Here is a 288,358-nt window from a genome sequence, read left to right on the forward strand (position 1 = left end):
CAACTAGGGACAGATTTCCTAATGCTGGGAATCGGAGGCAGGTACTCCCTCCCGAGTTTCCTAGCCCCTGTCATCGTGCCCGCTCAGATGCTGTCAGACCAACTGAGTATTTCCAGCAATTTGTGTTCTGAGCTGACAAACATGATCTGGATTTAACAATGCACCAGCATCCCTGGTTCCCAATAGAAAAGCTGGGGGGTGGTGGGGGGGCAAGCTCTCCTCAAAGCCAAGGAGCCAGAATTAAAGGTAAGTGTGTGTGTGTGTGTATATCGGGACGGGGAGGGGGGGGCGGGGGGTGGGGGGCGGGGGTGGGGATCACGAGGGTCAGGATAGAAAGTCCCAGCAAGGGGTGGCGAGGAAGTTGGGGATAGACAGGCCAGGGAAGAGGGGGACCCATGGCTTGGGAAACCTTGGAACTGTTGTCCGATGACTCCAGGGGGCCTGTTAAGAAGGAGCCTTACCCTGCTTGCTCAACACCAGCCTATGCAGTGAAAGCTGCTGGGATGAATACTTGGTGTGGGCATCTTCTGCTGCCAGTTAAATTCCAGCGGAGGTGGGATGAGGGTCTTAAGTGGCCATTAATTGGGGCCTCATTTGGCCCACAGGTGGGTGGGCCTCCCAATGTCTCCCCCCGCACTGGTAAAATTTCCATGGGTGCAGGGGTGCGGGGTAGTTGGCAGGCCTGGCCCCCATGGTATTTTACAGGCCCAGCCCCCCTCCCCACCCTGCCAACCTCAGCCTGCTCCTGGGGTGGCTGTAAAATTCAGCCCGTAGAATGGCTACAGAACAGAAGGATGCAGTCCATTGTGTCCGTGCCAGCTCTCTCTGCCAGAGCAACTCATTGCCCTTTCTCCATAGCCCTGCAAACTATTTCTCTCCAGGTACTCATCCAATTACTTTGAAGGTTACAATTAAATCTGCCTCCACCACACTTGCAGGCGCTGCGTAAAACAAATTTTTCCTCATAGCGCCATTGATTCTTTTGTTAGTCACTTTGTATCAGTGTTCGCTTGTTCTTGGCCCCTCTGTCAATTAGTTTTGGTCTGGAGATATTTCTTCTTGCTGACAGAACCTGTGCATGGCCATGTTTTGAGAGCACTCACATGCCTCTGACTGAACTCCATCTACCCCTTCCACCCCAAGGCTCTTCCTCTGCCCTTCGATTGAAGTATTCCTCTGCCTAATGGGTTGTTCATGCACCAGCAATTATTCAGGGAAGCTGGCAGGAACTGAGGTGGATGCCATATTCCCCTCATTTTCATTTCATCAGTGTGCCCTTGCCCGTGGCCGGGTGGCTACATTTTAGACCACCAAACCAGCCCTGCAGTAAGGGGATGGGACAGAGATGTGGTGGAGTTCATTTTATAGCGCATAGCCCAGACCCAGCCACCCTCGATCAATAAGAAAACTGGCCAAATAACCTAGACCAAGATCTTCACCATGCTTACAATGGTCCAATAGTGACCACAGGAAATCTTTCACTTTTACTAAACAGATTGAAAAAAATGCACTCCATTAAAACAAAATTCTACGGGATAACATACTTTAGTCCTCAAAAAACAGAACATAATTTACCAATCTATGTCAGAATTTGCAGAAAAATCTGGCAACTGACAATGCTATTCAGATTTTTAAGTATAAATAGGATCTGGCAAAGGCCAGAATGACCACACACAGACACACATACACACACACACACATGCACACACACAAAAACATTTTGTCTGTGACTTTCCATGTCATGTATCGTACTTTGTAAAGTTATAACTTGTTTGCTGTAATCCAGAGTTTGTCATCTTAACCCATGAGGCAAAGTCCTTTGGTAAACATGTGCTAATATTAGTTCTGGCTGCTGCCTAAGACTGTTTTGTGAAGAATAGTAGCTCAATTCATAACTGTGCCCAGTAGGAACCTGGAAAGGTAAAGTACAGATCTCCTTATACCAGGCTTTATGAACTCTAATGGCAGCAATTTGTATCAGCCATATATTATCGTAAATGAATGTGTGTGTGTTTTGGCAGTTTAGTGTGACCTGGGGAGGGTGGAGGGGGTGGGCCGGGGATAGAGAAGGAGAAAGATGTTGTATGGAAAATGGCTGAGATCATTTTTCATAGCCCACTTCCTGCATTTCTGATTTCTGTGCAGCTGGAGCATTTACCGAGTTGAATGGCACTGTTAGCTCCAAGGCCTGTCGGTTTGGACATTTGAGTTTCTAACCTCACTTTGTAGACAATAATCTTTATGCGGGTTTGCCAGTCCACGCAATAATTTCACAATCTGACCCATGTTTGCTGATGGAAAGAACAGATCTATGAACCATTGAGGTTTTTGCTTGTATTTTCTTATCAATTTTCTACAACAGTCTTTTCCCCTCCCCCCTCCACCCATCACCCTTAATTCTGAAGGCAATGAATGCTCACTAGGACATGAACAAATATACCCGGAAAAACTCAGCAGGTCTGACAGCATCTGCGGAGAGGAACACAGTTAACGTTTCGAGTTTTGACGGACTCGAAACGTCAACTGTATCCCTCTCCGCAGATGCTGTCAGACCTGCTGAATTTTTCCAGGTATTTTTGTATTTTTGTTTTTGCTCTAGATTTCCAGCATCTGCAGTATTTTGCCTTTATCTCACTAAGACATGGTTCCATGAATGATCGCATTCTCTGATATCTTGCCCAGGTGTCTCTTGTGTGCTTTGCAGGGCTATTTGACTCGAATGGGTACAGTGCAGGTGAACTCCATCCTGCCCTCAACCTACCTTTTTAGAAAAAATTTCATGGGATATGCGTTTTTTATTGCCCATCCCAATTACCCTTGAGAAGGTGGTGAGCCGCCTTCTTGAACCGCTGCAGGCCCTGTGTTGTAGGAACACCCACAGTGCAATCATTTATGCAACAGGACATAAAAGAAAGCAAAACGCTTGCATTTATCTAGCACCTTTTATGACATCAGGGTATCACAAAGCACCTTGGAGGCAATGAAGTACTTTCCAAAGTGTAGTCTCTGTTGTATGAAAGGAAATGGGGCTGCCAATTTGAGCACAGCAAACTCCCACAAACAACAATGTCATAGTGACCACAGTGACCAGTTAATCTGTTTTAGTGATGTTAGTTGGGGGATAAATATTGGCCAGAACACTGGGGAGAACTTTCCCTGCTCTTCTTCAAAGCAGTACCACAGGATCTTTTATGTCCACCTGGATTATTGTCCAGGCCTCTGTATTACCAGGTCAGTAGGATAACTTCCACATAGAGGGTGGAATTTTACGGCTCCACCCATTGCTGGGATTGTCCGATCCCACCGAAAGTCAATGGACTCCTGGCTGGGCCGCCGAATCACTCGCAGCGGATCCCACCCACGATGGGGCTGGAAAATCCTGGCCGTAGCATTTTACTGGAACTGGTTTAGGGATGATTGTTGGCTAAGACATCAGGAAAATTCCCCTGCTCTTCTTTGAAGAGTACCGTATGTTATTATCATCCACGTGAGAGGGCAGATTAGACTTTATTTTCACATTTCATCTGAGAAATGACAATTCCGGCAATTTCCAGCAATCCCTTAATGCTGCATTGAAGTGACAGATTATTTGATTATACTTTTGCAAACTTTTAGCTCAACTCACATTGCCGCTTATTCATATATTTGGCTACAGGAGCCCTCCATTTTACCAAACCATTTAAAAAAAAAAATCATGGGATGTGGGCTGCGCTGGCTGGGCCTGCATTTATTTCCCATCCCTAGCTGCCCTTGAGAATGTGGTGGTGAGCTGTCTTCTTGAACTGCTGCAGTCCATGTGGTGTAAGTACACCCACAGTGCTGTTAGGAAGGGAATTCCAGGGTTTTGACCCAGCGACTGTGAAGGAACGGCGATAATTTCCAAGTCAGGATGGTGTGTGACTTGGTGGGGAATTTGAAGGTGGTGGTGTCCCCATTTGTCTGCTGCCCTTGTCCTTTTAGATGGTTGTGGGTTTGGAAGGTGCTGTCTGAGGAGGCTTGATGAGTTTCTGCAGTGCATCTTGTAGATGGTACACACTGCTGCTACTGTGTGTTGGTGGTGGTCGGAGTGAAGGTTTGTGGAGGGGGTGCCAATCAAGCGCGCGGCTTTGTCCTGAATGGTGTCAAGTTTCTTGAGTGTTGTGGGAGTTGCACTTATCCAGGCAAGTGGGAAGTATTCCATCACACTCCTGACTTGTGCCTTGTAGATGGTGAACAGGCTTTGGGGAGTCAGGATGTGAGTTACTCGTCGCACGATTCCTAGCTTCTGACCTGCTCTTGTAGCCATAGTATTTATATGGCTAGTCCAGTTCAGTTTCTGGTCAATGGTTATCCCAAGGAGGTTGATAGTGGGGAATTCAGCAATGGTAATGCCATTGAATATCAAGAGGTGATGGTTAAATTCTCTTGTGTTGGAGATGGCCATTGCCTGGCATTTTTGTGGTGTGAATGTTACTTGCCACTTATCAACCCAAGTCTAGATATTTCCCAGATCTTACTGCATTTGGACATGGACTGCTTTAGTATTTGAGGAGTTGCGAATGGTGCAAACATCAACAAACATCCCCACTTCTGACCTTATGATGGAAGGAAGGTCATTGATGAAACAGTTGAAGATGTTTGGGCCTAGGACACTACACTGAGGAACTCCTGAAATAATGTCCTGGAGCTGAGATGATTGACCTCCAACAACCACAACCATCTTCCTTTGTGCTAGGTATGACTCCAACCAGCGGAGAGTTTTTCCCCTGATTCCCATTGACTCCAGTTTTGCTAGGGCTCCTTGATGCCACACTTGATCAAATGTGGCCTTGATGTCAAGGGCAGTCACTCTCACTTCATCTCTGGAATTCAGCTCTTTTGTCCATGTTTGAACCAACCATCCTTGATAGGCAAATTGAGCTATCAGCTGTGTCTTTGGGTTGAAGTAAGAGTTTATGGCTGTGACTCCAACATTTATCTCCTGGGTCATCTCCTTACCCAACCCCTAGAGTCATGGGCTGAATTTCACATCCCACGGGCGGGCACGCGCCTGAGCTGATCGGGCCTAAAATTGCACAAGAAGATGTCGGGTGAGTGTCCCCACGTCATCGTGCACTTGTGCGATATTTCGCTTGGCGGGCTTGCGCACAGGTCGGGAGCGCGCCCGCCAACAATTAAGAGGGCAATTAAGCCCATCAACGGCGTCAATTTTATCAGCTTTATTTTCAGGTGATTGATTGTGATGCATGGACTTTGTTTTTGTAGCTTTTGAAACCTTTGTTTTAGCTTTATTAGGTCTTCAGCTTCAGGGAGCTTACTCGCAGCGCTCACCTGCGCCCGTGGAAACGTCACCGCCTGCCCTCTTCCCGCCCCCACCCCAGCAGCGCTGAGCTTTTCAGTGGGTATTTCTTGGTGGCTGGGCTGTTAGTTGGCCAGCCAGCGTGAAATCGCGTTCGGAGGCCGATCGCAGTCTGGGGCCTGTTTCCCAACCGCTCCCGGGCCCGCCAATCGATCGCACGTGCCTGTCAAAGGTTAAACTCAGGCCATAGAATCATAGTGATTACAACATAAAACAAGGCCATTTTGCCTGTTGTGTCCGGGCCAGCTCTCTGCAAAAAAAAAAATCAGCTAGTCCCATTCCCCAGCCCTTTCCCCGTAGCTCCGCAATTTTTTTCTCTCCAGTTTCTTATCCAATTCGCTTTTAAAAGCCATGATCGAATCTCCCCCTACCTCAGGCAGTGCATTCCAGATCCCATATGCTTACTGCAAAAAAGTTTCTCCTTATGTTGCCTTTGGTTCGTTTGCCATTCACCTTATATTGGTATCTTTTGGTTCTTGACCCTTGCGCCAATGGGAACAGTTTCTTCCTATCTACTCTGTGAAGACTCTGAATGATTTTGGACATCTCTAACAAATCTCTATCAACCTTCTCTTTTCTAAGGGGAGCAGTCCTTCACTAATCTATCCATGTAACTGAAGTTTCTTATCCCTGGAATCATTCTCGTGAATCTGTTTTGCATCCTTTCTAAAACCTTTTGCACACTTTCCTGAAGTACTGTGCCCAGAATTGGACACAATATTCCAGTTGAGGCTGAGCCAGTGTTTCAGAGAAGCTCACCATAACTTGCTCGCTTCGGTACTCCATACCTCTAGTTATAAAGCCCAGTATCCCATACGCCATTTTAACCTCGTTTTCAACCTGCCCTACCTTCGTCAACGATTTGATATATCTCCAGGCCCCTCTGCTCCTGCACCCCTTTTAAAATTAGATCTTTTACCTTATCTTGAGCATACCTCATTCTTTTACCAAAATGTATCACTTCATACTTCCCTGCAGAAAATTTCATCTGTCACATGTCTGCCCATTCCAAAAGCCTGTCTATGTCCCCTTGAAATCTATCACTATCTCCTCAAGTTCACGATATCTGATATTGTGTCCTGTACCCTCAAGGCTAGGTTATTAATATACATATATATAAGAAGAGCAGTGGTCCTAGTACCCATCTCCAGGGAACTCCACTGTTCACTGTCCTCCTGAAAAACAGCTGTTCATCACTACTATAATAAAAGCAAAATACTGTGGATGCTGGAAATCTGAAATAAAATCACTAGGCTTGTAATCTCATGGCCCAGAAAATGCTCTTGGGACATGAGTTCATATCCCACCATAGCAGTTGATGTGATTTTAAATTTTAGTAATAAATCTGTAGTATAAAGCTGGTCACAGTAATGGTGACCATGACAACTATCACTGATTGTTGTAAAAACCCATCTGGTTCATTAATGTCCTTTAGGGAAGGAAATCTGCTATCCTTACCTGGTCTGGCCTACATGTGACTCCAGGCCAACAGCAATGTGATTCATTCACTGTCCTCAAGGTCCAGATCAGTCAGGGATGGGCAGCAAATGCTGGCCTTGCCAGTGATGCCTGCATATCATGCAAGAATAAAGGGGAAAAAAAAACTGATTTGCTTTTTACAAATGCATGTTTTCTTTCCTTAATTAGTCCAAACTTGTCCAAGTAATTGTTAATTTTGTCCCGGACTATCTTTCCTAAAATCTTTCCTAACACCAAAGTTAAACTTTTTTTTATTCTTTCATGGGACGTGGGCATCTCTGGCAAGGCCAGCATTTGTTGCCCATCCCTAATTGCCCTCAAACTAAATGGCTTGCTAGGCCATTTCAGAGGGCAGTTAAGAGTCAATATGGAGTCATATATAGGCCAGACTAGATAAGGATGGCAGAGTTTCACTCCGTAAACAGCATTGGTGAACCAGATGGGTTTTTACAATTGGTGATAGCTGTCATGGTCACCATTACTGAAACTAGTTTAATACTCCAGATTTAATTAATTGAACTTAAATTCCACCAGCTGTCATGTGAATCAATTTCCCACAGCATTACCTTGGTCCTCTGGATTACTAGTCCAGTGGCATAACCACTATACTGTCACTACCTCCCCTTAAATTAAATTAACTGACCTGTAGCTGTTGAGATTATTTTGAGACCCTTTTTGAATCCAGGGTATAACATTTGAAATTCTCCTGTCCTCTGGCACCATGCTTAATGTAAGGAGGATTTGAAAGATTATGGCCAGTACCTCCATAATTTCCACTCTTACATCCCATCCTGCCCTGAGACTTATCAACTTTAAGTCCAGCCAGCCTTTCTAATACCTCCACTTTATCAATTTTAGACTATCCAGTATCTCAACTATGCCCTCTTTCACGCTGACTTTGGCAGCATCTTCATTGGAGACTTCAATTACTTTGTGTTCATAACGTCATGTTAGAAGATAGATGTATTTGGCGGATAACATTGTAAATTTCTTGCACTTATGAATGAAGCAGATAGCAGGAGTTGAATGAATGAAAAGCCATAACTCAGCTATGTGAGATTAATTATGCATTGTACAATTTTAAATTTTTTAATGGTTTCGTAAAGGCGTTCTTTAGGAGCTGCAAAGATGTTTGGCCAAATACTTTGTTGTCAGTTTGTACCCTTGAAATGATATTCTGAAGATTGATTGTAATTCTGTGGTGAGCATGGGATTCAGGCTGGCTAAGGTGACATGGCCCACATCTCGCTAAAGTTTCCATTAAGTGTTAATCTGCTTTTTGAGTAATGGAGGGTATCCAGATGTTGGCTTCTCCTAGTTACACACTTCACTTTGGTCTAAGCTTCCACTTTTGCCTCTAACCGCACAATGGGATAGATTTTCAACTGGATTCTTGGTGTAAAACGGGCATTGTCAATCAACTGCTTATTGCAGACATCGGCCCCAATTTGCAATCCCATTGTTGGCTGAACAGCAACACCACTTTTATACCCAGGCGGCAGGTTGATAATGTGTGGGTTAATGCCATTTGTTGTTACTTTTCCTGGTCAAGTGCCTTTTTTGTGTGAAATCAGCATTTTTGCCACGACTGGATTGCTGGAGATAACACTTAAAATAAAAGGATTGAAAAGCTCTTCAAGTGGAAATATGTGGTTTTCCTAATGAACAATGTAAATTATTTCAGACATAGGATGAAATTTTATGGTCCCTCGCTGGGTTTTTGAAGGTAGGGAGACGCATCAAATGCAGCGCAGGCAAATTAATGGCTACTTAGACACACCCACCCCTGCTGCTTTTTTACTCGTGGCAAGATGAGGACCACACCAAGCAGGTAGCTTCAGCTGCCCTTTGTTCCTTCTTTGGTGTTCACCTGGGCCCATCGGAGGCACGCATCCCCAACATCGCCCCCGGCCTCTCAAACCCAGCTCCCCCCACCACAGTCCCCTCAATCCCCTTGCTGAAGCTTGCCAGCCTGTTCCTGCTAATACCCCGGACTTACCTTCAGTCCAGTCTCCGCTATCTCCTCTTCTTTGGGGTCTGGCTGTAGCCCCTGCAGTGGCCATCACTCAAACCTGGTGCTGCTGGGACCATAGAGCTGCTGGCCATCTGATTGGCTAGCAGCTCCCTAAGGTGGAACATCCTCCACAGATGGGGTTGAGGAGGGATGAATTACTGAATGAGGCCATATGGGTTGAGCTCAGAAATAAAAAAAAAGGACAGTGACACTGGGTTGTACTATAGACCCTCAAATAGTGAGAGGGAGGTAGAAAAACAAATATGAGTTCAAAAACAACAGGGTAGTGTTATAGGCTTGATTTTCCAGACAGGTTTCTCATTAGAAACATCGAACTTTATTTACAGGCTGCAGCAGCAATTACATGCTTCCATCAAGCTCCACAAATAGAAAAATAACTTCCACACTAAAGTCCCCCTTGCTTAGAGCTGATTCATTCACACTGTCACATGATACCACACAACACAATAATTCTTAAAGCTACAGTCACTCTATTCCTTAAAGCTACAGTTACCACAGGTAGTAATAATTGGGGACTTCAACTATCCCAATATCAACTGGGATACAAACAATGTGAAGGGCACAGAGGGCATAAAATTATTGAACTGCATTCTTTAGCCAGCATGTAACAAGCCCAAAGAGTGGGAGCACAATTCTAAATTTAGTCTTAGTAAATGAAGCTGGGCAAGTGGATGAAGTAGAAGTGGGTAACCACTTTGGAGATAGTGACCTTAATACGGTTAGATTTAGCATAATTATGGAAAAGGATAAAGATAGAACAGGAGTAAAAGTTCCAAATTGGAGAAAGACAAATTTTACGAAGCTGGGAGGTGATCTGGTGAAAGTGGACTGGTTACAGCTACTTGAAGGGGAATCAGTGACAGACCAGTGGGAGGTATTCAAAAGTGAGATTCTACAGGCACAGTATAGTCATATGCCCAGAAAGTAAAAGGGTGGTACTGCCAAATCTAGAAGCATATGGGGTAAGATAAAGCAGAAAAAGAGAGCCAGTCACAAAAAAAAACACTTTATTAGAAAGCCTAGAGGAGTATAGAAAATACAGGAGTGAAGTAAAAAATAAAATCAGGAAAGCAAAGAGACGATATGAAAGAATGTTGGCAAGGAAAACTCAAAGATATTTTTTCAGTACATTAAGAGCAAGAGGATAACTAAGGTAAGGGTAGAGCTTATCAGGGATGTACAAGAAACTTATGTGTTGAAGCAGAGGATGTGGGCAGGGTTCTTAATGAGTACTTTGTCTTCACAAAGGAAAAGGATGATGCAGACATTCTAGTTAATGAGAAGGAGTGTGAAATATTAGATACAATAAGTGTAACGAGAGAGGAAATACTGAAAGGACTGACACCCTTGAAGGTGGATAAATACCCAGGGCCAGATGGATTGTATCCCAGGCTGTTAAAGGAAACCAGGGAGGAAATAGCGGATGCTCTGAGGATCCTTTTCAATCCTCACTAGATACAGGCCATGTACCAGAGGATTGGAGGTCTGCGAACGTTATAACAATACTTAAAAAGGGTGCGAGGCATAGGCCAAATAATAATAGACCAGTCAGTCTGACTTTGGTGGTGGGCAAATTATTAGAATCAATCCTAAGAGCCAGGTTAAACTGTCACTTAGAAAGGCAGGGATTGATTAGGGATAGTTAGCATGGTTTTGTTAGGGGAAAGTCGTGCCTTAATGAATTAATTGGAATTTGTTGAGGAAGTAACAAGGAGCATTGATGACGGTAGCACAGTGGATGTTGGTCTACATGGATTTCAGTAAGGCATTTGACAAGGTCCCACATGGCAGACTGATCAGGAAAGTGAGATCTTATGGGATACTGGGGAAGGTGGTGAGTTGAAACCAAAATTGGCTCAGTGACAAGAAACAAAGGATAATTAATGATTGATGGAAGTTTTAGCAAATGGAAAGTGGTTTCCAGTGGCTTCCACATGGCTTGGTTTTGGGGCCCTCGCTGTTTGTTGTATATACTAATGATTTGGACTTAAATGTGGGAGACATGATTGGGAAATTTGCAGATGACACAAAAATCGACGGTGTAGCTGATAGTGAAGAGGATAGCTGTCGACTCCAGAATGAAATCAATGGTTTGGTTGAGTGGGCGGAAAAGTGGCAAATGGAATTCAATCCGGAAAAGTGTAAGGTAATGCATTTTGGGAGGGCAAACAAAGCAAGGGAATACTCAATAAACGGGAGGATATTGAAAGGGGTTGAGGAAGTGAGAGACCTTGGAGTGCATCTCCACAGGTCCCTGAATGTGGCAGGACAGGTGGATAAGGCGGTAAGGAAGTCACATGGAATACTTTCCTTTATTGCATGAGGTATGGAATACAAAAGCAGGGATGTAATGCTGGAATTGTATAAAACACTGGTTAGGCCACAGCTGGAGTTTTGCCTACAGTTCTGGACACCACATTACAGAAAGGACATAATTGCTCTGGAGACAATAGAGAGGAGATTTACAAGAATGTTGCCAGGGCTGGAAAATGACAGCTATGAGGAAAGATTAGATAGCCTTGGGCTGTTTTCCTTAGAACAGGCTGAGGGGTGACTTAACTGAGTCCAAAATTATGAGGGGCCTAGATAGGGTAGACAGGGAAGACTTGTCTCCCCTAGCTGAGGGGTCAATTACCAGGGGGCACAGATTTAAAGTGATTGGTAGAAGAATTAGAGGGGATATTAGGAAAATCTTTCTCACCCAGATGGTAGTGGGTGTCTGGAATTCACTGCCCGGATTGATGGTTGAGGTATCACCCCTCAACTCATTTAAAAGGCACCTGAATCTACTTCTGAAGTGCCATAACCTGCAAAACTATGGATCGGGTGCTGGAAGGTGGGGTAGAATGGGCAGCTAGTTTTTTTTTCAGCCAGCGCAGACATGATGGGCTGAATAGCCTCTTTCTCTGCCTTAACCTTTCTATGGTTCGCCCTTAGTCAACTAATTCCACACAATGTTAAATGGCTGTGGGGCAATCAGTATCAGTGGGGATGTATTCCAAGTCGATTCTTCAGGCGCCACGGTAGGGAGTTCCACTGTTCGAAACATCATGCCCATAGAGTCTTTCACAGCTTCTCTTCTTAAAAGCAGAACATACAGCTGTATCCTACTCCTGTATGCCTAGCACCAGCTTGTTTGCCAATCTCTTGACCAAGCTACTGATTTCAGGGAAACAGTTGCAATATTTACTTAGGCAGGTATAGGTAGGCGCCTAACTGAGGGAATTTTTTTGTTCATAGCACAAATACCCATTCAAGGCTCCACAAGATAAATTTTAATTACAGCCCATTGAATGTTTGGAAAAGGAATAGCAAAAATATATTTGCTTGGCCAGGAATTGGGTTGAGAAGTCCAATTGAATGTCCCTTTAACTCAATGCCAGGTCGTAAAAAAGATTGATGCTGAAGACTTTTCTTTGAAAACTCAGTCTACTACTGACCAGCACATGTTCTTCTAAATGTAACACAACACTGTTTCATTCTTGAGGTTAAACAAAAATCTATGAAGTACCTGCACCCACTTGTCCCCAATTAGCTTTACACAAATTAACCAAATCTATTGACAGGAATTAATGTGCTTTTATATATACCTGATGTTCAGTACTATTCCATATTGAAATCCAATAAAGTAGAACATTTATCACAATATATTCTAGAAATTATTGTATTAAAAGGAAGCCTTTTGGTTCATTCTGTCTGCTGCATTTCGCTTGGAACAGTCTACACTAGTACCGTATCCTTGCCCTTTTCCCGTCTCCTTTTGTATCCTTTCTGTTCAAATATATATCTAATTTATCTTTGGCTTTATTATTCAGCAATAACCTGCTCACTGATGCTAGTTAGGGTTCTACCAGGGCCACTCAGCTCCTGACCTCATTATAGCCTTGGTCCAAACATGGTCAGAAGAACTAAACTCAAGGGGTGAGGTGAGAGTGACTGTCCTTGATATCAAGGCAACATTTGATCAAGTGTGGCATCAAGGAGCTCAAGCAAAACTGGGAATTTTTGGAATTGGAATCAGAGGGAAAACTCTCCATTGGTTGGAGTCATTACTAAGACAAAGATGATTGTGGTCGTTGGAGGTCAATCATCTCAGTCCCCAGACATCACTGCAGGAGTTCCTCAGGGTAGTGTCCTAGAACCAACCATCTTCAGCTGCTTCATCAATAACCTTAATTCTATCATAAGGTCAGAAGTGAGGATGTTTGCTGGTGATTGCACAATGTTCAGCACCATTCGCGACTTCTTAGATACTGAAGCAGTCCATGTCCAAATGCAGCAAGACCTGGATAACATTCAGGTTTGGGCTGATAAGTGGCAGGTAACATTTGCACCACACAAGTGCCAGGCAATGACCATCTCCAACAAGAGAGAATCCAACCACTGCTGCCTGATTTCCAGTGCCATTATATCACTGAATCCCCCACTATCAACCTCCTGGGGGTTGCCATTGACCAGAAACTGAACTTGACCAGCCATATAAATACTGTGGCTACAAGAGCAGGTCAGAGGCTAGGAATTCTGTGTTGAGTAACTCACCTCCTGACTCCCCAAAACCTGTCCACCATTTACAAGGCTCAAATTACAAGGTGTGGCTGCAGCAGTTCAAGAAGGTGGCTCACTGCCACCTCCTCAAAGGCTATTCTCTAATGAGCAATAAATAAAATATTCTGCCTGAATAGTTACTTCAACCTGGAATGTGCCAATGGTTTATGTTGCCATCAAGCCAACACTAGACTTTTAGGGCTAACTTTTCCTTTCCTAGCCTGCCTGAAAGCTGGCAGAATAATTGCAGAAAATCGCAGCTGTCTCATTGCCTTGACATGAGTTTCCCTGTGCTTACTCCCCCCAAACCCCACCTCAAGCCACAATCTTGGCTAGAGTTACTGCTAGCTGCTCCTTCTTTGTCTGCTGAATGCAGGGGGAGTGGGGTACAGTTAAAGTACTCAGTCCATTTTTCTCCAATCAGCCCTCGTTCCTGCTCTGCCTGAGGATGAAGCTCAAAAGTAGTTCCTGGGGTGGTAGAGAATGCCCTGCAGTATTATAGTTGAGAGAAGAGAACCTTGCATTGGCTTGCTTTTCTTCCAACTCACACCCAGTGCTTGCTTACCTGCTGATGGCCTCAGTCTTGGCTGAGGCTTGTGTGAGATTTTCAGTGCTCATCCTAGGCTTTAGTGTGGCGTCTGCGTCTTCTGCTATTGCAGCACCCAAGTGCCAGGCAATGACCAACAAGAGAGAACCTAACCATCTCCCCCGTCTCCCATTCAATGGCATTACCATCACTGAATCCCCACTATCAACATCCTAGGGGTTACCATTGACCAGTAACTGAACTGGACCAGCCATATAAATTCTACAATAGTAGGTCAGAGGCTGGGAATCCTGCAGTGAGTAACTTACCTCCTGACTCCCCAAAGCCTATCCACAAGTCAAGGCACAAGTCAGGAGTGTGATGGAATACTCTCCACTGCCTGGATGAGTGCAGCTCCAACAACACTGAAGAACTTGAGTGTTGCTGAAAGAAGAGACATGCTATTTCAAACTTTCAACTTGCACTCATCAGAATAGCTCGCAAGAAATTACCAAGCTGTAATGGGGGACAACGATTTACTGCATGAGAAGAGAGTGCTGATTGGTTGGAAATTGGAAATACTTGCTCATTGGTGGGACCATGTCTCACTTTAGCTTTGTCAATGCGCTTGAGATGAACCTGTCACAATGTTGGGTCTGATACATTCTTGGAGAAATTCAGTAGACAGCTTAATTGTTCTTAACTTCCCTGTGAACCAAACTATGTTCTTGATATATTCAACACCAACCAGGACACAGCAGCCTGCTTGATTGGCACCCCATCCACTACCTTAAACATTCAGTCCCCCCACCACTGACGCACAGTAGTAGCAGGTATACCATCTACAAGATGCACTGCAGCAATTCACCAAGGCTCATTCAACAGCACCTTCCAAACCCGTGATTTCTAACACCTAAAAGGACAATGGCAGCAGATGCATGGGAACACTGCCACCTTCAAGTTCCCCTCCAAAGTAGACACCACCCTGACTTGGAATTTTATCAATGTTCTTTCACTGCCACTAGGTTAAAATCCTGGAACTCCCTTTCTAACAGCACTATGAGTGTTCCTACAACACAGGGACTGCAGCAGTTCAAAGAGACGGCTCACCACCACCTTCTCAAGGGCAATTAGGGTTGGGCAATAAATGCTGGCCTAGCCAGCAACACCCACATCCTGTGAGTGAATAAATAAAAAATAAATACTGGCTGAATTCAGCTGAAAGGTACTGGTGGGTTTCCCATTGCGAGCTGGTCTTGAATGCTAGCGTACCTTTGTCCCAAGAAACTGGGCTGGGGTGATGACTAAGCATTGACCCTTAGGACTTGGAAGGGGGAAATCCAGCTTTGAATCCATCACAACCTAGGTAGTATTATGGTTCCACCACACAATTGTGATGTATATCTTATAATTTAAAATATTTATAAGTAAAATGAGCAAAACCCATAAGGGCTGGAGATGCATGTTAGGATGCATTCCTCATAACACTAAGCACCTGGCCTTGTTGCCTTTAATCCTTCAGGGCTTGTGTGTATGCACGGTTTTGTATCCACATATGTGTCTTCACATTTATATATGTATGTATTTGTGCACATATGCACCTGTACATGTGTGCTTGCTTTGCAGCTATATAAACTGAGTTTCTATCCATGATGGGTGAATTTTAATGCTCTCATACCTGGAAGTTTCAAGAACTCTGGCTATTTTAATAAGACAAATCCTATTACTATATATTACATATTACTATGCTGGATGGTATTAGGGTTAGAAATCTGACCACACTAATCTTCATGCTTGTCTATTGCTACTGTAAGAAGATTAGGGAAAGTGATGAATTTTACAACAAAAATAGCAGTGCCACTCTCTACAGCACAGCCCTAGTCCATTCAAGGTCCTGAGTGTGGTTTTCATGAGTATCTACAATTATGCCTTCACTTAATTAATTTCATTACCATATAAATGAACTGAGCACAAGGAATCACTGTCCAACAGCTTAATTTACATTTCAGGAGAGCACTGAGTGAGTGGCTGCTTAGGAAAAGAAATCAAACAATTCTTAGCTTGAGTATATGGAATATGAGAATGCTGTCAAATCCACCACACATCATGCACAATATACTCGATCATGGAATGTACAATTATTATACTCCTGATAGACAGTTGGTGAAGGAAGAAACCAGAACCAGTCTTTAGTTGGAATAGATCTATTCACAGAGTGAAATATTACAGGGTCTTATCACCTGACTCCACTCTACTCCTGTGTCAGTAAGTGTCTCTTTATATGTGCTCAAGTAAACATCTAATCAATGCTAAACAAAAACATAATTACCTGGAAAAACTCAGCAGGTCTGGCAGCATCGGCGGAGAAGAAAAGAGTTGACGTTTCGAGTCCTCATGACCAGGCCCTGAAGGGTCATGAGGACTCGAAACGTCAACTCTTTTCTTCTCCGCCGATGCTGCCAGACCTGCTGAGTTTTTCCAGGTAATTCTGTTTTTGTTTTGGATTTCCAGCATCCGCAGTTTTTTGTTTTTATCTAATCAATGCTCTCCACCTTAATGTACTTAACCTCAATTGATACAATTAACACAACAGCAATGGAAAGCTCTAAGTAAAGCTCCTTGTTAGTCAAGCTACCAGGAGAACTCCTTGCTCTTCTTCACAAAGCCCCATGAGGATATCTAATGCTCACCTGAACCACTGGAAAAAGTGATTTAATGTTTTGCCTAAAGAACAGCACCTCTGACAATGTAGCAATCCTTCAGTTTGCATTGGACTGTGCTCAAGCCCTGGAGTGCAACTTCAAACCACAGGCTCCTGACTCAGTGCTAATATTGTTACTAAGCCTACGTTTAATAGAGCATGAACTGATCCTCTGAAAGCCAGGACTGCTCAAGCTGCATGCATGCATCCATCCATGCAGAAAGACCTGCATTTATATAGCACCTTTCATGACTTCAGGACATCCCAAAGTGCTTTACAGCTAATGAATTATTTTTTTAGTATAGTCACAGTTGTAACATGTGACATGTGGTTAACAATTTGCACACAGCAAACTCTCAGAAATTGCAAAGTGACAGGAAACAGATAATCTGATTTTTTTTTTGTGATGTTGATTGAGGGATAAACATCGGACAGGACACGGGGGATAGTGCCCCTGCTGTTCTCTGAAATAGTGCTTGAGGGTCTTTTATGTCCACCTGAGAAGGCAGACCAGGCTTCAGTTTATTGTTTCATCTGAAAGATAGCACCTCTGACAGTATAGCATTCCCTCAGTACCGCAATGGAGAATCTGCCTAGACTTTTGTGCTCAAGTACTGGAGTGAGACTTAGAACCAAGAGTCTTCCTGAGTCAGAGGAGAGAGTTCTACCAACTGAGCCTCAGCTGATACAGAAATCAAGGTTGATGTGAAAGGTCAGTTTGATGAATGTTGTGATTGTAATTTTCTGATTTGGTTGTACATTGCTGGGGCTGTAGGAGGGAAACTAATTTGTATTTCAGGGTGGGACCGGCAAGGAGAGCTGTAAATAATGGAGAGTAGGCGTGAGGTAGGAGTGCTTGAGTAATCTATTTATCATACCTATCCTTCTTTGAGCTTTCTTCTATGCTTCACTGATCTGAAAAATGATTTGACAGAATATAATGCAAACTCACCACTGAAGATGGCAGCTAGCCATAACAGTCACATTTAAATTAATGATGATGTTTTCTTTTTAAATTTAATGAATACAAGGCTGTTGCGCACAGTGATAAAGGTACAGCTTATTAAAGGAGGCAGCTTGTAGATGGCAGTTAGAATGACTTCCAAATCCAGCTCCCTTTGGCTGCCAAATAAGGAATGTTGCCCCATTAAACAGAATATTTTAAATAAATGTTAAGCCTGAACTGTGCCAAACTAAAATCAAATAGGGGGAAAGTATGTGTTTAATGTAGAGTTGACACTTCATTTATATTAACTCTGAATTCACAAAGCCTCTAATATGCGTGTAGTGTAAAAAACACATGCACAACATATAGCAATCCTGTTATATGGGGTAAGTGAATGTGAACAAAGAAAAGCAGTATTGAACCAGACTGGCTTGTAACATAACAAATTATCCTATTAGTGACTGTGTGTGGACTAAACCAGGGGGACTTGGAAATAGTTTTAATAGGTTGGTGATATTAGCAGAATTGTTCTCACTGTATCCAAGCTGGAAACAAAGTACTTTGATCTGTTAAGGTATCTTTTTTCATGTCATTCTAAGTAGTTTCAGGTAGCTATTCTTTAGCAAGAACAAGGTTCACATGTAATGCAATATTTATTTTACACAGAGCGACTTTGAATGCAAATATTTTCATAAGTAATTCTCTGTACTGCTGGCATACACCCAGTCTAATTTCAGATCCATCTTAAATATGTTGGAATGGACTTTTCTGCCTACACAGGCTTTGTCATCAATCAATTTTATTGATGTGAAAAAAATAGCTCTCTCCCCACCCAAATGATAATAAATAATGAAGAATCTTGGTTCCCCTGCAGAGTACACTGAATGTGCTGGCTCATGATTTGCTCCTGGGCTTGGTGCTAATGCTCTCGCTACAGTTTCACAGGAACGCCCGTCGTTTATCTCACTTTCCGAGTTTCGCTATCTCCTCCATGGGGAGTTGTTGCCTTCTATTCAGCACTTCCTTCAATGGCGTGGCCAAAATCAGGAACTCAATGTACCAGAAATCCCTCCCAGAAACTGGAAGGCTGCTGCTCTATGGCAAGGTGTTTTGCAGTGCCCATTGCAGATAGAGGGTGCGGTGGTGTCAAAAGGATTCTTTTGCTATAATACTGATCACGGAGCCTTGTGTTTGATACCAACAGCAGAACATGTACAGTCTGAATCAATCAAACTATAAGTACTAATGTAGTTTCATTCATCCTCCCATACCCTTTGATATAGGGTGAGATGGAGTAGGGTATGGGCAGGTTTGTGTAGAGCATTAACACCAATATATGGACCAGTAAACCTGTTTCTGTCTGTAAATTCAATATAATCCTATTCTATTGTGGGCAAATCAAGTATCTCAAGCCAAGGTTAACTGAATGGCAGGAAAGTCTTGAAGGACTGAATGGCCTATTCCTGTTCTAATATTTCTAACTTCAGAGTATATGCTGCAGTTTATGTTGTGTTACCAAGATGCAAAGGGTTTATTGCATAGTCTGAAATAGTTGGCATGTTTAATACATTATGAGCAATGATTTTGTAATTAACTCTTATGGCAAATGATTGGCACCTCTTGTCTACAGTAGACAGATAAGCTTGGAATCTATAAGTGGGCGGAACTTGCATTTTTCACTATATGATTATCATTCCATATTATAGAGTCATTGGGCAGGATTTTTGCCCTGTTGAGGGGGAAATTGAAGTCTGGACGCATGGAGGCTCACCTCTGATCGGCGCCCCCAACTGGGGTTGCGCCGCCATTTTATGTTAGCGGGCCAATTAAGGCCCGCTAGCGTGACGTGCACACAGAAGCGCCATGTGCTTCCTGTGCGGGCGGGGTGGGGGGAATCCCCGAGAGTGTGCTCTTTCACACATGTGCATGAGAAAGCGCACTCATCTCCCTGAGACTAAGCGCTGCCTCAGGGAGATCGCCTCGACTGTACAAATGATTAAAAATAGAAAAAAAATTCCCTGACATCCCCTCATGTGACCCTGTCACATGAGTTGGGACATGTCCATAACTTTTTAAAAAGCTTTAATTAAATTTTTAAAAAACCTACATGAAACCTCACCCCGCTTGTGGATGCGGTTTCATGCTTTTTCTAATGCCCGCCAGGGCTCCTGGCCTGCCTGCCAACCTTAAGGTTGGACAGCTGGTCCATTAACTACTTAAATTACTCTGTCAATGGCCTCAATTGGCCATTGACAGGTTGGCGGGCGTACAGTTGACTTTGCTGAGCCCCTGCCTTTCTGAAAATTTAAATGGGGCACGGTGACATCGGGAGTTCTGCCTGACGTCACCCGCGAGTTGTTTTACGCGTCGGTGAGCGGGCCCCACCCCCCGCTCGCCGATGGGAAAATCCTGCCCATAGAATGGTTACAGCACAGCAAGGGGCCTTTTGGCCCATTGTGTCTGTGTTGGCCCCCTGAAGGAGTAACATTACCTTCTGTATTTGCGTTGACATATGAGTTGTTTGGACTTACACAGAAACAGAATTAAAAGAATTAACCAATGCCCTCAATAATCATCATCCCCCCATTAAACTTATAGCTACACCACACAAGGAAAGCATTTATATCGGTAGTATTTATCCATAGTATTTAAGTTAGCACAAGAAAACAACAGGCATAAGCTAGCAACAAAGTTTTTTCAAAATAACTGACATGCACTTCAACATATAAAAAGCCATCACCCTAACCAGACCTTCTGCAGACTGGTGAGGTTACAGTTTATGTGTTTTTACCACATATGCAAAAAGCTGGATGATTTTAATCAGATTTCAGTCTCAGATTTAAATCTAACAATTGATCTAGCATTGATATTGATCTAACATCAATTGCTGAAATAAAAACAGAAAACGCTAGAAAAACTCAGCAGGTCTGACAGCATCTGTGGAGAGAGAAACAGTGTTAACGTTTCTAGTCTGTATGACTCTTCACCAGTCGTACGGACTCAAAACGTTAGCATTGTTTCTCTCTCCACTGATGTTGTCAGACCTGCTGAGTTTTTCCAGCGTTTTCTGTTTTTCTTTCAGATTTCCAGCATCCGCAGTATTTTGCTTTTATCTTAGCATCAGTTGCTGTTTGCAGAAGAGAGTTCCAAACTTCCACCATCCTTTCTCTGTAGGAGTGTTTCCTGATATATCACTCCTGAGAGATCAAGCTCTAATTTTTCGATTATGCTCCCGAGCCCTAGACTCCCCTAAGTTAATTAATTATTTACCTTATTACATTTCTTTCATTACAACGGTGGCTACACTTCCAAAGTAGTTAATTGACTGTAAAGCATTTCAGAATGTCCTAAGGTCATAAAAAAGCAGTTTATAAATGCAATTCATTCATTACTAGTTGGGATCTTAATATCTGCAAAATGGTTGCATGTTTGTTTCTGACACAGTCATTACACCTCCAGTAATTCAGATTATGTGAAATACTTTGTGATCTGACAACACATAAATGCAAATACTTTTTATGAAATGAAACTCTTCAATATTAAATTATCCAATTACCACAGTGTTTATTACAACAGCTTTCACTATGTTTTGTCCCCTTACAATAGCTCCTGAATTTATGCAGCCTTCAAGCTAGAGATGCCATGCATTCATTTGCAAGGAATTCATGATCTCGGTGATTTCAAGTTTTCTTGGCTCCCAGTTAGCTGAGTATACCTTTCTTGACAGGTTTAAAACTGCTTTCACAAACTCACAGCCCCTCTCCTCTCTTGCAGCCTCTCTTTCCCCCTTGAAGCCCCTCTCCCCCTTGAAGCCCTTTCCCTCCTCAAAGCCCCTCTCCTCCCGCAAAGCCCCACCCCCATTAAAGCCACTCACCCTTGCAGTCCCTCCACTCCCGTGCAGTCCCTCTCATCCCTTGAAGACCCCCTCTTCCTTTGCAGCCCCTCTTCCTGCCTCACAGCTTGTTGACCTCTCTCACATCCCCTTTCCCTCTTTACAGGCCCAATAACCCTCTTGCAGGGCATCACCCCCCTCAGAAGCTCTCCCCCCAACTTTTAGGCCCTCTCCCTCCTTGCAGCTCACTGTGCTTCATCCATCCTCGCAGCCCATCTCTCCCCCACTGTTTGCAGCCCCTCAATCGCCGCCTCACAACATCTCTGCTCCCCTCGCTGTCTTCTTTCTCCTTGTAGCCCATCTCTCTCCTCCTCACTTCCACTCTTCCCCCTTCACGGCCGTTCTTCCTTCTCAAAGCCTCTCTACTCCCTCATGGTCCCTTTCACCCCTTTCCCTCTTCCCACTGTAGCCCCTCATCTGCACCTCATCCACCCATGCAGCCCATCTCCTCCCTCGCAGTCCCTTAACCACCCTCTTGCAGTTTGCAGCCCCTCGACCTGCTTCAGAATGTCTTTTCACCCTCGCAGCTCCTTCCTCTCCTCGTAGCCCCTCTCCCCCTCGCAACCTAGCAAAACTGGAGTCAATGGGGATCAGAGGGAAAAGTCTCCACTGATTGGAGTAATACCTAGCACAAAGGAAGATGGTTGTGATTGTTGGAGGTCAATCAACTCAGCTCCAGGACATCACTGCAGGAATTCCTAGGCCCAACAATCTTCAGCTGCTTCATCAATGATCTTCCTTCCATCATAAGATCAGAAATGGGGATGTTCGCTGATGATTGCACAATGGTCAGCACCATTCATGACTCCTCAGATACTGAAGCAGTTCATGTGCAAATGCAGCAAGACCCGGACAATATCCAGGCTTGGGTTGACAAGTGCCAAGTGACTTTTGAGCCACATAAGTGTTAGGCAATGACCATGTCCAACAAGAGAGAATCTAACCATTGCCCTTTGACATTCAATGGCATTACCATTGCTGAAGCCCCCAGTATCAACATCCTGGGGGTTACCATAGACCAGAAACTGAATTGGACTAGCCATATAAATACTGAAACAAAAACAGAATTACCTGGAAAAACTCAGCAGATCTGGCAGCATCGGCGGAGAAGAAAAGAGTTGACGTTTTGAGTCCTCATGACCCTTCTACAGAACTTCATATAAATACTGTGTCTACAAGAGCAGGTCAGAGGCTAGGAATCCTGCAGTGAGTAACTCACCTCCCAACTCCCCAAAGCCGGTCCACAATCTACAAGGCACAAGTCAGGAGTGTGATGGAATTCCTTCCACTTGCCTATTGTAAAAGCAATAAGGTTGTTGTGGCGGGTGGTTGTGGCGGGTGATTTTAACTTTCCCTATATTGACTGGGAATCACTTAGTGCTAGGGGTTTGGATGGTGCAGAATTTGTAAGGTGCATCCAGGAGGGCTTCCTGAGACAATATGTAGATAGTCCAACTAGGGAAGGGGCAATACTGGACCTGGTATTAGGGAATGAATACAGCCAGGTGGTCGAAGTTTCAGTAGGGGAGCATTTCGGGAAAAGTGACCATAATTCAGTAAGTTTCAAGGTACTGGTGGATAAGGATAACAGGAGTCCTCGGGTTAAGGTGCTTAATTGGGGGAAGGCTAATTATAACAATATTAGGCAGGAACTGAGGAATCTAGACTGGAGGCGGATGTTTGAGGGCAAGTCAACAACTGACATGAGGGGGGCTTTCAAACGTCAGTTGATAAGAATTCAGGACCGGCATGTTCCTGCTAGGATGAAGGATGAAGTTTCAGGAACCTTGGATAACGAAGGATATTGTGAGATTAGTTAAAAAGAAAAGAGAAGCATTCATAAGGGCTAGAAGGCTGGGAACAGATGAAGCCCATGGAGAATATAAAGAAAGTAGGAATAAACTTAAGCAAGGAGTCAGGAGGGCTAAAAGGGGTCATGAAAAGTCACTGGCAACCAGGATTAAGAAAAATCCCAAGGCCTTTTATACATATGTAAAAAGCAAGAGGGTAGCCAGGGAAAGGGTAGGCACACTCAGGGACAGAGGTGGGAATCTGTGTGTGGAGCCAGAAGAAATGGGAGAGATACTGAATGAATACCTCTCATCAGTATTCACCAAAGAGAAGGACTTAGTGGTCGATTTGTCAAGGGAAGAGTGTGTAGATAGCCTGGATCATATTGCGATCAAAAAAGAGGAGGTGTTAGGCATCTTGAAGAATATTAAGGTAGATAAGTCCCCAGGGTCAGATGGGATCTGCACCAGAGTACTGAGGGAGGCAAGGGAGGAGATTGCTGGGGCCTTGACAGAATGCTGCAACTGTGTAGAACCTTGGTTAGGCCACACTTGGAATATTGCGTGCAATTCTGATCACCACATTACCAGAAGCATATGGAGGTGCTGGGGAGGGTACAGAAGAGGTTTACCAGGATTCTGCCTGGTCTGGAGGTTATTAGCTTTAAGGAGAGGTTGGAGAAACTCGGATTGTTCTCACTAGAGCGACGGAGATTGAGGGGCGACTTGATAGAAGTTTACAAAATTATGAGTAGCATGGACAGAGTAGATAGTCAGAAGCTTTTTCCCAGGGTGGAAGAGTCAATTACTAGGGGACGTAGATTTAAGATGAGAGGCGAAAACTATAGAGGAGATGTGCGGGGCAAGTTTTTTAAGGAGAGGGTAATGAGTGTCTGGAATTTGCTGCCAGAGGAGGTGGTGGAAGCAGGTACGATAGTGGTGTTTAAGATGCAGCTTGACAAATACATGAATAGAGGGATACCGCCCCCGGAAGTGCAAAATTTTTTAGTTGACGGGCAATATGATCGGTGCAGGCTTGGAGGGCTGAAGGGCTTGTTCCTGTGCTGTACTTTTCTTTGTTCTTTGTTCTGTTCTTTGCCTGGATGAGTGCAGCTCCCACAACACCCAAGCAGCTCGACATCATCCAGGACAAAGCAGCCCGCTTGATTGGCACCCCATCCACAAACATTCATTCCCTCCACCACCTATGCCTAGTGACAGCAGTGTGTACCATCTGCAAGATACACAGCAGGAACTCACCAAGGCTCCTTAGGCAGCACTTTCCAAACCAATGACCATGACCATTCTAGAAGGACAAGAGCAGCAGATAGATGGGAACAACACCATCCTGAAGTTCCCTTCCAAGCCAGTCACCATTCTGACTTGGAAATATATCGCCGTTCCTTCACTGATGCTGGGTTAAAATCCTGGAACTCCCTTCCTAACAGCACAGTAGGTGTACCTACACCAGATGGCTGCAGCGGTTCAAGAAGGATGCTCACACCACTTTCTCTAGGGCAATTAGGAATGGGCAATAAATGCTGGCCTAGCCAATGATGCCACACCCCATGAATGAATAAAACAAAAAGCCCCTCTTCTTTCCTTGTGGCCCCTCTTCCCTCCTCACAGCCCCTCATCCCCCATCATAGCCTCTCTCCTTCCTTGTCGCCCCTCTTCCTCCTTTCGGCCCCTCTTCCTCTTTTCGGCCCCTCTCCCCCATTGGAGCCTGTTGGATCCTGTACCCTGGTTTGTTAGGATTTAAGGATCTAGGTTGCACGTTTGTTTTGAGATGACCAAGTTCATACGATAGACAGAGAAGATCAGTAGATCGATCTTAGAAGAAACATGTTCTGTTTATTTACAAAATGACTTCAGCAGCTACACTTGTGTGCTTACAACTCAAAACTCTGTCTTTACACTTCAGACTCTAACTCAAGACTACTGACTGCAGAGATAGCCTGTGCTACTCTGCTATTAGATATCAAGATTATGTGATCTTCCATTACAACATTCATCTTAAAGTTACATTACACCTCAGGTTACTCTCCTGTTCATGGGATTTCCTCAATTCCACGTAACTTTAAACTCTGTGCAACCCATAGCAGCTAGTGTTAATATTGACCATTTTAGACCAATTCAAGTCTGTGAAGACAGGTGGCATGATAGTAATCATGGTATTTAACTCTTAAGTTGAAGCTGCTCTTCTAAATCTAGAGCCTTGCAGACTCCCAAAACAACTTTTCAGAGGTTTAAGGTCCCTTAATCAATCTACTGGTCTGCCACAGTATTGTCAAAAGATATGTGATATTGCTCTGAATTTTCTCAAGACAGAGAGGCTCCCTGTTTTAGTGAAAATCGGGAAGTCCCTCCCCTGCGAGCCCAGCCACCGTCATTTTCACTGGGGGAGTAGGAGTGGCTTCTGAATTGCACATCATGCTTCACAGAGGCAGCCACTCGTGTTAAAGTGCAGCTGCCTCAGTCAGATCTGATTTTGGCTAGTGGGATGTCCAAAACATGACTTGTGCACTTTAGATCTCGTAGGAGAAAGACTGCTTGCATTATTTGGTTAGGTACTGTGCCCTTTTGGAGAGGTAGGGCACTCTTTTGGATGTGGTCCCAGAACACCTTTTGGAGAGGTCAGGTACCTTTTGGGCAAGGTAATATGCCTTTTGGGATTGTTAAAATTAGACATGAATGTGTATAAAAATGCATAAACTCATTGGAACTGTCAAATTCATTGGAACTGTCAAGAGAGCTGTCAAGAGAAGTGTCAAGCTGTCAAGGAATTTAACTCTCCTGCCCTTTAAATGTTTGAAAAACTGCAGTGTTTTAAAAATAATCAGTGCTTGCTATTTCTTCTGTTGACATAAGCTTGAGAGTTGCCAGAATAGGATGAGTGCAGCATGATTGATTTTGCAACATATCATTATCACAGTAGGGTGCCTGCCAGTTTACTGTATGACTGACAGTTCCAAGTGGTTATAAACTCTTTGAAATGGGACTATAAATACAAATGCTTATTTCTTATAAGGGACTAAAGGAAGCTAAATGTACTGAATGGGTCTTTTAACAACAAGGGTGTTTTTATTTTGAAATAGTGAATTCAAGAATAGGCAGGTAAGAGCTTTATTCAATCTCAACATGGGTCCTGAGGTCTGACCATGGTGGTTACTGAGTGGGTTGACATGGTAGATGTAAAGGCAAAGGGAGGGTACTAAGTTGGCATGGGGCTATCAAGGGCCATTGAACATAAGAGCATAAGAAATAGGAACAGGTGTACACAAAGATAGGTAGGAAAGTATGTTGTGAAGAGGACATGCGGAGGTTGCAGATGGATGTAGATAGGTTGAGTGAGTAAGCAAAGATCTGGTAAATGGAGTTTAATGTGGGAAAATGTGAAGTTGTTCACTTTGGCAGGAAGAACAAAAAAATGCAGAGTATTATTTAAATGTAGAACGGCTGCATAATTCTGAGGTGCAGAGGGATCCAGGTGTTCTAGTACATAAATCACAAAAAGATAGGGTGCAGGTACAGCAAGTAATTAAGAAGGCTAATGGAATGTTATCTTTTATTACGAAAGGAATTGAATATAAATGCAAGGATGGTTAATTTGGCCCCATGGCTGATCTTCTTGTGTTTCGATTTCCACATTCCTATTTCACCCCATTAACCTTTGAATCCTTTGCCTAACAAGAATCTACCTATCTCCACCTTAAAAATATTCCATGACCCTGCCTCCACCACATCCTGAGGCAGAGAATTCCAAAGTCACACAACCCTTTGAGAGAGAAAAATTCTCCTCATCTCTGTCCTAAAAGGACAACCCCTAATTTTAAAACAGTGCCCCTAGTTCTGGACTCACCCAGAAGTGCAAACATCCTTTCGCCATCCACCTTGTCAAGGCTGTTCAGGATCTTGTATCCTTCAGTCAAATCACCCCTCACTCTTCTAAACTCCAGTCGAAACCCAGTCTGTCCAACCTTTCCTCATAAGACAACCCACTCATTCCAGGTATCGATCTAGTAAACCTCCTTTGAACCACCTCCAAAGCATCTACATCCTTACTTAAATAAGGAGACCAAAACTGCACATGGTATTCAGGGTGCGGTCTCACCAATGCCCTGTATAACCGAAGCATGATATCCTTACTTTTATGTTCAATTCCTCACATAATAAAGGATAGCATTCCATTAGGCTTATTAATTATTTGCCAGAATTATAAGCCAGAATCTTCGGGTCGGCGAGTGGGGGGAGCAGGCCCCGCTTGCCGACATGTAAAATGATGCGGTGACATCGGGCGTGCATCCGGACGTCACCGCGCATCATTCAGATCCTCAGTTCGGTGGGCACACACCGGATTCGGCTGCGTGCCGGCTGAAATGTCAAAGGCCTACTAAGGCCATTTAAATATCAATTAAAATAATTAACAGAGCTGCCCGTCCACCCTTAAGGTCGGCGGGCAGGCTGGGAGCCCAGGCGGGCTTCTGAAAAAATATGAAATGTCATCCACCGGCCTTAATTGGCCCGCCCACTCAAAATGGTGGTGGGGCCTGTTTTGGCGGTGGCGATCGTCTGCTCCCCCCCCCCCGCTGCCGAGCCGGTGGGGCCCGCCTGCCCATCAAGGGAAAAATTCTGCCCGCTGAGTGGTTACAGCATTGAAGGAGGTCATTCGGCCCATCAACAAGAGCAACTCAGCAAGTCACTCCGCCATCCTTTACCCATATGTGGGTGTATCAGTCTACCTTAAAGATCATCCTTGGTAATGGAGTAGATGGAAAGGGGAACAACCTGAGTGGCAATTTGGACATTGAACTCACGTTGATTGCCCAGATTGGTTGGAGGCATTTGAACAGGAGAATAATAATTCTGATGACCTGGACATGGGAGTACAGGACACAATTTCAAAATTTGCAGTTGACATAAAACTTGGAAGTATTATGAACTTTGAGGAGGATAGTGATAGACTTCAGAGGACATAGACTGGCTGGTGGAATGGGTGGATATATGGCAAATGAAATTTTATCTGGAGAAGTGTGAAGTGATAAATTTTGGTAGGAAGAATGAAGAGAGGCAATATGAAAAAAAGATACAATTCTACAACAGGAACAGAGAGACCCGGGGAAATATGTGCACAAATCATTGAAGGTGGCAGAGCAGGTTGAGGAAACAGTTAAAAAAACATACGAGATCTTAGGCTTTATAAATAGAGGCATAGAGTACAAAAGCAAGGGCATTATGGTGAACCTTTATCAAATCTGGTCCATCCAGCCTCAGTTGGAATATTGTGTTCAATTCTGGGCACCACACTTTAGGAAGAAAGTGAAAGCTTTGGATAAAAAAGATTTATGAGAATGAGTCCAGGGACGAGGGACTTCAGTTATCTGGGTAGAGCGGAGGAGCTGGGGCTGTTGTCCTTAGAGAAGAGATTTGATAAAGGTGTACAAAAATCATGAGGGCTCTAGACAGAGTTGATAGGGAGAAACTGTTCCCATTGGCAGAAGGCACATATTTAACAGAATTGGCAAAAGAACCAATAGCAACATGAGGAAAATCTTTTTTAATGCAGCAGGCAATCAGGATGTGGAATACGATGGCCTGAGAATAGTGGAGGCAGTTTCAATCATGGCTTTTAAAAGGGACTTGGATTAGCACCTGAGGAGAAAAAAAATGCAGATTTCCAGAGAAAGGCTGAGGAGTGGAACTAGGTGAGTTGCTCTTTCAGAGAGCTGGCATGGACACGATGACCCAAATGGCCTCCTTCTGTACAGTAACCATTCTATGATTCTAATTTGATTCATAGCACACAGGCACAGTAAATTTGCTGAGTATGAGACGATATGTGTACTTCTGTTGAAGAGTTTTTCAGGGGATAGTTAAGAGCCAACCATGTTGGTGTGGAACTGAGGTCACTTAAAGGCCAGACAGGGTAAGGCCAGCAGCTTTCCTTCACTTAAGGACATTAATGAACCCTGGTCACTTTTCATTAAATATGGAAGGAATCTCCACTTTGTGACCTTGAAGTATGAAGGCCTAAAAATCTCATATGAAATTCTTCTGTCTGCAGTTCTACTATAGCCATGTGCCGTTTAGTTTTAAGTGGCTTTAAGACTCTGTTAAAACAGGAGAGAATAGAATTTCACACAAGTGAGTTAAGCTTTTGGGGTTTGGCAAAGCTTTGCATGTTTGTTTACAAACACATAACATTGTAAGATTAAGCTGGCCAAAGCATGCTATCGCTCCATTTATGTGTGGCACCTGCACGCTGAAAACTAAACTCACTCTGCTGCACCTTGTCCAAGGAAAGAAATGCTTGCTTAAAATCAATTTTCATTTAAGATTGAGCAGATTGATCCTTCCGCAAGATGAAGCAGAAAGGAATGGGAGCTATGGGCTTTAAGGTACTATAGTGTTCAAGGGCTAGGTTTCTGATTCCAATCTTCACTGACATGAAGCCTGACAGCATCAAAAGGTGGATTCACTTTCCAGTTTTAGCATCACTGCCAAGTGATTTTGCTACAAAACTGAGATCCAAGGAAAAGCATTTCACTTGGCATTTTATTTGAACATTGAAGATCATCATCAATTGCTCTAAAAATAAAAACTTGTAGCACACATCAACATTTTTTAACTTAACGACATAAAGGCATTTCGGGAAATGTGCTGTCAATTGAAATCCATGGCATGGGATTCTCTGAACAATTGCTTTGGGAGCCATTGAGAAGTGATTTAGACGAAAAAAGACACCCAAATGCCAGTTGTAGTTTGCAGTTCCCCGTTTGCTCTCTGGCAGCAGAAATCATCATGGAATGTCAACAAATGTGAAGGAACCAGGGTGGAGGATTCCTTTTGCCCTGTCATGCATCCTCCCAACCCTCCAATCCCATTCTGACAATGCTCGAACAGGCTGGAGAATCAAGGCACTTGTTCAAATACACTCTGACATCCAAGAAAAGGCTGAATGCCATCAATCAATTACAACCTCATCATTGCAAGAACACTACTAGGTTTGGAGTGGGGGGGGCGGTGGTGGGAGTGTGGAGCAACATCAAAGGTAAACTCATACATCGCACCATATGAACGGGTCCAGGCTTCATGAGGTTTGTTTACAGTTTGAAATCTGTGCTGCTTAAAACCACACTAAACTTAATAAATGGACTTTTGCTGATTAATAACCAATCAAGTTTACTCTTGAATGATCTTATGCCTGGAACTGTGTTTAGGAAACAAATCTTCTGATAGTAAGGTTGCATAAATTCTAATGGTAACAATTCCTCAGTTCTCAAACACTATCAAGAATTTTGATGAACATTAAATGATTTCTTTCCTCCAGATTGAAGTGGTTTGACAGAGCTTTTAGAAATCTTTCTTTCTTCCATTCCCTCCTGAATCATTTTGCTATGCTGGCATGTGGTTTCCCAGGCATATGGTCTGATACCTCATTCACGTGTCCATCCTTTCTTGTGTGGAAAGACAGTGAGTGTGCACAAGCACTGAGAGTGAAGCCATCACAACCAGCCCCAGCACATATGGATCCTCCGGAGGCATAGGGACCAGGGAGAAGAACCTCAGCTGATTCATCCCTCCCACCCCCCAGCCAAGGAACATTTGGGCTAATTATTGTATAATTGCCACAGTACCACTGCTACTGACTGCATTTGTTGAGATCAGCAATTGAACACATCCCAGGGTGTAACAATGAACCTTGATGATTAGTGCTATAAGCACAACACTGACTGATCCATAGTATGTTGGGGTTTAATGACTGCTTTCCTTCAGACTGTGAAGCAAAGTTAAACCAGAGGCATCAATATTTTAATTGGAAAAACTGCACCTTGTGAGCTTGGGTTTGCAGCATGATCTGTCACTGAGATTCTTATAATGGGGTACTGCAGTGTCAATTCAACATGGAAAGTGACATTGTTGTCAGCTGAGGGACACAACAGCGATGATCAGAACTGTGAATGGCCAGGTGGAACCACATACTGAGAAAACACCCCTCAGAATGACTGGCACATTCATTCAAGCTGTCTTTCACAAGCTGCACCAAATCACGATGGCTGGCCAATCCTGCCAGATGTAGCAGGCCTTTGTCCTACAGTGCAACTGTATGGATCGCTGAAGTCACAAAACCATGATGTTGAGGTTAGAAGGAAAAAGAGAGGGGGTAGTTTTGACTTTGGACCATTGCCTAAAATGGGCAGAATTGATTCAAATGCTCGTTATATGCCACTCCTGATTTGTTGAATCCAGAGCAGCCGCCTGCTGGAAATGCAAACCCATCTCTGCTCAATCTTCACAGATGCCAATGGACTTGGTGTGTTTCCAACATTTCAGTCAATCACACAGCTTGGCATTTGCTGTCTGACTGTGAGCAACTTATTAAAGGATGCTGTCTCATTTAAATTAGCTTGGCAAGTGTATGGAAAGACATCATTCTGTCCTCTTCCCTGAGAATAACCCTTTTCTGTGGAATTTGTTTTGCTCTCTGAGCTTTGTTTGTACAGGACTGAACGGGAGTTAAATTCAGGAGCAGCCATTTTTGAGTACACCCCTGCCCCTCGCTTGCCCTACACACAAATGTTGAGGTGCAAAGATCCACGCATATCAGGCTTTGTACCTCATTACCACTTCAGGAAGAAGCAGGGAACCTGAAGCAGGCATTGGGCCTCTTATTTGCATATGCAAAGGAACTGACCCCTCCTTCTGTGAGCCCCTTGTTTATCCTTGCCCAATACGGTGGATGGCATATTTATTCACGTCAGGAGACGCTCATGCATTCCTGCCCACCACTTTGGGGACTGCACATGGTGCCTAAAAGACAAGTGTTATGAGCCCAATTTGACCCTGGTTTCACAATCAATTATTTTCAGGTAAATTATCTTGATTTAGATGCAGGGGATGCCACCAGACAAAATCAGGACCTGTTGTAAACCGACCGGCAATCCATACAGTCAGCACCACAGTGTTGACGCAGGGTGCCTGCTACAACTGCTGCAGGAATGCCCACGTTGTAATGATGTGCATTGTTCAGCTCAAATACCTGGGAGTGAGCCACTTGACCTTTATAAACAAGTCCAGCTGTGGTGTTTGCAGGCGGTAATAATTAGAAAATTGAATCACACACAACAATCTTGGAAAACAAGCTTAACAGAGACTGACTTGGAATTTCTGATTGAAGAAACAGGCAACCTTTGGTTCTTTGGCTCCTAAACCAGTGTCTGCTCTGTGCAGATTATGTTGGTGGGGAGAGGGGCGCGGGGGGTGGGAAAGAGGTGAGTGAAAAGGGGGAAATGACCATATTTAATTTACAACAATCAAATGTAATTAGGATGACTTAATATGAAAGGCTTAATTAAGTCAAAATTTCAGACCAAGAGTAACTGTCAAGCGAGTGAGAAAAGGTGTAAGTGGGAGGACTAAAAAGTCCAGGAACCTTGCACCCCAGTAAAAGTAAAATGGTTCAGCTGGCATTTCATGTGGTTTGAGAGACATTAGGACATCAGTAGTTTCTAATGTAGCACTGACACTACAAATCAGCTTGAAGATTTTGGGATGCCATTGCAGTTATGATCATATTTCACATTAAAAAAAATCAATATTACAGAGTAATCCATGCATTGCCAAATACATTATAAGGCAAAAGTAGATTGCATTAGAATTATAGAATCAGAGAAAGTTACAGCACAGAAGGAGACTATTTGGCCCATCATGCCTGTGCTGGCTCTTTGAAAGAGCAACCCAGTTAGCTCCAACGTCCTGCTCTTCCCCGGTTTCAAATTTGCTCCTTCGAGTGCTTATCCTATTTTGAACGTTACGATTGAATCTGCTTCTTCTGTCTTTTAGTCAGCACGTTCCAGATCATAATGACTCGCTGCACAAAAAAAATTCTTTTCATCTCACCTCTGGCTCCTTTGCCAATTTCCTTAAATATGTAATTTTAATCATGGGTTATCCCTCATGGTAATAGTATACAATCAGTCCTACAATTCTCTGGTGGTGTAACATCAAATTTATTTTAAATGTTAATTCAAGTTTCTTTTGATATGATTCAGTGAAGTGCTTTGGGATGTTTTACTACATTAAAGATGCTATATAAACACAAGTTATTGCTGTTGTTAATCAAATGTTTCAATATTTGTAATAACTTCAGCTTTCCCAAACCACATTTCTTTATTCCATATGCGTTGCCAAGCTTAAGAGTGTCTGTATTGTAGATGACAGACAACAGCACACATACCACCAGCGCCAGTAAGCATGGGATGCAGATTTTGCTGTCATTTGAGCAGACTTCAAAGGATCAACTTCTTCTCAGCTGTCACTTCCCAACTTACAATAACACAAGGAACCATCCCCGTGATTCTCTAAACAAGGACTCTTGAACCAAAAGACAATATTAACTAGCATTACTGCCTCCGCTGAAGTTTTCCTGCAGCTGCAGGTTACATGGATATCTCGGAATTACACCTGGCTGTGTTGGTAGGTACACCAGACTAGCATTGCACTATAGTCGCAAATACATAGCACATGTATTTTCAGCCAAGTGGTGCAGTTTTGTGTCTAGAATGGCGTCCAAGCCATTTGGGCACATTCCTAGTGCTGGCCATGGGAGATACCAGCGTAATAACTTGAGAACCTAAGAAATAGGAGCAGGAGTACAGCATCTTGAGTCTGTTCCACTATTCAGTAGGATCATGGCTGACCTTCTGCCTCAACTCCACTTTCCCACCCAATCCCCTGAAAGACTAAAAATCATCTATCCAAGCCTTAAAGATACTCATCAATGAAGTATCATAGAGAATTCTGAGGATTGACGACCCTTTGAGTAAAGAAATTTCTCCTCAGCTCAGCCTTAAATGATTGACACCTTATCCTGAGCCTGTACCCCTGTTTTCTAGATTCACCAGTCAGGGGAAACAACCTCTCTGTGTCGAACATGTGAAACCCCTTCAGAACCTTGTATGTTTCACTGAGATCACTTCTCATTCTTCTAAATTGCAGAAAGTACAGGCTAAATTTACTCAGCCTCTCCTCATAGGACAGCCTTTTCATTCCAGCAACCAACTAACAAATCCTCACTGTGGCACCTCAGAGGCAAGTGTACCCTTCTTTAGATATGGAGAACAGAACTGCATACAGTGCTCCAGGCACAGTTTCACCAAAGCCCTATACAATAGCAGCAAGACTTCCTTATCCTTGTACTTCATTTTCCCTGCATTAAAGTCCAAGGTGTTATTTGCCTTCCTAATTGCTTGCTCTACCCACATGCTAAATTTCTGAGTTCCCAAGTCCCCCTGAACATCAGCATTTAAGATTTCATGCCTTTAAAAAAAAATCTGCTTTTCTATTCTTACTACCAGAATGAATACCCTCACACTTCCCCAATGTTATAGTCCATTTACCACATTGTTGCGCACTCACTTAAAATGCTTGCATTTCTTTGCAGCCTCTTTGTGTTGTCACAGGATACATTCTCATTGCATACAGTCTTCAAGCAGTCCAAGAAGGATGACGAGGGATAGTTTACCTTGGTCACAGTCACATAAGGTGCCAATTGTGCATTTGGTAAGGGCTTTCAATACTGTGGCAGGGACAGGGGCCTGATTGGAGGGGTCCAAACATTGCGTTGCAGGAAAAACAGGCACAGGTTTTGGAGGTAGGAGTCTAGACTTTGCAATTGTGATTAATTCAACGCTTGCACTAATTGGGGTTTTTCAGACATGTGCATCTTTGGCTAGGCCAGCATTTATTGCGCATCCCTGATTGCCTTTGTTCAGAGGGCAACTGAGAGTCAACCACATTGCAGTGGGGTTTGGAGTCACATGTAGGCCAAACTAGGTAAGGATTCTCTAAAAAGGCATTAGTGAACCAGATGGTTTTTACGGCAATGATTCCATGGTCATCATCAGACTTTTAGTTCCAGATTTTAAGAAAATTGACTACAAACTTCACCATCTACCATGGTGGGATTTGAACCCAGGTCACCTGAGCATTACCCTGGGTTTCTGAAATACTCATCCTGTGAAAATACCACCATGACATCGCCTTCACAAGAGGGAGTCATGAGCACCCATCTCTAGTTGCTTGAGGTGCTGGGCCTACTTTTGCGCCACTGGTTATAATGGTTTGGAACAACCTTGCTAGATCACTTCAGAGAGCAGGAAAGAGCCACATTGGTGTGGAACTGAAATCATATATAGGCCAGACTGGATAAGGACAGTGGATTCCCTTCCATGAAGAACATAAGTGAACTGGGTTTTTATAACAATCTGACTTCAAGGTCACTTTTACCAGCTTTTCATCTCCTGATTTTTATTTGAACAGTATTCAAATTCTGAAACTAACAGGGTCATCATTTGCAATCTGTCTGCAGCCTTTGACACTGTTAGGCACAATGTCCTTCTCTAACTCCTCTCCATTGTCATCCAGCTGGGTGGGGCTGCACTCCTCTGGTTCATTCTTATTTATCCAGTCATAATGGCTTTTCTTCCCATGCCCACATTTACCTCTGGATCTACCCTTGGCTCCTCCTATTTCTCAATTGCATGCTGCCCTTCAGTGACATCACCTGTAAACACAGCGTTAGTTTTCATACTCTAATGATACCCCGCTTTATCTCACCACCAGCTCTCTTAACTCCTCCGCTGTCACTAAATTATCAGATTGCTTGTCTGCTATCCAGAGCTGGGGTTGAGCAGAAGTTTCCTTCAACTAGATATTAGGAAGACAGAGTCCATTGCCTTTGGTCCTTACCACAAATTGCCTAGCCACCAATTCCATCCCTCTTAGTGGGAACAATTGTAGGCTGAACCAAACTGCTGCCAACCTTAGTGTTATATTTGACCCCGAGATGAGTTTCCACCCACATATCCACAGCATGACTAAGTCCATCTATTTCCACCTTCGTAATATCAGCAGACTCTACTCCTACTTCAATTCATTTGCCATTGAAGCCCTCATCCATGCCTTTGTTACCTCCAGACTCAAAATTCCAATACACTTCTGGCCAACCTGTCATGTTCTGCCCATGGTAGACTTGAGGCTATTCAAAACATTGTTGCTCATGTCCTAACTCCCATGATGTCCTATTGATCCAGCATCCCTGTGCTCGCTGGCCTACCTAGGCTTCTGGTTAAGCAACATCTTGATTTTAAAATTCTCATCCTTGTTTTCAAATCCCTCCATGGCTTCACCCCCGCTAACTCTGTAACCTCCTCCAGCCACTCCTCACAACACTCTGAGATATCTGCACTCCTCTATTTTTGGCTTCCTAAGCATCCTCAATTTTAATCACTGCGCCATTGGTGGCTGTGCCTTCAGTTGTATGGGCCCTAAGGCCTGGAATACTCTCCCCACACCTCTCTGACTCTTGCTTTCCCCCTTTAAGGCATTCATTATAGCTAGCTCTTTGACCAAGCTTTTAGTCATTGGTGCCAATATTTCCTTATGTGGGTTGGAGTCAAACTTTGTCTGATAAGATTCCTGTGAAGTGATTGTAGCAAATTAGGAGCTTTAAAGAGTGAAAGGAAATGAGCAGAGGCCATATTTTAATTCAGCCCACTGTCAACTTTAAGACACATGTTTAATGGGAGAGCTTTGTTTAATATGCTAGCACATTGTGGTTTTTTAATCATGGGATGTGGGCATCACTGGCTGGGCATTTATTGCCCATCCCTAATTGCCTTTGAGAATTGTAATGGTTTGCTAGGCCATTTCAGAGTCAACCACATTGCTGTGGGTCTAGAGTCACATGTAGGCTAGACAATTTCCTTCCTTAAAGGGAGTTTTTATGATAATCAACAATGGTTTCATTGTCACCATCAGACTTTTAATTCCAGATTTTTATTGAATTTCACCATTTGGCGTGGCAGGATTTGAACCCAGGCTCCACAGAGCATTACCCTGGATCTCTGGTCCAGCATCAATACAGCTACACCACCACTTCCTCCATAACTGCTGTTGTTGTACTTCTCCAGAATACTAGTTTAGTTACATATACCATTCTATTACCTTCATGTAAAAAATAATGACAACTGTAAAATCTAAGTCCTGCTCTAGCGTCATGCTGAGATTGATGAAGCTGCTCCACATAAATTATTCACTAGGGTTCAAATACCTGGGAAACAGGAAATTGTGAGGGAGGATGGACTTTTTCACCCCATCAGGTAATAGAATTATCAGGGACTGAAATGAAGAATATAAGTTGTTTGAGAGGCAATTAGATGGGTTTTTGACCAAAGAAGAGGTTGAGGACATGACGATAATGCAGATGGTGGGGCTGGTCAATCAAAGAGTTAGTTGGGATTAGCTCTATCTTCCTGCTGAAAGTTCTAACATTGCCACTTAGAACAGCATTGATGTGTCTTCGACATTGATGCGTCCTCAGCACCTTGTATGACTATGAAACACGGGGCAGGATTTTACTTATGGTGGGCGGGCTTTTCGGGAGCGGCCATGGGCAGGCGCGGAGCTGATCGCCCCCTGTGTTTGGGTCCGTGCCGCCATTTTACGCAGGTGGGCCAATTAAGACCCGCCCAGCGTGAATCGCGGCTCCCGAGAACAGCGGGTCCAATGGCGACCTGGCGGCCTACTTAGAAATGGTGCAGGCAGCCTTCCATAGGCTGCCACTGATGTCGCACAGGAGGATGTCCGACAGCGCTCCAGGAAAGTAGGCCAGGCAGGAGAGCAGGTCGCCGAGGCAGTGTGCCCCGAGGTTTTTGGATGAGTGCCTCATTGCCCTCTTCGAGGAGGTAGCAGCACGCCCCGGCTTCATAGTGCCAAGGGACGGGAGGAGGAAGCCCCACCTCACATGACAAAACGTGCCCGGGTGGAGGTGGCAGAAAGTGTCAGCTCCCATGATGTGGTGAGCCACACCTGGGTGCAGTGCCACAAGCGGTTTAATGACTTTTTGTGAATGGGAAGGGTGAGTATCATGTTGGCATGGGTCACTTAGCACAACAGTTTGGGTGGCCCATCCTGGCTCCCCCCCACAGACCCTGAATTTTGTTTCTGCATTCCTTCGTTGACGGGATGTGGCCTTCGTGGGTGGGCCAGTATTTATTGCCTATCCCTAGTTGCCCACGAGAGGGTGGTGCTGAGCTGCCTTCTGTGCCCGCTGCATGCGGTGCAGATACCCACAGTGCTGTTTTGGGATGAGGACCAGGATCTGGACCTAGGCGCAGTGGTGTAGCGCCAAAACATTTTAAAGTCAGGATGCTGAGTGATTTGGAAGGGAACTTCCAGGTGGCTGTGCAGCCATCCATCTGCTGCCCTTGTCCTTCTAGGTGGTAGTGCTCATGGGTTTGGAAGGTCTTAGAGTGTGAGTGGCAAATGTGATGGAGGCAGCATCTGGGCAAGAGGGTGAGCCCTGGCTGCTTGGAGTGAGTGTATGGTGGCTCTAGGGTCACGAATCGGATGAGCCCTGCAATGTTTCACTCAGGTGGGGGTGGCAGGGCTGCAATGGCAATGCAGGTACAGGGTGGACTAATCAATGCTCCTCTCTCCTTTCAGGAGAAGACAGCACACAATAATGCTGTCTGGCAATGGATTGGCGGAGGGCAGGCACAGCTTCCCATACCGGTCAGATACGGGCAGGAGGTTCTTGAGCTGGAGAGGCGCCATGCGGTGAGGTGTGGTGAGGCATGGCGAGGTTGGGGTGCCACTGGGAGGTAAGAGTGCCGCGCCCTGAGGTCACAATGTCTGTCAGTGCAAACATTCCACTGTTGACTGTATATTGATTTCAGCATCAACTTGGGATGCCCATTGATAATGGAAGGAGGAGTGCATCCTGATCCGGGTGCCAGGCATGCACATTAACAGTTTAACTACTTCTACTAATGAAATATCCTTGTTCTTCCTTTCAGCCTCTCCGGAGCACACCCACACTCAGGAGGCAGAGGGACCTCCACTGACCCCTGAGGGCCCAGAAGATATAAAAGCACCAGAGTCACACCCTCTCAACCAGGCGGATACCAGCACGTCAGTTAGTGTCTTGGGGCACATTGGTGAGGGCACTTCATACGGGCTTGAGGTGCAGGCGGACACAGAGAGTGCCCAGGGTGCCGGCAGTCGGAAGACAGCTCAGTCAGTGGCAGATGATGTGCCTCTGGAGTCGTCCCTGAGGCAGCAGATGCTGGAGGTCCAGCAGGGTGTGCAGGAGGATCCGGCAGAGACACATGAGGGGATGTGTGCCATGATCTCCATGATGGAGGAGTTCATGTGGAGCATGAGCAATGCAATGACCCTCATGGCTGAGCGCACTGCCTCCACCATGGAGAGGGTGGCGCCTCTCATGGAGGGGCTCCTCCAGGAGAACAATCAGGGCTTCCTGGGGTTGTGTTCGGAACTGCAAGCCCTCACAGCGGCCTTGACCTCAGGTGGTCAGTGTCAGTGTGTGAGATGGATTGCTAGGTGCCCATCCATCAATGGTAAACATGGAGGTCTGAAGCGACCTCACGTTGGCGCACAAGCTGCCTGTCGTCCCTGTGGGCTCCTCTCAGGGCACTCTGGATGAGGACAGCAGCTCTTCAGCCCCTCTGCCAGTGACCGTGGCACCTCCAGTAGAGAGCACAATCTCCAGCCCCAGGGTTAGGGAAGGCTGCCTGATACCTGCAAGGTTCCAAGCGTTACGATTCCTCCAGAGTCCTGAACTGAAGGCTGTTTTTTCTGTCAAAGCAGCTCTGAAGAGAATTGAAGTTGTCCTGTTCCCACAAGCAAAAAGTAAATTACTAACAACTCACATTCGCCAGCCCACTCACCACTCTGATCCCTCCCGTGGATAAGGTTTTTAAAAATGTGGCCTACCTGCCTGCCCGTTGTGTCCGTGTGACGCACTGGAAATCACACGGGCGGCTAGAAATCGCTGTCAATGACTGCCTCAAGGGCCTTAACTGGCCCGTTAATTAATGGCGGGCGCATGCCCGAAGTCATAGCATGCCTGGCCTCCGAAAAATTGCGATGGCACGCGGTGAGGTCATTTTATACGTTGGCATGTCGGGCCAGCTCCCACATGCTCATCTAAATATTTCTTAAATATTGTGAGGGTTCCTGCCTCTACCACCCCCTCAGTTCCAGATTCCAACCACCCTCTGGATGAAAATCGTTTTCCCCAAATCCCCTCTAAACCTCCGGCTCCTTACCTGAAATTGATGCCCCCTGGTTATTGACACCTCCACTAAGGGGAAAAGTTTCCTCCTATCTACCCTATCTATGCCCCTCATAAATTTTTATGGGTGAAGGGTGGCATTCAACATATTGCAGGCAGTTTACAAGCCTTTTCAGAGTCTTAGTGGATACCACTGTCCATCTTTCAATAGTGCATTTTCATTAGTTTATTAGCCATATGACTGGTTCTGTGCTTTAAAGGACTGTGATGATTAACTTGAGCAGGTTATTGTGGTTTGGATTGCCTATAAAACAACTCTCAAGTCTTTCTTTGGCCTAAGACACATAAGATGCAAAGTGTACTTCCACAACTACATATACCAGAACTTGATGGAATATTATATTCTTTTCCACATGCCCAAGTATGCAAGTTTTCAACATTTTCTCATGTTTTAGCTATGAGATCAGAGGTGATTAATTTGGCAGATTAAAGTTCGCACATACTGCCCCTCCGAACAGTTAGCTCAGATCAAGGTGACCCACACTGAATGCTGTCTCCAAGTCTTTGCACTCAGGGCTGTCATGACTCATTTCCTGCAGCAAGCAGAATCAAGTTACCAGCCTGGCAGATGCATTTAACCTTCTCTTCCCACAGAAATCAGCTGGTGATTTACCTTTGCCATTTCTTCCATCGTAATGTGAGTATTTTTGTCTGCAGCCCAGGCCAACTCTGAGGTTAGGGTTGGCAGTGCAAACTCCAACCAAGCAATGTTTACATTTGGCCAGTGGTTGTCAATTACAAATCAACAACAAACTTGACAAGTAGCTTATAAACGAGCAGCACTTTATCTCACCAAAGTACAGTGTATCTAACTGATGATGATAGGTTCTTTGCAGACAAAGATCATGAGAAGGCTTGTCATTATGGTAGTTGACATTTTTAAAAAAGTTCATGGCATCACTGGCCAGTATGTATTGTCCATCCCTAATTGCCCTTGTTAAAAGGGCATTTAAGAGTCAACCACATTGTTGTGGGTCTGGAATCACATGTCAGACAGGCCAGGTAAGGACAGCAAATTTCCTAGATGAGTTTTTATGACATTCATTTCATGGTTATCATTAGATTTTTAATTTCATATCTTTATTGAATTCAAAGTCCCCCATCTGCCTTGGTAGGATTCAAACCCAGGTCCCCAGAGCATTATCCTGGGTCTCTGGATTAGCAGCACAGCCACAACGCCACTACACCATCACTTCCCCATACATGATCTTTGGTGGCTGAAGAGGCCAATTTTTGACTTGCAGGTTCTAGAGCAGTTGGGCTCTGGTATAAGCAGTTTCCTTCAATTGTCTGCACCTTCCTTTGGCTGCCCTGTGTCGGTTTGCTCCATACTTGTAGTTTGCTCTCCTGGCTGTTGTGTCCCAGCTGTCTCTGTCAGTAGTCTCCTGCTCCCACACTAGTTGGTCATTGTTATACAGAGAAAACTGTCTTTTCAGCTGGACTTTGAAGCATTTGCAAGGTACATCATGGTCTAACTTACTGGAACATAGTAAACATAATAAGAAACTCAACAAGGCTCCTTCACCAGCACCTTCCAAACTTGTGACCTCTACCATCTAGATGGATAGGGGCAGCAGATACATGGGAACACCACTGCTTGCAAGTTTCCCCCAAGCCACACACCATCCTGACTTGGAAATATATCACTGTTCCTTCACTGTCGCTGGGTCTAAATTTCGGATTCACTTCCTAACAGCACTATGATGTAGCTACACCACATGGACTGCAGCAGTTCAAGAACGTGGCTCACCACCGCCTTCTCAAGGGCAATTGCAGGCAATAAAAGCTGATTGGCATTTTTGAGGGCTTTATTGTTTGTGATGTAATCTTGCTAGTTGATATTCATGATGGATTGAAGACAGCTTGTTGGAAGCACTCCAGCAGTTGCAATTGTTTTTTGAACAGAAGTCATGATGCTGACTGATACAAGAGGACATTGAAAGCAGAAACACTAAACTCTTTTAAAAGTACCTGGATCTGCACCTTAAGTGCTGTAAGCTGCAGGGCTATGGGCCGGGTGCAGGAAGGTGGGATTAGAAAGGGCACCTGGGTGTCCCTGGGCTGGCATGGACAAGATGGGCTGAATGGCCTCCTTCTGTGCTGTAACTTTTCTATGGGTTTTACTATGGTTCTATGACCGCTTGAAAAATATAATTGAGCTTTGCTGTAGTTGTGTAATGAATCGTTTTGTCAGATATGCTTCAAGAGGAGCTATTGGCCTTGGGCATTTGATATGTCCTTGTTCACAGTGACATCATCTGAGATAATGCTACCTAGAAAGGTAAACCATTCTATTGCAATCAGGTTGAGCAAAGGCATTTTCCGCCTAACTAAAACAAAAAGAAGTGTTTGAAATGAAATGCTTAGAAATAACTGGGGAAAATCCACACAGAAAGCAAGGACAGATCTGCATTTATATCACGCCTTCAACAAACTCAGGATGACTCAAAGTGCTTTATAGCTAATAGTTTTGAAATGTTGCTACTGTTGCATTGTCGGTAAACAGCGAAGTGATAATGACCAGATAATTGGTTTTAGTGATGTTGGTTGAAGGATAAATATTGAAGGATAAGTATTCGCCAGGCACCATGGAGAACATCCCTGGTCTTCAAAATAGATTGGATCATTTGTATCCACCTTGAGAGGGCAGGTGGGGCCATAGTTTAACATCTCAACTGAATGGCAGCATCTCAGACAGTTGGACTGAATTTTTGCATTAGGGCTAGAAACAGGGGCTTATATGTTTCAGGTCCCAAACTCACCCCTTTTGGGGTCGGGGAGGGGGTGGGTTGGGGGGAGGAGGAAGGATGAAGCAGTCATTATGATTTTGACCAGCGTACCCCCTTAACTGGCATGGAGACATGCACCCCATCCAGTGAAGGGTAGCAGGCAGACTCTCAAAGCTGGGGTGCCAATCAAGACCTCCCAGTTTCAGAGGATATCTGATTGTAGTAAACTGAGAGATTTCTTCTACATGAAAGTGTTCTCTCAGCCATTCAATAAAAACATTGAAAAGTAGCCAGGCCACTGCTATGGGGAGTACTGGGGATGGGGGAGTGGGGGTGGTTGTGGGGCTTGGAAATCCCTCCACTGTTCGATTTAGGAAAGTTGTGCTTATATGAAGTAGGGCAGGAGGAGGGTTGTGTGGAGCATTTACACTGGGATAGCCTAGTAAGGCTCAATGGCCTGTTTTAATGCAGTAAATTCTATGTAACTCTATGTAATATAATTTCCAAAAGATGAAAATGGAGATTATTCAATGACACCATAGACACTTGTATTTTGGGGGCTTTAACCAATGCTTTTCAGCAGTCATACAAAAAGCTGCCTGAATTCAATCAGCGATTTATCTTCTCCACTGACACTGAAATATAGCAGAGCAGGCAGCAGAGAATCCTGCCTCTTTTTCTTTTGACCCTTTTTCTCCTTTGCCAAAGGACAACTCGACCTTTTGCTACAACAAAGTGACCTGGACTAGGAGATCCGGGGAGGGAGGGGATTGAGATTATTCCTCAGACGGAGCCGGCAGGTCTCTTTAAAGTAGCAAGTGGTTGTGAGGGTTATAATTTATGTTTCTATTTGAAGGATTCTTAAGCAAGGAGAGGACGTGAGGAGACGGTACGTCTATCATACACTGACCATCAGCACTTTGATTGTTGGCTCAATTTAAAGTGACACAGCCCTGTGAAAACTGAACTGTGTCAGGCAAGATGCAAAGAGTTGAATGTACCCCAGTAATTTGTCTTGCTGCTTTTACTGACTTTGGAGGCTAGTTGTGATGTCACGGCGTTTATAATTAATTCTATCTCTCCACACACATTGAACTTTGCGCTGAGACTGCATGAATACACATCACTCACCATATTCTTTTGATGCACTTTCACATTATGGTGGATGGATTTGGACCATGGTACGGATGAAGAGAGATGGCAAACATGTGAAAGCAATAAGTGAAATGCTGTGGAAAATGTCAGCTATTTGCTTGATAATGGCCATTCAGAAGCCCTGACCAAGACTTTCTGCTTTTGTATTTCTCTCTTAAATGTGTCTTCACTTCTGTGGAAAAAAATTCATACAGGGATAAACCATTCAGCCCTCGAATCTGCTGTGCCTTTCAGTTAGGTGATGACTTTTACACCGCCCCGCCTGCATTAGCTCCATAATCTCTTGATTAACAAAAATCTATTGGTTTCAATCTTGAAAGCTTCCACTGCCCCAGTGTCACGTAGCCTTCAGGGAGTGAGAATTCCAGAGTGCAAAGAATTACTTCCTGACTTTCCTTCTATATTATGTCACCTTATTCTTGATGCAGCATTGAAATAAGAATGAGGCAGATGAAAGAGTACAGTATCCTAGTGGTTATGTTACTGGACTAGTACCCTAGTGGTCAGAAATTCAAATTTCAGCCTAGCAAGTTGTGGCATTAAATTCAATTTTAAACATCTTGTAATTTTGCCTTTGCAAACTATTCTATTGCTGTCTAGCTATCCCTGATATGATACCTGTTGATTAATGCTATCCTTGTTGTTGTAGAAACACATTCATTCATTAATGCCCTACAGGAATGACAGTCTGCTCTCGCTTCTCGTTAGGTCTACATTGTGTGGTTGACTCTTTAAATGTTCCAGGGGCAACAAGGATTGGTCAATAAATGCTGATGAGCTTTGCTTCAAATGTGTCTGTCACACATACCTCAAGAACAAATCAAACGTTTCATTAAAGTGTATAATCCTGAGTGAAGCACTCTCTTTTCACACATGCCCAAACAGAGGCAGGTACAGTGAAGCCATGAGGGATAACTGAAGAAAACATTTGACACAGGTCAAAATTTACAAGGTCAGAAGGTAGACACAGATGAACACATTGGTATAACCCATACCTGAATCAGGTGTGCAGTACCTGCAGTACTCCAGGTTGATTGACCAGCCAATCTGACTCACTCATGGAGGGACAGATCTGTGATTGTTTGCCTCATTGTGGGAGCACCTTCATCACATGGTTCAAGAAAGAGGCTCACCACCACTTTCTCAGGGCAACTCAGGTGAACTGTTAAACTAAGGAAAATGTGGCTGGGATTTCCTCTCTATGTGTGGCTGGCAGATGACATTCTCCACCAGTAGTGTGCATCAGTGAAAATGAGCCTATTAAGTTGCTGGTGGGTCACGTGAATGTTTAAGATCCTAAGGCACTATTCACTGTTCTGAACAGCATTTCACCATTATGCAAAACTATATAAAACAGATTAATTGACCATTCAATTTGTAGTTCTTTATGGGACATTACTGGCGCACAATTGCTTACACAAGTGACTGCATTTTAAAAATAATTCTTACTTCAATATAAAAGGTGCTTATTATTAATCTTCTTGGGCAACTCATGATTGCTACATATATTTTGAAATCAATTACGCATAAATTGTGGAATGGGTGATGCAGCAGGTTAGGAATTTTTTCTTTCACCCCCGGGACCTGGATTTGAATCCAGCACTGTCTGAGAGGATATAAATTGTTCTTTATGCAAGGATCCTCGGTGAAATAAGCAGCCTAGTTCTTTATGGGAATAAATCTAGAGCATAAAAGCTGCTCACAAATCAACTCCAACTGGCGCTAATTTGACAATATCACTCACAGAGGTGACAAGACTGGTGTCGAAACAGAAATGAACATATTTAACTTGTGTTCAAGCATTGCCCTTTTTGCTGACATCAAGACACACTAGAAACCAAACTCCCATCACAGTAACACAACCTTACTGCATGGACTGCAATGGTTCAAGAAGGCAGCTCACCACCAATTTCTCAAGGCCAATTAGGGATGGGCAATAAATGCTGGCCTAGCCAGCGACACCCACATCTCGCGTGAGAATAATGTTACAACTGGTCCCCGGGTGAGGTCCCCCAATTCGTTAACTTCCCGAATGGGACACTAATTTTGTTATGCTCCCGGGTGAGGAGGAATGAGTTGGCTCCCCTTCTTTATTCAATCCCCCACGGTTGGTTACCACAAGGTTCACTTAACAGGGACCCCTTCCCCTGTGGATATCTTTCTCCAGTACAAATGTATTTTTTTTAGAAGGAACCAGACTTTCTTGAGTCAAAGAAAGAGTAAGTTTATTAGTTACAAAAACCCGAGAAAAATAATAAAAATGCAACACACATACACACAGATCAGAAAAGAGAAGAATCCAAATAAAAGTTAAAAAAGATATACATATCAGTCTTTGGCTTGTCTGTGAGGCATAGATGGCAAAACGTTGCGGCCATTAACTTGGATGATTCCAGTAGGGCTGACTTTGGCAGTTTCACAATTAGTTTGAAGACACTTGGTTCTGCAGGATAGCTGAAGAAGCTGTCCTATTTCCCTTTCTGACTGTGGTTTCTGCTGCCTTGCCTCCAATAAGAGAGAGAGAGAGAGACTTTGCCTGCAACGACAGGGGTGACCAGCTGGTCTTCTTGCTGTCCCACACAGCACACCAGCACACACTGCACTGTTCTGCAGCTAGCTTTTTAACCCATTTTTCCCTGTGTATTCCTGTAAGGGAAAAACATGTCTTGCGCCCAGAGTCTGGTTTCTTTAATCTCTGACCATTTTATAATTCTGAGATATAAATCAACAAGAGATGGATTTTAGATGTCTGCCGAGATGTGGTAATCAGTCTTTGTCTCTGCAACCACTAGAGATTAAAGTTCAGTCTTTTGCATCTTTCCTGTCTCCCTATCAAGTGTCTCTGCTTGACAAAGCCATGATACCTTTTCAGGTGCGACATTCCATGTTCTTTCAGGATAGGCCTGTCAGTATAATCCACATAGGGATTTTCCAGAAAGTGATCACTTTACATTATTAGCCATCTTTTGCTCAGTGTCATTGCTTGAATTTCTTTAAAATCACACACACGTCTTCCTTAATATGCCGGTAAGTAATTCATGGCAGTAATCGGCTTTTCATGGCAATAAATAAAACAACCTGATCTCATCTGATTTTGGAAGGTCATGTCATTCAAATAATCTTGAGTGTTTAAAAAGAAGGGGTGACTTAAAGGTAAGTAGACAGGTAGGGGAAAAGCCTTCCTGCCTTTAAAATTGCTGAAAATGCTTTGTTCAGTATTTGACAGCCTTTTCATGAGTTTTATTTTGAAAGAAAATAATGTGGTTGGCCAAACTTTGTCAAGGCATGAAAAACAGTCAATTGGCAAGTGGCAGCATGGCACAGGCCCTAGCCCTGTCTAGTTAAGGGTATTAAGGGATATGGAATCAAAGCAGGTAAATAATGGAGTGAAGTTGCTGATTAACTATGAGCTAATCATATAGTAGAACAGGCTTAAGGGACTGAATGCCTTATGGATGATTGTTGACCAAGTGGAAGTGCTACTACATGAAGTGTATGCTGGATGAGTGGTTACTCTGCTTGGTTCTCCAGGGCATCTTTCCCCAAGCTGGTCATGCACCATTTCTGGCAGGAAGTGATGGCTAGGCTTAATGTTGTATCTACATGCAAGACCCAAGAGTGGTTGTGAGCAAAGTCAACGTAGTTAAGGAACCTGACATATTATGCATACGTAATAATATGGTGTAATACGTAGGTGGCTTTAGATCACATGGTAAAAACTATTGCCTGTCAACATTAACTGTTCATCATGAGAAGCCCTCATGCTCTTTACAGCTTTTGCATTGTGCTTCCCATTGTATTTCATGCATACCCACAATCCAGCAGGGCACACCAACTTACCAACTGCTTACATTTGAAACAAAAATAAAAATACCTGGAAAAACTCAGCAGGTCTGGCAGCATCACATTTGAAAGCCTTGTCATAAGAACATAAAAACTTAAGAAATAAGAGCAGGGGTAGACCATTCGACTCTTTGAGATTGCTGTACCATTTAATATGATCATGGCTGACCTTCTGCCTTAACTTCATTTTCCTGCCTGCTCCTCACATCCCTTGATTCCCTAAGAGACCAAAAATCTGTCTATCTCAAACTTAAAGATATTTGATGATGGAGCATCCATAACCTTCACTATTGCTAGGACACAATCCTGGAACTCCCTCCCTAACAGCACTATGGATATATCTACACCACCTGGACTGCAGCGGTTCAAGAAGGCAGCTCACCACCACCTTTTCAAGGGTAACAAAGGATGGGCAATAAATGCTAGCCCAGCCAGCAAAGCCCACCTCCCACGAATGATTTTAAAAAACCCTCCAGGGTAGAGAATTCCAAAGATTCACAACCCTTTGGGTGAAAAAGTTTCTCCTAACCTCAGTCCAATAATAACATCTTCCTAACACTCACACAAACATGACCATAGACTGATGGGTTTGAGATTGGGCACGTGGCAGCCATCAATGACCCTTTGTACTTGAGAAATACATAAATGTGGTCTCATTCAGCAGCAGTGTTATGCCATTCAATGCAAAAGGAGTTGGAAGTGGTAAGGATAGTGATCGGTTACCGTTTTTATACATGTGCGAGCAGCGCATACATAGAAATACATAGAGTTACATTATGGAAATAGGACATGCAACTCCAACCAATCCAAGTTGGTGTTCACCACCCAGGCAAGCAAATAATTTTCATCATATTTACCCATATCTTTGTCACATATCCCATCAATCCCTTTCCCTTTTACCTACAATGCCCAATTTAATCTAGAATGAATGTTGAGATAACAGCCTGCTCCAACTATTAACCCTGTAAGTCAATTCCACAACCTCACAACTCTGGGGTATAAATTTGTCTTGACGTTAGACCATAAGACCATAAGACATAGGAGCAGAAATTAGGCCATTCGGCCCATCGAGTCTGCTCCGCCATTCAATCATGGCTGATAAGTTTCTCAACCCCATTCTCCCACCTTCTCCCCGTAACCTTTGATCTCCTTACCAATCAAGAACCTATCTATCTCGGTCTTAAATACACTCAATGTCCTGGCCTCCACAGTCTTCTGTGGCAATGAATTCCATAGATTCACCACTCTTTGGCTAAAGAAGTTTCTCCTCATCTCTGTTCTAAAAGGTCTTCCCTTTACTCTGAGGCTGTGCCCTCGGGCCCTAGTCTCTCCAACTAATGGAAACATCTTCCCCACGTCCACTCTATCCGGGCCTTTCAGTATTCTGTAAGTTTCATTCAGATCCCCCCTCATCCTTCTAAACTCCATCGAGTATAGACCCAGAGTCCTCAAACGTTCCTCATATGTTAAGCCTTTCATTCCTGGGATCGTTCTCGTGAACCTCCTCTGGACCCTCTCCAGGTCCAGCACATCTTTCCTGAGATATGGGGCCCAAAATTGCTCACAATATTCTAAATGTGGTCTGACTGGAACCTTATAAAGCCTCAGCAGCACATCCCTGTTTTTATATTCTAGTCCTCTTGAAATAAATGCCAACATTGCATTTGCCTTCCTAACTACTGCACCAACCTGCAAGTTAACAAGAGAATCCTGGACTAGGACTCCCAAGTCCCTTTGCACTCCAGATTTCCGAATTCTCTCCCCATTTAGAAAATAGTCTATGCTTCTATTCTTCCTACCAAATTGCATGACCTCACACTTCCCCACGTTGTATTCTATCTGCCACTTCTTTGCCCATTCTCCTAACCTGTCCAAATCCTTCTGCAGCCTCCCCGCCTCCTCAACACTACCTGTCCCTCCACCTATCTTTGTATCATCTGCAAATTTAGCCAGAATGCTCTCAGTTAGCAAATATGCAGACTAAACTGCACTCCACCCGGTTTTATTTTGAAGTCACTTAAAGAAAAAAATCAGGCAGAGCACAAAATAGCATTGCTGACTTGCTACTGCCCATTTTGAGTTGCTGCCCAAGATGAATTTATAGCCCTTGACCTTTGGAAACAATCTGCACCCATCTATCCTGTCTTGGCTTCTCAAATATTTCCATCATATCGCCCTGTAATCTGTGTTTTTCCAATGTAAGAATGCCTATTTTGCAGTTCTTTCTTTGCATTTGATTTTCCTTATGTCTTAGTTGATATGGCAGTACTGGATAAGAATGAATTTCAGGCACAGGTATTTAGATTCCTGATGACTTCACCAACCACGTGTGGCATCATCTGTAGGTATTCTCACTTCAGATGGCAAAGTTCTGCAATGAGCTCCTTGCTGACCTGCCTGAGCTGAGGCACTTATTATGGTGGGTAGGAGTGCCATAGCCTCCAAATATAGTTTGATATCTGTAACACAACTTCTTTACCTTTGTATTTTCCAAGACTGTTATAATGGGAAAAAACTGGTGTTTTTTTCACTTTATTCTCAAGACGTGAGTGACATTCGGCTGGATGTGACGTTTCTTGGCGGGGTGGAGGAGGCAGAACGGAAAGCGAGTGTTCTACTTGCTCCCGCCTGACCATTTAAAATCGTCCAATCAGATGTTGGATGGCCAATTAGCGGCTGTTTGGCTGGAAGTCAGCCAATTAGTGGTGCGAAGGGGGGCTCTGCACCCAATCAGGAGTCTAGGCTGGGATGTCATGTGGCAGAGGGATTGTGCTGTGAACAGGAAGTCAGTCACGCTACAAATTTAATGGCGCCCTGCCCTTTGAAACCATCTTTATTTCTTATTGCAGGCTCAAAAGAGTTTTTAAAAAATTTATCCACGGGATATGAGCATCACTGGCTCCGCCAGCATTTATTGTCCATCTTTAATTGCCCTTGTTCAGAGGGTATTTAAGTGTCAACCACATTGCTGTGTGGCTGGAATCACATGTAGGCCAGACCAGGTAAGGATGGCAGGTTTCCTTCCCTAGAGGACATTAGTGAACCAGATGGGTTTTTACAATAATCAGCAATGGTTTCATGGCTATCATTAGACTTTTAATTCCAGATTTTTATGGAATTCAAATCCCATCATTTGCCGTGGTGGGATTCAAGCCCAGGTCCACAGAGCATTACCCTGGGTCTCTGGATTACAGCCCAGTGACAATACCATTATGCCACCACCTCCCCCTAAATGAGTTAATAAATAAGTTTAAAAAGTTGCAGACGCTGCCACCATCAGCAGCAGAATCGGCTGCTCCATGCAGCTGCAGTCCTGTTCTTCTACCTTTGTGCTGCCTCGTCATACCTGACGTAAAGCACTTCCAAACTTTCTTAAATCCAATGCCGAGTAATGCAGTGTGCAATGAAAAATTCCAAACAATTGGCTCTTTAACAATTATCAAGCCATACTCTACATTCATGTGGTGCTTGTAGGGGCTGGCAGTGGGGTGTGTGGCCTGCCCAAATTGTGGCCATAAAATCCAGTCCATTGTCTAGGCTTAATTTACTGCCTTTCTCTAGGTGTCCTGATATGTTATTAGGAATCAACCATTTAACCCCTGATTCTAACTTGGGATGGGAGTCAGGAGGATAGCAAAGCTCCATGGCTATTGCAGCGTTAGGCCTGAAGATTTTATTTCCCAGGCCTAATCAGCAGGATTAGGCTGATCAGTTTTCCACCCGACACTGATGGCAAGAGGCAACAGTCTGATGGGTGTAAGCATAATTATGGGTGACAGGAGACTATTGTATGGTGTTGGATACCATTCAGTAGGCCTAAATGAAGTCTTTGTGGTCTTAAGTATGTTAACTGCATGTATTTATTAACTACAAGAACTATGTATTTATATACAGTAAAAGGTTCAAGCCAGGAGCTGTCTCCATGCTTGCTTGCACACACCGCTCTGTCCAACACTAGACTGACCCCCGAGGTGTGAATCATGTGTTCTCTTACATCACTATATGGGCGGTACTGTGCTCAGTCTCATATTAACCCTCTATACAAACATATGGGCTAGGAGCAGGAGTAAGTCAGTCGAGCCTGCTCCGCCATTTAATAAGATCATGACTGGTCTGATTATAATCTCAACTCCACATTCCCAGCTACTGCCAATAACCTTTCACCCCCTTGCTTATCAAGCATCTAGCTACCTCTGTCTCAAAAATATTTAAAGACTCTGCTTCCACTGCCTTTTGAGGAAGGGAGATCAGTCACGTCCCTCGGAGAGAAGGAATTCCTCTTCATCTCTGTCCCACAAGGAGAAACATCCTTTCCATATCCACTCTGTCAAGACCCCAAAGTCTTTATCCAATGTATTTCAAGTTATTCTAGTTTACTCCATGTACTTACATGTTATTACTACCCCATCTCCCCCCTCCAAATCTCTGAGTTCATAGGTTCAGGCAGCCTTGAGGCCTTATAACCCTTCTATATCCTGTTCGCACAACTGTTGGAGGAGTGGCCAGCATTGTCGCTGCAGGTAAGGAGAGGTGTTGGCATAGCCATATTGTCGCTGGACTTATAATCCAGAGGCCCAGGGTAATGTTCTGGGGATCTGGGTTTGAATTCCACCATGGCAGATGGTGGAATTTGAATTCAATAAAAATCTGGAATTAAAAGTCTGATGATGACCATGAAACCATTGCTGAATATTGTAAACACCCGTCTAGTTCACTAATGCCCTTTAGGGAAGGAAATCTGCCATCCTTACCAGGTTTGGCCTACATGTGACTCCAGACCCACAGCAATGAGGTTGACTCTTAAAATGCCATTGGAACAAGGGCAATTAGGGATGGGCAATAAATGCTGGCCTAGCCAGTGATGCCCACATCCCATGAACGAATAATAAAAAAAGGAAAACTCTGTTTATTTGGAGGTTGTTCTGGCATCTGGGTATCTTTTCATCCCCTTTTTCCATTCCTTGGTATTGAACCGTGCTTTGTCAACTCGGTAGTTGTGGCGAGAGATGGTTGTTTCTCCATCCATTTGTTGCAGGGCGGATGTATGTTATTTGTCCATGTCATTTTTTCCTCTTCTTCCTTCTTGTGTAGGTCATTGTGATATCCTGTGATGGAAGATGGTCTTTCCTATTATGAGGATATGGTTTATTTTAGTAAGCTCACCTTTGCATTTGGCTGTGTGATGGACAGCTGCTACTTGGTTCCAGCATTATCTGTGGCACTACCATGCAGGCTGGGAGTTGAGCATTCATTCTGTGGTCACAGTGTTGACTTCATCCACAATCGTCGGAGTCAGAAGTTGAGGCTCTTCCAGTTGTTGGTTGCTCTTGTCCAGCCTCCACTAGCGGCGTTGTGATAACCATCTGAGTAGTTGGCTGGCCTGACCAATGAGGGCTTTCCGGCACCTGTGACAAAAATGACTAACTTTGTGAGCTGGTTGTTAACTGAATGTCCACATTTCATTTCAAAAATCCTGGATCTTTTACCTCACTCAAAAAGCAAGGCTGTGTGTCCTTTTGATGTGCAGTCTCGATCTCTTGAATCATCTCTGAGTTTTTTGGGCGTTTAGGTGTTTGGCCTTTCACAGTTTGCTGAAATGTCAATTCTGTTACATTGAAAGGATTGTGCTGAAATTGCAGGACATTGATCACATCGGTGGGTTGCTTTGCTTCACAGCGTGGGCATGGTCGCTTTACTGGTTAGTTAGGGTATTGTTTCCCTTGGTCTGGAGTGTCCCTGTTTCTGTGCTGGGCTGTGGTGTTTCCTTTGCACCATGCTTTACTTTCTCCTCCTAAAATGGACCTGTGCTGCACATGGAGTTCAGAATGTTTAACAATCTGAATAGCTTTCTTGAGGGTTAGAACTTCCTTTGCTTGAAGCATTTCTGAGAGTGCATTGTCCACTTCTCCTACGGCTACTCTATCCCTGACAAGTTCATATCTAGTTCTGTCGAAGGGTCATGAGGACTCGAAACGTCAACTCTTTTCTTCTCCGCCGATGCTGCCAGATCTGCTGAGTTTTTCCAGGTAATTCTGTTTTTGTTTCATATTTTAGGTCTCTGTATTCACAGCCTTCAGCCATCCTGTGCAGATCATTTATAAATGAGTCAACAAGTTCTCCTGGCTGCTGGGCACAATTATTAAATTTAGCCCTTTCGAGGATTTTGTTACTTCTTAGGTTAAAATAAACATCAAATGATTTTAATACTTCTTCAAATTTAGCAGATCATTCATTGATTCCTTGTCTAGCAATAATGTCATCCACTAATGGGCCTACCCACTAAAGCAGAGTGTTAACTTGTTCAGCTTCTCTGTCTTTTTATCCAGATCTGAAGTAATCATGTATCGAAGGGATCTTTTCCTCCAAAGTCCTCAATTATGGGATTGATCTGGGCCTTGGATGAATCCAAATTGATCTGGAAGAGTGGATTTTTGATCCATGGTGAAAAAATTTTGAGCTGCTTAGGTTCAGTTTTAAGATGTTGCTGAAATTCAAGATGGCACCACAGCTCATTGGAAGACAAAGGGTTTACCTGCACTTGCCAGCCCTGGTGGACTCCAGATGCAATGGCACTCACACTCAGCCTTGAAATAATTTTAAACCATGGCTTCTTGGATTGACTGGCTGCAGACTTCTCTGTGTCAGCGCTATGCTTTAGGGTCACAAAATTGTTGTATCCTGACCTTTGCTGATCTTTAAAGCTGATTCTTTAGTCATAATTCTTCTGAATCGATACATTAATTTTTTTTCCTTTTCGGAGCAAACTCAGATGTCACAGGTCCATCCACCGATTTGGGAATCTTGTTTCTCTAACAGAGTTTATAAACAGTGTTACGGAAGGGTAATAATTTTCATAAGATTATTCTGGTTTATTGTAAAGTAGGTTTATGGGTGGGAGTGCAGATGGTTCTCTCTGTGTGATTTAATTAAATTAGAGTCAGGTAGACTGCAAGCTTGAAATTATCAAAAGAAGTTAGGTGTAGAAATGTACTTGAAATGCTAATGAGTAAACATGGATGGGGTCATTCGGCAGGATTTTCCGCACTTGCCTGCTGCTGCGATCTTCTGGTCCCCAGTCCCGCTGCAAGTCAATGGACGTTTGGCTGGGGCACTGTCTCGGCCGCGGTGGGTCCCGCACACTACGGGGCCAGGAAATCTTGGCCTTAGCATGTAAGGTGTGAAGGGGATTTGCATTTGCATTTTTAGGTAAGTGAAGGGGTTATTTGGATTACAAAAGGATGTTAGGATATTCACAACTAGCCAGATAAGAAAGGCAAGCAGTGTGTTTATTTTTCCCAAAGACTACTGACAATATTGGCAACATGAAAGATTTTTATGTTATGGGAAAGGTAAAGTTCCAAAGACATATGGAACAATGGACGTTACGTATTCAACAGAGAGAAACATATATAAAGGAGAATGAAAGGCTATGTTTGGGGGCCATGTAAGATCTAACGGGAGTGTGTGAAATAGCCTTTGGGAAGCCTCCAGCCATGTTCGCAAAAGTCTGCTGTGTCCAGTAACCAAAGTTGAATGAAAGCTTATGGAATTCCACTGTCAAGTGGTTACTGTGGTAACTTGCTGGCTTGTTTTCTTAAATTTAAGATCTATTTTGGACTGTTGCCTTAAAGGGTTGTGTAATTTAGAATCAGGTTAATTAGGAATTTTAGGTTTTATTATTATATTAAGTAATCATAGTTTTATGTATGTGTTTGAAATCGTTTGTTTTGTTAATAAGTATTTTAATTTAATTTTTAAAATCTCTAAAGGTCTTAGCGGACTAATTGCTTCTGAATTCAGTATAGACATCTTCTCATATTAAATACAATTTGCAAAACCTTAATGATAGTGTGACCAAGTTTCCCTTGTGGGTTTGGACCGCTTGGCACACATCATCTGCCATGTCATGACAACGGTAATTTCTGACCACTGATCTATTTAAAAGGTTCTCAGGACTTGCTTTACCCTGGAATTTAAACATTTTAGCTCACCATTACAAGGTCTAAAAGGGCTATTCTAATATGTCCCACTCCCTTGTTCTTTCCCCATAACCCTGTAAAATTTTCCTTTTCCCCTTTTCTTAAATGTTCTTTGGAGTTTGCTTGGAAAGTGGGGGAGGCATTAAAACAGCCTCTCATTGGGTTTATATAAATGAGGTAGATTGTGGATGGTCTGTGGAAAGATGAATGCAATTTTTTTCCAGTTCCACACAGCAAGTGTGTGAAAGGGGTTTTGGCATCTCAAGCTGCCCCTGAGATGGCTCAGCCAATTAGTTAGTTGCTTGCAAAACAAGCTTAGTTCCCATGTTGGGATCATTTCAATCAGAATGTGAAATTCTGTTAGTTTGTTCCCCTCAAACTGAACTGGGCTCTGTTGGAAATCCTATGGCAAAATCACAAATATGTTGTGTTATTATATTGATATAATCTTTGGGCTCATTTACTGTACAAGACACAAGGCACCAAACACTTAGTGAATAAACCTACAAAGTGTTTACCCTGCTAAGACTAGGCACGTGAAAACAGTTATACATTGGTATAAAGCTTGAAGACATCAGAGCTGTGCGTGTGCTCTGCTCAGAGCAAAAGTGAAACAAAGGCTGGATCGCATGATGTATTTCCCTTCTAGTGATGTCATGCTGTTATCCCTTAAAGGCACATTATAACAGAACGGATTGAATGTCCTCAGAAGGACTTTCTGCATCATGAAAGTTGCTGCTGCACAAAGCAAGCATTGCAGTGATTTTGTAGAATTCTAAAACTTTTACCTAATCACCAATGTGCAAAAAGAGGAATAAAGGCAATAACAATTCAGATTTGGTTGGCAACCCACCAGGGCATCTAATTTAGAAGCAACTTTGTGTCCAATTCAATCCAATACATGGTTAAAAAAGCTGTATGTAAATATCTGTCAGTTCTGGAGGCAACCCTGCCTCCTCTAAAAACTGGCTGCGATTCAAGAAATGGAGACAGACTTGGATGTGGGCTAAGAGATTTTCATCTTCACACAATGCAGACTCCAATATAAATTTGCAGATTCCTTGAAGCCAAATCCATAGCTGACCTGGGAATTATGCAGTACACATAATTTATAGTGTCTTTTGCTAGCAGATAATGTAGAAAAATTGTCATGACCCCACTAACAATTGGCTGAATGAGCCTTTTTAAAAATTCTTTCACAGGATGTGGGCTTCACTGGCTGGGCCAGAATTTATTGCCCATCCCTAGTTGCCCTTGAGAAGGTGGTGGTGAGCTGCCTTCTTGAACCGCTGCAGTCCATGTGGTTGTAGTTACACCCACAGTGCTGTTAAAGAAGGGAGTTCCAGGATTTTGACCCAGTGACAGTGAAGGAACGGTGATATATTTCCAAGTCAGGATGGTGAGTGATTGGAGGGGAACTTCCAGGTGGTGGTGTTCCCATCTATGTGCTGCCCTTGTCCTTCTGGATGGTAGTTGTTGTGGGTTTGGAAGGTGCTGTCTAAGGAGCCTTGGTGAATTCTCTCACAGTGGTTTGAGGGAAATGAAAACAGATTTATTTATCTGACTAAAACAGAGGATTTTAGTAATTTTAAACAAACCTTGGCATTCTCCTCTCAGCCTTCTCCAACAATCACGAGATAACAATTTCACTGCTTGGCCTGAGGTAAATGTTCATTTTTATTTCTTACTGCGAGGATTTCAGCTGCACAGTGTGACAGCACATACCATCTTGGATCAATTTGGGCTAATGCCTTCAAGGTCAGGAGGGAGCCCAGCTGATTCATAAGACTGAAGATAAGTGTGAGGAAGATCTATTGGCCTGTTTTAACTAAACCTCACAGTAATGCATCTACTCGGCCACCATCCCCCATCACAGCATCATTACTTATTTTATTTTATCCACTCATTTTGTCCTATGTAGGTTTATGAGGAGGCAATTGGCCTGGGGCAGTCTGTGTATGGCACAGTTTTAGATGGGAGTTTATTGAGGATGAACAGTGGACAGTAATCAGAAGAGTATTAGAGTTGCTGAACATGGAGGCAACAACAACAACTTGCATATATATAGCATCTTTAACATAGTAAAAAGTCCCAAGACGCTTTATAAGCATTATCAAACAAAATTTGACAGAGCCACATAAGGAGATATTACAACAAAGTGACCAAAGCCTTCATGAACGAAGCAGATTTTAAGGAGGATCTTAAAGGAGAAGAGAGAGAAATAGAGAGGCAGAGATGTTTATGGAGGGATTTCATCCATCTATAAGATGCACTGCAGCAACTCATCAAGGCTCCTTCGACAGCACATTCCAAATCCATGACAGCTACCTCCCAGAAGGACAAGGGCAGCAGACACATGGGAACACCACCACCTGGAAGTTTCCCTCCAAGCCACACACCATTGGAAATATATCGTCATTACTTCACTGTCACTGGGTCAAAATCCTGGAACTCCCTTTCTAACAGCTCTGTGGGTGTACCACACCACATGGACTGCAGTGGTTTAAGAAAATGACTCACCACCGCCTTCTCAAGCGCTATTAGGTATGGACAATAAATGCTGTCATGCTGGAATTGAACCTCATGATGTTCTCTGGATTAGTAGTCCAAAAACATGACCTCTGCCCTACCTCCACCCAAAAGTCCAGTACAGACTGCTCCCTGAGGTGCCAGTGCAGCTGACCCATGAGCTAACTGAAGACTAGTTTTGTCTGCCTTGTGTTATTAGTTGTTAAATGTTGACACCAAGAATTCCCATATCAGTATAACACAAAAGTGAAAGTGAACCTCCTACTAATGTGTTCCAACAATAGGATTGGTCCTATGATTTGCATAGAACCTTATATGTAAAAGATACATATCAGGAATTTAAACATAGGATTTTCACTCCAAGTTTGCACCTAGCTCAATTTAGACATTGCTGGATCCCTAAACCAGGGTCTGAATTTCATGCTTTTTATATCATGGGAGAGGTACCATTCCAAAGATATATGGACAATGGAACTTACGTATTAAAGAGAGAGAAACTTATATAAAGGAGAATGAAAGGCCATGTTGAGGGCCATGTAAGATCTTACAGGAGTGTGTGAAACGGCCTTGAAGAAGCCTCCATCCATTTGTGCATTAGTCTGTTGTGTCCAGTAACTAAAGTCGGAGAAAGTAATTTGGAATTACACTGTCAGTGGGTACTGTGTTAACTTGCTGTGTGTGGACTCATGGCTTCTGAATTCAGTGCACACAGCTCGTAATAAACACAAATTGCAAAACTATTGTGATATCATGACCAAGTTTCCCTTGTGGATTTTATCTGCTTGATACACATCATCTGCCACATCATAACACACCTTACATTGTTATGTTCATTTTCTGTGAGTGTCAACATTATATAAATCTTGCTTTTGTGTTAATGGCCTGTGTATTCTTCACTTGTTTTGTAGGTGCAAGGCACGCCAGTATGTCATACTGGACGTGAGTGGCTCTAAACTTTATTCACAGGTACTGAGTGGACTTTGGGTTGAATGGAATAGGTCATTTCAAACACCCAGTAAGGAGGAGGCGTCCCTGGCTTAAGGAGAAAGCAGTGCCTCGGCTGCTTAGCTGATGGAGTGTTTCATCAAGGCGTCCCTGGTGTCCCTACCTCTCTGAAGGTTCCAAAAGTCTGCCTCCACATCCTCACTATTTGCAAATCCGTCCTTCCGGATATGAATAACTGTCCTTACCTGCCTGAACAGAGCATCAGTCACCAGCTTCAGACAACTGTGGACAGCTGATTGGGACACTCCACACAGATCCCCCACTGACCCCTGGAAAAGCCGGAGGCATAGAAGTTGAGGGTCACTGTGACCTTCAGAGACACTGGCATGGGGTGTCCACCCACACACTCAGAGCTGATCTCAGGCCCAATCATCTGACAAATGGAGGTCATAAGCTCCCTGGAGAGGTGAAGCCTCATTCAACATTGCACCTCTGACATGTTGAGGTAGCTGCATCGCTACCTGTACATTCTGGCAGCAGGATCGTGGAGTCTTCTTCTGCTCCTTCCACCTTGGACTACCTGCTGGTCCTGCACCCCTCGTGCCTGTGCTTCTCCTCACACAGATCACTCCCTTGGATGCTGCCTACAGACACCTGGCCTCCTCTCCCTCTGCCCCTCTCTTCCTCTTCAGAGGACGTCCCACCAGTGGGGTAGACAATCCTCATTACCAAAGAAACAGAAAGCTGTCTGGTGATTGGAAGGGGCCTTGGAGATACCAATGAGCACTGAAATGAAGGCTAGCAATGCAGACTGAAGCGCAAATTTCACTATTGCATTGTGGGGTGCACAAGCGGTCTTGTGTCCTCATGACTGAAATTGTCAATTTGTAAGCATTTGTCTCACACCAATTAAGAACAGGCCTGAGATTGTCCAGATATGCCTTGGGCTGGATTTTATAGCCCCACCACCAAAGTTTTTGAAAGCTGGGAGGTACTTGTAAAATGCAGTGCCCTCCCATCATCTTTCTAGCCCTCCCTGGAACTGCCTTCCATTTTATGGCCGATGGGGGAGGCGTCAGGCAGCCCACCCACCCTTGGGCCCACTGAGACCCTTCAGTGACCAATGAGTGTCCTATAAGTGCCTCATTCTACTTCTGCTGCTTTTTGACCTACAACAGGGGGAGGACAACGCCAGGTGGATGGCCTGGCATTAGGCTGGTGTTGGGCAAGGTAGAGGGGGTGAGACTCCTTTGGGGTCCCCTTTTCCCATTGGAGGCACCTTCCCCCCAAGGTCATACCTCCCCCCCCCTCCCCCCCCCGGCCCCCTTAAATCCTGGCCACCTGGCCTTTCAAACCTGACCCCTCACTGGGGTCTGCCAGCCAGCCCCTGCCTATACCCCGGTCTTAACATTAGGTCTGGCTCCACAACCTCCTCTTGTTCAGGGACCGTCTGTAGTCCCAGTGGTGGCCACTGCTTGAACCGGGTCCTCAGAGCTGCCAGCCAATCTGATTGGGTGCCAGCTCTCTAAGGCACAATTTCCTCCCCAGATGGGATGGAAGTCTTGACCTTAGGCAATTAACACTATTTGGAACATGAAATAACTGCAGGGCAGCTGGTTTTTTGGTGGGTGGGTTCTTTATCAACCTTTTAGGGAGGGTGGTGGAGAATAAGGCACCCATAAAATCCAGCTTTTTGTGTGTCTCTGGTACAGCCAGCCATTTATTCATGGAATAGATCTCCATCCTTCCAGTTTGTGCTGGTTATGATGAACTCAGGTCCCAAAGGTGAAAGGACAGCCTGCTAACTCACAGCACCCACACAGTCATTAGGCTGCACTATCAACATCCTGGGGGTTACCATTTACCACAAATTGAACTGGACTAGCTATATAAATATTGTGGCTATAAGAGTAGGTCAGAGGCTGGGAATTATGTGACGAGTAACTCAACTCCCCAAAGTCTGTCCACCATTTACAAGGCACAAGTCAGGAGTGTGATGGAATACTCCCCACTTGCCTGGATGAGTGCAGCTCCCACAACACTCAAGAAGCTCAACATCATCCAGATCAAAGAACCCTGCTTGATTAACACCCATCCACAACATTAAACATTCACTCCCTCCACCACTGACGTACAGTAGCAGCAGTGCGTACCATCTACAAGATGCAGTGCAGCAACTCAACAAAGACTCCATCGACAGCACCTTCCCAACCTGGAACCTGTACCACCTAGAAAGACCAGGGCAGCAGATGCATGGGAACACCACCAGCTGCAAGTTCCCTTCTATTCACCATCCTGGCTTGGAACTATAACACCGTTCCTTCACTGTTGCTGGGTTAAAATCCTTAAGCTCCCTTCCGAGCAGCACTATGGGTATATTTACACCACATAGACTGCAGTGGACAAGAAGACAACTTACCACCACCTTCTCAAGGGCAATTAGGGATGGGCAATAAATGCTGGCCTAGCAAGCAATGCCCACTCCTTGCCACCTCCATCTGGATTAAGTCTGTTGTGGGAAGGCCCATGTACAGCCTTTTCACCCTGCTGCTGATTGAGGCCCTTAAGTGGTCAATTAATGCCCACTTAAGGGCTTCATCCTGCCACCACTGGTATTAGCCCAGCAATGGGCGGGAGCTTGCCATTGGAGGAGCACAACAAGCAACACTGCGAGATTGCTTATGGGATCCTGGGGGTGGGGGGGGTCACTCCCACCCCCTCCCCCTCCCTCTTCCCCTCCCTCACCAGTGGCGCCGCCATTCAATAGAGCTGCTAGCCTCCGATTGGTGGTACTCGGCAGGCAGGACTTCCATCCCAGGGGCCCTTGATCCCAGGGAATGCACATCCCTGGCCTGTCAAGTGCCTGAGTGGCACATAATGTGTCAGGCCTTCCTGAAAAGAGGCGATGTGGGCCTCCTGCCGGCTCTCCAGCCGGGGGCTGTGACCCCCGACATCCGCACTAAGTTCTGATCATTATTTTTGTGAATTAGCGGAAACAAAGCCCTGTTAAAAGTTCACCTGAAGTGTATCATTTCAGAAACAGAGATAATCTCACTATTGGCAAAAAAATATAACTCGTGTTCATATAGTTGGAATTAAGGCCTATTATTTCAATTCCATTGGATTGGATAGGACTCTCAGAACTAGAGAACAGTCTGGTTTTCTATACTGGAGTATTCTATATCCATACTGGATACTGGTCCCATTATTTACTTATTATTTATTTGGTGAATGTAAATGCCCGAAGCCAAGTGATAATTTCCTCATTTGCTGAGGTTAAGGTGATTAGTCCACCACTTAGTCTGTAGAGGGGACACTCCTCGGGAATGTGAAGCATTATTTGTGTCTTTCCACAAGTGCATAAGGGGTTTGTATTGAGGCCCCCGCAATGGAGGTTGGGTCCTGAACCTGTTTAGCAAGGACCACTGTCGTCATGGTAGTTCAAAGCCTGCCGTTCATCAAATGTGGCTTGTCACAAGGAACTTGTTGGTGACTACCCATGTTTCCCATTCCTTGATTCAGAGGATGTCTGCTGGTAGATCTTGTTCAGGAAGGGTGCTCCATATGAGACACCGAGATGGGATGTGGGAAGTAGGTGGGTTGAACAGGTCATCATGAAGTGATAAGTGAATTACAGCAGGATGCTTTCAACTACCTTGTGATTTTTTGTCAGTCGGACGATGTGTGGCGGAGTGATGTTTACAAGGACAGGGAGCCAGAGGAGAGGTGTTGACAGGAGAGTTCCAGTTATGATGTGTATTGTTGCATTCAACTGAGTGTCAACAAGGTGTGTGTGTGATGACCTTAGTCAGACAGGTACACAGTACTCTGCTGCGGAGTATGATAGGGCAAGTGCTGAGGTCCAGAGTGTTGTGGCAGCAGAACCTGGCATTGACCCAACAAGTTTAGTATATTTCTGGTTTTGACCTTTGCTGCTGATTTCTTCAAAAGTTCCCAGAAGGACAGAGTCCTATCCAGGGCCACTCCCAAGTACGTATGGTTGGGATCATGCTTTAGTATCTGGTCATCCACATGGATGTGCAATTATTGGCAGTGGCATTGTGGAGGTGGATTACAGCTGGATGTGGTTTTAGAGGGATTTAACATGAGATGCCAAGTGCTTCAGTTGTTTATCAACTTTGTGACGTCTTCGTTAAGGATCTGATCCAGAGTACAGGAAGATTGAGCTTGGGTGGCACAACAGAGGTCATCAGCATAGAGGAACTGGCGGGATGTGGTTGTTGGCAGGTCATTTGCGTGTATGTTGGACAGAATTGGGGCTAGCACTGAGCCTGTTGGCCTGTCTTCTCCATGCGCTGCACCCTTGCCCAAAGTGGACTCTGGATAGTCTGTTGTGAATTATCTATCACGACTGCAGTTGGAAGCATTCTGGACAGCTTTAGGAGCAGGTCAGTGTGCCACACTGTACCGTAGGCAGCCATGAGGTCCAGTAGCACTATGCCCATTTTCGGGTTCTTTAGGAAGCCATTTTCGATAGGTGATGAGTGGAAAAACCAGATCACATGGTGCTGTGCCCCTTATGGAAGCCAACTTGGCCGACATTAAGGATAGCCTCTACTCCTGGAGAAATGCTTAGCAGGATAAGACACCCAAAGATCTTAAAGCACACAGAAAGTAATGAAATCAATGGACAGCTGTCTGCCAATGTGAGATCTTTTTCCAGTTTTTGGAATGGCAACGATTTTTTGCCATATGCCAGACCTTCAGGAGTGAGTGTGAGCTGATGATGCTTGTGTAGAACTGAGTCAGCCAGGCATGAGCACAGACATACGAACATATGAACAAGGAGCAGGAGTAGGCCATTCAGCCCATCAAGCCTGCTCCGCCATTTAATAAGATCATGGCTGATCCGATAGTAACCTCAAATCTGCATCCCGCCTACCCCTGATAACTTATCAGCCCCTTGCTTACCAAGAGCCTGTCCACCTCTGCCTTAAAAATATTCAAAGACTCTGCTTCCAACGCCTTTTCAGGAAGAGAGTTCCAAAGACTCACGAAAAAATTTCACCCCATCTCTATTTTAAATGGGTGACCCCCTATTTTTCAACAGTGATCCCTGGTTCTAGATTCTTCCATAAGAGGAAACATCCTGTCCACATCCACCCTGTCAAGACCTCTCAGGATCTTATATGTTTCAATCAATTTGTCTCTTACTCTTCTAAACTCCAGCAGATACAAGCCTAGACTGTCTAACCTTTCCTCAAAAGACAACACAGCCATTCCAGGTATTAATCTGGTAAACCTTCTTTGAACTGCTTCCAACGCATTTCCATCCTTCCTTAAATAAGGTGACCAATATTGTACACAGTACTCCAGATGTGGTCTTATTAGGACCCTGTACAACTGAAGCATAGCCTCCTGGCTTTTGTATTCAATTCCCCTAGCAATAACATTCTATAAGCTTTCCTAATTACTTGCTGTACCTACTCACTAAACTTTTGTGATTCATGCACTAGGACAACCAGATCCCTCTGCACTCCAGAGCTTTGCAATCTCTCATCATTTGGATAATATGCTTCTCAGAATTACAGAATCACAAAATCACACAGTGCAGAAGAGGCTCTTCGGCCCATCGAGTCTGCACCGACACGTGAGAAACACCTGACCTACCTACCTAATCCCATTTACCAGCACTTGGCCCATAGCCTTGAATGTTATGATGTGCCAAGTGCTCATTCAGGTACTTTTTAAAGGATGTGAGGCAACCCGTCTCCTCCACCCTCCCAGGCAGTGCATTCCAGACCGTCACCACCCTCTGGGTAAAAAAGTTTTTCCTCACATCCCCCCTAAACCTCCTGCCCCTCACCTTGAACTTGTGTCCCCTCGAGACTAACCGTTCAATTAAGGGGAACAGCTGCTCCCTATCCACCCTGTCCATGCCTCTCATAATCTTGTACACCTTGATCAGGTCGCCCTTTAATCTTCTCTGCTCCAACGAAAACAAGCCAAGTCTATCCAACCTCTCTTCATAACTTAAATGTTTCATCCCAGGCAACATCCTGGTGAATCGCCTCTGCACCCCCTCCAGTGCAATCGCATCCTTCCTATAATGTGGTAACCAGAATTGCGTACAGTACTCCAGCTGTGGTCTCACCAAGGTCCTATATAACTCCAACATGATCTCCCTACTTTTGTAATCTATGCCTCGATTGATAAAGGCAAGTGTCCCATATGCCTTTTTCACCACCCCACTAACATGCCCCTCCGCCTTCAGAGATCTATCTCTTATTCTTTCTGACAAAATGGATAATTTCACATTTTCCCACAGTATACTCTATTTGCCAGATCTTTGCCCACTTACTTAAACTATCTATATCTTTTTGTAGCCTCCTTATGTCCTCCTCACAACTTACTTTCCTACCTATTTTTGTGCCATCAACAAACTTGGCAACCATCCCTTCAAACCCTTTATCCAAGTCCTTTATTTAAATTGTAACAGTTGAGGTCCCAGCACTGATCCCTGAGGCACACCACTCATTAAATCTTACCAACCTGAAAAAGACCCATTTATGCCTACTCTCTGCTTCCTGTTAGCTAGCCAATCTATCCATGCCAATATGTTACCCTTACACAATGAGCTTTTATTTTCTGCAATAACTTGATGTGGCACTTTATAAAATGCCTTCTGGAAATCTAAGTATAGTACATCCCTTTGTCCACAGCACATGTTACTTCCTCAAAGAACACCAATAAGTTGGTTAAAAACAATTTCTCTTTCACAGAACCATATTGACTTTGCCTGGCGACCTTGAGCTTTTCCAAGTGTCCTGCTATAACTTCTTTAATAATAGCTTCTAAGATTTTCCCTATGACAGATGTTAGGCTAAATGGCCTGTAGTTTTCCACTTTCTGTCTCCCTCCCTTTTTGAATAATGGAGTTACATTTGCTATCTTCCAATGGGACATTCCCTGAATCTAGGGAGTTTTGGAAAATTAAAACCAATGCATCAACTATCTCACCAGACACTTCTTTTAAGACCCTGGGGTGAAGTCCATCATGACCCTGGCTCTTGTCAGCCTGAAGCTTCAACAATTTATTCAGTACCAATTCTCTGGTGACTCATTTTCCTGACTTCCTTTCCCACTTCCATTTCCCAGTTTATAGCTACTTCTGAGATGTTACTTGTATCATCTATAGTGAAAATTGATGTAAAATACCCTGTTCAATTCATCTGCCAACTCCTTGTTTTCCATTATCAATTCTCCATACTCACTCAGGATCAACACTCATTTTGTTAACTCTTTTCTTTTTAAAATAGTTATAAAAACTCTTACAACCTGTTTTTATATTTCTGGCTAGTTTCTCTCATATGCTAATTTTCCTCTCCTTATTAGTCTTTTAGTCACTCTTTGCTGTTCCTTATATTCTTTTCAAATCTTCTGACCTGCCACCTGTCTTTGCACAGTTATATACATTTTCTTTAAGTTTGATACCATAATTAACCTTTCTAGTTAACAGATGGTATATCCGTCCCTTGGACTTTTTCCTACTCATTGGATTGTATCTATTCTGTGCATTCTGAAATATCCCCTAAATATTAGCCACTGCATTTCTTTTGACTTATCTCTTAACCTAATTTGCCAATTCACTTTAGCCAGCTCAGCTTTCATTCCCTCATAATTGCCCTTGTCTAAGTTTAAAAAATTAGTCTCAGACCCATTCCTCTCTCCCTCAAACTGAACATAAAATTCATTCATATGGAAGCCAAGGCCTGAATTTTACCCTTGGCAGCTTGCGTGATCGGCGAGCCCGGGAGCGGTCAAGAAACAGGCACTTTCCTGCGATCGGCCCCCTACTGTGATTTCACATTGGGTGGCCAATTAAGGCCTGTGCAGCGTGAAACACATCTTCCCAATGGCCGGGAAAAGCCAGTTGAGGGCCGGGGCCTGTCAGGCGCTGGGTCGAATGGTGACCCAGTGGGAGATTTAAAAATGGCACAAGCAGCTCCATGAAGGCTGTTAGGGAAGAACATATCTTCTGTGTGCTGAAGACCGAAACTATGGCCTCTACTGAGGCTGGAAATGCAAGGCGGGAGGGCACGTCGGGCAAGCACTGGTTTTCAGACAAGTGCCCCGTTGTCCTCCTGGAGGAGGTGGTTGCCAGGAGGGACACCCTCGTCCCCAGAGATGGAAGGAGGAGGCCACCTCACCTGACAAAGAAAGCTTGGGAGGAGGTGGCAGCCCGGGTCAGCTGCAATGACGTTATGCGGTGCAAAAGCGTGTAGTGTCACAAAAGGTTCATCGACCTGCTGTGCTCAGGAAGCGTGAGCACTGTGTTGGCATGGAGCTATGTGGTGAAGTGTTAAGGTGTGGCCTTCCCCCCCAACCCCCCTGTAGAGCTTAGGGGTGTTAGATTCTGAGCGCCAACTGTCAATGACGCCGGAGTTGGCCAAGGGATTGAGCCCTGGCTTCTTGGACTGAGTGCCTTGCGGCTCGAGGGCCATGACTCGAATGTGCCCTGCAAGGTGTTCCTCAGGTGGTGTTGGCCAGGCTGCAATGGCGCGACAGGTAGAGAGTGGACGAATCAATGCTCCTCTATCCTTTCAGGAGAAGGTAAGCCATAACAACATAGAGAGATCGCAGGCAGGCGGAGGCCTCCAAAATCTCCTAATCCTTACAGGATTTGAGCAGGAGGCCTTGGGGCTGGTGAGACGCCATGCAGCTTGGTCAGCCGGTTGCAGAAAGGATGGGGTGTCAGATGAAGGTATGAATGCAGTGCACAGACGTGACAGTTTGGGATGGTGCAAACATTCTTGTGTCATCTATTCATTGATGGGAGCCTCATTGATCATTGGAAGACAATGGCACCATGATGCAGATCTTCATTTTTTTAATCCATTCATGGGAAGTGGGCTTCGCTGGCTGGATCAGCATTTATTGCCCAACCCTATTTGCCCATGCGAAGGTGGTGGTGTGCTGCTTTCTTGAGCAGTGCTGTTAGCAAGAGATTTTGACCCACCAGCACTAAAGGAATGGCGTTATACTTCCAAGTCAGGATGCTGAGTGGCTTGGAAGGGAACTTCCAGGTGGTGGTGTACCCATGTACCTGCTGCCATAATCCTTCTAGATGGTAGTGGTCGTGGGTTTGGAAGATGCTGTCTAAGGAGCCTTGATGAATTCCTGCAGTGCATCTTGTAGATGTTGCACAATGCTGCCACTGTGCATCAGTGGTGGAGGGAATGAATGTTTGTGGATGTGGTGCCAACCATTGGGCTGCTTTGTCCTGGATGGTGTCAAGTTTCTTGAGTGTTGTGGGAGCTGCACTCGGCAAATGGGGATTCCATCACACTCCTGACTTGTGCTTTGTTGATGGTGGTCAAGCTTTGGGGAGTCAGAAGGTGAGTTACTCATCGCAGGATTCCTAGCCTCTGACCTGCCACTATAGTCACAGTATTTCTACAATTAGTCCAGTTCAGGTTCTGGTCAATGGTAACCCCCAGGATGTTGATAGTGGGGGATTCAGTGATGATAATGCCATTGAATGTCAAGGGCTGATGGTTAGATTCTCTCTTGTTGGAGATGGTGATTGCCTGTCACTTGTGTAGTGCGAATGTTCCTTGCCACTTGTCAGCTCAAGCCTGGATATTTTCCAGATCTTGCTGTCCAAATGCATGTGAGGAGTCACGAATGTTGCTGAACATTGTGCAATCATCAGCGAACATCCCCACTTCTGACTTTATGATGGAAGGAAGGTCATTGGTGAAGCAGCTGATGATTGGGCTGAGGACACTACCCTGAGGAACTCCTGCAGTGATGCCCTGGAGCTGAGATGACTGATCTTCAACAACCACAACCATCTTGCTTTGTGCTAGGTATGACTCCAACCAGTGGAGAGTTTTCACCCTGATGCCCATTGACTCCAATTTTGCTAGGGCTCCTTGATGCCACACTTGGTCAAACACTGCTTTGATGTCAAGGGCAGTCACTCTCACCTCACCTTGGGAATTCAGCTCTTTTGACCATTTTTGAACCAAGGCTGCAATGAGATCAGGAGCTGAGTGGCCCTGGCGGAACCCAAAAGGGGCATCAGTGAGCAGGTCATCGCTAAGCAACTGCTGCTTGATAGCACTGTTGATGACACCTTCCATTATTTTACTGATGATCGAGAGTAGACTGATGGGGTGGTAATTGCCGGGTTGGATTTGTCCTGCTTTTTGTGCACAGGCCATGTCTGGGCAATTTTTCACATAGCTGAGTAGATGCCAGTGTTATAGCTATACTGGAACAGCTTGGCTAGGAGCGCGGAAAGTTCTGGAGCACAAGTCTTCAGTACCATTGTCAGAATATTGTCAAGCCCCATAGCCTTTGTAGTACCCAGTGCCTTCAGCCGTTTCTTGATATCACGTGGATTGTAGCAAATGTTTCAGCTTTATCTTTTGCACTGACCTCCCCCATCATTGAGGATGGGGATTACTCTAGCCCTAACCCGAATGCAGAGCTTAGATCTGATCTGTTGGTTGTGGGATCGCTTAGCTCTGTCTATCACTTGCTGCTTATGCTGTTAAGTAGTCCTGTGTTATAGCTTCACCAGGTTGAAACCTCATTTTATTTTAGGTATGCCTAGTGCTGTTCCTGGCATGCTTTCCTGCACTCTTCCTTGAATCAGGGTTGATCCCCTGGCTTGATGGTAATGGTAGAGTGGGGGATATGCTGGGCCATGAGGTTATAGCTTGTGTTTGAGTACAATTCTGCTGCTGCTGATGGCCCACAGTGGCTCATGGATGCCCAGTCTTGAGTTGCTGGATCTGTTTGAAATCTATCCCATTTAGCACGGTGGTAGTGACACACATGATGGAGGGTATCCTCAATGTGAAGGCAGGACTTTGTCTCCAAAACAACTGTGCGGTGGTCACTCCTACTGATACTGTCATGATGCATCTGTGGCAGGCAGTTTGGTGAGGGTGAAGACAAGTATATTTGTCACTCCTATTCGTTCCCTCACCACCTGCTGCAGACCCTAGTCTAGCAGCTATGTCCTTTAGGACTCAACCAACTGTGGTGCTACTGAGCCACCCTTGGTGCTGGACATTGAAGTCCCCCACCCAGAGTATATTCTGCAGGTCTGTTCTATCAGTGGGACAGGACATACCAGGGGCTCTTAGGTGATGGTGGTGATGTTGTTTGGGACCTCAGCTGTAGGGTATGATTCCATCATACTATGACTATATGAGACAGCTCTCCCAATTTTGGCACTAGCTCCCAGGTGTTAGTAAGGAGGACTTTGTAGGGTCAACAGGGCTGAGTTTGCTCTTGTTGTTCCCAGTGCCTAGGTCGATGCCAGGTGATCCATCCAGTTGCTTTCCTTTTTGTGACCTTGTAGCCATTTTGATACAACTGAGTGGCTTGATAGGCCACTTCAGAGGGCAGTTAAGAATCAATTACGTTTGGAGTCACATGTAAGACATACCAGGTAAGGACAGCAGATTTCCTTTCCTAAAGGGCATTAGTGAACCAGATGCGTTTTTGTAACAATCGACTTTTAACTCCAGATTTTCAATGAATTCAAATTCCACCATCAGCTGTGGTGGGATTCAAACCCGGGTCCCCAGTGCATTACCCTGAGTCTCTGGATTATTTGTCCAGTGTTAATACCACTACGCCATCACTTCCTCCAGGGTACCCAGGTCACCAGTGCACCTTGCATGCTGAGTGACAGTGCGAAGGCTTAAACTAATGACATGTCATTGTTCTGCCTTAGATTTGCCAGCACGCACTCATTCGGAGGACCCCAAAGAGCCACCCCTGATGCCAGAGGACCGGTGGGATCAACTGTACCTGTGTCACACCCGCTCTCTGAACCAGGCACCAGCACAGATACCAGCACCTTGGTGGGTGGTAGATCTTCAGCTAGAATCTCGGTGCACAGCAGTGAGGGCACTTCACACTCGCTTGAGGTGCAAGTGGAGGCAGAGAGTGCCCAGGGCACCAGCAGTCGGAGGACTGCTGGAGACCAGGGCGATGCTGAGTTGAAGGCAGATGATGAGCCTCTGGAGTCGTCCATTAGGCAGCAGGTGGTGGATGTCCAGCGGGATGTGTGGCAGAGATCCATGAGGGTATGTGTACATGGTCTCTGATGTGGAGGACTCCATACGGAGTGTGAGTACTGTGTTGACCCTCATGGCCGAGTGCACTGCCTCCTCCATTGAGAGAGGCAGATCCAGGGACAGAATCAGGGGTAATAAAAACAGAAAACCCTGGAAAAACTCAGCATCTGTGGAGAGAGAAACAGAGTTAATGTTTTGAGTCCATATGAGCCTTCTTCAGAGCCCCATTCCAGATTTCCAGCATCTGCAGTATTTTACTTTTATAACAGCATCAGGGCTTCCTGGGGTTGCGATCGGACCTGCAAGCCCTCATACAGGCAATGACCTCAAATGGTCAGTGTCAGTGTGGCAAATAGATGAGGCACCCAGTATCCCAGCTAGATGCCTGTTCATCAATGGTGAGCAGGGAGTCCAGAGCGATCTCACATTGGCACACGAGCTGCTTGTCATCTCTGCGGGCTCCTCTCAGGACGCTCTGGATGATGGCAGCAGGTCCTCTGCCCCTCTACCAGTGACTGTGGCATCTGATGAGGCTGTGATGACTGGAGAGATGGCAGCCATGGCATCCGCCGTTCTCTCCCAGGTGGGGCCAGCACAGGCTCCACTGGCCAAAGGAGACCACCAAGGTCATAAAGGCCCACAGCACACCAGGGTCAGCAGGCTGTCTCCAATACCACTGCCAGCGAGGGTGGGGCACCAAGATGTAGCACTCGTAAACATAATTTTAAGGCACCAAGAGCACAAGAGGGATCGGTCATGGGTGATCTTCTGTTTGGCCATGTTTTGTTTATGTTTATAGGCCTTGGAATGAAGACCAGAGAAGTTAATTTGTTTGGACTGTGAAAATGATATAATTTTGTTTTTGTCTTAACGGCCTGAGTATGCTTCACCTTTTTATTTTTTTGGTGCAGGGTACGTCAGTATGTAATGCTGGACATGTGTGGCTCTAAACTTAATTGCAAAGGCACTGAGTGGACTTTGGATTAAAATGAAAGACACACCGGATGGAGACGCAGCCCTGGCATGAGGTGGAAGCAGATCTTTGGCAGCCTAGCTGAAGCAGGTTTGGATCAAGGTGTCCCTGGTGTCCCTGTCTCCCTGAAGGATACAGAGGTCTGCCTCCACACCTTCGGCGTTCTCCTCACCGTGCTCCTCTTCTGACTCACTACTGGGTTCATCCTCTGTGGCCTGTGAAGCTGCGTCAAGATCCTCTTCCTCCAGTATGTCCCCCCTTGCCAGAGCCAGATTGTGGAGAGTGCAGCATGCAACCACGATCAATGACCCCACCAGCTCTGGGGGGGTATTGTAGTGCTTCCCCTGAATGGCCCAGGCATTGGAAGCACAGCTTCAGAAGACCTATGGTCCTCTCTATCACCGCCCTTGTGGAGGCATAACTCCTATTATACCGCTGCTCTGCCTCTTTCCTTGGGTGGCGTAGAGGCAACCGTTTCAATGGATAGCCCTTGTTGCCCGGCAGCCATCCATCCAGCTGGGCTGGAGCACTGAAGACCCTCAGCACCTGGGAATGTCTCAGGACACAAACGTCATGGGAGCTGCCTGGGTACCTTGCACAGACTTGTAGAATCAGCATCCTGTGGTCACACACTATCTGCACGTTCATGGAGTGGAAGCCCTTCCTGTTGAGGAAGGCACCGGGCTCAACTGCTGGCGCCTTGATGGCCACATGTGCACAGTCTATTGCACCCTGGACATGGGGGAAGCCAGCAATGGCTGCAAAACCTCTGGTTCACTGTGTCTGGAAATGAATAGATGTCATTACCCACCTGAACAGAACTTCTGTCACCAGCTTGATGCAACTGTGGACAGCTGATTGGGACACTCCACACAGATCCCCCACTGAGCCCTGGAAAGAACCAGAGGCATAAAGGTTGAGGGCCACTGTGACCTTCAGAGCCACTGGCATGGGGTGTCCACCCACACAGTCGGATCTTAGATGATCTTAGGCCTAATCATCTGACAAATAGAGGTTACAGTCTCCCTTGAGAGGCGGTGTCTCCTTCAGCATTGCACCTCAGACATATTGAGGTAGCTGCATCACTGCCTGTAAACCCTGGTAGCAGGATAGTGGCGTCTTCTGTGGTTGCTTCTGCCTGGACTCCCTGTTGGCCCTGCACCCCTTGCGTCTGCACCTCTCCTCCCACAGGTTCCTCCCCAGAAGCTGCATTGGGGCGCCTGACCTCCTCTCCCTTCTCCCCCTCTCTTCCTCCTCAGAGGAGGTGCCTCCAACAGAGGCCCCAGTCCCCCTTACCAGGGTAACAGAAGGCTGTCTGATACCTGGAAGGGTCCACACCCCTGGGGGCCTTGGAGACACCAATGAATCATCACATGTAGCCTGGAAATGCTAAGAATGAAGCTCAGAACAGAGATGAGGCTGTCAAGTTCAAATAAGCAACCAGCAGCAAACTATCTCCTAAACTCGTCACTACTCACACTGACAATGTTGCAAATTCTTTTTATCCAGTCCTTGGATGAGGTTTTGCAAAATGTGGGCTGCTCGCCTGTCCGTTTTGCCCACGAGACAAGCACAAAATTGCACGGGCAATGTTAAATCGGGATCAATTGCCCTTTTTAATGGCCTGTAGAGGCCTTTAAATTGATGGTGGACGCAACTCTGATACCCACGTGTGCCTGCTGGCCTGAAGATTGCGCACGAGTGAGATGACATCAGGACGCTCGCCCGATGTCTTCTCGTACTATTTTACACCCGATCGGGTCGGGCTGCGCCTGCCCACAAGGTGTAAATTTCTGCCCCAAGTTGTGGTGTCAGGAGTTCTGGTGTGATGCTGTCGTACTCTGTTGCCTTGTCACATTTCAGGCCCCTCAATGCTGTCTCCAGTTTTGCGGCCTCGAAGGGATCGGGTCTGCCGTGTTCTGCATGCTGCTGGCGTTGTTTTTACAGTTTGTTATTAGTGATGCGATTTATTTTCTTTTCCAACATTGCCCTCGCTACATGGAGCGGACAACTGGCCAATTGGCTCGGGGTGACTGATGGGCAATATAATATCAGTGATTTGTGCACTGCTCCAAGGAGGTGAATTGGGCTCCAGCATTTCTGGCTGGAATGAGTGAAACTGCTGTTGTTTCCTCCCATCTGGCGTGATGTGCAGCATTGAGAAATTCGATGAGGTGGTCTATATCAGGGTCACCAGATGATTCATATTCCTTTAGGAGTGCTGCACTCTCTGCATCAAGGCATGGGATGCAGATGGGTCAATAGCCACAGGGGATGGCTTTGCAAGCAGCTTTGTTAAATGGCACCACAAAAGCACTTACTGTATATGATTCTTCCACAGGTTTATTATGAATAGGTATAGCTCCAATGGTGTGGCCCAGGGTCTCGCTGTATCCTGGCCAATCTGCTTTACAGAAGTTCCACCGTATCTTCTATGCACTGTCATTGACTGGAAAGCAAAGGCCAATGTGAATGAGCAATGGCCTCTGTTGTCCACATAGGAAGTCATCCAGGACTAGGCACTGTGCTGGCTGGGGGTGACCATCAAGGGAACGGACCCAGCACAGGTCAGGTCAGTAAGTCCAACCCTATCAAGGCAGAAAATGGCTGCCAATACATGAGTGGCTATATGAAATTGCGTGCAAATGAGGGAGATGCAGCCTTTGCTTATGTTTCCTGCCATTTGAAAACTAGCTGATCAGGTGCCAAGCATTCCATGATCTTCAGAAGATGAAGAAATAGTTTTCCCCCAGCCAGGGCCTGTGTAATTCTTCCCAGGACAAGGTCTTACACAGTCCAAAAAAAAGGGTGGCAACACTTCAAAACAAATTCATTCCCCTGAGGTCTGCTGCATCAGGACAGACAGTGTTCACTAGTGCAGACTGTGAAGTTCATCACAGGTGTCCTAATGACCTCAGGCAGATATTCTCCACTAACGCCAACTGCCTTCACAGTCAGCCATCCCTGCTAATGCATTGCATTTTATTAGGAAGTAATAAAGCCTACCCTCATGCCTCCCTACTCCCAAATTGGACTTGAACTCATGTCAAAGCGAGGGCTAGATGAAAGTCTTCTTTGTGTGATGACTGTGACGTTTCTCAGTAAAGTTAGGCCAATTTTGGGCACTTTCCTCTTAGACTGGACACCAGTACACAACAGAAAACTGGCTGTTAAAGAGGAACTAATCAGGCAAATGTTGACCCTCAGAAAAGCAATGAGAAATTTATGGAAAATTGGAGTTTCCCTTAAGGCAATGGACAGGCTACAAAAAGATATAGATAGGTTAAGTGAGTGGGCAAAGATCTGGCAGATGGACTGTAATGTGGGAAAATATGAAATTGTCCATTTTGTTAGAAATAATAAAACTGAAGCATATTATCTAAATGGTGAGAGACTGCAAAGCTCTGAGGTGCAGAGGTATCTGGATGTCCAAGTGCATGAATCGGAAAAGGCTAGTATGGAAGTACAGCAAGTAATTAGGAAAGCTAGAATGTTATTGTTTATTGCAAGGGGAATTGAACACAAAAGTAGCAGGGTTATGCTTCAGCTATATAGAGCACTAGTGAGACCACATTTGGAGTACTGTGTAAGTACTGGTCTCCTTATTTAAAGAACGATGGAAATGGGTTGGAAGCAGTTCAGAGAAGGTTTACAGACTGATACCTGGAATGGGTAGGTTGTCTTATTAGGAAAGGTTGTACAGGCTGGGCTTGTATCCGCTGGAGGCAACTTGATTGAAACAAATATGATCCTGAGGGGTCTTGACAGGTTGAATGTGGAGAGGATGTTTCCTCTTGTGGCAGAATCTAGAACTAGGGGTCACCCATTTAAAATGGAAATGAGGAGAAATTTCTTCTCTCAGAGGGTCGTGAGTCTTTGGAACTCTCCATGAAAAGGCGATGGAAGTAGAATCTTTGAATATTTTTAAGGCAGAGGTGGATAGATTCTTGGTAAGCAAGGGGTTGATAGGTTATTGGGGTAGGCGGGATGCAGATTTGAGGTTACTATCAGATCAGCGATTGTCTTATTGAATGGTGGAGCATACTTGAGGAGCCGTATGGCCTACTCCTGCTCCTTGTTTGTACGTTTGTAGGTGCTCGGCAGAACTTCTTTGGCTTTCAGCTTTTAATTTTGATGATGTTTCATCTCTTTTTCTCTTTAGATTGCATGTTGGCCCACACAACGTTAACCCACAGAATGAGCTGGATTTTATAGGGTGCTGTATTTCCCACCAAAGTTGGGAGGGAGCCTACCCACCAAAAAGCCGACTTCCCACAGCCATTTTACACTGGAAGCAGCATTAATTACTTAATATTACTTCCCATCTGGAGAGGAAGTCCCACTTCAGATTGGCCGGTAGCCCTGTAGGCCCAGCAGTGTCAGGTTCAAGGAGTGACCACTGATGGGATTACATGCAGCCCCCAAACATGAGGAGGTTGTGGAGACAGAGTAAGTAAGCCCAAGGGATTAGTGGGGCTGTCTGGCAGACTCCAGCAGGGGCTGGTGGGGTGATGATGGAGGGCGAGGGGGTGGGGACCAAGTTTGAGAAGCCAGGGGTGAAGGGTTAAAGGGGGGGAATATGACCAATTGGGGGGGCAGGTTCCTCTGATGGGAACAGGGAGCCCGAAAGGAAGTTCCGCCCCCCTGGCTGATGCCAGCCTGTCCAGTAAAAACTGCTGGGATACCCATCTGGTGTGGGCCTACCCTTGTCGTTGGTAAAATAGCAGCAGAGGTGGAATGAGGCATTAAGTAGCCATTAATTGGCCACTTAAGGGCCTCAATAGGCCCAAGGATGGACCTTCCCCACCACTGTAAAAAGGGAGGCAGATTGAGGGCAGGCAGGAAGGGGGTGGGAAGGCCACATGCTGCATTTTACAAGCCCTTCCCCCCATCAAACATTCTGGTGTGGGTGGGCGGGGGTGTAAAATCCAGCCCAACGTTCCCAGCAGCTGATACTGCTATCCTTGATCCGGTCACTAGAAGACGACTCAAGTTAAGCACAGTTCAATGTATCTCTTTCATCCATGGGAGGGAGTGCTTCACCTCTAGTGGTGCTTCCTCTGATTGTGAGCTTTGTAGCTGCAGAGAATGGAAGCCATGGGCCTGAATTTCACGCTCAGCATGTGCGCCAAGTTGGCAGGAACGGAAGCGGATGTGGAGTCCGGTCCAGGCCGGGGTCATGTTGCAAACGAGAGTTCATGCTGGATGGCCAATTAAGGTCTGCCCAGCGTGAAACGTGTCTTCTGAATGGTGGGGAAGGGCCGGGTGGGTTGGGGGGTGCTGTCAGGCAAGGATCCAATTGTGACCCAGGGGAGGCTTTAAAACCGGCAAAGACAGCTTCCTGAAGGCTGCTCACCATTGATGGACAGGCACCTGGGTGGGTTACTGGGTGCCTCAACCATCTCTCACACTGGCACTGACCACCTGAGGTCATTGCCTGTGTGAGGGCTTGCAGGTCTGAGGGCAGCCCCAGGAACCCCTGATTTTGTCACTGGAGCTGCCTGTCAATGAGAGTTGCCACTCTATCAATGGAGGAGGTAGTGCGCTTGGCCATGAGGGTCAACACAGTGCTCACGTTCTGCATGGACTCCTCCACAATGGAGAACATGGCACGCATACACTCATGAATCTCCGTAAGGTCCTCCTGCACATCCCACTGGATATCCAGCATCAGCCGCCTAATGGTCGGCTGCAGAACCTCATCATCTGCCTTTGGTTCAGCATGGACTGTCATGGAGAGGCAAGTCCAGGGACAGAATTAAGGGTTCCTGGGGTTGCACTCGGAGTTGCAGAGCGACATCACGTTGGCACATGAGCTGTTTGTCATCTCTGCGGGCTCCTCTCAGGGCACTCTGGATGATGCCTGCAGCTCGACCCTCCCTCCGCCAGTGACCATGGCATCTGATGAGGCTGCAGTGACTGGGGAGATGCCAGCCTTGGCACTGGCTGCTCCCTCCCAGGCAAGGCCAGCATGGGCTCCACTGGCCAGAGGGTGTCTGCCAAGGCCAACAGGACAGCAGAGTCAGCAGGCTGTCTCCAATGCTGGTACCAGTGGGGGTAGGGGGTGAGGCTGCTGCTGGAGAGGGAACGCAGCACTTGCAATCATAAGTTTAAGGCACAATGAGCACATGAGGGTCTGTTCACGGGTAATCTTCTGATCTGCCATGTTTTGTTAATATGTTTACTGTGTGGCCATTAACACCATATATAGTTTTATTCACTGGATGTGAGTGTCAAATGGATATAAATTTTGCTCCTGTCTTAATAGCCTGAGAATGCTTCACTTGTTTTGTAGGTGCAGGGCACCCCAGTATCTATTGTTGGACATGAGTGGCTCTAAACCTTATTCCACAGGCACTGAGTGGACTTTGGGTTCAAAGGAAAGGGTCATTGCAAACTTCTGGAATGGAAGCGGCAGCCCTGGCATGAGGTGGAATCAGATCTTTGGCAGCCTAGCTGCAGGAGTGTTGGATCAAGGCGTCCCTAGTGTCCCTGCCTCCCTGAAGGATCCAGGGGGCTGCATCCATGCCCTCAGCATTCTCCTCACTAGGCTTGCTGTAAATAAACTTAATATCTCCACCCAAGAAGTGGCGATCAACTCTATTATTTATAGTAGCAACTCTGCTAACCTTACAGCAAACTGGCAATGAGGATAAAACAGGATTGAACAGAAGAAATCAAATTAGAAAGAAATAGGCACTGTACCTCACCCAGTGATTGTAATTAGCAAGCTCCGTTAGAATTGAAGAAGTTTTCCTCTCTTAAAATGCCACAATTTGGGAGAATTGATCATTTTGAACCAGCCACAGATGATGGTCTCATTATATAGAAAGCCTCACATTCTTTTCTCAAGCGAACGAGATTACGAAGGAAGAGAAGAGGCGAATTATCCTCTTAAGTACTTGTGGGAGCAAAATCTACAGATTGATTCAAAGTTTGACAGCACCCAGTGGCCCAGATTTGAAGAATTTGAATGAATTTGTGGACCTCATGAAGGGTCATTTTCAACCAAAGCCCTCAGTCACGATGCAGAGGTTCAGGTTTAATTCGCGAAATAGAGCCCCGGGTGAGACAATTGTGTGCTATGTAGAAAATTTGAAGCAGCTAACAGAATATTGTGAGTTCGATATGATCCTAAGTGACATGCTCAGAGATCATTTAGTGCGTGGTGTAAATGAGGACACTTCAGAAAAGATTATTGTCCGAAGTGAATCTGGATTTCAAGAAGGCGCTAGAGATAGCGCTGGCCATGGAAATCACTGTAAGAGATTCAAAAACTATACAGGGTGGGCAAAATGGCACCGTCCTCCACACTGGGTGGGAAACCCCAGCTGAAAAGGGTGAGAAAATGTGACACTCTGCTGAGAAGCAGGGGACAGCCTTCGCTAGCTGAAGAATAAAGAAAAATAACTTAGTAGCGAAATCGAAGAATAATTTTAATAGAGGTGGAAACAAGCAGTCTTTTAGCGATTGGCAGTTTAAAAAGTTCGAATGCTACTGTTGTCAGAGAAATGGACCGAAAATGAGGCAGTGCAAGGAAAAGTTCAAGCAGGCTTGGAAACTAAAGAAGAAGCCCAATGAAATCTACAATGGAGAAGAGCCTGAAACAACAAATTCAGATGTTTACTCTTTGTTTAATCTGAAAGTTGAAAGATAGAACCAATATTTGTCACAGGGAAAGTAAATGGCAAACCTGTTAGAATGGAAGTGGACACGGGAGCTTCCACTACAGTAATTGGGGGACATACCTTCAGATATCTGAATAATGGTGAACATCAATTAAGTTTAGAAGAAACAGTTACCAAATTCAAAACATAGACTTGTGAAGTAAAAGGCATGAGCAGAGTAACTGCCCATTGTGGAAGCCAATCAGCAAAGCTACCAGTGTTGGTATTGAGAGGTAGAGGACCAAGACATCCACGGCAAAATTGACTAAGGGAAATCAACCTTGATTGGCCACTGAGATTCCAAAAGGAAGGTGGAAGCCATTCCTGTTTTGAAAAAGGAGTGTGTAAGGACTCAATAACCAGAAGAAATCCAGGCTACCTTAAGCCAAAACCTGGAAGAACAGCAGAAGAAACTCGAAGAGACCCTGCTTAATGACAGAGTTTGAGACGAGGTGAGCAACCTTCACAGGGAAAAAGAAAACCTGTTGAAAGGCCTTCACACACTACAAGACTCCCTCAGGTCAGAGTTTGTACCTCTGGAAAAGTATGAAGAGAAACAGAAAGAATTCAGCACTTCTCTAAACAACCTGAAGAATCAGTTGGCGGAGAAGACACAACAATGTTCAATTTGCCAGGAAGCAGCAAACAAATACAAAAAGAGATGGAAGAGCAGAAGAATCAGCTAAATGAAGTCAAAGAGGCTTTGGAAGCAAAAGTCTCAGAATTTTCCAAGAAGCAGACAGATAATGAAATTTTGGGAGACTCAGCCACTGAGCTCAACAAGGTGAGCTTGCATCTGAGAGAAGTCTGGCCAATGGTGAAGTCAAAAAGAAGGCTGAGATTAAAGTCTGTGCTAGAACGAAGAAGGCATGTAGAAAGAAGATACAGAAATACTAATAGGGCCTTAATCCTGGCAGCATACAAATACACTTTCATACATAGGCCTGGCAATCAAATTGCAAACGCCGATGCCCTTAGTCATTTGCCTTTACAAGAAAATGATGAGCATGTCCTAGTTCCACAGGAACTTGTTTTACTGTTAAACTTCTTAGATTCCTCGCTGGTATGTGCTCGACAGGTCAGACAGAACTGGACAATCTCAAGTACGAGAACAAGTGCTACATGGTTGGTCACAGGAGCCTGTATCTGATGAAATGAAACCATACTTCAACAGGAGACATGAAATAACCAGCCAGGAAGGCATCTTATTGTGGGGAGCCAAGTGATAATTCCTCCAAAGGGAAGGAACCACTTTTAATTGAACTACACAGTGCCCATCCAGGAATTTCCCAAATGAAGACCATAACATGCAGTTATTTATAATGGCCTGAGATGGATGGTAAAATAGCGAGTTTAATAAAGTCAAAGTCAGCAACTGTAAAAGTTGGCAGTGACAGCTCCATTACACCCATGGGAGTGGCCAGGAGACCCTGGATGTGGTTACATATTGACTACGTTGGACCTTTCCTGGGAACAATGTTTCTGCTCATTGTCAATGCCCATTTGAAATGGTTGGATGTGTATGAGGCGAAGTCACCATTGTCGCACGCGACAATTGAGGAGCTACGTCAAAGGTTTGCCATTCATGTAATACCAGAAGTAGTCATTTCTGATTTACAAGTGCTGAGTTTCAACGGTTTATCAACCTCACTCATGTGAAAACTGCACTGCATCACCCTTCCTCAAATGGACTGGCTGAAAGGATGTTTCAAACATTCAAGGCAGGCACAAAAAAACTAACTGGCAATCCCTTGGCAACCAAGTTAGCACACTTTCTTTTTCATTACAGGACTACCTCTCACACAACAACAGGTGACACACCTGTGGAGTTATTGTTGAAACGCCGTCTCAGGACGAGATTGAGTTTAATAATGCTGAATTTAGAGGGGAAGGTGGAACAGAGTCAGGTAGACCAGAAAACTAGACATGGCTGGCATAGTCATGAGAAGAAATTTACTGTGGGAGAGCCGGTATAACTGAAGAACTTTGGGGAAGGGCCAAAGTGGTTACCGGGTGAAATAAGTGCGGTGACTGGACCTTTATCTTACCACGTGGAGGTGGAAGGCTGAATCATCCGTAAACATGTGGACCATTTAAGGAAGAGAGAGACAAGTCACTAAGATTTAGATCCACCAGTGATCATGGCCAGGCCTGCGTTTCCTGTTGAGGATACTCTGCTCAGGACTGACATGTCTGAAATTCCTGTAAGAGTTGGGGATACAGAACTGCAAGTGCCCACGGAAGCACCTGATGTTCAAGCAACTCCGGAAAAGGAGGTTCCTGACAAAGCATCTGTAGTTGTGGAGCTGCAACGTTCCAAGGAAACCACCTGAAAGACTGAACTTGTAAATTCCTTACCCAGTGTAAATATTATGTTGTCTTGAAGAATATGTACTTGTAAATATAATAGGTATAGCCGGGTTAAAGGGGGAGAAATGTAGTAATTATGGCTTTATTTAGTATGTAATATACCTTTAAGAATAATACCTGTTACAGAAGATCACATGACCTGTAGTAACCAATAGGAGAGCAGCTTGGGGCTACCTCAGCAGTCAGTGCAGTGATAGAGTTGTAGTTGTAAGCACATGTGTAGTTGCTGCTGAGTATGTTGTAAATAAACTTAGTGGGCAGAATTTTCCCCCCGTTGGTGGGGGAAGTTTAGGACCGAGTGTGTGGAGGCGTGCCTCCGATCGGCACCCCTGATCGTGGGCGCGCCGCCATTTTACGTGGACGGGCTAATTAAGGCCTGCCCAGTGTGACGTCCCCAAGGAAGCGCTATGTGCTCCCTGCGTGGCTGGGGGGGCGGGGTTCCCTGAGCCAAGAGTGCGAAAGAACGCACTCATCTCCCTGAGGCTAAATGCTGCCTCAGGGAAGTCGGCTCCTGTCTGAAAATAATTTAAAAACCGAATAAATTTCCCTGACATTGTCACATGAGTTGGGACACGTTCATCACTTTCATTGACAATTTTATTAAAAAGTTATTGTTGAACATTGACTCAAGAGCTTAATAATGCCGAATTTAGAGGGGAAGGTGGAACAGAGTCAGGGAAGCCAGTTAACTAGACATGACTGGCAGAGCCATGAGAGGAAATTTACTGTGGGAGAGCCGGTATATGTGAAGAATTTCGCGGAAGGGTCAAAGTGGTTACCGAGCGAAATAACCTCTGTCTTACCACGTGGAGGCCAAAGTCCGGATCATCCATAAACATGTGGACCATTTAAGGAAGAGAGGGACAAATCACCAAGATTTGGTTCCACCAGTGATTACGACTGGAAATTGAAATGAGGTGGGGTGATGTCGAGAGTTCCGCCTGACGTCATTAGTTTACACGTTGGTGAGCCAGTAAACCTGGCAGCAGGATAGTGACCCCTTCTGCCTTGGACTGCCAGCTGGCCCTGTGCCCCTTGTGCCTGCGCCTCCCCTCCCACAGGTCCCTCCCATGGAAGCTACATTGTGATATCTGGACTCCTCTCCCTTCTGCCCCTCTCTTCCTCCTCAGAGGAGGTGCCAACAGTGGAGACCACAATCCCCATTACCAAGGTAACAGAAGGCTGTCTGATACCTGGAAGGCCCCAAATGCGGACAATGACGGTTCCGCAAGCACGGGCGAGCGCTGTGAGGAAGCCCCCTGGAGGCAGCCAGCTGCCTCAGGGAACTGGAGACCTGAAAATGCTAAAATAAAGTTTATTAAAGCTGAAAAAAAAGTGTCCATGCATCACAATCAATCACCTGAAAATGTAGCTGCTAAAAGTGCTGTTCAAAAAAATCTCGTTTTTATTTATTTCATCACGGAAAATTCATCCTACCCTTGGATGAGCAAAGGGCTGCCTGGCCGATTCACCCGTCCGCCAACCGTAAGGCTGGACGGGCAATGAAAAATCGGAGTCAATTGTGCTATTAATGGGCTTAATTGTCCTACTAATTGTTGGCTGGCGCGACACCGACTTTTGTGCTTGCCGGCCGAGCGAAATATCTCACGATATCTCGGGATACTCACCCGACGCCTCCTCGAGCGATGTTACACCCGGTCGTGTTGGGTGTGTGCCCACTCGCCCACGTAAAATTCTGTCCCATGAGTCCCTCAATATGCTGCTGGGCTACTTAACCTCCTTGTATGCAAGGGCCATTATAGCCAACTGATAGTAGGCCAAACCCATATGGATTAGTGCAAATTTAAAGCTAGTGGTTTTTGCTAATATCTCAAAATCTGTTGGCCTTTCTCCCAAAGCTGGCTACTGTGCTTGCTGGTGGAGAACCCTCTAGTTTCCTACGTCACAACAGTGACTACACTTCAAACGTACTTCATTGGCTGGAAAATGCTTTTGGGACGTTCTGAGGTTGTGGAAGGCCAATGGAAGCTTGTCTTTTTGTATCAAACTCATGAAATGCTAGGAATGCTTAATCCTCGCCCCAGGTACAAATATGACATTTTTATAATCCCTTCATTGTTTGCCCCAGTGTGCACAGAATTAATTTGTTTATACTTCCACCCCAAATTTGTGTGTGAAGCAAATTCAGAGTGTTTGTGGACAGTTGTGTGGAAAATGAACGGGGTTCTGACTGGCACACAAAGGAATTAGATGACTGGGTTGCAAAGCAGCATATTCGTGCCAAATTGATACAAAACCCCTGAAGCGAATCCACAGACTGTAATGGCAAATTAGAGCTGGGTGCATCAGCCAGCTCATTTAGTATCTAGTGAACAGACTCGGGCCAACATTCATCAATCCTAGGGAAAACTCTCACTCCTTTGGGCTTGAGCTGGGCTAGTAACCAGAGGAGACAGCCTTAAGGTAATTGGCAAAAGAGCCAGAGGTGAGGTGAGAATTTGTTTTTATGCAGTGAGTTATTATGGACTGGAATGTGCTGCCTGAAAGGATGGGTGAAGCAGATTCAATAGTTACTTTTGAAAGGGAGTTGAATAAATACTTGATGAGGGGGGGCGGGGAAATTGTAGGGCTATAGGGCTATAGGGAAAGGAAAGGAGAGTGGCACTAATTGGATAGCTCTTTGAAAGAGCCAGTATAGGTACAAAGGGCCGAATAATCTCCTCCTATGTGGTAAGATTCTGCGAGTGCACCCTCCATGGGGCTAAACTAAACTGGAGCGCAAACAATGGGACTTCTTGGTAAGAAATATCTAGTGGCAGTGATATGGAATGCTGGAAGTCCGAGTAAATGTTTTCTGAACGGTAAAAAGGTCAAGTTAGAAGTACCCCCACCACCCCCCCTCCAGTCTTCCAATGAAATTTCTACTCTCAAAACGGACAAAAAGAATCGTTGCACCTATAACAAACAGTAATCATTTCCAGTGAATTATTTAGATCCTATCACCTAGCAACTCTTGATAGAAATCTGCTTCTAGACAATAATATGGAAGCCTCAGAACCCAGGTCAGATGAAGAGGGGAACCTTATGTCTGGCACTGAAAGACTTTTACTGTCAGTAGTTTTAATTAATGCCTCAAGCTCCTTCAGAGTACATCGTGTTTAATAATGGATTCAGCCCCATAGTACAGATTGGCATCTATTAAATTTTGTCTGTTTGGCTGGGGAAAAAAAAGGTTGTTTTCTTAAGCAATGTCACCAGAATGATGTGGGTCTCCAGGTTCTCACATTACTTGCTGAGGATTACACCATTCTACTTTAACGGGGCCAATTAAACGTGAGCATTGGATTGAACAAGCCAATCAGTGTAATTAGTTTAATCAGGCTCCGTCACTAGCCGGACTTGAACTCTTTTTCATTTGATGAAGGCAGACGAGAGACAGGAATGTCACCGTGTTTAGGTTGTGGTGAGGTAATCAAAAAAAAAATCCCTTTTGAAATGCTAAGGCAAGAAGAGAATGCCATTTAATGAGCATGACATGTGAACGTGAATGGGGACAATGGGTGGATATGTGGTAAACAAATTCTTCGGTGCCACTCTCTCCCTCTTGAAACTCTTTAAAATATGTCAATCGACTGTTGATGGGAAGTAGAGTCGTCAAAAGTAATCAGTAGCCTTAACTTCCTCCTCCCAGGTGTAGACCGGATCCTATACATCTTTTATTTTTGTTCTTCATGGTCAAAATAAACTAAAGAGAGAATTCCAGATTGCTTTCATTGGCTTCTACATGAAATAAATTGATTCTTTTATGTCCTTCCTGCTCCTGTGCTGTCTCATGTACAATGGCAATGTCTAGTGCATGCAGAATGAAAGGGGAGGCAAAATGGAAAGTACAAAGGGACGGGGCTCCTAATGAGCAAATAGGAAAGAGAGATTATTTTCTCACCCATTTTCCCCCCCCTCTTTCTTATCTATCCTTCCCTCACCTCAATAGTACAGCCCTTCATTAGTGAGGCTTTATTTCACAACATTTCCTGTCTGTGAAGGGAAAGTGCTTGCCAACTGCACGCAGCCATACAAACCCTGTCCTGTTTCCTCAAGGGAATGCTGGGGAGGCAGGCTGGACAATATCAGCTCGAGTTGCTACAGGCAGACCATAATACTCAGAAAGTACCACTGCTTCTTGAGAATAGTGAGCTGGTAACTGCAACTAAATGGCAATTTCACAACCTGAGCATAAATATAGGTATTGGAGACTATCGTGACAAGCATCAAAGGTCAATCCTAGCAAAGGCTTGGAGGTTTCTCAATGGCCTGAATTTCACAGCAGCCAAAGACGGCTGGGTCTATTATCTCAGCCTGAGGGCCTGTCCCATGATGGTGGGTCCACACTGTAGGATAGGATTTTTATGGTCCTGTGCCACCGGTGGAGCCCCCACGTGCAGCCTGCATGCATTGGAAAGTGGCAGGCTGCATACAAGGGTCCTCTGGCAGTACACGGTCTTGCAGTATTTACCTAATAGCCTAAGCATTGCTGTCAGCAGAACCGATTGGCTGGTGGAGATTGTTCAGATATTGTTCAGCTATTTTGGAGATTTGGCAAGCTTTTGTGATTCCCTGCATTCTGAACTACTCTTATGAAATCATTGTATGATTTTTGAGCTGGCAGTGTGTACTATTGGAAGAAGAAACAAAAGACCTGTAAATAGGTAGCACTTTTCATGTACTCAGGATGGCTCAAAATGCATCATAGCCAATGAAATATCTTTGAAGTGTGGTTGCTGTTGTAAGATTCTGCTTTCAGTTATTAATGATGCAATGTCAGTGATTATTTTGCCCGCTAGGGAGAGAGCCCTCAAAGTCTTTGACTATCTGCTTTCCTCAGAAGACCCCCCCTTTTGTCTTACTTGCATTCAGGTCTATTGGGTTTTGACAATTGCCCATTTCTGTTCCAAGTTGGAGCTGCAGCACTGTACAAAGCCAGAATCATCAACTTGACATCAGCAGAAGAGGCTAGGACATAATACAAAACAGTCACCTGAGCATGGGGCAATTGAGAGCACAGGCTGGTGTATTTGGGATGGCACCCCACCAGTTAGCACATTGGCCTAGCCCCCAAGTGACATTTAATGACCTTCAGGAGCAGACAGGCACCTGAAATGTGCCCCTGCTGTTGCGCCCAAGCAAATAGGTTGACCTCCACAGGCTTGGGCAGGATTAATGTCTGAGGTCACCAGCAGGCACAAACCTGACGTAACGGCCAGGTTAGCCTCGCTCAGCGATTTCAGTGCCGTACTTGTCTCTGTCACAACCACCGATTGCAGGTTCCACAGTAAGTGTACCCTGGGAAATTCTGTGCATTTTCTATCGGTGCCTTGGAAGCCCCTGCACAAGGCAGGGGATGCTGGATCAATTGAAATTTTCTCGAATCATATTGATAGATTTTTGTTAGGAATGGCAGGTAAATGCAGTGGAGATATAGTTCAGCCATCAAATGCTACATTTGGAGGAGAGACTCATGCCTCTGCATTCTTAGGCGCAGCAAACAGAAGTGGTCTTCATTGATGCATCCCCTTTAAAAGAGTAGAGGGACCAAGCAGCAAATGAGAAAGCAGTTTGTCACCAGGAGAAGTGTAAAGGCCAGTGTGCCCACAACTTTAGGCATTATTATGGTCGGGGCCTTACATGCAAACCAAACATTTATGCTGCAGGAACCCTCATGTTAGGAATCAGCTAAGGATGGAGTCAACCTTTCCCTGTTCTTCAGAATCCTAAATGAAGCAGCCCCTGTCCATATGCAGCAAAGCCTGGACAACATTAAGGCTTAGGCTGATAAGTGACAAGTAACATTTGTGCCACACAAGTGCCAGGTAATGACCATCTCCAACAAGAGAAAATCCAACCCACTCCTTGACATTCAATGGCATTACCATCGCTGAATCCCCCTCTATCAACATCCTGAGGGTTACCATTGACCAGAAACTGAACTGCATCAGCCATATAAATACTGCGGCTACAAGAGCAAGTCAGAGGCTGGGAAGTCTGTGTTGAATAACTCACCTCCTGACTCCCCAAAGCCTGTCCACAATCTACAAGGCACAAGACAGGAGTGTGATGGAATATTCTCCTCTTACCTGGATGAGTGCAGCTCCAAAAACACTCAAGAAGCTCAACACCATCCAGGACAAAGCAGCTCACTTGGATGGCATCTCATCCACCACCTTAAATATTCACTCCCTTCACCACCAATGCACAGTAGCAGCAGTGTGTACCAACTACAAGGTGCACTGCAAAATTCAACAAGGCTCCTTCAACAGCAACTTCCAAACCTGTGACCTCTAACACCTAGAAGAACCTAGAAGGACCAGCAGATAGATGGGAGCACCACCACCTGCACGTTCCCCTCCAAGCCACTCACCATCCTGACTTGGAAATATATCACTGTTCTTTCACTGTCACTGGGTCAAAATCCTGGAATTCCTTCCCTAACAGCACTGTGGCTGTACCTACACCACATGGACTGCAGCGGTTTAAGAAGGCAACTCAGCACCAATTTCTTAAGAGCAATTAGCGATGAGCAATAAAGGCTGGCTTAGTGATGCCCACATCCCATGAAAGAATAAAAAATCCTAATGCCAAAAAGCGGCAGAGCAGATAAAAACCTTGCACTGCCTAAATGATGAAAGAGATGCACAGAAGAAAAGCTGCTGTTGGAAACAACATGCTCGCTGTACTGGAAAGCATTCTGATCAGGAGGAACGTAGACTGACTAAAGGGATGGTTTTTATTACACCCTTGGGACCCAATGCAAGTTCTATGTTTTCTCCAAGTGATATCTTCATTTTATACTGAAAGTGATGATGCCATCATCCTTTACAAACCTGACATCTGGCTTGCTTGATAGATAAATGGAGATTAGACTGGCCGGATAGGCCAATGTCACCCACGGTAACCCTCCCCAATTCCCCACCCTGCCCGGAGTGATCTTTTAAAAAAATGAATTCACAGGATGTGGGCTTTGCTGGCTGGGCCAACATTTATTGCCCATCCCTAGTTGCCCTTGAGAAGGTGGTGGCGAGCTGCCTTCTTGAACCGCTGCAGTCCATGTGGTGTAGGTACACTCACATAGCTGTTAGGAAGGGAGTTCCAGGATTTTGACCCAGCGACAGTGAAGGAACAGCGATATAGTCAGGATGGTAAGTGACTTGGAGGGGAACTTGCAGGTGCTGGTGTTCCCATCTATCTGCTGCCCTTGTCCTTCTAGGTGATAGTGGCCGTGGGTTTGGAAGGTGCTGTCTAAGGAGCCTTGGTGAATTTTTGGCATAAAAGTTTAATGCTTTGGTTACCTTAACAGCTATTGGGAGAGCTGTTGTCTATGGGTTAGCCTGCAACTGTTGGCCAAGCTAGTGGCAGTCAACATTACCCAGCTTCATCAGCTATTTTGCTATCACTTTTGACCAGGCATGCTGCACTATTGCGCTCAGAGAAGTGTCAAACAGGGCAATACTTGCTGCATTCACCACATCCAGTGGCAATGGTAATTATTCAGCCATTGAACAGAAGATTAAGATGCTGCTTTGCTCCATTACTTGCCCACAGGCTCTAAATGTTGCCTACGCATTTAGTTGCCAGTTGCATTTTTTCCAAATCCCAAACGCTATTTTTTTTGCACAGATAATTTGAAATGTTTGCCATCTTTGTGCACGTCATTTTTTGTTTCTGCAGCCACCTGCAACTTTTAAGTGCTCGTACTCCTTTAAATTTTCCCCAGTTCTTTAAGAGTTGATGTTTCATGCGAGTCGCCTGCCACCTTTTGTGAGTTTCTAGTATCTGACCCAATATTGGCAAGAATTCGCACTAAATACTTAATAATTAAGACCAACCCTGGGAAGATCTGATCAGCTTGAAACAGGTGACTATTAAGTTATTAGTTTTTTTTAAAATTTCAGTAAATCCGTCCTTTCAACTGCTCATGAAATGTCCTCAAAAGGGAGAAAGGCGCCAGGATTACAAGTCAGGCACCCCTGGATATAAAGCAGATAGTTTGTCAGCAATGTTAATGCTGTGAATTCAACTATAATTAAAAAAAGTCCCTTGTTGTTTTCCCAATGTTGTTTTTTTTTTGAACTTTTGGTGTAAATCATCGATTTGAAACTAGCCGAAAAGAGAGAGGTTTTATACATCTGAATGTAGAACTTGGTGTTTTCATCTTCTGAATTGGGTACAGTTTGTACACAAGAGAAGCTCTTGAACACTGTATCTCTTTAATATCCAGGACACGTGGAGGTGCCAAAAGTGGTCATTGAGTTCCCATTGCAAATAATGGAAATGGCTGAAAGCAGTGCACGGGAGTTAGTTTGGTGCCACATTAGAACTGTGAAAAGGCCAGAGCAATTCACAAACAGAGATTAATTCATGCTTTTTGGAATGGAGGCCCTTTACTCCAGGATGTTGTTTATTTGTTTTCACTTTAAAAAATTGCAAAAATTGGGGGGATTACTTATATATGCATATTTCTTAATAATCTGAAACATTAAAAGCTCAACTGAAGCCCAATGGTGGCTAGGTTCAAAACCCCTCTCCTTGTCACCGCTAACACAGTAAATCAGTGCTCAGTGGCCTGGGAAACCCAACCCGGACTACTACCCCTCTTCGACTGCCAAGTATATTCTGTTGTGAATAGTGAACGCACTCCGCTTTGCAGAAACTCTTGAAACTGCACAGAGCCGAACAACTAGAATGATTCTGGGTATCAGGTATTTTACTGATGTGGGAAAGTTAAAGATGTTGAGTTTGCTTTGAGAAAAAGCTTTGAACGGGCCAAATGGAAGCTCTTGGAGACGCACACAGGGAATTTTTTTGGGGCTTCTCTCACTCTGCTGCCGTTACTTCGACAGAAACCTGGCTCGCCAGGTATCAACCGGGTTTCCACCAAAGTTAGGTTTGCAAAGCCAGAAAAAGAGCTGAGGAAATCCTTGGCATATGGAAAGAATTGACAAAGCTGATCTTGGCAAATTATCTTTCATGGTGAAGGCTTTAAACACTGAGGTATAAATGTTTGAAAATACAGAGGTTTGGAATAAGATAAGGAAATGGATTTGGAATTTTTCTTTTATTCTTTCATGGGATATGGGAGTCACTGGCTAGGCTAGCACTTATATTGCCCATCTCTAATTGCCCTTGAGAAGGTGGTAGTGAGCTGCCTTCTTGAACTGCTGCAGCCCATGTGGTGCAGGCACATCGGTAATTCTGTTAGGGAGGGTGGGTTCCAGGATTTTTGATCCAGCAACAGTGAAGGAATGGGGATATATTTCCAAGTCAGGGTAGTGAATGGCTTGGAGGGGAACTTGCAGGTGGCGGTATTCCCATGCGTCTGCTGCTTTTGTCCTGCTAGGTGGTAGAGGTCATGGGTTTGGAAGGTGCTGAAGGGCCTTGGTGAGTTAGTGTTGTGCATCTGAATCCAATTAAATGAGAATACATTCCTTTATTAGCCAATGTATAGAATATAAGAGCAGGGAGCTTATGCTGGAACTGTATAAATCATTAATTAGGCCACAACTTGAGTACTGTGCGCGGTTCTGGTCACTTCATTACAGAAAAGATGTAGTTGCATTGGAGAGGGCACAGAAGGGATTCATGAGGATGTTGCCAGGACTGGAAAATTGCAGCTATGAGGAAAGTTTGGATTGGCTGGGGTTGTTCTCCTTGGAACAGAGGTGGAAGGGGGAAATTTGATTGCGATTCATAAAATTGTGAGAGGCCTGTATAGAGCAGATGGGAAGGGCCTATTTAGCTTAGCAGAGGAGTCAGTGACCAGGGAACATAGATTTAAGATGATTGGTAGAAAGATTAGAGGGGAGATGAGGAAAAATTTTTATCACCCAGAGGGTAGTTGGAGTCTGGAACTCACTGCCTGAAAGGCTAGTAGAGGCAGCTGTCTGGATAAAACATGTCTGGATATGCACTTCAGGTGCCATATCCTGCAGCACCATAGACTAAATTCTGGAAAGTGGGATTAGGCTGGCTGGCTTGTTTCTCAGCTGGTGCAGACACTATGGTTCTAGTGGCCTCTTCCTGTGCCATAAATTTTCTATGGGTAAAATTTTTCGCTTGGCGGGCAGGCGCGTACCCGACCCAACTGAGTGTAAAATGACGCCCGATGATGTTGGACGAGCAACCCGACGTCATCGCGCACTCACGCGATATTACGGTCGGCAGCTATGCTGCTGACAATTGAAACCTTAATTAAAAGAAATCTTTCGCTGCCAGTCCAACCTAGCCAGTAACCACTTTTTTTGGCAAATTCCTGTATGTATTGCTCTGAAGACATGCCCTGACATGTTATGTGGTATTTCACACCTGGGGGTATCAAGATCTACTTTAAAGCAGACTCTTGAAAGGAAGGCATTAAAAATGCAAAGTGCTGGACTTTAATCAATGGTACAACAACAAAAAGTGCTGGAAGAACTCCTGGGGTAGAATTTTACGGCCCTGTTTTGGCGGGAACGGGGCTGTAAAATGCGGCGAGACATTCTAAACCCCATTGGCTTCGGCGGGAACATAAAATCCCACTGTCGTAAAATTCTGCCCAGCAAGTCTGACAGCATCTGTGGAGAGAAAGACAGAGTTAACATTTCGAGTCCGTATGGCTCTTCTTCAGAGTTGAAGGACTTAATCGTATATTCTTTGTGCCTTTAACCAATGGTAATTCTGTCAAGACAATGGGAATTGCTAACTAGACAGTGACGCCCACATCCCAGGAATGAATTAAAAAGAAATTGGGGCACCCTTAATGAGAGCAACTAGACATGGCAATGTGACAATTTGAAACCCCAGCATTTACATCCTCACCATGAACTTGCACAATGAACTTCAAACTCCCATGGTCCTTGGGCCTTTGACAAATTGTAGCAGAGTCCCATCACACATCCTATTGGAGCTGCATCATTTACACATCCTCTGCATAGCTACATGATACCTGCAGTAAGGCGTGAACTGGACGATTGAGTTTGGCTCCACATAATGTTATTACTTAGCAATTAATTAGAAGAGACAACTTGTAGCAGATCAAATAAAAGCTTTACAAAAGGTATTCTTGCCTCACGTTTTTTGGCCCGAGTTGGAATCAGGTGGGGCCACAGAGATGGGGCGTGTGCGTGGGGAAATGAACCATCCTAACCATGGCAATTTTAACTCCCAGGCTTTATTTCCAGTCCCCCAGTCAGGATCCCAACCAAAACGGATAGGAAGTGGCAGCCAGCAGCTGGTGAACGCAATGTTGGCTGGCAGGGGGTCGGCACCAGGGATTGTACCCATCATTAAGATAAATAGATAGGGGAAAGGGGAGAAAGCAGGAGGCCTCAGCTTTCTGTGTGGGGCCAGGCAGAGCACTCCAGCCAAAAAAAACCTAAAATAAAAATAAAAACAAAAAGACTTACCTAGAATCATAGAACGGTTACAGCACAGAAGGAGGCCAATTTGGCCTGCTGTGTTTGTGCCAGATCTTTGCAAGAGGAACTCATCTAGTCCAACTCCTCTGCCTTTTCCTTGTAGTCCTGAAAATGTTGTTATGACTGGGTGAGGAGAGTCAATTGGCTCCCCTTTATTCAGCCCGCTTGATTGCCTGCAACAAAGGTTTTCAAACATTCTTTCCCTGTAAATGCCTTTTCCAATAGAAATGTATTTACTTTTTAATAAGTAGCCAATCAAACCAGGTTATCTTGAGTCAAAGAAAGAGTAAGTTTATTAGTTACTAAACTCGAGAAATAATAATAAAAAAACTTGACAATACACACAGAAGTAAGAAAAGTTAGAGTCAAAATGAAAGTTAAAAGAATATACAATTAAATCCTTTGCTTGTCCTTGAGGTGTAGATTGTTGAATGTTGCAGCTGTTGGAAGTTAGCTGGTTTTCTTTAAAATCCTGGAGTTGAAGTGAGGTTCAGGTAACTGCACATTGCTGGAGACACTATTAGCTTCAGTGAGAAAGAGAGATTCCTTACAGCTTTCTTCAGCAGTTTTTACAGATGCCTTCTCTCTCTTTCTGGATTGGCAAAACCACTTCTTAAATCTCTTGTCTATATATTTCATGAAAGGAATTTTATTAAGATGTCTTGCAGTCATTGTTTTAGATCAAGTATGTAACAAGTTTGATCTTTCATCTCAAAACTTTTGACATACTTCAAGATAGTAGAAACCAACAGGAGATGGGGTTATTTCATCCTCCACTGGGGGTTTTGAGTTGGATGTATCTGTCTAGTTAGCAGTTCCCATTGTCTTGACAGAATTACCATTGGTTAAAGGCACAAAGAATATATGATTAAGTCCTTCAGCTCTGAAGAAGAGCCATACGGACTCAAAATGTTAACTCTGTCTTTCTCTCCACGGATGCTGTCAGACTTGCTGGGCAGAATTTTACGGCAGTGGGATTTTATGTTCCCGCTGAAGCCAATGGGGTTTAGAATGTCTCGCCGCATTTTACGGCCCCGTCCCCGCTGAAACGGGGCTGTAAAATTCTGCCCCAGGAGTTCTTCCAGCACTTTTTGTTTTTGTACCATTGATTAAAGTCCAGCACTTTGCATTTTTAATGCCTTCCTTTCAAGAGTCTGCTTTAAAGTAGATCTTGATACCCCCAGGTGTGAAATACCATGTAACATGTCAGGGCATGTCTTCAGAGCAATACATACAGGAATTTGCCAAAAAAGTGGTTAACTTACAATACCAGAGGTAACTGTGGGAGCCATCTTTAGTCAGTGTCTTTTCTTGTAACTTTATTTTCAAAAAGGGTTCTCTTTAAACAGTTCACCATGTTTTTGGTTAGCTGGTGAAATTATTGGTAGATCTCAGTCACTATTTCCCATCATTGTGACAATATTTTCACTTCAGATAATTATCAATTCCTTTGACAATGCCTCGAAAGAGCCTGCTTCCACTACACTCCCAGGCAGTGTATTCCAGACCCCAGCATTTGCTGCTTAAAATGGTTTTTCCTCATAATGCCATTGCCTCTTCTGTGAACCACCTTAAATCTGTGTCCTCTAGTTCTGGATCCTTCCACCAATGGGGATAGTTTCTCCCTATCCACTCTTTTCAGACTCCTGATAATTTTGTATAACTCTATTAATTGTTCTCTTAATTATTCCCAAAAAAAAGAGACATGCTGTCTAAGCTTTTTCTCTTGTGCTCATTAGGACAATTGATAAGAATAACAAATATAAAGAAAACAACAACTTATACTGCATGAAAAGAGAGTGCTGATTGGTTGGCAAGTGGACTCTGATTGGTAGCGGCGTTGCCATGCAACAGACAAAAGTTAAATGCCAAGATTTTGTACTAGGTTGTAGGTTCCAGGCAGGTTGACTTTGATTGGTCAAGGCATTGCTAAGGGGAATAAACCAGGGAGCGGCTGTCTCTTAAGCTTTTGTTGTATGTCTACACATTACGCATTTTTCAACTAAACAAAAGATTTGGAACCTTCGGAGGATGCTGTGCATTCAGAGCTGAGGGTCAGCGCAGTGCTCATACCCCGTATAGACTCCTCCATTATACAAACCATGGCAATCAAACCCTCAGGAATCTCTGCCAGATCTCCACATACATTCATGCATTCTGCTGAACATCCAGCATTTGCCACCTAATGGATGGCTCCAGAGGTTCATCATCTGCATGGGGTTCAGAATCCTCCTGGTCTCCAACACTCCTCCAATTGTCAGAGGCCTGGAGGCTTTCTGTCTGGACAGCTCCTCAAGCGAGTGTGACGTGCCTTCCCCATTGTGTTCAACTTCCTAGCTGGAGCACTCAATCCACTGAAGTACCTGTATTTGAGGTGGCGCAAGGTACAGAGCGAGGATGTGATGCTAGTGCATCTGATGTTTCCTCCTCCTCTGATGTTAATGGAAGGCTTTCTCAATCATAAGCTGATCTTGAAGATGATCCTGCTGATGGAGGAAAATCAGGTGTAAGTATCCATGAGCATTTAAGATTCAGGGTTGGTACATTTTGCTAGACTCTGAAATTGGGAATATAGCTAAACTAATATTTCATAATGGATGAACATAAAGGATTAGTAGATTTCATCTGTCAGTCTTTCACCCTTTGCCCTTCATTTCTCATACCCTCCCCAATCTAATCTGCACCCACTTCACTCTTACCGTCCTCCGAGACCCCTGCCTCTTGGTGATCAGTTGATCTTGCTTCACGCTCGCACACTTGCTCTAGGATCTCCTCCTCCATTAGAGTTAGCAACGCTAGATTTGACACTCCCTCACCAGTACAGCTTCGCTCCAAGGCATTATGACTCCTCTTCCCCTGTGAGGACAATAGCGCTTTCATGAGTCACCCCTCCATGTGCCAGAACATTGCATGTTTCTCCCCAATATCGCTGGTTTAAATGCCCAGCACATTGCAGGACTTCCACCTCTGAGACATGCCTGCTATCCTGTCTATCCCTCCCCCATCTCTAGCCCACCCGGACGGATGTCGGAGGTGGCCAAGGGGCTGCTGACTTCTGGGATGTTTAAAAGGTCCATCTCGGTTCTCTGGGATTTTGTCCCAGTTGTTTTCTTAAACATTGGGCCCTATAGGCCTCAACCATCGTTCTTCCTCACCATCCCCACCCATTCCCCATGCCCATCCATACCAATACATGCCACCCATGCCCCCCAACCAAACTCATGACCACTTATTGTTCCTATGCCAACTTAGTGACAAATCATGGACCCCACCCAACACCCTTTATCCTTACACCAGCCATGCCAACTCACCCAGTATCTGCCATGGGCAGACCTGAGGAGCCACGCTGAGAAGAAATAAGATAAAGTTCTAAACATCTATCAGAGACTTAATTACATAAAAAATACTCATTCAAAGAAGTCTACTCAATATATTTAAAACCCCTCCAGTACCAAACCCTTTAAAATTTGTATTCATAACTTAACATCAAAGACAGCTAATCTGTTAATAATCTCTTTCAGATATCAATCAAACTGCTTTTGCAAATTCACTTTTAGCCAAGTTCATCAACAAATTATCTTCTTGTAGTCGAGTAAATAACTCTTCCAGACACTGCAAATGCTCCTCCCATGTCTGACTGAAAACAATTAGATCATTAAACCGCACAATTACTGAGACACGCAATAACTTTGTTTGCCAGTCTTTGAGATGTTGCAGGTGCATTCTTCACACCAAATGACATGGCTTTAAACTGATATAGTCCACTTGGCATTACAAAAGCTGATATCTCCTTTGCTCTCTGCGACGTTGGCACCTACTAATATCCTTTTAGCAAGTCAATCTATGTGATAAATTTCGATTGTCCCACTTTTTCAATGCAATCCCCCAACCATGGTATGGGATATGAATCCACTTTTGTCACCGCATTCACCGTTTGATAGTCCACACACACGGCTGATTCTTCCGTTTAGCGGGTGGGCAGGGCTGAAGCAATCGCGGGCTGTGTCGCCATTTTGCGTGGGCGGGCCAATTAAGGCTCGCCTAGCGCATTTCACACTCTCGCGGAGAGCAGGGTTTTTAAAATTGCGGCAGGCATGTACAGACCGCCGGTTCCAATGGGGAACCGGGAGTCTGTATAAAGAAAGGCCAGGCAGCCTCCTTTAGGCTGATCACCATAGCCAGCTCCAGCTTGCACTGCAGGGGATCTGCACAGAAGGCTCTGGTAGAGGGAAGTCCAGAGGAGGGGGGCAGGCTGCAGGGCAGGCCAGCGGGGGGGCCAATGTGCCCCTTGCTTCTCTGATGAAGGCCTTGCAGCCCTTGTTGAGGAGGTGGCAGCCCTGCAAGAGGTCCTGTTTCCCCAGGATGGGAGGAGGAGGGCCCCCCACATGATGAAGCGGGCCTGGCAGGAGGTGATGGAGGTGGTCAGCTCCAGGGATGTTCTGCGGCGAACATGGATCCAATGCCGCGAGCGCTTCAATGACTTGTTGGGCTCTAGAGGTAGCCTTTGAAGCCCGCCCCCCCAGCTGTGCCACGTCTTAGTGTCATTATTGCATTGGGCATTTGGTGCATGCTGGGTGGTCAGGCAGATAGTAAGCATGCTTCCACCAGCCTTAGTGGTTGATGAGAAGATAGGTTCTCCCTGCAGCATATTTTGGTGTTTGTCGCACTTGAATAGCCTGGAGGCAACCTGCAGCAGATGCAGCTAGGCACATACTCAGAACTCCAACACATGTCCTATTCACGGTGATGAGATGGTGGAAGGGGAGCCTCAAGGTGTCGTGCCCAAGAGCCATCTGCTGGCATCAGCGCTGCACCTAGTTGCGCCTTCTTGCCATGGGCGCTAAGACCCGTGTGCTATTCAAAGTGATGGACGCCGAATGTGTCCAAGGTGGATGTTGGGGGAGGGGCTTGGGAGTAGCCGTACTATCTTCTGGGGACTGATCACCAGTAGTGTGGACAGGAGCCGCTGGAGGCCTCAGATGGGCCACTGTGGTTGGGGTGCGGCACGCGCATGCAGAGCACATAAGTGAGCAGCCCCAATAAATCCTCTTCTCTGCTCTGCAGGAGAAAAATGCACACAACACTTATGAGCTTTCGCACACTGGTGGCGCCCAGCCCATGCTTCTCATCCTCAGCCGATTTGAAGAATAGGCCGTGGAGTTGGAAAGGCGGGTATCAGTGAGGCTGGGGTCCAGCAGCCAGGTATTTGAGGCCCACAGTCCCATCCGCTCTGTCTTCCCACCATCCAAAGCACCGATCATTGCTGCAATCGTTAATGCAGCAACACTGCTCATTCACAGACTGATACAGTCAGACGTGTGGGTCATACACAAAGGTCCCTCTGCCCTTTGAGGATGCGCGTCTCTAGCACCTTCCAAAGTCACATCCCATTTCTGACCACTATCCTCATGGCCTAACATGCCATGGCATCGCTGCTGCACATCCAAAGACTTATTGCATCTTAGGAGGGTTTGTACCTCCACCTTTCAGCCGGTGTGTCCCACATTACTCTGTCCAAAAAGTCCTCAGCACCTCATCTGTCAACCTCATGGCACTCAACTTAAATAAATGCCAGCACGTTAGTCATCCCTACGCCAAGGGGAAATGTTGCCTTCTGTCCAACCGGTCTATGCCCCTCATATGAAGATCAATAGTGTGACCTGTCAATCTCCTGTGCTCCACGGCAAATGTCGCAAGTGTTTGCAATGTTTCCTCATCACTCCAACTCTCCAGGCCAGGATGCATCCTAGTCAGGAACCTCTGCACTTTCCCTACTCCAATGCCATCACTCCCATGAAGTGCAGGTCACGACTGAACGCAGAAGTGAAGCTGTGGCCTCGACAGCGTTTTCTGCACTTGCAGCATGACCTCCCTGTTCCTACATTCTACTCCTCGACTAATAAAGGCAAGTCTGGCTTTTACCTTGTTAAATGCCTTAAGTTCTTGTCCTGCGACCTTAACGGGTCTGCCCAGCAAGGTCCCTGTAATCATCCTTACTTTCCACGGTCCTACCATTTCTCCTGCATTCCCATACCTTGTTTGTCTTGCCCAAGTGCTTAATCTCACACTTATCCACATAACATTCCATGTGGCATTCCTTAGGCCATCTGACCAGCCTGTCTGTATGCGCCTGTAATGTTTGGGACTCCTCTTAACTACTTACCACCCCACTAATGTTCATCTCCTTAGGTTCGTGAAGGTTGAGCGCATTATGAGCCTGGGGGGTGGGGGGAAAGGGATGAATTGTGTTACTGACTGAATGCTAACTGATCCACTGTCCTTGTTGTTAATTTCAGCATCACCACCGCATGGCCGTCAGGAGGACGTCCAGAGCCCCCCCTCCACACCTGAGAGGTGTCAATTGTCACGAGTGTCACACCATTTCAATGAGCCAGGCATCAGCGCAGCGACTACCACATCAGCAGGGAATGTAACATCAGCTAGTGTCCCGGGGCACAGTGGAGAGGGCACTTCACAATCGCTGGAGGAGATGGCACAGAGAGTGCCGATGGTGCCAGCAGCCGGAAGATTGCAGGGGATGAGGCACATGCTGAATTGGGCAGTGATGATGTGCCTCTGGAGCTATCCGCTATGCAGCAGCTGCAGGACAAGCGGCCGGGTGCGCGGGAGCATCTGGCAGGGTTGTATGAGCGTGTGCTTCACTTGGTCTCTGTGGTGGAGGAATCTAGGCAGAGTGTCAGTGATGGCATTAACCTCAGGACAGAGCTTCAGGCTTCCTCCATTGAGAGATTGGCGACTGTCATGGAGAGGGGCTTCCAACAGATTGATCAGCTTCTGATGGGGTTACGCTCGGACCTGCAAGCCCTCACAGCGCTAATGGCCACAGGTTGTCATTGGCAATGTGGGAGATGTTCTGGGCACCAACTGTCCCAGCTCGGTGCCCATCCATCTGTGGTGAGCAGGGAGGTCAAAACTGACCTCATGTTGGTGCAGCAGCTCTGTCGTATCTGAGGGCTCCTCTCAGAGTACTCCAGATGAGGGCAGCAGCTCCTCACCCGGTCTGCCAGTGACTGTTGCATCCGTTGAGGCTGTGACAACTGGGGAGGTGCCAGCTGTGGAACTGGCCACTCCCTCCCAGGCAGGGCCAGCACAGGCTCCATGGGCCAGAGGACATCCGCCAAGGTCATCGAGGCCAACAGGACAGCAGAGCCAGCAGGCTGTCTCACAAGCCACTCCGAGTGATGGGGCGGCACCAAGACGAGGCACCCGCAAATGTAAGCAAAAGGCACGTTAGGCACACCACGGGATTCTCACTGGTGCCTTTCTGTTGGCCTTAGATATTTTTCAACCCTGGAGCAATGTTTTGTTATGTTTTTTTGTGGCATCATCTGATGGACAGATGGAAATAAAGTCCACAATTGTTACCATGGCTGAGGGTGGCTCCTTTGTGCTGCATTTGTATGTTTTACAGACATATCAGGAGTGTTTGAGTGGACATTGATATTTATGTACAAAGCCCTTAGTTGCAGCTGGTGAAGTAGCAGATTTAGCACTTAAGTGCTGCGTATGGAAGCGCCAGGCAAGGCTGGTCCTCCAGATCCATTTGTGTGGAGCTAGCTGAAGGTTCGATGGATTAAAGTCGCCCGGATGTCCCTGCCTCCTTGGTGTAGTTGCGGGTCGGCGTGCAGCCACCCATCATCGCCCTGTGCTTCCTCATCCTCTGAGCCACTGCTGGATTCATCATGTGCAGCTGCATTCACTGCATCAAGGTCTTCGTCATCCACTGCGTCCCCCCTTTCCAGCGCAAGATTGTGCAGAGTGCAGCATGCTACCACTATCAGAGATATACAACTTGGGGGGTACTGGAGTGTGCCCCCTGAGCGGTCCAGGTATCAGGAGCACATCTTGAGAAGACCCATGGCTCTCTCCATCATGGCCCTTGTGGAGACATGGCTCCTATTGCACCGCTTCTCAGCTTCTGTTCTTGGATGGTGGAGAGGCATCAAGAGCCAGCTTCTGAGGGGATAGCCCTTGTCACCCAGCAGCCATCCATCCAGTCGGGCTGGAGCACCGAAGAGCCTCAACACCTGGGAGTGTCTGAGGATGTAGGCATCGTGGGAGCTGCCTGGGTACCTTGCACAGACTTGTAGAATCTGCATCCTGTAGTCACACACTATCTGCACGTTCATGGAGTGGAATCCCTTCTTGTTGACAAAGGCACCGGGCTCACCTGCTGGTGCCTTGATGGCCACATGTGCACAGTCTATAGCACCCTCGATGTGGGGGAAGCCAGCAATGGCCGCGAAGCCTCTGGCTCACTGTGTCTGGCTTGCCTGGTCCCAGTGGAAGTGGATGAAGGTCAGTGCATGAACAGAGCATCTGTAAACTGCTTGACACAAGTGTGGGCAGCAAAGGTCACCCACCGAACCCTGGAAGGAGCCAGAGGCATAGAAGTGAAGGGCAACTGTGACCTTCAGAGCTGCTGGCATGAGGTATCCACTCACACAGTTAGGAGAGATCTCAGGGCCAATCATCTGACAGATGCAGTTGACTTTTTCCCTTGATAGTCGGAGCCTCCTTCGGCACTGCACCTCAGTCATATTGAGGTAGCTGCTTCACCGCCTGTATACCCTAGCAGCAGGATAGTGGCAACTTCTGCGGACCCTTGCACCTTGGACAACCTCTTGGCCCTGTGCCCCTTGTGCCTGTGCCTGGCCTCCCAAAGGTTGCTCCCCTGGAGGCTGATTCTCAGTCCTGGCCTCCTCCTTATTCTATCCCTCCCTTCCTCCTCAGGGGAGCTGCCTCCAGTGGAGAGGTCAGACCCATACCCAGGCTAAATGGAGGCCTCTGGAACGCTGCAGGCCTGAGAAAGATTACTGTCTGCAGACTGGTTTCAAAGTACACAAGAAGCTCTTGGAAATCGATGAGAACTGCTAACAATCACATAGGCAACTTTAAAACACTTCCATCAATTATAACTTTGACAAAAACATGAACAACCCCTCTGAGTCCACATATCCCAACATTGCAAAAGTTTTCTTAAATAATCTCCTACCCGCCTGCCCACTGGACCCGTGCGCTGACCCGAAGTTCACACGGGCCCCTCAGAATCGTACACAATTGGCAAGTTAAGGGGTTTAATGAGCCCTTCAATTAATGACGGGCGAACTGAGCATGCCCGCCCACCGAAATATCACGATGGCGCGTGCTGACGTCGGCGTGCTCGCGTGATGTCAGTGTGCGTCATTTTACGCACTGACGTGTGGGCTACGCCCTCTGCATGTCAGCTGGAAAATTCTGGCCAATATAGTTTGCCCAGGCTGTTTTCTCATAGTCCTAAATTTCTGCTGGTATGCTTCAGGAACTAACTCATATGCACTCAAAATATCTTTTTTCACTAATTCACATTTCTTCTGATAGCGAAGCATATACTCAAGTGCCCTACCTAACAACTTGGATTGTAATAATAATGTCCAGTTTTCTGTTGGCCATTTCATCTGTTTAGCTAGCTTCTCAAATGAAATAACGAATGCTTCAATATCTTTTTCCTCAAACTTTGGAAGAGCTTGTACAAATTTAAACATATCCCCACTGGGATTGAAATAAATCCTTCCTCACCTACTGATGCCTCTTTTCTAACTGCCAACATTTTCGGTTGGAATTCTCTCTCTCTTTCTCTTTCCTCCTTCTCCATCTTCGCAATTTCTAATTCCCTTGCTTCTAATTCAAGCCTCTTCATTTGCAACTGAAGTCTCACTACCTCCAGCTGTGACTCACTAGTGTCAGGTTTCACTTCCAACTGTAGATGCCGTGCTATACTTTTAACTATATCAGATTTCCTTGCACCCCCAGGTAACCCCAATTTTAACTTGCCTGCCAACTTTGTTAATTTTTGGTTATTTTCTCCAACCCAATCAGAGTTATTTCTTCTACTCCCAGACAAGTCTTAGCAATTGCCAAAGCCATCTTGCAGTCTCAACACTTCTAAAATACCTCACCAGCTCCTGAATTCAAAGTGCTGCTTGTACTCATAACCTTTAAGATTCACCAATTCCTAACTAATCAAGGAGTTAGAAATATAATTTATCTCGGACAAGTCCCCAATTGTTATGACCGATGCAGTTGATAAAGCTGAGTTATTTAAAAATCCCAAAGGGAAACTTTACACAACTGTCATAACCTATAATTTTCAGTGTTACGTTTGAGATGCGACTTTATAGTCAGGAATCAGAACACCAGTTCTCGAGGTTTTACATTAAACTTAATGAAACATTTTATTAATTTACTCAGGTTAAAATATATATACACATGGCTATAAATTACTACTATCATAACTTTTAACAAATTCCTAAACTAACTTCCATTCAGGCAACAGCAACCCATAGACTTAACCAAAAACCAAGCAAAGCATTTTCACTTGACCAGTTCAAACTGAGGTTCTTTTCACTTTGGTTTCCATGGAGACAGTTGGATGCTTACAGCTGCCTTTTGATCTCACATTGCCTCTGCTTCGCATACACAAAACTGCTGAAGTTATACCTACCACTGCCCATTGAATATAATTCTGGGGAGAATTTTCTCCCTGTCGGGGGTGCTGAGCAGGAACGGGTGTGGGCGGGCTGCCATTTTACTTGTGACACGCACCCGGAAGCGCTGAGCGCTCCCTGTGCGGGTGGGGGGAGGAGGCTGAGGCCGGGCCTGTGCTCTTTTGCGCATGCGCACGAGAGAGTGCAAAAATCTCCATGAGGCATGGAGCTGCCTCAGGGAGTTTAACTTCATTATGAAAAATTTAAATAAAGAAGAGAGGAAAATTTTCAGACATGTCCCCTCAGGTGACAGTGTCACATGAGCTGGGACATGTCAATGCATATTAACAAAAACATTTATTTGATTTTTAAATCCTTCATGAAACCTCATCCCGCCCGTGGATGAGGCTCCATGATAAATGCGAAGGCCGCCTGGGCTCTTCACCTGCCCGTCAATCTTAAGGTTGGACGGGCAGCTCCGTTAATTTTTTAAATTAGTTTTTAAATGGCCTTAATAGACCTTTGAAAGTTTGGCATGCGTACAGCCGACTCCAGTGCACTGAAAATCGGAATGATGCGCGGTATTGTGAAGACGCACGCCTGACATCGCCACGTGTCATTTTGCGCATCGGTGAACAGGGCCCACCCTTGCAAGCCAACCAGAAGATTTAGGTCATTGTATCACCAGCCTCTTATAACAATAAAAAACCCTTTCATAATACCAATTTTATTAGTAGTGTAAACATATTGCTTGGTATCTGCCAGATAGATGTCAGTTTTCAACCCCACTTCTTGAATGCTCTATTCAAAAAATGTAAATACATACCATCTCTCTTACATATCAAAACTAGTACACATCAAAGCACCCAGAATAGCTGGCTTTAATCCAATCAAGACACACCCACAGACTAAACCTCTAATTTAAAAGAAAAATATTTTCCAATAATAGTATATACATTAATAGCTTCGTGACAGTCATCGCGTATCTTCTTGTGCATGCTTGGGTCAGGAGCGCTTCTGCCCGATGAGGTAAAAATTCTAGCCTTGACATCGTTAGTTTCCAGAAATCTATCAATTTCTGTCTTGAACATGCTCAATGATTGAGCTTCCATAGCCCTCTGGAGTAGAGAATTCCAAAGATTCATCATCCTCTGAGTGAAGAAATTCCTCCTCATCTCAGTCTTAAATGGCTTCACTCTGATCCTGAGATTATGTCCCCTAGTTTTAACCTCACCAACCAGGGGAAACATCTTATCTATACCCACCACTGTCATGTCCTATAAGAATTTTGTGAGTTTCAATGAGGTCACCCCTCATTCTTCAAAACTCTAGGGAATGCAGACCCAGGGCGGGGTTTTCTGCACCCGCATGCCGCTGGGATTGTCCAGTCCCACCGCAGGTTAATGGACTTCTGGCTGGGACACCGCCTCGCCTGTGGCGGGTCCCACCGCAACAGGGCTGGGAAATCTCAGCCCCAGCATCCCCAGCCCCTCCTCATAAGATAATCCCACCAGCCCAGGGATTAATCTGGTGAACCTCTGATGCACTCCCTCTATGGCAAGCACATCCCCCACCAGATAAGGGGACCAAAACTGTACACAATACCACCAGGCGAGGTTTCACCAAGGCTCTATACAACAGCAACAAGACATCTTTACTCCTGTACTCAAATCCCCTTGCGCCTCTCAGCATTTAATAAATATTCTGCCTTTCTCTTTCACACTTATTATATTCCATCTGCCATGTTCTAGCCCATTCACTTAGCCTGTCCAAGTCCTCTTGAAGTCTCATTGCATCCTCCTCACAACTTACATTCCTGCCCAGTTTGTTGTCATCAGCAAATTTAAGAAATATTATAATTGGTGCCCACATCCAAATCATCTAGATAGACTGTGAACAGCTGTGGACCTAGCACAGATCCTTGCTGCACCCCACTAGTAACAGCCTGTCATCCTGAGAATGATCCATTTATCCCTACTCTCTGGTTTCTGTCTGATAACTAATTCTCAATCCATACCAGCATGTTTTCCCCAATCCCATGTACTCTTATTTTATTTACTAACTTCTCGTGAGGGATCTTATCAAAAGACTTCTAAAAATCCAAATACACACATCTACTTGTTCTCCTTTATGAATGCTACAAGGAATGTCCTCAAAAAACTCAATTTTTCCCTTTCATAAATCCATGTTGACTCCACCCAATTTTACCATTTTTTTTCCCTCAATGTCCAGTTATTAGATCCTTTATAATAGGTTCTAACATTTTCCCTACTACTGATGTCAAACTAACAGGTCTGTAGTTTTCAGTTCTCCCTCTCCCTCCCTTCTTAAATAGTGGGGTTACATTTGCTATTTTCTAGTCCGAAGGAACCTTTCCAGAATCTACAGAATTTTGAAAGATGATCACCAATGCATCCACTATCTCTCTAGCCTCCTCCTTCAAAACTCTGGGATGAAGCTCATCTTGTCCAGGGGATTTATTAATCTTCAATTCAGCTAACTTTTCAAGTTTTACTTCTTTACTGATGCTAATTTCTTTCAGTTCCTCAGTTTCACAGGTCTCTTGGTTGCCTAGCATTTCTGGGAGATTTTCTGCATCTTCTCCTGTGAAGGCAGATGCAAAGTAACTATTTAGTTTCTCCACCATTTACCTGTTTTCTACTATAACTTCTCCTGTCTCCACCTGTAATGTGCCCACATTTGCCCAGCTAATCTTTTCCTTTTCACATACCTAAAGAAGCTTTTACAGTCTGTCTCTACGTTCCTCGCTAGTTTGCATTCATATATCCTAACAGGTCATCGCATTGTGAACAGCAACAGGAATTTTGGTGATTCCACCTGTCCTGCATCGTTCCCTCTTTGGCCAAACATATTGAGGTTAGTCACAGTGCCCCAATGCCATCCAAACTGAGATTAACTATCGCATCACAGGGACCCAACTTGGAATCTCCTTAGCTTGTTTGGTTCAACTTTATACTGGGCGTTGCATTTCTGCATGAAGCCTAGCGGCAATGCTGTATTTATTGCAAAGGCTCCAATAAAAACAGAAAATGATGGAAGCGCTAAGTAGGCAGGAAGTGGGGCTTTACTGGGGCCAGGCTGTTGGGCCTTGGAGATCAGAGGTGGTGGCCAGGGTTGGAAGGGTGGATAGCGAGGGATAAACGCAGGGAGGAAGTCTACCTGTGTGCGCCCTCTCTTGGGGACAGGGTGTCCCACAACCACCACCCCACCTCCCCGCAACAGCCCCGCAAAGCCCGGCAGCCTGGAAACTTGGGCCTCCCCCGCTGTGGGTAAAATCTCAGTGATATCAGGAGGAGCTGCTTAAATGGGAATTAATTGAAGGGCTTCACTTGGCCCATGAGCAAGTGGGTTGCTGGTGCTTTGCCCCGCTGCAGGTAAAATATCCTCATTGGGGGTAGAAAAGTGATGGGCACAGCGCTGCTGCCATGACGCCCAATTTTACAACCCCCTGTCTACCCACCCTCCTGGGGTGGGGGGTGGGTGGGGGGGCGGTGCAGAACATGTAAAATTCCAGCCAATATCTGTACATGTTCCTATGCAAATTGATAAATCATTGCATTGACTGTCAACTTTTATGACAGCAAATTAATGCCCTTAATGTCTTTTTGCCTTGTAACTTAGAGCAGGGTGTGGGTCATCCTGTATGCAGTGGGCACCACACAGTTCAGCAGCTCAACTGCAATTACACAGTATCAATGCTGCTGCAAAATGGCAATATGATCAAGAAATAATGGTGACCAGAGCAGTCATAGCGACCGTTAATAATAAATTCCAAGATGAAGTAATGCTAGTTTGATGATTAAGTTTAGTCTGAATTCTACAGCACTATTGCCAAAGTAACACCCCCCTTCATTTTTATCATATAGCGTGAGGAAACATATAGAATTCACAATGCGGTTCAAATATCCATCCATAATGGCATTATAAGGCTTAATGTCCCATTAAAGCTACTTGTACAGGACTCCTGGTGCTCCTGCGGTCAGTCACACTCCTATATATAAACAATGGAATCAGGGAAACAATAGCACCCAAAGGTCCACTATTATTTTTAATATTCCACATTGTGGGCTGCATTTATTGCCCATCGCTAGAGAATCAATGGAGGTGGTGATGAGCCTTCTCCTTGAACTGCTGCTGACCATGTGCTAATGGTGCATCCACAGTCGTATTACTTAGAAAATTCCAGGATTTTGACCTACCAATAACAAAGAAATCATGTGTGACTTGGAGGGAACTTGCAGCAGATGACAATATTCTTATTCTGCTCTTGCTCTTCTCAGTGATGGAGGTTGCAAGAGAGCTGTTGTCAAACTAACCTTGATGGTTGCAGTTGCTGTAGATTGTTTGCGCTATAGCCATACTGTACCTGTGCATGGAGGGAACGACTATTAGGTCTGGCGAGGGGGCAGCAATCACATTGGACAGAATGTTTACCTTGATGGGCAGGCGGGCCCCACCGGCTCGGCGGCGAGCGGGCAGCTGAACTCCACCGCTGAAACGGGGCCCGTTGCCATTTTGAGTGGGCAGGCCCAACGGGAAACGTTATGCGCTTCCTGTGGGGGGGGGGGGGGGGAGGGATTCCCCATCTGTCAAAGTGCGCTATTCCACGCATGTGTGCGAAAGAGTGCGCTGCTCCCTGAGACTAAGTGCTGTTTCAGGCAGATTACTGACAGTATGAAAATCTTTAAAAATAGAAAAATATTAAAATTATTAAAATGTCTCCCCCCCACCTCGGGTGACAATGTCACACGAGATGGGACATGTTAACAAGAAGCACATAAACTTTATTGAAGTTTTTAAAAACAGACATGAAACTTCATCCGGCCAGTGGATGAGGTTTCATGTATTATCAGAAGCCCGCTGGGGCTCTTGGCCTGCCCGCCAGCCTTAAGGTTGGACGGGCAGAGCATTTAAAAAGCTTTAATTATCCTGTCAATGGCCTTAATTGGCCATTGACAGGTCTGTGGGTGGACAGCTGATTTCACTGTCCGCCGCCTTCCTCAATATTTAAAATGGACTGAGATGATGTTGGGGGTTCCTCCCAACGTCATTCCGTGTCATTTTCCTGTCGGCGAGCAGGCCCCACCCCTAAATCGCCAACGGGAAAATTCTGCCCATTGTCCCGGATGTCAGTTCAGTTTCTAGATGGTTGCCTGGACCCATCCAAAAGAGTGATGAGTCTTCCATCGCCCTCCTTGCATGAGTTGTTCAGATGCAGGAAGACGCTTTGAGGGAACAAGAGGTGAGCAACTCATCGCAGAGTACGAGCCTTTGTCCTGTTCTTGCAGTCTTGACATTGATATAGCTGATCCAGTTCAGCTTCTGGTAAATAGTAAAATCAAAGTAGGCCAGTGAATCTGCTGTCAGTTTATCATCATTGCAAGATGATCAGGCCCCTGTGTTTCTAATTTAAGCGATTGTGCCACGATGGTACCGGAGAACATTGGACATTGATGTCACTGCCGTTTATGGGATAGTCTTGGTTAGGGGTGCTGCCATCTTTGCCTACCTAACATTTTAATGTCATCAAAGAGCTGACTTGTATGAAGCATTTTGAGACAGTTCTTTCTTTGGATAATTTCAGTCAGTCAGTCAGAAATATTGGCAGAGTCTGTGTCACAGATGTCAGAAGGAATCACTCAATCAGAATATAATGCTTTTAATAATCATTCAACTTCAGAAGGAAAAAAAAATACAAAGGCATTTCTTTCCTGATAACAGCATTATATATAGCAGGCTGTCCCAAGACAGGCTCCAGAGTTTGAAAGGTTGGCAGCATCATGTTTAAACATGGTGTCTATAATAGATCAAAAGATTTTGCAAAAAGCTTTCTGTGTGGAATAGAAACTAAGGACTTCACTGAAAATGTGTAGGAGCAGTTATTTTAAAAACATATATTATATATGGTGTAATATATTGTAGTCTTGTCATCTGTAAAATATCAGGATACACATTGATAATGAAGCAATGATCTCTGCAGAGGCTGTCTATTCCACTGTTTGAGCAATTCTTAAAGTCTTTTTGATGAATAATGTATTGGAAGTGTTGTTCTACTTCTAATCAAAATTCAACTTCTAAAATCTTCTTCCGATTCCCCTCCTCCTTTCCAAGAATACCTTAATCATCTTCCTTACAGGTTCTCAGAATCATAGAATCACAGAATTTTAACAGCATGGAAGGAGGCCATTTCGCCCATCATGCCTGCACCAGCTCTCCAAATGAGCATTATGAGCAAGTGCCATTGCCCTGCCTTTTCTCCAAACCGCTGCACATTGTTTCCTTTCAAATAATCATCTAATATCCCCTTGAATGCCTTGATTGAGCCTGCTTCCACCACACTTCCAGGCAGTGCATTCCAGACCTGAAACACTGGCTGTGTGAAAAAGAATTTTCTCTATGCCATTAACCCACAAATGTCAGAGGAATGGTCACTGGCGCAAGCTGAGTTCACTTAACATATCTTTGTATCCCACATGAACGTTGCTGATTGGCTGCAGTTGCTGTCGATTGTATGCACATTCATTGTATGAAATATTTTTTCATCTGTATTTATGGCTGTATGCCGCCATTTTACGTGGGCGGGCCAATTAAGGCCCACCCAGTGTGATGAGCACCTGGAAGTGCTGAGCGCTCCCTGTGCTGGGGGGGTGGGGGGGGGTAGGGAGTAGGTTGAGTCGGGGCCTGCGCTCTTTCGCGTATGTGCACGAAACAGCGCGGAAATCTCTCTGAGGCACAGAGCTGCCTCAGGGAGATTAGTTTAATTATGAAGAATTAAAATAAAGGAAAAAAAATTACTTGGACTTGTCCTCTCATGTGACAGTGCTTTTAATAAAAATTTTTAGTCAATTTTTAAATGCTTCATGAAACCTCATCCCACCTGTGGATGAGGTTCCATGATAAATGCGAAGGCCACCTGGGCTCTTTGCCTGCCCTTAAGTTTGGGCGGGCAGGCCAGGCAACCAGCTTAATTGGAATATAAAAACAAAAAAACTGCGAATGCTGGAAATCCAAAACAAAAACAGAATTACCTGGAAAAACTCAGCAGGTCTGGCAGCATCGGCGGAGAAGAAAAGAGTTGATGTTTCGAGTCCTCATGACCCTTCCACAGAACTGAGCAAATATAAGGAGAAGGGTGAAATATAAGCTGGTTTAAGGTGGTGGTGGTGGGGTTGGGGAGAGAAGTGGGGGGTGATGTGGTTGTAGGGACAAGCAAGCAGTGATAGGAGCAGATAATCAAAAGATGTCACAGACAAAAGAACAAAAGAAAACATAGGTGTTGAAGTTGGTGATATTATCTAAACGAATGTGCTAATTAAGAATGGATGGTAGGGCACTCAAGGTATAGCTCTACTGGGGTGGGGTGGAAAGACTAGCAGGACATAAAAGATTTAAAAATAATGGAAATAGGTGGGAAAAGAAAAATCTATATAAATTATTGGAAAAAACAAAAGGAAGCGGGAAGAAACAGAAAGGGGGTGGGGATGGAGGAGGGAGTTCAAGATCTAAAGTTGTTGAATTCAATATTCAGTCTGGAAGGCTGTAAAGTGCCTAGTCGGAAGATGAGGTGCTGTTCCTTCAGTTTGCGTTGGGTTTCACCGGAACAATGCAGCAAGCCAAGGACAGACATGTAGGCAAGAGAGCAGGGTGGAGTGTTAAAATGGCAAGCGACAGGGAGGTTTGGGTCATTCTTGCGGACAGACCGCAGGTGTTCTGCAAAGCAGTCGCCCAGTTTACATTTGGTCTCTCCAATGTAGTGGAGACCTCATTGGGAGCAACGAATGCAGTAGACTAAGTTGGGGGAAATGCAAGTGAAATGCTGCTTCACTTGAAAGGAGTGTTTGGGCCCTTGGATGGTGAGGAGAGAGGAAGTGAAGGGGCAGGTGTTGCATGTTTTGCGTGGGCATTGGAAGGTGCCATAGGTGGGGGTTGAGGAGTACGGGGTGATGGAGGAGTGGACCAGGATGTCCCGGAGGGAACAATCCCTACGGAATGCCGCTTGGGGGGTTGAAGGGAAAATGTGTTTGGTGGTGGCATCATGCTGGAGTTGGCGGAAATGGTGGAGGATGATCCTTTGAATGCGGAGGCTGGTGGGGTGATAAGTGAGGACAAGGGGGACCCTATCATGTTTCTGGGAGGGAGGAGAAGGCGTGAGGGTGGATGCGCGGGAGATTGGCTGGACACGGTTGAGGGCCCTGTCAACGACCATGGGTGGAAAACCTTGGTTAAGGAAGAAGGAGGACATGTCAGAGGAACTGTTTTTGAAGGTAGCATCATCGGAACAGATGTGACGGAGGCGAAGGAACTGAGAGAATGGGATGGAGACTTTACAGGAAGCGGGGTGTGAGGAGCTGTAGTCGAGGTAGCTGTGGGAGTCAGTAGGTTTGAAATGGATATTGGTGGACAGTCTATCACCAGAGATTGAGACAGAGAGGTCAAGGAAGGGAAGGGAAGTGTCAGTGATAGACCATGTGAAAATGATGGAGGGGTAGAGATTGGAAGCAAAATTAATAAATTTTTTCAAGTCCCGACGAGAGCATGAAGCAGCACCGAAGTAATCATCGATATACTGGAGAAAGAGTTGTGGAAGGGGGCCGGAGTAGGACTGGAACAAGGAATGTTTCACATATGCCATAAAGTGACAGGCATAGCTGGGGCCCATGCGGGTACCCATAGCCACACCTGTTATTTGGAGGAAGTGAGAGGAGTTGAAGGAGAAATCGTTCAGTGTGAGAACAAGTTCAGCCAGACGGAGGAGAGTAGTGATGGATGGGGATTGTTTCGATGTTTCTTCCCCCATATAGACTGGGAAACCAAATTAGCAATAGTACTAAAAACAAAAAAACGGTGGATGCTTGAAATCCAAAACAAAAACAGAAACAGAAATACCTGGAAAAACTCAGCAGGTCTGGCAGCATCGGCAGAAGAGAGCACAGCTGACGTTTCAAGTCCTCATGACCCTTCAACAGAATTGGAACATTAATGGCCTCAATAGGCCTCTGACAGATTGGCGGGCGTGCAGTTGACTCCGGTGTGTGCCCGCCAAACTGTAGATCTGAATGAGGTGCGGTGACATCGGGATGCACCGTGTGCCGTGTGTCATTTTACGTGTCAGCTAACGGGGCCCGCCCTTGCACATCAACTAAAAAACTCAGGCCTATGTTAACTTTCCAGTTTGACTCATTATGTAGAACGTTTTCTATGCCTTTCCAATTCGGTGACATGCCTGGGCTGAGGGGATCTGAACTCCACAGACAGGCAGCCATCACTGTGCTTGATTAACGATTCACCTTCCCAACCTGTAAAGTTCACTGTGTTAATCCAGCATGGCAATTAATGAAGATGCCCAGGGCACAAGTCTCATTGGATTTTAGAAGAATGAGAGGCGACCTTATTGAAACATATAAGATTCTTAGGGGGCTTGACAGGGTAGATGCTGAGAGGTTGTTTCCCCATGTGGGAGAGTCTAGGACCAGAGGGTATAATCTCAGAGTAAGGGGTCGCCCATTTAAAACAGAGATGAGGAGGAATTTCTTCTCTCAGAGGGTAATGAATCTGTGAAATTCCTTATCACAGAGAGCTGTGGAGGCTGGGTTATTAAGTATATTCAAGTCTGAGATAGGCAGATTTTTATTCAGTAAGGGAATCAAGGGTTATGGGGAAAAGGCAGGAAAGTGGAGTTGAGGATTATTAGATCAACCATGATCGCATTGAATACTGGAGCAGACACAATGGGCCGCATGGCCTACTTCTGCTCCTGCACCTTATGGTCTTATTAAGGGTGCTAAAATAATCATGGGTGACTTTAATCTATAGACTGGGAAACCAAATTAGCAATAGTACTAAAAACAAAAAACTGCGGGTGCTTGAAATCCAAAACAAAAACAGAAACAGAAATACCTGGAACAACTCAGCAGGTCTGGCAGCATCGGCGGAGGAGAGCACAGTTGATGTTTTGAGTCCTCATGACCCTTCAACAGAACTAAGTAAAAATAGGAAAGGGGTGAAATATAAACTGGTTTAATATAAGCTTGTTGGGACAAGTTGGAGATAAACAAAAGATGTCACAGACAAAAGAACAAAGATGTGTTGAAGGTGGTGATATTATCTAAAGGAATGTGCTAAGTAAGTAGAAAGCACGACAGAGAAGGTACAGATAGATCTAGTGGGGGTCGGGGAATACTAAAAGGTAGAGATAAACAATGGGTGGAAATACATTTAAAAATAATGGAAATAGGTGGGTAAAGAAAAATCTATATAAATTATTGGAAAAACCAAAAAGGAATGGGAAGAAATGGAAAGGGGGTGGGGATGGAGGACAGAGTTCAAGATCTAAAATTGTTGTACTCAATATTCAGTCCGGAAGGCTGTAAAGTGCCTAGTCAGAAGATGAGGTGCTGTTCCTTCAGTTTGTGTTGAGCTTCACTGGAACAATGCAGCAGGCCGAGGACAGACATGTGGGCATGAGAGCAGGGTGGAGTGTTTAAATGTCAAGCAACAGGGAGGTCTGGGTAATGCTTGCGGACAGACCCAGACCTCCCTGTCACTTGCTATTTGAACACTCCACCCTGTTCTCTTTCTGTCCTTAGCTTGCTGCATTGTTCCAGTGAAGCTCAGTGCAAACTGGAGGAACAGCACCTCATCTTCTGACTAGGCACATTATAGTCTTCCGGACTGAATATTGAGTTTGACAATTTTAGATCTTGAGCTCTCTCCTCCATCCTTCACCCCCTTTCCGTTTCTTCCCCCTCCTTTTTGTTTTTTCCAATTATTTATATAGATTTTTCTTTTCCCACCTATTTCCATTATTTTTAAATGTATTTCCACCCATTGTTTATCTCTACCTTTTAGTATTCCCCCACTAGAGCTATCTGTACCTTGGCTGTCCTGCTCTCTACTCTTAATTAGCACATTCCTTTAGATAATATCACCACCTTCAACACCACTTGGTTCTTTTGTCTGTGACATCTTTTGGTTATCTCCACCTATTACTGGCTGCTTATCCCAACAACCCCCCCGCCACAACCCTTAAACCAGCTTATATTTCACCCCTTTCCTATTTTTACTTAGTTCTCTTGAAAGTTCATGAGGACTCGAAACATCAACTGTGCTCTCCTCTGCCAACGCTGCCAGACCAGCTGAGTTTTTCCAGGTATTTCTGTTTCTGTTTTTGTTTTAGCAATAGTACTGTGGCAGATGAATTCCTGGAGGGTGTATGAGATTTTTTTTAGACCAATGCGTCGAGGAACCTATTTTTGAACCTAGATTTGGTTTAGTGTAATGAGAAGGGGTTAATTAATAATCTTGTTGTGTGGGGTTCTTTAAGGAACAGTGATCATAACATGATAGAATTCTTCCTTAGGTTAGAAAGTGAAGTAGTCCGACACAAAACTAGGGTCCTAAATCTTAACAAAGGAAACTATGAAGGTGTGAGACGTGAATTGGCTAAGATAGATTGGGGAACTTAATTAAAAGTCATGAAAGTGGATAGGCAATGGCTAATATTTAAGGAATGAATGTATGCATTGTAACAATTATATATTCCTTTCTGGCGCAAAAACACAACAGGCAGGATTTTCCTGTCGGCGAGTGAGGGGGCGGGGCCCGCTCACCGATGCATAAAATGACTCGCGGTGACGTCGGGCGGAACTCCCGACGTCACCGCGCCCCATTTAAATTTTCCAGTAGGCGGAGGCGCAGCAAAATCAGCTGTGCACTCGCCGACCTGTCAATGGCCAATTGAGGCCATTGACAGAGTCATTAAACTAATTAGTGGACCTGCCTGTCCAACCTTAAGGTTGGCAGGCAGGCCAGGAGACCTGGCGGGCATTAGAAAAAGCATCAAACCTCATCCACGGGCGGGATGAGGTTTTATGCAGGTTTTAAAAACTTTTAATAAAGTTTTTGTAAAAATTATGGACATGTCTCAACTCATGTGACAGTGTCACATGAGGAGACATGTTAGGGAAATTTTATTTTTCTATTTTTTGCTTTTTTACATTTAGAGCCGATCTCCCTGAGCTGCACTTAGCCTCAGGAAGATGAGCGCGCTCTTTCGTGCGCATGTGCGAAATAGCACACTCGATTTTGGGATTTCCCCCACGCCCGCACAGGGAGCATATAGCACTTCCGTGCCGATGTCACGCTGGGCACGCCTTAATTGGCCCGCTCATGTAAAATGGTGCCACCCCCCCCCCCAATCGGGGGGAAAATCCTGGCCAAGAGGAAAGTGGCCCAACCATGGCTAACAAAATAAATTAAGGATAGCATTATAGCCAAAGAGGAGTTATATAAAGTTGCTAGAAAAAGAAGCAAACCTGAGTATTGGGAGCAGTTTAGAATTCAGCAAAGGAGGACCAAGAGATTGATTAAGAGGGGAAAACAGAGTATGAGAATAAACTTGCAAGGAACATGAAAGAGGACTGTAAAAGCTTCTATATGTATGCAAGAAGAAAAAGGTTGGTGAAGATAAATGTTCGCCCCTTATGGGAGAATTTAAAATAGAGAACAAGGAAATGGCAGAGTAATTAAACAACTACTTTTGTTCTGACTTCACAGAGGAAGACACAAATAACTTCCAAGAAATATTAGGGAATCGAGGGCCTGGTGAGAAGGAGGAATTGAAGGAAATTAATATATCTTAAAAAATAGTGCTGAAGAAATTAATGGGACTGAAAGCCAATAAATCCCCAGGGCCTGATAACCTTCATCCCAGGGCCCTAAAGGAGGTGTTCATGGAAATAATGAATGCGTCGGTTGTCATCTTCCAAAATTCTGTAGATTCTAGAACAGTCCCAGCAGATTGGAAAGTGGCAAATGTAAAAAAGGAGGGAGGGAAGAAACAGGGAGTTACAGACTGGTTATCCTAACATCAGTGGTAAGGAAAATGCTAGAACCTATTATAAAGGATGTGATCACAGGACACTTGGAAAATATCAACGTCATTATACAAAATCAACATGGATTTATGAAAGGGAAGTCATGTTTGACAAACCTGCTGGGATTTTTTGAGGATGCAACTAGCAGAATATATAAGGGAGAGTGAGTGGATGTGGTGTATTTGGATTTTCAGAAAGCTTTTGATGAAGTCCCATATAAGAGGTTAGTGTGCAAAATTAAAGCATGTGATATTGGAGGTAATATATTAGCATGGATTGAGAAGCAGACAGGAAACAGAGAGTAGGAATAAGCGGGTCTTTTTCAGAGTGGCAGGCGGTGACTAGTGGGGAACCGTAGGGATCAGTGCTTGGGCCCCAGTTATTTCCAATATATATCAATGATTTAGTTGAGGGAACCAAATGTCATATCTCTAAGTTTGCCAACAATACAATACTAGGTGGGAATGTGAGTGGTGAGGAGGATGTTAAAGAGCTTCAAGGCGAATTAGACAAGTTGACTGAATGGGCAAATATATGGTGGATGCAGTATAACGTGGATAAGTGTGAAATTATCCACTTCGATAGGAAAAGAAGAGTGGCAGAGTTTATTTAATTTGTGATAGACTGGGAAATGTTGATGTACAAAGGGACCTGGGTGTCCTTGTACACCAGTCACTGATAGCAAGCATGCAGGTGCAGCAAGCAGTTAAGAAGGCAAATTGTATGTTGGCCTTCATTGCGCGAGAACTTGAGTACAAGAGCAAGAATGTCTTACTGCAGCTGTACAGGGCATTGGTGAGACCACACTTGGAGTATTGTTTTGGTCTCCTTACCTTAGAAAGGATATACTTGCCATAGTGGGAGTACAGCGAAGGTTCACCAGACTGACTCCTGGGATGGCAGGGCAGTCATAGGAGGAGAGATTGGTCTGACTTGGCCTGTATTCACCGGTGTTTAGAAAAATGAGAGGGGATCTGATTGAAACGTATAAAATTCTGACAGGGATGGACAGGCTGAATGCAGGGATGATATTTCCTCTGGCTGGGAGTTCTAGAACAAGGAGTCACAATCTCATGATACGGGGTAGGCCATTTAGGACTGAGATGAGGAGAAACCTCTTCACTCAGAGGATGGTGAACCTGTGGAATTCTCTACCACAGAAGGCTGTGGAGGTCAATCACTGAATATGTTTAAGAGGAAAATAGATAGATTTCTAGACTCTAAAGGCATCAAGGGGTATGGGGAGAGGGCAGGAGTATGATGTTGAGTTAGAGGATCAGCCATGATCATATTGAATGGTGGAGTAGGCTCAAAGGGTAGAATGAGCTCCTCCTGTTTCTATTTTCTATATTTCTAAGTCTGAAGACCTGGGCTTGTAACTAAAGCCTGTGGACATTGCTGAAACTTTCTGATTTTTCCCCAGTGCAGCTGGATCATTGTAATACGTGTTAAGCAGCTCACTTCTGCCATGGGAAATATTGACGCTGATCATCAGTGCAGGTACGTATTGATTAACCAGTTTCCTTTGGGTGAAACCACCAGAAGAAGACCCACTAATTTGGTTGCTGAGTCCTGAATATGACCAGAAAAGGAGATACTTGCCAACTTTGTTGGGCATAATGTATCACAATAACGTTTGGCAAGGAAGTACTGTTCTGCTTGCTCAGCAGTCTCACCCTCCAAAAAATTCTAAGCCTAAACCAGATTGAAGGCAGGGCCACAGGTCAACTTCTGTCCAGGCTGACTCCACCCAGTTTTCCAGGCTCAGTCATAGCTATGAAAGCATTCAAATCATGACCACTGTGAAAGTGATGTCACGTTCTCACACTCCTGATAGATTAAAGATCGTAATAATTTGCCTTTATATGTAGCAGAAATTTTCAAATGATAGTCTTTGATCTGAACCAGAGACGTTTATTAATACTATATAAAGCCATGGTTTTGGACCATGTGACAGTAATATTGGCATGGCAATGGAGACATATTCAAGCTTATATAGCGAACAATGAGAAATGGATGTCAGGAAGGAGGCTTTGCTCAGAGCATTCTGTACCAGCAGAGCTGTGTATTAAAGGATTAACTGAGAAATGTCCTGGCGACGCCATTAGTTAAATAGCCAATTAAGCTGCATCAGCGAACGCCTTGTTAGCTCTGAAACCATTATTTAATGTGGAGTAATTATAGAGTAATTATTCTCCTCAGCTATTATCATTAGTCTTTCTCTGACAAAATGTTACTTTGGCAGACTCTGTGAACTCATGTGTCTGTCCCTCGATGTGGGAAAATGCACCAAGCAGACTTTGAATATGAATTTCCTTGACCGTTTACAGCAAACACACTTAGTAACTTTACATAACAGGAGCTCATCCTTCGTAAATAAAAGAGCCTTGTGAAAGTTGGAAACAAAAGTAAAATATAGTAATGTCACATTTCTTAATCAGACATTTTGTGTTAGCCGTGAATGCCAGAAGTCTTGGACTAATTTGGATTGAATTAACTGAGACCTAGTTGGATTCAGACATTATTAATTGGTGCAAGCGGCCGAGCTCAGGTGAGCAGATGAAGCAGACTTGATGCTGCCTGTCCTGCAAAGAGCAAATGTGAAGCAACAGATTGGAATCAGAAGCTCAAAGCAAATTGGTCAAACTTAAGAAAGAAAGAAAGAACTTGAATTTACATTGAGCCTTCCATAGCTTCAGGATATCCCAAATTGCTTTGCATCAAATGGAAGAAGTGCTGAGGGTGGCAAGGGCACAGAATGTACTCTTGGTGGGGGAACCTCAATGGCCATTACCAAGAGTGGTTCAGTACCACCACTACCGACCGAGCTGGCCAAGACCTGAAGAACATATCTGTCAGGCAGGGCCTGTGGCAGGTGATGAGAGAACCTACAAGAGAGAAAAACCTACTGGCCTCATCCTCACCAAGTTGTATTGATAGAAGTGATCACTGCACAGTCTTTGTACAAAGGTCCATCTGCACACTGAGGATAGCCTCCATCATGTTTTGTGACACTGCTGCTCTGCTAAAAAGGCTAGCAATCTGAAATGAAAATGGAAAATGCTGAAAATACTCCTCAGGTCTGAAAGCATCTGTAGAGAGAGAAAGAGTCAGAAGTAGTTGGGGGGAGGATGTGGTGGGGTAGAGGGGATTTTCTGCAGCCCGCAAGAGTGGGAAGCATGAGGTGTTGGGTGACTGAATTTGACAGGGTGCAAAATTTCAATTTCTTGATAGCGGGTTGAGATACAGAGATTCAGGCCCAGATTCTCACGGAGTTTTGGAGATTCCGTGCCTTGGCCAAAACAGATCTGGATCCGGAAGTCCCACCCCATTTCCAACAGGTGCTATCCTTGCCTAGATGGGGAAAAGGGTGAGATGTGATTCACACGAATGGAAAACATGAACATAACAGGGCCATCTGAACTGCAGAGTTCAAACAGGCCCTGTTTTTGCTGGAGCGAGGTCCATTTCCCAGTTTGTGACTGACGATTTTTAAGAGTAAATGTGAATGTGCAGAAAAGGTGGATAAAGTCTGTGGAACTGTTAAGCTGTCAAGTTATTTAAATATCCTGCTCTTTAAATTTTGCAGAAAAGAAAGACCCTGCTGAGTATAGTAGAGTATTTTCATAAGATCCTGAGGGGACTTGACAGGGTAGATACTGGGAGGATGTTTCCACTTGTGGGAGAAACTAGAACTCGGGGACACAGTTTAAGAACAAGAGGTCGATTGTCTAAGGAGGTGATGGGGAATATTTTTTTCTCTCAGAATTCTCTTCCCCAAAAGCAGTGGAGGCTGGGTCATTGAATTTGTTCAAGGCTGAATTAGGCATGTTTTTGATAGACAAGGGGGTTAAGGTTATGGGGGGCAGATGGCAAAGTGGAGTTGAAACCACAACCAGATCAGCCATGATCCCATTGAATGGCAGAGCAGGCTCAAAGGGCCGAATGGCTTCTTGCTGTTCCTAAGATGAGGAGTGAGGGGTTGTGAGGGCTGAGGGCTAGGGCAATGTTTTTTGATTTACAGTTTCTATTACAACTTGGACAAAGCCTGAGAGCACCAAGGCAGACCTTGTAACCGGCCTGCTTTGGCACTTGGCAGTCCCTGTGGCTTCTTCTGCACCATTTCAGGGGGTGACGGACCTTAATCCAGTACACACCCGCAAGACCACCCCCACACTGCCCCGCACCACTGCCGCACCCTGTCCCCCCTCCAGAACTAAGGACCTGTTATCGGGGACCATTTCTTCTGAGGCAATTGCGCTGTGCTGGGAATTTTACCAACTCTGTGACCCCACCTTGGGAGTGAAGATCTGGGCTTAAGCTGAGTCTGTGGTGCGTTTGCTATGTGTCTGGCCTCACTTTGTCCTGTGGCTGGTTTATACTTGTAATACATTTGCCTGCCATGAATACTCATTAACGTAAAACATCTTTTTAGTTACTCCCGATCTTCAACATAAAGTCAGTGGCGCACAAGAATCTTGTGGCACATTTGTTTAAAGGTGGTGTTCAACAGGGGCAGGATCTTCCAGTCAGCAAGCGGGGGCAGGGCTTGCTCGCCAACACGTAAAATGACGGGGGATGATGTCAGGCCGAACTCCAGACATCACCCCACGTCATTTCCATTTTCAGGTCGGTGGGAGGCGCAGCCGAATCAGCTGTGCGCCCGCAGACCTGTCAAAGGCCTATTGAGGCCATTTAAGAAGCACTTGACCTAATTAATGGACCTGCCTATCCAACCTTAAGGTTGGTGGGCAGGCTGGGAGCGCTGGCAGGCTTAAGAAAATGCATGAAACCTTATCTATGGGCAGGATGAGGTTTCAAGAGGGTTTTTAAATATTTAATAAAGGTTTCATTAAAAGTGACGGACATGTCCCAACTCATGTGACAGTGTTACATGAGGGGACATGTCAGGGAAATTTTGTTTTTGACTCTTTACCATTTTTAAGTTTGGTGCCGATCTCCCTGAGGCAGCACTTAGCCTCAGGGAGATCTGTGCGCCCTTTCGCACGCATGCGCGAACAAGTGCACTCTTGGCTGAGGGATTCCCCCCCCACCAGCCCGCACATGGAGCGCATAGCGCTTCCTGGTGGACGTCATGCTGGGCGGGCCTTAAATGGCCCACCCACGTAAAATGGCGGCTGCCCCCAATTGGGGGCACCGATCGGAGGTGTGTCTGCCCGCGCCTGGTCCTGCACTTACCGCCCTATGGGGGGAAAGTTCTTCCCCATGTTTCATATGTTGGATGCCTGGTCTACATTACCTTGAGTGACTCTGGTCTGACTCAGGTAGTTCATTTCAAACTGCTTTTATTAACAATATATATGATATCCTACAGAGTAGGTACATCTCTCTTGATCCAACAGAGGGCAGTAGTGAGAAGTGACTGAGAAGCATTCTGGGAGAAGTCAGCGCAGTCACCGCAACTCAGAAGGGGATCGAGGAGGACCCACTATCAAAGAACGGAATAGCCCCAAACATTACATTGCTGTAGTGTTTCCATCCCTCCCTCCTCCTCAAACCAAAAAAGAAGAGAGAGAGGGGGAGAGGCAGCACCTTCAGGAGTGCACCAGGCCTGTGAGGGACATTCTTCTGAAAGTGGATTTTAAAAAAAGCAGCTGTTTGGTTAGTAAATCCTGGTGAGTTTTTTTTTCAATCTATTAAAGTAATTCATTGCTTAATACTGATGTAGGAGCTAAAAAAAAGTATAGAGTAGTACTGTACAAGTCAAGAAACAAGGTTCCTAGCTTACATAAATAAGGCCCCGAGCTAGCGTCTTTTTTAAGGAAGTAGCTAGCTTAATCAAAAGGAACGTCAAGGCAGAAGAACGCAGACCGTTGATATGCTCCTCCTGCAGGATGTGGGAAATGAGGGACATTTCCAGTGTCCCTGGTGACCATGTGTGTGGAAGTTGTGTCGAAATGCAGATTCTAGCTAACTGGATCTTGGAGCTGCAGCTGCAGGTGGACTCATTATGGAGCATTTGTGATGCTGAGCAAGTCATGGATAGCACATTTAGTGAGGTGGTCACACCGCAGGTGAAGATTACACAGGCAGAAAGGGAATGGGTGACCATCAGGAACAGTAAAAGACTCAGGAGGGTAGTGCAGGAGTCCCCTGTGACCATCCCCCTCTCTAACAGATATACCGCTTTGGAATCTGTTGGGAGGGATGGCCTCTCAGGGGAAAGCAGCAACAGCCAAGTTCACAGCGCCCTGGGTGGCTCTGCTGCTCAGAGGGACAGGAGGAAAATAAGTGGCAGGGCTATAGTGATTAAGGATTCAATAATTAGGAGCACAGACAGACGCTCTGTGGCCGCAAACGTGAATCAAGGATGGTATGTTGCGTCCCTGGTGCCAGGGTCTGGGGTGTCACAGAGCGGCTGCAGGACATTCTGGGGAGGGAAGGTAAACAGCCAGTGGTCGTGGTTAACATTGGTACCAACGACATAGGTAAACTAAGGGATGAGGACCTGCAAGCTCAGTACAGGAAGTTAGGAGATAAATTAAAATGCAGGACCTCAAATGTAGTAACCTCAGGATTACTCCCAGTTCCACGTGCTAGCGAGAGCAGGAATAAGAGGATGGACCAAATGAACATGTGGCTGGAGAGATGGTGTAGCCGGGAGGGATTCAGATTCTTGAGGCACTGGGACTGGTTCTGGGGAAGGTGGGACCTGTACAAACCAGACGGGCTGCACCCAGGCAGAGATGGGACCAGTGTCCTTGCGGGGGCTTTTGCTAGTTCTATTGGGGAGTATTTAAACTAGTGTGGCAGGGAGGTGGGATCCCAGGAGTAGGATCAGATAGGTCAGATTCAGATCAGAGAAATGGAGGTAGAACATTAGCCTAGGGATGTTGTGATAGACATGGAGTTACAGGAGAAGCAAAGTTTGAAAAGTGTCCAGCAAGGGAAATTGACAGGGTTAAACTGTTTATACGTCAATGCAAAGAGTATTACAAACAAGGTAGATGAGTTAAGGACACAGGTAGACACATGGCAGCAGGATGTCATTGCTATAACGGAGACCTGGCTAAAGGAGGGACAAAACTGGCAGCTTAATATCCCTGGTTATAGAGTCTTCAGACACGATAGAGTAGGAGATAAAAAAAGAGGGGAGGTAGCACTAATGGTTAAAGAATCAATTCCAGTTGTGAGATGGGATGATATACTAAATGAGTCAACAAACGAGCTTTATGGATTGAGCTTAGAAATAAAAAAGGGTCAGTCACATTATTGGGAGTATACTACAGACCCCCAAGTAGTGAAAGGGAGATAGAAGAACAAATGTGTAGGCAAATTTCTGCTTGTAAGAACAAGAAGGCAATAATAGTAGGAGACTTCAACTATTCTAATATCAACTGGGATTCAAACAATATAAGGGGCACTGAGGGAGAAAAATTCATGCAGTGTGTCCAGGAAATTTTTTTCAACCAATTAGTAACAAACCCAACAAGAGGAGATGCAATTCTAGACCTAGTCTTGGGGAACGAAGAAGGGCAAGTAGGTGAAGTGACAGCTGGCGACCACATCGGGGACAGTGATCACAATTCAGTTAGATTTAGCATTACCATGGAAAAGGACAGAGATAAGGCAGGAGTAAAAGTCTTGAACTGGAAGAAGGCAAATTTTGCAGAAATGAGAAGGGACTTGGCTGAGGTGGACTGGACAGCACTGCTGGAGGATAAAACAGTGGAAAACCAGTGGGAAGCACTAAAAAGCGAGATCCTAATTGTACAAAGTAGACGTCCCCTACAAAAATAAGAGTGGTACTGCCAAATCTAGACCCCCCTGGTTGTCTAGAGGAATACAGGGGAAGATCAAACAGAAAAAGAAAGCATACTATAGGCACAAAGAACTAAGCACTGCAGATAGCCTAGACGAATATAGGAAGTGCAGGGACGAAGTAAAAAAGGAAATAAGGAAATCAAAGAGAGGGCATGAAGAAAGATTAGCAAGTAAAGTTAAAAATAACCCAAAGATGTTTTCCCAATACATTAATGCTAAAAGGTTAGTTAAGGAAAAAGTGGGACCTATCAGAGATAAAGATGGAAACTTGTGTGTAGATGCAGAGGCTTTGGGAAGGATTTTGAATTGATATTTTGTCTCCGTATTTACAAAGGAAAGGGAGGATGTAGATATAGTAGTCCAGGAGGAACACTGCGAGATATTGGATGAGATAGTCATAAAGAGAGAGGAAGTACTCGAAGGGTTGAAATCCTTGAAAGTTGATAAGCCACCAGGGCCAGATGGATTGTTTCCGAGGCTGCTGAAGGAAGTCAGGGAGGAGATAGCAGATGCTCTGAGGATGATTTTCCAATCTTCACTAGATACAGGGGAGGTACTGGAGGACTGGAGAAATAACACAGTTCCATTGTTTAAAAAGGGATCAAAGGAAATGCCAAACAATTATAGGCCAGTTAGTCTTACATCGGTGGTGAGCAAAATCGGTGGTGAGTAGAATCAATCCTGAGAGATAGGATTAACTGCCATATGGAAAGGCATGGACTAGTCAGGGATGGTCAACGTGGATTTGTTAAAGGAAGGTCTTGCCTCACAAATTTGATTGAATTCTTTGAGGAAATGACAAGAAGGGTTGATGAAGGTAGTGCAGTGGATGTTGTGTACATGGATTTTAGCAAGGCATTTGACAAGGTCCCACATGGCAGATTGGTCAGGAAAGTAAACCCCATGGGATTTGGTGTAATGTGGTAAACTGGATAAAAGGTTGGCTTTGAAACAGGAAACAAAGGATAATGGTCGATAGATGCCCTTGCGAATGGAAAGTTGTCTCAAGTAGTGTTCCACAGGGCTTGGTGTTGGGACCCTTGCTATTTGTGTTCATATTAACGATTTGGATGTGAACATGGGGGGCACGATTGGGAAATTTGTAGATGACACAAAGATTGACCGAGTAGTGCATAGTGCAGAGGATAGCCATAATCTCCAAAACGATGTAGATGGGTTGGTGGAGTGGGCGGTAAAATGGCAGACAGATTTTAACATAGAGAAGTGTGAGGTCATACATTTAGGGAGGGCAAACAGTTACAGGGATTACACAATAAATGGGAATATACTAAGAGGGATAGATGAAGTGAGAGATCTTGGCATACAAGTACACAGGTCTCCGAAGGCAGCAGTTCAAGTAGATATAGTTGTAAAGAAGGCGTATGGAAAGCTCTCCTTTATTGGTAGAGGTATAGAATATAAAAGTAAGGATATAATGTTGGAATTGTATAAAACACTGGTGAGGCCACCACTGGAGTATTGTGTATAGTTCTGGTCACCACATTACAGGAAGGATGTAATAGCTCTGGAGAAAGTGCAGAGGAGGTTTACAAGAATGTTGCCAGGGTTAGAAATGAGTATCTATGAGGAGAGATTGGATAGGTTGGGGTTATTTTCCTTAGAACAAAGAAGGCTGAGAGGTGACTTGATAGAGGTGTACAAAATTATGAGGGGAATAGATAGAGTGGACAAGATAAAATTGTTTCCCTTGGTGGAGAATTCTAGAGCCAGGGGACATAGATTTAAGACAAGTGGCAGAAGGTATAGGGGGACATGAGGAAGAACTTTTTTACGCAGAGGGTGGTGGGTGTCTGGAATTCGCTGCCCAAGTTGGTGGTAGAGGCAGAAACTTTAAACTCTTTTTAAAAAGTACCTGGATCTGTACCTTAAGTGCTGTAAGCTGCAGGGCTATGGACCGAGTGCAGGAAGGTGGGATTAGAAAGGGCACCTGGGTGTCCTCGGGCTGGCATGGACAAGAATGGCCTCCTTCTGTGCTGTAACTTTTCTATGGTTCTATGGTTCCATGGTTCTATGGATACAGATTGTTCCATCTGCTCTACAGAATCTCTAGCACATGACTGTTGGTGTCACTGTTACATTATGATATACATCACTAACTCATTACCATAATGACTAACCCATTATACTGCACACCACTTGACTTTGTGCCATTGGCCAGACTTCTTTGCTTATTGGGCAGGTACGCACTGGACCTGAATGAGTGTAAAATGACGCCCAATGACATTGGCCGAGTGTCACGACATCGTCGCACACCTGCATGATATTTTAGTCAGAGGTCATGCGCATGAGTTGGCAGCACGCCCGCCGACAATTAAAGGGCCTATTAAGGCCATAAAGTAATAATTGAGTTCAATTTTTTGCTGCCCGTCCAACCTTATGGTTGGAGGACAAGTGAAAAGGCCAAGCGGCCTTTGAATTTTTTCGGAAACCTCATCCACAGGTGGGATGAAGTTTCCAACCGCAAATAAAAATGAAATAATAATGTTGAAATTTCATTCATAACATGTCCCTGCTCATGTGACAGTGTCAGATGAGGGGACATGCTTTTTAATGTTTTAAAATTCTTTATTTTTAATATTTTAAGTCTTCATGTCCCTGAGGCAGCTCTGTGCTTCAGGGAACTTTTCCAGCGCACGCCCGTGTGCATGCGTGAACTTGTGTGCTCGTCTCCCTCTCCACCCCCAACACAGGCAGCGCTGAGCGCTGCAGCACGTGTTTCACGCTGGGCCTTAATTGGCCCGCCAGCATGAAATTGTGGTCGAGGCCCGATCGCGGGCGGTGGTCGGCTTCCCGACCGCTCCCCTTTGCCCCTGTTGAGCCCGCCCGATGAGGGCAAAATCCTGGCCATTGTGTGTGAGGCCAGTGGTTTTCCTTGTTGATCTCTGTGGCACAAGGGAGGGGAGCAGTAGAGTGGTCGATTGTATGAACGGTCGGGACCGGAAAGGGCAAGTCAGTGGTGAGGTTGGGGGTGGGGGTGGGGGTGGGGGGGAGGGTGTTGTGGGGCAGATTTGGGGGCAAAGAGACCTGAAGTGGGAAGGGTCTGATGCCCTTGGTGAGGCAGTGGAGTGTCGGGGACAGTCAGTCTAGGTGCAAAAATGAGGGGCCTAAGGATGGAGCCAGTACTGTACACATGTGGGTCAGACTCATGGTTTTGTCTGGCTGGGCTTTAGTCCACCGCTGAGAGTGATTGCGGACAAAGTCCTTTACAAGACATAGGAGGGATGGCCAGCTGAGCTGGTAAGTTTAGCCACATCCCACAGAGTAGCGAGTACAACACTGGACACTAACATGAACATTCAATAAAGAGTGAACAAGACACACAACCTTGTTTCTTCCCCACTAAAGAAGTGTCCCTAACTCTCCCATAACCATCAATGCGTGCCAACCGTGAGGCGGGCCAGGACATTTAGCTCCCTGAATAAGCTAGTCTCACAAATGATGATGATGCACACATGAATAAAGTGAAACCAATGCAGTATGATATATTTACAAGTGAAATTTAGCTTTGATAAACTACCGTGCCCACCTTTGTGCTCTCAAGCTTTGTGTTAATGACAATGAAGTTGGGCAGGAACGTTTTGACTGTGGTGAAGCGAGTTGGCTGAATACTGGCTTCTGTGATCATGCCGGTCATAAGAGGAGACTGAAAAGGTTTATCCCATTCAATGACCACCTGTCCCTCAGAACCAGACCGGCATTCAGCCCTGAGGACCAGGCTCAGGGTTAGCCCTCATGACTGGTGTTTGACCAAGAGCCTCTTTTATAGCCTGCCGGCAGCTGCAGCATTGTCAACTGATGGCGAGTTTCACCACTGAAAGCTTCCCTGCTGTGGAATTGCACGTGGCTCCCGTGCATGTTGTCGGCACTTTAAATTTAAATTGTAATCTCATGGGAAAAGGGAAAAAGCAAGAGAGCGGAATACACTTCCGGTTCTGCCATTGGGAATGGTACCCCACTGATAAAATTCTGTCCAGACTTACCATTTCAGGTCTGCAACCTTTAATCAGTTCTGTTGCCTGACCTGCTGGGTATTTCCAGCATTTCTGTTTTTTTTCAATTTCAGGTTGCCAGCATCCGTAGTGTTTTGCTTTTATATTTAGTAGCTAAAATCATGGCTTCCTTGAGATGATGTGGGCCATCAGCAGGATCATTCTACCACAAACTGTAACCTATGTCAGCATATTACTCCCATGAGATTGGGGACTGGAGGAGGTTGTGGAGATTGGGGGATGGGTTAAAGGGTAGGGAGAGATTTAAACACTGGGTTATAATTTTTAATTTGAGGCACATGGAGATCTGGGAGCCAATGTAGGTCATTGAGGACAAGGTTGAGACAGTTTAAATTGTCGGTCTGTTTTGAGTTTGCTGATCCCAGTAGTTGTGGGTTTACAACTGAAGTGGTTGAGGGTGCTTTTGGCTGGACTGGCTGACCAGGCACCAGGTCCTGAGGGCTGACTGCAGGCCTGGTCTGGAGGGTTGACTGTGGACTTGGTCCTGGCGGCTGACTATGGGCCTGGCCTTGAGGGCTGAACACGGCCCCGGTCCTGAGGGCTGACCATGGCCTGATTCTGAGGGCTGACTGTGGGTATGATCCTGAGGGCTGGCCACTAGCCTGGTCCTGAGGCCTGGCTGTGTGCCTGGTCCTGAGAGCTGAGCACAGGCCTGATTCTGAGAGCTGACTGCTGGCCTAATCCTGAGGTCATGTCGGCTGACAAGGAGCATAGTCATGAGAGCTGACCCTGAGCCTGGTCCTGAGGGTTCTGAGGGACCGGTGGTCATTGAATTGAGTAAACCTTCTCAGCCTCCTCTTATGATCTGCATGATCACAGAAGCCAGTATTCAGCCAGCTCGATTCAATCCAAGTGCATAACATCTTTTGCATCAACTCAGCAAGGCTTCTTCTACAGCACCTTCCATATCCACAACATCTATTACCTAGAATGTTACCTAGAGGGGCAACAAGCATATGGGAACATTGCGACCTGCAAGTTCCCTTCTGAATCACATACCATTCTGACATGGAACTACATCACTGTTTCTTCACTGGATCAAAATTCTGGAACTCCTTCCTAGCGGAACTATGGCTGTGCCTTCACCACACAACGGCAGTGGTTCATGAAGATCGCCAACCACCATCTCAATAATTAAGGATGTGTAATGTTAGCCCTTGTCAGTAATGCCCACATCCCATGAATGAATAAAAATATAAAATCTGTATACTGCATTTTCATGAGCAATGTTGTGTGCTGGGAGTCTCATGCCTGCAAAATTTACCTTGACAGTGGGCAATCTACCACAGTTAGTTTAATTGGTAGACCTGGAGCTCATGCAATATCCGCAATAGCAGACAATGTGAAATTTATAGCTTTCAGATTAATAGAGAAGTGTGGTAAAGCTAATAGAAGGAAAAATGGTACTATAATATTATTTTATAATATTCATCAGGTATCATTACTACCTACTCATTTGCTCCGGTTGTTGCATGTTTTTAATGCACCTTCCAATTTACAATTAGAAAGCTCCCACAAACAGCGATGTGATAATGACTGGATAATTTGCTTTCATATGTCGACTGAGGGATAAATGTTGGCCAGAACATAGGGGCTAACACTCCTGCTCTTCTTTGAACAAGTGCTGTGGAATCTTTTACATCCACTCGAACAGCTAGACAGGTTCAATGTCTCATCTGAAAGGTGACCTCTGACAGTGCAGCACTCCCTCAGTACTGCACTGGAAAGTCAGTTTTGAAGGCGTACCCCTGCTGCTATTTCTTATATCCTTATGTCATACTTATAGAGGATTTAATGAAATTCTTATTTCATATTTGTAAAGCAATAACATTATTGCAGTGCACATGGTTGTTTTGGTTGTTTTGCCTATAGTAAGAAAAAAGGACTTGCATTTATATTGTACCTCCACGACTTCAGGAAGTCCCAAAGCACTTTACCACCCAATAGAGTACTTTTGAAGTGTAGGGCTGGATTTTCATGGAGTCGGGGAGACTCCTTAGAGGGGTGAAAATAGCAGCTGGGACCTGATTCTGAGATTCTCAGCCCCATTCCTGGGATTTCTGATTTTCACCAGTGCCATTTAAGGGCGTGGGCTTGTTCGTGTCACGAGCCCTCACCCTGCACTCCCGACCTTGCCAGCTCCATTGCAGGGATAGGCTTGTCCTAATCCTCCACAATTTCATGGAGTCAAGCCAGGTTTTCAAAAGGTTAAGGTTCATGGGACCTCAGGTGTCGTGAATTATTGTCTGCATAAGGGAACCTTTTGAAAGGTAAGATCAAAGGTCTTCCTTATTCTTTCCATACCAATATATGTCCTCTTCACCCACCTCCTATGGCCTTCATGAGCACCCACCCCGAAAGGGAAGCTGAAGAATGCATAATAAAGCTTGGCTGAGATCCCCAGAAATCCATTAGACTGTTGAAACAGCTAAGCCCCAGGGAAACATCGCTTGGTTGACAGCCCTGGCTCTCTGGTTTCTTCTGTCAATTTTTACAATGTTTATTTACAGAAGGTAAAGAATTTTCAAGGGCTTTCAGTTTCTGTTATTGCTAATTTAAAGAGTTTGGATGAGTATGCATCCATCCATGACATTTAAACACAGATTTAAAACATTGTCCTTACAAAATACCCACATTGGAAGAGTTAAATCTGAGATTTGTAGATACAAAATTCTTCTTAAAGCTTGATGCCAGCATGGTTACTAGTCAGTATGTCTCACGGAGAAATCCCAAGAGGTTATTACATTTCATACCCCATTCAGACAATACTGTTTTCAACAAAAACAGAATTACCTGGAAAAACTCAGCAGGTCTGGCAGCATCGGCGGAGAAGAAAAGAGTTGACATTTTGAGTCCTCATGACCCTTCAACAGAACTGGGTGAATCCAAGGAGAAGGGTGAAATATAAGCTGGTTTAAGGTTGGGGGGTGGGGTGGAGAAGTGGAGGGGGCTGGTGTGGTTGTAGGGACAAGCAAGCAGTGATAGGAGCAGATAATCAAAAGATGTCACAGACAAAAGAACAAAAGAACACAAGGTGTCGAAGTTGGTGATATTATCTAAGCGAATGTGCTAATTAAGAATGGATGGTAGGGCACTCAAGGTATAGCTCTAGTGGGGTTGGGGGAGCATAAAAGATTTAAAAATAATGGAAATAGGTGGGAAAAGAAAAATCTATATAAATTATTAGAAAAAACAAAAGCAATGAGGAAGAAAGAGAAAGGGGGTGGGGATGGAGGAGGGAGGTCAAGATCTAAAGTTGTTGAATTCAGTCCGGAAGGCTGTAAAGTGCCTAGTTGGAAGATGAGGTGCTGTTTGCATTGGGCTTCACTAGAACAATGCAGCAAGCCAAGGACAGACACGTGGGCAAGAGAGCAGGGTGGAGTGTTAAAATGGCAAGCAACAGGGAGGTTTGGGTCATTCTTGCGGACAGACCACAGGTGTTCTGCAAAGCGGTTGCCCAGTTTACATTTGATCTCTCCAATGTAGAGGAGACCGCATTGGGAGCAACAAATGCAGTAGACTAAGTTGGGGGAAATGCAAGTGAAATGCTGCTTCCCTTGAAAGGAGTGTTTGGGCCCTTGGACGATGAGGAGAGAGGAAGTGAAGGGGCAGGTGTTGCATCTTTTGCGTGGGCATGGGGAGGTGCCATAGGTGGGGGTTGAAGAGGACGGGGTGATGGAGGAGTGGACCAGGGTGTCCCGGAGGGAACGATCCCTACGGAATGCCACCGGGGGGGGTGAAGGGAAGATGTATTTGGTGGTGGCATCATGCTGGAGTTGGCGGAAATGGTGGAGGATGATCCTTTGAATGTGGAGGCTGGTGGGGTGATAAGTGAGGACAAGGGTGACCCTATCATGTTTCTGGGAGGGAGGAGAAGGTGTGAGAGTGGATACATGGGAGATTGGCTGGACACGGTTGAGGGCCCTGTCAACGACTGTGGGTGGAAAACCTCAGTTAAGGAAGAAGGAGGACATGTCAAAGGAACTGTTTTTGAAGATAGCATCAACAGAACAGATGCGACGGAGGCGAAGGAACTGAGAGAATGGGATGGAGTCCTTACAGGAAGCGGGGTGTGAGGAGCTGTAGTTGAGGTAGCTGTGGGAGTCGGTAGGTGTTGTAATGGATATTGGTGGACAGTCTATCACCAGAGATTGAGACAGAGAGGTCAAGGAAGGGAAGGGAAGTGTCAGAGATGGACCACGTGAAAATGATGGAGGGGTGGAGATTGGAAGCAAAATTAATAAATTTTTCCAAGTCCCGATGAGAGCATGAAGCAGCACCGAAGTAATCATCGATGTACTGGAGAATGAGTTGTGGAAAGGGCCGGAGTAGGACTGGAACAAGGAATGTTCCACATACGCCATAAAGAGACAGGCATAGCTGGGGCCCATGCGGGTACCCATAGCCACACCTTTTATTTGGAGGAAGTGAGAGGAGTTGAAGGAGAAATTGTTCAGTGTGAGAACAAGTTCAGCCAGACGGAGGAGAGTAGTGGTGGATGGGGATTGTTCGGGCCTCTGTTTGAGGAAGAAGCTAAGGGCCCTCAGACCATCCTGGTGGGGGATGGAGGTGTAGAGGGATTGGACGTCCATAGTGAAGAGGAAGTGGTTGGGGCTAGGGAACTGGAAATTGTTGATGTGACGTAAGGTGTCAGAGGAATCACAGATGTAGGTGGGAAGGGACTGGACAAGGGGAGAGAGAAGGGAGTCAAGATAACGAGAAATGAGTTCCGTGGGGCAGGAGCAAGCTGAGATGATCGGTCTACCGGGACAGTTCTGTTTGTGGATTTTGGGTAGGAGGTAGAAGCGGGCCGTCCAAGGTTGGGTGACTATCAGGTTGGAAACTGCGGGAGGAAGATCTCCAGAGGAGATGAGGTCAGTGACAGACCTGGAAACAATGGCTTGATGTTCAGTGGTGGGGTCGTGGTCCAGGGAGAGGTAGGAGGAAGTGTCTGCGAGTTGACGCTCAGCCTCCACGATGCTTCTCCGCCAATGCTGCCAGACCTGCTGAGTTTTTCCAGGTAATTCTGTTTTTGTTTTGGTTTTCCAGCAACTGCAGTTTTTTGTTTTTAACTGTTTTCAACAACTTCCTTTTGGGCTATCTGTTAGCCAGGATCACTTTTATTGGCCTACAGTAAAAAGGAGTGTTTTTTAAAGAAGGTGGAGAGTTTTCAATGAATTACTTTTTTTAAAGCTTTGTTTTACATATCCTATTGCCACTGTAGGGTTCATTTGTTCTATACAGTGTCTAGTGGGTGAATGGGCATGGATCTGCCATAGCATGCATGCATAAGGGTCCATAGGTGGTGGGTGGGGGGCATATCTTGGCATGAGGGCATGAGGGATCATAGGAGTGGGTGTGGGGGGGCATGAGCTGGCATGGACGGAGCATGGGGATTGTGTGGGGGTGTGAGGGGATGTGAGGGGTAAGGGGTAGAGGGCCTTACTTTCTCCATTATAACTGGGATGAAATCCCACAGAACTAAGGTGGTTCTTTTAAACAGCCTGCCGCCACACTCAGCAGCCCTTTTGGCTGCCTCCGAACTTTTTCATGGATCCGTTGGCCTGACTGCAGACATACCCACCAACCCCACCGCTACGCCCTACCCCAGAATGAAAGTTTCGTCTTTCCTGGTTATTTTTTCCAAGGTTGGCGGGCTGAGCCAGGAAATTTCCCTACCCCTGCGACCTGCCTTGAAGATAAAAACCCAGCCTGCAGTCACTGTTGTAATGTACAAATTGCTGCCAATTTGCACGCAGAAAGATCCCACAAACATCAACGAAATGTTGACCAGATTCTTTCTTCTAGTGGTATTGGTTGAGGGATAAATATTTGCCAGGACACTGCTGCATTTCTTCAAAATAGTGCCATAGGAACTTTTATGGTCAACTTGGCGGAGCCTTGGTTTAATGTCTCTGCCATCTATCATACATCCCATCTGCTATTAATTTCAATGGAGCTGAATCTTGGGCAGGATGTATAACAGGCAACAGATGCAATTGTTTCCTTGCCCTAAAATTTCACCGTCATGGCACCTCAAATGGTTCTCAATCAAGTGCAGGAGATTTATAATGAAGCAACATTATGAGGAGTTTAAATCCTTGGAAAAACTTATCCAAAACGAACAGTAAAATCATACCCTATAAAATCTAAAGGCTACTGATCCTGGCTGACACTAGTATCCTGTCACTCCAATGACTAGACTAAAATTCCCAAGTCCAATTGCCACCCAATTTGTATATGTCACATTGGGTTAAATATGAAAATCACTGATATGATTTTTTTTTAACTCCTTTTGTCTGATGTGGGCATCACCAGAAAGGCCAGCATTTGCTGCCCATCCCTAATTGCCCCTGAAAAGAGTGGATTGCTAGTCCATTTAAGAGGGCAGCTAAGAGTGAACCACATTGCTGTGGGTCTGGAGTCACATGTAGGCCAGATCAGGTAAGGACGGCAGATTTCCTTCCCTAAAGGACATTAGTGAACCAAATGGATTTTACAACAATGGATGATAATTGTCATAATGACAATTATTAGCTTTGTATGCCACCAGCTGCTGTGGTGGGATGTGAACTCACATCTCCAGAGTGTTAAGATAAGAATAAAATATTGCAGATGCTGGAAATCTGAAATAAAAGCAGAAAGTGCTGGAAAAACTCAGCAGGTCTGGCAGCCTTGCTGGACTCAAAACGTTAACTCTCCCCTCATTTACTGCCAAACCTGCTGAGGTTTTCTGGCATTTTCTGTTTTTTTTATCTCCAGAGCCTTAGCCTGGGCTTCTGGATGACCAGGCCAGTGACATTATCACTGCACCACCATCACCCCACAACATCACCCCCCATATTATAGGATGACTGAACCTGTAGCAAATGCTGTGATTGTTGTAAGACTTTACAAAGGATCAGGTAGTATTTGATAATTCCTGTTGAGAGGATCCTAATAAATAACTGAAGAACTGAATAAAGACTCATGTTACCTCTGCCTCTTTTTTTCTCCTGAAGGTGTTAACTCTTTGCTTGGATGTAGTTACCCAAATGGACATGAATCGTGTGTGAATTTTGTAAGCGTATTGACATGCCGTTTACCATTGAACAGCGGGTTTTGCAGATTAACTAAACCACAGATGGCACCTTCTGGTAGGGATTGCCGAAGGAGGAATGTTAGACAATTTACCCCTCTCTAACCCAGGGGGATGCTAATGCCAACTTTAAACTTCTAAGCGGTGCCCATCCTAGGATTAGCTAACTCATTTGAGACTAGTGACCCTTCTAGCCTCAGGATAGTTTGAAAGTTGGCTTTTTAATCATTTTATTGAGGAACGTAGTTAAATGGTCATTGGTACTAGTCATCAGAAAGGTTGAAAACAGGAAGGGAAGCAAGCTGAATCAGGAAATGGCCATTCAATGACACTAAACTTGTGATGGAAAACTTCCAAATCTGGGAGGAACTGGGAAGCAGGGAAAGCTAAAGGAAGCAAGGGAGTTCTATAATATTGAAGATCTGCCCTGGCTTACAATAATTCATTTCATTATACTTACATTTCTGAGAAGCAGTTCAAAGCAATTCAATCAAAAAAGGAGACATGGGTTCATTATTTAATTATAAATATTTTGGAGTAGAGTTTCTGCTTTGGGTGCAACTGTCAATCTGGATGCAAACCACGCTCGAAATTGCATTAGTTTTCCGTAGTAAAGTGATGGTTCAAGTTGACATCCAAAGTCATTGCATAATCACAATTGTAAAATCTGCCATGAATTAGCGCATTGGGGGCAGCTCTTTTTGTTAAAAAAATAGACCTTGTTGTATTTAAGTGTGTTAACCTGGTTAGTACAGCTGAAATTGGGTTTCTCACAAAGCAGGCGTTTGTTTTTTACGAACAGCATCCAGTCCACTACCTGTAAGTGAGTATAAAAGAAACGTACAGAACCATTTACTAGTTCCATTGGAGCACAGCAGTCAGTTAATACTGGAATGGGGAAAAAAAAAACATTTTAAAGATCTCCGGAGTCTTTGCACCTAAATTTAAAAAAAAACCTCTCGATTTTAAAAGCCTCCCTTGAAGGAGCAGAAACGGACACAGTTAGCGGAAACGTGCATTGATGATTAATTCGAACTGGGGCCACAGCTGGTTTCGTGGGCGGGGCCAGCTTCCTGCACAATGCTTTTAAATCAGTTCGAGATGCAGAAATGTGACTTGCAGTGAAATTCCTCTATCTTTTTACTCCTGTTTGACCAATTTCAGGCCACTGGTAAAATCAGTGCAACCTAACATGATACCACGTTACCCTGTGTGTAGTACATGTGCTGTTCAAAGTCTCTAGATGGCTTCCGTGTCTTCTGATCTCTGATCCGAGTGAGGCTGCTAACTCATCATCCTGATCCTCTGTGGCTTTGCTGGCTTTTTTCTTTATATTATTACTGTACTACAGAGAGCAAGAGGGCCAAGCTATGTTATTACAGCCTTTCTTCATGTTGATCCAGGGCTGGTGGTTTAAAAAATAGACAATAGTCTCCCCTTCCCAGAAGTGTATTTCTCTAGTGTGTGTGGTCCTCATGTTCTAACACTAAATGGCTGACAAGGAATATTAGATATTGTGTGCACAGATGCCAATAACAACCTTCAGAGACCGGAGAGCTGTTTCACTCAATAGATTTTTTTGGACAAAAGCAGAGGTGGTTTTTTTTATTTGAGGCTTGATAGTCAAAAATATGCACCAGTGAGTTATTTGTCTCTATAAAAGTTTTATCGTACAGTAAGAAAGATTACCTGATCAAACTCTTTATCCGGCAGCCATTTAAGAGCATCAAAGTAGGAATAGGTAAGCCCAAATGTAGCTAGCGCACTTTGTGTAGAAACAATCCAAAATTTTACAGCTTTCTAAAGGAAGCACATAGCAGGAATCAGGGCACAGAGGTGAGTGGGTACAAAGGATTTCCATCTATTAAAATTAATGGATAGAAAATTTAGGACAATCACCGTGGTGACTTAAAGGGGAGCAGGAAATCCCAATGGGGACAATGTTCTCTGCAGAGATACAGTGACTGAACTCTGCTCCTCTCATTTTTTGCAACTGCAGGGGAGGAAGATCCAGCTCATATGCTTTGAATTGCACTGTTGGCCCTCCAATGCTTTCCTTCCTGAGTGACTGATGTGTATATGTAATACATTTATGATGGCATAGTAATCTAGTGGGCCCAGGCTAATGCTCTGGAGACATGGGTTCAAATCACACTATGGAAGCTGGTGGAATTAAATTCAATTAGTAAATCTGGAATATAGAGCTAGTCTCAGTAATGGTAGCCATGATACTATCGTCAATTGATATAAAAACCTTTGTGGTTCATTAATGTCCTTTACGGAAGGAAACCTGCTATCCTTACCTAGTCTGGCCTACACGTGGCTCCAGATCTTTAGCAATAACTGCCCTCTAAAATGGCTGAGCAAGCTCAAGGACAATTAGGAATGGGCAACAAATGCAGGCATTACCAATAATGTCCACATCCCTTGATGAATAAAAAAATTGTAATTGTTTGGCCAGTATTTTAACCGTTGCTATATTTGAAATCAGTATCTAAGCATAAACTTCATTTTACCACAGTAGAGACGGTGAATATTGTGTTGTATAACTCTCGTCGTGAATGCATTGGAAAATTTAATATAAAGACACATTGTTTGCTACTTAAATAAAGACATTAGCTCATTTATTTTAAGTAGTTGGCCACTTTGATAAATTAGGAGACAGGAATTTTATGTGAATCATCTAATTTATTATTAATATATTCCTGCACAACTTCAACCCAGAGGTGCCCTGGGCAATATGTAAAATGCAGAAAATGCTAATCTATTTTGATTTAAAAAATATCACCCATTTTGATGAAATGATTATAAAAAGTTGAAGATTTGCATTTATGTAGCTCCATATCATATCTCCTACAAGTATTTCAAAGCACTTCAGAATTAACTACTTTAAAGTGCAGACATTATTGTTACATAGACAGACGTAATAGTCAATTTGTGTATATCAAGATCCCATAAACAGCAATTGGATCAGTACCAGTTAATCTGTTTTTGTTTGCTGTTCCTCTTTGATTGGTGACTGATATTGTGAATTTTAATGTCAACCTTAATCGCAGCAACAGGTAGGCAGTATTTCAGTTTCTTCTTTTCTGAAGATGCTACCTCTGCCAATGCAGCTTTCACTCAGTACTGCATTACAATGTGAGCATAAATTACATGCTCAGTTACTGCAATGGCATGTGAACCTGTGTTAAAACAATTCAGGTCTATCATAGGATTGCAGCACAGAGCCAGGTCATTTGCCCATCCAGCCCATTTATGTTTCACTCAAGTCTCCTCCCATCTTTCCTTTATTCCCTTCTTTCTCATATGCTTGTCAGCTAGCTTCCCCTTAATTGCATCTATTCAATTCGCTTCAGCCACTCCCTGTGGTAGCGAGTTCTGCATTTTCACCACTCTTTGGGTAAAGGGGTTTCTTCTGAACTGACTATTGGATTCCTTGGTGACTATCTTATATTGATGGCCTTCAGTCATGCTCTTATCCACAAGAGGATACATTTTCTCTGTGCTGTATCCGTTCCATCAAAACCTTAGGTCACCCTTAGCTTTCTTCTTAGATATTTTCTAAGGTACAGCAATGCTGGTCATTCCTATTAGTGTTCTGAGTATTTATATTCAGGAGTGATTTACTACTGCTGAAAATCTAATTGCATCATCGCCTAATCCAGGGATGTATCCAGAGGACTGTTTTGTGATTGAATAGGATATTGTGTCTCACGTTGCTTCAATCTAGGCAGACTGAAATGCTCAATGAGATAAGATCAGATATAAATTAAGTTATTTTACATACAGTAAGTGAATACACAGAATAAAATATCTGAACACATTTCACCTTTGTTTAAAATTCCCCAGTGACATCAGTGTCCATGAAAATTATGACATCGCTCTTGGCAATTGCCTCCATCACTATTGGCACTGTCTATTTCGAGTCTTGTACCAAGCAATACTTGATCCCAATTTATCTGACTGTTTCTGGAAGCTTTACAATCTTCTTTGTGATGCTATCACTGGTTTCATGCACCCCAAATGATGAGAGCAACAATCTGGCTTTCCACAAAATTGGCCGAGCTTGGAAAAGTGAGATATCGCTGTTCTCCGTCATCTGGTTTATAATGGGAAACGTTTGGATCTACAGCATCTACGAGCCAGATTATATTGACTGGTTTAATTAACTATAAAACTGTCTGGACTCTGGGTTTCCTCCTCAGACTTAGCTGGTCTAACCCTGTGTCCCTTTTCCTCTGTACTCTTGGGTATTCACAGGCTGCAGAAGGGTATAGTTCTGGCTCCTTCATTGCTCAGGGATTCAACAGTAAGCCTGTCAACCAAGCTGACTGCCCTCTTTCTCAGAACCTTATCCGCAGTGGAATCCATGGTGGGCTTAACTCAAAAAGGTGCGAATATCTACTGCCTTCACTAAACTGACTTCAACTGACTAACAGCTTTTGATTCAGACTCTTCAACTGAATTTTTGGCTGGAATCTTCTGGGCCTACCTGCAGTGAGAAGCTTGGCAGGTGGGAGAACTTAATTTAGCAGAAGGCCAAAAATCAGCTTGCTGACAGCGGCATGAGCTTTTGCAAATTCAAGTTTTAAAGGACCAACGAGCAGTATTGGGAAGCCCTTTTGCATGCATTTTCATGCTATGCATGCTCAGTAAAAGGCCAGTTCACCAGAATTAAGTGCCCCCTCCAAATTAAGTTTGCCATTCGCATTTAGGACTGTATATAAGTGTCATGCACCTGGCCATGTTGACTTCTTCCAGGAGTTTGAACTGAGTAGCAGCTGCTTTGGCCTTCTTGGGGACCACTCAGGAATATCAGCCTCTTGATTGTGATCGGGTGCTGGTAAGCCAAGTTGTGCGAAGGCTGGACAAGGGAGGCAGGCTAAGCAGAGAATGGTAGGAAGGCGCCTAGAGAAGGAAGTCAGACTGTCTGCGGTTTGTTTAGGAGGGTGTCTGGGGGAAAGAAGCCGGACTGTCCGGGCCTTATTTAGGAGTGTAAGCATGTCACGCATGCCATGCTCCCATTTTGGGGTGATGGATGGCCTCTCTGGGCAGTGAGCCTCATAGAGAGAAGGGTCTAAAGGGCATGGTCTGTGAGTTCAAGGTCCTAGAGATTTGAATGAGGTTACTGGGAGGCAGAGGTACACAGTCAGAGGAGGGAGTTGAATCTTATAGGATGGAAGTGCTAGGGTCATGGGCAGGTAGTAGATGGTGTCATGAGGGGGGCGTCGTGAAAAGTCTGGATACAGCTGGCCTCGAGAACAGGAGGTGTAAGTGTCAGGAGGAGCATGGGTAGGTCAGCAGTTATGGGAACAGGGGGAAGGGGGATGATAATTGGGTCCACGGTAATGGAGGGATGTTGAAGGGTTATAGGAAGGAGAGGAATGACGAGGATTGTGGAGAAGGTTGAGGAGAACGTGTTGGGTAACAGGGGAGGGTAGAAGGTGCTGGCAAACCTACACGCACCATGCTGAAGCTCTCTGTTGCGTACTTTGTAAAACTTCTCAAGCATTTGACATGGGAATGATTAATGCCTTGTGATTTGGGCCAAGCAAAGGGTCATCCTATTATTTATTAGTCCACTCCATGAGAACCAGGCTCAGCTGAGTTCTGCTCTTGAGGTTCCAACGCCCAGTAAACCAACATTGCTCCATGACTAATGGGTCACATTCCAGCGAGACTCTGTCAAGGTCTGGAGCTGCCATACTTTGTGTGATCTTAAGCATCTGCTGCTGTCAGCGGCAGGGATGAAGGGAGGGAGGTGGATGCCTCCCAGGAACAGGCTGGTGGACAGCAACATACTCCCCACTTCAAACCTCCATCCTCCTGGGTGAACGATCATGGCTGACAAGGGCTCATGTGATTAGCCTTTCTATGCTGTCAAGGCAATGGTCTCTCTTTAGAATCTTGAGGGTAATGGAGGCAAGCGGACTAGTGTCTGAGGGAGGGTTCACACACATGGCTGTCATCAACCCAGTCAAAGAGCAATGTCTCCACACACACTCATGTATGAATGGGAGGAACACTCATCTTCTTCCAGGATGTCCTTCACCTGGAAGGGTTGGGGTGGAAATGCCATGTCTAGGCAGAAGCCAAGCACAGCACTTAGCACTGGCTTTGTAGCTCAGATGTGGATGCAAATCTAGAAAAAATATTCTCGTTAGATGGATCACTGGAATTCATTCACAGATCTAGTGTGGCAAAGGTGATCCCTCCTACTCCTCAGAGATGACTGGCTGTCCCCTAGTCTCTCCCGCTCTCTGATCATCGGCATGGCCCTGACCTGCATGTGAGTACAGTTAGATTGAAGGGTTATGGGTTTTCCATTGCATCATTCCAACTATCCTTACTGTGGAGTTCCATGTGTCTAATGGTGGACACATGAGCTCTATGCCATGTGTGTGCCAGATACCCCCTTATGCACTTGCACTCATTCGTTCTCCATCTTGGGTTTAGACCATCAGCGATAGTGCCACCACCCTGGTGCCCTGCCAGTTCCAAGGCCACCTCCTCTAGGGGGTCAGGGTAGACAGGTAGAGCAATACTCCACTGGTCATACGATCATACGAACCACGTAGGCTACTTGGCCCTTCAAACCTGCTCCGCCACTTGGTAAGATCATGGCTGATCTGATTGTAACCTCTTGCATACCTCTGATAACCTTTCAACCCCTGGTTAATCAAGAATCTATTTGGCTTTGCCTTAAAAATATTCAAAGACCCTAGTTCCACTGCCTTTTGAGGAAAATAGTTCCAAAGACTCACGACCCACAGAGAAAAATATTCTCCTCATCTCTGCCTTAAATTTTTTAAATCATGACTGCTAGTTCTAGATTCTCCCACAAGAGGAAACATCCCTTCCATATCCACCCTGTCAAGACCCCTCAGGACCTTAAAGATTTCAATCAAGTTGCCTCTTACTCTTCTAAACTCCAGAGGATACAAGCCTGGCCTGTCCAACCTTTCCTCATAAGACAACCTGCCCATTCCTGGTATTAGTCTAGTAAACCTTCTCTGAACTGTTTCTAATGTGTTTACATCTTTCTTTAAATAAGGAGACCAGTACTGAACACAGTACTCCAGATGTGGTCTCACCAGTGCGCTGTACAACTGAAGCATAACCTCCCTACTTTTGTATTCAATTCCCTTCGCAATAAATGATAACATTCTATTAGCTTTCCTAATTACTTGCTGTACCTGCATACTAATCTTTTGGGATTCATGCACTACCTCTATGTTATAGGTTCTCTTCTGCTGTGAGCACAGAGATGAACACTGTTAGTTCCTCACGGAGACAAGCACAACGCCTATGCTGGTGGGTGGCCTGGGCTCCATGATGTGGTGGGGGGGAGCACAGGATTGCCTCCTCCTTGAGGTCTTGGAATCACATATGACAGCAGGGGGGCACCTCTCACCGAGATGCAGCCATTCCTCTGACAAGATAAGCCGCTGCCCGGCCCCATTGCCACTGGGTGGTCACTGCCTCTCCACCAGCTTCTCGCGTTGCAGCATGCAAGCCCCACATGGAAAAGAGATACGGAGAAATCACCTTGGCAGACTGAATCAAGTCATTGGTGTGCTTGTGGTCCTGGGACCATATGCAGGGGATGATACCACAATTGCTGACCTGCTCTGTGATCTCCGTCTCGGCTCGCTAGGTCAGGTGGGCACCTCTGCTCCTCTTGACCCTGGGAAAGAGGACCTCCCGCTTTGCCCTAGCAGCCCGGAAGAACATGCAGGAAGGCATTGATGAACTGTGGGTCCACCCCGGGTCTTCCATCTGCCATTGTGGCTGCAAATTTCCATTCAGTTCCCCCATCACAAGGCAGAGGTTACTGGAAGGCAGGCAACAGTGAAGGCAGGGCTGACAACCCTCTAAATATGGAGCCAGCTGCTGTGACTGCAGCTGACATGGCCTCTGCCCCCTCGCTTATCACCACTGCAGTGTAACTGGATGACCCCAGTACCTCCTCAGAGTTAAGTGATTGGCTGCTGTAAGACCACACATTATCAGTTGCTGGTTGCCTGAACAGAAGTGGCACCCGTTTCCAGTCCTGACATCGGGATCCACTGCCAAGCAGTAAAATCCAGCACACTGTTTCCACGAAGAAAGTATTTGAAAAAGATCTGGCACATCATGGTGAAAATTGCCACTTGCTTCTCAGTATCAATTACTGTTGTGTCAGCTGTGGCTCAGCTGGGAGCACTCTCCCATCTGAGCCATAGGTTTGTGGGCTCAGGTTCCATGGCGCAGGCCTGAGGGAGTGCTGCACTGTCAAAGGTGCATTTTTCAAACCAGATGCTAATCCGAGGCCATATCTGCCCTACCATTGGACATAAAAGATGCCCAAGGCACTGTTTCTTTTATTATTCATTTATGGTGTGTGGGCAACATTGGCTAGGCCCGCACTTATTGCCCTTCCATAATTGCCATTGAGAAGGTGCTGATGTGCTGACTTCTTGAACCACTTCAGTCCATGTGGTGTAGGTACACCCACAGTGTTGGTAGGGAGAGAGTTCCAAGATTTTGACCCAGCGACAGTGAAGGAACAGCGATATATTTCCAAGTCAGGATGGCGAGTGGCTTGGAGGGGTGCTTCCGGATGGTGGTGTTTGCATGTATCTGCTGCCCTTGTCCTTCTAGGTATTAGTGGTTGTGTGTTTGGAAGGTGTTGTCTAAGGAGGTTTGGTTAATTCCTGCAGTGCATCTTGTAGATGGTACACACTGCTGCTACTGTTTGTTGGTGGTGGAAGGAATGAATGTTTGTGGATGTGGTGCCAAGCAAGTGGGCTGCTTTGTATTGGGTGGCGTCAAGCTTCTTGAGTGTTGTGGGATCTGCACTCATCCAGGCAAGCAGGGAGTATTCCATCACACGCTCCTGATTTGTGCCTTGTAGATGGTGGACAGGCTTTGGGGAGTCAGGAGGTGAGATACTCGCCACAGGATTCCTAGCCTCTGACCTGCTCTTGTAGCCACAGTATTTATATGGCTAGTCCAGTTCAGTTTCTGGTCAATGGTAACCTCCAGGATGTTGATAAGTGGGGGTTTTAGTGATGGTAATGCCATTGAATGTCAAGGGGCAATGGTTAGATTCTCTCTTGTTGGAGATAGCCAGCCTGGCACTTATGTAGCCTGAATGTTACTTGCCACTTGTCAGCCCAAGCCTAGATATTGTCCAGGTCTTACTGCATTTGGACATGGACTGTTTCAATATCTGAGAAGTCGTGAATGGTGCTTAACATTGTGCAATCATCAGCGAACATCCCCACTGCTGCCCTTATGATGGAGGGAAGCTCATTGATGAAGCAACTGAAGATAGTTGGGCCATCTCCTAGAATTCCTGCAGTGATGTCCTGGAACTGAGATGATTGACCTCCAATAACCACATCCATCTTCCTTTTGCTAGGAATGACTCCAACAAGTGGAGAGTTCCCCACTACTCTACCCACCCACCGCCCCCCACCCCCCCCACTGCCCCCCCCACCCCAATCCCCATTGGTTCCAGATTTGCTAGGGCTCCTTGATGACACATATGCAGTAACTCTCACCTCACCTCTGGAGGGGACCAAGCAGGTAGTGAGGGAATCCCCTGTGTGCATCTCACTCGCAAACTGTTTTTTGGCCTTGGAAAACGGTGAGAGTGATAGTTCCTCTGTGGAGGCCAATCAGAACCAAAGCCATGGCACTGTGGGTGGTCCAGCTGCTCAGGGGGAGAGGAAGAAATATGGAAGGGCAATAGTGGTAGGGGATTTGTTAGTGAGGGGAGTAGACAGCCGCTTCTGCGGCTGTAGATGTGACGCCAGGATGGCATGTTGCCTCCTGGGTGTCGGGGTCAATGATGTCACGGAACGGCTGCAGGACATTCTGAAGGGGGAAGGTGAACAGCCAGAGGTCATGGTCCATGTTGGGGCCAATGCCATAGGAAGAAAGAGAAATTAGGCCCTGTAAGCAGACATTAGGGAGTTAGGAAGGAAATTGAAAAGCAGGATTTTAAAGGTAATAATCTCTGGGTTACTGGCAGTGCCACACAGTAATAAGTATAGGAACAGCAAAATAGAGCAGGTGAATGCGGGGCTGGAGAGATGGTGCAGGAGGGAGAGCTTTAGATTCCTGGGGCATTGGGACCATTTCTGGGGGAGGAGGGACCTGTACAAGTTAGATGGGTTAATGGGTTACATCTGAACAGGAACAGGACCAACATCCTCATGGGGAGGTTTGCCATTGAGGTGGACTTAAACTAAATTGGCAGGGGGATGGGATCCTGGTAAGTAGTTCAGAGGGGAGAGAAGCTGAGATGGAATTTGAAGTTAAAATGCTAGTAAGTGAGTCTGGAAGGCAGAGGAAACATAGGCTAGATAAGAAAGAAGTGAGTTTAGCAAGGCTAAATGGAATATATTTTAACGCAAGGAGCCTGAAGAATAAGACAGATGAGCTGAGGGCACAGAAAGGCACGTGGGAGTATGATATCAGAGCTATGATTGAAACTTGGCTTAAAGAAGGGCAGGACTGGCAGCTCAACATTTCTGGTTATAGGGTATTCAGACGAGATAGAGGGGGGATAGAAGAGGATGGGGTGGGGTGTTGCAATATTGATCAAGGAATCAATTATAGCAGTGAGGAAGGATGATATCTTGGAAGGATCATCAAATGAGGCCATGTGGGGAGAAGGGAAAAATTCAAAAGGGGCAAATACTCTGTTGGGTGTACACTATAGGCCCCCAAACAGAGGATCAAATGTGTAATCAAATTTCAGAGAAACGTAAGAATAATAGGGTAGTAATAGTAGGGGACTTTAACTACCCAAATATCAACTGGGATAGTTTCAGTGTGCAAGGTAAGGAGGGAACAAAATTCTTAAGTTGCATCCAGGAGAACTTTTTTAGCCAGCATGTAGAAAGCCCAACAAGGGAAGGGGTAGTTCTGGACCTAATATTCAGAAATAAGCCTGGGCAGGTGGAAGGCGTATCAGTCAGGGAGCATTTTGGAGATAGTGACCATAATACAGTTAGATTTAGGATAGTTTTGGAAAAGGATAAGGTTGGGCCGGTAATAAAAGTTCTAAACTGGGGAAAGGCTAATTTTACTGAGATGAGATACGACTTAGCCCAAGTGGACTTGGAACAGCCACTTGCAGATAAAACTGTCAGAGCAATGGGAGGCATTCAAGGAGGAAATAGCGAGAGTACAGTTCCCGTAAAGACAAAGGCGGGGTCCAAGTCCAGAGAGCCCTGGATGTCAAGGGACATAAAGGTTAAGATTAAGAAAAAAAGAGATGCTTATGGCTGATACCGAGAGCTCAATATGACTGAGTCCTTAGAGGAGCATAAAAAGTGCAGAGGGGAACTTTAAAAGGAAATTAGGAAAGCTAAGAGAGTGCATGAGAAAGCATTGGTTGGTGGAATAAAGGAAAACCCAAAGGGTTTTTTTAATATACAAAGAGCAAGAGAATAACTAGGGAAAGAGTAGGGACAATTAGGTACCATAGAGGTAATGTGTGTGTGGACCTGGAAGGCATGGGGGCAGTTCTCAATGAATACTTTGTGTCGGTCTTCACAATGGAAAAGGACAGTACAGGCATAGACATCAGGATGGAGGACTGTGAAATATTAGAGGAAATTAATATGTAGAGAGAGGAGGTACAAGCGGGTTTAGCAGCCTTAAAAGTGGATAAATCTGCAGGCCCGGATGAGACGTATTCCAGGCTGTTGAGGGAGGCTAAGGAAGAGATGTCGGGGCCCTGGCACTAAATTTCAAATCCTTTCTGGCCATAGGTGAGGTGCCAGAGGACTGGAGGACTGCTAATGTTGTCCCACTATTAAAAAAGGGAGGAAGGGATTGACTAGGAAATTACAGGCCAGTCAGTCTAACTTCAGAGGTGGGGAATTTACTAGAAAGAATTCTGAGGGACAGAATATACCTGCACTTGGAGAGACACGGATTATTCAGGGATGATCAGCACGGATTTGTTAAGGGAAGGTCGTGTTTGACAAATTTGATCGAATTTTTTGAGGAGGTAACCAGGAGTGTTGATGAGGGTAGTGCATTTGATGTGTTCTAATTGGACATTAGCAAGGCTTTTGATAAGGTCCCTCATGGCAGACTGGTCAAGATCCACGGCAAAGAGGCATGTTGGATCCAAAATTGGCTGAGAGGCAGGAAGCAGAGAGTGATGGTAGAGGAATGTTTCTGTGACTGGAAGTCTGTTTCTAGTGGGGTTCCGCAGAGTTTGGTACTGGGGCCCTTGCTGTTTGTGGTGTACATAAATGATTTGGACTTAAATGTACGGGGTCTGATTAAGAAGTTTGTGGATGACATGAAAATTGGTAGGGTGGTAAATAGTGAGGAGGATAGCCATAAACTGCAGGAGGATACCAATTGACTGGTCAGGTGGGCAGAGCAGTGGCAAATGGAATTCATCTCAGAAAACTGTGAGGTAATCCACTTGGGGAGGCCTAACAAGGGAAGGGATTATACTGTGAACGGTGGGACCCTTGGAAATTACTGAAGATCAGAGGGACCTTGGTGTGCATATCCATAGATCCCTGAAGGTAGCAGGGCAGGTAGATAAGGTAGTTAAGAAGGCATGGGATACTTGCCTTTATTAGCTGATGTGTAGAATACAAGAGCTGGAACTGTGTAAAACGGTGGTTAGGCCAAAACTGGAGTACTGCGTGCAGTTCTGGTCACCAAACTATAGGAAGGATGTGATTGCACTGGAGAGGGTGCAGAGGAGATTTACCAGGATGCTGTCTGGGCTGGAGAGTCTGAGCTATGAGGAAAGATTGGATAGGCTGGGTTTGTTTTCCTTGGAGCAACGAAGGTTGAGAGGGTACGTGATAAGATTATGAGGGGCATAGATAGGGTGGATAGGAAGGCATTTTTTCCATTAGTAGAGGGGTCAATAACCAGGGGGCATAGATTTAAGGTAAGAGGTAGAAGGCTAACAGGGGAGTAGAGGAGAAATCTTTTCACCCAGATGGTGGTGAGGTCTGGAACTCACTGCCTGAAAGGGTGGTTGAGTCAGAAACTCTTAACATTTAAGAGGTATTTAGACATTCACTTGCATTGCCATAGCCTCCAGGGCTATGGGTTTTAAGAATTATCTTAGAGGGTATGAGACTGGAGATCACAGAGACAGGGAGGGATTTGAAAGCAAGGATGAGAAATTAAAAATTTAGGTGTTTCTTAAATTGGAGCCTTTGAAGATCAGCAAGCACAGGCATGATGGGTGAATAATACTTAGTATGAGTAAGCACATGGGCAACAGAGTTTTGGATGACCTCAAGATTACAGGGAGATTTAATGTGGAAGGCCACACAGGATTGCGTTAAGTTAGTTAAGTCTTGAGGTAACAAAGGAATGGATGAGGGTTTCAGCAGCAGATGAACTGAGACAAGGATGGAGTTGGACGATTTCAATGAGGTGGAAACAGGCGGTCTTGGTAATAATAAAGGGGAACCTGTAGACATACTGTACTTGGATTTCCAAAAGGCATTTGATAAGGTGACACACCAAAGGTTATTGCGGAAAATAAGAGCTCATGTTGTAGTGGGTAACATATTAGCAAGGACAGAAGATTGTCTGGCTGGCAGAAAACAGAGTATACATAAATGGGTGTTTTTCTAATTGTCAGGATGTGATGAGTGGAGTCCAGCAGGGGTCTGTGCTGGATCCTGAACATTTAACAATTTATATCAATTATTTAGATGAGGGGAGCAAAGTCATGGGAGCTAAATTTGCTGATGACACCTAGATAGGTAGGAAAGTAAGTTGTGAAGATGACATGAGAAGATTGCAGATGCATATAGATAGGTTGAGCAAGTGGGCTAAGATCTGGCAAATGGAGTATAATGTGGGAAAATGTGAAGTTGTTCACTTTGGCAGGAAGAATGAAAAGGCAGAGTGTTAGTTAAATGGAGAATAACAGAATTTTGAGGTGCAGAGGGATCTAGGTGTTCTAGTGCATGAGTCACAAAAAATAGTATGCAGGTACAGTAAGTAATTTAGAAGGCTAATGGAAGCTTCTCTTTATTACGAGATGAATTGAACATAAAAGTCAGTATGTTATACGCCAGTTATACAGGGCATTGGTGAGACCACATCTCAAAAACTGTGAGCAGTTTTTGGTCTCCTTATTTAAGGAGGAAAGTAAATGTGTTTGAGGCGTTTCAGAGGAAGTTTACTCCATTGATACCTGCACTGAGCAGGTTGTCTTATGAGGAAAGGTTGGTCAGGCTGGCCTGCTTCCATTGGAGTTTAGAAGAGCGAGGGGTGATTTGATTGAAGTATATAAGATCCTGAATCATTTAGACAAGATGGACTTGCAAAGGATGTTTCCTCTTTTGGGTGAGTACAGAACTAGGGGCATTGTTTGAAAATTAGGAGTCGCCCTTTCAGGACAGAGATGGGGAGAATTTTTTTCTCTGAAGATTCTGCGACTCTGGAACTCTCTGCCTCAGAAGTCGGTGGTGGCAGGGTCGTTAAATATTTTTGAGGTAGATAGATTCTTGTTAGGCAAGGGAATCAAAAGTTCTCTAATCAAAGTTATAATTATATTGAATGACAAAGCAGGCTTGAGGGGCTGAATCGCCTTTTTATGCTCCTATTTTGCATGTTCACATGATGCAGATATGTGGTTGGAAGGTCAGTTTGGGGTGAAACATGACATTGCTGTTGTGAACAGTCTGGTTCATTCTCAGATAGTTGCTAGGGGGAGGGATGGAGTCAGTGGCTACTGAATGGAGAAGGGACTGAAGACAATGGTTTCAATTATAGGGAAGGTGGTGGCATAGTGGCATCGTCACTGGACTAGTAATCCAGAGACCCAGGGTTATGCTCTGGGAACAGGATTCTAATCACACCATGGCAGATGGTGGAATTAAAAGTCTAATGATGACCATGAAACCATTTTTGATTGTCATAAGGACCAATCTGGTTTGCTGGTGCCCTTTAGGGATGGAAATCTGCCTTCCTTACTTAGTCCGGCCTACATGTGACTCCAGACCCACAGCAATGTGGTTCACTATGTCAAACCATTTCCGGCAATTGGATAAGGAATGAAACCAGACAGACCACCTGGCATCAACCTAGGCTGGAAGCGACAATGGCAAACTCAGCCCTGTCAACCCTGGAACATCATCCTTACTAACATCTGGTGCCAAAATTGGGAGAGCTGTCTCACAGACAAGTTAAGCAACAGCCTGACACACTCATATTCGCAGAATATAGTCCTTCTGGAGAAAAGGTTCCATCTTCACATTGAGGATAGCCTCCATTGTGTTGTATGGAACTACCAGTTTGCTAAATGCGATAGGTTTTGAACAGATCAAACAACTCAAAACTGGGCAACCATGAGGCGCTGTGGGCCATCAGCAGCAGCAGAATTGTACTCATCCACAATCTGTAACCTCATGCCTGGTATATCACCCACTCTACCATTACTATTTTCTAAATGGGGAGAGAATTCAGAAATCTGGAGTGCAAAGGGACTTGGGAGTCCTAGTCTAGGATTCTCTTAAGGTTAACTTGCAGGTTGAGTCGATAGTTAGGAAGGCAAATGCAATGTTGGCATTTATTTCGAGAGGATTAGAATATAAAAACAGGGATGTGCTGCTGAGGCTTTATAAGGCTCTGGTCAGACCACATTTAGAATATTGTGAGCAATTTTGGGCCCCGTATCTCAGGAAAAATGTGCTTGCCCTGGAGAGGGTCCAGAGGAGGTTCACGAGAATGGTCCCAGGAATGAAAGGCTTAACATATGAGGAATATTTGAGGACTATGGGTCTGTACTTAATGGAGATTAGAAGGATGAGGGGGGATCTGATTGAAACTTACAGAATACTGAAAGGCCTGGATAGAGTGGACATAGGGAAGATGTTTCCATTAGTAGGAGAGACTAGGACCTGAGGGCACAGCCTCAGAGTAAAGGGAAGACCTTTTAGAACAGAGATGAGGAGAAACTTCTTTAGCCAGAGAGTGGTGAATCTATGGAATTCATTGCCACAGAAGTCTGTGGAGGCCAGGTCATTGAGTGTATTTAAGACTGAGACAGATAGGTTCTTGATTGGTAAGGGGATCAAAGGTTACAGGGAGAAGGTGGGAGAATGGGGTTAAGAAACTTATCAGCCATGATTGAATGGTGGAGCAGACTCGATGGGCCAAATGGCCTAATTTCTGCCTCTATGTCTTATGGTCTTATGGCCAAGCGCTGAAAAATGGGATTAGTGTAGATCCTTTTTGACTGGCGCGGAAGCGATGGGCCGAATAGCCTCCTTCTGTGCCGTAGATGTCTATGAGTCTATGAGCCTGTGAGTCTTCCATATTACTGCAGATCTGGGGCAGAATTTTTAGCTCGACGTGCAGGCGTGTGCCCGAGCCGCTTGAGCATAAAACAGCACGTTGGGCGAGATTCCTGGTATCATCCTGCCCTCACACGATACTTCGTTCGGTGGACGCGGGCAAAGGCTGCACCCGTCGACAATTAAGAAGACAATTAAGCCCATTAAAGTTCCAATTATACCCGATTTTCCGTGGTCTGTCCAACCTTACGTTTGGCGGGTGGGCGAATCTGCCAGGCGGACTTTGCATTTTTGATGAAACCTCATCCAAGGGCGGGATGTGGTTTCCATTATTAAATAAAAAAAAAACGTATGGACAGAATTTTCATCATGTGTACATTCAGGTTACTGATTCTGAAGCGTGGCCATTTTTTCCCGGATTTTAAAATCCTTACTTACTGCTTTTAAATTGTTCAGCTCCCTGAGGCAGCTGTCTGCCTTCAGGGAGCTTTCTCTCAGCATTCCCCCGTGCCTGGACTTATGTCAGCACCCGCCTGCACTCTGACCCCAGCTGTGCTGTGCATTCCAGCGCATGTTTCACACTGGCCGTGCTAGAAATCCTGCCCCTGCAGTGACATGTAGGACATTAGTGAACAAAGTGGATTTTTAAAACAACCAACAATAGTTTTATTGTCATCATTAGACTTTTATTTCCAGACTTTTATTAAACTCAGTTTCTACCATCTGCCGTGGTGGGTTTCAAGCCCGGGTCCCCAGAGCATTACCCTGGGTGTCTGGATTAGCAGTCCACAGACAATACAACTACATCACTGCCTCCTACATGAGTTATCCTTGGTGTCCTGGCCAATGTTTATCTCTCAATTCACATCACAAAAAAGATTATCTGGCCGTTATTGTTTGTGGGAGCTTGTTGTGCACAAATTGGCTGTCACATTTCCTACATTACAACAACGATTACACTTTGAAAGTACTTAATTGGCTTAAAGCACTTTGAGATGGCCAGCGGTTGTGGAAGGCGCTATATAAATGCAAGTCTTTCTTTCTTTTCCGTGAACAAATGACTTGTACATTTAAAAAAGAGCAAAAAATAATCACTGAGAATTTCTATTTCACACAGATGGATAACCGCTGCTCGCTTTCCATCGACAGACAGATCCTGAAACTACAGATTTTGTGGATATTGGACTCGTTCTTGGAGTTAAGAAGCCTATATCAGGTAAGCAACCTGAAAATGTAGATGGTCAATGGACACCTCATGCTATTATATATTCTGAGTTTGCAATGGATCCACTTTGCAGACATAGATATTTTGAAAGTCCTTCCTATTGGCTGTGGCCAGTTTCAAAATGTACGGGCCATTCTATCAGTGACCTTATGCTTCCTGTTCATTTTATCTTGCTTCACCTTCAAAGGAAATATTACGTTGTGTATCTGTGGTTTGCACAGTCCCATTGCCAGTCTCTTGAGTTTAATGACCTGAGAAAATTCAATTTCCACATTGCTTTCAAGATTGTGTAAGAATCAGCCTATGGGAATGACAGTCGTCGACGGTAGCGTTAGATCTCAAGAACTTGACTGCCGGTCGCGTCCCCCAGCAGCTTTTATGCTCAAACATTTGCAAGGAATCTCTGAACCACTTTGCATTATGTATCGTTCTTGTGTCTTTTTTCTGTAACTTCCTGCATTGATCCAAGTCTTTAATTCCTCAAGTGGTCACACTTCAGGAAATGAACATGCAACAAAGCGTCACCGAGCGTAACTCCAGTCATTATTAGTAAATGGGTAAGGTAATAAAGCATTCAGTAACAGGCAGCCCCTTTTTTCCCTACATGGGATGTGGCCTCCATCCCAGAGGCTATTGTCCAGAATAACTAACTAGTAGTTTAAATTACAATGAACTAATGACCTCTCCCCTAACATACATACAGTGTAGAGAGGATCCTTCGAAAAAAAACCTTCGACGCCCACCTCAATTTCCTTGAAATTTTTTTTGATGTACTGGAGCAGGGAAGATAGCAGCAGCTATGAGGGCCACATCTACATCCCACAGGCACAACATGAAAATAACATAAAAGAAAAGAAAGACTTGCATTTACACGTACTCTTTTGATGGAAAGTTTTGATACTCCTTGGAGAGAGAATTCCCTGCTTCATTATTTTGATAGGCACCACTGCCAAGTTGGCCCTACAGGTAAACTTTGCAATTGCACCTCATGCAACGGTTCACATCTACAGAGGTAATGTTGTAGGATGGGTCAGACAGTGGCCTATCACACTGTCACCTGTCTCTCAGAACAACAGACATAATCCAGTGACAATTAGACGGAGGGTGGGATGATTTTATCCCTACCTATAGCCACTTCCCTGCCTCTCCACCTCTCTTTCCTCTTTCAAAATCTACCTGCTTGTCAAATCTTCTGGTCGCCTGTCCTCATGTCCCTGCTACTGGAGGCAGGGAAGGATCGGGGGGAGTTGGATTGGGGCTTGGATTGGTTGGGGGGGATTGTTGGAGGGGGGGTGCTCACAGTGAGGTTTTAGTGGGTGGGTTAAATATGGGATAATATCCTGCCGAACATTCAGTCGGTTTCCATTCAGATTGAGGAACAGGCTCTCGAGCGCATAGGCCGGCATCGCAAGCTGCAGCCAGCGAACAGTATGAGGGGAGGGAGGATGAAGTAGCAGATCAGATGGGGGAGCGGGTGGTGGAGGGAGGAGAACTGGGTGGTGCTGGATATTAAGGGTCAGTTATTGGGGCAAAACCTCGTATTCCAACTTTAAATTTGATTGAGAGCTAAAATTGAAGGCCCACAGACTCATTAAAATATTTAAATGAGAGGCCAACCTCTGGAGGGCCCATCCCCTACACGCCTCCATTAATTTTTAATTTTTAACTTCCCCCACTGTGCTCAACCTGGGGGATTAGAATTACTGCCAGTATCTCTTCATGCACCTCAGTGTTACGCTTTAGTTGATAACACTGCTGTAAAGTTCGTTGGGATGTTTTACTATGTTGAAGGCTTTATATAAACATAGGTTATTGTTGTTGCTCCCTGGGAACCTGGCGGGTGGGCAGTTAAAGTTACCCAGATTACTTAGCCAGGAAACAGTGGAAAATTCGGCAGGAGCTGACCGGGTCCAATTTGAATCTACTTTTTGGAGCAAGAATTCCTGCCCAAAGCCAGTGGCGTCCATTTTTAAATATGTATGACTGGCCCCAATTACTCCATTGCATTCCAAATGTAATATTAACTGGACAAACTGAGCATGAAACCACAGTGGCTTTCTCTCTGGATCTCAGAAGGAAAGCTTTGTCCTCTCCTGCGGTGGCTTGCCTCCCGCACCCCACTCCAGTCACGAGGGACCCTCGCAAGACGCTCCCTGCAGCCCATCTCTGGTGTTGGCTGGAGGCCTCCGGACTGTGCGCTTTTCCCCAACCTCCGAGTGACTTTCTCACTTGGGATTATTGGGAAGCCGTCCAAAGGGATTTAAACAAAATTTATTCTCCGCCAGTGGACAGGAAATTAACTCGTCAGTGTGGCTACATTCCAGGTTGACAAGCCTGTCACAGGCTTGCAAGTATAAACATCAACGCTGAAAAACCACGACCAGCTGGATATAAGGCAAGATTGATACACTAATTAGAGTCAAAGACAATAGTGAAAGCAATGGATTGCCTCATGTACGACTAGGCACAGGGGACTCCAGCTAACAAACTCAGTAAAAGGTGGATTCAAATATGTCCTTGACAGACAGGCTGCGTGTCGCCTCTGGGCTGGAAAGAATTCAGCTACATTTTAACATAAAATTAAATTGAGAAGATTTGCATGGATCCTTGCCATCCCGCCTGCAAAGTATCAGCAACTGCCTCCTTAAGCACACATAATTTTTTCATTGATGTCAGTTCGGTCCCACAGCATAAACAGGACAGGAAGGCAACGAGTTTACATTAAAGGACTGTTTCATTGTATTGTGCATGAGTTATCAGTGAACTGACTTAACATGGATTGGACAGTGATTATGCCTGCTGATGTTAGTCCCCAGACATGTCAGTATAACCATGTTGTCTATACAAACTGGTTAGATAGGCACATCCTTGAATACATCGGAGCAAATTTGCTACCAAGAAAGCATTATTAACTGAGTTTTGTCTGATAAGTTCCCTAGTATTCTCACCTCTTTTATAAGAGGATTGTAGGGTTAAATGCTCCTAATTTAAAGTAACACTGCGCTGCTATACCACTACTGAGGGCATGAAATGCAGCCCTTTGAGTATGTTAGGAACATTAAAACATTAGGAACAAGAGTTGGTCATTTGGCCTTTTGAGCTTGCTCCACCACACAATAAAAATCATAGCTGATCTATGCCTCAGCTCCATATCCTTTGATGTCTTTAAAAAATCTATCTCTGCCTTGAAAGCTTCAGTTGTCCCAGCATCCAAAGCCTTTTGGGGGAGAAAGTTCTGCTACCCTGTGCCAGAAAAAGTAATTTATCGCTTCCCCCTAAATGACCTCTGTATAATTAAATGATGTTCCTGATATCTTGATTCCCCAACCAAAGGAAATCGTTACACCATATCCACCCTTTCAAGTGCTTTAAACAACTTGATCTGATCACTTTGTATTCAAGACAACACAAAGTTTTTCAATCTGTCGCCATGATTTAACCCTTAACTTCATTGCATGCCCTCCAAGGTCAATATATCCTCCTGGGGTCCAATGTCCAAACTGAATACAATACTCCAGATGGGGTCTGACCAAGGCTCAATACAACTGAAGCATCACTTCCTCCCCTTTGTGTTCCAGTCCTTTGTGATAAAGGCCAAAATACCGTTAAATTTCTTTCATTGCCTGTTGGACCTGTCTACTCGATTTTAGTGATTTGTAAACTTGGATTCTCAAATCACTTTGCTCCTCTACAGTTCTAAGTTTCTCACTATTCAGAAAATATTCCAGTTCTTCTTTCCTGAGGCCAAAGTGAATGATCTCACACTTGCCTACATTGAACTTCATTTGCCATAGTTTTGCCCACTCACTTAATCTGCCTATATTCTTTTGTAACTTGCGCCCATCTGCATTACTCACAATTCATCCAAATTTATTGATACCTGCAAATGCTGATGTACAAGTTTTTCTGTTCCTTTGTCTACGTTATTAATAAATCTGGTAAAAAGTTGTACGTCCTGAACTAATCCTTGGAGAATACCATTTGTTATGTCCCCTTAAACAGAGGATTACTTGTTGAGGAGGTTTTTAAAGAACCCATGGCATTATTAATAAGAAGCTGTCCTGGTCAACATTCATCCTTCCACTTAAACAGACTAATTGCTTGTTAATTTGTTGTTTCTTGGATTTTGCTGTACACAAATTAGTGGCCACATTTGCTTATATAACAGTAAGATCATTTCAAAACTATGAGGGGGTGAAATTGGTCCACGCCAAGTGGGGTTGGCAAAGATTGAACATGGTGTAAAACAGGCTGGTGGTTGGCTATGAGCCCAGTTCTCACCATTGGTTTTACCCGCAAAGATTTTGTTTAATTGCAGGTCTTTCTTCCACAGGAGAGTAATATGGAAACTACATTGCAGGCCAATACGCCCACCTATTGGTTAAACATTTCTGCAGAGAAGGAGGACATTCAGTCAATTGTACCTGTGCCAGTCTAGATCCACATTGGAATTGCCTACTCTAATTTAATCTCCTTACACTTTCCCTGTGCACTTTAGTATTTATCTTTTGTCTCATTTCCTCTTAATTTGGTTTGGTTTCCTTAGTTGGGGTAATGTATTATATGTTCTACTATCTCTTTGCATGATTTTTGATTTTAACTTCCCTCTTTATGCTTCTAGTCATATTTCTAATTTTACACCTTTGAATAGTGATTATTTCCACTGGTGAATGAATCATTAATCTCTCAAAGTCTTTCAAAACTTTGGACATACCTATTAGATCCCCATTAACCTTCAGTGCTCTAATAAGTATTTTATCAGCAGTCTCATCTTTACCATAGCCCTTCATCCCTATAATATAATTTAGTGAATCTACACTGCACATCAATCGGGCAATCAAAGCTTCACATTGTGCTCTAATATATTGTACAGGTTCAAAGGCTCAGATGTTTTGATGCTGATTTTGAGTGGGTAGGTGGGTAGCAGGGTGTGACCAAAACGCTTCCCCTTCTCCAGCTTTTTTAACTCTTGGGCCTCTTTAGAATCTGACCTGACTCATTTACAGACTGGGAATTTTGCTCACTTTGTGAGTGCAATTTATAACTATCAGGCAGGAGTGAACAGGCTGCGACCCTTTCCTCTAAAAAAGAGAAGGCTGACGGCTGACCTAATAGTGGTCTTTAAAATTATGAAAGGACTTCTTCAGAGTCATATGGACTCGAATTGTTAACTAATTCTCTCTCCACAGCTGCTGCCAGGCCAGCATTTACAGTATTTTACAGCATTTTCTATTTTTATTTCAGATTTCCAGCAACCGCAGCATTTTGCTTTTATTTTGGAATATTTCTTTTCCTCCTTCCCCTGCACTCTCAACAATTCCCAGGCCTCCTTCACATCCTTTATCACCCGATACAAGGCCACACTATACCAACTCTCATTTTCATTGCAACACGATCACCAGTTCCTTGTTGCCTTCTCATTAGCCACTAGCATCATTCTCTTTTCTAACTCGGTAGCCTTTGCAGAATCAACAATTTCTCTCATTGTTCATTTCTCATTCCACACACCTGACGCCTGGTTCCCATTCATCACTTTCCCACCCTGACACCCTTTGCTTCTTAACCCACTCAGAATCAGCATAACAAGCTGAAAACTTAGCAACACAGGTACAATGACATCCATGAAACCACCGGGAACATTACTGAGCATGCTACTGGTGTGAAGAAGCAAAGGTTCAGGTGTTTTGAGATCTCTGGGGGCTGCCTGAAATATGACCTAAACAAAATAAGCCGTACCGCTACACGTTCGCTGTATTAATCCTGCACAGCCTGGTAAAGCGAAGAAAATTGGAGTGTGAGGAGGCACAGCATCAGGAAGAGGCATTATCAGGTGAGGAAGAACTGGGGAGAACCTCAAGAGGAGGGCCAGCACAGTGCATTGCAGCACGACAGGAAAAAAAACATCAATTTCAGTGACCTCCAATCCCCTTACCTGAAAAATCACAAGAAGACTCCCGATATTAACAGTCCTTATTGCTGTTTCACCAATTCTTTGATTCTGCATTAAGTAATGTTGAAACCATTCAGCCGCCCTTTATATCAATCAATAAGAAACTACAATGAGAAGAAACTATAGACAAATTAAAGTTCCTAATAAGATAAAGATGTCGATTTTAATTCCCTACAGAATACTATAATGATTTCTCTTGTCACTCAAGTAATCAACCTTAAAATTTTTCTTTAAGGAAGTTTACAAGAACATAAGAATACAAGAAATACAATCAGGAATAGGCCACTCGGCCCCTCATGCCTGCTTCACCATTCAATAAGATCACGGCTGACATGATATGGCCTTAAATTCACTTTCCTGCTTGTCCCCCATAATCCTTGACTCCCTTGTCAACCAAAAATCTGTCGAATTCAGCCTTGAATATACTCTGTTACACCCAGGATCTACATGTAGATATTACATATTCTTAAAGATGTTTTTGAAAGCCACATTTTTAAAGACTGCAAAAGATGGTGTCCGGGGTTCACCAGACTTCTCTCTTGGATTGAAACTACCTTGCCTGCAGAGCAAACAAGAGTACACGATGGACTGAAGTGACTTATGGGTCAGACAAGAAGGTAAATGAAATAAAAACAGAAAATGTTGGAAAAACTCAGCAGGTTCAGCAGCATCTGTGGAGAGAGAAACAAAGTTAACGTTTTGAATCTAATGTGACTCTTCATCAATACTGGAACTAAATGAAACCCGTCGACACCTCATTACGAACATACATACAAAATATGAGCAGAGGTAGGTCATTCGGCCCCTCAAGCCTGCTCAGCCATTCAATGAGATCATAGCTGATCCGTTTGTGTTTTGAGTTCCACATTCTCATCCAGCCCCAATAATCTTTGATTCTCTTCCTCCATCTACCTCTGCCTTAAAACTATTCAATAACCCGCCTCCAGCGCCTTCTGAGGCAAAGAGTTCCAAAGTCACACAACCCTCTGGGAGAAAAGAATTCTCCTCATCTCTGTCCTACAAAGGCCACCCCTAATTTTAAATCCTAGTTCTGGACTCACCCACACGAGGAAACATCCCTTCCACGTCCACCTTGTTACTACCATTCAGGATCTTGTATACTTCAATCGGGTATTGACTCCTCACTCTTCTAAATTCCAATTGTAATATGATGGCCTGTCCTTCAAACACAAAGGCCTTTGGATGTCTGAAATCACAGTTGTGAAAATCCACAGTCCAGAATGTTCATCAAATTGACGCACCACCTTATTTGGACAATGGCTTGGCACTAGATACGAGTTCACATGGTTAATGTGGTTATCTTTGCTCCCTACTTTTAAAACATACCAGCAGACTTCCATCAGGTAGTCCACGAAACACTATCAAAAGCCATAGGACCGCTGCAATCAACTAAACAGCCAATGTACCCAACAGCAAAACTTTGAAAAAGAAAGAAGGATTCTCTTATATCCTGTTCCAACTTCAAGTTCACCTGAGAGACCAATCTCCTGGCAGGTCAACTATAGGAACCTTCATGGCCATTGAGAAATCTCTGCTTATCCAGACCTTCACTCCAGCTGAATCATCAATTCAACTAAGAAGCATTAAGCCTGTGATGAAAGAGAAACTAAGATAATTTTCAATTTTATAACTACTGTTTTTATCTTCATCTGTGTCTAAATTTGTATGTGTGTGCTGGCGTGGGTGAGTTGAATGAGTGAGATGTTGTGTTTTTGTTAACCTCTGGGGGAAGTATGTAAGAAACACAAAACTTACTCATTTTCAAATACACAAAAACTTGCTGGGTTATTAAAAATTGAGTACACCACTCTGAGAGTAAGTAAACATGCGCATCTACATGCAAACATATGGATCACAGGTAATAAAAAGGAAACACATAAAATTTGTCCTTGACAATTCAATAACCAAGCCGCCACTGCTTACTGGGGGAGAGAATTCCAAACACTAACAATCTTTTGAGAGAAGAAATTCCTGCTCATCCCTCTCTTAAATGGGAGACACTTTTATTTTGAAACTGTGCCCCTGTTCTAGATTTCCATCCTCACAGCATTTACCCTGTCAAGCACCTTCAGAACCTTGTATGTTTCAGTAAGATCAACTCTCATTCTTCTAAACTCCAATGAGTATCGGCCAACCTGCTGAACCCTGAACTGCCTCCAATGTAAGTATGTCCCTCCTTGAGTAAGGTGGCCAAAACTGCATACAGTATTCTAGGCTTGGTTTTACCAACACCCTGCGCAGTTGTAGCAAGACTTCCTTTTATACTCCATCTCTCTTGCAATAAAGGCAAACATTTCTTTGCCTTCTTAGTTAAATGCTGTACCTGCATGCTGACCTTTTGTAATTCCTGTGCAAGGACACCCAGTTTCTCTTCATTTAAATAAAACTCTGCTTTTTTATTATCCCTGCCAAAGTGGACAGCGTCACATTTTCCCACATTATACTCCATCTGCGAAATTTTTGCTCATTCACTAATCCTGTTTGTGTCCCTTTGCAAGCTCTTTGTATCCTCCTAACCAGTTGCTTTCCTACCTATCTCTGTATCGTTATCGAATTTTGCTACTCTACACTCGGTCCCTTCTTCCAAGTCATTAATATAGGTCATAAATAGTTGAGGCCCCAGAACTGATTCCTCCGGCACTTCACTAGTTACAATTTGCCAACCTGAAAATGACCTATTTATCTCGACTCTGTTTTATGTTAGCCAAAGCTTTCTCCATGCTAATACATCACCCACAACACCATATGCTCTTATTTACAAACAAAATACTGTGGATGCCGGAAATCTGAAAGGAAAATAGAAAATTCTGGAAAAGCTGATCAGGTTTCATTAGGTTGGACTCTCGCCTAGCACAAAGGATGTGGTTGTTGGAGATCAATTATCTCAGTTCCAGGACATCACTGCAGGAGTTCCTCAGGATTGTCTCCTAGGCCCAACTATCTTCAGCTTCTTCATTAACGATCTTCCTTCCATCATAAGGTCAGGAGTGGGGATGTTCTCTGATGATTGCACAATGTTCAGCACCATTCGCAACTCCTCAGATACTGAAGCAGTCCATGTCCAAATGCAGCAAGACCTGGACAATATCCAGGCTTGGGCTGACAAGTGGCAAGTGCCATTTGCACCACATAAGTGCCAGGCAAGTTCTCTCCCCAACAAGAGAGAATCTAACCATTGCCCCTTGACGTTCAATGGCATTACCATCACAGAATCCCCCTTTATCAACATCCTGTGGTTGCCATTGACCAGAAACTGAATTGGACTAACCATATAAATACTATGGCTACAAGAGCAGGTCAGAGGCTAGGAATCCTGTGGCGGGTAATTCACCTCCTGACTCCCCAAAGCCTGTCCACTATGCACAAGTCAGGAGTGTGGTGGAATACTTGCCAATTGCCTGGATGAATGCAGTTCCAACAACACTCAAGAAGTTTGACACCATCCAGGTCAAAGCAGTCCACTTGACTGGCACCCCATTCACAAACATTCACTCCCTTCACGACTGACACACAGTAGCAGCAGTGTGTACCATCTATAAGAAGCACTGCAGAAACTAACCAAGCCTTCTTGGACAGCACCTTCCAAACACACAGCCACTACCATTTAGAAGGATAAGGGGAGCACATAGATGGGAACACCACCACCTGGAAGTTCCCCTCCAAGTCACTCACAATCCTGACTTGGAAATATATAATTGTTCCTTCACTGTTGCTGGGTCAAAATCCTGGAACTTCCTCCCTAACAGCACTGTGGGTGTACCTACACCACATGGACTGCTGAGGTTCAAGAAGGCAGCTCACCACCATCTTCTTAAGGGCAACTAGGGATGCGCAATAAATGCTGACCCAGCCAACGAAACCCATATCCCGTGGACAAATAAAAAAAGGCCTGGCAGCATCTGTGGAAAGAGAAACAGGGTTAATGTTTCGAGTTGAATATGACTCCATTTCAGAACCGTATGCTCTTTTCTTGTTGATTAACCTTTTATTTTCATCTTATTGAATGCCTTTTAGAACTCTAAATACACTATATATACTGGTTCTCCTTTATCCACCCCATTTATTACCACTTCAAAGAACTCTAATAAATTTGTCAAACATGATTTCCATTTCACAAAACCACATTGACTCTGTCTGATTGTATTATGATTTTCTACTTGTCCTGCTACCTCCTTGTGAATAATGAGCTCCAACATTTTCCCGATGACAGATATTAGGCTAACTGGCCTGTAGTTTCATGCTTTCTGTCTCCCTCCTGTCTTGAACTGAGGTGTTACATGTGCAGTTTTCGAATCCACTGGGACCTTTCCAGAGTTTACCAACTCTACTGGTCCCATATGGTGTTCTCCCAGTAGATTGTGGACAGCTGGTGGAAGGAAGGCTGCTGTTACTCATGTAGGATCCCGTGAGATGCTTTGAGGCCAGTGATTTGTATATCAGTGGAATAGAACTGCTTCCTGTTGACCAAAGCATTTGGTTCCCTGATAACTACATGAATACAGGCTGTTATTACCATGGACATCAGCGAATTTGGCCACTACTGCAAGTTCCAGAGCTCTCTCATTCTAGCTATTGGAATTCATTCAATATATTAGTTTTCCCTGGCAAAGAGGGCATTGGTAACCCATTTTATACAGTGCAGACAAGGAGATGTGGGTGATGTCTCCTTTAGCAGCCTGGAAGACGCCTGTGGTGAAAAGTTTAAGGCTGGTGGAAGGCATGTAGAGTGATCACTGCTGGAATCCATAGGAGTCAATGTAAAGTACATGAGGTTTTACACTATTGGTCTTAGTAGATTTTCCAAGCCAGTTCTGTTAATGTCTTCAACTGTGACTGTTTAAATAAAAGTGGGGCCTATTTTTGGATCAGTGGGTGTAAAAGTTCTTTTGGCAGGAACAATTTCCTTTTATCCTCTGGGTCTTGATTTTTATAAATATAATCACAAGGGTGGCCTGTCTTGTGCCAGTAGAAAAACAGTGTCCTTGTTTTTTTTTCTTTTTACGATACTTCAGGAAAATTGTTGTCGCACTGAAAGATTTTTTTTGCTCAGTGGGTTGCAAGACTGTGGATTAAGCTTAAGCTATCAAAGGTAGTGACTGAAGTAAAGAGCCCTGTCAACATTTAAGAATGGGCGGTTAAGGGAAAATGAAGAAATGTGGGAATAGCATGAGCACATGGATCAATGCTTGAGTGAAGGGTAAACAACAACAGACTAGTTAGGCTACTCGGCCCATATTGTGATTTCCGTATAATTGTATGTATTAATTTAACTTTGCATCAATGGAACAATCTATTCTAAAGTTGCTTGACATTTAACTGTATATAATTGCTAAGGCTTCTCAAGCCTACAAGCACGGCAGGATAGTAATGTCCCAGTGCCATATGACTTTTCCAGGAGAAAATGTCAAACCAATTGGGATTCCTAGCAGTGAACAAACTACTCAGGAAAAAGCATCTGTTTCCCATTTTAATTAATTGGAGGTACAACTACCCCTCCAGCGTCTGCATGTGAACATTATGTTGTAGAAAATTTGTTCCTTTTCATGTAACCTTGTTTACAGTGAAATGGAAATAGCTGATCGCTAAAGTCATGCTGTGATTCTTTGTTGATTTGCTCTGGGACACAACAGTGCAATTAGAATTCAGCTGCTTTGCAAGTTCAATGAAGACAAGCGGTTTAACTGATTAACAATTGCTCTGTGTTCGCTACCTGTCTCTCACCCCCGAGCATAACAGCCAATATTGGTCATGAGGCTGTAGTTTCAGCTGGTTGCCTTTCCTATAGGCACTGAGCATTGTAATGAAACACTGGCAGCCCACCAGCATATCAATTAAGTGATCACTGTACAAGTGCGAGTCTAGTCAGTGTCAGCATTGTCACTGAGCCAGTTTAGTTCCTCACCTAATGTCTACAGATCCATCAGGAGCCTCTGGAATAAAGTGGAAATCCCAGTCATTGACACACTGATCAACTGGAATTCTCCAATTGCCACCTGGTTGAGATTAGTTAACTCTACATGGATAAAAGATTGAAATTTGTATTGTGTTGTATTCCAGTACAGTAGTTTCACAGTGTGTACTTATTTGTCCTTAGTTTTTATACTGCAGAGGCTGAGTGGACTGGGGGTGGGAAGAAATTTGGTAGAAGCAGTGCTGCACAAACAAATCCCTCCCTGTGTATGTTGCATTCATAATAAGAGACCCCTGCCTCACTTTACCAATTGCTGAAACCTCCATCCACATTTGATTATTCCATTGCTCTCCTAAACAGCCACCCATCTTCCACCCTTCATAAACTTGATCTCTGCAGCCCTTTAGCTAACTCACACTAAGTTCTGTTGAAGCGACCCACAACTGGTGGCTGTACCTCCAATTATCTAGGCCCTAAGCTCTAAAATTCCCACTTCTCCTCTCCCTCCTTCTTCACCGGACTAGTAATCCAGAGGTCTGGGCTCTGGGGACTGGGTTCAAATCCCACCAGGATGGCTGGTGGAATTTAAAGTCAATTAATAAATCTAGAATATAAAACTAGGCTCAGTAATGGTAACCATGAGACTATCATTGATTGTCATAAAGATTCATCTGGTTCACTCATGACCTTTAGGGAAGGAAATCTGTTGTCCTTACCTGAACTGGCCTACCAATGACTCCAGACCAACAGCAATGTGGATGACTCTTAAATGCCCTCTAAAGTGGCTTAGTAATTTACTCAGTTCAAGGGCAATTAGGGATGCGCAACAAATGCAGGTCTTACCAGTGATGCCCACACCCCATGAAAGAATAAATAAAAGAAAAGAGATGCATCCTTAAATCTTTGATATCCACCTCTTAATCTTCCTTTGCGTGGTGTCAATTTTTGACAGACTGTGCTCCTGCAAAGCGCCTTGATATGTCTTCCTATGTTAAAGGTGCTATATAAATGCAAAATACTGTTGTTGATGTGTACTTCAAGTTAGTATAGCATCTTGTTCTATAGTGTTTAACTAATATTCAAAACCCAGCAAGGTTTGGCTCATAAATATTTAGAACCCAGAAATGAAAATGATTTGCTTTTTGTGTGAATTTATGGAGAGGCTCTGCTGCTACAATATCTTGCTCCAAAAATTCTGTTTTGGAGCCAATGTGCCTCTGACAGATGTGCTACCTGCTGGAGCATAAAGTCTGCAATATGAGTTTTCAATCATTCTTTTTGCTTGCACACAGTGTGCTGAAAAGCTTTCCATAATACTGCTCAGTGGAAATGATACTTCTTCTAAACATGAGAAAGTTAATTTAATGTGACATTCTGTTGACTGTATAACTCTGTTGTATAACTTTAATGCCTGGCTCCTGAAACATGTAACTTTTTCTGCCACATTTATCATGTTTGAATAGCTGCAGCCTAAGAGGCTTATTTAAGCTTTTCAAGAATGTTCATAGAATCTCCCCCTGCTCACTAATAAAGTCACAAAAGGTTAAGTTCAGTGATCTCTGGAACAGGCACAAGGACTGTGATCTGCGATGAGCCCACGCCAACTAATGGCAACACAGACAGCACACAAACTTCACGCCGCCTGCTGACCATTGACTGCATGCCTGAGCAGGGGGGCAATATTGTGAGTGGCCATCACCAGTTAAAGCTAGCCAAATTTTAAAGCTAGCCGCACCCCTTAGTGGTGAGGTGCACTGTGAATGGAGCATGTGCTCACAGTTGTAGTGAATCTGACCTATGAAGCATTGAAGAAAGACACAACGTGTGAGAGAGAGGGCTCCATGTTTTTTGACAATGCACTGGAGGGATTGACAAAGGAGATGGAAAGAAGGAGTGATGTTATGTAAGATCTGAAGACCAGGAGGCCTTCCAGACACATGCTCAGAAGGTAGTGAGAACATGGCTGCAGTGGTCAAGGTCAGGAGTCAAGATCCGAGGACTTGGCTGCAGTGCCGTAAGAAGTTCAATCACATCACGCAAGTGGTCATGGTCAGTGAATACATCTTCAAATGCCACATTCTACCAACTAACAGCCTTAGACGTTGTTCAACTCAGTGCACTCAATCACCTACCAACAATTTCTACCAATCAGGACTCATAGCTTGTATTTATATGATCCACAGCACACTCACATCGCTGATGATAGCACAATGTTCAGCAGAACTCGCAACTCCTCAGATACTGAAGCAGTCCATGCCCAAATGCAACAAGACCTGGACAATATCCAGGCTTGGGCTGACAAGTGGCAAATAACATTTGCTCCACACAAGTGCCAGACAATGACCATCTCCAAAAAGAGAGAACCTAGACATTGCCCCTTGACATTCAATGGCATTGCCATTGTTGAGTCCCCCACTATCAACATCCTGAAGTTACCATTGACTAGAAACTGAACTGGACTAGCCATATAAATACTGTGGCTACAAGAGCAGGTCAGGGGCTAGGAATTCTGCAGCGAGTAACTCACCTCCTGACTCCACAAAGCCTGTCCACTATCAACAAGGCACAAGTCAGGAATGTGATGGGGTACGCCCCACTTGCCTGGATGAATGCAGCTCCAACAACGCTCAACGTCACGCTCAAAGCTCGACATCATCTAGGATAAAGCAGCCCACTTGATTGACATCCCATCCACAAACATTGACTTCCTTCATCACCAATGCACAGTGGCAGCAATAAGTACCAGCTACAAGCAGGAACTCACCAAGGCTCCTTAGACAGCACCGTCCAAAATCATGACCGTTACCAATCTAGAAGGACAAGGGCAGCAGCTACATGGGAACACCACCAGCTGCAAGTTCCCCTCCAAGCCACTCACCAACCTGACTTGGAAATATATTGCCATTCCTTCACTGTCGCTGGGTCAGAATCCTGGAACTCCCTCCCTAACAACACTGTGGGTGTACCTACATCACACAGACTGCAAAGGTTCAAGAAGGCAGCTCACCACCACCTTCTCAAGGGCAATTAGGGGTGGGCAATAAATGCTGGCCCAGCCAGTGAAGCCTATATCCCATAAATGAATTTAAAAAACATTCTTCACATTGCTGCAAGCCTCACTCCAACATCATGCACACACCACCAGCTATTTATACATGACAACCACATCATCCAAACAGATTGTACCACACTCACTGATACACTTCCCTCTCTCTTGCAGGACAAAATGACGCACAATTGAAGATGGCAGGAACTAATCAGATGGTGAACCGGCACAGCTCCATGTCCTAACTCACATGGGGAGAAGGTGCTGGTCATTCTTGGGACACAGAATTCTGAGGCCCTGGCTATAAAGGAGCTGAAATAAATGAAGGCGACAATATCCTAAAACCTAATCCTCCTTCTCTCATTCCTTCTTCCCCCTCATCTCACAATCTCTTTTGAATTACAATCGCAGATGGTAGAAGAATGCAGCTCTTACTTTCCTTCTGCTTCCCTCACCACAACATGATCCTTGTGCCATTCTCCTTTCAGATACTCCAGAAATGTAATTGGCCAGCGGAGGGACAAATAGAAGATGGTGATGATGAAGACACAGCACTGCCACTTAAATTCACATGCACAGCCATCAGCTCAGACACTGAAACTGTGTGTAATTTAGAGAGTAGCATAGAGGTGGAACCTGAATGTCACGAGGCACCAAGCACCAATGGCCTGAAGCCACGGTAAGGGGGCAAAAATAGGGAAGGTGCCAGTTTGCTGGTGGGTGAAAGGGCTTTGCGCAGAGCATGGAAGTGGTGGCCAATAGTGACCATAATATAAAACGCTGTAAGATGATGATGGAGAAGAATATAAGTTTGAAGAAAAATTAGATTAATAGGTTGGAGAAAAGCTGATTTTGAGGGGCTGAGAATAGAACTTGGGAAAATAAAATCGGCAACAATTTTGTCAAACAACAATGTAGAGCAACAACGGGAAACATTTTAAACAACATTCAGCAGAGTGCAGGGAAAATATATATTCTGCTGAGGGAAAGAATACTAGTGAGGCTCCATGGATGAATAAAGAAATAAAGGAACAACTGAGAGTTATGAAAAAGGCATAGATTAAGTACATAAGTATCACAGGGGTGCATGAGAATACAAAGAGATGTCAAAAAAAACTACAAAGGCAAAGAGGAACTTTGAAATTAAATTATCAAGGAATATAAATGAAAATAGTGAAATATTTTACATGCACTTGTATATAAAAAAGGAAGCCTATAATAGGAATAGGACCATTAAGAGATAAACAGGATAAAACCACAGGTAGTGATAGAGAGATGGCAGAAATATTGAATAATTATTTGCTTTGATTTTTACCAGGGAGATGGAACAGGTAGAAATGATCAGTAGAATGATGAGATGAGTAATGAGATAGATTTATTTAAAATGTACAAAATGATGTATTGAATAAAGTACTCATTCTTGAAGAGGATATAAAACCCCTGGTCTGGATGGATTGCATCAAAGTATCTTAAACAAAGGAGTATCAGAGGCATTATGACTCTTAGTTTGAGAACTGAAATTTTTAAATGTAAGATAAAGGGAAACACCCATTTTGAGAAGCTGGTAAATAAACCTAAATTAATAAGGTCAGATTGGAAAAACACTAAACAATGGCTGACCCCTTTCTGGGCTTTGTGATGGAGACAGAAGCCTGGATTTTCATCCTCAAGGCTGGAGTCGGGAAAATTCCCAGCTCCACCCACCTACCTGCCTCAGGAGAAAAAGAAGTTTGGAGGCAGCCACAGGGTCTGCTGGGTGCAGAGGCGGCTATTTAAAAAAGCTGTAGGACATGGCCACAGTTAAAATGGGGGGATGGGGGTGTGGTGGTGTGGGGATGGGGGTGTGGTGGTGTGGGGATGGCGGTGTGGTGGTGTGGGGATGGGGCTGTGGTGGTGTGGGGATGGGGGTGTGATGGTGTGGGGATGGGGGTGTGATGGTGTCGGGATGGGGGTGTGATGGTGTGGGGATGGGGGTGTGATGGTGTGGGGATGGGGCTGTGGTGGTGTGGGGATGGGGCTGTGGTGGTGTGGGGATGGGGGTGTGATGGTGTGGGGATGGGGGTGTGGTGGTGTGGGGATGGGGGTGTGATGGTGTGGGGATGAGGGTGTGGTGGTGTGGGGATGGGGCTGTGGTGGTGTGGGGATGGCGCTGTGGTGGTGTGGGGATGGGGCTGTGGTGGTGTGGGGATGGTGGTGTGGTGGTGTGGGGATGGGGCTGTGGTGGTTTGGGGATGGGGGTGTGATGGTGTGGGGATGGGGCTGTGGTGGTGTGGGGATGGCGCTGTGATGGTGTGGGGATGGGGCTGTGGTGGTGTGGGGATGGCGCTGTGGTGGTGTGAGGATGGGGGTGTGGTGGTGTGGGGATGGGGGTGTGATGGTATGGGGATGGGGGTGTGATGGTGTGGGGATGGGGGTGTGATGGTGTGGGGATTGGGGTATAGGGGCAACCTGAGTCTGCTCCAGTGAAGACAGGGCCCTGAAAGCCAGGAAGAGTTCAATGACCTGTCACTGGAATGCCTTTTGGAGGCCCACCATGATATCCTTCACCTCTGCTCTTGCCGCAAGAGGTCCAGCAGTCTCATCATTCCGGCTAGGTCAACGCCAATGCTGCATAGAAGAGGTCGGCCATCCAGTACAGGAAGAGGATAAATGATCTCATCCATGCCACCAGGGTAAGGCAACCATCTCATCACTCTAAACTCACACACTCACAAGGCCATCACACATTCACTGGCATCTCACTCACTGCCAGCTCACCACTCACTCTCTGAAACACAGCCTCATATCTCCATTTGGCCTCACCTCCTCTGCAGACAGCTTCCTCAGCCCACATTATCTTGAGGCCACTTGCACAGATCAACATGTGTCCCCACACACACCCTGGGATATTCCCTTCCCCAGTATAGCCCTCACACTGCAGCCTCTTCCCTTGCCTGAGGCCTCTTCACCCCCTTCCCCAAACCAGCCCTATCCCTGCAACTGTTGAAAAGCTTTACGGCTGGTCTGGTAGGTAGAGACCTGCCTTTGAGCCCCGCTAAAAATGATGCAGTGCTGTCTGTGAAGCCTAGCGCTGATGACCGGAATGCTGCCCGAAACAAGATAGGCAAACAAACCTCAAAGTCCCGAGTGAAGTGCAGATCGCCAGGTGCACGCCACTTACATACAGCTGTGAAACACATGGATGTGCAATCACGCCGATGTGCCCGGATAATCCAGTGTGGGGGGATGAATCCGATGGGCAGGGATTATAATTACATGCAAATGTATTACAATGACTTTCCCCACGTCTAGCAGTGGGAAACACAGCTCGCCGTTGACGAGTGGAGCGGTAAATCACAAACTGGTGTCACGACATTGTGAAACCGATTCTTGGCCTTTCCGTCATATTGTCCGCTCATGCTGCCATGACGCCTGACACCAAATGGGACAGAAAATCTAGCCTATGTTTTTAACTGTTTACATTGCATTTCCGTAACTCCCTCTTTACGACTACAGATTCTATCCAACCCCAACTCCCACCCTTCCCCTCCCCAGTCACAGTCTTGGGGGATTCAATCTCTCACTGTATTCTCTGGTCTTAAGGAAGATGTCTTGGAGACATAAATGGTTTCTTCTGCATCTGATAGGACATCATCATCTGCAGAATAGGACAGGATTTTAGACACATTTCTGGCAGGCAGGTTTCAGGATGACTGAACTGTAAGGACAACAAAGACTTTTCAATGAAAGACTGATCCTAGAGGGAAGACTGAAGAGTATCATCTTTTGGACTCTCTGGGACTAGAAGATAAGAACTCAGATCTTTCTGAGGAACTTCTTGCTCCCTCAAAGCAGACTGAGGAAGCCCTTCAGGAGATGAATGATCTTCAACTCCAGCGAAGACTATCATAGCCGTATCATCAACTGCTGCATCAAAGACTGAAAAGACATTGAGGATCCAAGATTTCAATGAACTTAAACGATGAAGGCAAAAAAGACCAAATTCCTGTAAAGCAATCAGCGAAAAAAAGGAAGGGATGATTTCCCAATGATATTTCAGGAGCAACGCCTACTTTCTGTAGGCAGTGGTAAGAGAGCCTTATTTCTCTTTGTGCGAGGTTGCTCCACCATGGGCAATGGGAAGAATTGCTGAGAATACGGAGGCACGATGCCCTCATCTTCTGTAATCAGACTAATTTCTAGCAAAGACTCTATGAGAAGAATGTACCATCTATGGCTAACTAAGGGAGTCAGGGATGGTATCGAACTGAAAGAAAAGGCATATAATACTATAAAGATTAGGTTAGAAGATTGGGAAAATTTTAGAAACCAGCAAAGGATGACTAACAAAAAAAAAGAGTGAGATATTAAAATATGAGAGAAAACTAACAAGAAATTTAAAAACGAAGGACATCAATAAGTATGTAAGAAGGAAAAGAGTAGTAAAGAGTACCTAAGCATTGGTTCCTTGGAGGATGAGACTAGGGAATTAATAATGGGAAACAAGGAAATGGCAGGGACTTTCAACAAATATTTTCTATTTGTCTTCACAGTAGAAGGCAAAAAAGCACCCCAAGAATAGTAGAAAATCTGGAGGCAAAAGTGAGACAGAAACTTAAAACAATCATAATTGCTGGAGAAAATTTAGGGGGAAAACTAATGGGACTAAAGACTAATAAGCCCCCTGGACCTGATGGCCTGCATCCTATGGTCTTAAAAGAAGTGGCTGGAGAGATAGTGGGGAAGGTAATGGTGTAGTGGGATTGTTGCTGGACTAGTAATCCAGAGATCCAGAGTAATGCTCTGGGTACTTGGGTTTGACCACAGTGTATCGTCAACTGGTGAAATTTGAATTAAAAAAAATCTGGAATTAATGGTCTAATGATGACCATGAAGCCATTCTTGATTGTTGTAACCTATCTGGTCACTAATGCCGTCCTTAGCTGGTCTGGCCTACATGTCACTCCAGACCCACAGCAATGTGACTGACTGCTACCTGCCCTCTGAAGTAGCCTAGCAAGCTAATCAGTTGTATCAATCCGCTAAAAAGCCTGAAAGGAATGGAACCGGATGGACCACCCAGCATCAACCTAGGCAATGGCAAACCCAGCCCTGTCGACCCTGCAATGTCCTCCTTACTAAGATCAGGGGGGCTAGTGCCAAAATTTGGAGAGCTCAGTCTCACAGACTAGTTAAGCAACAGCCTGACATAGTCATCCTCACAGAATCTTACCTTACAGACAATGTCCCAGACATCGCCATACCTGCGTACGTCCTGCCAGTGGGGCCGAGGTGGTACAGTCAGGACGGAGTTTCCCTGGGAGCCCTCAATATTGATTTCAGAAGTCTCATGGCACCAGGTCAAATGTGGGCAAGGAAACATTCTGCTGATTACCATGTTGAACACCACTTGGAAGAAGCACTGAGGGTGGCAAAGGCGCTTAATGTACTCTGCTTGGGGGACTTCAAAGTCCATCACCAAGAGTGGCTCGGTAGTACCACTACTGACTGAGCTGTCCGAGTCCTAAAAGGAAAAGCTGGTAGACTGGGTCTGCAGCAGATGGCGAGGCAACAACCAAGCCAAAAGAACATCCTCACCAACCTGCCGCAGATTCATCCATCCACGACAGTATCGATAGGAGTGACCACCACACAGTCCTTGTGGAGACGAAGACCCATCCTCACATTTAGGGTACCCTCCATCGTGTTGTGTGGCACTACCACTGTGCTAAATGGGATAGATTTCTAACAGACCTAGTAACTCAAAATAGGCAACAATGAGGCACTGTGGGCCATTAGCAGCAGCAGAATTGTACTCAGGCCTGGTATATCCCCCACTCTACCATTACCACCAAGCCTACTTCAATGAAGAGTGCAGGAGGCCATGCCAAGAGCAGCACCAGGCATACCTAAAAATGAGGCATCAACCTGGTGAAGCTACAGCACTGGTCTACTTGTGTGCCACACAGCATAAACAGAAGTGATAGACAGAGTGATTCCACAAGCACAATGGATCAGACCTAAGCTCTGTAGTCCTGCCACATCCAATCGTTAATGGCAGTGGACAATTAAACAAATCGCTGGAGGATAAGGCTCCACAAATATATCCATCCTCAATGATGGGGTAGCTTAGCGCATCAGTGCAAAAGATAAGGCTGAAGCATTTGCTACAATCTTCAGCCAGAAGTGCCGAGTGGATGATCCATTTCAGCCTCCTGCAGAGATCCCCAGCATCACAGCCGCCAGTCTTTAGCCAATTCCATTCACTCCATGTGACATCAAGAAATGGCTGAAGGCACTGGGTACTGCAAAGACTATGGGCCCCGAGAATAATCTGACAATAGTACTGAAGACTTGTGCTCCAGAACTTGCCGCGCCCCTAGCCAAGCAGTTCCAGTACAGCTACAACACTGGCTTCTACCTGGTAATGTGGAAAATTGCCCAGATATGTCCTGTACACAAAGATGATGACAAATCCAACCCGGCCAATTACTCCCGCATCAATCTACACTCGATCATCGATAAACTGAAGGAAGGGGTCATCAACAATGCTATCAAGTGGCATTTCTTAGCAATAACCTGCTCACTGATGCTTAGTTTGAGTTCTGCCAGGGACATTCAGCTCCTGACCTCATTACAGCCTTGGTTCAAACATGGACAAAAAAGCTGAATTCTAGAGTTGAGGTGAGAGTGACTGCCCTTGATATCAAGGCAGCATTTAACAGAGTGTGGCATTAGGGAGGCCCCGTAAAACCAGAGTCAATGGGAATCAGGGGGAAACCTCTCCGCTGGTTGGACTCATACCTAGCACAAAGGAAGATGGTTGTGGTTGCTGGAGGTCAATCATCTCAGTTCCAGCACATCACTGCAGGAATTCCTCAGGGAAGTGTTCCAGGCTGCTCCATCAATGACCTTCCATCCATCATAAGGTCAGAAGTGGGGATGTTCTCTGATGATTGCACAATGTTCAGCACCATTCATGACTCCTCAGTTACTGAAGCATGTCCAAATGCAGCAAGACCTGGACAATATCCAGGCTTGGGTTAACAAGTGGTAAGTAACATTTGCGCTACACAAGTGTCAGGCAATGATCATCTCCAACAAGAGAAAATCTAACCATCACCACCTTGACATTCAATGGCATTACCATCGCTGAATCCGCTACTATCAACATCCTTGGGGGTACCATTGACCAGAAACTGAACTGGACTAGCCATATAAATACTATGGCTACAAGAGCAGGTCAGAGGCTAGGAATCCTGCGATGAGTAGCTCACCTTGTGACTCCCCAAATCCTGTCCACCATCTACAAGGCACAAAGCAGGAGTGTGATGGCATACTTTCCACTTGCCTGGATGAGTGCAGCTCCCACAACACTCAAGAAGCTTGACACCATCCAGGACAAAGCAATCCACTTAATTGGCACCCCACCCACAAACATTTGCTCCCTCCATGACCAACGCTCAGTGGCAACAGTATGTACCAGCTACAAGATGCATTGCAGGACTCACCAAGGCTCCTTAGACAGCACCTTCCAAACTCATGACCACTACCATCTAGAAGGACAAGGGCAGCAGATAGATGGTAACACCACCACCTGGAAGTTCCCCTCCAAGCCACTCACCATCCTGACTTGGAAATATGTCACTGTTGCTTCACTGTCGCTGGGTCAAAATCCTGGAACTCCCTCCCTAACAGTACTGTGGATATACCTACATCACATGCACTGCAGCGGTTCAAGAAAGCAGCTCACCACCACCTTCACAAGGGCATTTAGGGATGGGCAATAAATGCTGGCTCAGCCAGTGAAGCTCACATCCCATTTATGAATTTTTAAAAAATGATTGTAATCTTCCAGAATTCCTAGATTCTGAAGAAGTCCCAGTGGATTGGAAAGCCACAAATGTAACACCTCTGTTCAAGAAAGGAGGGACTCAGAAAGTAGGGGAAGAAATTTGCACTGAGCGGTCGAGTGTGTGCCCTACCCGCTTGAGTGTAAAAAGACACGTGATGATGTCAGGTGAGTGTGCCAATGTCATTTCGCACACTCGCGTAATATTTCAGTCAGCAGGCGCACGCAGGAGTTGTCAGCACACCCGCTGACAATTAACAGGCCTATTAAGGCCATTAAAGTTCTAATTGAATTAAATTTTTCACCGCCCATCCAACCATTTAGTTGGCGGCCTTTGGATTTTTTGCAAAGCCTCATCGATAGGGTTCCAACAGCAATTAAAAATTAAATAAAAATTTAAAAAATTCATTCTTAACATGCCCCTGCTCATGTGACAGAGTCACATGAGGGGACATGTTTTTAACATTGCCAACTTTCTAATTTTTAATGTTATAAATCCTCAGCTCCCTGAGGCAGCTCTGTGACTCACTCATGCGCATGCATGAACTTCCGCGCTGACCCTCCTCCCGCCCCCACCCCGGCAGCAGTGAGCGCTGCAGTGCCTGTTTCATGCTGGCAGTTAATTGGCCCAATCGCGGGCCAATTGGCTTGCCCGCCACGGCCTTCCAACAAGGTAAAAATCCTGACCGAGGAAACTATAGGATCAAATCAGTTGGCTTAACCTGCATCACTGGTAAAACACTATAATCTAATATTAAGCAGGTAGTAGCAGGACATTTAGAAAATCATGATACAATCAGGCAGAGTTGACATGGTTTTGTGAAAGGTAAATTGTGTTTCACTAATTTATTAAAGTTCTTTGAGGATGTAACAAGCAAGATGGATAAAAGGGAACCAATAGATGTGGTGTATTTAGGTATCCAGTAGGCATTCAATAAGATGCCACATAAAATGTCACTGAACAAGGTAAGAGGTCATGGTGTTGGGGTGATATATTAGCATAGGTAGAGGATCAGCTAACCAAGAGGAAACAAACAGCCATGATAAATGGGTTATTTTTAACCTGGCAAACTGTACCTAGTGGAGTTCTGCAGGGCTCAGTGCTGGGGCCTCAACTGTTCATGATCTATATTAACGACTTGGATGAAGGGACAGAATATACTGTAGTCAAGTTTGCCGATGGTACAAAGATATAGGAAAGCAAATTATGAGGAGGATACAAAGAGTCTGCAGAGGCATATAGGGAGATTAAATAGTGGGCAAAAATTTGGCAATTGTAGCAAAATGTGAGATTGTTCTCATTAGCAGGAAGAACAGGAAAGTAGAATATTATTTAAATTGAGAGATACCTTAGAATACTGCAGTACAGAGTCATTCACTATCCTGACTTGGAAATATATCACTGTTCTTTCACTGTCGCTGGGCCAAAATCCTGGAACTCCCTTCCTAACAGCACTGTGGGTGTACCTACACCACATGGACTGCAGCGGTTCAGGAAGGCAGCTCACCACCACCTTCTCAAGGGCAACTAAGGATAGGCAATAAATACTGACCCAGCCAGCGAAGCCCACATCCCCTGAATGAATAAAAAAAATGGAGGGATCTGGGTGTCCTTGTACATGAATCACAAAAAGTCAGTTTACAGGTACAGCAATTAATTACTTAATAAGACAGATGGAATGTTAGCCTTTATTGCAAGAGAGATGGAGTATAAAAGTAGGGAATTTTTGCTACAACCGAACAAAGCTTTGCTGAGACTGCGCCTGGAATACTGTGTACAATTTTGGTGTCCTTACTTAAGGGCGATATACTTGCATTGTAAGCAGTTCAAAGAAGGTTCCCTTGGCTGATTCCTGGGATGAAGATGTTGGCTTATGAGGAAAGATTTTAGTAGGTTTGGCCTATACTCTGGAGTTTAGAAGAATGAGAGGTGATCTTATTGAAACATATAAGATCCTTCGTAGACTTGACAGGGTAGGTGCTGGGAGGATGTTTCCTCTTGTGGGAGAATCCAGAACTAGGGGGCACAATTTCAAAATAAGGAGTCTCCCATTTAAGCCTGAGATAAGGAGGAACTTCTTCTCTCAGAGGTCTGTTAGTCTTTGGAGCTCTCTTCTGCAGAGAGCAGTGAACCTGGGTCTTTGAATAGTTTCAAGGCTGAGTTAAACAGATGTTTAATTGACAAGGGAGCCAAGCAGGGGGCAGACAGCAAAGTGGACTTAAGGCCACAATCAGGTCAGCCATGATCTTATTGAATGGAAGAGCAGGCTTGGTGGGCCAAATGGCCTGTTTCTACTCCTATTTCTTATGATCTTATACCTGATGGTCAATGTTTCAGCTTCCAATGCAGTGTAAACTGCCTCCTCCAGAAGTCTGAGTGCTGCAGTAAAGCTCAGACAGAAGTTGTGCAAGACCAGCTTGCTGCTCTGCAAGCTCAGACTACTGCCATCATGCAGAGGTGCTGCAGTCCACAGCTGCACCTCTAGGCCCTGAGTTGATCGAGAGTCATTTACAGTCTCCTCCATTGAAAGTCAACAGCCACCCATCAGCCATGCTGCGGCCACTGGGATAACACTAGGAACATCAGGCCAAGCAAAGACACGTGAAAGATGGGCATAAAGGGAATGCACACGGGTGGCTCGTTGACTTATGTACGGTATATGGAATGATTTTATTTATAAATTTGGTTTGGGAATGTTTATTTTGTGGTGCTTATATTTGCATTGTGGCCAAGCAGACGCTCTGATGTTTAGTGACAGAGGGAAGGTAAGGTGTGGGACTGTTGGTGAATGGGGGATTGGGGTTGCGGTTACTGGTATTGCACTTGGATGAGTGATGAGTTCTTCATGGATAGCCAGGTCAGAAAGGAAATGTTTCAGTTGTTTCTCTCTTTCCCTTTTCTTCTCTTCCTCCCCTTCAGTCTCCTCCTGATGCTGCTTCTCACCATCTACCTGCTCCTCAAATTCTCGCCGTTTAGCTGGTGGCAACGGTTGTAGCCTCACAATGAACAAGGTTATGCAGTGTGCAGCAGACCAGGATAAATCTTGCCACCCACTCAGCCGAGTATTGCAGGGCTCCTCCTGGGCAGTCCTGGCAGCAGGTTCGGCAAGTCAGTAGTTTGCCTTATCACATTTCTTGTGCCATCCTGGTTTTCATTGTTCACATGCTGCGCTCCTTTGCCTGGGCTGTGCATTAGGGTCATCAGTGGTGTGGTCAGCAGATACCTTTGTTATCCTGTGGCTTGTCATGGTGGCTCAAATGCAGCTGGTGTAATGAACTGCCACAGGATGAAGGCATCATGACTGTTGCCAGGATACAGGGCATTCACTGTGTACGTTCACACGGCAGCTGGACATTGAAGGTGTGGACTCTGTTTTGCTTTAGGTGTAGGGCAGAATTTACATGTGGCGCCCATAAACCAATGTGGACGCAACTATGGGGAAGCCTTTGCTCCTAGTAAATTTGCATGCTCACTCTGCCTGTTTGTCTCTGGCAAGAGGAAATTAAATGTTGTTAGTTCTCAACAAATGGCGGCCTCCACCGCACAACAATTTGATGGCAAATTAAGAGATGTTGGAGATATTTGCAGCTCTAGCCTGGAAGGAATTAAACGTGTAAAAGCTCATCACCAATTCACAGCCACTGGCAATGTAGTCCCTGCCTTGCTCTAAGTTTGCAGTTTGTGACTGCAATGGCTGGCAGGTTTCAGTGGGGACCTTGGTATTGGAGCATAGACGTCTCACCAAGAGTCAAAATAATCCTTACTCGAGGATTCTTTTTGTGAAAAAGAACTGCCAAGCTAAATTTTGTCGAGGGCTGCTTTTGGACCTCTGGGGACTACTTCTTGGTTTTCAGGGCTTGTTTTTCACTTTCTCATGAGGAGTTTAGGATACCATTGTTCCTTAGTTCCTTGGTATTTTCTCTCAAATTTGAATTCTAAACATAATTCCCAATTTACAATAATAAACAAAAATCAGCTTCATCTCAAATTCCAAATATTTGATGCAATGAGAAAGAAATCAGACAGACATAAGAAGCAGTTTATGTAAGCTAGTAACAAACCAAATGAATTACTGCATGGTTGAACATGGTAAAGCGCACCACATCTCTCGGGAGCCTGGTGTGGCTGATGCAGCTTTATATCACTCATGAATGATTGGATCAAACAATGGCATGAAATGGGGAGCTGCAGAATTTGGGAAATGGTAGATCACACAATCACAGAATAGTTACAGCAAAGAAGGAGGCTGTTCAGCCCATTGTGTATGTGCTGGCCTTCTGAAGGAGCAATTCACCTCGTGCCATTCCCTGAAATTCTCCCCATAGCCCTGCACGTTTTTCATTTTCAGATAACAATGCAATTCCCTCTTCGATAGCTTGATTGACCCTGCCTCCACCACAGTCTCAAGCAGTGCATTCCAGATCCTAACCAATCGTTGCCTGAGAAAGTTTTTCTTCATGTCGCCATTGCTTCTTTTGCCATTTATCTTAAACCTGTGCCCTCTGCTTCTCGGTCCTTCCACCAACACAGATACTTTCTCTCTATCCGCTCTGTCCTGATCCCTCATGATTTTGAATACCTCTATCAAATCTCCTCCCAACTTTCTCTTCTCCAAGGAAAACAGTGCCAATTTCTCCAATGTTTCCACATAACTGAAGTTCCTCAACCTTGGAATGCTTCTCGTGATTCTTCTCTGTGCTCCCTCTAATGCCCTCATATCCTTCCCATAATGTGGCACCTAGAACAAGACACAATAATCTAGTTAACACTGAACCAATGTTTTTTACAGGTTCAGCATAATCTCCTTGCTTTTGTACGTTATTCCTCTGTCAATAATGCCTAGGATGCTATCTGCTTTATTAACGGTGCTGTCAACCTGTCACAGAATCACAGAACTGTTATGATGCAAAAGGAGGCCATTTGGCCCATCGTGTCTGCACAGGGTCTCTGAGCATTTTAACTTAGTGTCAATCTCCTGCCTTTTCCCTGTAACCCTGCACATTGTTTCTATTTAGATAATCACCCAATGCCCTCTTGAATGCCTCAATTGAACTTGCCTCCACCACACTTCCAGGCAGTGTATTCCAAACCCTAACTACTCACTATGTAAAAAAGTTTTTTCTCGCCTTGCATTTGCTTCTTTTGCAAAACACTTTAAAACTCTGCCCCCTGGTTCTTGATTCGTTTACAAGCGGGAACAGTTTCTCCCTATCTACTTTGTCCAGGCCCCTCATGATTTTGAGAATTCCTATGAAATCTCCTCTCCAAGGAAAACAATCCTAACTTTAACAATCTTTCCTCATAACTGAAGTGTCTCATCCCTGGAACCATCCTCATAAACCCCTTCTGCACTCTCTCTGATACGTTCACATCCTTCCTACACAACTGTACACAATACTCCAGCTGAGGTCTAACCAGTGTCTTATATAAATTCATCATAACCTCCCAGCTTTTATCCTCTATGCCCCAATTAATGAAGCCTAGAATACTTTATGCATTAGAAACAGCTCTTTCTACCTGTCCTGCCACCTTTAATGACTTATGTACATCTACACCCAGGTCACTGTGATCATGCACACCCTTTAGAATAGTATCCTTTATTTTATAGTGTCTTTCCACGTTCTTTGTACTAACGTGCATCACCTCATACTTCTCCACATTGAACTTCATCTGCCACCTACCTACCCATTCCACTAATAAGTTAATGTCCTTTTGAAGCTCTACACGGTCCTGCTCACATTCACAATTCTCCCAAGTTGTGTGTCATCCGCAAACTTTGAAATTGTCCCGTGCACACCAAGATCTAGATCAATTATAAATATCAGGAAAAGCAAGGGTCCCAATGATCCCACCTTCAATGAATTATGCACATACAAACCCAGGTCTCACTGCTCCTGCACCCCCTTTAGAATTGTAACCGTTATTTTAAATTGTCTCTCCGCATTCTTTCTACCAAAATGTCACTTCACAATTTTCTTCATCACATTTCATCTGCCATTTGTCCGCCAATTCTACCAACCTGCCTAGGTCCTTTTAAAATGCAACACTATCTTACTCACAGTTCACAATGCTTCATATCATCCACAATCAGGAAAATAATACGTACAGCTGTTATGAATGAAGTCAGTCAGGGTTGGGATAAATTCATTGTATGGTAGCTTGCCCATTGGTTGTGCAAACAACCATACAAATATATCATAACATAAGCATATGTATAATAGTTCTTCCAAGAAGGGTTGTCCCATGTTTGAGTTCCTTCAACATCTCTCTGATTATAGTGTGCATTTACATGCTGTAATATTGACTGCGTCAGCTTCAAAGAGGTGTTTAAAACCATGAAGTTTTTGATAGAGTAGATAAGGAGAAACTTTTCAGTGGCAGAATGGTCTGTCACCAGAAGACACAGATTTAAGGTCATGAGAAAAACAATGAAAGATGACATGAGGAAAGAAAAAATACACAAGTTATGATCTGGAACAGTGGTAGAAGCAGAACAGTTACTTTCAAAAGGGTGTTTGGCAAATATTCGAAAAGAAACAAATTTTCAGGGATAAAAGGAATGAGTATGTTTGCAGGAATAGTTAGATAGCTCTTTCAAAGAGGATCCTTCTTACCTAGACATTTCTAACCCATCTCTTCAGCACTTTTGTAGCATGCTATCATTTTCCACTAGGGAGGTTGAATGACTGACTTCTTGGTCATCAGATTGATTTGTAACCTCCCATGAGAAGGATGTTGATTGGAACATCTTACATTCATTGACTTTGTTCTTCCGCATCAGAAAAATTGCCTTTATTAGTCAAGGCACTGAATACAAGAACAGGGAGGTTATGTTGGAGCTTTATAAAATGCTAGTTAGGCCACAGCTGGAGGGCTGTCTGCAGTTCTGGTCGCCACACTATAGGAAGGATGTGATTGCACTGGAGAGGGTGCAGAGGATATTCACCAGAATGTTCCCTGGGCTGGAGCATTTCAACAATGAAGAGAGACTAGGTAGGCTGGGGTTGTTTTCCTTAGAGCAGAGAAGGCTGAGGGGGGACCTGATTGAGGTTTACAAAATTATGAGGGGCATAGGTAGGGTAGATAGGAAGAAACTTTTCCACTTAGTGGAGGGGTCAGTAATCAGGAGATATAGATTTAAAGTAAGGGGCAGGAGGTTTAGAGGGGAGTTGAGGAATATATTTTTCACCCAGAGGGTGGGCGGTATCTGGAAGTCACTGCCTGAAAGAGTGGTTGAGTTGGGAACCCTCACAACATTTAAGAAGCATTTAGATGAACATTTGAAATGCCATAGCATACAGGGCTATGGGCCAAGTGCTGGAAAATGGGATTAGAGTAGATAGGGACTTGTTGATTGGCACGGACATAATGGACTGAAGGGCCTCCTTCCGTGCTGTAAGACTCTTTGGGCAGAATTTTGCCATCAGCGAGCAGGGGGTGGGGCCCGCTCGTCGACGCGTAAAATAACACGGGATGATGTTGGGCAGAACCCCCGATGTCATCCCGCCCCATTTAAATTTTCAGGAAGGTGGGGGCACAACAAAATCAGCTCCGGGCCTGCCGACCTGTCAATGGCCAATTGAGGCCATTGTCAGGGTAATTTAAACAATTAAAGGGCTTGCCCATCCAACCTTAAGGTTGGCGGGCAGGTCAAGAGCCCCAGCGGCAAATACAGAAAACATGAAACCTCATCCAGCAGCGGGATGAGGTTTCATGCAGGGTTTCAAAAATTTTAATAAAGTTATTTTGTAAATTATGAACATGTCCCATCTCATGTGACAAGGGGAGCATGTTAGGCAATTTTTTTTTCTACTTTTAATATTTTTCAACGTGGAAGCGATCTCCCTGAGGCAGCACTTAGCCTCAGGGAGATTTGTGCTCTTTCCGTGCGCATGCATGAAAGAGCTCACCCTCGCTTTTGGGGAATCCCCTCTGCCTGCACAGGGAGCGCATAGAGCTTCACGCCGGACGTCACGTCGGGCGGGCCTTTAATTGGCCCGCCCACATAAAATGGCGGTGTGGCCCTCTTCTCCGGCGGGGATTAGCTCCCCGCCTGCCGGAGATTGGGTTGGGCCTGTCCACCCGACAGACAGAAAATTCTGCCCTATGACTCTATGACTTTGCTGAATATCCTCAGTTTTCACTTAATGCATTCTCCAGCTGACTTGGCTAGACTTGGCAGATACGTCATTATCACCATTTCCCTATTCCACAGTGTTGGCACATTAGATGCCAACATATTACACCTCAACGCCAACATTTGAAAATAATGAGTTAATGCTATTTTTGCCTCACCACCTCTCCTCGCTGCATCTCTCACATGGTGTCACCCTTGCTTTCCGCCTCACCCAACCACTGTCTCTCTCAGGAGAGGTAGCGATCTGAAGAGTAGTGGAGGGAGGCAGCGAACAGGAGAGGCAGAAAGGGAAGCATTGAGAGGGAAGAGGCAGTGAGTGGGAGAGGCAATGAGTGGAAAATGTGGGAAGAGAGGATGCACGCGGGAGAGACAGGGAGGCAAGCAGTGAGCAGGAGAGGCAGAATGTATCACTTCCAACAGTTCTGCACCAGTTGAAGACTAAATACAATAGAAAGAACTTGCATTTATATAGTAGCGTTCATGAACCCAGTATGTTACAAAATTAATTATTGCCAGTGAAGTAGTTTTCTGTTGTGGAATCACTATTATGATGTCGGAACAATTTGCATGCCAAACAGCACAAGTAGCATGTGATAGACAGAGCTAAGCGATCCTGCAACCAATGGATGTGCTGTAAGCTCTGCAGTCCTGGCACATCCAGTCATGAATGGTGGTGAACAATTAAGCAACTCACTGGAGGAGGAGGCTGTGCAAATATTTCCATCCTCAATGATGGAGGAGCCCAGAACATCAGTGCAACAGATAAGGCCGAAACATTTGCAACAATCTTCAGCCAATTGCGCTGAGTGGATGATCCATCTTGGCCAATTCCGGAGGTCCACAGCATCACAGATGCCAGTCTTCAGCCAATTTAATTCACTCCATGTGATATCAAGAGATGGCTGAAGGCACTGGATACTGCAAAGGCTATGGGCCTTGACAATATTCTGGCAATAATACTGAATGCCTGTGTTCCAGAACTTGTGCAGCCCCTAGTCAAGCTGTTCCAGTACAGCTACATACAACATTGGCATCTACCTGGTATGTCCTGAACACAAAAAGCAGGACAAATCCAACCCGGCCAATTACCACATCATCAGTCTACTCTTGATCAAAAAAGCGATGGAAGTGATCATCAACAGTGCTACCAAGCAGCACTTCCTAGCAATAATCTGCTCACTGATGCTCAGTTTGAGTTTTGCCAGGGTTACTCAGTTCCTGACCTCATTACAGCCTTGGTTCAAACATGGACAAAAGATCTGAACTCAAGAGGTGAAATAAGAATGACTGCCCTTGACATCAAGGAAGCATATTACCAAGCATGGCATCAAGGAGCTTCAGTAAAATTGAAGTCAATCAGGTGGAAAACTCTCCACTGCTTGGAGTCATACCTAGCACAAAGGAAGATGGTTGTTGTTGTTGGAGGTCAATCATCTCAGCCCCGAGACATCACTGCAGGAGTTCCTCAGGGTTGTGTCCTAAGCCCAACCATCTTTAGCTGCTTCATCAATGACCTCCCTTCCATCATAAGGTCAGAAGTGGGGATGTTCATTGATGATTGCACAATGCTCAGCACCATTTGCGACTCCTCAGTCACTGAAGCACTCTATGTCCAAATATAGAAAGATCTGGGCCTGAATTTCATGCTTGGCATGTGCAGGAAATCAAAGGATGTAGTATCCATTCCCAGGTTAGTTCACGTTCTCAACATGATTCCACACTGGGTGGCCAATTAAGAACCGCACAGTGTGAAGCGCATCTTCTGGTTGGCCTGACAGTGTGCGCAGGAGTGGGAAAGAGTTGGGTGCCGGGTCCAATGGTTTCCCCTGCGACTTTGTGAACTTCAATTAAACTCCCAGTGGAAAAGCAGATAGATTCTACAACATGGAAACAAATTTGGTGTTAATACTGTGGCTTTTTAGCCATGAACTAATACTGACCAAAACATTCACTGACTCAATGTATTTGTATATAGTAGCTCTGAAATATGCCTTGAAAATCTACAGGTCATGCCCAGCATCTGCCACTGATCCAACTAAACTTGGTGGCAGCAGTGAAGAAGCTGTGGGTGGGGGAAGGTGTGGGGGGAAGAGTTGGGGAAGGGGTTCCCTTTTTCTACTTACATCAACGAAGAAAGAAAAAATAATTAATAAGGATTTCTCCAGCACCTTTTATGACTGTAGGATGTCCCAAAGTACCTCACTGCTGTTTGAAGTATGGTTACCGCTATAATATGGAGAAAGCGCCGGCCAGCCAATTTGCACACAGCAAGCTCCCATAGACAGCAATGTTGGATCCTTGACATCCATCTGAGAGGGTTTGTACAGACTAATCTATTTTGTTGAAACTTTGGTGCAGATTTATAGGTGAGCCAGTTTAGAAAGCTGGGGCAATCAAAAGGAAATCTGGTAAAACTCAGAATTATGATAGCAGCAAAATCACAAAGGAAATGAAGGCGCTTTTGCTCTGGGGGCCTTTCGTCTCACCCTTGAATGACAATTTGATAAAAACCCCTGCCTGTTTTGCCGCATGACGGGCACAAAATCTCATGGACAACGTAAAATCTCCGCCAATAGGCTTTTTCATGGTCTTCATTGGCCCTTTAATTATCGGCGGATGCGGCTCTGACTCCCACGCACACCTGTAGACCTCAATAACGCATATGCAATGACGTCGGGACACAAGCCCAACATAATTTCACGCAATTTTATCAAGGTCCTCACCAAGGTTCCTTTTACAGCACCTTCCAAACCCACAGATGCATGGGAACCCCGCCACCTGAAAATTCCCCTCCAAGCCACTCATCATCTTGACTTGGAAATCTTTCACTTTTCTTCACTGTCGCTGGATCAAAATCCTGGAACTCCCTTCCTAACAGCACTGTGGGTGTACCTACACCACATGGACTGCAGTGGTTCAACAAGGCATCTCACCACCACCTTCTCACGGGCAATTAGGGATGGGAAGCAAATGCTGGCGTTGCCAGTGACACCCACATCACATGAGCGAATAAAAAGAAAAAGTCATACCTAGCTCAAAGGAAGATGCTTGTGGTCAATCATTTCAGCTCCAGGACATCACTGCAGGAGTGCCTCAAGGTTGTGTCCTAGGACCAACCATCTTCAGCTGCTTCATCAATGACCTTCCTTCTATCGCAAGGTCAGAAGTGAGGATGTTTGCTGATGATTGCACAATGTTCAGCACCATTCATGACTCCTCAGATACTGAAGCAATCCATGTCCAAATGCAGCAAGACCTGGACAATATCCAGGCTTGGGCTGACAAGTGGCAGTAACATTCGCACCACACAAATGCCAGGCAATGACCATCTCCAACAAGAGAGAATCTAACCATCACCCCCTTGACATTCAATGGCTTTATCATCGCTGAATCCCCTACTATCAACATCCTAGCGGTTACCATTGACTAGAAACTGAACTGGACTAGCCATATAAATACTGTGTCTACAAGTGCAGGTCAGAGGCTGGAAATTCTGTGGAGAAAAACTCACCTCCTGACGCCCCAAAGCCTGTCCACCATCTACAAGACACAAATCAGGAGTATGATGGAATATTCCCCACTTGCCTGGATGAGTGCAGCTCCAACAACGCTCAAGAAGCTTGACACCATCCAGGACAAAGCAGCCTGATTGATTGGCACCACATCCGCAAACATTCACTCCCTCCACCACCGACACACAGAGGCAGCAGTGTGGACCATCTACAAGATGCACTGCAGCTATTCACCAAACCTCCTTCAACAACACCTTCCAAACCCCTAAACTCTACCACCTAGAAGGACAAGGGCAGCCGATGCATGGAATTACCACCACCTGCAAGTGCCCCTCGAAGCCACTCGCATTCCTGACTTGGAAACATTTCACCGTTTCTTCACTGTCACTGGTTCAAAATCCTGGAACTCCCTTCCTAACAGCACCATGGGCTGCAGGGCTTCAACAAGGCAGCTCACCATCACCTTCTCAAAGACAATGAGGGATGGGCAATAAAAAATGCTGCCCTAGCTGTGACGCTCAGGTCCCATGAAAGAATTAAAATATTAAATACACACAAACAGTAATGAGATAATAACCATGATGCTTATTTGAGTAAAATATTCACCCAAAGCACCAGGAATAACTCCCCTGCTCTTCTATGAAATACTGTGCTCGGATCTTGTACGTCTATCTGAAAAGGAATGATTTTCATCCAGCTCTATTCCAATTCTCATTAAGTGGTCATGCTAAAACCCACAGAACATCATGAAAATGTCTAGAATGTAATAGTGTCAGTGTTAAATGGATATGCTATTATTTGTATGTGTCTAGTTCTGTGTGTGTGTCTGTGTGGGTGCTGGTTTGTAACAATTTTTATCAGCATCCTGTTATCAAGACAATATCTAATAAAAAATGTTATGGAGATAAATTTAGATAGACATGTGTTACCCATGTGTTTGCCTAGAACACATCTGACAAATACTTGCTGAGGCCCTTGCCCATATTTGCTTATTTATGTCTGGATTTTCAATTAGGAAACACATAATTTACAGCGTGAATTTATTCAATTAAATTCTGCAAAAATGTAATTCATCCTCCATATTTATTGGAAATATTCAGAGTGAATCATATTAGAGCTGCTCATCCAGGCACATTGCATGAAAATTAAAGTCTTGTAAAATAATATAGCTGAGTTGCAACTGATGAAATTCAAAAATTTATGCAACTATTAAGTGTCAATAACTTTAGTTCCTGCTTATTACGCTTGAATAGGCTTTCTTGATAGTATCTTTGGAAATTTCTAAAAGTACTAAATATAGGATTAGGCTTTACAAACAATATGTTAATGGATTTTGTCTATTAGGGATAAAGCCAAGATTAATGTAGGTGAAGTCAAAGGCTTACAAAAGCAATTTGCACAAAGTAGGGCACTTGCATTTATACTCATCTCTTTGACCAAGTTTTGGTCATTCATCCTAATATCTCCTTTATCGACTCAGCATTAAATTTTGTTTGATAACATGCCTGTGAAGCGCCTACATTCAAAAGGCTATACAAATACAAGTTGCTGTTGTGTTCACCATTGTATATTGTTGTTGCGAATCGGTGGGCAGAGTTTAATGGCCCTCTGGTGGCAGGTTTGAAGGTGGGGGCCATTTAATCAGGTGGGAGTGTGTGGAATCAGGACCCCGCCGTCTTCCTGCCTACACCGATTAAGTCCAAGATGGAAAGGCTCATGGACAGAAACACCACCACCTGCAAATTTCCCCACAAGTCACACACCATCCTGACTTGGAAATATATCGCCGTTCCTTCACTGTTGCTGGGTCAAGATCCTGGAACTCCCTTCCTAACAGCACTGTGGGTGTACCTACACCACATGGACTGCAGCGCTTCAAGAAGGCAGCTCACCACCACCTTCTCAGGGGCTATTAGAAATGGCCAACAAATTGCCAGTGATGCTTATATCCCAAGAAAGAGCAAAAGAATGCAAACTGAGGCCTTCAAGTGGACAATTAACGTTCAGAGCCACATCCTGCCACTGCTGGTTTATAGCAAGCGGTGGGTGGGGGAGTTGCCAGATGGGAGCCTGATAATGAAATCCTTTGCAGACTTCTGGGAGGTGGAGTGGTTGGGGGTTTGTGCGGAGTTCCCTCATTCAAGGGCACTCAGTGCATGATTGTGGGGCCTGGCATGGGGAAGAGGTGGGCCCACTGAGAGCCATACCCTGCCATTTCTTCTGATCCTCTCTCCATCCTGTCCAGCAATCCCCCCTCCCTGCAATCCCTAACCGGCCGTCACTCACCTTTGGCCTGGGGCCCCTCATTGAACCTGGGGTTCTGGTGGGTGAATTGCCAGCAGCTGCTACCGCTAATAGTGGTGCTGACGGCAGTGGGGGATTTCCACCCCTAGTATCCTTTATCCAAGGGAAGGCCTGATGCTGGCGACTTAAGATGTCGGGCCTTTGCCAGTGAAAGACACGTGGAGTCCCAGCTGGTTCTCCAGCTGGTGGGTGTTGTGGGGTGGCTGGGTTGTACTATTAATGATAGACTTGATCTGCAGACACTTCTTGGGTGGAAACTTTAGGTTTATTTACAATATACCCAGCAGCAACTACACGTGTGCTTCCAACTCCAACTCTATCACTACACTAACTGCTGAGGTAGCCCCACGCTACTTTCCTATTGGTTACTATAAGTCATGTGATCTACCTTAACAAGTATTATTCTTAAACGTACATTACACACTACATTCCCCCCCCACTTTAACTCGGCTATACATATTATATTTACAAGTACATATTTTTCAAGACAATATAATATTTACACTGGGTAAGGAATTTAAAAGTTCAGTCTTTCAGTTGGTTTCCTTGTACCTGTGGAACCTCGAAAATCTGCAACTTTAGACTCTTTGTCAGGAACTTCCTTTTCCGGAGTTGCCTGAACATCAGGTGCTTTGGTGGGCACTTGCAGTTTTGTATCCTCAACATCACAGGAACATCAGTCATGTCAGTCCTGGGTTGAACATCCTCAACAGGAAATGCAGAGCTGGTCATGATCACTGGTGGATCAAAATTTTGGTGATTTGTCTCTCTCTTCCTTAAATGGTCCACATGTTTAGGGATGATCCGGACTTCCGCCTCCTTGTAGTAAGATAAAGGTCCAGTCACCGTACTTATTTCACCCGATAACCACTTTGGTCCTTGCCCGAAATTCTTCACATATACCAGCTCCACCGTGGTAAATTTCCTCTTGTGACTGTGCCAGTTGTGGCTAGTTTCCTGGCTTCCCTGATTCCTTTCCACCTTCCCCTCTAAATTTGGCATTATTAAACTCAATCTCAGACTGAGATGGGGTTTCAGTAATAACTCCGCAGGTGTGACACCTATTGTTGTGTGAGGGGTTGTCCTGTAATGAGAAAGAAAGCGTGCTAGCTTGGTTGCCAAGGAATCACCAGTTAGTTTTTTCATGCCTGCCTTGAATGTTTGAACCGCCCTTTCGGCCAGTCCATTTGAGGAAGGGTGGTACGGTGCAGTTTTCACATGAGTGACACTGTTGAGGCTGATAAACCATTGAAACTCAGCGCTCATAAATGCCGTGCCATTATCAGAAATGACTACTTCTGGTATTCTGTGAATGGCAAAACTCTGACGTAGTTTCTCAATTGTATCGCCTGATGTTGGTGACTTCACCTCATATATGTCCAACCATTTTGAATGGGCATCAACAATCAGCAGAAACATTGTTCCCAGGAAAGGCCCAATGTAGTGAACGTGGAACCACATCCAGGGTCTACCTGGCAACTCCCATAGGTGTAATGGAGCTGTCACTGGCAGATTTTGCAGTTGCTGATGTTGCATGCAGTGTTTTACTAAACTCTCTATTTCGCCATCCATCCCAGGCCACTATAGATAGCTTTGTGCTATGGTCTTCATTCAGGAAATTCTTGAATGGGTGCTGTGTAGTTCAATTAAAAGTGGTTCCCTTCCCTTTGGAGGAACTACCACCCGTGCTCCCCACAATAAGATGCCATCCTGGCTGGTTATTTCATGTCTTTGGGTGAAGTACAGTTTCATTTCATCAGATACAGGCTCCTGTGACCAACCATGTAGCACTTGTTCTCATAGGACTGTGTCCCGACTTGTCAAGTCTTTGATCTGTCGAGCACATACCGGTGAGGAATCTAAGAAATTTAACAGCAAAACAAGTTCCTGTGGAACTGGGACGTGCTCATAATTTTCTTGTAAAGGCAAACAACTAGGGGCATCATAGTTTGCAATTTGATTGCCAGGCCTATGTACAAAAGTGTATTCATATGCTGCCAGAATGAGTATTTCTATTAGTGTTTCTGTATCTTCTTTCTAGCACAGGCTTTAATCTCGGCCTTCTTTTTGACTTGTCTGAGCTCAGTAGCTGAGTCTCCCAAAATTTCATTATCCGTCTGCTTCTTGGAAAATTCTACGACTTTTGCTTCCAAAGCCTCTTTGGCTTCATGTAGCTGATTCTTCAGCTCTTCCATCTCTGTTTTGTATTTGGAAAAACTCAGCAGGTCTGGCAGCATCGGCGGAGAAGAAAAGAGTTGATGTTTCGAGTCCTCATGACCCTTCAACAGGTTCTGTTGAAGGGTCATGAGGACTCGAAATGTCAGCTCTTTTCTTCTCCGCCGATGCTGCCAGACCTGCTGAGTTTTTCCAGGTAATTCTGTTTTTGTTTGGATTTCCAGCATCCGCAGTTTTTTTGTTTTTATCTCTGTTTTGTATTTGTTTGCTGTCTTCTGGAAAATTGAACATTGTTGTGGCTTCTCTGCCAACTGATTCTTCAGTTTGTTCAGAGAGTTGCTCAATTCTTTCTGTTTCTCTTCATACTTTTCTGAAAGATACAAACTCTGACCTGAGGGAACCTTGTAATGTGTGAAGGCCTTTTAACACGTTTTCTTTTTCCCTGCGAAAGTTGCTCACCTCATCTCGAACTCTGTCATCAAGCAGGGTCTCTTCGAGTTTCTTCTGCTGTTCTTTCAGGTTTTGGTTTAAGGCAGCCTATATTTCTTCTGGTTGTTGAGTCCTTACACATTCCTTTTTCAAAACAGGAATGCTTCCACCTTCCTTTTGGAATCCAAGTGGCCAATCAAGTTTGATTTCCCTTAGCCAATTTCATCCTAGAAGGGTTGGTCCTCTGCCTCTCAATACTAACACTGGTAACTTTGCCGATTAGCTTCCATAATGGACAGTTACTCTGCTTATGCCTTTTACTTGAATGTCTTCACCTGTATATGTTTTTAGCTTGGCAGCTGTTTGTTTCAAGCTTAATTGATGATCTCCATTATTCAAATAACCGAAGGTATGTTCCCCAATTACTGTAGTGGAAACTCTGGTGTCCACTTCCATTTTAACAGGTTTGCCATTTACTTTCATTGCGACAAATATTGGTTCCATCTTTCCAACTTTCAGATTAAACAAAGATTAAATGTCTGAATTTGTTGTTTTAGGCTCTTCTACATTATAGATTTCATTGGGCTTCTTCTTTTGTTTACAAGCCTGCTTGTATCTTTCCTTGCACTGCCTCATCATATGTCCATTTTCTGTGACAATTATAGCATTCGATTTTTTTAAACAGCCAGTCACTAAAATACTGATTGTTTCCACCTCTATTAAAATTATTCTCCGATTTCGCTGTTAAGTTATTTTTCTTTATTCTTTGGCTAGCGGGTGCTGTTTCCTGATTCTCGGCAGAATCTTGCTTTCACACACCACTTTCGCTGGAGGTTTCCCACCTGATGTGGAGGATGGCACAAATTTGTGCACCCTGTTTGCTTATGAATCTCTTACTGTGCTTTCCATGGCCCATGCCATCTCTAGTGCCTTCTTGAAATCTAGATTCACTTCGGACAATAATCTTTTCTGAATAGTGTCCTCTTTCACACCACTGAGCATGTAGATGTGGGTTCACATCTCTGAGCATGTAGTTCAGAGTCGTACTGAACTCACAATATTCCGTTAGCTGCTTCAAATCTGCAAGTAGCATGCAATTGTCATACCTGGGGCTCTATTTCATGAATTAAACCTGAACCTCTGCATCATGACTGAGGGCTTGGGTTGAAAATGACCCTTCACGAGGTCCACCAATTCATCAAAATTCTTCGAATCTGGGGCACTGGGTGCCATCAAACCTTGAATCAGACTGTAGGTTTTGCTCCCACAAGTACTCAAAAGGATCGCTTGCCTCTTCTCTTCCCCCGTAATCTCGTGCACTTGAAAAAAGGACGTGAGACGTTCTATGTATTGAGACCAATTGCCTGTGGCTGGTTCAAAAGGATCAATTCTCACAAATTGTGGCATTTTGAGAAGGGATAACTTCTTCAATTCTAACGGAGCTTGCTACTACTTCACCAATCACCAAATTCTTTATAACTTGATTTCTTCTGTTCAATCATGTTTTATCTTCGTTGCCAGCTTGTTGCAGGATAGCCGCGTTGTGCTATTAGTGATAGCAGTGATCTGCAGACATTTCTTGGGTGGAACTTTTAAGTTTATTTACAATATACTCAGCAGCAACTACACATGTGCTTTCAACTTCAACTTTATCTCTACACTGACTGCTGAGGTAGCCCGCATTACGCTACTCACCTATTGGTTATTACAGATCATGTGATCTACCTTAACAAGTATTATTCTTAAAGGTACATTACACACTAAATAGAACCATAGTTACTACAGTGGCGAGACCCCTGTTGCCAAAATTAAATTCCACCCTGTGGGTGCATGTCTGTGGCTCTTGTGCATGTACTTTTGTATTTGTGCATGTTTGCCTATTGTGTGTGTGCCTTTGTGTTTATATTTTGCATGTTTTTTTAATTCATTCATGGGATATGGGCGTCGCTGGCTAGGTCAGCATTTATTGCCCATCCCTAACTGCCCTTGAGAAAGTGGTGGTGAGCTGCCTTCTTGAACCTTCTGGAACGGCTTCATTTCATAAATGCAACTCTGTGTATTTTTCTATTGATAGTGTATATTAGTTGTCATGTGTGGCTCAGTGGCAGCATTCTCCCTTCTGGGTCAGAGGATTGTGGGTTCAAGTCCCACTGCAGAGGCTTGATCACATATTCCAGGGCACTGTGGAAGTGCTGCACTGACAGAGGACAGACTGGCTGGTATGTCTAAAGCTTTCATGAAAATGCCAGTGGGCACAAAGCCTATTGAATAACTTTGAACATGATTATTTCTGTTGAGCTGGGTATGTTTAACAAGTTGTGAAATACATAATTCAAGACCTCATTAAAAGTTTTCCAATCATGGTCCCTAAGTTAAAAGCAAAATACTGCAGATGCTGGAAATCTGAAACAAAAGCAGAAAATCCTGGAAAAACTCAGCAGGTCTGGCAGCATCTGTGGAGCAAGAAACAGAGTAAACGTTTCGAGTCCGTATGACCCTTCTTCAGAGCGGAAGTGAGCTGAGCTGAGGGTCCTAAGTATCAAACCTCTCAGAATGTAACCTCCATCTGTCAGAAAGAAAAATTCTTTGTTATAGATTGACTTTAATTTTTATTTTTTCATTCACAGGCTGTGGGCATCACTGGCTACCCCAGCATTTATTGCCCATCCCTAAGTGCCCTTGAGAAGGTGGTGGTGAGCCGCCTTCTTGAACTGCTGCAGTCCATGTGGTGTCGGTACACCTACCTGTCGATGGAAATAAAAATTGGGAGAGATGCAGAACTGGCTGCCAATTTGCTATCACCGGTTTTAAACATTGCACAAAGTCAAAAGCTAACCCACTGTCTTTCAGTCATCGCTTTTTCCAGATCTTTGTTCCAGTTAAGTATTCTGGACAAATTTTGCATGTTAACACAGCTCCATATGATGACAGTTTATGCACCTGTGGTAGAGACGCTCCTCTGATGGTTCCTGATAGATTGGGTTTTACTGTTGATTGTGAGCAGAAGCAGTAAATTTAAGTTTTAAGGCAAAATATACAAACTTCTGAAATCCCTGCCTATGCCAGTGCTGCGTGTGAGAAATTAAGCAGGGCAGGTTGGTCTAAGTAATGAACTGGTGCTGTGACCAAACCAATGCCCCTTCCATCATCATCAATTCAGCTGTTCCTCCACAATTAACTCAATTTGGAAATTCTTGCCCTTGTCTATAAATCCCTGCTTGGCCTTTGACCCACTCTATTTCTATCCAATCCCTATATTCCTCCAGACTGCTACGTCCCTCTGAGTGTCTTCACTCCTTCCCTATTTTTAACTCATCATTTGTGGCAGAGATTTCTGCCGCCCTTCAATGTCTTGCACTGAACGCCTCTGCATTTCACATGCTAGTCCTTTAAAAACCTCTTCAAAAGCCATCTTTTTGACTAAGCTTGTGACCACTCTTTCATTTTTTTAATGCATATTATAGGTGAGGTAGCAATAGCATTAGGAATATAAAGGCTCAATCCATCCAAGGATAAAATGCTGCTTCCTTATCTGTGGAAGCTCTTCCAAACCTTCTCTCAAGCTCCTGCGTACAACCAAAAGCATTTTGTCTAATCTGTCTCTTTCTTTTGTTAATAGACCTACACTTGGGCCCAGGTTTTTGTCATGACAGGGAGCAGCTCCAGCTTGGAAAAATCCTGGAAATGGCCGAAAATTCAAAGGGCAGAGTTTTTCGCTTGGTGGGCTGGTGCGTGTCCGACCCACTCGAGTGTGAAACGACGTGCGTTGGTGTCGGCTGAGCATGCCAGCGTCAACTTGTAGTCGAACAATAGTTTGGTGGGCGGGTGTGTGCTGGAGTCGGCAGCGCGCCTGTCGAAAATTAAAAGGCCATTAAATAAATAATCAATTAACTTAAATTTTTCACTGCCTGTCCAACCTAACAGGCCGAGCCCGCCTGCCAAGGGCAAAATTCTGCCCTAAGTCCCGCCTCCGAGCCTGCATTTCGGGTTTGGGCCAGAGTTCATGCATGCATGATTTGTGAAGGCAGCTTTTTACATCACCAGCTGCCTTCGCTGAAGTGGGATTTTGGAAGGCCAGGAGCATGAAACCTAGAGTGTGCAGATTAGAACACATAAGATTAGGATTGCGCTTTGTGGATTTGTTTGGATAGCCAGGATACACCTTTGGAGAGGTATGGTAGCCTTTGGGATAGGGCTCCGAAGCACCTTTGCGAGAGGTAAAGCACCCTTTGGGATTGTTAAAATTAAACATGATTATGCACTTTTTATGCACAAACTCATTGAAACTGTCAAAGAACTGTCCAGCTGTCAAGAAGCTGTCCAGCTGTCAAGAAACTGTCCAGCTGTCCAGGAAGCGTCAAAGCTGTCAAAGGATACTCAGTGAGATGGCATGGATGGGGTAAGGGCAAAGGGTGGTAGGTGGGGGCATGGGTTGTTTTGGGGGTGTGAGGGGCCATGGGGGTTGGTAGGGGGCTTGGGTTGGCATAGGAATTACGAGGGGCCATAGGGGTTGGTAGTGGGCATGGGTTGGCATAGGTAGGCATGGATGGAACATAGTGAGTGTGTTCGGGGTGAGGGGGGAGTGATGGGTGATGACTGAAGCACTTTTATTCTATTTTAATCTTTTCTTTTATTTATTTAAACACAGTGCTAGTGCACAGAGACAAACCTCCTGCCCGGCCCACAGTTGCAATCCTGAATCTGCGCGCTGGAGCCGGGCATGAAAATCTGGGCCTTATTCTTTCTCAGGATCATACAGTGCTGGAACTCTAGCTCCCTCAACTTTTTTCCCCCTGACGTCTTAAAACACATTTAAAATCCAACCTTGCTGTTAACTATTCACTGGATTCTTAACCTCCTGTCTGTTTCAAATGTGGTGACAGCCTGCACTAAGCCAAAGGGGCCTTGATTCACCCAGGTTACTTAATAAATAAAAACAGCAGGGATAAGCCATCACAAGGCAGTATTAATATATTTAAATATGGTGGAGACCACCTGAAGAGAAGCATTTAAACACAAACAGCAGGAGTGGAATATTTTGTTGACAGTGCTGGCAGGAAGCCCACTTTGGGCACAGAGGGGAGAATCCAGCTCAGTGACCATGAGAGGAAAGACATAAAAGAAACCAAAGATGTTCAGCAAAGCTCCATTACCTTTTCATAATACAAAGATCACAATTACATTTTAATGTATTGTGGGATGCAAAGCGCAAGTAAGCCATCTGGGCGGTAAGACAGATGCTAAAGGCATGTTTATTATTGCCTGGTAATTCTATGATAGTCAGCAGATGTTTTATGTAGAGGGCAATGGAACTATTGTGACCTGACATTGCGTAATAAAATGTTGTCTTCCTCTGTTTGCAGGTGTGGATAGTACTGGCTGACAAGGTTATTACTTATGCGGAGGCAACCCATGTGCCTCATAAATCAGGTATGGTCATATCAAGGAGACAATGGCCAGATGTTCATATTCACTTACAGTTTGTAAAGCCACTATCATATGGCTTCAGTAGTTGATTCTGTTGTTTAACCATAACCTTCTACGAATGCTCTCCTTTCAAAGTTACCTTAAATTATATGTCATTTAAATAAAAATTAAATGCTTATGATGTCAAACTTTAAGATCTGTTTGTTCCCGCCACCTATTTCCATTGTGTTTTTGTCGAAATAGTGATCATTGCTGAGAGAGTGGGAAAGGTTTGGATGAGGGACACCATAAAGGATTTAAGAGCTAAATTAACATCTGTGGTTGAAGTGGACTGACCTTTCAAACAGCCAAGCTGTACATAGCCAAGCGATTTGCACTTATTTCCAATTTTTTCTAAGTTAATCTGCTGAAAATACTCACTTTTGCTGAAGTATGTCTCCATAGGAATTGCTCCATGATTAATTACTTTTGGGAAACCAGCCTTTCAAAGTTTAAATTCCTCCAAGAACTTTAGCAAATTTGGGCACCAATGAAGCAGAAGTATACATTGCTGCTCAGGCGCAGCATATGGTAAAACTATAAGGGCACTGCCCATATCTATATGGGTATAATACTATTAACTATATATGGGTGGGCATATGCACCTGCCTCTACAACCCATATAATTTTTCTATGAATGTAAAAAGTGACTGGGTTCTGCTGTTACAGCTTCCTGCCATAACAGCTCACTGCGCCATTCTGCTTCTCCCATTTTTTCCGGATTATGCTGTCTTCCTGGTGCAGTGATGAAGTCATGTGGGACCAGGAGGTCATCATGGATGTGTTAATATTTACAGCAAGTCCCCCACATAGAAGGTTTGACTGCACCATCTTGTCTCACAAGGGTGACATTTCTATTTTCTGTGCCAGTTGCTTCTATGGTCTGAAATTTCTAAATGAATGCTGCATCATAGAGAATTTGGTATTGTGTATTTATATCCACTGGGCCCTGATGATGTTCATCAGGATTTCTGTAATCTGCAAAGGGGCAACTTCCATTCCGTCTGCCTGCTTTGGATTCAAACTCAAGTCCCAGAGGTAAGGCTACCTGGTCCAGCCAAAAATAAAGAGCAGATGCTCTCTTAGACTAAACATTCCACTTACAATGAACTCAATAACTGGTGTGCAATGGACAGTAAAAGCCAAACTCCATGTTCCTTTTTATTAATGTGACAATATTTGCTTACATTATCTCCCAAGCGGCATGGTTTGATGACACATCCCTCGTTGCTTAACAGTTGCAATTTATGACATAAAGTGCTAATTAGATAAAACCATTAAAATAGATCAAGTAATGGGCAAACAATAAAAGAAGGGAACAGCACTGTGCAAAGGAACATATACCAGATGCTGTCCAGGACAAGACTGCATCACATTTATCCAGCTGAATTATTACATTTTTACTCAAAGGTCCTGCCTGTTGTGGCACCTCTGTTAACTACGATAATATCTCTTTTTGCCAACTTACATAGGTTATAGGTCAGCTGTGGCTCAGTTAGTAGCACTCGCGCCTCTGAGTCAGAGATTGTGAGTTCAAGCTGCACTCCAGAGACTTATTGAACACAAAATCTGGCTGATGCTTCAGTGAAGTGCCGAGGGAATATTGTGCTGCCAGAAGTGCCGTCTTTCAGATGCAATGTTAAGCCATGGCCGCCTCTGCTGTCTCAGGGGCTGTAAAAGATCCCATGGAACCATTTCAAAAAAGAGAAGGGCAGTATTTCCTGGCTAACATTGATCCTTCAACCAACACGATTAAAAGATCTGATCAGTTACCTTGCTGCTGTTTTTGGGAACTTACTGTGCATCAATTGGCTGCCGCATTTCCTACTTTACAACCTTTAGCCAAAGTACTTTGATTGGCTGTAAAGCACTCTGGGACATTCTGAGATTGTTAAAGATGCTGTAGAAATCCAAGTTATTCTTTTTACAGTTGCTGTTACAATCAGGAAGCTTGGAGAACTAAGTGGAGCCAGCGGCTCCTGCCAGGATTTTGAAACATTAAAACCAATGATAGAAACAGTGGCAGAAACATCTTGATAACGTTAGGCTGCTGGCTATTTCTGTATGCTTGTACGTGCATGTGTGCATTTGTGGCCATTTTTGTGTGTGGGTGCCTGTGCGGCTCCACGTATGCACGTGTGTTGTGCTTTGCTGGCGTGATTTTAGTGTTAACCTGAGAGCGTGAAAGCTTTAATTTGTATAAGGGTTGAAATATAAATCCTGCATGGGCTTGTTTTGGCAACAGTTAGGGCTTGTTTATGAGGTATCCACGTTAAAACCAGCTTTTCAAGCCACAGATTGGCAATTTGTGGGAACTGACTGACTCAATCTTTAATGGCTACCAGAAATGTCACTAAAATGTTAAAAAAAAATTTGGGATGACAAGATGATGTGTGTACAACTCAGAAAACAAAGAGCAGACAAGAAGTTAGCTTTTTGCTTGGTAGTGTGATCTCACTTGACAATGAGAATTTTTGACATTCATCATATTTAGCTTTTGTCACCTGGCCCATTAGGTTCAGGTACAACATGCCTCTCTTTGTTGTGACATTTCCAATACAAACTTCTGCAGAATGGACTAAACTCAAACTATCCTACACCCCATTATAATACGGCAACTAGCAGGATCTGGAGAGTCAACTTCCAATGGTAGGCAATAAACAAAGATATCAGAGAAAAAACAAACTCTTGAAGATTGTTCCTTTAACATGCAGGAATAATGTCTAGAACAAGAGAAAAATGCTGCAGGCAGTGGAAATCTGGAATAAAGAGAGAAAGTGCTGGAAATGTTCAGCAGGTCAGGCACCATCAATGGAGTGAGAACCAGGGTTAATGGGCAGAATTTTCCCAGCCTGGTATTGGTGGGTTCAGGAATGAGTGGGGTGGTGAAAACTCCGGAAATTGAGAATGGGTCATGGTCCCGATGTGATCCTGCCCTCTTCCAGCCTTCCCTGGATGGCATTGAAGACGAGCAGGGAATCCCCTTGGATCTGTCAGGTGAGTAATTAAGAAGCTGTTGAAGTGGTTAAGAAACCAATTATGAGCTGCTTCAGCTCTGACTCCTGGACTTCCCAGCTAGGGAATCTGTTTTTCAAGCCGTCAGGAACTTGCCAGGGTCATCAAGGCAGGTACCCAGCAGGAAGAGCTTTCAGTGAAATTGACAAACTGAGAAAGCTTTGATCAGTTACACTGAAGAGCTCCAGCCATGGCCATTGAGAGACTGTCATTTAAAACACTCCTCCTCTCAGAGAGTGCTTTTACTGCTTGACATTTTTTTTTTGTCAATCTCTTGGAAGGCACTTCACCTGCCTTCCATTTCACTCACCTTCAGATGCACTTCTCTGTGGCCAGCCTTCATCACTGCATGGGAGCAGCTTACTGCTGTGTGCCTCTGTGGCACCTCTGTTGAAGGACAAGAAGAGAAGCAATACCGGCAACAACAGCAGGAGCAGCAATTTCCCAGCTACCTTCTCCTCAGTAGCATTTCCCTCCACAGGGCAGAAGGAATGGACACTGAGATCCATCTGGAAGGAGGCGAGACCCCAACACAAGGTCTATAGACAAAGGATCAGCTCTCTCGACAAGTCTGATTACCAGTGCCTCAGGAAGCTTAGGCTCTCACTGCAGGTCACTGTGGACAGCTGAAGCCCCCTGGAACAAGACCTCCATCCCAGTGGACCAGGCGAAGTGCATTGCTGGTGTCCTGTAAGGTGCTTGTCACTGAAGGGTCATCCCCCCCCCCGACCCTCAACCAGATATCTGTCTCTTGCCAAGTTGTGTGTTCTCTCCTCCTGCAAGGAGAAGAAGCAGCGAGGTGTGAGTGTTCATAATTTGTATGGAGAGGAGTGGAAAACACCATTTGTCGCGGGTAACCATGAGGCAAAGGTACGAGAGGGCAATAGGATGAGGGCGAGTGTGAGTGTTGGCTGTTAAGAAAGGGATGTCACGGGAGTCTGGAGTGGGGGGAATGAGTGGAGCTGCAAGGTGTGTCTGCCTGAGATATGTTATGCAAGAGTATTTTTGGGGAAGTCAGAGTGTGGGGCTTGGTAGCTGAAAGTGTAATGCCTCTGGATCCTCTTGGTGCAATTGTCTCCAGGTGGAGGGACCACACTTCTGCTCCTGATTTCCTTGTCACTTCCATGATATTTGGGGAGGTTTAGGGAGGTTGGGCTGAATGTAATGGTTGTGGAGATGGGTCCATCCACTGGCTGGAGAGCTGGTGGCAACTCTACTGGGGACATTTAGGGATTTAGTCCTAACCAGGCACTTACAAGCTTGCTGCCAGGGTTCCCAGAGCCTTTACGATGACAATCCTGCCTCCAATCAGACAGCCAACAACACTTCAGCCTCAGCAGCCCAAGAGTGGTGGTCACTGCTGGTACTACAGGAGGCCTGGGAGGATGAACAGTGATGGAAGCCCGGGAAGGTGAGTAACTGGACTGACCTTGCTGGGCCAGTGAGGCAGGTCCTGGTGAGGTGGCGGGAAGGAGTCAGTGTGGAGGGCAGGGGCAAGACTTCCCACAGGAATGGCCTTGCTAACAATGGGTACCCCCAAACCCGATGGGAGGAAGACGTTAAGTGGCCCTTAATTGGCCATTTCAGGGCCTCAGCTGGCTAAGGGGATGGGAAGGCCTATGTTGACTTTCCCAGCCTCTGACTTAATCAGAGAAAGTTGGGAAGGTGATGGGCTCTCCACCCTGCACCTTATGCCTGATTAAGTAGCCCTCCCCCATTCCTGGTTGGGGGAGGAAGGCACTAAATTCTGTGTCCGCTTCCTCCCATCCTTGGGAGAGCTCACTTTACTGCAGTCTCTCAGATCCCACAGCAGGACCTCCAGGTAAGAGTGAGAGTCCCAGAGAGCAGCCTTCCTGGATTTCCTCTCCATTCCTGTGGTTGCTGTAGCCTGAAAAATCCAATTGCTCATGACCCCTTGTAACACATATCGTGGTCCCTTTAATTAGAAATCCTTCCTTTGACAGAATTAATGCATCATCCCGCCCACCCTTCCTGATTGGTCAGGTTGTCCGGTGGTGAGATGAGAATTGGTAAAGAGCAATGGCCAGGACTTGTACCTGGTCTGGCCTATGTGTGACTCCAGATCCACAATAATGTGGTTAACTCTTAAACTGTCCTCTGAACAAGGGCAATTAGGGATAGGCAATAAATGCTGGCCCAGCCAGTGACGTCCACATCCCGTGAATGAATAAAAAAAATGTCAGGATGGTGAGTAGCTTGGAGGGGAACTTCGAGTTGGTCGTGTTCCAGTGTATCTGCTGCCCTTGTCCTTCTAGATGGTAGCAGTCATGGATTTGGAAGGTGCTGTCTCCTTCTTAGGCTTAGTGAGTATTCCGTCACACTCCTGACTTGTGCCTTGTAGATGGTTGACAGGCTTTGGAGAGTCAGGAGGTGAGTTACTTGCCACAGGATCAATAGCTTCTGACCTGCTGCTTTAGCTACAGCATTTATATGGCTAGTCCAGTTCAGTTTCTGGTCAGTGGTAACCCCCATGATGTTGATAGTGGGGAATTCAGCATTGGTAACGCCATTGAATGTCAAAGGGGCGATGGTTAGATTCTCTCTTGTTGGAGATGGTCACTGCCTGACACTTGTATGGCACGGATGCAGCTTGCCACTTGTCAGCCCAAACCTGGATATTGCCCAAGTCTTGCTGCATTTGGACATGGACTGCTTCAGTATCTGAGGAGTTGTGAATGCTGCTGAACATTGTGCAATCATCAGTGAACATCCCCACTTCTGATCTTATGATGGAAGGAAGGTTATTGATGAAGCAGCTGAAGATGGTTGGGCCAAGGACACTACTCTGAGGAACTCCTGTAATGATGTCCTGGAGCTGAGATGATTGACCTCCAACAACCATAACCATCTTCCTTTGTGCTAGGTATGACTCCAACCAGTGGAGAGTTTTCCTCCCTGATTCCCATTGACTCCAGTTTTGCTAGGGCTCCTTGATGCCACACTCTGTCAAATGCTGCCTTGATGTCAAGGGCAGTTACTCTCACCTCACGTTGGGAATTCAGCTCTTTTGTCTATGTTTGAACCAAGGCTGTAATGAGGTCAGGAGCTGAGTGGCCCTGGTGGAATCCAAACTGAGCATCAGTGAGCAGATTATTGTTAAGCAAGTGTCACTTGATAGCACTCTTGATGACCCCTTCCATCACTCTACTGGTGATGGAAGGTAGAATGATGGGGTGGTAGTTGGCAGGATTGGATTTGTCCTGCTTTTTGTGTACAGGACATACCTGGGCAATTTTCCACATAGCTGGGTAGATGCCAGTGTTATAGCTATACTGGAACAGCTTGGCTAGGATTGTGGCAAGCTCTGGAGCACCAGTCTTCAGTACTATTGCCGGAGTATTGTCAGGGCAAAGAGCCTTTGCAGTATCCAGTGCCATCAGCTATTTCTTTGTATCATGTGGAGTGAATCGAATTGGCTAAAGACTGGTATCTGTGATGCTGGGGACCTCTGGAGGAGGCTGAGATGGATCATCCACTTGACACTTCTGAATTAAGATTGTTGCAAATGCTTCAGACTTATCTTTTGCACTGATGTGCTGGGCTCCCCAATCATTGAGGATGGGGATATCTGTGGAACCCCCTCCTCCATGAGTTGTTTAATTGTCCATCACCATTCCCGATTGGATGTAGCGGGGCTGCAGATCTTGGATCTGATTCATGGTGTGGAATCATTGAGCTCTATCTATCACTTGCTCCTTATGTTGTTTGGCATTCAAGTGGCCCTGTGTTGTAGCTTCACCAGGTTGACACCTCATAATTTTAAATTTTGCATGATTTACAAATTTTGAAATTGTGCCCTGTACATCAAGTTCTAGGTCATTAATATAGGTAAGAAAAAGTAGGGGGTTCTAACACCAATCCCTGGGAAACTCTCCACTGTAAATCTTCCTCTAGCCCAAAAAACAGCCATGCCATTCACCAGCACTCTCTGTTTGAGTGTTGCTGAAAAAAGATACATGTTGTTGAAGCTTTTTTTCTTGCTCTCATTAGGACAATTTGTAAGAATACTAACTATAAAGGGAACAACAATTTGTACTTTATGAGAGGAGAGGGCTGATTGGTTGGCAAGTGGACTCTGATTGGTAGCGGCGTTACCATGGAGAATGCACAGTTAATTGTCAAGCTTTGTTTAAATTCAAACCAGGCAGGTTGACTCTGATTGGTCAAGGCATTGCCCTGGAGAATGAATCAGAGAATGGCTATCACCTATTTTGTTCAGTTGAAACAGGCACAATGTGTGTACATGTTCTTTTTGTCTGCAAAGAACAGGGCCTGTGTATTAATATAATCTTAAATTACAGCAGACGTTAGTCAGTGCCAGGTATGTAGACTGTTGGTCCCAAAGGCGGGTGAATGGTATCAAACAGCTTCTCTCTTTGGGCTGTTTACAACAAGCAAGGTACTAACTGTGCCGAACCAGCCTATACTTGCAAAATTCAAAACACAGTGTCCAACATTAGATGTAATTCCGCGATTGGACAACTTTTGCTAAATAATCATCAGTGTGCTAAAAATTATACTGAAAACCAATTCAAAATTATCAATTGAGCTCACAGTGTGGCACACTTATGTGAGCTAGAAGCTACATATACTAATACACAAGGCATCTTAGAGAGGAATTTCAGAGATAAGAGGCAAACCATGCCCACCTTGCCAGCCTGCACCATCAGTCACCACCTCTTCAATGAGCACAAGTACAAAGATCGGCAATTCTAGCTGAATGGGGTCATCTGTTAGAGGGGTCTGCACAAGTTAATGTTTACATCATATGTGAGCAACAACAGTCATGGAAAGGAGAGCAGGGGGGCACAATTGGCCAGGCAGTGAGACAAGGTCTAAGTACTGTTGACAGGGGTGCTGTTGAGGGCTTGGGCACCCTTTAGGCTTTTTAGGATCTTGGAAGTGCACTTGAAATAAAGGATGCATTGGGCAAGCTGCTGAGCAGCCATCATGTGATGGCTGAGAGCACGGAGCACCTCCAACATGTGCGATGTCCTGGTGTGAGGCCTGTCTTCTCCAGTAAAAGAAGTCCATTCTTTTTCACAGCGGCCACACAATGTGTAGCGTCCATTGTGGAAGCTACAACAAGGCCTGAAATACAAGTGGCTCTTGTCACTGGCAATGGCAACTTTGATGGAAGATCAAACAACTGTCATTGGGCCTCTGGCCACCGTCGTCTCCTCCAACCTGGAAAATCTGTACGGGCAGACTTGAAAGACTGAATGGGAAGGGATCTTGATCAAATCACAGATCTTCTGCAGTCCACCCTGATGCTAATGTTTGAAAGAGCAGGTACTCAGGCCCATGGAAGCACCTCCCATTAGAGGTTGTGACAAGTGCAGATGCTGCCATCTCTAAGGAAGCTAGTGCATCTCTGCCCTATTCAGATCTTCACCCAGTATCCATGCACTGTCCATAAATCCGCTGAGCCAAATCACCCTGGCAGCAGCTGAGATGCATCTGTCTGCAGCTGGTCCTCCTCAGAGCTTGGCCACCACTGAAATCCCTCGTGCCCAATGTAGTGTTCCAGCAGCCACACTGAAACCAAAGGACAGCATGTCCTAGGAGCACTAGTGTTACAAAAGGTGCATTTGAAAAATGCTCCACTGTTGAATGGCAACTAAGGAATTGTGTAATTTTGTGACATTAGTTGAATCATTAATGAAAAGCAGATTTTTACAACCAGATGGGTTGAACGTTAAAGAGAGGAAGAAAAAACATGTAATTATATAGTTCCTTTCATGCCCTGAGGAATTTCCAAAGTCCCTCGTAACCAATTAAATACTTTTGAAGTGTAGTCATTGTTGTAATTCAGGAAACATGAAAGTTAATTTGTGCACAGCAAGATCCCACAAACAGCAATGTGGTAATGACCAGATAATCTGTTTCAGTGGTGTTGATTAAGGGAACAAATGACCAGACGCTGCTCATATTCAAAATAGTGCCATGGGATTTTTTTTACATGTACCTGAGAGGGCAGAGGGAGCATTGTTTTATTGTGCCATCTGAAAGCCTGTGGCATTGCCTCAACAGCGCACTGGAGCATCAGTATAGATTTTGTGCTCAGGTCTTTGGAGTGGGGCTTGAATGCATGAGCTCCTGAGTCAGGCGCAAGGGTTCTGCCAGCTGAGCCTGGCTGACAGAGCCTGCATTGTCTTGGGAGGTGGAAAACCTGGGCTAGATGTCGCGGAGGAATGGTCTTGGCTGGATTGAGGGGAGCAGGAATTCAAGTAAATTTAGGGTGATGGGTTGGTCTCTGACAACTTGAGTTGCAAAGGTGCCGCTGGGCCGCAGTTTCCCCTTCTTACTGCAGCTCCTGTTCACCAGAATGCCACAAGGTTTCTCGCTGCTCCATGCCCATGCTGTTAACCTCTGAATTGTGAAACTGTAGAGAACACAGCATTCTTTATTCTTTCATGGGATGTGGGCATCACTGGCGAGGCCAGCATTTATTGCCCATCCCTAATTGTTCTTGAACTGAGTGGCTTGCTCAGCCATTTCAGAGGGCAGTTAAGAGTCAACCGAACACATTGCTGTGGGTCTGGAGTCACTTGTCGGCCAGACCAGGTAAGGGTGGCAGATTTGCTTCCTTAAAGGACATCAGTGAACCAGATGGATTTTTACGACAATCGATAGTTTCATGATTTCAACACCATTTGTAACCGTGGCCAGGACTTTTCCCACGTCTGGTGGGCTCAGCGGAGGTGGGTGAGAGCGGTCGGAAAGCCACCGCTGCCTGTGTTCGGGGCCGGAACGCAATTTCACGCTGGCAGGCCAATTAATGTCCTCCCAGCGTGAAATGTGTGCTTCAGCGCCGAGTGCTGCCTGTGTAGCAAGGGGAGGAGGGCGAGAGCGCAAGTTTGTGCATGCACGCGGGCACCGCTGGAAAATCTCCCTGAGGCACAGAGCTGCTTCAGGGAGCTGAAGATATAAAAAAAACAAAAATAAATAATTTTAAGGTGTTAAAAAACATGTCCCCTCATCTGTCACATGAGCAGGGACATATTATTTTTATTTTATTTTTATTTGCTGTTAGAAATCACATCCCACCCATGGATGAGGTTTCCCAAAAAATCCGAAGGCTGCTTGGCCTTTTCGCCTGCCCGCCAACCTTAAGGTTGGATGGGCAGCGAAAAATTTATTGCAATTACCTTTTTAATGGCTATAATAGGCCATTAAATGGCCCTAATGTGTTCGCACATGCCCACCAACCGAAATATTGCATAAGTGCGCGATGATGTCGGGACGTTCACCCGACGACAACACGTGTCATTTTACGATCGAGATGGTCAGCTGCATGCCTACCCAATCTGTGTGGGCTACATTGACAAGCTGCCCTGATTGGTCCTTGCACCTGATACATTGCTTCAGAGTCGCATCGACCTGCTCTGAGGGCATGAAACTTCCTTCTTGATTTTCAGCAGGACTGTACAGAGGAACTTATCAATTAGGAGCAGGGGTAGGCCACTCAGTCCTTCGAGCCTGCTCCGCTACTCAATGGGGTCATGGCTGATCTGATCGTAACCTCAGCCCCACATTCTCTCCAACCCCCGATAACCGTTATCAAGAATCTATCTTGCTCTGCCTTAAAAATATTCAAATACTCTACTTCCACCATCTTTTAAGGAAGAGAATTCCAAAGACTCACAACCCTCAGAGAGAAAAAATTGCTCCACATCTCTGCCCTTAAATGGTTGATCCCTTATTTTTAAACAGTGACCTCTAGTTCTAGATTCCCCCACAAGAGGAAACATCCTCTCCACATCAACCCTGTCAAGACCCATCAGGATCTTATATGTTTCAATCAAGTTGCCTCTTAATCTTCTAAACTCCAGCAGATACAAGCCCAACCTGTCCAACCTTTCCGCATAGGGCAACTCACCAATTCCAGGTATTAGTTTAGTAACGTTCCCTGAACTGCTTCCAATGCATTTTCATCCTTCCATAAATAAGGAGACCAATACTATACACAATACTCCAGATGTGGTCTCACCAGTGCCCTGCATAACTGAAGCATAAGCTCCCTACTTTTGCATTCAATTCTGGTTGCAATGAACAATAACATTCCATTTGTTTTCCTAATTACTTGCTTTACCTGCATGCTGCTAGCCTTTTGTGATTCATGCACCAGGACACCCAGATCCCTCTGCCTCTCAGAACTCTGCAATCTCTCGTCTTTTAGATAATATGCTTCTTTTTATTTTCCCTACCAAAATTGACAATTTCACACTTCCCCACATTATACTCCATTTGCCAGATCTTTGTCCACTCACTTAACCTATCTATACCCCTTTGTAGCCTCCTTGTGTCCTATTCATAACTTAATTTCCCACCTATCTTTGTGCCATCAGCAAATTTAGCAACCGGACCTTCTGTCCCTTCATCCAAGTCATTTATATAAATTGTAACATTTTGAAGCCCCAGCACTGATCCCTGTGGCACACCACTTATTACATCTTGCCAACCAGAAAAAAGACCCATTTATGCCTACCCTCTGTTTCCTGTTAGCCAGCCAATCATCAATCCATGCCAATATGTTTGCCCTTTCACCATAAGCTTTTACTTTTCACAATAACCTTTGATGTGGCACCTTATCAAATGCATTTTGGAAATCTAAGTACAGTACACCCACCAGTTCCCCTTTATTCGCAGCACATGTTACGTCTTCAAAGAACTCTAATAAATTAGTTAAACATGATTCCTCTTTCATAAACTCTTATTTCTAGCTAGCTTTCTCTCATACTCTAATTTTTCCTTCTTTATTAATCTTTGCTGTTTTTTATATTATTTCCAAACTTCTGAGCTGCCACCCATCTTAGCACAATTATATGCTTTTTTGTTAAATTTGTTCCTAGCTTTAATTTTTTAAATTAACCATGGATGGTGGGTCCTCCCCTTGGAATTTTTCTTTCTTGTTGGAATGTATCTACTCTGTGAATTGTGAAATATCCCCTTAAATGTCCACCACTGCATCTCTTTTGAGCTATCAATTAATCTAATTTGCCAATTCACTTTAGCTAGTTTAACTGCTTTTTTCATGCTCTCATAAGTGCCCTTATTTCAGTTTAAAATACCAGTCTCGGATCCACTTTTCTCTCCCTCAAACTAAATATAAAATTCCATTACATTATGATTGCTGCTACCTAGGGGCACCTTCACTATGAGGTCATTAATTAATCCTATATCCTTGCACAATACCAGCTCTAGTATAGCCTGCTCTCTGGTTGGTGCCAGAACATTCCACTCTAAGAAACTACCCTGAAAACATTCTACGAATTCCTCATCTAGGCTGCCTTTGCCCATCTGATTCTTCCAGTCTATGTGCAGATTAAAATCCCCCATGATTATTGAAATACCCCTCTGACAAGCTCCAATTATTTCTTCCTTTATACCACTTCCTACCATATGGTTACTGTTAGGTGGCCTGTACACCATTCCCACAAGTGACTTCTTGCCTTTATCATTTCCCATCTCTACCCAAACCATTTCTACATTTTGGTTTCCTGAACTTAGGTCATCCCTCTCTCATGTGTTAATACCATCATTAATTAACAGAGCCACCCCACCACCTTCACTTCCTTCGAAAATGTCACATGTGAACATATGAAGACATGAACATACCAATTAGGAGGAGGAGTAGGCCACTCGGCCCCTCGAGCCTGCTCCGTCATTCAATAAGAACATGGCTGATCTGAATGTAACCTCAACCCCACATTCCTGTCTACCCCAATAACCTTTCACTGCCTTGTTAATCAAGAATCTATCTAACTCTTCCTTAAAAATAATCAAAGACTCTGCTTCCACTGCCTTTTGGGGAAGATAGTTCCAAAGATTCACAACCCTCTGAGAGAAAAAAATTCTCCTCGTCTTTGTCTTAAATGCATGACCCCTAGTTCTAGATTCTCCTACAAGAGGCAACATCCTCTCCACATCCACCCTGTCAAAACCCCTCAGGATCTTAAAGGTTTCAATTAAGTCATCTCTTACTCTTCTAAATCCCAGTGGAAACCAGCTTAACATGTCCAGCCTTTCCTCATAAGACAACCCACCCATTTCTGGTATTAGTCTCGTAAACTTTCTCTGAACTGCTTCCAACACATTCACCTCTTTAAATAGAGGCCACTACTGTACATAATACTCCAGATGCGGTCTCACCAATGCTCTGTACACCTGAAGCATAACCTGCCTATTTTTGTAATCAATTCCCCTCACAATAAAGGATAACATTCTATTTGCTTTCCTAATTACCTGCTGTACCTGCATACTAACCTTTTGTGATTCATGCACTCGAACACCCAGATCCCTCTGCATCTCAGAGTTCTGCACTCTCTCACCATTTAGATAATAAGCTTCATTTTTATTCTTTTTCATTCCAAAATGAACGATTTCACATTTTCCCAAATTATGTTCCATTTGCCAGGTCCTTGTCCACTCACTTAACCAATGTAACTCGTCACATCCTGCCAACCAGAAAAAGACCCATTTTGTGCTAACTCTCTGCTCCCTGTTAGCTAGCCAATCTTCTATCCATGGCAATATGTTCCCCCCTACACCATGAGCTTTTATTTTCTTCAATAACTTTTGATGTGACACTTTATCAAATGCCTTCTTTAAATCTATGCACAGGACATCCATGCACAGCACATGTGACTCCTTCAAAGAACTCCAATAAATTGGTTAAACATGATTTCCCTTTTGCAAAACCATGTTGACTGTGCCTGATTGCCTTGAATTTTTCTGCTATAACATCTTTAATAATAGCTTCTAATATTTTCCCTATGACAGATGTTAGGCTAACTGACCTATAGCTTCCTGCTTTCTGTCTCCCCCCCTTTCAGAATAAAGCAATTACATTTACTATTTTCCAATCTAATGGAATCTTCCCTGAACCTAAAAAAAACAAAACTATCTCACTAGCCACTTCTTTCAAGACCTTAGGGTGAAGTCCATCTGGACCTGGGGATTTTTAACCGCCAGCCCAAACTATTTGCTCAATACCATCTCCCTGGTGATTGTAATTTTCCCGAGTTCCTCGCCCTCTTCCATTTGCTGATTTACAGCTATTTCTGGGATGTTACTTGTGTCCTCTATAATGAAGATCAAAGCAAAATACCTGTTTAATTCATCCGCTATCTCCCTACTTTCCACCATCAATTCCCCAGGCGCAGTTTCTATAGGAGCAATGCTCACTCTGTTAACTCTTTTCTTATTTAAATATCTATAAAAATGCTTACTATCCATCTTTATATTGCTAGCTAGCTTTCTCTCATACTCTAATTTTTCCCTCCTTATTAATCTTTTTGTCATTCTTTGCTGTCTTTCATATTCTTTTCAATCTTCTGACCTGCCACTTGTCTTTACGTAATTATATGCTTTTTCTTTAAGTTTGATACTGTCTTCAACTTTTTTAGTTAACCTCAGATGGTGGACCCTCCTCTTGGAATTTTTCTTTCTCATTGGAATGTATATATTCTGTGTATTCTGAAATATCTCTTTAAATGTCTGCCACTGAACTTCTATTGATATATCCCCTAACCTCATTTGCCGGTTCACTTTAGCTAGCTCTGTTTTCATGCCCTCATAATCGCCCTTATTTAAGTTTAAAATACTAGTCTTGGATGCACTCATTTCTCCTTCAAAATGAATGGAAAATTCAATCATGTTATGATCGCTGCCACCTCGGGATACCTTCACTAGGAGGTTGTCAATTAACCCTATCTCGTTGCTCAATACCAAGTCTAGTACAGTTAGCTCCTTTGCCTGTTGTAGATCATGAACCAATTCCTACAGGATGAAAAAGGTAGAAAAAGCAAAGGAAAAGAACACCTCCTTTACTTCCTCACCAACTCCCCCGTTCATCAAACTCCCAGGTATGCACTCAGTTCCAAAGCTGCACTCATTTGCCAATACTCGATTGTATGGGTTGCATAGTGGTATCATCAGCTAGGTCATTCATGGGAGAATGGAAGTCAAAGAAAATAAAAATTGTGAAAGTTTAAGAATGAGCTGGACTTGATTTTCTAAATGGGGTTGGGAACCCGATGCCCAGAAAATTTCCAGGTCCCTAACCATCATCTTCAAATGCAAAAGCCCAAATTGGGCTGGAGGTGAACTCGGTGCCCAATTGGAGATGCCAAGTGTTACCAGGAGGCAGGAGCTGCCTGAAGAACACAAGCTACAAAGGCAGACGGCAGTCATATAATGAAAGCAAAATACTGCGGATGCTGGATTTTCCAGTTTCCTGGCCCTAACCATCTCCTCTTTGCTATGGACATTGGAACGACCAGTCCCTGGGCGAGGCCCCACAATTTGTTAACTTCCTGAATGGGGCCCCAATTTTGTTATGCTCCTAGGTGAGGAGAAATGAGCTGGTTCCTTTTCTTTATTCAATCCCCCTTGGTTCGTCAGAACAAGGTTAATTTAAAAGGGACCCCTTCACCTTTTCCCAGTCCCAAATGTATTTATTTTTTAGAAAGAGCCAATTTAACCAGGCTTTCTTGAGTCAAAGAAAGAATAAGTTTATTAGTTACTAAAAGCTGAGAAAAATAATAAAAATGCAACACACCTAGATGCAGATCAGAGTTGAGAAGTTAAGAGCCCAAATAAAAGTTTAAAAAATATACAAATCAGTCTTTGGCTTGTCTGTGAGGTGTAGATGGAGGCACGTGGCTGTCACTAAGTTAAGTGATTCCGGTAGAGATGACTTTGGCAGCTTTGCAGTTCGTTTGAAGACACTTTGTTCTGCAGGGTAGCTGAAAGGATGTCCTTTATGGGGTATGTGGAACATTCATTGTTGCAGTCCTACTCCGGCCCCCTTCCACAACTCTTTCTCCGGTACATCGATGATTATTTCGGTGCTGCTTCATGCTCTCGTCAGGACTTGGAAAAATTTATTAATTTTGCTTCCAATCTCCACCCCTCCATCATTTTCACGTGGTCCATCTCTGACACTTCCCTTCCCTTCCTTGACCTCTCTGTCTCAATCTCTGGTGATAGACTGTCCACCAATATCCATTACAAACCCACCGACACCCACAGCTATCTCGACTACAGCTCCTCACACCCCACTTCCTGTAAGGACTCCATCCCATTCTCTCAGTTCCTTCGCCTCCGTCGCATCTGTTCCGATGATGCTACATTCAAAAACAGTTCCTCTGACATGTCCTCCTTCTTCCTTAACCGAGGTTTTCCACCCACGGTCGTTGACAGGGCCCTCAACCGTGTCCGGCCCATCTCCCGCGCATCCGCCCTCACTCCTTCTCCTCCCTCCCAGAAACATGATAGGGTCCCCCTTGTCCTCACTTATCACCCCACCAGCCTCCGCATTCAAAGGATCATCCTCCGCCATTTCCGCCAACTCCAGCATGATGCCACTACCAAACACATCTTCCCTTCACCCCCCTTATCGGCATTCCGTAGGGATCGCTCCCTCCGGGACACCCTGGTCCACTCCTCCATCACCCCCTACTCCTCAACCCCCTCCTATGGCACAACCCCTTGCCCACACAAAAGATGCAACACCTGCCCCTTCACTTCCTCTCTCCTCACCGTCCAAGGACCCAAACACTCCTTTCAAGTGAAGCAGCATTTCACTTGCATTTCCCCCAACTTAGTCTACTGCATTCGTTGCTCCCAATGTGGTCTCCTCTACATTGGAGAGACCAAACGTAAACTGGGCGACCGCTTTGCAGAACACCTGCGGTCTGTCCGCAAGAATGACCCAAACCTCCCTGTCGCTTGCCATTTTAACACTCCACCCTGCTCTCTTGCCCACATGTCTGTCCTTGGCTTGCTGCATTGTTCCAGTGAAGCCCAACGCAAACTGGAGGAACAACACCTCATCTTCCGACTAGGGACTTTACAGCCTTCCGGACTGAATATTGAATTCAACAACTTTAGGTCGTGAGTCCCCTCCCCCATCCCCACCCCCTTTCTGTTTCCCCCTTCTTTTTTTTCCCAATAAATTATAAAGATTTTCCTTTTCCCACCTATTTCCATTATATAAAAAAAAACCCACTAGAGCTATACCTTGAGTGCCCTACCATCCATTCTTAATTAGCACATTCGTTTAGATAATATCACCAACTTTAACTTTAACACCTATGTGTTCTATTGTACTATTGTTGTTGACATCTTTTGATGATCTGCTTCTATCACTGCTTGTTTGTCGCTACAACCACACCAACCCCCTCCACCTCTCTGTCTCTCTATCTCTCCGCCCCCCACACACACACCTTAAACCAGCTTATATTTCAGCTCTTTCCTGGACTCGAACTCAAGTTCTGTCGAAGGGTCATGAGGACTCGAAACGTCAACTCTTTTCTTCTCCGCCGATGCTGCCAGACCTGCTGAGTTTTTCCAGGTAATTCTGTTTTTGAAAGGATGTCCTGTTTCCTTTAGATTGTGGCTTCTGCTGAACCTTGCCTCCAGCAACAGAAAGAGAGTGGGATCTTTCACCTGCAATCTGCAGGGGGGTGACTGCCCTGTTCTTCTGCTTGCTGTCGCACGCTGTCACACACCAGCACATCAGCTTTTTAATTGACCCTGTGGAAAATTCCATGTATTCTGGAAGGGGAAAAACTATGACTTGCACCCAGAGCCCATGTTCTTTCCATCTCAGACCATTTACATATTATGAGATATAAATCAACAGGAGATGGATTTTGGATATCTGCTGAGATGTGCAAATCAGTCTTTTGTCTCCACAACCACAGGAGATTAAAGTTCAGTCTTTTGCATCTTTCCTTTGATGTGTCTCTGCTTGAAGAAGGCCATGATATCTTTTCAGGTGTGACATTCCATGTTTTCTCAGGACAGGTCTGTCAGTATAATCCACATAGGAGGTTTCCAGAACGTGGCCGCTTTACATTAGTAGTCATCTTTTGCTTGTATTTTCTTTTTAAAAAAAATCACACAGGATCTTCCTCAAAAAGATCAAATTGCCTTTTAATAATTGGTACTGTTAGTCCGCTGTCGAAACAATGTCCAGTCCCTCTACACCTCTACTCCCCACCAGGATGGTCTGAGAGCTCTCTGCTTCTTCCTTGAGCAGAGGCCCGAACAATCCCCATCCACTACCACGCTCCTCCGCCGGGCTGAGCTTCACTGAACAATTTCTCCTTTAACTTGTCTCACTTCCTCCAAATAAAAGGTGGGGTTATGGGTGCGGTTATAGGTACCCGCATGGGTCCCAGTTATGCTTGTCTTTTTGTGGGGTATGGGGAACATTCCTTTTTCCAATCCTACTCAGGCTCCCCTCCCCAACTCTTTTTCTGGTACATCGATGACTGTATCGGTGCTGCTTCATGCTTTCATCTGGACCTGAAAAAAATTACCGACTTGCTTCTATTTTCCACTCCTCTCTCACCTTCAACTGGTCCGTCTCTGACACTTCCCTTCCCTTCCTTGACCTCTCTGTCTCCATTCCTGGTGATAGACTGCCTACCAATATTCATTATAAGCCCACCAACTCTCCTTGCTACCTTGACTACAGCTCCTCACACCCTGATTCCTGGAAGGGCTCCATCCCATTCTCTCAGTTCCACCGCCTCTGTCGCATCTGTTCCCATGATGCTACCTTCAAAAACGGTGCTTCAGACATGTTTTCCTTTTCCTTGAACCAAGGTTCTTACCCCCTCCCCCCACCTCCCCCCCCGACTGTGGTTGACAGTACCCTCAACTGTGTCCGACCCATCTCCCACACCTCTGCCCTCACCTCTTTCCCTCCTCCCTGAACATGATAGGATCCCCCTTGTCCTCACTTATCACCCCGCCAGCCTCTCCATTCAAAGGATCATCCTCCGCTATTTCTTCCAACTCCAGCATGATGCCACCACCAAACACACCTTCCCCTCAACCCCACAGTCAGCATTCTGTAGGGATCATTCCCTCCATGACACCCTGGTCCACCCCCCCCCATCACCTCAACCCCTTGCCTTGGCACCTTCCCATGGAATCGCAGAAGGTGCAACACCTGGCCCTTCACCTCCTCCCTTCTCACTGTCCATTGGGCCAAATATTCCTTTCAGGTGAAGGAACGCTTCACTTGCACCTCCTTCAATTTGGTTTACCGCATCCGCTGCTCCCAATGTGGTCTCCTCTACGTTGGGGAGACCAAACGCAGACTGGGTGACTGCTTTGTGGAACACCTTCGCTCAGTCCGCCAGCATGACCCAGACCTCCCTGTCGCTTGCCATTTCATCGTACCACCCTGCTCTCATGCCCACATGTCCATCCTAGGCCTGCTGCAATGTTCCAGTGAAGCTCAATGCAAACTGGAGGAACAGCACCTCATCTTCCAGTTAGGCACTTTAAAGCCTTCTGGACTTAACATTGAGTTCAACAACTTTAGAACATGAACTCTCTCCTCCATCCTTACCCCTTATTTAATGCATTTTTCCCCCAGCTCCTCCCACCACAGGGCATCTGTCACTTGTTCTTACGTTTTGCTTTCACAGAGCACTGACCCTTGTCCTGCTATTAGTACATTCTGCTGAGTTATCTTTATGCCACAATCAGCACCTTCTTTACCCTTTAACACTACCATTAATACTCCCTTTGTCTTATGTCCATGATCTTTGTCAAATCTCTCCTTAGCTTCCACCTATCCCTGACATCCTATTTTGTTCCACCTGCTCCATCCCCTCTTAAACCATATAAATGCCATCACATTTCTACTTCTCTTTAGCTCTGAAGGAGTCATATGGACTCAAAACGTTTACTCTGTTTCTCTCTCCAAAGGTGCTGCCAGATGTGCTGAGCTTTTCTAGCGTTTTCTGTTTTTATTTCAGATGGCAGCCATGATGGGGCCTGTTGCTATCTTGCAGAAGAGAGGAGGCAGAACGTCAGAGGGCCAGCTGCCTCACGGAGTAGATAGTGATAAAATGGCCAACAGAAGGGTGCTTTGCACAAACTACCTGTCACACATGCATCTGTCCATGACAGTATCGGTAGGAGTGACCACTGCACAGTCATTGTGGAGATGAGGCCCCATCTTCACATTGAAGATACCTTCCAACGTGTTACTTGGCACTACCACTGTGCTAAACGGGATAGATTTTGAACAGATCCAGCAGCTCAAAATTGGGCATCCATGAGGCTGTGTGGGCCATAAACAGCAGCAGAACTGTAGGCTGGAAATTCTGTGGACAGTAACCCACCTCCTGACTCCCCAAAGTAGATCCACCATCTACAAGGCACAAGTCAGGTGTGTGATGGAATACTCTTACTTGTGTGGATAAGTGCAGCTCCAACAACACTCAAGAAGCTCAGTACCATCCAGGACAAAGTAGCCCATTTGATTGGCACCCCATCAACCACAATAAATATTCACTTCTTTCACCACCGACGGACAGTGGCAGCAGTGTATACTATCTACAAGGTGCAATGTAGCAACTCACCAAGGCTCCTTCGGCAGTACCTTTCAAACCCGTAACCTCTACCACCTAGCAAAAAGGGCAGCAAATGTATGGGAAGACCACCACCTGCAATTTCCCCTCCAAGCCACTCACCATCCTGACTTGGAAATATATCGCCATTCCTTGGATAAAAACAAAAAACTGCAGATGCTGGAAATCCAAAACAAAAACAGAATTACCTGGAAAAACTCAGCAGGTCTGGCAGCATTGGCGGAGAAGAAAAGAGTTGACGTTTCGAGTCCTCATGACCCTTCAACAGATCTGATTTTTCTTTACAAGGAGAGGGGTGAAATATAAGCTGGTTTAAGGTGGCGGGGGGAGAGAAGTGGAGGGGAGTGGTGTGGTTGTAGGGACAAGCAAGCAGTGATAGGAGCAGATCATCAAAAGATGTCACAGACAAAAGAACAAAAGAACACAGAGGTGTTGATGTTGGTGATATTATCTAAACGAATGTGCTAATTAAGAATGGATGGTAGGGCACTCAAGGTATAGCTCTACTGGGGATGGGGGGGCATAAAAGATTTAAAAATAATGGAAATAGGTGGGAAAAGAAACATCTATATAAATTATTGGAAAAAAACAAAAGGAAGGGGGAAGAAACAGAAAGGGGGTGGGTATGGAGGAGGGAGGTCAAGACCTAAAGTTGTTGAATTCAATATTCAGTCTGGAAGGCTGTAAAGTGCCTAGTCAGAAGATGAGGTGCTGTTCCTCCAGTTTGCATTGGGCTTCACTGGAACAATGCAGCAGGCCAAGGACAGACATGTGGGCAAGAGAGCAGGGTGGAGTGTTAAAATGGCAAGCGACCTGGAGGTTTGGGTCATTCTTGCGGACAGACCGCAGGTGTTCTGCAAAGCGGTCACCCAGTTTACATTTGGTCTCTCCAATGCAGAGGAGACCACATTGGGAGCAACGAATACAGTAGACTAAATTGGGGGAAATGCAAGTGAAATGCTGCTTCACTTGAAAGGAGTGTTTGGGCCCTTGGACGGTGAGGAGAGAGGAAGTGAAGGGGCAGGTGTTACATCTTTTGCTTGGGCATGAGGAGGTGCCATAGGTGGGAGTTGAGGAGTAGGGGGTGATGGAGGAGTGGACCAGGGTGTCCCGGAGGGAACGATCCCTACGGAATGCCGACGGGGGGGTGAAGGGAAGATGTGTTTGGTGGTTGCATCATGCTGGAGTTGGCGGAAATGGCAGAGGATGATCCTTTGAATGCGGAGGCTGGTGGGGTGATAAGTGAGGACAAGGGCACCCTATCATGTTTCTGGGAGGGAGGAAAAGGCGTGAGGGCGGATGCGCAGGAGATGGGCCGGACACGGTTGAGGGCCCTGTCAACGACCGTGGGTGGGAAACCTCGGTTAAGGAAGAAGGAGGACATGTCAGAGGAACTGTTTTTGAAGGTAGCATCATCGGAACAGATGCGACGGAGGCGAAGGAACTGAGAGAATGGGATGGAGTCCTTACAGGAAGCGGGGTGTAAGGAGCTGTAGTCGAGGTAGCTGTTCGAGTCGGTAGGCTTGTAATGGATATTGGTGGACAGTCTGTCACCAAAGATTGAGACAGAGAGGTCAAGGAAGGGAAGTGTCAGAGATGGACCACGTGAAAATGATGGAGGGGTGGAGATTGGAAGCAAAATTAATACATTTTTCCAAGTCCCGACGAGAGCATGAAGCAGCACTGAAGTAATCATCGATGTACTGGAGAAAGAGTTGTGGAAGGGTGCCGGAGTAGGACTGCAACAAGGAATGTTCCGCATACTCCATAAAGAGACAGGCATAGCTGGGGCCCATGCGGGTACCCATAGCCACACCTTTTATTTGGAGGAAGTGAGAGGAGTTGAAGGAGAAATTGTTCAGTGTGAGAACAAGTTCAGCCAGACGGAGGAGAGTAGTGATGGATGGGGATTGTTCGGGCCACTGTTCGAGGAAGAAGCTAAGGGCCCTCAGACCATCCTGGTGGGGGATGGAGGTGTAGAGGGATTGGACGTCCATGGTGAAGAGGAAGCGGTTGGGGCCAGGGAACTGGAAATTGTTGATGTGACGTAAGGTGTCAGAGGAATCACGGATGTAGGTGGGAAGGGACTGGACAAGGGGAAAGAGAAGGGAGTCAAGATAATGAGAAATGAGTTCCGTGGGGCAGGAGCAAGCTGACACCATCGGTCTACCGGGACAGTTCTGTTTGTGGATTTTGGGTAGGAGGTAGAAGCGGGCCATCCAAGGTTGGGCGGCTATCAAGTTGGAAGCTGTGGGAGGAAGATCCCCAGAGGCGATGAGGTCAGTGACAGTCCTGGAAACAATGGCTTGATGTTCAGTGGTGGGGTCATGGTCCAGGGAGAGGTAGGAGGAAGTGTCTGCGAGTTGACGCTCAGCCTCCGCGAGGTAGAGGTCAGTGCACCAGACAACAATAGCACCACCCTTGTCAGCGGGTTTGATGACAATGTCAGGGTTGGACCTGGGAGAACAGAGTGCAGTAAGTTCAGAGAGAGAGAAATTAGAATGGGTGAGAGGAGCAGAGAAATTGAGACGACTAATGTCGCGGCTGACAGTTCTCAATGAAAAGATCAAAAGAAGGTGGATTACAGGTATCTCCGGGACATAAAACGTTTCTCAGACTGCTTTTCCCATCACATTCTGAGATCATGGCACTCTCAGTGCCATGCGCCGCCATATGAACACACTCGACCTCTCCCTCCAGCAGCACCGCTGTACCCTTTATCAAAGGTGCGCATGCCCCCAGTTTCATTTTATTCTTCATCTCATCCGACGCCTCAACAAGAAACTTTTTCTCTTTCTCTCAAGTGCTAAGGAACGCAAGCTCCAACAACACTGAACGTTCAGTGCTCAGCAAAGGACTTAGTTTCATACTCTTACGCCCTCATCTCAATGAATTTCGGGCTCGGCACGATGCTGAACTCTTCTTCCGCCGTCTTCGTCTCCAGGCTCTCTTCTTTGGGCAGGAGTCCTCTCCCCGTTCAACGGATCCTTTTACCCACCTCCAAAATTCTCCCTCCACCTAGACCCCTCCCTCTGGATTCTTACCATCTCTTGATCTTTTCATTGAGAACTGTCGGCATTCTGTAGGGATCGTTCCCTCCGGGACACCCTGGTCCACTCCTCCATCACCCCCTACTCCTCAACCCCCACCTATGGCACCTCCCCATGCCCATGCAAACACTTGCCCCTTCACTTCCTCTCTCCTCACCGTCCAAGGGCCCAAACACTCCTTTCAAGTGAAGCAGCATTTCACTTGCATTTCCCCCAACTTAGTCTACTGCATTCGTTGCTCCCAATGCGGTCTCCTCTACATTGGAGAGACCAAACGTAAACTGGGCGACCGCTTTACAGAACACCTGCGGTCTGTCCGCAAGAGTGACCCAAACCTCCATGTCGCTTGCCATTTTAACACTCCACCCTGCTCTCTTGCCCACATGTCTGTCCTTGGCCTGCTGCATTGTTCCAGTGAAGCCCAACGCAAATTGGAGGAACAGCACCTCATCTTCTGACTAGGCACTTTAGAGCCTTCCGGACTGAATATTGAATTCAACAACTTTAGATCTTGAGCTCCCCCCTCCATCCCCACCCCCTTTCTGTTTCTTCCCCCTTCCTTTTGTTTTTTTCCAATAATTTATATAGATATTTCTTTTCCCACCTATTTCCATTATTTTTAAATCTTTTATGCCCCCCCACCCCAGTAGAGCTATACCTTGAGTGCCCTACCATCCATCCTTAATTAGCACATTCGTTTAGATAATATCACCAACTTCAACACCTCTGTGTTTTTTTGTTCTTTTGTCTGTGACATCTTTTGATGATCTGCTCCTATCACTGCTTGCTTGTCCCTACAACAACCCCCCCTCCACTTCTCTCCCCCCTGCCGCCTTAAACCGGCTTATATTTCCCTCTCCTTGTAAAGAAAGATCAGTTCTGTTGAAAGGTCATGAGGGCTTGATCCGTCAACTCTTTTCTTCTCCGCGGATGCTGCCAGACCTGCTGAGTTTTTCCAGGTAATTCTGTTTTTGTATTGCCATTCCTTCACTGTTGCTGAGTCAAGTCTGGAACTCCCTCCCTAACAGCACTCTGAGTGTCCCTACAACACATGGACTGCAGCAGTTCAAGAAGGTGGCTCACCACCACCTCCTCAATGGCAGTTAGGGATAGGCAATAAATGCTGGCCTACCCAGTGATGCCCACATCCCATGAACAAATATAAAAAAAAACTCACACAAAAACCCCTAGTCATTAAAATTTTCCATCATCAATAAAATTACTTATATGTTCCCCACATTGAACCCCACAGCTGTGCACTAACATACACCAGACTGGTCTGGTTCAGCAAATTGCCATTTGAAAATCACCTTTTGGCGCTCTCTGGCTCATTAACAAATTGCTCCAGGAGGCTGCTAGTTTGAGGCGAGTGAGCTTCCAGCTCTCCCCAGCCACCCCCACAGCCACCACCCCTCTCCCTTTGAAAATCCCAGTGCATCCTGGAGGTATCGGGACGCTGAGACACTATCTGAGAGAGCTATTTTCAAAGCGCATCTGCGCCTCTTCTTGCCCCCCCTCCCTCTCTGGGCCTTTGAAAATCCCTGCCATTGTCACCCATCTTCCACTATCACATTAAGTCCACATCCACCCCGCTGTGTTTTAACATGACGCGGCACTCTGAATGGAAAATGGCTACATTTACATCAGTACAAAGTGAACAGTTGTTACATTTTCCACATTTTTAAACTATTCCTGTTTTCCTGATGGATTTGTTTTAATTTACAAGCATCCTTCCAAATGGGGAACTGGAGCTGGCAATGATATCTTAGGGAGAGGGTGGTGAGAGCATCACTGAAATTTCCTCAACAATGATCGTTGTCCCATATTGCTGTTGAGTGAAAACCTGAGGGATTGCCTCTTTTTGTAGGCAAGAACTAGGCTCTGGAGAAAATTTAGTTGAGAAAACCTTGACTTTCATTCACTCAGATCCCATAATTCTGGAGATTACGGGGCCTCGGCTTGTTAAAACTCTGCATATGTTTATTTTTAACTCTGCAAACAAGAATGTTGGGCTCACTGAGATTTAGTGACCAGCATGTGAACCACTTATGGAGGGCAAACATTCCACCCATTGCTTGGGCCTTCCCTGGGCTCACAAACCCAGCATTGTAATTAGAGATTAAGCTGACACTGGGAAGTGGCTTGACAAAAGTCTAATGGCATGAGCACAAAACGTCTCACAGCTCCATAATGAGAGGTGCTTCACTGCAATGAGATCTCACTTGGGTCGCTCTTAGACCTGAAGGTGTCCACTATGTTGAAACAGCTGCATCTAGCCCTTATCCACAAGCTTAGCTGAATAAATACGGCCAGTGCTGAAACCTATCATAAAGGCTTTTAGATATTTTACTGGCTAACAAAGGAGCTACAGAGAGTAAGGCTGAGTTGAATGCCAGACTAATATCCAGTAATCCATGTAGCCTATTCAGCTGTAAAGATCCCAGTAGAGGTCTAATTAATTCTGCTTTTAACTGCTGCGAAGGAAAGGCATCAGATGTAAAATTATTCTGTTTGTGGCAACAATCCTGACAATCCAATAGTCTAACAGAGGAGGAGCAGGGCAAAGTAGAAGCCTGAATAAACACTCAGTTCTGAAGTGACATACCTCCCTCCACAATGCTCTGGGAGATGGCTTGTACAACAGAAATTAACCAGCTATTGAAGTTATACCTACTAAGAGAGCAAGAACAGGCCAGCCTGCATGTGAAAGACTAGGGCTACTGTCTGCTTCTACTTAGACCCATACTTCCTGCTATATCAATTGTTAATTTGAAGTGCAAGGATAAAGGAACCTAAAATAACCCAGATATATTAGCATAATAGCAACCTGTGTGGAGATTCTGTTCCATGAATAACAGGAGTGTGGCATTTGGTTTTAATACGAGTATCCCACTTCATCCACATCTTCTTTTTGTAGGGGCTAGGGGTGGTGGGATCGGGGGAGGGCGGGGAGGGGTATGTGGGGGTGTGGGGGCCAGTGGTGGAGGGTGGTGGCAGGATCATAGCATAGCAGTTGTTGGAAAGACAGTTCTTTATCCTTTATTCTTTCTTAATTTGCTGTGATACATAGAATTTGATTGATCACAGAAAGCTGAATCCTCTCCCAAGTGAAGTACCGTTACCCTTAGGCTGCTGCCCTGTCTTTCAGTGACGAGCTGTAAAATCCTTAGTTATTCAAGGTGAAAGTTAAGTTTTAGCAGGCGGGTCAGCCGATGATAAAACGGAGTCTGCTAACTCAGTGTACTGCACCAATTTTCTTCAACCCAATAATCTTATTAACGATGCAGTACTTTCTAAATGATTTAATTGACTCAGTGACATTTTGTTAGCAATCTGTTCCGCTTGGCCCATTGCTGGTGGTGCCACTTGTAACCCTACCATCAACAACAGCTTCTTTACTTTTGGAAAAATAGGTTCAAAAGCTGTGGCAAGCCTTTAAGAAACTTTAAGTAGATAAATCCAAGACTTGAGGTAACTTGGAGTAGTGTTGCACTACTAGCTCCCTAACTACCAGTCTAACATTTGTTACTTTACTGTCCATCCTAGACCTTGAAGAAAGAGTTTGCCTGCACTGCCAATTTCCCAGAACAAGATGGAAATTCATTGCTGATAGGTTGTGACCTCAAGGCAATTGAACCTGTTGAGTTATAGAGTGCAGGTTGTGACAAGTGGTGAGTGGTGGAAGCAGATAAGATGTTTACAAGTGACTTGGACCTATACTGAACGTCAGCTGTAGACCTGGTGCTGCCTTCCCAATCCAGAGAAGACAGTTATTTCTGTGTTCCATCTTGACGATAATGCCTCCAAGGAAGAGCCCGGTGTTTCCTTGGCGTAGAAAGTGACTGACCCAAGGTCCCCACCCATAATATCTGTGTCTGACACTGGATAGGGTCCTCAGCAATCATTCCAGGAACTCACTGGAATGAAGTGGAGGCCGACGACTAGAACACATTGCACCACAACAGTGGCCCCAGTCTACTCTGCTGCAGAATACTGCTCGGTGTCATGGTCCTACAGCCACTGCACAAAGATCATGGACGAGCAGCTGAACGTTGCCATAATGAACGAATCAGAGATGCTTAAGTGTACTCCAACTGAGTGCTCCTGCTGGAGACCCACATTTCTCTGCCTCCTCACTGTGACACCATCATGCTCCATGAGGTGAAAGAAAACATGAGTACTATCGACTTTCTCATTCACAAAGACTTCAAAAACCCACTAGGGAAACAGTTAAAATCATATTGGTCATTCTGGGGAACAGTAGCTAATATTCATGCAGCTAATAGCGACCCACTATCCAGATGGACATGCAACTTAAAAAAAACACTCATCACTCATCCAAGAGTGAGGTTTCTGACTTCAACCTCCCTGAAGACAATGGACATTGCTCAACAGAATTTATACTGGGCAGTGACGATGCAGCCATCTATTCCACAAGCTGAAGATAAGGGAAGACCCAAGGGCGATTGATTCTTTTACATTTCAGTTAGGGGATGTGGGCTTCACTGACTAGGCCAGCATATATTGCACATCCCTAATTGCCCTTGAGAAGGTGGTGGTGAGCTGCCTTCTTGAACCACTGCAGTCCATGTGGTGTAGGTACACCCACAGTGCTGTTAGGGAAGGAGTTCCAGGGTTTTGACCTAGTGACAGTGAAGGATCAGCGATATATTTTCACATCAGGATGGGTGAGTGTCTTGGAGGGTAACTTCCAGGTGGCTGTGATCCCATGTGTCTGGTGCCCTTGTCCTCCTAGGTGGTGGGGATTGTGGGTTTGGAAGGTGCTGTCTCAGGAGCCTTGGTGAATTCCTGCAGTGCATCTTGTAGATTGTAATCACTGCTGCTACTGGTGGAGGGAGTGGATGTTTGTGGATGGGTGCCAAGCAAGTGGGCTGCTTTGTCTTGGATGGTGTCAAGCTTCTTGAGTGTTGTATGAGCTGAATTCATCTGGGCAAGTGGGGAGTATTCCATCACACTCCTGACTTGTGACGTGTAGATGGTGGACAGGCTTTGGGGAATCAGGAGATGAGTTACTCGCCACAGGGTTCTTACCCTCTGACCTGCTTTTGTAGTCACAATATTTATATGGCTAGTCCAGTTCAGTTGCTGGTCAAAGGTAACCCCCAGGATGTTAGTGGAGGATTCAGCAATAGTAATCCCATTGAATGTCAAGGGGTGATGGTCAGATTCTCTCTTGTTGGTGATGGTCATTGCCTGGCACTTCTGTGGTGTGAACGTTACTTGCCACTTGTCAGCCCAAGCCTGGATATTGTCCAGGTCTTGATGCATTTGGACATGGTCTGCTTCAGTACCTGAGGAGTCACGAATGGTGCTGAACATTGTGCAATCATATCCACTTCTGACCTTATGATGGAAGGAAGGTCATTGATAGAGTAGCTGAAGATAGTTTGCCCTTGGACACTACCCTGATGAACTCCTGCGGTGATGTCCTGGAACTGAGTTGATTGTCCTCCAACAATCACAACCATCTTCCTTTGTGCTAGGTATGATTCCAACCAGTGGAGAGTTTTCCACGATTCTCATTGACTTCAGTTTTGCTAGGGCTCCTTGATGCCACACTCGGTCAAATGCCGCCTTGATGTCAAGGGCAGTCACTCTCACCTCACCTCGGGAGTTCAGCTCTTTTGTCCATGGTTGGATCAAGGCTGTAATGTGGTCAAGAGCTGTGTGACCCTGGCGGAACCCAAACACAGCATCAGTAAGCAGGGTATTGATAAGCAAGTGCCACTTGATAGCATTGTTGGTAATACCTTCCATTACTTTACTGATGATGAAGAGTAGACTGATGGGGCGGTAATTGACCAGGTTGAATTTGTCCTGCTTTTTATGTACAGGACATATCTGGGCAATTTTTCACTTTGCCAGGTAGATGCCAGTGTTGTAGCTGAAATGGAACAGTACGGCTAGGGGCGCGGCTAGTTCTGGAGCAAAAGCCTTCAGTACAATTGCCGGAATATTGTTGCAGCCCTTAATCTTTGCCGTATCTGCCCTCAGCTATTTCTTGATATCACGTTGAATGAATTGAATTGGCTGAAGACTGGCATCTGTGATGCTGGGGACCTCTGGAGGAGGCTGAGATGGATTATCCACTTGGCATTTCTGGCTGAAGATTGTAGCAAATGCTTCAGCCTTATCTTTCATGCTGGGCTCCCCCAGCATTGAGGATGGGGATATTTGTGGAGCCTCCTCCTCCAGTGATTTGTATAATTGTCCACTACCATTCACGACTGGATGTGGCAGGACTACAGTGCTTAGATCTGATCTATTGATTGTGGGAATTGCTGAGCTTGGTCTATCACTCACTGCTTATACTGTTTAGCATGCAAGTAGTCCTGTGTTGTAGTTTTACCAAATTGACACCTAATTTTTAGGTAGGCCTGGTACTGCTACTGGAACGCCCTCCTGCATTCTTCATTGAACCAGAGTTGACCCCCTTGCTTGATGGTAATGTTAAGGTGGGGGTTATGCCAGGCCATGAGGTTACAGATTATGGTTGAGTACAATTCTGCTGCTGCTGATGGCCCACAGCACCTCATGAATGCTCAGTCTTGAGTTGCTGGGTCTGTTCGAAATCTATCCCATTTAGCACAATGGTAGTGCCACACTGCACGATGGAGGGTATCCTCAATGTGAGGACAGGACTTCAACGACTGTGTGGTGGTCATTCCTACCGGTACTGTCATGGACAGATGCATCTGCGGCAGGCAGGTTGGTGAGGATGAGGTCATGTATGCTTTTCCGTCTTGTTGGTTCCCTCACCGCCCACAACAGACCCAGTCTAGCAGCTATGTCCTTTAGGACTCGGCCAGCTAGGTCTGTGGTGGTGCTACTGAGCCATTAAAGGCCCCCACCCAGAGTACATTAAGCACCCTCGCTACCCTCAGCGCTTCTTCTAAGTGGTGTTCAACATGAAGGAGCATTGGTACATCAGCTGAGGTGGTCAGTACGTGATAATCAGCAAGAGGTTTCCTTGCCCATGTTTGACCTGATGCCGTGAGACATCGTGGGGTTCAGAGTCGATGTTGAGGACTCCCAGTGCAACTCCCTCCCGGCTGTATACCATTGTGCCACCACCTCTGCTGGGTCTGATCTGATGGTGGGATCACCAGTCCAGTGACAGTACCACCATGCCACTACCTACCCCCCACCACTGACTATGGAACACATCACATTAACCTGCCCACTAAGATCTGTGGAAGGATCTCAGGAGACCTTTGAATGGATAGTCAAACTAGACCTCCCATTATAAGGTTTTCCCATCATGTGACAGTGATTGTGATGATCATGGTGCTGGGGGAGGAGCAGAGCTGTGTTGCCTAGCTTGTCACATGGCTGACGTAAATGAATCCTGAATAGGAGATTACAAAATGTTAATTTAATTATGATTTCAATCAGGTTCCATGCTATAGTAGTGCTTTCACAAAGAATATGTGACAGACCTTGTGACCAGCCTGAAAGGTGAATGCAGATGAACCTGTGCAGTGAGATTCGAGCAAGAATCCTATGTTTCCCCTCACATGTCTGTTCCATAGATTGACTTCACAGACCACAAAGGCCATAAGCTGAGAAACTTGATGATGCCACACATGTTTTTAGGGAGCCTTTGTCTCCAATATGGCGAGCAGGATGTGCACACTCATTACAAGTTGGCAGGTTACTGCTTGTCAGGTTGGGGTAAGCAAAAAATATGTGTCCCAGGCCCATGGCTGTGACAGATATTAGGCCCTTTGTGTATAGAAATAAGAGGCACAATGCCTGATTCAGACCCCTTTGTACTATTGTGTTGGCTTGAGCCCACCAGCAATGATGCCGTTTGTGTGCAGGAAAACCAGGTTGACATGCTACCAACAAAAAAGACAAGATTTAAGAATTTGCCTCTCTAAATGTGGAGGCAGGAGGAGTGGGAATTTTGACAGCCACTACTCCCCCTCTGTCCACCAACTGTGACCACAAAGCTCCCTCCCAAAGGCCAATTCAACCCTCTCTCTCTTGTGATCCTCCCCCGCACCCCCAAAACTGATCACTTCTCCGTTAATGTATGGGAGGGCTGTTGCCAGCAACGCTGAAGTTTGGAATCCAGAGCCCCATTGACATTGAGTTGCCTGGGGGTGCCCAGAGGCCGTTGAAGTTCACCAGCCTCATTTAAGTGAGGTCCGGAGTTGATGTTGAGGACCAATATCTGGTGCCTCTCGGGCATACCTGTTCAACCACAGGAATTATGCCTAGTTCATGCTGGCCTATGAATTTCTAGGTCATAGTGCTGTCATCCACCCTAAAGTAGCTCCTGCAATTTCACATAAACAGGGCATAATAATGGGGAGAAGCAAGAAATGTCACAGGCCAAATACGATCAGCCCATTAGGTTATATGAGTTCTGTGACAGTATGGGTGGGGGTAGAGTGCTTATTGCTTGAAGCACTGCAAGCAAAAGCACGTTACTATGCATTCAATATCAAAGACTACCTGTTCTCTATTGCATCACACCAATTATTATGGGGATGATCATAGTAGAAATTAAGCTTCATTTCACTTTGTTCTGTCCGCATTAATTTTTGAGCTCTTTCACTTATAATTCCTTTTAGATATCTGGCTCCTGGGAATTTCCCAGGTCTGCAGCATTTCAAATCACCTAGGTCATATTTTTCCAATAAAACATCAAGTGTAAGTTCAAATGGTTTTGCGTGACAATGAGCTCCTTTTTTTCTTTCAGCCTGGACCCAAAGTGCTACTCGTATAAAATGATGTGATTCCATTACTTAATTACCAAGAACAGCAAACAAAATACTTGGGTTGCATGGCAACTATGGAGACAGACCCTAGGTTTCACAAGCCAGCTAGTGACTCGTCGAAGCAACAAATGATGTTAATCTGCAAGGAGCTAGGAGGTCATTCAACAGGAGCAAACTGGCTCATAGGATCAACAAATAAACATTATCCAAGTTACGGTTCACATAATCAAAATCAGAAGGTCCAGCTAACTAAACTCCATTGATTTGATCAAAGTAGGATTCTGGAAAATAGGATTTGAGTTGCTGCTTCAACTCTGTCCTTACAGTGTGATGGTCAGAGTTTTTATTCCGGTCTCTGCATTAAGACTACCGTGGACAATATAAAAGACAGAAACCTAAGCTGGAACTGTGAAAACAATGTCCACTGTAAGATGCAGAGCCTGATTATATGTTTCTTTATTATTGATTACGACTCACTGGAGTTGAAGACAATGTAAAGGAACATTGGGTGAGGAGTGTTATGGACAGCTGATGTGAGCCCACCGCCCCACCATTTTGCAAATTTCTACCTCATTGCATACACAGCACTCAAGTATCATACACATTGGGCCCATATCATTTTGCAAGATTGTCTCATTGTAGTAATTTCCACAGGCTTCCGCAAGTGGTGAGGATGACACGAAGAGTCTACAGAGGGATATAGACAGGTTAGGTGAGTGGGCAAAAACTTGGCAAATGGAATATAATGTGGGAAAATGTGCGGTTATGCACTTTGACAGGAAGAATAGAGAAACTGAATATTTTTTAAATGGAGAAAGACTGCAGAAAGCTGTGGCACAGAGGGATTTGGGGATCTTCATACGTGAATCCCAAAAAGCTAACATACAATTTCAATAGGTAATAGGGAAGGCAAATGGAATGTTGGCCTTTATTTCAAAGGGAGTGGAGTATAAAAATAGGGAAGTCTTGCTAAAACTATACAAGGCACTGGTTAGACCACACCTGGAATACTGTGAACAGTTTTGGTCTCCTTATCTAAGGAAAACAATACTGGCGTTGGAGGCAGTCCAGAGAAGGATCGCTAGGTTGATCCTGGGTATGGAGGAATTTTCTTATGAGGAGAGGTTAAGTATGTTGGGCCTGTACTCATTGGAGTTTAGATGGATGAGAGGTGACCTTATGGAAACATATAAGATTCTTAGGGGGCTTGACAGCGTAGATGCTGAGAGGCTGTTTCCCTTTCTGGGAGAGTCTAGGGCCAGAGAGCATAAGCTCAGAGTAAGGGGTCGCCCATTTAAGACAGAGATAAGGAGGAATTTCTTCTCTCAGAGGATAGTGAATCTGTGGAATTTTTTTACCACAGAGGGCTGTAGAGGCTGGGTTGTTAAGCATATTCAAAGCTGAGATAGATTTTTAATCAGTAAGGGAATCAAGGGGTATGGGGAAAAGGCAGGAAAGTGGAGTTGAGGATTATCAGATCAGTCATGATCTCATTGAATGGTGCAACAGACTCGATGGGCTGAATGGCCTACTTCTGCTTTTACGTCTTATGATCTGAACAGATTGGTTGATGTGCATGGAGCACATTGGGTGGATGACGAGATCCTGAGATCAGTGCCTCTCAAAAGAGGCTCCTGCTTACAATTAAAGCTGCTTTGGTGGGGTTTGAACTCATATATTCTGCATTATTAGCTCAGGCTTCTGAGATTAATAGCCCAGTAACATCGACATTATGATATTGTACCAACATTTTACCTGCTTTCAGTATGATGATTATCCATGAGAGCTCCCTCAATCTTCTCGCTGCTTCACAGAACCATGCAAAGCATTGCAGTAATTGTTCCTCTGGTAGACACTTCAACATGCTTGGCTGTGTTGCTGAAATCCTAAAATAAAAGCAAAATGCTGCGGATGCTGGGACTCCAAAATAAAAACAGAAAGTGCTGGAAATACTCAGCAGTCTGGCAGCATCTGTGGAGAGGGAAACAGTTAATGTTTCAAGTCTTATTTGAGTCTCCTTTGGAACTCAAAATGTTAACACTATTTCTGTCTCCACAGATGCTGGCAGGCCTGCTGAGTTTTTCCAACACTTTCTGTTTTTATTGCAGAAATCCTACTTTGTTGCTGGCACAGGAGTGTGGTTGTTATGTTGCACATAAATCTCGCAAGTTGGGACTGCCAAGCAAACCGCATGGCAAGCTACTGGCTGCACTGTTTGTAGACTCAGACGAAGTAATATGTTGGCCGGGCACTTGGTTGCCACTTTTCTTCTGTTCTTCCAAGTTCACACAAGCAGGTTTTGTACCCAACATGCTGGACGGAAAGTGCCAAAAGGTCGGTCCCTTCACAACTATTGCCCACTGAATCCCTGCAATTGTGGATGAAGTAGGAAAAGGAAGATGAGTGACCTGCCCAAGTTCAGCTTGTGTCATCCTTTTAATTTGCCCTCTCCCCCCCCAGCTCCCAGTCATTTATTCATTGAGACACAGCCGTATATTGTATCTCAGCAATTTACTGCATGCCATGTTGGAAGAGGTGTCTCACTGATAATATTGCAATACATATTCTTGTCCTGATTCTCAGATTCCTGTGAGTGGAAAACCTTACAGGTTATTTCCCATCTTGCGCTCCATATATCACAGTGGCCAGAAAAATTCGCTCTAACAGTGACAAACACTAGTTCAGATGGATAGATCCAGAGGCAGTTCCATTAGAAAGAAGTACCAGGTGAATCATGGGCCAGAAATTTGGGTGGACCCATTTTTAACTATTGGGTCTTCAGCAAAGTCTTGTTGGTGGTTTGGGCTGGGGATCCAAGCCGGAGGCTCTGGATGTCTAGGAACAGTTACAGTCTGGCTGTGAGTTGGATCTGGGGAGCTGGGATCAAGGCCAGTGGTCAGGTGGATCCAGAGATATCAAGGATGTGGGATGGGCGAGGGAGAGAAGACCAGGGAGGGGGAGGATCAGAGTGGCAGAAAACTGGGGTTGGGGGGGTGTGTGGTGGTGGGGGTAGTAGATCGGAGGTTGAGAGGATGGTGGATGAGGAGGATTGGTGACTGGAAGTGTGCAAGTTTGGAAGCGGTTATAATGGTGGGAGGGTGTTGGTGGGGGGGGAGGGGGAGTTACGGCAATCAATTCCTTTAACCTGGGATCGAACAATGGGCATAGGGTTGATGGCGGGCTCTGCTCTCCTAGTTCCACATTCAAGTAAGTTACATGTCTAAGCTTTTCATCCTGCATGCATCAGGACACTTGCAAGAATACCAATATAAGGGGGCAAACAACAATTTATACTGCAGATGGAGAGAGTACTGATTGGTTATCAAGGCATTGCCCAATCAGGGTCAAACTGCCTGATTTAAATTTCAAACAATGCTTGGCAGTTAACTGTCAGTCATCATCAGTAGTGCATTCTCCATGGCAATGCAGCTGCCAACCAATCAGCACTTTCACATTGTATAAATTGTTGTTTTCCCACGTCTATTGGTGTTCTTGCGAGTCTCCTGATAAGTGCAAGAAGAAAACCTTAGACATGTCACTTTGTTCAGCAATACTGAAGTTCTGAACTACCAAACGACTATCTGAGCAGGCCCGAAGGGCCGGACAACCTACTCCTGCTTTTATTTTCTATGTTTTCCATGGCCAGACTTTTCCCCTCGCCAGGCGGGCTCGGCGGGAGCAAGCGGGGACGATCGGAAAGTCGACCGTTGCCTGCGATTGGCTCCTCTCTGCGATTTCACATGGGCTGGGCCAATTGAGGCCCGCCCTGCATGGATGGCGAGTGGCAGCGTTCAGTGCTACCGGTGTGGGCGGGGGGAGGAGGGAGAGGGGGCCTGGTGCGCATTTTGTGCATGCGCTCGAAAGAGCGCTACAATCTCCCTGAGGCATGGATCTGCCCCAGGGAGATTGAAGTGCTTTAAAAATAAATGATTAAAGACAGTAAAAAATTTTTTTAAAATGTCCCCTCACGTGACTCTGTCACATGAGTCGGGACATGTTTTTAAATCAAAAATAAAGTTTTCAGTTAATGTTTATTTGTTTTAGAAAAGCTCATCCCCCCTCGTGGATGAGCCTCCCTAAAATTGTAAAGGCCGCTGGCCTTTTTGCCTGCCCGCCGACCATAAGGTTGGACGGGCAGCATTAAGTTGATTTTAATTAGCTCATTAATGGCCTTAATAGGCCTTTCAATTATCGGCGGGCGCGCAGCCGACTCTGGCGCGAACCCGCCGAGCGAGATATCATGCAAGTGCGCGACGACGTCGGGACGCACACCCGACATCATCGCGCATCATATTACTCAGGTGTGTCGGGCACGCACCCGCACACTGAGCTTAAAATTCTGCCCCAAGTTTCTACCCAAGTAAGTTACTTAATTGACAGGTGATCTCTTGAGTTGCTTGCCTTGCGTGCAGCTGCTTATCTGAGACTGTCTGTTTGATATATATATATATATATACACACATAGGGGCTTTGCTAGTAACTGTTGCCATTTCATTAGTGCCCTTGCAAATGCAGCTGAAACAATTGTGTACAATAATGATTTGGACTTTGAAAGAAATATGATTGTACATTACTGTAGTGGTTCAGTTAAGATCATAAAACATGGCAGTGAAATACAAGTGGCTTTTGGCTGCCTGTGGAACTCCCAAGATCAAATTATAGCCTTGTTACTCATTCTTAACCACCTATGATTTAGTTTTTATTAGGTAAGACATGCTATAATCTATGTAAAATAAATGCACTCCTTATTACAGGGGGTAGCAGAGATGGAATCATGTTAAAAACTGTGAGAACCCATTGTGAATGATACTTTCAGAATGATACATTGACATAATTCCTAAGGGGGAAGAATTCTAAAAGAATTAAGACTGCAGCATAGACACAAAAATAATCTTTTTCCACACTTGCTGAAGCCTGTGATTTCTGGTCAAAACAATTCGAAGGTAGTGCTCGAGGGACCCGATGCAGCTGTTCTGGGACTAAGTGCCTCCAGATTTATAAACAAAAGATTTGTGACATGTTTTCCCCTGAGCTTCAGGAATTTGCTGATTGGAAAATTGGTCTCAGTCACAAAAACTCCACAGAAAACGCAAAGTTTTTTTTTTGGCGGCAGCCTTCTGTCTCATGAGACGATGCATTGCGCTTAGTGGCCAACTCTGTGTTAAACATTACCAGGAGCCCCACTCTGATATGGCAGTGTCTGTCTGATTTGCTGCAGCTGGAGGACATTGGTCTGAGAGGATGCACAATGCGCTGGCATCAGTGTTCTCTGGGCCCTTTTCTTGACCAGCTGAGATTTTTGTTTCTGCTCTCCTCTTTGAACACCCTTCCAAACATTCAACCTTCTAGAGCTCACAGCCGACAGCAACTGTCGTCCAGTGGTCGGTGTCAATGGCCACCATCATGTCTCACTTTAAGTTTCTTTGTAGTGGAGGTATGGACATTCAGCAGGTCGCGAGCCAGTGACCAGTTCACTGTACAGAAGGTCTTTGCGTATATGGACACCATTCCAACAGAAGGCTCGGTTCTGAAGCAATGATATAAACTTCACACCATCCAGGAGTGAGCAGCACTGCCATTGGATTCAGTGCCCATCCCCTCCACCACTGGTGCACTGTGGCTGCAGCATGGACTATCTACATGTTCTACTGCAGCAGGTCACCAAGATTCCCCCAACAGAACCTCTCACTCCCCTGACATTTCCACTGAGAAGGATAAGAGGAGCAATAACCTGAAGACATTATCACCTTCAAGTTAACTTCCTCTTCATGTCACATCCTGACTTGTAAATGTATCACCGTTCGTGAAATTCCCTGCCTAACTCCACAAGGACAACAGGGCAAAGGCCCGCCATCACTGATACAAACTTGGAGTCTTGCCTTGGATATTCTCTCAGGTGTAGCAATGCTACTCACTCCTATAACTGTCCTGACCACCTTATGTTTAGGAATGTGTCTGCATTGCAAAGTACCTAAATATACAATAGGAGAATCCAGGAGTGTAACAACAGCATCTCTTTGGTGCCTGAGCCAAACACTATTGCCTTTGACACATAGGCTCCTTAAAACTCTTCCAAGGAGGACTGTGAATTGAATTTAATCTGATATTAGCCTCAATGCTATACACCAAAATAATATTGAGGGAATTATTGAACAATAAATGAAATACATTGCACAGCTTTAATTTTTGATAATCTCCCAAGTCAGAAATGAAGGGATCCTTCTACCTCTTTAAACAGATGTTCATTAAATTGTCCTCTGTGTCGTACTCTGTACTGCATTTGCTGATGTTCATTCAGTGTTCACGAATGGAACCAGTTATCAACCTGAAGAGTTTATGTTAATATTAAAATGCATTTGGCCAAAACGTTCTTTAAGTGACCTTCACCAGCTGCCATCAGTAATTATTATGAACAAAATTGGCAAAAGATTTTAATGATGCAGTAATGAAGTGAAATAATTACTAACTATTACAATAGTCTGACTATTGCCAATGACCGAGTAGTTCATTTCAGATACTAAAGTGCAGCACTTGTAAATCGGATACATTGGCTGCCAGATTGCAATCAAAATTTGTATAATTATATAATTATTTGGAACATTTTGGGTTGATGCAATACACATTAAAAATCTGGATTGTGAAACAGCAATTATTGCTCTGGCTAAAGTAGCCAAAACACAAACCCATTATATCGTGAACAGAATTTATGTATTTTCTTATTTTCTGTGATCAAAGTGCTTTGTATGTGAAGTGTATGTATTTTTAACTTCAGAGTTATTGTCCCAATTTAAATAATCCCATTTTGTGAGAATTAAAACACAGAAGATTATTGAATATCTCACATTTGCCTCTGATGTTCAAAAACACAAGGGCTAGAATTTTCCAGCCCCATTGTGGTGGGACCTGCTGTGGGAGGTTTGGTGGCTCAGCCAAAAGTCAATTGACTTTCGGTGGGACCAGATCATCCCTGGGCAGGTGGGGCCAGAAAATCTCGCCCAATGTCTCACACACATTATCACTCATACAAAGATCAGATACAGAGGAAGAAAAGAAACAATACGATTATAATGTTTAATTGCCTCAATTTCCCTTTTGTGGCAGGCCTGTAGTTTCTTAGATGAGTTGATCTTTTAGTTGAAGTAAAGGTCTTGTAAGCAGAGGTCTGTCAGTAAACCGTGAGGCTTCTTGATGTTAAGTTGTCAGGAGGTTGGTTCTCAGGTGAACTTGAACTTGGAACAGGTTGGAGAATGTCCTCCTCCCACTTTCAAGGTATTGCTGTTTATGACTTAGGCTGTTAAGTTGACTGCAGCTGATTTGTTGGCTTTCTTTTGGCTTTCTGCCTCAGAACAGTTTCTGTTGTTATTTTAGAAGCAGGCCATGTGACCTGTTACAAGTCCAAAGTCCTTTTCCGAATAAGGTGGTTTGTTGGACTGGCAAACATCCTGTGCTATGGCTTTTCACACCTTGAGAGTTTGAGACAGCCAAGGTCTTTATGCTGGATGAGGGGCCATCACAATACAATGAAAGGTCAATGGGATCCACTTTAAATTTGTCTAACACCCATGATTTTTGATGTCACTTTTGTTCCTGGTGAAACATGGAAATGGGTTGTCTGCAAACCCCATTGGCTGTAGGTCTTGGTCCATCTTTAAGCAATGATATGTGTGAATTTCTCAAGTGGCTCTGAAGTTCCTTCAAACAGTTCCATATTCAATCAGCTATTGGCTGGAGACTCTACCACCTGCAGTTCAAATGCAAAAGTCACAAGGTATGCTGCAGCCATCTTAACAGCTTTAATGTTCATTTTCTAAATTATAGCTTTAAAATTTGGAATATCATCATGCCTGCATTTAGCATGAGAATTAATTCATATTATGCTGCATGGGATGTGGATGTCGCTGGCAAGGCCAACATTTATTACCCATTCCTAACTGCCCTTGAAGATTTTGTGGTGAGCCACCTTCTGGAAACGCTGCAGTCCATGTCTTGTAGGTACAGCCACAGCGCTATTAGGGAGGGAGTTCCAGGGTTTTGGCCCAGTGACAGTGAAGGAACGGTGATACATTTCCAAGTCAGGATGGTGTGTGGCTTGGAGAGGAACTTTCAGGTGGTGGTGTTCCCTGCACCCAATGCTCTTGTTCTTTTGGGATGTCTGCATAGCTTTAAAATTTGTAATATCATCATGCCCGTATTTGGCATGAGAATTATTTCATATTATGTTGCACAGGATGTGGATGTCGCTGGCAAAGCCAACATTTATTGCCCATTCCTAATTGTCCGTGAGAAAGTGATGGCGAGCTGCCTTCTTGAACTGTTGCAGTCCATGTGGTGTAGGCACATCCACAGTACTGTTAGGAGGGGAGTTCTAGGATTTTGACACGGTGACAGTGAAGAAAGGTGAAAGATTTCCAAGTCAAGACGGTGAGTGGCTTGGAGGGGAATTTTCAGGAGGTGGTGTTTCCATGTATCCGCTGTCCTTGTCCTTCTAGGTGGTAGAGGTCGTGGGTTTGGAAGGTGCTGTCAAAGGAACCTTGGTGAGATGCTGCAGTGCATCTGGTAGATGATACACACTGCTGCCAATGTGTTAGTGATGGAAGTAGTGAGTGTTTAAGGTGCCAATCAAGTGGGCTGCTTTGTGCTGGATGGTGTCAAGCTTCTTGGGTGTTGTTGGAGCTGCACTCATCAATTGGAGAGTATTCCATCACACCCCTGCCTTTTAACGGTGGACAGGCTTTGGAGATTCAGGAGGTGAGTTACTGTCTCCAGAATCCCAGCCTTTTACCTGCTCTTGTAGCTGCAGTATTTATATGGCTGGTCCAGCTCTAGTCAATGGTAATCCCCAGCATGATGATGTTGTTTAAATGTTGATACTATGAGTTATTTACTGCCTGCAGTGTTAGTGCTCAGGGCGGAATGCTCTCTTTTAACCAAGCATATTTCTGCAACAGCACCAGAGAGACTTTACAACATGTTTTACATTATTTACATTCAGGCAAGTAAGAAGGAGCTCATTTAAATGGTTGCAGATGACAGTCAAAGACTCTTTGGATATGTTTGACAGTGCTGATGGAGATGTTACAGTAGAGGGACTGGGGACAGGGGATTTTAAGAATGGCTATTGATGGTGAAGTAGAGGGAGTAGGGAGAAAGACTAACCTCAAGTGAGAGGAGCAGAGTGTATATAGCTGTAAGATGTCACTGAGGTAGGATGGGACAGGATTGCAAAGGGATCTGAAAGTGAGGATAAGGATCTTAAAGTGAAATTCCTGGGACACTGGGAACCAGTGGGTCTTGTCACCGTGATAGGGATTATCCCTGTGCACAGCTTTTTTTGGCTGAGGATTCTGACTGCAAAGTTCTGAGTAGAATAAGACAGAAAATGCAAAGCCTTTCTTGAGAGCTGAGAATTGAAAACTAAACAAGTTTAATAATGGAATCTTAAAACAGGAGAGGGGAGTTGATAAACAGTAGAGTTGTAATTCCAGAGAACAGGCTAATGCAAGGGCACTTGGCATAAAGAATCAAATGAGCACAACACAGAGAAGAAAATCAGGCAGGAGGATTATACACTACTATTGGAACCCATCTGAATTTGCTTCCTTGAGCCCACTCTTCAGAGGCTGAGGTTAAGGCATGAGTAGAGTGGAGCTAAATCTATCCTAAAGTTATCCTGACTCTCGGGGCCTAAATGGAAAGTATCTCTCTCTCCATAACTAACATTTCTCACCTTGATGAGCACAAAAAAAACTACAAAAATTACTCAACTACTTTAAAATAAAAGCATAGAAACAGAGACAATAACAGTAACAAACAAGAACACAATCATGCAAGTGATTGAATGCAAATACAAAGGCTACATTGTAAACTGTTGAAAGCTACATCACTTGTTGTGCCAAATTACCCAGGATCATGTCTAGTGTTCATAATAAATCAAGAGTATTTACATGAAACTTGCGCAATATATATTGGCTTCCACTCAGAAAAGCTTTACTGCGGCCCTGGCAATTTGCTAATGAAACATTGTAAACAGCAACACAACAGCTCAAAAGCAACCTGGAAATAAAAGCAAAATACTGCAAATGCTGGAAACCTGAAATAAAAAACAGAAAGTGCTGGAAATACTCAGCAGGTCTATCAGCATCTGTGGAGAGAGAAACAGAGTTAATGTTTCAGTCACATAAGACTCTTCTTTAGAACTTCCATGACTTATTGATTTGGTTTCAGACTCGCAATTAGATTCAGGGTTGCGTGAGGCTCAATATCACAGCAGACAGTGGTTTTACCCTAAGCCATCAGGTAAGCTTCCAAAAGAATTTCAACTGATGATTGTCAACAGTGCTGATTGCAAATCACCAACATTTAACACTGTTATGGGAATAGGTTGAATGCTAAAGCCAGGGAGAACAAAAAAGACCAAGCACATACCTGACCAAAATATGGCCGTATCAAAAAGTAAATAAGATTATTTCGAGCTGATATACAAATGTTAAGAGCCTTGATGATTTTGGTATGTTTGCACCCAGTGTTACATTTGCCATTATGTTTAAAAGTGGAAATAATGACTAGATTAAATGGATTAACCTACCTTAAACCTATGTCACTATATCAACAAACTGGAATGTGCAGGCTGACTGTGAGATAACTCCTTATTGATCAAATCAATACTCTGTTGAGGCTTCTTCAAAATTAATCTACTTTTGAAATCTCACTCTTTAGGTGATGATTATGTTGATAATGTGGATGGTGGGATCGTCCTTGGAGAGATCTTAGCCACATGTTGCATTAACAACTACTTATCTTTTCTAAAGCTGTTTTCAATTTGCAATTATATTCCCACAGTTTTGGCATTGTAACCTGACTGCAGTATGAACATGATTAAAGAGGATGGCGTCTTCATTGACCAAAAGTGATAACAAATATTGCTTGTTTGAGGAGGCAGTGAGCCAAATGTCATGTCTCTCTTATCATGGTCATATGGAAAAGTAACATATATTTTTATGTTTGGCACAATTTGCATGATCACATTCTGTGTTTTTAAGCACAAAAATATATTTGCCAAACATTTTCTCATCTTTGTTTTCTTTTTTTAATCAATATTTTTACTATGTTTCATAATTGATTTCTTTTAATGGGTTGTCTTCATCTTCTCATACAGGTCATGGATACTCATGTCACAATTTAATGTAGTTCTCTGCTAATATCTCTGCGTCAGTGCTTTAGGTAGCCTGACCATCCCGCCAGGCCTTTGACCTCTGGGATCTCTGTTTGAATTTGTTCCAGACAACTGTCTCTGTGTGAATTAATTTTGGATTATCTCAATTCAATTTCTAAAGGGCACAAAGGACTGAATTTTATCATCCAAAATTGATGAGTTGGGGTCAGGTGAGATGCTAAAAAATTAAAAATAACAAACCCAACCCTAACCCACCTCCAGCCATCTTCAGCTGCTTCATCAATGACCTTCCTTCCATCAAATGGTCAGAATTGGGAATGGTCGCTGATGATTGCACTATGTTCAGCACCATTCATGGCCTCTCAGATACTGAAGCAGTCCATGTCCAAATGCAGCAAGACCTGGACAATATCCAGGCTTGGGCTGACAAGTGGCAAATAACATTTGTGCCACACAAGTGCCAGACACTGACCATCTCCAACAAGAGAGAATCTAACCATCACCCCTTGACATTCAAAGGCATTACCCATCGCTGAATCCCCCACTATCAACATCGTGGGGATACCATTGACCAGAAACTGAACTGGACTAGCCATATAAATGCTGTGGCTACAAGAGAAGGCCAGAGGCTAGGAATCCTGTGGCAAGTAACTCACCTCCCGACTCCCCAACGCCTGTCCACCATCTACAAGGCACAAGTCGGGAGTGTGATGGAATATTCCCCACTTGCCTGGATAAGTGCAGCTCCCACAACATTCGAGAAGCTTGACACCAGCTCGACAATGTGTGTCTTTTCTACTTGACCGTTCTCTGCCTAGAAGTCAACCTGATTAATGGAGTAGGTAGATTCAATTCATAACCTGGAGTGGAGCGGTGGGGTGGGGGAGGCCCAGTCAGTGGTAGGGGTGGGTGTGGAGGGCATTCCAATCAATGACCACAAAGGGGACCCACTCCTAGGGGTCTTTGTATGGGGTGAGCTTGATGGGCCACAGGGAAGTATGCTCCTCATGGCCCACAAGCAGTGCTGTAAAGACACTTCCACTTCTTCCCAAAGCTGTCCTTGCCTCTCTTCAGCTGCTGGGTTTGCCAAGGCCTCGGAACCCCAGCTACACAAAAGAAAGCCTGCAGGCCATGTTAATTTAGAGGCTGCCAACCTCATTAAACTAATGAAATTGTCAACTTGCCCCCTAGGAACAACATACCCCTTGTCTGGTCTCCGTTGAACTCAGATATGGGTAGTTTTTTTATTCATTCATGGCATGTGGGCTTCGCTGGCTGGGCCAGCATTTATTGCCCATCCCTAATTGCCCTTGAGAAGGTGGTGGCGAGCTGCTTTCTTGAACCGCTGCAACCCATGTGGTGTCGGTGCACCCACAATGCTGCTGAGGAGGGAAAAACACATCTGGTTCACTGATGCCCTTTTGTGAAGGAAATCTGCCGCCCTTACCTGGTCTGGCCTACATGTGACTCCAGACCCACAGCAGTGTGGTTTACTCTTAACTGCCCTCTGAAATGATCTAGCAAGCCACTCAGTTCAAGGCCAATTATGGATGGGCAACAAATGCTGGCCTTTCCAGCAATGTCCACATCCCAGGAAAGAATAAATTAATCAATCTCACTCAGAGAGGTGTTCTGATGTTTAATGTGTGAAATACAGATATCTCTCTGGTACAGTTGAGCATGCCTTTTTGAGATGGACACGTAGGTAGTTTTGTTGTTTGTGATCTGAGACCTCATCAGAACCATTCACATGCACGGACAAAACTTCCATTTTGTTGTCAGGAGTTGCTCTGTTCGTTTAATGCTGATCCTCATGCAAAAAGTTGGAAAATATTCCTCTCTTTAGCATTGACACCTTCAAGATCCCAAATTTTTGTGCTTGTGCCTCTAACATGTCATACACATTATCAAGTATCTAGCAGTGAAAACATTTTGTGCACACTTATTTGAGCAAGACTTTAGCAAAGTTTTGCTTGTTTATTGTTTCTTACGAAAGATTGAAGGGACTGGATTTAGGAACTGAGAGGTTGTCAGCTAAGTGTTCAGTGATGGAGATTACTAAGTCGGCTATTCCAGTTAATCACAGAGAGAAAATAAATTACAGCTGCCACGGGAAGGCATTAAGCTGTCAGTAGTTCTCAAGCCTCAATTTCTGCCTCTTGTCTTTGACAATATTATGAGGCAGTTGTACTTCCAGCTGTAGCAGCTGTCTGTTCTATAAGTGATGCCAGAGCCAAATCGCACCATTGTTTTTACTAATATCACACCAGTAACAAGTCTGTAGAGACAGAAGTAAGAAGATTGTGACACCTCTGCTCAGTTGTCCATTCATCTATTTCACTCTACTTTCTTTAGTTACCCACATAAAAAACTAAAAGGACAGATCCACCACAGCCAATGAATGGCAATGGAAGGTTTTCTTCATCTTAGGCAGTTCCTTGAGATCAAGGATGACTTGCTTCCACTCTGGTTGGATAGGTTCTGAAATGGCTGATAAGTCCAATGAGTGATCTGCAGATTCTACCTCATGCAATTAGGCAGGTGGTGCTTGAATGGTTGGATAGATGGGATGTTTGGAAGTTTGTGTGCTTCTTCTGACACCTTGGTTTCACCTCAGCACCTTCCTGATGAAGGCTGGAATTCTCTGTCCCTGTTGACATTAGGCGTCGGACAATATGACGGGAAGGCCAAAAAATCGGTTTCACGCCGTCGTGAAACCAGTTTGCGATTGTCCACTCCACCCGTCAATGACGGGCTGCCTTTCCCACTGCCGCACATCAGGAACATAATTTTACTACATCTGCATATCATTATAAGTCCTGCATGCCGGAATGATCCCCCCCCATGTCAAATTTACCACCCACGTCAGCAGGAAAACGCACCGGCCCAGAACACACCTTGACAAGTGTGACCTGCAGAAGCTGGGGGCTTACCATTAGGGCCTTGCTCACATCGCGGACATCCAAGGAGCAGAAGAAGCTGGAGCCCCACAGTTACCAGACCCTAGGGGAACATGTGCATCACACGCTGGCTAGGTTCTGAGGGGCATGGCTCTTCTGTGAAGCAGCTCACGGAAGGTGGGAGGCCACGGTTGATGTCTGGGGTCTGCTTCGAACATCACAATCTTGGCCGTGGGCTGCTACAGATGATCGGTGAGGGGAAGGAGAGGAAGGTCTGGGTTTCACTGGGAGAGGAAGGTGTACTGAGCGGAGGTGGGGGGAGGTTGTGGGGAGGGTGGAGTGGGTGGTGTGGTTGGTTGGGAGAATGATGGTATTGAGAAGGTTGAGGTTGGGAGGTGGGTAATGATGGTGTCGGGGCGGGGTGAGGTTGGGAGGGAGGAAATGATGGTGTCAAGAGGGTTGAGGTGGGAAGGGGTAGGGAGGTCAGTGGGAGGAGGGTGTAATGGGAAGAATGCGGCAATTGAGGAGGTAGGTATAAGGGGGGAGGAAGGTGTGAGGGAAAGAATTTGGAAGGGGGAAGGAGTTTGGAGGGGGAAAGGAGTCCAGTGGAGGAAAGAGTTCGGAGTGGGGAAGGAGTCTGCGGGGTGGGGGGGGGGGGGGCGGAGGAGAAGGTGGGGGGGGGAGCGGGGGGAAGGGAGGGATTTTGGAGGGAAGAAATCCTGGGGGCTAAGGAGTGCGGGGAGCGAGGAAGGAGTAAGGGTGGCGGTGGTGGCCAGGTGAATGTGCAAGGGAGGGGTCTGTGGAGTCAATGACTGCCTCCCAGGGAGTGAAATGAGGGTGGGTGTGATAGGAGGGAATGGTTGGTATGAGAGAGGGCAGAGTGAGTCAGTAAAAGGGACTGCGAGGGTGGTTGGTGGGGACTTGGCAGACAGGGACCTTGGGGGTGGGAAGGAAGAGGTCAGGGAGGTCAATGTGAATGGGTTTGGAGCTGTCGAGAAGATAGGGAATGTGCATGTTCACCTGGACATCCGGGAAAGGAAAAGGTTCTGATTGGTAGGTGACAGTGGGGAGGTGGAAGGTGGTGCCAGAGGGGTCAACAGTGATGGGGGAAAGGACATTCGTGACTTGGGGAGATGAAAGGATGGGGGAGCTAAAGAAATGCCTAACCACAACCATGTTTCTAAAATCGAAAGTGAACTGAGCCTCGTGTTGGACGGGCACAGGTGCAGCATGGGAGTGTGATCAGTGGGTAGGTGGAGATGCAGGTCGGCTCAGATGGACACCTGAAAGAGAATCCCAACAGGCAGCACTGAAAATGCTCGGGACAGTGAGATGAGTGTGATGGAGGAAGGCTCCGTGTGCCTGAGAGAGTGCTTGCATGAGGCTCAGAAAGGCCCTGCCACACACACACACTTCTCCCTCCAGAGTCACTCATGATCCGGCTGTGCGCAGCCAAACTGCTGGTGGGGGTGGGGGGGGGGGGGGGGGTGGGGGAGAATGCAAGGAGAGAACTTGCGAAGCTTGTCAATGAAGCTGACAGACAACATTACACATTGTTCAGTGAAAGTGAATATACTTTCAGATTATAAAGTGACAAAAAGTGCTCACCACTTGTGATCAGAAATTCTTAACTTTTCTAGGCCAGTCACTTCTTATGGTGCTGTCCTGACATCCATGGCCTGTGCAATGCTCGGTCCTGTTGCCCCTGGTGACTTTGGCGTGAGTCCTCTGGAGGGCCAGGGTCTTGAGGGCCCCAGCTTGCTTTGGCTGTCCTCCTGTGGGCCAGCTGCTCCCTCCGTGGTGACAGAGTTTGAGGGGGCCACAAGTAAAGGGAACTTGGAGGGGACAGCCTCTGAGGTTGCTGAGTGGATGAGCTAGGGGTGCCACTCCTCCTCCCTTTGGGTGCCTGAGGACCCTGGCCTGACTCCTTGAGGGGAAGGAGCACACGGGGGGACAATGGGGTGCCCCGTTTCCCTCTCGCATTGCCATTGCAGGAACTCACCCATGGCTGCCATGATGGAGTCCAGGTCTGCACACATCTCCGTGTTCTGCTGGACCAGGGTCTCCGTGGCGTCCGCCATCATTCCCATGGAGACCTCCATACACGCAAATGTGGGCACCACTTCATCAGGGAGCAGGTGGACACCCTCCTCCAACTTGCATGTCTCTCTGTTGAGGGCTTTCAACAGCTCTGCGTGATGTTCCCCCGCCTTCTGCTGACTCACCACGATGAGTTGGAAGGCCAAATCCAGAGGCTCCTCATCCGACTCGGACCTCACAGATGCCTCTTCCCCAACAGTCGTCCAAGTGCCGGGGAGCTCGACTGAACCTGCCTCCTGCTGCTGCGGATACGTGTCCATGCGGTGACCACCAAATTTTGAATCCGAGCCTGCTCTAGATCTAGGTCCCACGGAGGTGTGTGTCTCAGCGCTGGTGGAGGGTGTGGGTAAGCGTGTGCTGGGTCTTCCAGGCTGCTTATTTCCAACTCGTCAATGGAGGATGTGTCCTCTTCACTCAGCTTGCTGACCTTGATCGACCTGAGGGACTGGCTGGCTGAGGGTGTCGGTTGCTTGCCAGAGGTCCCTGTGAACCAAAGAGATAATTTGTGCATGGCAGCAGAGTCAAAAGCAGGAGAGAGAGCACCCACAGTCGTAGAACCATAAAATCATAGAAACATTACGGTGCAGAAAGAGGCCATTCAGCCCAGCGTGTCTGCGCTGGCCAAAAAAAGAGTTAAAGGAAACTAGCTGTTCATTTTAATCCCACTTTCCAGCACCTGGTCCATGGCCTTGCAGGTTACAGCATTTCACATGCAGATCCAGGTGCCTTTTAAGTGGATTGAGCGTTTAAGCCTTACCTACCAACTTAGGCAGTGAATTCCAGATGCCCATCACCCTCTGGGTGAAAAGGTTTTGCCTCATGTCCCCTCTAATCCTTCCACCAATCACCTTAAATCTATGCCCCCTGGTAATTGACCCCTCAGCTAGGGGAAACAAGTCTTTCCTGTCCACCCTATCTAGGCCCCTCATAATTTTGTACACCTTAATTAGGTCACCCCTTAGCCTCCTCTGTTCAAAGGAAAACAATCCTAGCTTATCCAATCTCTCCTCGTAGCTGTAATTTTCAAGCCCTGGCAACATTCTTGTAAATCCCCTCTACAATCTCTTCAGTGCACTTATGTCCTTGTAACGTGGTGACCAGAGCTGTACACAAAATCCCAGCTGTGGCCTAACCAGTGTTTTATACAGTTCCAGCATTACATCTCTGCTTATGTATTTGATACCTCACCCAATAAAGGAAAACATTCCATATTCCATATGCTTTCTTGACCACCTTGTCCACCTGTCCTGCTACCTTCAAGGACCCGTAGACATGCACTCCAAGGTCTCTCACTTCCTCAACCCCTCTCAATAACTTCCCATTTATTGAGTATTCCCTTGCTTTGTTTTCCCTCCCCAAATGCATTACCTCACGCTTTTCTGGATTGAATTCTGTTTGCCTCTTCTCCACTCACTCAACCATTGATCTCATTCTGGAGTTGACAGCTATCTTCTTCACTATCAGCTGCATGGCCAATTGTTGTATCATCTCCAAATTTCCCAATCATGCCTCCCACATTTAGTCTAAGTCATTAATATATACAACAAACAGCAAGGGCCCCAACTCGGAGCACTGTGAAACACTACTGGAAACCATTGTCCATTCGCAAAAACATCTATTGACCATTAATTACACTTTGTTTCCTGTCACTGAGCCAATTTTGGATCCAACCTGACACCTTCCCCTGTATCCCATGGGATCTCACTTTCCTGACCAGTCTGCCATGTGGGACCTTGTCAAATGCCTTACTGAAATCCATGTTGACAACATCCACTGCACTACCCGCATCAATCCCCCTTGTTGCGTTGAGACAGGGATGATGTGGTGCAGGATCCTCATGTGGGTGTTCGCCATTGACCTCATCGTCGCTGCGGGCACGGTCCATGTCTTCACCGCTCAGCACGATGGCATGTTCCTCACAGTGAATGAGGGGTCTAATGTGGGCCACATTACCCCGAGCCTGGGACCTCTCCCTGCTGATTTGGGCAGGCTTCTCATACGTGGAAACAGATGGAGAGAATGTGAACAGGACACAGTGCGCTGCATGGAACGTTTGTGTGGTGACCAAAGCCATGGATGGGATGAGGATGAGAGCTCCAGAGAATATGAGCCTGATGGAGATGTGAGGGTGTGTGTGAGAGTTAGTAGTGTTGTCCCTTGAGGTGCGAGATCCCTGTGGATGTGCAATGGGTTTGTGAGTCTGTGAGTTGAGAGTGATAAAAAGAGTTAGTTACCCTGGCGGAACAGATGAGACCATTCATCCTTTTCCTGCACTGGATGGCTGTCCTCTTTTGCAGGGCGTTGGCGCTGACCACTGCTGCCACCGCCTCCCTTAACGGATTGGTGACCTTGCTTGCTGGTCTTCGCCCAGAACAGCAGTAGAGGACATCGTGGTGGGCCACCACTGAGTCTCGTAGGCGCTCAAGGGTGGTGTCGCTAAATCTGGAGGCAGCAAGTTTCCTCCCATTGGCAGCCATCAGTTCGAAGCAGCTTCCTATCCCTTAAAGAGTGCTCGCTCTGTGCAGGGACAGCCTTTAAAAATGGTGCCCAGTTTACTGAAGGTCTAGGGTGATGACGGGACAGGTTAATCAGCGGACGCCCAGCCAGTGACACAGCTTGTTTCCTGGGAATACATAATTAATGAGGTGGGAATGGGACAATATGGCACAATAACCCGCCATTGCAGCCAGCGGGTAAAACATCATTTTTCCCACCTGCTACCGCACTTAATGCAAATCTGGGACAATTCTGCCCAAAGTCTCTTGATGTGTTCAATACCTTCCCGAATGAACCTTCTCCATTTTGGTCGGTCACAAGCCAGGGCTTCCCATCAGTCGACAGGTATGTTTGATCTTTTTAGGGATGCTTTGAGGACATCCCTAAAGCGGTTCAGCTGTCTTTCTGGGAATCTCCTGCCGCAACCGAGCTTCAAGTAGAGCACCCCCCTTATCGGCATTCCGTAGGGATCGCTCCCTCCGGGACACCCTGGTCCACTCCTCCATCACCCCCTACTCCTCAACCCCCTCCTATGGCACAACCCCATGCCCACGCAAAAGATGCAACACCTGCCCCTTCACTTGCTCTCTCCTCACCATCCAAGGACCCAAACACTCCTTTCAAGTGAAGCAGCATTTCACTTGCATTTCCCCCAACTTAGTCTACTGCATTCGTTGCTCCCAATGTGGTCTCCTCTACATTGGAGAGACCAAACGTAAACTGGGCGACCGCTTTGCAGAACACCTGCGGTCTGTCCGCAAGAATGACCCAAACCTCCCTGTCGCTTGCCATTTTAACACTCCACCCTGCTCTCTTGCCCACATGTCTGTCCTTGGCTTGCTGCATCATTCCAGTGAAGCCCAACGCAAACTGGAGGAACAACACCTCATCTTCCGACTAGGCACTTTACAGCCTTCCAGACTGAATATTGAATTCAACAACTTTAGGTCGTGAGCTCCCTCCCCCATCCCCACCCCCTTTCTGTTTCCCCCTTCCCTTCTTTTTTCCAATAAATTATAAAGATTTTCCTTTTCCCACCTATTTCCATTATTTAAAAAAAAACACCCCCACTAGAGCTATACCTTGAGTGCCCTACCATCCATTCTTAATTAGCACATTCGTTTAGATAATATCACCAACTTTAACTTTAACACCTATGTGTTCTATTGTACTATTGTTGTTGACATCTTTTGATGATCTGCTTCTATCACTGCTTATTTGTCCCTACAACCACACCACCCCCCCCCCCACCTCTCTCTCTCTCTCTATCTCTCCGCCCCCCACACACACACCTTAAACCAGCTTATATTTCAACTCTTTCTTGGACTCAAACTCAAGTTCTGTCGAAGGGTCATGAGGACTCGAAACGTCAACTCTTTTCTTCTCCGCCGATGCTGCCAGACCTGCTGAGTTTTTCCAGGTAATTCTGTTTTTGTTCAAGTAGAGCAGCTGCTTTCGGGAATCTGGTTGTCGGCTATCCCTCAATTCAAGGATGAGGGCCACTCAGGGTTGCAGGTTTCTGCCTTGGGTCTTCATGTGACTGAAGAGGCCAATTCTCAACCTGCAGATCATTGGGCACATGGGACAGGATGCCAAGTGAAGTAGAGGGATCCAGGGTGCAGGATTTGCTTCCTTTTGTTTTCCTTCTCTGTCACTGCTCTGCCTCATCATTATGGCGTTTGGACTCAAAGTGTGATGCAGCTTGATGGACAAGTTGTTGCCATTTTGAGCGATTGATAATAGCCAAGTCATGAACGTCAATGCTGCCACACTTTAAGGGGAGCTCTCAAGTATCTTCAAAGTGTTTCATATGTCCGCCCTTGGAAGACTGGACGTTTGAGAGTTGAAGAAACAGGACCTGGCATTGCAGGTGCTTTTTGGTATCAGGACACAACGTCCAGTCTATCGTAGTTGATTTTCCAGGAGTTTTTCCTGAATACCTGTCCAGCTGGCTTCAAGAATTACATAGAAACAAAGAAAATAGGAACAGGAATAGACCATTCGGCCCTTCAAGCCTGCTCCGCTCTTCATTATGATCATGGTTGATCATCCAACTCAACAGCCTGCTCCCGCTTTCTCCCCATATCCTTTGATCTCTTTCAGCCCAAGAGCTATATCTAACTCCTTCTTGAAAACATACAATGTTTTGGTAAAAACAAAAAAACTGCGGATGCTGGAAGTCCAAAACAAAAAAAGAATTACCTGGAAAAACTCAGCAGGTCTGGCAGCATCGGTGGAGAAGAAAAGAGTTGACGTTTCGAATCCTCATGACCCTTCGGAAGGGTCATGAGGACTCGAAACGTCAACTCTTTTCGTCTCCGCCGATGCTGCTAGACCTGCTGAGTTTTTCCAGGTAATTCTGTTTTTGTTTTACAATGTTTTGGCCTCAACTACTTTCTATGGTAGTGAATTCCACAGGCTCACCACTCTCTGGGTGAAGAAATTTCTCCTCATCTCAGTCCTAAATAGTCTACCCCCTATCCTCAGACTGTGACCCCTGGTTCTGGACTCTCTCATCATCGGGAACATCCTTCCTGCATCTACCCTGTCTCGTCCTGTTAGAATTTTATAGGTTTCTATGAGATCCCCCCTCATTCTTCTGAACTCCAGCGAATATAATCCTAACCGACTCAATCTCTCCTCACATTTCGGTCCCGCCATCCCAGGAATCAGTCTGGTAAACCTTCACTATACTCCCTCTATAGCAAGAACATCCTTCCTCAGATAAGGAGACCAAAACTGCATGCAATATTCCAAGTGTGGTCTCTGTATAATTGCAGCCATACATCCCTGCCCCTGTACTCGAATCCTCTGGCTATGAAAGCCAACATACCATTTGCCTTCTTTACCGCCTGCTGCACCTGCATGCTTACCTTCAGCGACTGGTGTACAAGGACACCCAGGTCTCGTTGTACATTCCCCGCTCTCAATTTATAGCCATTCAGATAATAATCTGCCTTCCTGTTTTTGCTACCAAAGTGGATAACCTCACATTTATCCACATTATACTGCATCTGCCATGCATTTGCCCACTCACTCAGCTTATCCAAATCACACTGAAGCATCTCTGCATCCTCCTCACATCTCACCCCCCCCACCCAGCTTTGTGTCATCTGCAAATTTGGAGATATTACATTTAGTTCCCTCATCTAAATCCATAATATATATTGTGAATAGCTGGGGTCCCAGCACCGATCCCTGCGGTACCCCACTAGTCACTGCCTGTCATTCGGAAAAAGACCCGTTTATTCCTACTCTTTATTTCTTGTCTCCCAACCAGTTTTCTATCCATCTCAATACACTACCCCCAATCCCATGCATTTTAATTTTACATGTTAATCTCTTATGTGGGACTTTGTCGAAAGTCTTCTGAAAGTCCAAATAAACTACATCCACTGGCTTCCCTTCATCAACTTTACTAGTTACAACCTCGAAAAATTCCACTAGATTTGTCAAGCATGAGTTTGCTTTCATAAATCCATGCTGACTCTGTCCAATTCTGCCACTGTTTCCCAAGTGCTCAGCTATTAAATCTTTTATCATGGGCTCTGGAATTTTCCCCATTACTGACATCAGGCTGACTGGCCTATAATTCCCTGTTTTTTCTCTACCTCCCTTTTTAAATAGTGGGGTTATATTAGATACCCTCCAATCTGTAGGAACTGTTCCAGAGCCTATAGAATCTCAGAAGATGACCACCAATGCATCCACTATTTCTAGGGCCACTTCCTTAAGTACTCTGGGATGTAGATTACCAGGCCCCAGGGATTTATCAGCCTCAGTCCCATCAATTTCTCCAACACCATTTCCCTACTAATACTGATTTCCTTCAGTTCCTCCCTCTCACTAAACCCTGTATTCCCCAACATTTGTGTCCTCCTTTGTGAAGATGGAACCGAAGTATGTATTTTGTTGGTCAGCCATTTCTTTGTTCCCCATTATAAATTCCCCTGTTTCTGACTGTAAGGGACCTACATTTGCCTTCACCAATCTTTTTCTCTTCACATACCTATAGAAATTTTTACAGTTAGTTTTTATGTTCCCCGCAAGCTTACTCTTGTACTCTATTTTCCCCTTCTTAATCAATCCCTTGGTCCTCCTTTGCTGAATTAACTAGCATTTATTCAACAGTCCTTCCATTGAAGCCGGAGGATGTGGTGGAGGCATTGCTGATGGAATTTCTCTCGTACTTTTAGATGTCGCTGAGACACAATCCAGATCTCAGTGCAGTATAGGAGGGTGGTGACTGCAACTGCTCTGTACACTAGGACTTGTGTTGACTTGTGGAGCTCTTTATTGTCAAACACTCACTGCTGTAGTTTGTAGAAGGCTAAGCTGGCTCAGCTGATCCAGTGTTGGATCCCCTCATCAATGGGGGGCCTTTTGAGAGAGGTGGCTGCCAAGGTATGGGAAGTGTTCAGCATATCCCAGTGGCAGGTATATGGCAGGTAGAATATTTGGCTGACCAAGTGTGGGTTGACATATAAATTTTTTGTATTGGCATTATTGAAGGACAAGCTAAGTCTCTTGTATGCAGAATTAAAGAGATCGAGAGTGGCTTGCAAATCTGGTGCAGAGTGGCAATGACACCGCAGTCATCTACAAACTGTAGATCATTTATGTTTATGGTGGTCAGTTTAGTTTTGGCATTGAGACGATTGAGATTAAGGAGTTTTCTATTTAAGTGGTATTTAATACTCACAGTTGATCTTGGAAAGGTGAACAGCCATTGTCAGGTAGATTGTAAATAGTGCTATCATGCAGCCTTGCTTGACATTGGTCCAGATTTTGAAGGTGACTGTTTCCGATCTCCCAGTCAAGACAGTTGCAGTCATGTCATGTCATGTTGCAGGATTGTGATGAAGTTTCTTGGGCATCCAAATCATGGGAGGCAATCCGCAGAGCTTCGTGATCTACTGAGTGAAATGCAATGAAAAGTCCCTGGTATTGCTCTGTTGACGTTTTTCTTGGATTTGTCCGGCAACAAAGACCAGTTACTTCAGGGGTGCTTTGAAGACATCCCTAAAGTGCTTCTGCTGTCCCCCTGCTGTGACTGAGTTCTGAGTGTAACAATTGCTTCAGGAGTCTGATGTCAGGCACATGAATGACATGTCCTGCCCAGTGGAGATGGCTTTGAGTGAATAGTGTCCCGATGCTGGCCAAGTTGGCTTAGGACAGAATGCTGCTGTTGGATCATATTTTTTGCAGTTGATTTGGAGGATCTTATGAAGTACTGCCGGTGGCACTTCTCCAGTGCTTTGAGGTGCCCGCTGGATGTTGTCCAAATCGCCAAAGCATGTAGGGGTTCAGGGATCACTGCTGCCCGTTAAACCAAAGATCCTGATCCTCAAATATCCGTCTCTTCAATTGGCAAAAGGCAGAGCTGGCACATTGGAGGTGGTGATGAATTTTGTCATCTATATCTGCCTTTCTCGAGAGGAGGCTTCTGAGATATGAAAAATGGTCCAGATAATCCAGGATCACACCATTGTTCTAAATGGACGGTGGGGGGAGATGTATTGCTGTGTGAGCTGGTTGGAGGAGGATCATGGTTTACCAGGTGTTTAGTGAAAGGCCTTTTATCTCATATGCTTTGGAGAAGGAGCTAACAATGACCTGGAGCTCAGTTTCTGAGTGAGAGCATGCACAAGTATTGTCTGCACACTGAAGATATGACTAATGACAAGTGCATAGTGGCTATTCTCATGTGAGGTACTTCACATCCCAAAGGCAGGTGTGTATAGGCACAGAGCTAGCACTGACATGATCAGTCAAATGGCCTCTTAATCTGTGCTATCAATATGTACCGCTCTATGAGGTCTGGCCATTATTTCAAAGAAGCCTTTTCTCTTTAATGATGCTGAAGTGTGTTTTCTTAGGAAAGCTTCTTCAAATTTGAGTTAAAAAAAACTATTTGAATCAGATTGTTCCTTTCTCAAAACAAGTTAAATTTCATTCACCATGAGTTTTTTGCCAGGAATGCTGGTAGCCCAAGTCAGCGATAGGGTGTTAGGTACAATGTTATTGTTAGTATCAGTGTCAGGATTAGTGACAAAGATTAAGTGATTCCAAGTGGCATGGTAGTTTAAAATCCCTTTTAACACAAGGTGTGAGGGTTGATTTCAGATGAATGTTTAAACTAAGAGATTTGAATACAATTTTGGGGTACTTAAGTGATGCCGTGTGTAATGTTTTGCGACACACAGAATGCCATGTGTCAAAACATTCATATTTTAACCCTTATCTCTGCTATAATTACACCATTGCTAGTTTGTAATTTCAAGTGTAGAAGTAATGTTGTCATTCTGAAACACAACAAGGCTATCTTTAATGCAGTAAAGCACCATAAGGCACTTCACAGGAGTCTAATCGGGCAAAGGCACCAAGGCAAAAAAGATGTTAAGACAGGCGATCAAACACTTGGTAATCAGGTAGTTCTAAAGCAGATTTTTAAAGGAGGAGAGAGGTAGAGAGGAGTACTGGTTTAAGGAGGGAACTACAGAGCTTAAGGCATAGGCAGCTGAGGGGATGGCTGCCGAAAGGAATGGGGGATGCACAAGAGGCCAGAGTTGGAGGAACCCAGCTGTAATGGGAACTGCTGATAAACAAGTAAGTAGGCTGTTGGTGAAGCCCCATCTGATGCTGTGTCTGAGATGCTGTTGTGTTGACCCAAAGTAAATTTCATACCTTGGGGACGGCTTTAATGAGCTTTTGCCTGCCCTTCAGCCACTGCAGACTGCAGAAATAGCACAGCAACGGTAACCGGGGGAGGGGGTAAATTACACATTATTATAAATATAATATTTATATTACACGTAAATTTGTTCACACAAACCTAACCAGCAATGATGGAGCACACTGAAGCATGTCAGAGCATATTTAACATGTGGTATGGTATAACTGGCTTTGCCATTATTTTCAGATGATTTTTTTTTACTGCAGTGTGCTGCTTTTCACAGGCAAAGTACAAAAAGCAAGTTCCTCATTTTTAAATTTCACGCATGATTTTTTTGGGGGGTTGCAGAGGGCAGGGTTGGGATTCATTAGTGGAACTAAAAAAAAAACAGAGATTACTCTTTCATAATTCTTTGATTTTTTGAGCATGTTCTGTTATATATCGGCCGACATTGTCAGGTCCAAAGCCACAGCCAGGGTTTTCCAACCCCACTGTGGGAGATTTGGTGGCGCAGCCAAGCGGCAATGGACTTTTGAAGGGACCGGATGATCGTGGGGACGGCAAGGCTGGAAAATCCTGCTGAAATTGGCAGGCCGCCTGCCATATTTAAATCAATAATTAGAACCCAATTCGCCTATTGGCCCTGATAATATGCTGCCCATGCCATAATATGTTTGGCATGGGCAGCAGGGTAGGAGCAGGAAACCTGATTTTTAACCTGGAATGGTTAAAGGGGGCAGGTTGGAGGGTTTCGCTCTTCAGAGACTGCCCTTTGCTGATCGCTGGGTGCCCTCCCCAATAAATTGAACAACCCCTTCCTGCCTACCCGCTCCCTCCCTTAAACCCATGCCCCTCCACCCCCCCACTGCCCCTCCCCTTAACCTCCCTTAACCCTTCTTGGACAAGACCCTGGATTTATCTGCTCTTGGGATCCTAGGCCTTGGGCTCCACTCCTCACCTGCAGTCCCAGAAGCTGCCATGGATGCCTTCCTGGCGTTTCTGGGACCGATCCGACTAGCTGGCAGCTCCAGGGGCTAAAGCTCCCACCCCGCTGAGGGGTGGAAGTCCCATTCGGAACTTGTTAATGAGCTCTGCAGCGCTTTGTTGCTGTGGGGCGGGTTGGCGTGGAACATGTTGGCTTCACGCCAAGGTTTCCAGAAGGGCGTGCCTTTGTATTATTCTGCCCCAAGTCCCATTTTCCCATTGACTTTGTGCCTACTGACCTGCATTGACTCGCTTTGTCCGGCAATGCCTTGATTTTAAAATTCTCATCTTTGATTTCAAATCCCTACATGGCTTCACCCTTCACTCTCTCAGTTACCTCCTCCAGACCAAAACCCACTGAGTTATCGGCACATCTCGAATTCTGCCCTCTTGGGCATCCCCAGGTTTTAACCCCTCCACCGTTGTCAGCTATACCTTCAGCTGCCTTGGCCTTCAGTTCTGGAATTCCCTCCCTAAACCTTCCTGCTGCTTTACCTCTCTTTCCTCATTTAAGTCACTTCTGAGAATCTACCTTCTTGACCAAGCTTATGGTCATCTGTTCTAATACCTACTTATGTGGCTCAGTGTCAAATGTTGTCTGGTAACGCCTCCTGTGAAGTGACTGCAGAAGATTAGGAATGATTTTTGTCACTCACTTTAAAAACGGAAAGGAAATGAACAGAGGCTGTGTTTTCACTCAACCCACTGTCAACTTTAAAACACTTAAAATGTTTAATGGGAGATCTGTTGCTGCCATATTTCAGAATATCTGATGAGCAGTGCAAAGGCATGCCAGGAATGTTGGGTTAAATAAAAACAGCACAGAGAATCTCAGTTGGAGTTTAAAATCAGTGATAACCAGATGGGGCCAACATATCTCGTCTTTGTTTTGTTTATTTATTCTCTGTCACTGGTACAAGCTTTATCAAAGCCACGAGCTTGTGGAACCGATTGATAGACACTTTGTAAAATACGTTGATAAAAAAGGCAAAAGGGCTGAGAAATAGTATGGATTGAATGTTTGAGAGACTTTCTGTTGTCTTGCAGCTCTTTTATTATAGGGTATCAGTGAAAAAGCTAGCTGTACAACTGCTCGAAAATACCTTAATATGTTTTCAGGACTTCTTTACTCTGACAATTGACGGAACTGTGGCCCATTTAAGACATGGCAGTAATGGTAGATATTCTGAGTTCTTGTGAGATTAGGTATCTCAGCTGGTGTGAGTATGTATTGGAAAATCGTGGGTAAGGGCTCGGAAAATCTACGCATGTACAATCACTGTATCACAGTGTGGCATTTGGTTCTGAAAACCCAGAGGCAGATGCAGAAGGTAGAGCAATGTTAATTTTCTAAGACAAAAGATAACCAGATGTAGAAGGCAGCTGAAAGGAAAACAGCAAATTGAGATCGAGAATTACATGTTGTACAAAGTTTGTAATCAATTATATATTTATGGCATGACAGACATAGGGCGCAACTGTAGATGCTTATATTTAGCATTCTGTATGTGGTACCATAATTTGTTAGTACCAATTGAAAGGAAATAAATCAAAAGGAGTCACAACTGCTTTATTACCTACATTACCTACAAGCTTGTACTTATTCTGCTTGCAAGTGCTCTATCCCTTCTAACAGGAATATGTAGTGTCATGACCAGTAAAGGCATGTCATATTCATAACTTTAAACCAAGGACTGTATACAGTATGGAATCTTCTAGAACTGCCTTTCCTTTTAAATGTGGGATTTAAAAAAGGCTGCTAAGATGGCTGCCATGGGTCAAATGACTTTTGCAATTTTTGCATAGGCTCAAGTCTCCGTTAAGTTCCTAACTGAATGGCCATGGCTGGAGTCCCTCCCTTGAATGGACATATCAAGACAATACCATTTGTGGAATTCATTGTTCATGGATTTAACCAAAACTCAAAATCTATGGACTCCTAGACTTACTGTCTTCAAGTTCGAAACTTAACAAGGATAGCTCTCGAGAAACACGTTAAATCATAAGTACGAATGGCCCTCATCAATCCCCCATGATATAGCAAAGGCTTTGAACTTCAAATCATTCTGGGTGCATAATAGAAGTATTGATTATGTGGTCACCTGTTTGAAACTATCCTCAGATAACCAATCTTACTTACCCTAAGCACCGGGGAGAAACCAGTCAGTCTGCAAACAAAACAACAAGTAACAGCAATAGCAACAGCAGCAAGGGCAGCAACATCAGTGCCTTAAAACTGGAGACAACAATGTTGTAAGGTCTCAAAGCCTATTCATTTTCAAGTCCACCCGTATAAAAAAATAACTTCCCAGTAATAAGATGATAACTTTGTGACCTGCTGAAAATTCATCTTTTTGAGGAAATCCTGCAATAATCCTGATTTACAACTCCAGATATTCAATCCACCTAGACTACCCCTCTGGAGTGAAAAAAGTCTTCTTCACCAGGACTCCAGTGCATGATTTTTCCTAAGACAAACTAAACACGTGAATTATGAACTGTTCTTTTGCTTATGACTTATAAAAGTACACTCTTCTTTATAACTGTATTTCTCTTGATTGTGTGTGTGTGTCTGTGTGTGTGTGTGTGTGTGTGTGTGTGTGCCGAATGAGGGATGTAGCATTAGACTTTCGCGATGAATTCATGAATAAACAATCATCTTTAGTTAAACACACAAAAGCTTGCTGTTAGATATTCAAATTGAGCACACACTCAGGGATTAATAAACATACTCATCTACCTTTTCAAAAACACACTGATTACAGATGGGAAAGGAAGGGAATTGAGGTTTCAGTTCTTTCTCATCCCTGTCTGCAACAGTAGGTGATGCAAATAGGGTGCTATCCTAACTGCATGAACCTCCATTGATTCCTCCTTTAAATATTCCCCACTATTCTTCTCTCTCTTTACCTGTTAGTGTTTCTCTCCAATTTACCTTCATTATTTTTCCCTAATAATTATTTTTTTCCCAGTCTATTACTTTATTCTTTTCTGCCTATATCTCTCTCAGCTATTTCCATGTATTTTATTCTGTTGTGATCACTACTCTCTACAAATCCTTCCAATGCTTACTTCTCTTATCTGCTCCAGTCCATTTCTAATTTCTTAGTCTATCAGTACTTCCTCCCTTGTTGCGCTTCTAAAATGGATCTTGTACACACTGGAGAAGCTCCATCCTCTTCTCTGCTTTAACTTGCTCTGTTTGCCAGTTTGTTTGAGGGTATTTGAAAACATTCAATCCATATGATTTTGTGTTTTACTCATTTCATGGATTTATCTCATATTTTTCCCTCCACATCCTTTCCACAATTTCATAGTGTGCAACATATTCCTAACAGCACAACTTATCCCTCCTTGTCCTTTATCTCCATCCATGTGGATTCTGTTTATATCTCTTTGTTAGTTATCCCCTTTCTTTCATGTGCTATTGTTATTTTTGATTGGCACAGCTATCACACCTTATCACTTCTAAACACATTATATTTGTTATATTTTGTCATATTTCACTGACAATTCTGTCCTGACTGTAGCCATATTTTCATTGGCCTTATAATGTTAATTCCTCATTTTTAATTGTCTCCAATCCTCCCATTTGGTTACAGATGCAAAACAATCTTAACAGTAAGAGAAAGGAAGTCAATCATTGAAAGAGAGCCTGAAATTTATAAATAGCTATAATTGTCATGTAAATGACCTCAGATTACCAGCAGCTTCATTTATCCAGCCATTCCCTGGCTCATTCCCCATGGCAATGCCTTAGCCAATCAGAGTCGACCTGCTTGTTTTGAATTTAAACAAATGCATGGTACTTAAGTGGTTCATTCCCTGGTTCATTCCCCATGGCAATGCCTCAACCAATCAGAGTCCAATTGCCAACCAATCAGCACTCTCTTCTCATGCTATATAAATTGTTGTTCCCTTTACATTTGGTATTCTTGTGAATCTATCCTGATGAGTGCAAGATGAAAAGTTTCCACAGCCTGCCTCTTTTTTAAGCAATAAATGTTATGTTCACGGAGCAGGGTAAATCCACTGATTCTGTCTTGCCTATCTATGTCTTGCACAGCCTTCATGCACACCTCCTGGCTGGGAGTGAATATACTGTACTGAACACTAATCACGACAAATAATGCATCTGTATGGGGGAAGAAATCAGAGTGTACCACAAGTTCAAACTGTCCGTCACAGATTACAAATAGCATTTATGAAACCAATATTACATGTTTATCAGCTACAGACACTTCAAACCAAACTATGTCTGAGTGATCATTCTTATTCGAGATAAAACCTCAGTAACATTTCATGTTTGAACAGTCACAGCAGAGTGCAAGAAACAAAAGCAACTCCCTTCATAGATACAGCTACTTCAGCCCTCTCATCACATCAACAACAACCCTAGTTATTTATTGTCCTCCAAGCTGCATTGAAGGATTTAATATTAACTTACTTGGAAATAGGCTGATAAACCACATTCTGGAATTAATTTGGACTTTGCGTAATAATGTAAAATGTGCAATGCCAGGTTCAGCTCCATGTTATATATCTCTTGTGATTTTCATTTCTAGAGATATGTATAACATTTAACCAAGTTGCTATTGTCCACTTTACACTATCATCCAGAATCAAAATGACATCCTTTGTCTCCAGCAGAATTGAAATATATGCTGCATGTTTTTTTGGTGAATTTGTGGATGCAGCAATATTTATTTGCATCTTCCAATTTATAATGTAGTAATAATCACATATCTGTACATACCTCCTGTCACTTTTCTCATTATAGATTCTTATGCCCACATTTATTAAAAACTGCCTTGTAAACTTGTCGCACTCCTCCATCACCATCCAAGGGTGTGTCCTGACCCAGAGGCAGGGCAGACCCACCACAGGTGGAAGCACTTTGGTATACAGTCAGTGGGGAATGGCTCTGGGAGCCCTCAACATTGAATTTGAACCCATAGTGTCTCATGGTATCAGGTCAAGCATGGGCAAGGAAAACTCCTGTTGATTACCACTTACTGGCCTCACCCAGCTGATGAATCCAGCCAGCTCCTCCATGTTGAACACTACTTGGAAGAATCACTGAGAATATCAAGGGCACAGAATGTACCTTGGGTTGGGAAGTCCAAAGTCCATCACTGATTAACTTAATAGCACTACGACTGACCATGTTGGCCAAGTCCTGAAGGGTACATCGGCCAGACAAGGCCTGTGAAAGGTGGTGACAGAACCAACATGAAGGAAAAAAACCACTTTACCTTGCCCTCATCAACCTATCTGTCGCAGATGCCTTTGCCCATGACAATATTGATAGGCACAGTTCTTGTCGAGACAAAATCCTGTCTTCATACTGCAGACACCTACCATTATGCTGTGTGGCACTTGCACAGTGCTACATGGGATAGATTCCGAACAGATCTGGCAGTTCAAAACTTGACATCATTGAGACATTGTGGGCCATTAGCAGCAGCAGAACTGTATTCCACCATAGCCCCAATCCCTCACTCCATCATTACCATCGAGCCGGGGGGTCAACCCTGGTTCACCGAGGAGTGTTGAACAGTATTGTAGGGTAACTCCTGCACTCACATCTACTTGGGGTTGGGGTTGCATAATCCTATGCCCAATGACACCTGAGAAAAATCCAACCTGACATTGGACGAACCATATTTCAAGTGGACATCAAACAAGTGTTAAACTTCTTAAACATATTAATGAGGGACCAGTTTAAATTGTATTGTCCTGAATGGACTGATCTAGCCAGCAGCTATTATTAATAAGTAAGTGAATTTTTTTCCCCATTTCTGTGGAGCTATGAGGAGTAGGAGAACTTTTACCTGAGACCTTCTGCTGTAAGCTGGGTGAACTGAGATTGAATGCTTCCCTTGTGCAAGCTGCCTACGGAGGAATAACAGGGGCCAGCAGCTCCCTCTGAATATCCAGATGAAGACCGAGAATCAATTCCTTGCCAAATTGGGGCATATATCCTGAGGCTCTGGGGTTGTTTCCTGCTGTCACATGCTGCATTAAAAATGGGCCACTGGGCATTCTAGACCCTTGTATTCAATATCATAGCAGATTGCCAACTTCTGACTCTGTACCATTTCCTAGGTTCCACCAAGACAACTTCTTACATCTTCTTAGATGCACAAAGGTGGTGAGAAGGTTCTTTGATTTTGTTTCAACAATAAGATTGGATGATTCCATCCAATAAGAAGAGCAGATAATTTATTCACCACATCAATAGTTAGGCATGGCAGAACAGACACATTCTCATTTATTAAAAATACCAATGCTGCATCCCACAAACACAGCACCTGTTTTCTCAGCTCTCATGTCTGAGAATCTGTGGCCTCAGACCTTGTATTTCTTGAGGCCTTTTATTTCCCAGACCTCCCCATTTGTGGTACAATAGGACACAGCCTGGTTGGCCAATCATGTGCAGCCAGCAAGCTAATCATGCATGTCATTGCCAGGCTGATTCATTTTTCTGTAAAACAAGAGGAATGAGTGATAGCCTTGGATGATTGCTTTTTGTGACCAGTATGACTTCCAGTTCTTTCTCCCACACTGGTGCATATTTGTATTACTGTACCTTGTATTTCAGGCTTACTAAATCCTTCCATCTCAAAGATCTTACCAAACAACAAAGTACTCCAGCATCATTGCTTGATCAGAGATAGAGCCACTGATTTGATATCAATATAAGTAATTTCCCGAATTGGTTTAGAACATTAAAATAGTCACGGAAGTGATGGATTATATGCTGTTACTTGAAATTTGCAAGGACATATCTAGAAAGCAAAACTTCAATCTTCTTCACTCAAAAATCTTTTTACAGAGAATTGGTTCTGCTAAATTTAATTTATTTAATTTGTATTTTTTCAGTCAGATACTGGCTGTTCTGTGCACCCCCCCCACCCCCCACAACAAAGTTTTCTGTCTTGATTTCAGATTTCCACAATCTGCAATTCCACAAGAAACAATAACTTATTCAAATCAGACACTGACTTGGAAAACAGAGCTTCTCAATCGTTTTGCTGTCCAGAATGAGGATGTGATTGCACTAGAGAGGGTGCAGAGGAGATTTACCAGGATGTTACCTGGGCTGGAAGGTCTGGGCTATGAGGAAAGGTTGGGTAAGCTGGGGCTGTTTTCCTTGGAGCAACGAAGGCTGAGAAGGGACCTGAAAGGGGTGTATAAGATTATGAGGGGCATAGATAGGGTGGATAGGAAGGCACTTTTTCCATTAGTAGATGGGTCAATAACCAGGGGGCATGGATTTAAGGTAAGAGGTAGAAGGCTGAGGGGAATTGAGGAGAAACTTTTTCACCCAGAGGGTGGTGGAAGTCTGGAATTCACTCCCTGAAAGGGTGGTTGAGTCAGAAACTCTCGTAACATTTAAGAAGCATTTAGATATTCACTTGCGTTACCATAGCCTCCAGGGCTATAGGCCAAGCACTGGAAAATGGGATTAGTGTAATCAGATCTTTGTTGACCAGTGTGGACACGATGGGCTGAATGGCCTCCTTCTGTGCTGTGGATGTCTACAGCACAGCTTGCATTGCAAGAGGAAATCCACACTCCCGGAGTCATTCCAAGTATCCGCCATGGTTCAGGGTCACTCTTGCCCGGATAAGAAGGTTGTGGGTTCAAATCACATTGTAGAAACTTGAGCACAAAATTTAGGCTGAAACTTCAGTGCTGTACTGAGGGAGTGTTGCGTTTTTGGAGGTGCCATCTTTTGGATGGAGGTTCCAACAAGGCCCCCTCAGGCTCTCTCAGGTGATCACAGAGCACCATCCTGAAGAGGATCAAGGGAATTCTCCAACGTATGCTGAATTAATATTTATTCCTCAAACAACACTATTAAAACAGATTATGTAGATCAGTATCATATTTCACTTTGTGGGACCTTGCCATGCATAACTTGGCTGCTGCGCTCCTACATGACAACAATGGTTACACTTCATGAACACTTCTTTACCTGCAAAGTGCTTTGGGAGATCCTGAGGTTGTAAAAGATGCTATATAAATGCAACTTCTTTCTTGCCAGCAGAGCAATTTATGGCGGATTCCTGGCCTATCCTCCATTCCCTTTCTACTCCCCTCTTATTTCAACTAGCAATTTGTATATAAAATATGAGAAAAAACCAGAAAATGGGGTCACAGCAGTGATGGTGACAATTGGATCGATTGGTTATTGATTTGCAATGAGGCCTTTGGCCTCTGCCACAAACGTGTTCCCTTGTCACTGACTTCACCCCTGTCCTGGCTGAGGTTGAACCAGACTGTTTGCGACCTTGGTATCACACTTGATCTTGAGATTAGCTCCTGATCACATATTCACACCATCACTAAGACAGCCTATTTCCACCTCTGTAACATCACCCGACCACACCGGCCTCATCCTTGGCTTTTTTAATCCCTGGACTAGATCATAGCAATGAGCTCCTGGCTGTCCTCACACCTGCTATCCTCTGTCCTGTTAAAGTTATCCAAGACTCTCTCTGTGTCCTTGCTCACACTAAGGCCTGTTCACCCATCACCCCTAGGCTCGCTGACCTAGTTTTGGCTTCTGGTTAAGCATTGCCTTTAAGATCCTTATCCTTCTTTTCAAATCCCTCGATGGCCTTACTGCACTTCCTTACACCCCCCAATTCAGTAATCTCCTTCAGCCCTACAACCCTCTGTCTTAACTGTGCTCCTCTAATACTGGCCGCTAGCACATTCCTGATTTTAATTGCTCCGCTACTGGTTCCTGAGCCTTTGTTTGTGTTTTTATTTTTGTTCTAATACCCACTGAGATGTGTTTCTCTGGGCTGGTTGGGGGTGCAGGTGTCTGCTGTGAAGCCTCTACAGGTGCACTTTCTTCAAAAGCAATGTCCTCATTCCTCTCCAGCTTGTCCGAGTGCTGGACAGGGCTTCATCACTTTCCGCCTTGGCCTCTTCCTGGTGGCACCTGTAAGTGAGAGAGGAGAGAGCGAGTGACTGCATGATCTGCCTCCAACATGGAGGTGCCCTTGATCCTTGGTTTTCTATGACATATATGGATCCTTACTGGATGGAGGCAGCAAGCAAATCTCTCCATCTCCAATGGATCTGACCCGCTCCACCCTTGCCAGCTGGGCTGCCCACTCCTTGAAGCTGGTCAGTTTTTTTTAAGTGTGGTAGGCCCCTTTCCGTCTTCCCCCTCTCTCTTTTATTATGGCTTAACTCCTCCAGTGCAAAGAGAGAAGATGGGGTTGAGAGCAATTAGGTTTCATGTATCTTTCTCATGCTTCCTGTCTTACAAATAACCCACTGGATTATGCACCATCTGACTGATGTACTGCAGGTTGTCCAGAAGGGCTCTGAGCCAGCGCCCTCCAGAATGTCATTAGCATTGCTTGCTGCTGTCCTCAAGGCATGGGCCCTTTCCGTTACTGATGGAGTAATTGTAGATGGAGTTTAAAACAGATTAGCTGTGATCAAACTGAAGGCTCGAGGGGCTTAATGACTGACTCCTGTTCCTATGTTCTCTGCATTAAGAGGAAGTACAGTGGGAAAAGACACATGGATAGAATTTCTACAGTGCTCTCTCAATCTCCTCCTGGAACCTCAGTGGAAGATTAGGAACCTTGGACGAATGGCATTCTGGTGGGAAGTCAGGAGAATCTCCATGGAAATTCAACCCCACTAACATCATTAACAAATTATGGAAGGTATGTTAATATATTAGATTCTCTGTATTTGTACTTTGTTTTGACAGCCTAGCTTACAATAGCAGTGCAGCAAAAGATAGTCACTGGTGTTCATTGATGGCTAATTTGTGTTGCAGAAACTGCTTTCTTAGTGTTATGTGAAGGAGATCAGGCAGTTATCTGAAGGTCCATGGGAGAATGCCTGATGTGGCCAGTCTTCCCAGCTGTGTTTGTGCAATGACAGCTTCTTGGTTAGGTTCTATGATCTGCCCCAACCTTGACTATGGTTCGGCCTTATTTTGATATAAATGAGATGTTGCATTAGCTCCCTTAACAATGATTTCACCTGAAGTCCTCAAGTACTCTTGTGTCTTAAAGCACACTCCCAGCCATCTGTTATTGTATATGTTGTTGAAATTCATAATCTCTGAAAGAATATGTTCTTATCGTATTGGTTCAATTAACCCCAAGCCCAGGAGCTACTACATTTCTTCTGCTGGCTGCTGAAATGCTCAAGTTGGTAGCCAAGGATCATCTCGAAAATAGTTTTGAGATCTATGCTGGAGGATGTACAATAAAGCAGTTAATAACCTTGGCTTAGGATGAGTGAAATTCCAATGGAAAGGCTCCTGGATGGATACGTTTACATTCCTTTTACCAGTAAAATATAAAAGGCAAGAAAAAAACAAAATGGGCTCTTGTGAATATTTTTTCCATATGTACCGTGAACCACAATGTCACTTTACATTATCTCAGAAATGTAAAACACATTGCATGCAGAGTAATACCATCATCAAATACATCAATTGGGAATTCCTGTATGGTACCTATTGAAGATATGAATACCATGGCTTGACATTTTAGATCCCAATGAAAAATAGGCAGCCCAATTGTTTCAGCAGGAACATTCAACACTCTGTGGATTTATTTCTCCTTCACCATTAATTTATTCTTGCCTCTCTCCTCCTCTACTCCTGAAGGTGTTGGCTCCTGCTGGCTTATAATTCAATGGGATTGGTTTTGCATTCTTCATGTCTGGGTTTAGACAGTGTGTTTGGCCCTATTATTCAATTGAGAGCAACAAAGCAAAGTCTGATTCTCTTCTCACATCCAATATCAACATGTGCACAGTTCCAGCAACGGTCACTGGGAATTCCACTGCTCCCCGAAGTGACACTGAACAGGTTTTCCCAGGACACCATATCAAATAATAATATGTTATTGCCAGCAATAAAAGAAAGTCTTCACCGGAAATAAATACTTAATTTGGTTTCAAAGCCTTTCCTTTTAACAAACTGAACAAACTGGGAGGAACAGGATCTTTTCTCCATAATGCAGTTCCTGTTCAGTTACTGTTAGATTTCCTAAACTATTGGCGATAAATAAAGAGTATTGAAGTTAAGTATTAAAGTGACATTAGTTTCACTTGTGAAGGAGGTCAACCCCATTAAAAATAAAAAGTGGAAAGTGTAAAACATTGCCCTTAGCTGTGCTGAATTTCATCTGTCATAATTCTGCCCAACTGTAAATGTTGCCTTTGTCCTTCAGTTAGGACAATGTGAAACACTGTTTTTATTTTCTAACTCAAATAAACCCAATTTAACATAGAGATATGACCAGAAGGAAAGTAGCAGCTCCTCATATCACCTATTCCTAGTGAATATCAAGACAAAGGATTGATCGAGGCCTTTGCTTTTGAAAGAGTAAGAGGATTCTTCTCCCACACTGCCCTGTCCTGACATTGCAATAGTTCTGAAAACCCTTGTGGAAGACACTATTCCGTATGTGTTTTCTTAAAAATCTGCTGTTTGAAGATGATACACATTTAGGATGTTTTCCAATCCTAACACAAAAGAATTTCCATGGATTGGGCAGTGAATCCTATTCGAATCCGCTCCTGGGAAAGTTCCCCAGCAACAGGAGTGGCATCCTCCAAGCCTGCCGCATGGGGCCAGGAAATTTTAGCCCATTGTTTTGGTCCTTGCCACAAATTCCTTTCAGGATAGGAGGATGAGCAAACTGACCACAGCACCATAGTGCCGTGAAAGCATTCAAGTAGGAGGAGTAAAAAGGAATGTGATAGTAATAGGGAACAGCATAGTTAGTGACATTAGTTAGGCATTATTCTCTGCCTAACTCTGAAAGAGTGCATCCCAAAGGCTGTGTTGCCTTCCCAGTGCCAGGGTTAAGGACATCTCCTCAGGGCTGGCGAGGGACTTGGAATGGGAGGGGAGGGATCCAGTTGTTGCGATCCATATGGGTCCCAACAACATTGGTAGGAATAAGAAAGATTCTGCTGAGCAAGCATGAGCAGCTAAGGGCTAAAGTGAAAAGCAGAACCAAAAAGGTAATAATCACTGATTTACTAATTTAGCCACAAGCAAATTGGCACAAAGTAAATAAGATCAGGGAGTTAAATGCATGGCTCAAAGATTGGTGTGAGAGAAATGAGTTTCAATTTATGGGGCACTGGAACCAGTATTGGGGAAAGAGGGAGCTATACTATTGGGATGGCCTTCCCCTGAATTGTGCTGGTACCTCTGTCCTGGCAAATCTTATAAGTAGGTCTTTGAGAGGGCTTTAACCAAATAGTGGGTTTGGGGGTGGGAGGGGTGGGTTGCATGGGGAAGGTTTGGTTCATGTGAAAAGAGATTTAGAAAGTTAACGAGGAAGGACAAATCAGTAGTGTAGGGTTGCGATTTGGGTAATGATAACCAGAATGTGACAGGAAGGATCAAAGTATCCAAACATAAGAGTTCATAAGCAAATAAGGTCAGAGTAGGGAAAAATGGTAGAAATACAGAATTAAAGATTCATTATCTGAATGCACAAGATTGAATTAACTGGCATGATATAATGACCATTACAATGACATGATTCAAAATGACCAAGGGTGGGGCTTGAATACTCAAGGTCATTTGACATTTTGAAAGGCTAGGAAGAAAGGAAAAGGAAGCGAGGTAGCTTTGTTCATAAAGGATGAGATCAGTATAGTAGTGAGACATGATTTGCCTTGGAAGATCAAGGTGTAGAATCAGTTCGTGAGGGGATAAGAAATAGAAAGGGAAACAAGTCACTGGAGGGAGTAGTCTCTATGCCACTAACAGTAGGTACACTGTAGGACAGATTAATCATCAATAAATAATGGGGGCTTGTAAGAAAGGTGCAGCTGCCCATCACCCCCAATTGATGGCACCATGCCTACCTGCTGTCTGCCATGAACCTCTCTTTGAGGGTGCTCTGGCATCGAGGTGCCCTCTCTCTTGTCATGCAGCTTCAGCAACAGCCACCACTCTTGGTGGGTCTGCTGATGCCCTCTGATTGTGTGAGCAACTCTTGGGGCCAGGCCACTCTCCTTAATTGGACATTGGCCCCAGCAGCATCCTTTTTAATTGGCTGTATCGATCAAATGCTACCTCAGGGTCCTGCAGCTTGCCAGAGAGAGGTCGTCTCCTGTTTTTGGCTCCTGTGGCAGGACCTCACCATTCACAGAAAAATTTTGCACATTGACCCAGGCATATTGATCCAAGACCCCTCACAAGAGGCTTCACTTCAGGCATGAAGCTTTGGAGGAGCCCTATTCATTGCGGCAGCCAGGTCAGCCAGGAAAGGTCCACATTGTTTTCCATTTTTATCCACGGGCTCGTTACAAGTCAGGTCAGCGAATCAGAGGGCCGGCAGCTCAGCAGCGCCACTGATAGAGGTGGCGGCTGCTGCGTCTTCAAGACCCCATGTCGAGCACCCTCGAAGGTCAGGTAAATGTTGATATTTATTGTGCCAACTGGCAGGCGTCAGAGGGTGAACCCTCAGCGGTGGAGTTGGAGGTGTGAAAGTGGCCACTGCCACTCAGGGCTCCTTGGTGGGTTATTGAATGGCCTCGCAGGGAGGACCCCACCTCTGGAAACGGCAGGGAGGCCACCGCACATAGCCTGGTGGTCTCCCCAAGGAGCAGGGACCCCTCCCCATGTCGGTTATACGCCAGTGGTGGAGGGAAGTGGCCATCAATTGGCCAGTGAATTGGTTAATTGGCCTCCCACCTCCGGTTAGCAGGAAGTCATGTTGCTGCCGATCCCACCACAGAGACATCAGGAGGGGAGCCTGATGCTTTCTGCTGACAATTTACGAGGCTCCCTGCCTCCCAGAGGGCTAAGTCGAGACAATTAACGGCTTTTCTCTCTCCACAGATGCAGTCAGACCTTCTGAGGATTTCCAGCGTTTTTTTGTTTTTATTTGAAACGGAAGATTTTTATTCAGAATCCCCTTCAAGACTGAATAGTTTACAATCCTCCTGGAACCGTGTGAATATTGTAACACATTGGGTGGGATTTTCCAGCCCCGCCCGCCACTGGGATTATCCGTTCCTGCTGAAAGTCAATGGATCATTGTCTGGCCTGGCGTATCCTCCCACAGTGGCTCCTCCCACAACGGGGGTGGAAAATCCTGGCCGTTATATTTTACAGTTGGGTCACCTAAGAAAACAATTGTAAAGATGGTACTTTACATTGTGATGATATTTATGCAAAAAAAACCCCATTCTGGTCACTTTCATTACATTTATAAATGATTTCTTGGAGTTGTGGAGAGGACCTTCCAACTGGAGCGCTCAAATTTCCATCAAGCACAGGAATAGAGCAGGGACATGTGTTGCAAAAAGTAAGTCCTGACATATTCTATAAACTGGCACAGATATATTGTTGCAGACATGGGGCCCCTTTCCCTTTAATTGGCCATTTCCTCTTGAAACTGACAAACTGCTTGACCACAAGGGGCCTCCACTTTAGCCAGGTGAGAATGGAAGTGGACAAACTCACAGTGACATGAAGCAAAATAACGATAACGAGGAGTGAACAAACTGTTTGATCACAATGGGGACCTCCACAGAGTCCCAGGTGCCAAGTGGACAATTTGTGGTTTTGAATAATGGTAGAAGGAGTAAGCTTGTAAGGGAAAGGCTAAACCAATAAGCAAGCAAACCGTAGTTTATTTAGGGAAGATTGAGTAGATTTTATAATGAGATTGCATTGCAGGATATGATAGGACATAGCTACAAATTAGAACGGGATATAAACCAAATGGCTGAGGCAGAACAATTGGCCCTTAGGGCCAGGCTGATGGTCTGTAGCTGCTTGTTTGGCAGACTGCCTGTTGGTGAGCTTTTGGCTATGTTGCTGGCGTACATAAACTGTTCTGTTATATGCATACCTTTGCAAACTAAGTCACCTGAAAGAAATTTCTGTGTGACTTATGAGATACTTAATACTAAATAACCAATGCATTTTGAGTCTGGCTTCTTGAACAACCTTGATTTTAATCACTCCACCATTCACCTTCCACCTGACAATGTCTGGGCCCTAAGCTCTGGAATTCCCTCCCAAAGCCTCTTTATCTTTCTCTCCTCCTCTAAGACGCTCATTAAAACATAGCTCTTTGACCAAGCTTTTGGCCATCTGTTCTAATATCACCTTATGTGGCTCAGTGTTTGATAATGCTCCTGTGAAGTGCCTTCATTACACCTTACATTAAAGGTGCTATATAAATGTTTGTTATTTTTGTTATCTAACACTGTGATTAACCATACTTGAGTCAAAGACACAGTTCTCCAAATTCACTACCTCAGAGTGCAGTGGATGCCGGGACGCTGGATAAATTTAAGGAGGAGATAGACAGATTTTTAATTAGTAACAGGTTGAGAGGTTATAGGGAGAGGGTGGGAAATTGGAGTTGAGGCCAAAATAAGATCAGCGTGCTCATATTGAAAGGCAGGGCAGGCTCGAGGGGCTGAATTGCCTATTCCCGCTCCTCGTTCTTATGTTCTTATACTCCAGCTGCGATCATGGAGGGGTACTTGAGATAGAAGTTCTTAGGTTCCGACCCGATTCATCATGACAACAGATAGACTTAAACCTGCTACTTCTTATTCTGACCAGCTGTGTAACCTTTAAACATAGGCGTCCTAGCGAGGCACAGGCCTCTGGCAATATTGTTAGATATATTTTAAACATGTGAAACTGAGCTATTTTTTATGCAGCGAGTTGTTGTGATCTTACCTGAAAAGGTGTGGAAGCAGATTCAATAATAACTTTCAAGAGAGGATTGGATACAAACTTGAAAGGAAAAAAGTTGCAGGGTTATGGGGAGAGAGTGGAGGAGTGGGGCTAATTGGAGAGCTCTTTCAAAGGTCTGACGCTGGCACAATGAGCTAAATGGGCTCCTCCTGTGCTGTCTGTTTCTATGATATAGGTATTTTCAATCATTTTTTTAAATCTTGAAATTTTTAATGCCTTTATAATGTTATAGCTTTTATGAGTGAAAACCTAAGCTGGTGGCTGAAAGGACTTTCAAAATATATTTGATTTGCATTGTCTATTTTTATTGGGAGCTTTTGCTGACTGCTTATTGGTGAATGGTATAGATGCCCTCAGTAGTTTACCATTCGAGTGTCCTCTACTTTGCCTGCTTCCGATCAATACTTCCAAGTGTAATAGATAACGTACTTATATATGAAAAATTGATCTATTGTTCGTGATTCATTTTGTTAAAAATTTCGCATCTCCAACAGTCCTCTGAAATTCCAAAGCACCAGTGGGAACATTCATTGAAGATCTAGTAAAGTAAAATGAGAATAAATAAAACATTTGCTGCTACAACAAAACACCAGTTATCACAATGGTTCGAGGTGCTGGCTGTTTGCTCACACACTGATATGCTCTTTAGTAGTAGAAGTCAGGAGCTGGGGTATCACAGTTGGACTGAAACATTAATAGCTGCTAATAGCTGTTCTGGTACAACAATGTGCTGGTAGGTAACTTCCCTCAGTTACAAAATGTTCTGTTTAATTATAGCTATGGGTTCCAATATTTCAGGTAAACAACATATAGCAAGCACAGAGTTCATTCCAGTATATATATTGTAATTAAAACACACTAGATGAAAGCCTGTAGCAAACCGTTAGGTGGACCTTCTTTTCACCGGTTCAACAGAACCCCACAGACAGCTTATTTGTGACCTGTATGCGTCACTGATAACCTTCCCATCATGTCTAACCTGTGATATACGAGCTGGGTCCCTGAAAAATAATCCTTTAAAGAGTCTTATCTGGAAGCCTTTGAAGGCCCACAGGATAAATCCTACAATAAACAGCTGTGGTTTAAAACATCTCGCTTTGTGCGCAGGCGCACTTTGACCTATTATTTACAGTGTGACCCTAAAACATGTGCAGAATCCTAATCCTTGAATACTATGCAAAATTGAGCAATTGTACCTAAAGAACTTAAAAAAGGCATTAGCTGGCCAATTAATGTACAAATCTCAGTACACAACAGATACTTGCTCTGTTCAATTCATTGTGCTCTGTGAAAACCATAGGACCATGTAATAACTTGACGCACTGGACAAGTTTCTACTTGAAACAGATAACTATTACAGAGAGCTTTTCAGAAGCTACATGCTTGAACCAGGTCCTCGACAGGGATTACCCACATTTAGGGCTCATTGGTTGGAGCCTTCAAGGAGAGTCATGTGACCCCTTCAAGTACAACAGACCTACACTATAAATGTTGCCAATTTCTGCACTAATGTATTGTCAATCAATGGCAGCCCAGAAGACATTGACACCAATTTGCATATTCTAATGTAACAACAGTGGGAATATTATAGGGATGACTAAAGATGCCAGCTGTGTCAATTATTCTGACTGTAGATCATAAGGTCTTGCACCACATTCTGGTTTACAATGAAAGGAAATGTGGAGTGATACAGCAGTTGCACTCAGTATCTCATGAGCCACAGAGCGTCCTCTTGTGTGCTAAAAGAAACCAATAAAGATAAGGTACATGTGACCTATGACTCTTCCCTGCTATTTCCATACGTGCTAAGTGAACTAGATTTGAATATTAGGCCCAGCTGTGTTATATGAATCAAATATCACAAGTTCATCATTATTAGCAATAAAATTAAATATCCTTCTCAGAATGGGCATATCAGCATATTTCCCAAAATAGCAGTACTTCATTCAGCTGTGCAAGTTTCAGCCCATCTGGGGCTTGGTGAGGGGATATTTCAGCTGTTACTTCCCCTAGTGTCAAAAGCAAATATTCTGATCTCTTTTATTTTCCCCACAGGAGATGATCACAATAATAACTAACAGAAGCAAAAGCAGAATCTATATGGATTTAAATAAAGGTTGAGAAGGGATTGATCACACTTAGAGGGGTATACCAAAGACTAATAATAGAATGGAGGTGGAGGAAGAAATATGTAAGTAAATATGTGAAATGGGTAAACAACATAAAATAATAATCATGGGAGGTCTTCTCCAGCCCTACAACCTTCCAAGATACCTGCACATCTACAATTCTGGCCTCTTGTGCATTCCGATTTTAATTGCTTCATCATTGGTAGCCATGCCTTTCAACTACTGAGGCCCTAAGCTGTGAAATTTCCTCGCTACAAAAAGGTCTAACTCCCTTCTCCTCTTTAAGATGCTTCTTAACTAACCTCTTTGACCAAACATTTGGTCATCTGCTGGTATAGCTTTTTCAGTGATATTATGCTAATTTTTGCTTGGTTATGCTCCTGTGAAGTACCTTAAGATGTTTCACTATGTAAAAGACGCTTTATAAATATGCTATTGTGTGTTGTTGTTAACAAACAAACTGGCAAGAAGCAAAAGGCATACATGAGATGAAGGTTTTGCAACATGGGCAAGACTCTTCTTATCCAGTTTATTAAAAATCTAACAAGAGGGAGATCACTGAGGGAACTAGTAATGGAACATGAAGCAAAATAGATAAGAGATATAAATGTAGGGGAACAGCTAGGCAATAGCAATCATAATATAATAAGATTTAAGATAAATATTAGGAAAAACATAAGACAAAGCCCTCGTAATAAATTGGGAAAAACCTCATTTTAGGGATTGAGAACGGAACTAGAGAAAATAAATTGGAAAAATTTACTTGTGCCTTCTCCCAATTTAGTGGTGTAATCTTTCTTTGTTACATTTACAGGTATCCTTCCCCATTCCCCACTGACTTTTGGACTCTTGCAATTCCCCATTTACTTGTACTTTCCCAATTTCCCCATCTATTGGTCCCTTCCCCAATTACTGTTGCACTCCTTTCATTAATGGTATAGCTCTAACTATCCCATTTACTGGTGCTCTCCCCCCAGTTACCAATATATTCATCCAGTTCTTCAATTTCTGCAGCACTCCTCCAATTCTCCAATTTACAAGAGCACTCCTGCAATTCCCCTTTTTTTGGTCATCTCCCCCAATCACTTGTGCACTCTTCCAAGTCCCCAATTTACTGGTCCACTTCACCAATTCGCTAATCTACATGGCACTTCTGTAATGCTGTCAATAATTGCTGCCCTCCTCCAACAATAACAACTTGCACTTTTACCATAACAAACTGTCCCAAGGTGCTTCACAGGGGCGTTATAAAACAAAATATGACACTAAAACACATAAAGAGATATTAGTATAGATGATTAAAAGATTAGTCAAAAAGTACATTTTAAGCAGTTTTAAACGAGGAAAGTGAGGTAGAGAGGCAACATTAAGATGTCACTTGATCAGGAGCCAACATAAGTCAGTGAGCACATGTGTGAAGGGAAATGAGACTTAGTGCGGGTTCAGACATGGCTATCTCAGAACCAGACTGGAATGAAGTCATCCTTGACTCTGACAGGCTGCCTAAGAAGGAGAAGAAAAGTGAAAATTCACCCTGAAGCATTAAGCATATGCAAAATCATTTGAATGCTGGTGAATTTACAGGCATACTCTGCTGTTTTCAGGTCAATGCCAGTTTTACGTTCCATTATTCTATCTATGGCTTCTCAATTGTTTAACTAATCTTATAATACCTATTGCAAACTACCTTTTCACAGTTGTTCATGTGCAGATTTGACACCAAATTAAGGAGGTTTTTTACTATCAGCACCCATTAAAATGTAAGGACATGAAGTCAAACCTCTGCATGGAATTGCTGTAAGGCAAAAAAAACTCCAGGATCTGGACAACTCTCATAAACAGAAATCAAATTGCATAAAATTGTAATTAAGTTTAACAATAACAAATAATGATACTTAAAAATTACAACAGGAGTTTAAAAAAAACCTAGAGAAAGAATTTTAGCTATTTTAGGGAACAAAACTTTGCTACAGTTGTACAAGGTGTTTGTGAGACCACATCTGGAGTATTATGTACAGTTTTGGTCTTCTTACATAAGAAAAGATATAATTGCATTAGAAGCAGTTCAGAGAAAGTTCACTTGACTGATTCCTGGGATGAAAAGGTTATCTTATGAGGAAAGATTGAGTAGCTTGGGCTTACACCCATTTGGAGTTTAAAAGACTGAAAGGTGATCTTATTGAAACAAAAGATCCTGAGAGGATGTGACAAGGTAGATGCTGAGAGGATGTTTCCTCTTGTGGGGGAGTCTAGAACCAGGGACACAATTTAAAATTAGGGGCCTCCCATTTAAGACTGAGGTAAGGAGATTTTTTTTCTCTCTGATGGTCATTAGTCTGTGGTATTCTCTTCTCCAGAAAGCAGTGGAGGCTGGGTCATTGAATTTATTCAAGGCTGAGTTAGATAGACTTCTGGTACACAAGGGAGTCAATGGTTATAGGGGACTGACAGGAAAGTAGAGTTGAGGCCACAATCAGATCAGCCATGATCTTATTGAATGGTGGAGCAGGCTTGAGTGGCCAAATGGCCTATTCCTGCACCTAATTCTTGTGCATTCTTAAGTGCTTTGTTGGCTGCCAAAGAACGTGAGTCTGAACTAAAAGAACAAGATTTTCAACTACAAGAACATGAGTTTCAACTCGTGTTGGAATGAAGCAAGAAGAGAAAATTAAAGCAGAAGGTTAAAAGATTTGATCAACATGTTCAAAATCGTGAATAGATTTGATAGAGTAAAAAAGGAGAAACTGCAGCAGAAGGGTGGATAACTAGAGGGCACAGGTTTAAGGTGGTTGGCCAAAGAACCAGAGGTGACATGAGGAAACAAATTTTCCAAACACAGTGAGTTATTACGATCTGGAATGTACCGCCTGAAAAGGTGATTGAAGCAGATTCAATAGTAGCTTTCAAATAAGAATTGAATAAATACTTGAAGGGAAAAAAATTACATATTTATGGGAAAGAACAGAGGAATTGTGTGAATTGGATAGTTCTACCAAAGAACTGACACAGACACGATGGGCTGATAGGCCTCTTTCTGTACTGTGTGATTCCATAATCTGAGTGCTTGCTCATTCTGACTATTGTCATCACAGTGGAAATCTAGAAAGCTCCCAGCCCCAGCAAACAATCAATCCATCACCTACATTATTCCTTATGCGAATCAGACTGCTTTGGCTTAAAGGGGATGGGGTCTTAAACTGAAGGATATAGTTAATTCAGTAAATGTACTCACTTTTCCTGAACTGGTCAGGTCATTAAACCACATCCCATGTTGTATCCAAGACCTGGGCGCAATGCTCTTACTACCACAGTGCTGGAGAAAATATGTCTTTCCATTCCTGGCTGCAATTCCATTGCTGTGTCAGTCTGGATGTTGCCCCTTGTCCATGTGCAATAACCATCATGAACATCTCTAAATTTCATCAATGCCTTGTCTGTTAAATGCAACTGAGATTGAGATGTGGGTGTACGTCACATTCACTGAGCTACTTGGAGTCGCAAAAGCCATCAATCAAAATTAATTGGCTCCACTGAGTTACAATCTCAGATTCCAAACTGCTGAGCTGACTTGCATCTATACAATTCAATCCTCTCATGTATCTCCCACCCTCAGTAGCAGCCTTCAGGTTAACATCGAGGTCAATGATATTGTAAACTATGCTATTCTCAAACATATAGGCAAAAATGAAGTATTTTGACAAGTCGTCTTCCTTTTTACTTTCATCACAAGATCAACGGGGATGATTTTTTAATGTCTACAGTAGCATATGGGTTTGTAACCAACACTTTCCCAACATGGTGGCAACTGGGGGTCAAAAACCCTCAACCTCACTAAAATGTGAAACATGCTGAGATGCTGGAAAACTAGAAAAAAGCTTCAATGAAAATTCTGACCTGAGAGAAGCTCCCAGCAGAAGCTGAAGACACAGAGAAACTTTGCCAGAAAATGCTCAGAGAAAAGGCCTGGAATCTGAAGGCAGAGATTTTTACTGCAGCGGAAGACTCCACTCAATCTCCTTTGGAAGTCTAGCTTTACAGCACAGAGTCCACAGACCCTGCAGAGGTGAGCCAAATCTTTTAAAGTTCCAGGCTACAGCTAGCCGTGAGAACACTTCCTCTAATTCGGTGTCAGGGTGCCATTGAAGGAAAGCCCATCACTAACATCCAATTCACCAGTCGGAGCCCCATACCTGGGCTCTGGACTTGTAAGATCAGGAACAGAATTAATTATTTAAATCTCTCAGGAACATCTCGCGACTGCCCAACTCAGAAAGTGGCAAGCATAACTTTAAATTCGAATGCCTCGTTACTCAGCACAGCAAACCATGGAACTAAAGAAGTCGGCACACAGCCGATCCAGGCAGCCATTATTAAGAGCCTTCTTCAAGAAGCACACCATCACCATTTTGTGGAGCGTGCCAAAACTGACAAGGGTAGGAAATCCCTTTGCCTTGGAGTCAACAGCTATGCCATCTCGAAAGGCCATTAAGCTCTTAAAGATGCACGTGCAATTTAACAATTATTAACATGGATCACAATTGAACACTTTCAGCTCAATTTAAACCAGCCCAAGGCCCAGACCAGTCACAAAATTGGGTTCTTTGGAGGAAAAGGTTTTTAAGATAAAGCATCACCTCTGGTTTAAATAAAAAGTCAGAAGAAGAGCAGGTGAACATGCTGTTTCATGCAGGCAACATCATTGTGAGACTGGGTATTAATGAGTCATCTGTCAAATTTGAGGAGGTTTTAAGCATTTATTTTAACTTGCAAAACAATAAAGTACTGGAGAGAGCTGAATTTAGTAAGAGAGTCCAACTGCCAGAGGAACCTGTCAATTCCTTCATAAATTATCTCTACTGAAAGGTAGAGGGGTGAGAATATGAAGATTTAAAGTCTGAACTCATCAGAGACAGAGTAGAGGTGGGTATAACATATATTGATATACTCTCTAACCCCCTACAAACTAAAGAAGATCTAACCCTGGACAAGGCAATCCAAATAGTTAGACTGTCTGAACTCTGTGAGCAGCACAGGACAATCTTAAGGGAACAGAATAAAACATGGGGCAGAAGCCAACTCTCATGCAGCTTATCAGGTCACAAAGACATAGGGACAATTCAAATCAGGGAAAGCTGTCCCCAGACCGCTCAGCAGAGTGACATTGCCAATGCTAATATAGCTGAAGTGCCGACTTACTGCCAAGGTCCCAACTGTTCCAGTGTTTAGGAAGATCTCAATCTTGGGTCTGTTTAAATAGGGCAGATATAGAATTTCTACTTGTGGGTGAAACCAGAACTAAAGGGCCATAAATAGAATGTTGTCATTAATAAATCCAATAGGAAATGCAGAAGAAACCTATTTATCCAGAGAGTGGTGAGAACATAAAGTTCATTACTGTAGGGTGAAGGAATAGAACGTATGTTGGGTTTAGATAAAGAAGGCTGGGAGGAGGTTCATGTGGAGCATAAACATTGGCATGGACTTTTGCTACATATACTTTCTAATGTAATAGCCAACAGTCACAGGCAACAGGCAGAGAACAACTCACATTGTGACCCTTGATACCACAGATTTGTGGGATGAAGTGAACAGATGGACTGCAGCAATTCAAGAAGGCAGCTCGCCAACACCTTCTCAAGGGCAGTTAGGAATGGGCAACTAATACTGGCCTTGCCAGCAATGTCCACATGCCATGGAAGAATTAAAAAACAGTGTTGGACATGGTAAAGGGATAAGGCCTGTGATACAAGCAAGTTTGTCAGACACACAAGGAGCTTGCATTGATCACGGCTTGTGAAGCAGAGCACTTAGGCAAGAAAGCCTGTTTGGCATTATGCTAATGATAAAAGATGAGAAAATTTAGAGTGCGAAAACTGTAGAAAGAGTTTTGTGGTGGAGATTGCTTTCTCTTTTTGCATTTACGTTGCTATAGGGCAGTCACCTTTAAATCCTCGGTACTGAATATTTATTACTAACAGGCTTTTACACTTGGACAGAAGTGCTCAGGTGCCTAAAACTATTTCTTCTCTAGTCTGGATACTATTAAGCATCTATATAACCTTTGACCCTGACATCAACGAATGTCGCACTGCCAAAAGTCACTTTTTGTGAGAAAATGGAATAGTTTCCCCTAAAACTTGTGTTGTTTTTTTTTTCTCTTTTGGTTACTTTCCCCTTAAGCCTCATAAAGCTGTGAATATTTCCCTTTTGGATCCAACAGGATATGAGGCTGTCTCCAGAGCTCCTCTGACCTCGAGGCCTCTCTGGGAATCATATATTTGAAAAGGAGTGATTATACTGGATAAGCTTATGAGATAAAAAGAATATAGGCTTTTGGGAAGTACTGACAGGGAACATTGATAGTGCAGCTGGATGCAGCCCCAGTCCGACAAATTAAATGGTTTCTAATGAATCTCACCTGGTGTCAATGTTCTTATTGATTCCCACATGATTTAAGATTTATGAAGTTGGATAATCAGAGCGTGTTTCTATGGAAGAGCATTTGGCGAACAATGGTCATGGTCACGTTTAGAATAGTTATAGAAAAAGCACAGATACAACCAAGCATAAAAATACTTAACTGGAGGGGAATAATTTCAGTGAGTTGGAAAGAAATCAGGTCCAGGTGGATTGGAATTAAAGATTGATAGGTAAAACAGTAATTGACTAGTAATTAAACAACTAATTGACCAGAAAGCAAACTGGACCAGTCATATAAGTACTCTGGCCATAAGAGCAGGTCGGAGGCTAGGAATTTTGTGGAGAATAATGCAACTCCTGATTCCCCAAAGCCTAGCAGCCATCTGCAAGGCATAAGTCAGGAATGTGATGAAAATTCTCTAATTGCCTGGATGAATGCAGCTCCAGCAACACTCAAGAAGCTCAGCATCATCCAGGACAAAACAGCCTGCTTGACTGGCACCCCATACACCACCTTCAACATTCACTACCTCTGCCACTGATGCACAGTGGCAGCAGTGTGTACCATCTACAAAATGCACTGCAGCAACTCCCCAAGGCTCCTTCAACAGCACCTTCCAAACCTGTGACCTCTGCCATCTAGAGGGACAAAGGCAGCATATGCATGGGAACTCTACCAAGCTCCCCCCCAAGCCACACAACATCCTGACTTGGAACTATATTGATGTTCCTTCACTGTCACTGGGTCAAAAATCCTGGAACTCCCTCCCTAATAGCGCCGTGGCTGTTCCTACACCATATGGACTACAGCAATTCAAGAAGACAGCTCACCACCACCTTCTCAAGGGCAATCGGGGATGGGCAACAAAAATGCTGGCCAAACCAGTGGTGCCCATGTCCCATGAAAAGAACTTCTAAAAATTAAACATTGGGAAGCCTCCAAAGAGGGGATAATCCTCATACAGAGTTGGCACTTTCCTATGAGAGCTAAATATCAAGGCTAAAGTGAGATAGAAAAGAGAGGTTAAGATGATTTTGAAGTTAATAATACAGAAGAGAACCAAGCTGAAAGTACAGAGAAGATCTAAAAAGGAGAATAAGAGGAAAAAGACAGTTTTTAAGAATTCACTTATGGGATATGGGAGTCACTGGCTAGGCCAGCATTTATTACCCAACCCTAATTGCCCCTGAGAAGGTGGTGGTGAGCTGCCTTCTTGAACCGCTACAGTTCCTGTGGTGTAGGTACACCCACAGTGCCGTTAGGATGGGAGTTCCAGGATTTTGACCTAGGAAGGAACGGCGATATATTTCCAAGTCAGGATGATGAGTGACTTGGAGGGGAATTTCCAGGTGGTGGTGTTCCCATCTATCTGCTTCCCTTGTCCTTCCAGATGGTAGTGGTTGTGGGTATGGAAGGTGCTGCCTAAGGACCCTTGGTGAGTTTCTGCGGTGCACCTTGTAGATGGTACACACTGCTGCTACTGTGTGTCAGTGCTGGAGGGAGTGATTTTTTGTGGAAGGGGTGCCAATTAAGCAGAATGCTTTGTCCTGGATGGTTTCTCAAGCTTCTTGAGAATTATTGGAACTGCAGTCATCCAGGCAAGTGGAGAGTATTCCATCACACTCCTGACTTGTGCCTTGTAGATGGTGGACAGGCTTTGGGAGTCAGGCGGTGAGTTACTCGTCACAGCCTCTGCTCTTGTAGCCACAGAAGTCCATTTCAATTTCTGGTGAATGGTAACCCACAGGATGTTGATAGTGGGGGATTCAGTGATGGTAATGCCATTGAACGTCAAGAGGCGATGGTTAGATTCTCTCTTGTTGGAGATTGTCATTGCCTGACACTTGTGTGGCACGAATGTTACTTGCCACTTGTCAGCCCAAGCCTGGATATTGTCCAGGTCTTGCTGCATTTGGACAAGGACTGCTTCAGTATCTGAGGAGTCGCGACTGGTGCTGAACATTGTGCAATCATCGGCGAACATCCCCACTTCTGACCTTATGATGGAAGGAAGGTCATTGGTGAAGCAACTGAAGATGTTTCAGCCTAGGATATTACCCTGAGGAACTCCTGCAGTGATGTTCTGGAACTGAGATGATTGATCTCCAACAACCATAGCCATCTCCCTTTGTGCCAGGTATGACTCCAACCAGTGGTGAGTTTTCCCAATGATTCCCATTGACTACAGTTTTCCTAGGGCTCCTTGATGCCACCCTCGGTCAGATGCTGCCTTGATGTCAAGGGCAGTTACTCTCACCTCACTTCACAGTAGGAGAATGAATTAGCAACTAATATAAAAGGGAATCCAAGTCTTTTATGAACACATAAATAGTAAAATGGTAGACAAAGGTGCAGAGGTGGCCATTTAGGGACTAAAAAGACAGTCTTGTTTTTGGAGACAGAGGGCATGGCAGACGTACTAAATAGGTACTTTGCATCATTCTTCGCTGGAGAAGAAAATGCTATTGAGTCACAGTAAAGGACAACACTGTAGTTGTTTTGTCTAGGATTAAAAATAAAGAGAATGTACTTAAAATTTTGACAATCCTCAAAGTTCACCTGTTCCAAAAGGGATGCATTCTAGGTGACTGAGGGAAATAAAGGCGGAAATCATGGAGACTTAGCCACAATCTTCCAATCGTCCTATAGGGGTGTTGTCAGAGGACTGGAGGATTGTAAATGTTGTACCCCTATTTAAAAGAGGAGAGAAAGATTAACCTAGAAACCAATGTTAGTCAGCCTAACAACGTTGGTGAGGAAACACTTAGAGGTGATAATATGGGACAAAATTAATTGGCATTTGAAAAAATATTGGACAATAATGAAAGCAGAATTTGTTAAAGACAAATCATGTTTGACCAACTTGATTGGTTCTTTGACACAGTAATAGAAAGGGTTTAATGGGGGTAGTGCAGTTGATGTTATCTTTGTGGCTTTTCAAAGGCATTTGGAAAGTGCTACACAATAGACTCGTTCACAAGATTAAAGCCAATGACTCTAAAGGATCACCATAGATAAAAAATTTGCAAGAAAGGACAGAATAGTTGTTCCCTGTTGAGACTGGAGGAAAGTATACAGTGGTGTTTCCCCAGGGTTCGTATTAGGTTATTTCCTCTTTCTAATATACATGAACGTTTTGGACTTGGACAAGGAGAGAGGAGGTCTTATGCGCAGTGGAGACAGTCCCTCTTTCTGAGTTAGAAGCTCCAGGGCTTGATGGCTAAGGAAGGTGCATTCGTAATGTAGCCAAACAGGTTTTTGAGTATCAACTTGTGAATCATTCCAACATCTGTCAATGGCAGGCTCTAAGATTGAGAGAGATTCCTGGTCAGCAATGTAATGGAAAGAAATTGGAGCTTCCATCATCACAATCCATTGCTCCAGACTACAAGATGCATGTAAAAGTATACGTTGCCACAGAAACCTGGACTTTTGGGGGGCTGGTTGGCTCAGTGGCCTGGACAGCTGGTGTGGATCGATTGGTGCTAACATCATGGGGTTTGATCCCTGTTTTAGCTGGGATGGATTCAGGACCTGCCTCTTTTCCCTACCTGTGGTGGAGGTCATAGCGCTGTGGGTCAGTCCTGCCTTCGGACAGAGAACCCAAGAAGAAAAAGAATACTGGGAGACATGAGTTCAAATCCCACCACAGAAATTGGGGAATTATTTAATTCAATTACATAACTGAATTAAATAAAACCTGGAATAAAAAACCAGCTTCAGTAATGGTGACTGTGAAACTACCAGATAGTTGGAAAAACTCACCTGGTTCCTAAATGTTCTTTAGGGAAGGAATTCTGCTGTCTTGACCTGATCTGGCCCCCTGTGGATCACAGTGTATAAGTCAATCTTTTAAGCTTCAAAAAATCCTTCCAAAAACAGGGGTCGATTTATAGGCTCACTATAAACACTGAACCGCCAGTGTTGGTTCACCGGTTGCCATGATCTGTGTGGGCATTCCTTAAACTCCCATGCAATATCTTGGCAACATATGGTCCATATTGCCTGTGTGATCACATGCACCAAATTGTAAGGTGTGTATAACTCTAAACATTTATCTCTGAGCTGAAAAATTGAGGCCAACTCCTCATACAGGTAAAAACAAAAAACTGCGGATGCTGGAAATCCAGAACAAAAACAGAATTACCTGGAAAAACTCAGCAGGTCTGGCAGCATTGGCTGAGAAGAAAAGAGTTGACGTTTCGAGTCCTCATGACCCTTCAGCAGAGATCCTCATACAGGTATAGCCCCAAACATGCTTTTATAAGCTGAAAGATGGGGATCAACTTATATGCCAGGTTGACTTATACTCTGCGATCTTCAGTATTTATGGCTTCAAGCCTATAGCAATTTGGTTGACTCTTAATTGATCTGAAATGTTCTAGCAAAGCATTCAGTTATATCCAAGAGGTAGGCTCACCACCATCCTCTCAAGAGCTATTAGGAATGGGCAATAACAGTGATGGCTAAATCCCATGAATAAATCAAAAGAAAACCCTTATTAACATTTTTAAACTTTGCTTACATTCATTGGAGGCAGCCGCCAGGGATGCTTAAGGAGTGTCCCAAGCAACATGATGTTGCGTGCACTTCCTGACTGGGGCATGGAGCTACATATTCCACTTTGCGGTGCCTGTTTCAGACCTGTGAAAATATATCACAACTTCTGAACCAGTTATTTTTTTGCATTTGAATGTGTTTAACAACCTTTCAAACCATCGCAAATGTAAGCGACTGGGCTGAGGCTTCTTTGGTCTCTGATCTTTTTAAAATATACCTGCCTGTCACAATGAAGGATCCAAATAGCAATCCAGGGAACAGCTTTGACAGCTTTCCCTGGAATGAATGTGTGGTTGTCTCAAGTACCAACAGCAACATCTTTATCACAGCGTGAACTCCTTGAATGAGATCTGCGTGTGCCTTTGGTATGAAGGACAAGTACAAACACTGACTGTGCTCGCCCCGCTGGATAGATTTGTAGTGGCCTAATTGCCAACCAGATTAATCAGCAGGGTTCATCACAAAGCAAAGTTGGCAAATATTTGCTTTTAGTCAATGGTCAGCACAGCCCCGTCCTCCTCTGATAAGGGAGTAACCCATACCCCCTGACATATGCTGAGTGATAAATGTGGCATCTCCTTTGAGGGATCACTAAATGGTCCAGCAGCTGATTGCATTATTTCATCCTTGGCATGCTCTGACTCCTAAACCTGAGAGTTATCTTTGGCCACTGCTGCTAACCCAGGGCTTTTTCCTACCTTCTAATCAGTCAATACCTCTTCTTTATCCAGGCAGCCAGAGAATCCTTGGCACAGATGTCCATGGGAGAAGCTCCTTTTTGCAGCTAGGCATGTCTTAAGCACAGCGACAAATGGCCCATTCACTATTTCACTCCTGCATATGTTTGGAACTGAGAGACTTCCACTTATTTAGCGTCTTTCACAACTTCAGGATGTCCTAACATGCTTAACGCAATGAGGTGTGTTTAAGTGTGGCCACTGTTATAGTGTAGGAAATGCGACACCCAATTTGCACACAGTAAGGTCTCACAAAGAGCAATGCGATGATGAATAGATAACGTGGGTATTTTTTCTGCTGTTGGTTGATGGGTGACAATTGACCAAGACACCAATGAGAACTCCCATGTCATTTGAAATAGCACCACAGGATCTTTAAATGCAACTGAGAGGACAGTTAAGACCTCAGTTTAATGCCTCATCTAAAATGCCTCATCTAAAAAATGGGTTGATGTCATCTTCTTTGGGAATTGGCAAAAATAATGGGCCATAACTTCCTCGGAGTGACAATCAGCATTGCCACTCCATGCCAATTACTGCTGTGGATTTTCTTCTGTGCCTGCCTGGACCGACCTTCTGACTCAGGCCGGGCGCGATCCAGGCAGCACAGCTGTCTCTGAGGCTCAGCGGTGCAGTCCAGCTCCATCAGATTGAAGCAGGACACACCCCCATTTTTACAGCACTAGCTGCCGTAACTTTAAAGGTCCCATTGAAATTGACAGGCCAGGGAGATAGTAAGTCTCCAAGGTAAGTGGTTAGAATTCGGGGTTGGAGGGGGATCAGAGGTCGGGCATGGGCTGGGAGTGTTGGACATCAGGATGGGTGCTCTGGGGGTCTGACTTCAGGGGGGTGGGGGGGGTGGGGGGGTGTCTGACATCATAGGGAGGTGTCAGACCATCAGAGGGGAATTGGGGTGGGGGGGGGGGTCGGACATTAGGTGGGTGGTGTCGGAGGCGGGGAAGGAGATCCGGTGGGGCCAGGAAGTGGGTGGGGCATGCAGGGGGTGGCAGGGAGGGAGGGGAGGTGCGAGGTGGCTGTCTGGTCAGGTCAGGTAGAGAGGTTGGGAGGGCGGAGTGTGTGGTGGGGGGGAGGGTGTCAGTACTGCAGGGGTGGGGCAGGGTTTAGTACTGCGTGGGGGGTTGCTTTCGGGTCAGGTAAGGGGGAAGTCCCCTGGGGGGTTCGGGGGTTGGGGTGGGGGGGTGGGGCAGTGTCGATGGTCTCTATCTTTACAATAGTTACCCAGAAGGTAGAAGAGGTTTTAATTCTTCTAACTTTTTCTGAGTAACTATTTGTGTCACACAGCTGGAACTATCCAAACTTGTGATTTAAATCAGGTTTTCGGAAGCTTCCTGAAGCAGAGCAATTGCCCAGAGGAAATTTGCACTTCTGGGCAATTGCTGTGCAAACCCTGACCTTTGGAGTTCCATGAGGGGTCCCCCAGCGCATCTTTGAGGTACTCCCCAAATCCAACGCTGGGGAGCTGGGACGTTACAGCCCAACATATTGAACCTGGGTCAGAATGTTAATGTCA

This window comes from Carcharodon carcharias, chromosome 1, assembly GCF_017639515.1.
Source record: "Carcharodon carcharias isolate sCarCar2 chromosome 1, sCarCar2.pri, whole genome shotgun sequence".
Classification (NCBI taxonomy): Eukaryota; Metazoa; Chordata; class Chondrichthyes; order Lamniformes; family Lamnidae; genus Carcharodon; species Carcharodon carcharias.